This window comes from Falco peregrinus, chromosome 2 (assembly GCF_023634155.1).
Source record: "Falco peregrinus isolate bFalPer1 chromosome 2, bFalPer1.pri, whole genome shotgun sequence".
Taxonomy (NCBI): domain Eukaryota; kingdom Metazoa; phylum Chordata; class Aves; order Falconiformes; family Falconidae; genus Falco; species Falco peregrinus.
In genome coordinates this window covers 84204487-84492844 of record NC_073722.1, presented here as the reverse complement: position 1 = coordinate 84492844, position 288358 = coordinate 84204487, and the positions used below count along the sequence as shown (strand labels likewise).

Sequence of the window (288358 nt, the reverse complement as noted above, 5' to 3'; positions counted from 1 at the left end):
AATGTGGGTACTTCTTTTTCACTGGGTGAGAAAGATTTTGAAGATATTCTTAGAGCTGATGGCCCTCTGTCCTCTGAAAGAGACTTTCCTGCTCTGCATAATTTTTACCCAAAGGCCAAGTTTTAATTTAATTTCTCTGTCAGAGACTTAGTGCAGTCATTTTGTGATTTTCTAGTTAGATAAAGCAAAAATTCTATTACAATTTGGATAAAATTTCCACTGAGTTTTCACCATGCTGACTCGACACCATTTTCCATATAAATACTGGTCAGAACCTGATATAGAATAAGATATCTGGTCATTTCTGAAACTTCAGTTTATGGAACTCATTTTCTAATAGAAATAAAAAAGTTTGTTTTGCTCTTCAGATTGATTACTTTTTTGGTAATTAGCATAGTGGATATGTGGATGCTATTAGAGGGGCAGTGGAATGACAGATGTTCATGGCTACAAAGTTAATGCCTTGACTGATCAAACATCGAAGTGCAGAAGCCATTATTTAAAGCAACGGATATGGAGTCAATACTGCTGGCTATCTGAAAATTGCTCTTGCAAAATTAAAGTGATTCATTGCTAGTTAATATGTGCTAGCGCTTGGCATAGTAACATCAGGTATGCACCTAGGAGTTTGTTCCATGTCCGTCATTGGTGTAAGAGTGAAGAATATTTTCCCTACATGACTGTAAATAAGTGTCTTTCTGTTTTTTCTTTCATTTGTAAAAATTTCTAATTTATTTGATTTAAGCTATGGGGAAGTAACTTTTGACGCTTCCCCCCCCCCCCCCCCCCCCCATGTATATTGGAATAATTTTTTTTCCAGGTAAACTCTGATAATAATCCAGTCAATTTAAGACAGTAGTTGTTGAGCACAAGGTTACATAGACAAGATGTTGCATATCATATTTTATTCAGTTCAGTATTGATATTTAGGAAGTACAAAAATACAACCCACATGCTAGTGTAATATTAATACATACAATTCTATTTTGGTGTTGCAAAACATTAAAAAAAAACCCCTTTTTTTGTCTAATGATACTCTGTCTTCACCAGGAACTTATGTCTGACTTGCAGGAATAGTTTCTTTACATGAATTACCAGTATGTTTATAGCTAATAGTGATTAGAGTATGTTCAGAAAAAACAATGATCAAAACATTTTCAGACCATTAGGCATTAATTCATTCTTACCTATACGTTTAGGAAAAGACAGATCACATATAACTTTTCACAGAGAAATTAAAAATCATACATAATATAAGCCATTTGCCCTTGGCAAGCATTTGGCAGAAGCAACACATCACCTGAAAAGGAAGCTTCTTAACAGCAGTTCCTTCAGTTCATTTCCAAAAACAGTATGTTTTTAATGTTTGATGGAAGATAATTTACTTATTGCTGTGATTATTTATTTGCCTTTGGTTATGTATGCAATTATTTATTTGAATGCAGACTTGAGAATTCAAACAAGTGCTCACTATCCATCACAGAGCCATTTTAGAGGGATTTATCAGTATCACAAGTAATTTTGCATTTTATTTTTTTTTTCAAAGTTGTGCTTTTGAATGAATCACATTCAACACATTCAGCTTGATACCTAATAGAAGTGAGCTGTCAGAGAGTAATTGCCAAGAGCTTTCTGAAAATCAGGCCTTTTAAAATTGAGTGTTAAGATCATTAGAAGCTTTTTTCTTTTTCCTTCAGAGCTTTAGGTGAAGTTAAATACAGGACAGTCATTATGTTAGCTCAGGTAAGCAGTGATGATTTGTGAGGAAATTAGTACAACCAAGTTAGGTAAATAGGGATTTGAAGGAGAAGGGACATTCTTGATATATGGAAAGTGATAAGCCACAGCAGGAGTAAAGGATGGCAATAAATTCCAACAGGGAAGTAAAGGACTTCCTGATTAGGATGCAGATAAGTGAAAAGGAACATCTTAAATCTGATTTAAATGACAAGAACAGTTTCCAGGAGAGAGTCAGGTATTGCAAGGAGGCCATATAAATGAGATGACAATCCAGAAAAAAAAGGTAAATGGATCTGTCAGAAGTACCAGCATGTTAAGGTCTTTTATATACAACACAAAATGATATACCAGAACAGAATCAATATAAAAAAAAAAAAAAATCATACAGGCTTCACCATGGCATCAGTGATATGGCAGGTACTAAATGTGGAGTATTTAGCGGCATGTCGGGTGCTGAGATGAAGGACTTGAGTTTCTCATAATTTCCTCTTTTTCAGATACTGTTTCTGTATTCTTTGTTATGTCTCCTTCCTTTCCTATTACATGTGCCTGAGAAGAGTAGAAGCAGCAGCTTTGTAAATTGTTGCGTAGAGCTAAAATGGATATCTATAAAAATTGTGTAAATACGTATCTATAAAATTAAAATTCTCTAAATTGCTATGAAAAGCAGGTTATTTAGATAGTTTGTAGAAATTATTAAATGACAAATAAGGAAAACTGGTTGTGTGAGGTGACTAATGTAATTATTGTATGCTTGTATTCTTACTGCATTAATATGACATTGCATAAAAGAACTATAATTTGGAAGATGCATCTTAGTGCTTTAATTTTACTGCAGATGAGCACATTTGTACTTCTGTGTGTAAAATAATACAATGTGAAGTACCAAAATACTCTGTTACTCTTTCTATATTTTTGTTTATTAGATATATTAGGAGATGCTTTTTTTCAGAAAAGCATTCCCATCCTTCTGTGCAACTTCTAGAAAACATGCTGTTCTCCTCATATGGAGTCTAAAGGAAAGGTCACTCCTTGTATTTTAAAGGATTGTGTGTTTGAATTATGTTTTGCTTCAAGTGTGTTCATTTAATTAAACACCAAGGCAATAAAGACACTTCGGCACTTAGCTATTAGTCATCTCACTAGGGAGTTGGTACCCAAATGCCTCTGTGGATTAGCCTTAAGTCTTGTTTAAAGCTCTTGGAATCAGTAATTGATTGCTATAGACTGCCATGGAAAAATAAGTCAGGTTACGTCTTGGGCTGTAGATGAAGAGCTAGTCTTGTTCAAACTGTGACTGCAGGCTGCACCGGCCCCCTCAAATCATTGCTGGAAGAGTGTCTGCAGCCTTAAGAAAACAGTGAATACACTAACCATATCCATGGCATTGGAGTCCAGGCACAATCTTTGCACCTGGTGTCTCTGCTCAGGGACTCAAAACTGGCAGATAGAAGATCTATGTAACAGTAAGGAAAAACTCAGACTCAAAAAACAACTCTTGTCCCTGTAAAGGTACCAGTGAAACTACATTAATACTGGAAGATTCTTTGCCTTTAGAAGTAGACTTAAAGCAACCACCCTACTATGTATAGGTGTCAAGCTACACATACGCATTTGCTCGGTTTGGAAGATGAAATTGAAGCAGTGGAATAATCTAATGCATCTTGTTTATTTAGATTACTAATACATTAGGTTGTAAGAAGTTAATTAGGTGTCATCCTTTGGAAGCTAGGTATTAATTAAATACTCGCTAAGTAGAAGAAGGAACCAGGGTTAAATTCAAAATCACGATGTTCAGTGAATGCTTATTGCTGCTACAAGGTGACCAAAAAACTATAATCCATCTATTATTCTATTTGGTTGAACTGTTGATTAGTGAAACTGTTGATGAAGCAGAAAGGAAGATTGCACCATAGAGCAGGATCAGTAGATGAGACTGAAAACATGGTTCAGGTGTCTTAACATCTGTATTATGACTCCTGACAAGAGAACAGAACAGCCTGGCTCCAGAGACCTCAGCAGAGCCTGACACAGGTATTATTTCACTAACTGTTACCATTGAATTCAAAGCAGAGGAGTTGAGCTCTGTAGCTGCATGAGTTGTTTTAATTGCTTGTTGATGGAGGAGTCTATTTCTGGAGACAGGAAAATTCTGACTGAGTGGATTTGCTTCTGTTCTGGGACTTACGCTGTCAGAGAAGGCTAATCTTTCATCTTTGTTACATGTTTTTTTTTACCAAACATCTGTTTTTCTTTGGCCAAGTATAAGATAGACCTAATATTAAGGACTTCCATGCCACTTTGACATCTTCTGGAGGAATGACTGCACATTGTTCAGGAGGAGGAAGAGTCTCCAAAGATCAGGGATAGCACTAAGGCAATCCAATTCAGATGTGCCTGTTGGAAGCAGGAAGGGGCAATGTCCAAGACAGACTGGGATTCTTTTTGTGGAAATATGAAGCTATATTTGATTACAGTGCATGTTTTATCTCTTTCTGTTTTCTAAATAAGCACATTTTTTTAATGTATGAGCTTGAATAGTGAGAATGCTGAAGCATATTTAAATCACTCCTGTGCTTTTCCAGTCAGACGAAATGTTAAGCCCCCAGTGTCTGCTTTTGTTTTCAAATTGCGCCTAAGAGTAAATGCTACCTTTTCCTTAAGGAGCTAAAACATTGCTGGGCTTTGTTTAACCTATTATCCTTCTGAACTACGAGGACATTTTGAGAAAGTTTATACTCAACTGGCTGCAAGAGTTGTAAAACAAGCATGAAAGAATATTTTAGTTTTAATGAATATGTAGTTCTTGTATCATTTCTGTGTGGGGAAAAAAACCCACTTTGCACTTCTGAAATGTATTTTTGCACCAGTTTCTAATAACCCTGTTTGATTTTTAAGGCTAGCAAAGATAACAGCATGAACTGGTCTTGAAGATAACATGTATGAGGAGACATCTGTAGCCTATTTCGGTCTCTCTGTCCTTCTTCCTTCTCACCAGTATCACTTTTTTGTAATTGTTTCTCTCTATGCTTTTACCTTAAGTACTACCAATAACAATCTATCTGCTGTTCCTTTCATCAGTAATGCTTGACATCAAAAGATACTATTTTCCTTTTTTTATTTCTTGTCTTAATCAGGCGAGAGTAGTGGTGTCCAGTGGTGTTGCCATGGCTTACTCTCACCCTTAGGCAGCGTCACCAAGCTTTGATTTCATGCTGCCTCGGACAAGGTTTTTGTGGACGTGAAAGTTCAACGCCTGACCTTATTATCATATTTACTGCTCCCACTGGATGTGTTCGTGTTATCTACTTGTTTTGAAGTTCCAGAGGGGAAATAACTTTCTAGTGCTTTCTAGTTTCCTTCAGAGGATGGTAAATCCAAGAAAGCTAGTCTGAAAACAGACTTTCAGAAAAGATGTACAATTCTCTGTCAGTACATTTAGGATGCTTGAAGAGAAAAACTTTTTCCGATGTCTCATATCTAAAAGCTAGTGATGTTATTGATCTTGAAAGCAAAAGCTGTTTATGTTTGTCCTGAAGCAGTAATTTTTCCATAACTGATCTGTTCCAAAGATCTGAGCAAAACTGCAGATTTTGAGGTAGGCCTCTCCAAGTCTTACCTGCTGATTTGCATACACCCTTGTCTATGTGGACAGTTCTCTGAGAACTGTTTTGTAGTGGATTAAGTGATCACAGGAGCTGCCATGCTGTGAGATCCAGCCCTAAATAGAGTCAAAAGAAACAGAAGTATAGACAAAAAAAACCACACTAGAACATTTCTGCATTGGAAGACAGATGGAATTTCTTTACTTTGCAGTTTTCATATTAATGGGAATCTTGTTATATATAATCTACAAGAGACAGGTTTGTTCAGATCTTAAGTAGTCATTAATTGCCTGCTTTTGCCTCAATCCATTTTGAGTTTCCAGCAAGTAAGTTCATATTTTTCTTACTCTGAAAATGACCAGTTGTATAAAAAAAGTTGTAATGATAAAGTGAAATGTGGAAAACAGAGTGGCTCAATTCCAGCAAGAGGTTTAATAATTTCATGTATTAACTTCATTAACGCGGATTGGGTAAAAGCTGTTTTCTCTTCAACAAGGATCAAAGAGGCCTGGTAATGCTATTGAGAAAAAGTAACAGCTTCTTCCATGGGTCATGAGAAACCAAACAACCAAAAGCTGCCTCTGAACCAAAAAGTTAATTTTATGTGTAACTGGAAAAACAGTGAATTATTTTTCACCAGATACTGATTTTCACCAGGATATTTTTATTGCAGATGGCGTTATCACAGCAGCCTTTGCTCATTTCCACTGCCTGCCAAATGCTTCACTGAGGTATTGTGTCCTTTGGAGTGACAACAGAACAACCCTATTAGACACTGAAGGTGATGTAAGCGTTCTCAGAATGCTTATGAAGGAATTTTCTTGTTTCTGCAGACTTTTAACACTGTTTAGTACAAAAGGTTAATTGTGAGATAAGCTCCTGTCTTCCTGTTTTGACTTTGCAGCTCTTGTAAAAATAGATGATGGGAAATAATTGTGATGGTCTTTAGACCTCAATTTTAAAGAATTCATTAAACTTTAGACAATGTAATTTCTTCTAAGCTTAACATGCATTTATCAAACAGGTATTTATCTGCTTGTAGAGCAGTGTATCTGATAGAAAGTAACTAGTACCAATTGTTACTTTTCTGACACTTTAAAGGCATAATTTGTCCAATTAATAGCTTTTTTGAAAACTGGGTGGGTAAAATAACATACTGAATAATTAATATGCAGATATAAATTATTGAATAAAGGTTAAACAGAGTGTGTCATAAAAGGCTATCTTCTAGTGAGTTAAAATGTTCTTGCAGAATAATCTTTCTAAAATATGACACACAAATAGCAGTAATCCAAAATAGAAATAATTTACAGAAAAAAAGGTTTATAACAGTATTTCCTTTGTTTCACTGGAATCTCATTGGTTGAATTTGATTGATCACTTAGTTGTTCATTTTGGATACATACTTTTAATAAAATGTCAAGGAAAACAAGAGAAATGGTTTTAAAGAAAACAACAAAAACATCAATTATGAGGACTAAAACAGTTGAATAAAAATAAGGTTGAGAGCAGATCTCACAGCCATTGCAGATTAGAATGCTGTGAAAAGGAATGGTGATTCTTCCTTCTCTGTTTTGTAAGCATAGAAGAGGATGAAATTGGTCTAATTTATACTGAGAGTGATGCAGTTTTGGAAAACTTTCCAAAATATAAGAGATGTTGAAAGAAGATGGCTAGTCAGTTTGTGGAATGCCGAATGCTGGCTAATCCCATTGCTGAATGTTTGTTGGGGGTGCTAAAGATGACCAGACGAACCCTGGTTAGGAGGAAAAAAAGATAGACTGCATGTCATTTTTAGACTCCCTTTAAGCTCATATTTTAATGATGCTGTACCCTCTACATCCTGATTTTCTAACTGAACACAATTTATAGAATTTTCTTCCTCTTCTGTACTCTTTGAAAGAGGCCTGTTTTTTTAGTAATCTATATATTTCCTTTCCAGTGCAGACATGTCTTCCCTTTCTTATAGCTTATTTTTTCTCATGGAACAACTACTTCTCCAGTCTCTGAATTCATTAAATTATTTATTTATATATATATATACATACATACACAAGAAAATATATATAAATAATACAAATCATATATATGTGTATATATAAAAATAAGTAACTTGCACGATTACTTCTGAAAATTCAAGATGCAAAAATTAATAGAATTGGGGCTGTACCCTTTCATAAATATATTTCTTCACAAAAAGATAAATTAATTGTCAATTGTAACAGAAATTGATTGATTCTATTGCTGTTAAGCAAAACCAAACATTTTTTAATAAAATGTCTGATCTCAGTACAGAAGGAAGAGCAAGATGTAATAAATATGTTTGCTGCTTTATTTATTTGCTGTTACAAAGAAAATTCAATGTCCTTGAAACTGATGTATTTTCTTTCTGGTATAAGTTTACATTAAAATTAGATATCCTAAGAAAAATACATTTAGTACATCAGTTTAATAATTGTACTGATCAGACTGTCCTGCTAGACGATAGATTTGTCTTATACTGTTGTTGGCTCTTAGTACTTTTAGAATTTTCTACCCTTCCTATTAGCAACCAGTGTTAACTTAAAGTTTAAAATATATTTTAAAAACTCAACTGTTAAGGCATTTGAAACACCAGTAATCATCAATAGCCTCTGCAACAGCTGGATCTCCAGTGGCGTAAGAAAGCCTAAACATAGAGGGTCAGTTTTGGAGGACAGAAGCAGACTCAATACTGGTTTGCTGCAGTGTCTCTAAACGTAATACCTAGTTTGGTGCTGCTGATCATCACTGGTTTTGAATAAGGACTGACCAGGAGAAAAGTACAAGAACACAACTTAGATTATCAGTGGAAAAAAGCCATTGTACACATGCTTCACCTGTATATTCAGATCAACATTGTTTGGTAGAGCATTTCTTCATGCTCACACAATATTTCAGTCAAAAAGCACTCAGGTTCTACCTGGCAATAAACAGAAGTACAGTTAGCACTGTAACTGTGGCAAAAAGCTCTCAATGTGGTTATAATATATGCACGGTCTGATTTTCAGCACATAAAACATTACAACTTCTTCAGGTAAAAAGACTGTCACATGTGGCATTCTCTGAAGCTCATCTGTCACTACATTTAAAATAATACACGTGGAGCATAATGTTTTTAGCTTTATCTTTTTTCTGCATGTGGCCTTCATTCCTCAGAATATTTGTATTAAATCTGTTTTTCCTTTCTGTTTATATGTGATACTCCACTATTCAGTTTTTCTGAAGTGCTTGTTTCCAAAGCCAAAAAATAACTGATATAGAAAGGCAAATGCAATATAAGCAACCTGCCTCCCTTGCATTAAGATGCATAGAAAATAACCATAATATACCATTCTGAGCTCTGAATGTGCACCCAAAGTAAATACAAATCCATCACTAGATACTTTTTTCATCTCATAATGGACCATTAGTGTGTTGTCTTCTTATGCCAAGTAACAGCTGAAAACAAACAGCAACAACAGGCAAAGAGTAAACACGCCACACTTGGAATTAGACAAGAGTCAGAGTTTTGGCTGTCTTCACACTTATTCTGTATTCACTGGCTTCTAGAGAGCAATTCTGTAATTCTTACCAACCTAGGGGAGAAGAAAATCAGACTAAAATATAGTTTCAGACAGCATTATAGTGGAATATACAACGTAAATAGAACATGACATGCTACCAAAGCTGGTATATGAAACTCATAACAGCAAAGCAGATACGTGATTCCTAAGTGTTTTTGAGCCAGTTGAAGTTTTTTAAAGAGGTCAGTTTTTCATTAAAAATGCTTATTCCATGGAATCAAAGCTCTGTTAGCTCTGACAGGTCAAGTCTGCTGGAAGAAATCCTTCCAGCCAGCCATTTCTGGGCCACTTGTTCCCTTGGACCCCACACGTGACTGTTGTTCCAGACTGCTTGGCTAACAAGCATCGCTGCCAGCCCCCTCAGGCTGACTGCAGACTCTGCCATGCCAGAAATATGAATAAATGACTGTTTATGTTGTTTCAACTTTTTTTAATTCCCATCTCGGGAAAATTTCTCGCTACTGAAATTTTGTTCTCATACTCAACAAAAAGCACCTTCATTCCTTCTCCCTCCTCTTCTCGCTACAGTTTTGAAAATGAGACATTTCTGCAGGGTGGGAATTTTGGCTTAGTGTCTGTCCTTTTACAAAATTACCATGAATTTTGACAGAGCAGAGCAATCAGCAGGCTGCCACTGGAGCTGTAGATTGAACATGAGATTTGCAGAGTAATTTCTGAGCGGGAGAGGTGCATTGAGGTCTAGCTTGAACTGGGAATTGGCATTACAAATCAGAGTGATGGTGCATTGGCAGAGTGGTGTACTGGGAGCATGATCTGGCTGCTTATCCTTCTAAACAAGTGAAAACTCAGTAAGCTTTCCTTGAGTGACTCAATCTAGTAGATATAGTGTACTCAGATCCTAAGGTAGAAATTATTGACTGTATTTTCTGTCTAATTTGTGAAGCTTGATGGTGATTTGTATCTTAACATTGGAATCTGTATGGATTGCAATAGGGAATTGAATTCCTATTTGCAACAAAAAAGACCACAATACAGTTATACAGAATACATTGGGTTTTGATCAAGTGATTTAAGCTATTAACACTTTGCTTTAAATCACTAGAACTGGACTATTTATTCTTTTTGTGTTTTAAGAAGTAATGCAATATTTGGACTTTAAACTTCTTTGGTAGTCACTAAGCGTTGTTGTAACAGACTGTTCCCTGTCTGAGCTAGTATAGAACTTGCCAAAAATACTTTCTCAGCTAAACACAGTCTTTCTTTCTGTCATTCACTTACTGGTATAATTTCTTATCTTTAGCCTTTTCTTGCTACATTTGCTACAGGTTGGGGATCAATTAAACCTTGAATTGCTTGGATGTTTATTTGGAAGAAAGAAACACTTGTATTTATATAAATCAAACTATAAAAAGATCAAGAAACCCAACAACTATGAAATGTTGAGATGATTTCAATATAACAAGTAAGCAGTGTGTTAGAATGTAGTTTTGCAGATGCTCAACCTTTTCTTTTCAGGCTATCAGACAACCCAACTCAGCATCCAGGGAGTTGATGATAAATGAAACTGGCTTTCTGGAGAAGCAGAATAAATGCTAACATAGCATGTGCTTTAGTTCAGATCCTGGTAAATCCTGACTGCCTGCCTTCCTGTGTGGAAGGGGGATTGTACTGACACTTTCCAATTATCTTTTTTCTTTTCTGAAGTTTTATCTGTATAAAAAGCAAAAGAATTGTCAGGGATTTCTGGAGTTCTGAAGACCCAATGAATACTGGGTTGTGGACATCTGGGCTGCACCAGACTACAGTAATCTCTACACACTCAGAATACTTTTAACATACCACACATGCTCTGGCACGTTTGCCATTACCACATGAAAAATCTCCTGCATTAAAAATTCTATGTGCTACATTGAATGAGGTCTTTTTTGGGAGACTTCTAGGATCCAGGATTGGATTTCTGGTCAAAATTGAAGGATTTTTCTTAATTGCATGCCAGAATGGTGAAAGCATGAGGGATGAGATCCCTCAAATCCCACTGCTGAGAGATTCGGACAGTCAGTCTCTTTTAATTTGCTCCTTTTGAGGCTAATATATTCTGTGCATTGCTCTTGACCAGATTTTCCATTGACCTAAAGAAATACAATTACGCCAAATCAGAGTATGGACTTTCAGTGAAAACCTTCTGAAGACAGGTTAAAGGAATTTTCAAGAATTTGAATAATTTTTGGAAAAAAGAAAGAAATAGGAAACATTTTGCAAACACATTGGAGTTTGTTGAGCTTGTATTATCAAATATGGACATGCCCTTGCATTGTTAAAAGCTCACTTGAAGGAAAGCTGGATTTTCACTTACGAAATCTGAAGTATGTAAAACTTTATATTTACACAATTCGGAAAATGAAGTGAAACACTTTCTAGAAATTTTGAGTTTAGAAAAGCTTCAAACCCTGATGATAACAGTGCATAAATGTGTGCTTAAACTAGATAATAAGCACTGACCACTCATAGAAACTTAAGTAGTGATCAACACAATTAATCGTGCAAGTATTCACTTGTAATTCTGCAGCTGATTTAGAATATGGCAAATCTATTAAGAGTCCTGTGATTTCAGAAGCAGACTCTGGTGTTTAATTGTATGGAGTCCTGAGCTGACTGTTCTTAATCTAATAAATGTTTTTATTGATCTCGTAGGCTGATGATGTGCTTAACTTCATGGACAGTAGTGGGAAGAAAGAGGGATATTTTGAAAATTCTCATCTGCTAGCAACCCCTGTTGCAAGAGTTGGACTTGCCCTCTGTTTGCCAGCATGGCTGTTGTTGCTGCACGTGCCATTGTGTGCTGCAGTAGGAAGGATGGTATGGCAGATATAGGAGATCATGCTTCAGACTGTAGTTCAGTCATTTTTAGGCATCAGGTGGAAGTTACAGGCACATCATCTTAGTTCAGAGAGTGACACAGGAGCAATATTGTTAACTGCAAAAAAAATATGGTTTTCTGGTCAACAAAACCCACACCTAACAACAGAAATTCCCAGTTCTATATTTGCATCTTGCACTGGCCATTTGGATGTCAGCAAAAGAGGAAATTAAATTATTTTTACATCAGTGATTTCTGTGATCTGCTTCTAATGAGCCACTAGCCGATTAATTTTCCTTTCTAAAATGGCAGTGTTTCTCAGATGGATTATTACCATTCCAGTCTTTATCTTTCCCACAAGTCACACGAAGCAAAGGATGCTAAAAGATATTTTTGCTATAACTGGGACAGAATATGCTTGTAGAGGACCAGACAATACTGTATTAAAGAACACCCTACAATAATTTGTTCTAAAAGAATTTGTTAACTTCTAAAGTGCAAGAAGGAGAAACATGGTCCATTGGTATGAATACAGGAGTTGGGAAATCTGGGTTCATCTTTTTGCTCTGCTGTTCTCTTCTTCCTTGACTTTCCATATGGCAACGGATTCTGCTGAACCTCTGCTCCTCCCCTGCAAATCAATGACAGCAGTATCATCGTATTTTGAAGTGTTGTGCTGAAGTTCTGGAGTGCTCCTTGTAATAGCATAAAAGGTAATTAACATGTTAGATACAGGTTTTGCTTAAATTTTAAATAGTATCACCTCCTGTATATATACAAACATTTATCATTAATCCGCTATATTGGCATTCAATAGGCAAACGCCCACATTGGCAGACCATAAAATTTGATTTCCATTGATACAACACTCTGATTTGAAATACTTGCTGTTATGTGGATATTCATACATTACTGTTAGTCTCCAGACATTTTGTTAAATTCTGATACTGCTGAAAAGTCTGAAACAGTTTGTATTGCAGAGGTCTTGCATTCATTGCCTACTGTATTATCAACGCAGTGAGGGAGTGAAATAAGCATATATTTGGTTTTCCAAGGAAAAAGTAGGAGCCAGTTCCTTGCTTATTGAAAACAAAGGATCTAGCATGGAGAGCAGGGAGGGACACTCTCTCCCCGCTCACACTTCTGGAGTTACTTGTGCATGAGTTATCTGGGCTAGGAGCTACAGGTAGCTTCAGTTCATGGTAGTATTTATGTGTTTTTCTGTAAAAGGTCATAGTAACAGTGAAAATATTGAGAAAAGTTGAAATCTGAATTAATTAAGTCTTGAAAATGTTTTAAAATTCATGTTAGATTTAATTAGTTATTAATTTTATAACCTATAACCACAAGATAAAAATTCTGAAGTATTTCAGATTTCCTTAGGTGGTAGTGTATATTTATATGAACAGAGAATATCAGATTTTCAGTCTGTGTCATAGCCTCACGGACATTCCTGGAGACATACTTACTTAGGCCAGCTGAAGGCTTGGGACCAATTTAATAGATTTCAGGTAACCTAACAGAGGTTTGTTTAATTATCTCCTGTAATTATTGACTAAACGTTTAATGAAAGTTGCATCTACCTCAAAAATACCATGTTTCGCTATGGATAATTTTATCTAAAATGAAAATGTTGTAATTGTGTCTTTAAAGAGTGTCGTCAGAGTAGTTTGAACCCCAATAGAAATCTTAAAAATTGTTTCCACTTTTCTGTTTCATAAGATCAGAATTTTAAGAATTCTTTTCATTCCCTAATCTCTTAAAATAGTCATAAAGTCTTAGACCTTAAAACACTGATAAAACCAAGTTCTGATGAATCACTACAAAAATGTTATCCTTGAGAGTCTGATGCTGGTGGCAATACCTGCCGTTTTCTCACCATTCACCATGTACTCATCCGTGCTGTGCCAGCTCTGCCTTCAGCACCACCCCCCGCCCCCAAAGGCACCTGGGAATAGCAAGGATTTGGCAGCCTAATGGGCTAGTGGGCACTTTGAAATCCTTCTGTTATCATCTGATTGCTGCATGGATAACTTGGGGAAAAAATTGCTGCTGCTCAGAAAGGGGAGAGGCAGAAAGACGTTGCATATTAGGGTAGTGCCTCCATGTCTCAGCAGCTCCCATGACTCCCAGGCATGCACACCTGCACTGTCCTTGGGGGCTCAGTGTTCCTCTAAACATGAACTGATGTCTCTGCTGAAACTTGGGTTTGGTATGGGGAGAAGAGTGACCTCTGCAGTGCTGACAGTCACTTTAAAGCTTAAGGGAAAGAACTTTAACAGCAAATATTTTACCTTCTTGACAAGTCAACACTTCGGAGTTCCTTTCAAAGGGTAGTAAAAATGGTGTGGCTTAAAGAAAAAAGGAAAAGAAGAAAAAGACGTATTTTGTATTTCACATGCTTGCTGGTGGGTCCTGAGCTGGTGTAAATGAGCTCTTCTCTATTCAAATGACCAGACTTCTGGTGATTTATGCCAGGAACGAACTTTAGTCCACCCATGGAAGGAATACTTTATATAGAAGCATTCGATTTCTAAAAATGTAGAGATAGGTTTAACCAAAATGTGTCTTATTGAAACAAAACCAGAAATTAAAAAAAGATTAAAATGCACATGTACATGTGTACCCATTAGGGGCGAAAGATAATACTGTGCGAAGAGGCTTTGCTGGTGAGAGTGTGCCTACAATGCTTTCTAGTCAGCTGTTGCAGAGGGAACCCAGGTTAATTAAAAAACTTTCTTCCTTTGTAAAGAAAAATCATGTTAATTTCAAGTTTCATTAGAATCTGATGACAAAAATCAATGGCTATGTAATGGAAAAAAGACTATCTGAGATCAGCGGAATATTTAGCTCTACCAGAGGCTAAATACTCTTATAATGGCGGGAGTGAATTTACATGCTTGAAAGTGTGCTGTCATGGAATTAGTTGGCAGATTTAAGTAATGTAATAAAAGGTAATTGTGTTGGAAACAATGGTTACTGCTTGAATGCCATTTTGCATGGACTGACCTGATGTAAGATAGTTCTAGTGGAATGTACAAACCTTGAGGCACTCTAAATAAGGAACTGAATTTCCCTTGATAATTCAAGCTTGTGCATCAGATTTGGAGTAGGGTGGCAGATTGTATCTAGGAAGACACAGGCAATGACCATATGATTGCAAGTGTCCTCCTAAGGCTTAAGCTATCACTTATATTCTGCTTTGATGTAAGTGGAAGGGTGGACAAGGTTGATCTATTTATTTCATTTCAGGAATGATAACAAGTTGTCTGTAATTTATCATTTGACCCTCTAGGACTAGAACATTTTATATTATTTTTAGGGGTAAATCATCAGCAGAACAGACATAATATTAACACAGTTATTAACACAAGGATGTGGATATCAGGTTTGAAAGATCTGGATATGCAAGGCTGCTGTGCTCTCAGTGTGGTCTTGAACATCTTTATGCATGATACCTGGGTCCTCAAACACCCTTGACAGATCTCAGACTTTTATTAGGCTTTGATCTTTTCTTTATTGTCACCACTGAGCAAAAAAAAAAACACAGAAGAAAAAAAATCAAATTATTGTTTCTCATGAATTAGTAGGAGGAATTAAATGTAACTGTAACAGCAGCTTCTTCATAGTGAAACAATATGAAATTTGGAATGACAGTGTGAGAGATGACAATTTCTCTCACATCAAAAGGCGGAAATACTGAATTAATTTTGACTCCAGACTACTTGAAGAAGTTAATGAAGGGGGAAGGAAGCCAAATTATTCGTATTTACAAATGTGCATAGACTTGCCCAAGATCAGTGTTTGGCATATGTGCCAGTGTCCTCTTTTTGTTCCAGGTTTCCTCTGTTGTAGCTCATTGCTTGTCTAGAAGACCACCCTTCTTTCTTGTAGACCAATCTTTCTCATTTTAATCTCTCACAATGCAGTCTCCCAAGGTAATTGGGAAGTATCCTAATTAAGTTTTCATAATTTGAAGAGAAAGGGCCATTATACCTTGGATGGGAAATGCTATACAAGGGTCGGTTATTACAGAGATGGTTATTATTAAGCATTTCAGACTCTCTGTCTGCTCTATTGACAACCTATTTGCAATCATTATTTTATATGAATATTCATAAGGACTGTAGAGATATAAAGTACGATACTTGGCAACATTTATGCAATTAAATACACATTTAAATTCTGCTGGTAGTAGTGGAAATTAAAATCTTCAGGCTGATTAGAAGAAGGTTAGGCTCTATTAATCTCCACCATCTATACATGTATCCCTGTAGCTATCTGTCCTTTTTAGATGTTTCAAAGGTGTTCATCTGTGCCCTTTAATAAACAGAATAGTTTAAACTTTTATAATAGTGTAAAATGGCACAACTTCTTTTAAAATAAATATGTATTTATAAATATTATTTATATAAATATCCACACTGATGTCTTCATCTCTTGAAGTGTAGAAGTACCATTTTTTGTGCAATCACAAAATTTAATAGCTTTTCAGTGTGAAGTACCCCATTTGAATAAAGAAGAGTAAGGAGAGATTAGGCCTATGCTTGTTTGACGGATAGAAATTTCATTTGAATAAGATAAATCAGTTATTCCTCAGTTTCTGAAAGTGCTAAAAGTTAGGTTTCTCTAGAGTTACCTTGTAGCGAATTGGAGCACTCCTCTTTTTCAGCCTTTGCTCAGGGCTTCAATGAGTGGTGGTTGTTCCTGGTCCTTTATTATACCACGAAAAAAATAATTAGAAACTAACTTCAGTTTCACGATTGTCTGCAGTTATTCGGGGGGTGGGGGAGGGGGAATAGGCTGCTTGCTCTGTTTCTGAATCTTTCTCACTTTGTGTCTATTTCAGAGAAATGGGAGATTTGCAGTAGAATTTTTGCCCAAATTGTTGAATTTTTGTTTGTGTTTTACAGCCATTGTCAGGAAAGAGAAAAGAAGGGCAGTGGTAAAAGCTGGCTTAAAATGTTCCTTTCTATTGTATTTGAACAGAGAATACTACTGCATTCATTCGAAATATCCTTCAGAGCGCCAGTTCACCCTTTGCATAGCCCTGAGAGTCCATTTATTTTGCACATCAATTACACACTTGACATTTTAACACTGTGTCTCTGATTTTAATGGGTTTTAGGAACTGCATTACGATTAGACAGAAATGTTTCATTCAGGAAAGAAGACACCGATCACTTACATTAAGAACAGAAATGTAAATTGCAAAATGTGAAAATTAATGTGACTGGAACTCAAGAAAAGAAAAATTCCTGTAAAATTTCCATCTCTTAAGCTGTTTCTCCTGTGTAAGTCCAGAAAGTACACTGCTGCTGTGACACTGAAATCTTTTTTTGGATCTGCAACATTGAGAATAGGATTTCCCTCATGGTTATTACATGCCACAGCCTTTAGCATTTTTTCAAGGACAATTCAGTGGTATTAGAATGGGTCTGAAACTACAAACGTTGTTCTGAGTCAAAGAAATTCCCAAGTGGTAAATTGATGTTTTCAGCTTTCCTCTTTGTAAGATCCATCATTTAGTGTGAATGTCAACTACATGTGGCTCATGTTTGAAATCATCTTTTTAGGTCTTGCCTCTAAGGGAGTTGTAGTGTTTGTTTATTTCTTTTAATAAAATATTTCCCACTAATGGCAGTTAGTCCGAAGCAAAGATACTTTTTTTGTATAACAAGAAAATTTTGAGTGCTGTTTAAATTACCTCAGTCACAAATGACCTACAAGTCATTTTACAACAAATTGTCTGGTATTTTATTAGCAGCTGCATTTCAAAAACTTTTGTAGTAATGGAACTTGATGACTGGACTTTCACCCTCTGCTGAATTTCTTAATTTAGTGTTTAAACTTCGTTCAGGGTTCCTAACTTCGCAGAAACTGGAGAAGAGAATGCTTGTCAAAAGTAAACTATTTTAGTTGGTTGCTATCTGGGAATAAGAAAGAGACAAATGTATGCAAAAAACCTTCAGAGAAAGAGGAGAAATCAGATTTTATCCTATTTATTCTTACTCCAGGTGATGCTTTAGCTACTTTGGGAAGCTCTTGAGCTGAGTGATTTTTCAGCCCATAGGAGCATCAGTACCAGGAATACTTAATTCTTGTTAAACAGAGTTTTCCCAGAAAAATGAGAGATGAAGAGCAATCTGTCCAGTTTGCAGGCCAAGTCTAGCCAAGTATTTTCTCTTTGTCATTAGTAATAAAACCAGAGTATATGCAAATTTAAATGAATCCAGTTTACACATGAAAGTGACCAAAATTCATTCCTTTGTGAAGTCTATCTCTAAACTATGGATGAGCTTCTAAGTCTGATATATATGTGTCAGTCTCAGTTACTCTGGGCAGAAGGAAATGAGTTTACATAGAATAATTCCATTTAACCTATGTGCATGTGTCATCTCTTATTTAAGATACTTTACATACTCCTCTCCAAGTGTCCATGGAAGAGGAGAACCCATTACCATTTCAATCCAGGAAAATTATGACTAGATTTTTAAGAGTGTCTTATGCTAGACTGGAATTCATAATGTAGAGCCTCTGGGCTAAGCTGTGTAGAACATAGTTGCATAAATTGTACCACTTGGCCCAAGGCACTATAAATCATATACACTTCTAGGTACAACTTCCCCTGTATTTTCGCTAGCTCCAGTGTGCAAATATGGGATGAGCAGATGAGCAGGAAGTTACTGGTTTATGCAGTGTTGGCCTCAAGTCCCAAATCAGCATGTGATCCACTTAGGAGTCACAAGGAATTTTACAAATACATTTTTAGTTCATTCTGAAGGCTGTTTGATTTCTGAGTACTTAAGGTATATTCGAATCAGATTTTCAATGCTTAGAAATGTATTGAAAATGAAGGTTGCAGTTCTCTAAAATTCATTTGCAGGAATGGGATCATCAAGGAACGTACTATACTAGATCTCATAGTCTTAAGAGCAACTGTTGGCTATGGGGGCCATATTAGAGGTAAACTACTCATCTCCTCCCATACCCCACCCACGTGGCTTAAAAACAGTAGATGGTGATAAGTACACAGCAGACGCTATTTGTTGTATATCTGTAATGTGCTATTTGCACAGACTTCTAAATGATGTTTATATTCTCTTCCAAGTTGCAGTATAAGCATATAGATTAAACCATATCTAGGACCATATACACAAATACTTGGGAAGTCTCGGTGGCTATGAATTCATAGGATCATATATTGATCTTTTGACTTAGTTATATAGAGTCTTATGAGTAAATGCTGCAGTGGGAACTTAAGGGAGTAAACTACTGTCTATTAGTGAGGATGTCTGGTGTCAACTGGCAGTTGGAACTGTGTTGTTAAACCTTTTTTCCTTTCCCCCCCCCCCCCCCTTCCAGAGAAAGAGTAATAAAATACTGTTTCTTTAGGAAAAAAAAACCACCCAAAAACTAAACCAAAACAAAAACCAAACCAAACCAAAACAAAAAAAAGGGGCCCCACACTTCCTGCAAAATGAACACTACTTATAAGAAAGGAACACCTTTTAATGGACAACTTCTTTCTTTAATAAAAAATAAAGTAAGTTATATTTGAAGGAGAACAATGGGGCCATTAATATGTTCAGGTATTCATACAGAGCAGATTTTTTCTGCTATGTCTAAATATTATCCCCTGTGATACATCTAATTGATATTACATTTACAATAAAACACCAAGTACACATTTGACTTACATTGCACTGATGTTTAGAAACTGTACCGAGATGCTGTGCCTGGAGTTTTACAGACAGAGGTAAAAATCAAGCACACAAACAGGGGAAAGAAATGAATAAAATAGTCTTTGTGAAATTTACTTTCTTACAGTTTTCAGTTCAAAGACCTGTTGTACAGTACTCCCTGTGCTGCTTCATCTGTGATGAGTTAAGCTGTTGTGTCCATAGCTGAGGAATTAAGACACAGACACTGTCCAGACTACTATTCTTTCTGGAACTGCTAAATCATAATACTTGAGGGTCAGTTGTTTCAGGGGCCACAGGTTATGCCCTCAGAGATGTGTGTACAGCCTAAATCAGAATTAAGAGAAAGAATTTGATAGCAGGTGCACAAATATTTATGCATTTAAAATGCAAGATGTGATGCTACCTTTCTATACTGATAGGGTGTTTTTTAATTGTTTAAGAAGTGCTTGGGGGTTTGTTCAGTAGACTGCAGCATTGCCAGATTCTATCTCCAGTAATGAGTGCAAACATCTTATTAATTATGACATTTTTCTCTGATGGAAGAATTAGAAGTCAATGGGAAAGATGTGTTTTGAAGACAGAAATGTGTCTATAGTTTATTAACTGATAACCATCCAATTATTAGAACATAGATAATGAAGGAGAGAAATGGCTCTATGTTTTTATCGGTTCATGTAATTACTCAATTTCCTGGTGCATGTTTCTTTTCCTAAATGGCTGTAAAGCTGAAAAAGACATGCTTTGTTACTGTCTTGTAGCAGGAATAATGTTTTGAAGGAACCAATGTAGCACAGAATTACTGAGTTTTCAGCGTATTCAGATTGGTCAGTAGCAGTTGCCAAGCGCTCTCCTGAGTGGTTCCAAAGGATAATCTAAGAAGAGAACAACAATCTAATTGTAGTAAATATGAACAAAGAGTTTAATTTAGTGAGCACTTGGCACTTTTAAGCTTGTATGTTGTCCTGCTGTCTTAGAAGGAATATTCTGCAGTTAAAGGTGTATATTCTTGTTCCATTATAGCCTTAAGGAGAAATGGATAAAAGCTGTTATCCCTTGATGCTACAGCTAACTAAAAATTTGAAAAAGCCTGACTTTTCAAAAACCTGAGCCCTAAAAAAAAATACTAAAAAAACCCCAAACATCTCTGGTCAAAATCAACCCACCAAGATTCCAAGATTAAAACATAAGTAAAACAATGAATATGAAAAGGAGCAATAAATAGCCCAAACCTAAGACTGTTGTTAATTGTCTTTCACTTACAACTTCTGATGTATCTGCTCTGATGGTCAGTTATTTCTGTTGCTTGATAAAATTCAGGGCATTTTGAAAAGCATCTTTCATTTGTCAGGGTGATTTAAAGTGACTCAACCACATCAGAATGATCAGAGTATCTGATATTCAAGGCTGTTTCAAGAGAGGTTGTAGTTTCCATCTGCAAGCAGTTGCACACAATCAAGCTTGTGTGAGGTTTTGAAGAAAATCTCTTTTTAGCCAGTCATACTTCAAAGACTGGTTTTTACTTGGTCCTTACACAAGGACAGGCTCCTGCTGAATTAAGGTCTTGCTTTGACTCATTGTCTATAGACAAAAGCAGGAGTCCAGGGAGTTAAGCCTTCTAAAATTCAGTTTGTGCTTAAAAACCGATGGTAGAAACATTTCCGAGTCCTACATAACAGCAAGCAGGCCAGGCTTGCTAAATAATAATTCACCTAAACACTGAAGTGACTCAAAACTTAACTTACTTTTCAAAGCTTGGTTCTTCAATGAACTGTACTCATTACAGGATCATTATAGGGAAAAGAAATGTGTATTATTTCCAGTATATTAAATTTATGCTTGGATCCATGCAAAAGGCTTAGTGTCACCTTCTTCATAGGTAGAAGATCAGATGTGGTTGGGCCTTTGAAGGCAATTTTTAATCTAAACGTAAAATATTGATTGCTTTCTATAACTTTGGATTTATGACGGAGTGTTAGGTTGGTGTGCTTGTCCGCAGGTGGTATGAATTGATTTTTAAGGCTTTTTTCTTAGATGAAAATTTGAAAACATAGATTGCCTAACTGCTTTGCTACTGCTATCCCCCTGCCTTACTTCAGAAGTATTATCAAATGGGATGTTTGTTTTGAGGTGTAGAGAAAGCTGAGCTTTTATGTCTTGTAGTGCTGGTTTTTTGAGTCAGGTTTTGATGCTCTTGATTAGAGCTGTTGAAATCAGCACATAAAATACCTGGGTCTTTGGGGGAAGTCTTGAGACAGTAGATACCTTGAATCCCTCTGCCTTCTCTGTTGTGTCATATTTGCTCTCTTTTCCTATTAAGTAATCTCTACCTTTGCCACCTTCGCACAGTGAAAGAACCTTTTTCCTGTTATCTCTGATATTCCTTGCTAGTAATAACTCCCTTTTAATCTTTGTTTTTCTGATTGTATATCTGTCTAGTTACATAATACAATTCCATTCCTCCTTTACAATGTGTTACTTTTTAGATTAAATTTTTTAAAGAGTCATGCTAAGTCTTTTTCCTCTATGGTATACTCTTTTTGCCTTTGTGTTTTTAATATAGTCTGTTAAAATAGCTGCCAATACTCCTGCACTTCTTTTTCCCTCAGAATTTCTTCCAACTACCAGCTCCCTGAATCTGTTGCATATCAGTGTTATTATTGCACTGTTCTTTGCAATCAAGAACTCAGAAAATTTCTTAATATATCCCCCCCCCCTTTCTTTTTCTTTCTACTCTCAAATTCTTACTTGGCTATCCCTTATAAGTTAGAATCAAATTCCTGGCACCAGTAACTTCCTCTGCCATCTGGACAAATGAAACTGTCCCTGAAACATAGCAAATGCCTTTTGGGCTGCCTTCATTTTCCAGATATAGTTTAGTAATAAATTCTGCCTTTACAATTTTATTCTTTGGCTTCGTTTGATAACTATAATTGAGCTTGATTTTCCTCTTTCTGTACTTAATGTTGACTTGCTTTATACAAGACCCTTTCAATGATACTGTTCTTTAACTTTTTGGAGAAAAAGGAAGATGCTTATGGCTAGATTTACAAATAAGGAGTCATCTTACTCTCAGTGTTCTTACAATTAAGTCAGCCTTGAAGCAAAAGAGAGTCAATATTATTGCCATCTCTTATCTCATAAAGCGGAACTGAAACACAGTGATTTTCCAAAGGTTATTTTTGATGTCTGTGGAGGATTTGAGAACTGCTTTAAATCTCCTTAATTCCAATCGAGTATCTTAAGCGACAGGTATTTTTTTCTCATATACATCTAGCACTAGTTCACTTTTTAAGTTACTCAGGGTCTTTGTCATCCAATTTTGATATAATTTAATTGATTCAAATTTAGGGTTTTTTAATCCTTGCTGAAGAATAAATTGCCTTTTTTAGGGTTTCTTTGGAAAGACAAATTATGGATAGAACAGTAAAAATGTGGGGGTGAAGTTTAAGTGAATCAGAAATGGTATTTCTGCTTCAAATCTTTGTATAGTTGATTTTCCTGTCCAGAGATATTTTACAGATAGATAGATAGATAGATGTATGTATTTAATTTTATATAACTGACTGTTAGGTTTCTATCCATCAGTTTAGATAATGCTGATATATGTTGTTTATCCAGTTACTGAGTAGTCTTAAATGTGAATAATGTATTCTAAGCCTTGCTTCTCACAATTACCAAGTGGAAAGAGAGAGAACAAACTGCAGGGCCACAGCTTTCAGGGTCAGGGTTTGATCCCTGTAGGAAGGATGGAAGGAGAGAAATATTCACAGATCTCTGTTACTCATACTGTTAAATCCTACACAGCCCTTGGTTGGCTGCATCCTTTGCTCCTACACATCCCTAGAAGGACTACCTTGCATTCATATGCAATCAACTTGGTTTTCTTTTCTTTTCTTGATAATAATTCTATCCTGCCTCTTTCAAACGCAGAGCCTCTGGTTCCCCTCCCAAGCTTCTTAAGCCCAGAAAGGCCACACAGCAAAAGGAGCCCTGCTGACTCCCATGCTCTGAGTACCTTGTGCAGAGGGGAGCCTGATTTATTTTGAGTGTTGGTGGATGTGATAAAAACTATTGAACCTGTTTTCAAAATCCCTTGAAATTGGTCCCTGTAATGACTCAGCTGGTCTTTATCTTCACAAGTAATAACATCTATAATAAACACATGAAGAACTGATCAGAAGGGCAAACCCAGTATTTTATTCCCAAGCAGCACTGAATTTTGTTCATCCAACCACCAAAACATAAATAATTTTAGAATTAATTTCCCTTAGCATTATTCAGAACTAAACAGCAGCAGAGATGGGAAAGAAGACGTCCGGAACAGAAAGGAGAAAGAGGTGTTCATAAAAGTTGGAGACTGATAGCAGTGACCAAAGCAAACCAATCAGAGAGATCTGTCGATGTTCCTGGTGCTTAAAATGCACCGGTTTTGTTTTTCCATGGTAGAATTTCTGCCGAGTATTGGCTGAAAAATATGCCATTGGCTTGTGTAACTGCTGTTTATTATTTGTCATGTAGTTTAGAAAGAAATCACAGCTATAGGCTAAGACCTTTATCGCCTGGCAACATACCAACTCAAAGCAGAAGGATATTTGCTTCTACAAAGATGTTAAATTAACACAAAGATAAGATGAATAACATAGATGCAGACAGCTATGCATCCATAAACTGTTACCCAACTCTGGATAGCAAGGTGTCTACTGGTAAGCTAGCCGTTTAGCTGAAGCCAGCTGCATAGACAATACACTGTATTTAAGAAGTTAAACATGATATCCTAAATTTGGAACTGTTCATAGCTGTGCTGGAACAGATCAAGGACCAGGTAACAAGAGTAAGAAATTATTCTCTCCCTTTTTTTTAGGAATAATCATTTGCCTGCCCATAATAAGGTTTCCTCCACACTGGTTCAGCTGTATCTGGTGAGTACGAGAATTCTTACTCAAGCCTTTTTTATCATTCTTCTCTCTTATAGGGCTATGAAGTTCAGGGGAAGTCTTAGAAGGAGAAAAAGATCTGTAGTTTTGTGTCAGTTTCATGCTGTGGTAGTTTGTATCAGGAAAACTGGAACTTTGCAGGCATGGTATTTATTCCATTCTTTTTATATAATTCCCAGGGTTGACTACAGTAAAACATATAAGTTGAGCAGTTAAATTAATGAATAGTGTCACTGTTGTTTTAGGAACTTAATATAAGATGAAGAGGGGACAATGATTGTGGAATGATTAATTTCTGATGCATGCCCACAAATTAGCATTCCTTGTGCTTGCTTTCATGGTGTAATTTTGCACTTCAGTGCAGAATTATAAAGAGTAATTGGTTCACAACTGAAAATACAAAGGTTCGATGCCCTCCTCGCTGCATGGAAGAACATTCCAAGAAATTCCCTTCCACTTCTTTTCATCCATTAAAAGATAGATGATCAAGGGCTTAAAGTTCTCAATGACAATTAAATGATGGATATAGCAACAGTGCACTAAGGTCCAGAAAGCTTGCTTAGGCTTCCTCAACTGGGAGTTGCAGTACTTAAAAAAATGAGGCTTTGACTGAAATTGGGTGGTTGAAGGTCAGGAAATTTTCCAATATGGTAAAGGAAGATACCTGAATTCAGCACAGAATGCAGGCTTTAACTAGAGCTTGCTAAATAATAGGAACCACCAGCTATAGGGTTTGCCTCAGTCCCAGCCCCACAGGGCTGCGTGCAGAGTGCTTCTCTATTCTACAGATTCATAGTCTGGACTCCTTTCTAGCAAATAACAGACCACCTTTTGTGAAATTATTTCAGTTAAACCCCTCACTCAGTATGTGGGAGGGCAGGATGCCAACTGCCACTGCTTTGACTGTTCACTGTACAGAAGTGGACCAAAAGCCAGAACTAGTCATACAAGTCTTCTTGGTCTCCCTCTGTGTCTCAGCTGTAGGGCCACATTCTTGTTGGCTCTCCCCTGTCTCCCCTGTCCTCCTAATCCTTGTACCCTTGGCTGCAGAGTGAGGTAGCCATGACAGGTGTGGAGGGCATCTTGGGTTTTTGTAGCGTGGTGGCTGAGTGAATGAGTCTAGTGAAGCTGGATGGATGCCCTTCTGCTGATGAGGGCGATGAATCTCCAACCCTGCTCTTGCAGAGGAAGTGCTTTTCCTACTAAGCTGCTGTGGAGTCTGGGCACCAGCACCAGTCTCAGCAGTCACCTGTGAGTAGTGTTGCAATGCTTATTTTTGTCTTGAAATGTGAAATGCTGGAAGTGTATCTCAGGTCTTGTCTAAGCACTCCCATGGGATTTTTTACATGTTTCCTACCTTGTCCCTGAATCCCAGGCCTGGGACAGGGGTAGGAACCATCTTCCTAATCTTTGGTGCTTCTGTGCAAGCACTAGTTTAAAATTTACAGAACTTTTCAGTGCACCGTAATGTAACTGAATTAGTTTTGGGGGACCAGATTGATCTGGTAAGCACTTGCACATTTACTGTGTGCTTTTCGCATCCTGCTGCAGATTAACTGCCACCAGATCAGCTCAGAGATATGTTCAACAGCCTTTGCTGTGATTGGAGCATAGATATCCTGCACATTCCAACAGAAAAGAATAGTGCTTCCCTCCTAAGTAGGGTTGCGGTGAGGTAAGAAACTTTGTTAGGTATGTTGGTATGCTAGCAAAGAGTAGCTGGATGGATGCTAGCGTAATATTGTATATCTAGGAATCTCAGTTCCTAGTAATCTTACCTTGCTTCAAATTCTGACACCAAAGTCTGTCCCAAGGTCAGGTCATATGTTGGTAAGTGGGAGACAGTGGAACAAAGTCTATACAGCTGCATTCCAGACCTGTTGGCTTTGGGACTTAAAACTTGGACACATTTTGCCACATATTGTATGTCTGTTATCAGATCAGAAGTTAAAAAAGATTAAAATGGCATGCAGCAATATTTTTACAAATATATGTATATGTAAATATGTAAAGATGTTCTGAACATATGAGGCTCCCTTGTCTTTGGCTTTTTTAATTTTGGTTTTGTTCTCTGATTGCCTTTGGAGTATCTGCAGGGGTTTTTCACATTTGCATGGAATTTGCATGTGGTGTGCTCTCTTTCCACTACTCTGATTTCTGAATGTCATTTTTATTATTAACATTTTCTTGACACAAGTCAAGGTACCTTGCTCTTTTCTAGCCACATAGCTTCTGGTTTACCCCAAAATCTATTTACTTTCCAACATGCTTTAGTATCCCTTTCTATGGTCAGATATTGACTTTTCAGTTTTTCACTTGCAGATTAGCTTATTTTGGCTAATTATTTCTCCTTTTTAATTTTATACTTCAAGGGAAATGGGAAAACGTGCTATCTGAATTTTTCACATTCTGAAGTTTATTTTAATTGACATGGCTCTTCACTGAAAAACAGCTGATTCTTTTCCAGCTCTTGCTCTTCTCCAAGGTGAGCTGGAGGGATGGAGACCATTCCCTGTCACCAATGGAAGCTAGGGGCTGTTGCAGCCTGGCTTTCCTACAGGGAGCTTGATGCAGCACCAGCCTCCAGCCCAACCCTTTCATCTTCTTCGACTTCTCTAATTCAAGTTTCTGTGTAATGTTTATTCCTGGCCACCATTGCTCACAGGCACTTTGATTGTTGCAAAATCTCCCGAGAAAAAACAATACATAGAACACCATCACAGTCACTTTCTCTGTTTCTTAATGACATTGAACAGCTTTTCTAAAATTAAACTAGTGTCTTGCACAATTTAGTTGCTTCTAGGCAAGGCTTCAAAAGATAAAGCTCATGTCAGATGCTGTTGGCTTGTAGCCACCTACCTTGTTGATTTTGCCTTCTTGCCATTCTTTGTCTACCTGCTTAGAATTTCATTTACATAAAACATACATCATGACACGAATTTTTATGACAAATAGTTTTTGGAAGAATTTGAGTGTTTTCTCCCTTTACCCAAGTGAGTACTAATACAAATACACAGGTGTAGGCATTATTGAGGTTGGTATCTACTCTGTTGTGAGTCTTTGTGAGTGCTAATTGTATCCTGATGAAATACTTGTGATTGTGCCTTTGGGAATAATTCCTGTTTTGAGAACTTGAAAGCATAGATGTAATCAAAAGGCATTTTTGTTTATTGTTTCAAAATGGTACTGCTCATGATGGTATGGAAACATTTTTTACACACAGTGAATTGCAGAAGTGTACAGAAGAAAATGCTTTCTGTTGGAGACGCAGACAAAGAAGACATAAAGACACATCAAGTCTTTATCCTGAAAAAATCAGACTTATGCCATTTATGAACATAGCTGTTACAGTAATTATTTCTCTTCTACTGGATTTAATTACTCTCTCCAGTGTTGTTAAAAGAGCCCCCAGTATATTATAGCCATGAGCAGCAGCTAATTCTATGCACAGGTTTGTATTTGTGGTTGGGCCACCTTTAATATTTATCTGCTATGTCTTTGTTGGGCTGCAGCAAAAATCAGTTCATAGGAATGACTTTTATTATTCTTATCTGTTTACAGCTCCATAATATTTGCTTATATGCTCATTCAATTAAGACAGTACCTGTTTCCATTACAAATAAGGGGGAGAGAAGTGGCTTATATAAGGGTTCTCTTGTCCTAGATTTCATTTTAAGTGAGTCCTAGAGCCGTAAAGATTATTAGATAAACTATTTAGATTTATGTCTATTTATTTAGCTTTTGACTCTTATAAATGGCTATTGAATTTCTTCATGTCTTCTCAAATAAGGCAGTGTTCAGTGGGAGAGTGATTTTCAGTGTCTGTTTATTGAAGTCAAAAGAAATATATTTGAGTTGTGTGGGTAAGGAAAAAGAAAGCTGTGAACTCTTGCTAATAAAATGAGGTTAAGGACTAGCAGTTGTTTACACAGTGTACAACTGTACAGTATGTCAGTAAACATTGCAGTTGTTTGATTAACAGTCCCTTCTTAATTTGGCACTGCCTTTGGGGATACCTGTGTTATATCTATTATCACTACTCATTGCCAAATGAGAAAAGCAGAGTATGCAAAATGGGATCCAGGTCCATTCAGCAGAGTTGAATTGGCAGCGCTGCAAGCTAACTTCAGGCTGCCTGCCAGGACACAGAGCAGGAGCAGACGTACAGCTCACCTGAGCAGGCAAATAGTAGACTGTGGTGCAGCAACATGCTGGTAACACAGCACCTGATATTTCTTTCCCAGGACCAATGACTTCATGCATTTTCAGTCATTAGAGATAGAGAGACCGTTTCGTGCTTTACGTGACCGTCAAGTATCCAGTACAGTTAATATCTTATATATATATATATGTGTGTGTGTATATATGCCTATAAGTGTCTAGGACACACGGGTATCCTAAAGTTCGGTTTTGTTTCTTTTATGAGGTTTCTACCTTCCTAATTTGAACTTCTAACTAGAATCCCAGATGATACTGAAGTATGATTTCCTCTGTTAAAAACCCAAAACCTGCTAATCTTATTAATACTGCTGATGTTTTCCTTCCTTGGAGTGGCTGTTTGGCACTGCTGGTAGTGCTGTCCCAGATGCAGCTGCCTATCAACCTCTCTTGTAAAGTTTTAGACTGGAGCTCTTGGCTAGAACCTCTTCTCATCTGGGTTTTCTTCATTCTAACACCAGACCACGCATTAGAATCTCATCCCTTTTGACTCCAGGAATACTGGCAAGGGTGGGTGTCACCTGTCAGGTCCGACTTTCATTATTAGTTTATCTTAATGTGTATTTCTGCCCTCTTCCCACCCCTTCTTGTTGTTGTAGAGGAGACAATAGGGGCTATAGTGATCATGAATAAGTTACTGCAGCAGTGCCAGTTACATGGTCTCTCTGGACTATGGAGAGAGTCTCACAGGACAAGCGTACATGGTCAATTTGTACAAACAGGCGTTGCAGAGATTTCACTAGGAAAAACACAGACAAAAAAGATAATAAACACAAAGGAGTTCTCTTACTCTATTAATATGCGTAACAGGAACTACTTCCTGAGGCATGTGTTTATTTTAATAGAGGAATTTGGAGTATTTTTGCAAACATACACAATTAACATTGATTTTTCTTTCACCATGACGCTACTCTAAGGTACCTAAATGAGAGCTCGGAATGTACTTTTCTGGTATTCCCTGAAAGAGTACTCCAAATATGCACTTCACTTTTTCTCAGGTGTAAAATACTTAGACATCTCTTTGCAAGTTCACATGAATGTTTCCTTTCTCTCAATTTACCATGGCGGTGATTAATGTACTTTTTGAACTAGTGAGATGCATTCCTTTTTTTTCTCCACTACAAATCCTTTTTATTACTGCTACTTTTATTAGGTATCCGTGCCCCATTGTGCTATGCATTACATATATGCAAATTTTTAAATTGCTCGGGATTGGCCTTTGTATGTATAATTAGGTTTGAGTGTCCACAAATTCTCAGAGGTTAGCAATCAATTGTGCCTGGAGTTTGGATCTCAGAAAACTTGTTTTTCTCTGGCTACTTTCCACACAGTAGCAGATCACCGCAGCACATACCCTGGTTACTGATACTGTGCCTATCTAATTTGTGTCCCTGTGTTCAAGCCACTGATGTTCCCCCCCCAGAGCTGATCTCTGGGGTTTCTCCCCAGCAAAGAGTGCTGGGTCGTGCCTCCTTCCCCCTGTAAGACTGGAAAACAGTAGGGACATGCATCCACACCAAGGACCTGGAAGGACCTACAGTCCCTATTTCAGATGTAATGCAAGCATCTCTACTTGCAAAATGGGCCTCCAGAGGTGACCCCAAATGAGAAACAGCTCACAATCTGAACAGTTTAGGTCTCATGCTGGCCAGATATGCAGGAAACATCCGTACTGGTGTGCCTTTCCTATTTACCAGAAACTGAGGCACAGAGAGCTTATGTGCCTTCTTCAAGGCCAAAGTAGGTTTATTGCAAAACAGCAACACTAGGACTTTTGTCCAGTTTTTCTCAGTTTCTGTGGTTAATGTAATTCCTAATAATTTTCTTTTTTTTTTATTCACAAATTGCTATGAATAAATCATACGCTGGATTTATATTTCATGTATGTATTTACTTTTGGGCACATGTTGTGGCATTAACAGTAGACAGCACTGCAGACTCTTAATTGCCCTAGCAGGTGAGCTAATGGTAATTGCAGGAGTTTCCAGGACTGACTTTTGTATTAAGATCTCTTCCCTGTTGCTTCCCTCTCCAGTTGCAGAATACTGATTTTTTCCATTTTTCATTACTGTGACATCTCACTGAAGGCAGGGAGGTGCCATTGCAACTAATGCTGCAGTGAGGACTATCTGGCAGCTGAGAGACTGATGAGCCCATCACTCTCTTCCTAAGTGGAACAAGCTTCCAGCACTGCAGGAGAAAATCTGTCGTGCATATCTAAGAGGAGGTGTGAGGTCTGCCCTCCTGTTTGTACCCAGAAATGGCTACACCAGCTTCTGGAGGGAGGGGCAGAAGAGAGTGCACCTTTGAAATTTACCGCTCAAGTGCAAAATGAATGAAAGAAACTTGAACGCAAAATTAATTTTCTCCTAACAGCAATAGGAAAAGAATACAGCTGCTGATAAATGCTCCTGTTTTGTAAGTGCAGCATTCTTTGTCAGCTCCATGTTTTCAGCGATCAAAAGCTCAGGAGAATTGCTGTGAATGATGTGCTCAGGATTTTTAGGAGCTATGCTTTTCCTTAAACTTGCTTCTTTCCCTTATGTTATTTATGTGAGGTTAGACACACACATTATTTCAGCCCCAAGAGAAATAGTCCAGTTCATTTCAGCATTTCAAACTAGATGAGAAGGAGACTAGGTAGTTCGGATACTATTTTAAGGCACGCACATTAAAGATTCTCCTGAGATAATGAATCTGTCACTGTTTTCAGAGGGGGGATACAGAACATTATTTTTGTATCAGAAACTTTCAATAGAAAATCAGAACTGTCTTCTTAAAATTAAAACAAAATTGTTGTGTACTAGAATCTGTACAGTAGAGACCAGCTTATTTGCTCCAAATGCAGTACAGGGTTATCCTAACTACCACCTTTCCCAGGGTCCTGGCATACAGCCTTTGAGACCTTCATCTGAGGCAGTACAGTCAACTGCAGGGGCATCACCCGTCACTGCTGGCTTGGGTGGAGTGAAGCCTGGAAGGTGTGGGCAGCTCCTCAGTCCCATCACTCAGCGAGTAAGAAAAAGAAAAGCCCAGACGCCCAAAGAGAATGGAAAGTGCTGCCTCAATTAAGCTGATTTTACATGTGCTTTTCCTGTTCTCTGAAGATATTTCAGTTTAAAAAAGCAGATCAAAATGAATGAAGCAAAGTTCAATATTTTAGTTAGGATCAATCTATCAAAAAGTGAACAAAATGTTCATGTTCTCTTAAATACAGACACTTTTGGTGAGGAGTCACTCCGACCTCACTCTGCAGCCTGCACTTGTGGGATAAAGAAGCTTGAGGCAAAGAGTTTGCATTTTATTTCTTTTTGAAATGAAGCAGAAAGTCTCACTTTTATGGATATGAGTTCTTGAGACACCTGGGCTCCTGAGCCCTTTCTCAAGCACTTGAGCTCTCTATGTAGAAGTAGACCTGAAGTTTTGGCAGCAACCCATAGCTTAGAAAGTATGATTAGTGAGATAAATTGTTTAAAAATATTAAAATCAGTATTTTTTTTAATTTGCAAGATGTTAGAACTTAATCCATTAAGAAAATCTCTGGAAAATGGAAGAGTGAATTTACAGTAAAGGTACAAAATCTTGGCCACAATGTTAGCAGGGAAAACGTCAAGTCCATATTTTCTAAGCACAGTTGAGAAATCCTGTTGCTTGTGTAATTTTGAGGATTACAGAATAAGGTATAATCTTGCACTGGAAAGCTTGTGGGCTTGTTAACTAAGTCATTTCTGTCTTACTAGATTTGCAAAACTAAGAAACTGTGCAGTACCAACTTGCCTAACTCCTGATTAAAGTCACTTGATTGGCAGCATGCATTGTTTTGTTTAATTTATTAAGATTATTAATGACCAGTATGCAGGCATACTAGACTGCATGCTTGTTCTACACTTGAGCCTATATCAAACACATTTTCCATGTGCTGAAATGCTGTCGCTGAAAGAGTGGGACCCGTGTGCTGCTGCCATTTAATTTATTCCCTGAATTGGTATGAGTCACCTAGCAAAGCAATGGGAACATTCTCAGGAACATCTCTATTTTTAGAAGATAACAATATACTAAGAGTAGCTAAAGAGATGTACTTCTGTTTAATCAATAAACTGGTAACGTGGAAAGTTTTACCCAGCTGGCTGTATGTATGAAGAGTTGAGAGAATATGTATCACAGCTCTGTGTGCAGTGCTGCACAGGCAGAGAATTGTAAGCATCACAACTCTGAAATCAGGGCCCTTTCTTAATTAAACACTATGTTTTCTTTCATTGATGTTGATTTTTACAGTGTTTTGTGGACCATGAGAATTGTGACATTCGGGTTCAAGTGAAAGTATAAATCCATGATGTTCAGTCCTATGGGAGCTGCCTATCCTAATGCACTGCTCATGCCACACTGTTCTGCCAACAGACAGGCATGGGAACTGCTGGGAACAGGCATGACAGTTACGCAGGAAGCACCTCTAAAGATGCAAACATCTTGAGAAAGGAATTTGGACACCCAATGCCCATTTATTTTTAATGGGATGTAAATCCGTGAATTTGTACATGTCTCTGATAATCTCATACTTGTTCATTTAGGAACTCTACCGAAAAGTACGGCCAATTCCTTGCACTGGAATTACTGTCATTGGTTTTATTTGAGGGGAGAAGGAAGGGGTTGGATTTTTTTCAAACATCTGCGGAACTGGACTGACCTGGAGCAGACACCTCCTGAGAAGAGTTTTGAAAGAATTAGGCTGTAGAACATGGAACTCTTCTGAAGACTGAACTTGCAAATCATACGGTGTCACCTTGGAGTGACTTTTTATACCATGACATTCATTGCTACTCTGGCTTCCTAGTGACTGTATAAATTGCTTTTGCAAGCAGAAATTTATTGCATATATGTGATGTAGCTCTCTTGATTTTGCCCCTCCATCACTCCTCCAAGTCCTCCCCAAACCAGATGTTGCTATAAAGTGATATGTCGTTTGTTCCTGAATTTTTCTTAATAATTGTGGTGGCATTTCTAATATTTCTTAGAGGCAAGTGCAGCAGCTGCCACCATAATTGTTTCACCAAGTCAATAAAATTTATTTTACACACAAAAAAAAAAATCCAGCTATGATTTCCTAATTATTGCTTCCCTTGTTCAGCTCCAGGGCTGGACATTCATTCTGGTCAGCCTGGATATTCTCCATTCTTAAATCCCCAGACTAGCCCTTATGCAGACGCATCATACTGAAGCCAGGTAGATGTTCTATGAGGCATATTTGGGCTTCTTTTCAGCTGTAGCTTACTTAAGGTGAGATTTGTCATTCAGATTTATTTGTTGGGTTTTTTTCTCTTTTTCTTTCTTTTCTTTTTTTTTCTTTCTTTTATCTGATCCTTCTTCAATGGATTCCTAGAAATGGATTCAAGTGTATTTTGCAGCTACCCTGTAGTGTCTCTGGGTCTTATTTTCTTTTGATTTCTACTGAAGTAGTGAAACAAAATTAAATTGTCTTATACCTGCTTTCTACTATAGACAAAGATCAAGTAAGATGTAAGACAGCTTATACTTTCTATGACCTTGGTTCTACCCTTCCTTCATTCCTCACATCTTATGCATATGCTATACTCCAAGCCAGTACTGAATTTCTTTCATTAATCACAACACTAATATTTATAAAGTTTATTTTTAATATCACAGTGTAGATTCTCAGTAATTTTCCTTAAACTTTTGAAAAATTGAAGTTGTTCATATCAATTACTGTACTTTTATGCAATTAGCTGCTGTGAAAATAGTTTTAGTCATCTGTTTTAAAGAACAAAATAACAACTCTTATCTCTGCAGAGCAGTCATAGATACTCAGAGCCTGTGATTCTACCATGACCTGCTGAATTGGTCATGGTTCATTAGGTCATGGTTTGAGGAGCTGCAGATGTTTGGATATGGAGTTTTAATTTCATAGTATCGTAGAATCATAGAATCATAGAATGGTTTGGGTTGGAAGGGACCTTAAAGATCATCTAGTTCCAATCCTACTGCTGTGGGCAGGGACACCTTCCACTAGATCAGGTTGCTCAGAGCCCTGACCAGCCTGGCCTTGAACACTTCCAGAGATGGGGCATCCAGAACTTCTCTGGGCAACCTGTTCTAGTGCCTCACTACTCTCACAGTAAAGAGTTTCTTCCTTATATCTAATCTAAACCTGCACCCTTTTAGGTTAAAGCTATTACCCCTTTGTGGTGGTGCACTTCTCTCCCTTCTCCGGGCTGTTCTGTGGCCCCAGGAGCTGCGGACTAGGCCTCGGCACCTCAAGTAATGAGTTGAGCAGTTAAGCATCCCTTAACCATACCAGTAGCTCTTACTTGGCTAAGGCAGAGAATGGCACTGTCCATACTGGAACTCCCATTGACTGGTCAAAGCAGGGGAGAAGAATGGAAACAGTTATCCATTAACAACCCCAGAATGCTCCTACTGGACATAGCCCAAGTGGTAACCCAAGTGGAACAATACATGGTTCCTGGAATTCTTGAGAAAATTACTAATTAAGATTGCAGTTGGGATGGAAATTTGCTGATGACTAAAGCCAATCATCTCACAGCCTTATAAACAGCAGTTCTAAAGTGAGACCTTTCTGACCTCTCCTGGACCACAGCAGGCTGCGACCAGCATCTCCCTCTGAGTGGGACGCTGCTCAGAGCTTGCAAACCAGTGAGTTTGCAATACTAGGAGGACCATCATGGAAAGTCAGTGACGGGGCCCGGACTGGCACCCCTGCTCCTTGAGGCTCAACCCTTTGCCTGTTAAGGAATGCGAAGGCAATTACTCGTATTTCAATGAATTTGAGCGCAACCTTTTAGTAGGTATAACTTTGCTGTAATATATATCATGAAAGCTTGAAGTAGTTAGGTTAATAAGTAATTTTTGTGATTTAAAACAAATTTCATTGATTTGCTGCTAATACCTTGTGAATACTCTTGAACTGTGAACTCTCTCTCTCCCCTGTCTCTCTCCCACCCCCCGATCCAATCTGTTGTCCAAGTCTGAAACTAGGAATAGTTCCAGCCACACATAAACTCTGTGAGAGTTTGGAAAACAAAGGGGTCTGTTCTGAACCTTGTGGCTCAGCAGAAGGGTCTCCCTTATTCTTTACCCCACTTTCTATATCTTTCCCTTTAGACATAAACCATTGACTAAGTCTGAGACTAAGACTGGATCCAGCTGCACCTGAAATCTGTGAGAGTTCAGAAAGCAAGGGGGTCTACGCTAAACCTCTTGACTCAAAGGGAGGATCTCCTTTACCCCTTTATGCCTTTGATATTTATAAACTGTTTCCAACTCTATTCTGACTTGATTTCAACTTGATTTATCTCTGTGCATTTGCTCCTGTAATATGTGATAGAGTGAACGTTGCCATTGAATCTTGTGTAGTTGCATTTCCACAAATTCATATTAAACCTATTTAGCTTAAACTCTTCAGTGGTAACTTATGAAGTGACCTGACCTAACCACTCCTTTCGTGACATACTTGTCCTGTCGCTTCAGGCCCTTGTAAATACTCCTCTCCAGCTTTCTTGTAGGCTCCCTTTTGGTACTGGGAGGCCACTATAAGGTCTCCCTGCAGCCTTCTCTAGAGTAAATGACCCCAACTCTCTCCGCCTGTCTTCACAGGAGAGGTGCTTCAGCCCTCTGATCATCTTTGTGGCCCTTCTTTGAATTTCCTGCAACAGGTCTTTTTTATGTTGGGGGCCCCAGAGCTGAAGGCTGTACTCCAGGGTGGGGTCATATGAGAGTAGAGTAGAGGGGGAGGATGACCTCCCTCGACCAGCTGGTCATGCTTCTTTGGATGCAGCCCAGGATTTGGCTGGCTTTCTGGGCTCCAAGTCCATGTTGTTGGGCCATGTTGAGCTTCTTGTCCACCAGCACCCTGAAGTCCTTCTCCTCAGGGCTGCTCTCAATCCATTCCTCAGCCTGTACTGATACTGGGAGTTGCCCTGATGCATGTGCAGGACCTTGCACTTGGCCTTGTTGAACTTCAGGAGGTTTGCTCAGGCCCACCTCAGCAGCCTGTCAAGGTCCCTCTGGGTGGCATCCCTTCTCTCCAGCTCATCTACTGCACCACACAGCTTCCTATCACTGGCAGACCTGCTGAGGGTGCACTCAATCCCACTGCCCATGTTGCCAACAAAGATGTTGAACAGCAGTTCAACTGTCCCAGTACCAACCCCTGAGGAATGCCACTCGTCACTGGTCTCCGTTTGGACATCGAGCCATTGACCACAACTCCTTGAGTGCAACCACCCTGCCAATTCCTTATTCATTGAGTGGTCCACCCATCAAATCCATGTCTCCAGTTCAGAGATAAGGATGTTACGTGGGAGTGTCAGAAGCTTTGCATAAGTCTAGGTAGATAATGTCAGTTGCTCTTCCCTGATCTGTCAACTGTAAACCCATCATAAATGGCCACAAAATTTGTCAGACACGACTTGCCCTTACTGAAGCCACGTTGGCTGTCACCAGTCACCTCCTTGTTTTCTATGTACCTTGGCACAGTTTCCAGGAGGATCTGCTCCATGATCTCGCCTGGCACTAAGGTAAGACTGACTGGCCCATAGTTTCCCAGGTCTTCCTTATTTCTGTTTTTAAAAATGGGGGTTACATTTCCTATTTTCCAATCAATCAGAACTTCAGACTGCCACGGTTTCTCAAATATGATGGGCAGTGGCTTAGCCACTTCATTCACCAGTTCCCTCAGGACCCGCAAATGCATCTCACCAGATCCTGTGGACCTGTGCACCTTCAGGTTCCTTAGATGTTCTCAAATCTGATCTTCTACAGTGGGCAGTTCTTCAGTTCTCCCAGTCCCTGCCTCCACCTTCTGCAACATGGGCAATGTGGCCAGAGCACTTGCTGGTGAAGACTGAGGCAAAGAAGTCATTGAGTTCATCAGCCATTTTCATATCCTGGGTAACCAGGTCTCCTGTTTCCTTCCAGAGAGGGCCCACGTTTTCCCTAGTCTTCTTTTTATCACTGATGTAACTATAGAAGCTTTTTTTGTTGCCCTTGGTGTCCCTGGGCAGATGTAATTCTGTGGAGGCTTTGGTTTTCCTAACCTGATCCCTGACTGCTCAGACAGTTTCTCTGTATTCTTCCCAGGCTATCTGTCCTTGCTTCCACCCGCTGTAAGCTTCCTTTTTGTGTTTTGTCCAGGGGCTCCTCCATGAAGGCCTCCTGGCTTTTTTTCCCCAACTTCATCTTTCTTGGGCTTTCTTGGGCACCTCTTCCCTCCAGGGCTCTATCCCGTTTGATCCTTTATAATAATTTAGGCCAGCTATGAAACTATGTTCTGGATCCATATCTAGATTCTGAAAAAGTCACAGTCCCATCAGTGCTACAATTATTAGAGGATACATATTTTGGACATTGGGGATTGGTGCCTTCTACGCTGAAAGTTGCAACTGCCACTACAGAGGATTAATATCATGGTATCTTTTCTGTTAGCCGTTTATAAAACATCCACAGCCATAAGCCGCATTCTCAGGGACAACCAGAAAACCAATCATAGTGCAGTATTTAATTGCAATATGTTTAATTTTAAATGCTAATTAACACAAAAATGTTGCTGAAATTAATGTCTGTTGCTAAGCCAAACCCCAGAAGTTGTGCAGTTTAAACTCTGGTTTCAGTAAGCTTAACAGTAGCCTGTGGGAAATGCAGCAGCTGTAACAAATTGTTTCAATTTTTAGAAGGGGCCTTTGAAGACTTAGAGATATGACTTTGATATGTTTGAGAAAAAATAATTACAATGAGAAATGATTTCCAGTTTTATTTTAGCATGCTTGTGAAGCATTCAATCTGTACAATCATCTAGATTTTTCCAAATTCAATCAGGTAATAAAATGTCTGGAGTCAGAAGAGACCATTGGTTCTTACTTTGTCTCTGGGGGAAGGAGTGTCTGGTAGAAGATTTTTACTTCATTTGGCTGCTGTAGACTCATCCAGGTGATGTTATTTGAATTTACGCTAGAATTGAACCTGATACTGAAACAATAAGATGTTTGTTCAAAGAAAAAAGAGATAGAGTATCTGGAAAAATTAATTTTATTACAATAAGACGAATACCTGTAAAGCGAAATTGTTACAAGAAATGCAGACTTTTCAGAAAAGAAAAAAAAAAAAGATACTGAATTTTATCTTGAATCTTCTAGGCTTAAAATTCTAAACAATAACCCTGAGAATTTATGACTACAACATCTTGCATATCTCAAACCAGCATTTCCTTGTCCCACAAATAGGGACTTTTTTGTGGAATTGATTTGTCTTTTCTGTTTCTCAGTGACTCATATTCCTTGTTTATATCTACATCTATCTAGCTGGCTCAGGACATGAAGTTTCATTCTGGAAAGTGCGGATATGTTCTCTTGCAAATATCACAGTGGAATTTAGAAAGCGATGTTTACCCATGTCAGCTAAACAAAAGCACTCTGAACTCTCTATGTTCAATGGACTCGGTGGTAAAAAAACCCAACCCAAAATACATTCTGTAAGATCTCAATGTGCTTACAGTATATGTCCATATGTAATTTGTTTTAGTGATGAATTTATGCATGTCAGAAAATTTGGATAAATTCAGACATGCAATTTATCCAATGGCTAGCTAATCCAGGGTAAGTGCAAGAGGCCTCCAGGAAAGGAAACTGCAAAGTATTGCCCGTGTTAACAAATTAGTAATGTTATCTTGCCTTCTCAATTTCTTCAATTATCCTGATTTAGTTTTGACAATTCAGTTAATCAAAGAAAATTGCCCCCTTTTAAATTTGCTGTTTAGCCTGTTATTCACTGATGATAGTAAAAAGAACTAGGTATATTAACTGCAGCGTTCCATTTTCTGCATAAGAAGTTGTAATGTGTTTCTTTGGTTTTGATCAAAGTTGTGACGCAGTGAATGCTGGGCTACTATTGGACATGTATTCCTTGTACTCTGAGGAATGGAAGTGCTATGGCAACTTTATATCAAAAAAGACTTTAGAGTTGTTGCCTACATCTTCACATAGTAGAATGTATAAAGTTGTTCTTTTATGTCACCTTTTCTGTGTTGAGCCTGGACAGAACTGTAGAATGCTGACTACCCCTATCCCAGCTACACATCCTTTGAACTTACCCTGAAAGTCAAGCTTTGCCTGTCTTTTTCTGTGGGCTTTCATACTGTGAGACTTGATCAGTCACTCCTGATTGTTCAGATAACTGTTCAGATTATTCACATAACCTAGGGGAAAAAGGGGAGAAAAAAGGCAATTTGGACTGCTTTCATCCCTTTTTTGAGAGGTCTTAAAGGAATACTCAGAGATAAATGGACCAAATCTCAGAAGACACTTAATGAGGCAGATATTGACCCAGTTCAGTGGGAAAGAAACAAACAAACAAAAAAAATGGAACCCAGAGCAACCATCCAAAAGAGAACATTCTCCAATACATCATTCAGGTCAGTATTAGAGACAAAACTTTCTTATCCTTGTACCAACTATTAAATAATCCTTCACACAGGTTAAATATTAAGTTCGCTTCTAGCAGTGCCATCAGTAATGTACAGCAGCATCTCTGTTTCAGTTATAAGCAAGTCTATATATCCAAAGTGTTTTGGTGGATTGGAAGTTTAAAAAATCAAACAGTAAACAAATTAATACCTAAAAAATAGTTTCTACATTATATTAAAGAAAAACTTCATTGATGTTGTATGTCTCAAATCTTTAATTGGTCAGAAAGCAATACTGATTAATTGGGGTGTGTGAGGTCTGTGTGGGGGGTTATCAATGTGGGCGTGCAGAGGAGGAGAGGGGTTTCTGCAGTAATAGCTGGTGGAAATGAAAAATAAACCTTTTAAAAGCCACACAGTGCATAATTTTGCATTTAAATAATTAGTTCTGAGACTGGCACTCTGGAGAAGCAACTGTTTCATCCAGCCCTCCCATAATCTGATTGTGTGTGATCATAAATCAGCCTTCCTGTCATCACCTTTTCCCAGGTAACAACTGGTTACAAAAAGATCAGTCTTTTGCTGGAAATACTTTCATTTAAGTGATTCATAGGATCATGAATATTATGGGGAAAAGTTTACATTAATTTGTACAAGTAATTTCGATTCATTGACTCTCATTGGGATTCAGAATGAAAATAAATGTTGGAGTGAGTTGTGGAGAAGTTCCATTTCCTGGCCAGTCCTAGGATTGCCATCAGTTATTCACAATAACACTTTATAGCTTCTGGTAAATTTTTCTTACAACACTGGAAGTTTGGTGGAGCAAAAGCTCCAAAAACTGGAGTTTGGGGAAAGCAGACATGTTACGTGATTTGATCAGGAATGACACAAGAACAAGCTGCAAAACAGCCGACATGGACGACTCAGTTGACACATGACCTCAGCTGAGAGATGAGAGTTAACAAGAAATGTCTTATTAAAAGCTTAAATTTCGATCACCCCAAGTAGGTAACTGGGTGGTTCTGTTAAAAATTATAATGGGTTTATAGTTGTCAGTTGGCTGGGAGGAGAAGTGATGCAGTATGTGCTGGCATATACGTAACACACATATATTAGAACCAAGTGCCTGTAGTACAGGACAGTTAGGAATGGTTTCCCAGAGCATGTAACACGGGACCAGCATAAAACTGTAGGCCAAGTCCTTCAACTGGTTTGCTGCTAAGTATTTATGAAGCAAGCAGGCTCATCAGGTCAGATAACATGGACTTTTTAGGGAAGAGGTAGTTTTCCTTATGCAAAATTCTGTGGTAGTGATGGTATTTGTAAAGGATGAACATTTTCTTAGCTTGGATATTGCTGTGGTATTTTAAGGTATTACAGATGTTTCAGGCAGCTCTTATCCATGATGTAGCTGCAGCCCCCAAAGGAATTTCTAAAAGATTTTGTTCAGCAGTTTCCTGTGCTTATACAGCAAACTCTCTCCTTGCTTATTTACATGGATCCTTGGACTGTGCCTTTTCAAAATGGGGTCAAATATACAGAAAGACATACAGCAATTAGAGAAAAATAAACATTAAAGTTTTATCATAGTCTAAATATGAATTGTTTTATTGTTCTGATAACATCACAGTTCCTGAAATGAAATTGTCAGAATGAGGATCATAAGGGAGATTTAAAGGCATTCAGGCACTCTATGCCTCTTGAGTTAGCCACCTGAATATCCTAAAAAGCTGACCTTCTCTTCAAAAAAGAGCTTCATTAAGCTCTAAATGCAATATGCAAATTGCCTCTATAACCTCTTCCTTTTTACTGTCTGATTTTGCATAATGTAACGACAGGACTTTGAGATTCATGCTGTCCTCTGTTTCTACTGGGCAATCCATATATATGCTCATGTTGCAAAACAGAGAGAAAGCTTTTTATTTCTTTGTGTAAGACCAGATCATTTAAACAGCAGTTGTCTGTATTTTGAGAGGAAAAGGCAGAGTAGTTGTAATTTTGAATAAAAACCTACTCAGTTTCTTTCCTTCCATCCACCACATGCAACTAGAATGTATCAAGTAAGAGATTCTCTTGAGAGAAAGAGTTAATAGCTATTTTGTCACAAAATCAAGTTTAACATTTAATGATGTTTACAAAAAGTTTATTTTAACATAAACATTTTGAAATAAACTATGCAAATAAAAGATCATTTGGCTGAGATTCATTTTAAGGAGCTTTTCTAGTCTTTCAAAAGTAATGAATTGCTACCAATAAAGGCTAACACACAGAAATAAAAAAGTATTACAGATTCCCTATCAGGCTTTCCAAAGTCCACTGAAGTCAGTGAGGAGCTGCAGCTCTACTTCAGTGAGCAGTATGTCAGTCTGAAGGGAGAGCAATTTGAGAAAAAGGGTTACCTGCTCCTTTAAATGGGACCAATTTAAACCCTTCCTTGCCCTTCCTTTCTTTCTTTATAGAGGCCAGTTGAGCTAAAGCCCAAGCAGTTTTGTCTCCACTGAAGTAGGCTGTAGAGCGATGCATGAATTTCTCCTGAGAAGTAATCAGTCTGTTTTTAAGATATGTTCACTACCTGTTTGCCATTGTCCTTTTGGTGCATCCTGACTCCCCGTTTCTGCACCTAGTTCATGCTCAGTTGACAGCTGTTATCTCCAAGCACTGTTTTGAAACAGTTGTACTAAGGTGAAATAACATATTCCCTAACGGCGGTGATTTCTGCTCAACTGACTGCATAGGCTGGTATAAAAAAGGTAATTGCTTCCTTTAGTGTTATTTATATCAGCTATCCCATATTTTAGACAAATGGGATATAAACATTCAAGGTTAGCGTCTTGTGGTTCCCACTGTATATTCTTATAGTACAACCAAGTGAACAGCAGGTGTATTATGCAGAACAGCCTCTACGAGAATAAAGCCATAATTGAAATGGACATGGATGTCACTGAACAATTTATCTTCCTTAAAAGCATTTTGCTTTACAAAAGAAGCTAATTTAGTCTGGGAAATTAAATTGATAGCCATGTGGGAACATTTGTCTCATTCACTTACGGAGCTGTAACATTAACCATGATTGTTTGATCAATATTTACAAAACAGTAGAATTTACTCAGTTGACAGATGTCAGAGTTCTGATCCTCATTACTGAAAGTAACTGGGTTACTGGGTAACCTGCAATAATATCTACCTCCTTAGAGACTCAGAATGCTAATACGGTGTTATTAATGGATTTTTAAATACATGATATGGTCTTCTACAATCTTTTAGTAGGCATATAAAACCAGGAAAAACTTCCTAAATCCATAATACTAACATGTACCAGATACAGATGTCTTGTATTGGCCTTACAGCACTGGATAAAACCTGGAGGATGCCAGACCTACTACATTTAACAGCTAAACCTGTATTCTCAGGTTATATATTATATGTGAATCTTAGCACAGAGTGTGCTTCGGAGAAGGATACTTGGGCAGTTACGTGTGTACTGCGAGGTTTGTCTGTGCTCCCTCCTTAATTGTGCCATATTACTAGTCTTGTATCAGTTTTACTCTACTTCTTTCATGTCCATTTTGCTTTTTATTCTGTAGAAACCGATGTGAAAGACCTGTAGAAGCCAAACTCATGACAAATGTATTTTAGACCAGTACAAGAAATCATTCAGGTCAAAAAAACTTCCTGTATGTTCATACTTAAATAATACAGTATTTTTCTCTGAATATTCAGAGCTTCCATTCATTTCATTAAAGCTTTCCTTCCTTCCTACAATCTATGTTGTCATGTATTCAGCTGTACATTCTGTGAATCATGACTGTAAACCACTTCAAATGACTTAACTGATCTCAGTTCAGCATTACCCTATTTTAGGCAGAGTCTTTCTTTATCAAGTGGCTAATATAGAGAGAAATTTTGTCTTCCTCCCTTCTCAAACAGAATTAATTTAATAAGGACCTTTCCTTTTATCACGGTTTTAGAAAGTTCTTTGTAAGATTTATCACTATCAACACTCTGGAGTCTGGGTGCTGCTAAGAGGTGTGGTATACTGTACATTCACAATAAATCATAATAGTATATTTTGTCAAATAACTTTATATAAAGGAATTTGGAATACTCGCTACTAAAAATGCCTGTATTTATGGTTGAATCTGAGCTGCAAAAATTGGTACTGTATTGGATCTGGATGTGGGAATTCAGAGGAAGGAGCTTTGTTCACTTCCATTACAGACAGAAAGGCTGGCTGTCTCACTTGGTAAAAATCAGTGTTGTATCACTGAAGACATTAGAACAGTGGTGATTTTGGGGCAGTATACTTCTATTTATCAAACATTTTAACAGAAGTGAGCACCCTGTTTAAACAACATGGTTTGGTGTTCTTTTTTTCTATGAATCCTGATCATTTTCATTACTTTCATATTTTTTAACTGTCATATGTGCAGCTTACATTTGCACTGAATTAGAATGGGTGTGAAACTCAACTTTCTTTTGACATAAATGGAAATTATTCCTGATTTTCTCTGGCTACGCTGACATCAAATTTTCATTCTTTATTGATTCTTACAAATTTTGGTGCCTCCTTGCTCTCTCTCTATGCCCCAGCCGCTCCCACCCCACCCCATTAATTGTGGATTTTTTTCTTGTAAGCTTTTCTGCATCTTGGTCTGATTTAAAAGAAGGTGCAGTTACTTCTGAGTGACGAGCAACACAGGAGTAGTTTCCTCGATTTTCTTTTTTCCTCACTTGACTTGCCTTCTGCAGTTAAAAAAATATCTTTTCCACTTACATAATTTTATGTTTTTCTTAAACCAACATGCACAAACACATTAAAAAGAGGTAACTTGGCTAGTTGTCATTGAGATTTAAAATCAGAAGTGTGACTGCATTAGGTAAAATATGTCTTTCTTTTCACTGCATTTTTCATTTTACTGCCTTTCTCATACTGTAAATACTTTTTTAAAAGTATACACTAATCTATTAAACAAATATTGTGATGCTCTGAGATGGCCAGCCATCAGAGTAGGTATAATACATCCATGTCTCCTGTAAGGAGTCATACCAATTTATGTGAGCTGCAGGTCTGGTTTTGGAGGAGGATAGATCATGCCTTTCAGCAGTATATAGTGATTATACTGACACCTGATTCTTGTGTCAGCATTTACTGAGTGTTTATCGTGCAAATGTCAAATGTCAGGTCTATAGAAGTATTCCACTGTGCGCAGGGTATGGGAGCAAGGCACCTGGCCTCTTATCCAACTCCCTCTCTCTAATTAGTAAATGAGAAGGTGAAAGCATAACTCCTCTCTGTAATCTGTTTGAATCTAAGGCCAGGATATCAAGCCTAGCACGAAGATGATTCTTAATTCTCTTGAATAAGTAGTCAGCCCCAGCTGAAATCTAGCCTTTCGTATCTTTTGGGTTAAATCATTCAGATTCCTTGAGGTGGTAGTTACGTAAGAATACAAGTGCTTTATGCTGTCTTATACTCGAATTCAGTCTCTTTAGGTCAGTGTGCTGTGAAAAATCAACTCTAGGATTTATAGGTAATGGATTGCCATATGCTTGAACTTGTGACTTTAATTAAAGTGTCAAATTGGTGCTTCTGAGAAGTGTATTTCTTTGATTTCATTCTATTCTGCTTGGTCTTGGCTTGAAAGTAGGAAAATAGAGACAGACATGGTGATAGATTTGACAGCTGACCTATTACTCTCCAAGAAAATGATACCATGATGGACCTTCTCTAATAAGAATTCAGAAGGTATTAATGTCACTTTCAATCTAACAAATGTTTGACCTTTATTATGGTCTTACAGAAATGATAGCTGCTCATATTCACTCTTCAGTTTTAAATGCACACTGAAAAATGTTTAAATGTGAAAAGCCCAGAGATTCACGGCAAATTCAAAAAATTGTTTCTGACTTCAGGCATTTTAATTAATTTATGAATGACAGACTAAGCTGGCTCATGTTGATGGTGGCAATCTAAGGAACTAAAAAATCTGTTTCATAAAGCTACAGAGAAGGTTTTCCCTTCTTTGGAAAGCTATGTTCTATGACTGTGCAGATTTTCATGGGTGTACTTTCATTCCAGGTTCTGGGAAGAAAGCCAGAAATGTAATCCCATTTTGTAAGTGATTGTGGCCAAATTCTAGTCCCAGAAAATTAAATGAGAGTTCTGTGATGGAGTTCAAAAGAATTGGGAATTGACCTCTATCTAATACCTTTCAGAATAATTTATTAAAACTGTTTCACTTTTTCTGCTATTGCATTGCCAATACAAATTTGTGCATTGGGTTTCAGACTCTGGGGCAGAGGGGGAAAGCAGCTAAATAATGACTGAAATTCCAGTTATGTTTGCTTTATGCTTATTTGATATTGCTCCTAAAACCACTTCAATGCCCAAGTTCATGACATTATAGAAAAATGTTGTAGAAAGGACTGTATCTGCAAAGATGTGCTAAATAAAGAGCCTGAAAAACATAACGCCCTGGTCTCAGCAAGTCAATGTGTAAGCCTAGATCCAAACAAACCCTGCAGCACCAGAGCTATAGAGGGAGTTTAAACTCACCTTGAAGTAGAACACGTTGTACAAGGAATGCTTAAAGGATAGAGTGAGTTTAATATTAAATAGCCATTTTTATAATACATTGCATTGCCTGTTACTAATCCTCAGCTGTATAATTCCACCTTGCTCTCCTGTTTGAAGTCTCCTTGAGCAATTTCTTAAGCTTATTAGAACTCATTGCTTTATTGAACTTCTGTGATTAAGTATTCCATGTGATTAGCCTTTTGTCTTGAATGCTTTCCATTGTTGTTCTACCCATGCAGCTTTTGCCTGTGACACCTGCGTGAAAATCTCATTGATGCTTATGGAGTCACTCATACTTAGCAGGTAGCTAGGTATATAACAGATTCCTTAATACACAGTCAATAGTGTTACAAGGAATGGTTCCTTTAATGAACAGGCAACTCTCATTCTTTTAGATGAGGTTTTTCAAAGTAGTTTTGAGAGATTAACTAAATTTCAACAGTGCTTTTAAGATAATGAGGCACCTAACTTCCTTGTGTACACATAACAAATCCTTGCTAAGTTTTGTCTCTTAGATTTAGGTGCAGAGAGGGAAGAGGATAAGAGGGTTGGGTTTTCCCAACTTTTTCATTGTTTTGGAGAATTGCTAACCTTGCGTCAATTGAATGGTATTAGCTGCTTTAGCTGTTTCTCTTGGCTTGTCAGTTAAAGAGAAGTATGAGTATGGTTTAGGAAGAAAGTAGAATTTCAGTCAAGCTAGTTTTGTGGTTGGCCTTGATGATCTTAAAGGTCTTTTTCAACCTAAACTATTATGATCTTCTAAAAGTGTTCTTTGGAAAACCTGTGTCAAGGAGTAGTTCAAGCTTCTTTGCGAAAAGGGATAGACTGTGTGACTTGATGGCATTTCTAGTTTTATGTTCTAACATATATTTTATAATATTTTATTATATTTCAATATCTAAATATGCATTAATGTAAATGCATTAATCTCTACAGTAGAAATCTGGGAAGAAAGCTGACAGCAGTGAACTGATTCCTGAGCTAGCTGTCTAATGTCATAGGCAGGCAACCTCTACCTCTGTTCTTTGACTACAGAGGGGCATTTGTTAGATGAAACAAACCCATTCTTAACGGCCCTGCATCGTTCAGGTACACCAGTAACCTTCCTCAGTTTTGATGGTAATACTTACGATGGAAATGTGCCCAGTTGCGGGGCTTATGGAAGAAGTTCTGTTACCTAATTCAATTATTTATTGAAGTTTTTATGGAACGAGTTATGATTTTTCTTAACATCCACAGAAAAACTAAACAATATAGGTTAGCAGTTTGGGGTTTTTTGAATTGCAAATGACAGGGAAGCCTAGGAGAAAAACTTCCATTTTTGAAAACTGATGCTTTTCTTCACAATTTTTTTCCTAGACTTGTCAATATTAGCATATTAATACTGGGTTTCGATTTTGTATTTATTTATTTTTACATAAACAAGTGCCATTTCATTGTTATATTTAATTAAAAACACTCAATGGTCTGGACAAAGTCTCTGAGTTTATGAGAATTGTGCTGTTCAGCAAGTGCCACATACTATTTATGTGAGTTCATTATTTATCAGCCTGTATTAATTTACAGATTAGCTGTCCATTTCTCCAGTGTTTCTTGCAGCCTTCACTGCAAAAGGTTGATTATGAAGTTTTTAGTTTCTCAGCCGTGGGAAAGAGACATCTCTCTTCAAGGATAGGATTTCTGGTGAAAACCAAAGAGATCTGTACCAAATTGATAGATAAATGGAGGCTGATATGGAGAGCCTGTATTTGAGGAAACCAGTCTCAGTCAGAGTCAACATAACCTTGAATCTTGAGCACTCATTTATTAGATTGGCTTTTCTTTCTGTCTATCCTTTCATCTGCGCATCCACAAAACCCTTTGAAAGACCTTGGCTTTGCTGTAATGTGCAAAAGAAAGCTTTTTAAATCTTCATTTTGTGAGAGTGGAAACATCTGCCAATTAACATTGCTCATGCTAACTAATGAGGGTCTTAATAAAGGCTGAGGTAAAGTCCTGCTTGGTAATGAGAAGGCATTATAATAAGGCCCATGGTAAGAAATGGAGCACATATGTGATGCTCAACTTCAAGCATTTGCTGACATCCTCACTGAAGTTAGTAATACTAATAGGACTTTATTTAATCACACTTCATTGCATTGCTGAATCATGATTTTTAGGTTCGTAGAATAATTGAAGATAATCACTTTGACCTATTCCTACCTTAGGAAAAAGTTTTTGGAACTAGGCTGGAAAATACATTGAAAAGGAGGGGAAATGAATTTTGAAAAAGTTTTTTTGTCTATTTTGACTCGTTTGCCTGTAACCATGAAAAGCATCTATTTACACTCTTGGGTAGTTTTATGTGAGTTATAACTGCCTCAAAGTGGGATATGTTTCATTTTTGTCACCATTCTGAGTGAGTGTATGAAATCTAAGCTAAACAACTATATCCTGATGGAGCTGGTTTTTGTGAGGCAAACTCATTTATCAAGTTGAAATAAGTAGTAAAATAGCAGAGACTAGTTTTTTTCAAAACCAAGTTTCAACAATATCTTATTTTCTTAGTTCAGAATGAAATATTTAGATTGTTGCAATATAAAAGTGTATTTCAACTTGAATATACATTTTAATTTTTTCAAAAGAAAATGCCAGTAACTTGATAACAGTATTGAGAGGGATTTTATTTACATTGAGTTAAACGTTTTTGTAATCTCCATGTTCTCCACAAAAAGAACTTATCTTAGCTCTCCCCTTTTTTTGGAGGAGAGGGCAGTTTCTGATCTTACTATGATTCATCAATCTTCAGTAGCTTTTTTCAGTCAGGTTTCCATACAATTAAAAAAATGTCAGCATAACACATCATTTAGTGGTGTGACTGAACGCGGTAGTGGCAACTCTAGCATAGCTCTGCAAGTTGATGTTACTTTCAGAAAAGAGTGAGCACATCTTTTAGGAATATTGCTTAAAGACTAAAGTTATTTCAGGACTCTTTCATTGCATTAGGTGAAATCAAAATCAGTTCTGAACAAAAATTAATGTATGCAAAGTTCTGTTTCATTTTCATCTGTTTGGTGGAGGCTGTGTTTGGACTGCCAACAGACTTATATAAATAAAAGTGACTCATAGTTACATTTTGGGCTCAGGCAATATGTACCTGCAAATACTAACAGGATGCTACTCGAATCCTTGGTGTATCACTGTGTCTACGCGGCTGTTGGTGACCATGTATGCACTGATTCTTAATATACTCTGTTTATAAATTCCAATTTCTAAATATACTGTGCTGTAGTGGAAAGCTCAAACAAAGCTTCTCATTACAGCTCGATATAATTAGGTCGCCATATAGTCTTCAAAATTATACCAGAAGGGAGAAATGATTTGTCCTTCATTCTTTAAATTAGCCTACTTAGACTACTGAATGTCCTCTGCCTTGACAAAGTTTTCTTAGATGAAAAAACTTTGTACTTCCTTAGGGACATTTGGAATGAAGCAGTTAATGCTGTCCACTTAGCAACATAGTGTCATTGATTACATATTGTGGGTGACACTTTAAAAAGGAATTGATTTGTGCTTCCATTTTCAAGAGCAGGAATGTATGTGTTCATCTGTTTGTCTATATATAGATAGACACACCTTTTTTTAAAAGGTACTTAACAATAGTAAAAGCAAGTCACTTAGAACTGAATTTTGATGTGATACCAAGCATAATGTGTGAAAACCAGATAGTGTAAAGTCTTTGGAGTAAAGCATGAATACATGCTAAGATTTTCTGTCTTCATTGCAAACCTGAAATGGTTCCGATGTTTTGTCAGTTTTGCATGTTTTTTCTGAGTAAAGCAGAACCTGAGCTTAATTGCTGTTGATTATTTCAATGTTAGAAATCACATGCCCAGCATGTTGCTGGTCTAATTTGAAAGCACTCCATAAAGAAGCAACCTTTATGTACTATCACTTCTGCATAAAGATTTGAATAAAATATGACTTGAAAACAGGAGCAGAAGAAGAGTTGCTGCTTCTAAAACAGTAAGGACTTTAAAGATTGTGAGTCTCTTTCATATTAAAAGTCCATAATATAATTTATCAAAATTTATGTCTTTCTTGAAAGTAGGGAAGGAGAGTTTGAACAGGGAGATATTGCTTCAGTTTGCTCAAAGGAAACTTCATTTTAATTAAAAGTCAAGTTACTTTCTATTTGATTAATATAAATATTGGAGGGGGAAGATCATCAGAAGGAGAAACCAAAAATTACCACCTCTGTTTTCTTCAGAATGTACAAATAATATTGATTCGTACACCTTTTATCTTGCCCCAAACCAAGTATTCAGTAAAAGATCAAAGAGATAGGAGAAACAGTGGACTTCTTGTTTTTCATGCTCAAAGTAAACTTTTGATCTTCAATGTCTGCTTCAGTTAAAGCTGGAAGAGCTAAGAGAGAAAGAGTAAGTGAAAGGCTTGCATGTTAGGGCAGTTCCAAAGCAGCCAAATTTAACCTAAAATGTCCTAAGTTCTGCTTTCTTTTGAATTTCAGCACTGAAATACTTATTCAATGGGACAGAGGCTGTCTACAGATGACATCTCTCCAGAACAGGTGAGCTATTTGCCAAGCACTCTGCCCCTGTCTCTGAGGTGCTGAGCTTCCTGACTCCCACTCCCTCACAAGTGAGTGGAGTTCTTTCAGCATTGCTTGAAATGGGAGCACTAAACTGCGGCGAAGAGTCACGCTGTCGGTGGAATTTACAGCTTCAAAGTCTCTAAAGTTTCTTGGCTGCTCACCTGTCTCGATGCAGGTTGTCCGCCTGGTGCAGCCAGCCAGACGATCGTTCAGCCAAGCCGTCTCCTCCGGAACGCAGCCCTCTTCCACGAGCTGTCTTTTTTCCATCCTTATTCCTCCAAGGCTTTGGAACACCACCATAGGGGTCACCATTTGAGAAGATTGAGGCACGGACTCCCGGATCTGACTAGAAGACCCTTCATGAGTCCATATACGTCTCTTTCTGGGGACGAAGCCTGATTCCCCGTTAGGAATTTCCCACAGCTCACCTCTCAACTCCGGAGGGATTTCAGGCCGGCCCCTGCTTCCTTTCAGCAGATCATTCAAAGTTCTGTGGGATTCGCTGCATGTTGCTCAGATAGGCGATTCGAGAGCCCTTCACGTCAGATCCTTAAACGCATCACGTCGGGGTCACCAATTTGCGGTGAATGAAGAGACGGGATGCAGCTTGATGCAAGCAAATGTCAATTTATTGTACAGAAGCAAGAATTTTTATACACTTTCAGAAGCTGCGCGTTTTAAACAGATTGGTTCTTGAAGCTAAGCATTGCATACTAGGCAATCCCTGATTGGTGGTTAAATACCAGCAATTAACAGCAAGGTGTTACCTCTCCTTGGTGCCATCCTTGGCACCATCCGTCTCCCACTCCCCTGTGCTCTGTAAACATGCCCCATCATGTTAATTGTTGTCTAGACAAGCTCAAGCACATTCCCCTCAGCTAACTGATTGCCATGCATGGTCCTAGTTTCCAGCCCGCTCCCCGCTCCTGCACTAAACAGAGAAGGTAGGCAACAGCAAGGTTACATCTTGCTCTCTATTTCAGGTTTCTCAGAAGGAAACAAATATGACTAATGGAAATATCTGTAGATTCTTAAGAAGAAAAAAAAAAAAAAAAAGAGACGGGGCTACCCCTAGGATTAAGCTCAAGACTGAGGAGAGGAAACTATCCTGTGATTCTTGTGAGTACCTTCTTGATAGCTATGCTCAGCTGGAGCCAGAACTCTTAGTCTGCTAACTTGCTGTGGGGACTTGGGCAAACAACTGCACTTCCTTGTTCTGCTTTTCTGTGAAATTAAGGTGGCTTTCCCTAGTGCTTTAGATTGGTAGCCCGAAACATCTATGCAAGAAAACTGGGTATATTAAAATATGCCAGAGTAGGGTACAGTTGGGTAAATGATATATCTGAACCGTAGTAAGCTCTGAGTGCTTGTTCATTTAACCAGTAAAATTGCATCCACACTAGAAAGATTTCACAGCTTTGGTTATGTTTTTGGATTAATTAAAGCAGTAAAACTTTCTAATGTAGATGAGCCCTTGTTCATCTCATTTCTTTCCTTCCAGCATGCAGTCTATCAGATTTGCAATGTAATTCAGATGCCCTTATTTTCTAATTTTTGCATACAGCTTAGTAGGGCTCCTAATGACTTCACCCAGTCTTGTGTTAACTTTTGCTTTGCCATTTTTACTTCATGACTGCACACCCATTATAAAGCAGCTCACACTACAGCTCTTCTTGGAAGCACATTTATTTAGGCTCTGTGGCTTTCAGGCATGGAGGGGTTTTATTAGCAGATTTGGTACAGTACAATCAGCATTACCTTTGAAATGGTTTTATTTATGCTCTGATTGTGTCCCCAGGTGTCTGGTACGCAAACAGGTGCTCAGATACCTCTTCTGCTGTAACAGAATTTGTGTTCTGTCCACACAAGCACTTCTACTGAGGCAATGAATATGATAGATGATCCTGACGTGTAGGGCCAGTAGTGTCAGTGTATTTATAATGGCTTCTTCTTTCCAGTCTTCCCCCTGCCACTCTTTTGGCCAAAATATGGAGGCTTTGAAAAGGATAACAAGGATCATACTTTTTATGTATGGGTACATAAAAGATGAGAGTGCAAGACAGAAAGGGACAGTAATGCATACTATACACATGAGGAGGTGCTGGAAGAGGTATATGAAGTGGTAATGTATCATGTATTTGCTCATCTTCAGTGGTCTGCTGTTTTCCATGCTCGCCATTAAAGTCCCTGTCAAGTTAGAAGCATGCAAAATAACATTTTCGCTGCACCCTGTTGTATCAGTTGCGTAGCATAAAATCATTTTTCAGGACATGGCTTGGTATTGAAGCAGTCTCTGTGCCTCTCTGGACAGGCTTCCAATTTCCATAAAAGATAGACATTGGAGTAGACATGGCAACCCTAATAATTCTAAGTTTATGATTAAGGTCTACAAATCATAAAACTGGATTAAAATCAGAAAAAAATAAAATTAATAATTCTCTTTTACTTGGACCTTTGGGGCACACGTTTTGATAATTTTAAGTATTTTCTCTACCATCATGAAAACTTTAATCTTTCCTTTCACTTCTTTAAAAAGAAAAGTCGATATTTTCATAAAATGGTCTGTTTGGAGACCTAATAAATTACAACAGGCTTCCTCTTAAATCACAAAACTGCAAGAGTAGTGAAGCATTAAAACAGTAGTTAAAAATTTTAACAGTAGAACTTGTACTATAAGTAATACCAATCAAAGTAACTATTTCTACAATTTAATGATACAAAATGAGCTAGGTTGAAACCTGAAGTTATTGACCTAACTATACTCTGGCTTTTGCGCTATGTGACAATGGAAGAGTCAAACAGAACTTCACCCTCTGGTATTGTGCTACTGCTGAAAACCTGTGGACGTCTTTGTAATGACTTGTGAAGCTTATGCATATGCTAGTTTATGGTATAATTCCTAAGGCTATATTGGGTCAATGAAGTGTTTAATGTATGCGTATGTTTGTCTGATTTAATAACAATCTGCTGAGAAATAAATGAGAAGGTGAGACCCTGGATGTTTATAGACCTTCACGGGGAAGTACTGTTGGATTAACAATTCACTGTTCTTAGTTTAGTCACAGTTACTGATTGTGTGATTGTCACTCAATGAAATTGCAAGGGAAAATATCATCTAAATCATATATAGATTAGCCAAAAAAACCCCCAACCAACACCACCAACAAAAAACTCCACTCCCTCATAAATATATTTGGATTTAAAAGACAGTGCATTAATTATTCATCCGTCTACGCCTCACCAGACCCAGGAGAATCATAACTGATGTGCAGGATACAGCAGCTCAGGCCTTTTGCCTCCTTGGAGAGCACCACAGAACTCCCTGGGAAAGATGCAATCACAGAAAGCACTCGGAGGCAAGGTTAATCCTGTGAGCAGGCAAGTGAACCTATACTATAATCAGGTTTTCTTTACAGATGGTTTCTCTCAGTTAGAAACATATGTGGCTAGTGTGGCTGGCCGGAGTTAAAGGTACTACAGTATTGCAAATTCAGCCGGCAAAAATGAGGAGTGGCTCCAGCCAAGTCACTTCCACAAGATCTGCAAAAATGTGCAATGGCTAGTTTTTACTTTTTAATAGCAGAGTCCCCAATATTGACGATACACAGAATTAAAATAAGGGAAATCTTTCTGATTACAAGAAGGTGGACAGTCTTTTATCAGCATAAAATTGATTTTAGAGGCAACGAGTACTATTTCTAAGCTTGAGCTCATAAATAGAATGGGACAAAAGGTCAGTCTGGCACGTACGGCTCATTTACTGTTAAGCCGTACAAAGAACCTTGTAATAGCTGGGTTTTATAATAACTGAAAAACCAATGGATGAGTGGGTACAGAGAATTAACTTCATAATCCGAATGTTGCATTTGAATGTTATTGAAAACAAGTACAATTATTTGAATCACTAAACTATATTTACATTATATGAGTTTTCCCTTTGGGATAGTTCCCTGGTTTTCTATCACACATCACTGGCTGGTAGATACTAGGCTGCAGTTAACAGCATTGCATTACATGGCAATATTATTTCAAGTATCTGAATGTAGCAGCAGCAAAACAAATCATGGGTTGTAGCTGTGGTCAAATCAATACGTTCATACAAAATGAGGAGAAAAATTAATGTTTTGCTGTGAATAGCTCTAGTTAGAAAAATGTCTCTTGTAAGAAGGAGCAGACTTAATAGTCTGCAGCAAAAACACGGAAGACCATCGTGATACCATAAGGACCGTAAGGCAGCTTTGATATGCTATCAAAATGCCCTGTATCCCTCTAAGGAGAAACAGGATTTACTCCATGATATCCTTTTCTTAAGGAAATAGAGTAACACCTTTAGACAGATAAACATTTAGGGGAGAACTAGCCAAGCCATACAAATCTGAGTCAGAGTCAGCCTTTTTGTAATCATCTCTCTGCCTCCTGGATGGGAACTAAGCCTGATGAGGAAAAGCAAGAAGGCATGCAAGCTGCCTGCAGTTGAAGACACTGATGTCTGACTGCAGAGAGCTTGCCAGAGGCTGGCAAAGCTCTGAGTTTCTGTGGAAAGGACTACTTTTGGCCAATTCCTTTAAACAGAAGTGATACTTGTGATTTAAGGGCTCATTTCTGCAGGTGGAGGGGCTATAGCAAACTACGAGACAGGCAGAGGGACCAGTGAGGAGAGGAGAGGCTATTGGTGCTGCAGACTGAGAGGTGACCTGGGTGAAAAGCATGGGAAGTGGCTGCTGACAGAGGGGAGATCCTTCAGCTCTTGTGCAAAGGTGGAGACTTGGAGACTCTGGGAATGTGAAAAAAACAGAATCACTGTCTGAAATACTTGGGGCTAACAGTAACACTTAAATATCAAAACCAGCATGAACTGAAAAATGAAATGCTGTGCAGCAGTGTTCGCTGTGAGAGCACAAACTGCTACAAGTATCTTCATTTGTGCCTTGCATTTCTTTTGCTGACGTGTGTCTATAATGTCTTTTGGCATATACTTTTTTATTTGATGTCTTTATTTTAGGTTTCATACTGTTGTTTTTTTATCACTGGGAACAGAATTCTCTCACTGCAAAAAGAAAGAAGGCTGTGTTGAGTGCAGGTGTGATAACAGGCTGCTGTTTCTGACAGGGCAGAATCTTGAGCATATTTTTGTAACCACCTTAGCAAGGACTTGGCAGATCAGACCTTGCAGCTCTAGTAGGAAACATCGTTTCCTCAGTACTGTGATGGAAGTTTGTTAGCAGTGGACCCCTGTAAACTAAGAAAACAGTCTTCCTCATACTGCAGTCATCAGAGCTCTCCAAGGTAGGTCTCTACTGCCTTAATTTAGACATCTGCAGTACAGACATCTCTAGCTGAGTTGGGCATACAGAGTACTTTTATAGTCCATGGAGGGAAATAGGGAATGATTAGTCTTATTCTACAGTAAATGTATAAAGTGCCATGTAAATCATGCTTTAGAAATGCCTATGTCTCTCCAAGGACTATTAAGATGTTGTAGATAACTCGTTGAAGACTTCTGGATTTACCCATCAATAGGCAGGTGAGGTGAGACCCTTTCCCTGGCCCTCATGCAAAACAGTGAGATGACTGCTGACGGGCACTGGAGCTGCAGACAGCTTCTAAGCCATGTGTGCCCGGCTGCTGCCATCTCAACACTGCTCCTTCCTGCAAGGTAATTTCCTGCATTTTCTGTTTCAGCTTCCCTGCAGGTCACTGCCTGTGGGCCTACTGCCCCTCACATAGCATGTGGCACAGCTTTTGGTCTCCCTGAGAGAGCCGGTATGTAGGAAAATGGCTTACTGTCCCCTCAGGGCCCTGTTTACCTGCAGTAATCCCATGATTTATACCCCATACCCACAGACCATGCATAAGGAGGCATCCATAGGATGTGATCCAACTTTCAGGATTTGATTGTGCCCAGATACTTTCACCTACCCTGCTTTTAATAAATTCAGATGACTGCACAGTATTTAGCTGAAATCCAAACCCGGCAGAAAAGGACATCTTCCTTCTCATGGCCTAGCCTTAGGCTACTCCATTTCAGTCCAAAGGTGTTTCTCTTAAGCTTATTTATAGGGGAGACAACTGCTGAGCTTGGTTTTCCCTTGCACCACACTGTCATTTACACTAATGAGAACAGGATTCCAACTGCTCCACAGTCAAAATAACGACTCCAGACAGAAATTATGGGCCAGATTAAGTTCTAATTTGCATTCAGTGCTGGATGAAGAGCCCCTCCTTCTCTTTTCACTCATACTAGCTCTGCTTCAGTGTTGCTTTAGGGTTTCCTCCGTCCTGCTTTTTGGTTTCTGTGTATTTGTTCCTTGATTGCAATGTGATTTCAATATATCTATAACTGCTCAAGTTTCAGTAGCTAACTATGTTAATTGAGGAGCTGGACAGATGGCTCAAGCATCTGATATTAAGTTTACTGTGCTGAAACGATGTAGCCATCAGGGTTTGAAGTGTTACCATGGGAATGCACTTTGAAAGGCTATTGTGTGTGAGAAGCATTACACAGTGACCCTCTTGCCAACATTGGTTGACACTGGCTTTTAAGAGATCAAAAGAGGCAAGAAAGAATCAGCTTGAAAAATCCATGGAGAAATACTGTGATATGTTGGTATTCTCCAATTAGCTGCTGTGTAGTCAACCAAAGGTTCTTTGCACAGGCACTCCACTAAGAGCATCAAATCTGTGATGAGCCTTTGTTTCTGGAATAAAGTAAAACTATTGTTTTATAACTTGCATTGTAGACTTCAAAACAAAATTAAATCTTTCTGGTCTTCTGAATCCTCTCTGCATCTCTCTGGAAAGACTTTTTAGTGGCCTTCAGAAAAGGAGGATGGTTTGATAGCTAAGGATTGAAATAGCACTTCAGTAAGATCCACAATGGTTCAGTTTTCTGTAGGTAACTGGGAACTGAGAAATTGGACAGATAGCTCAAGTATCTTACATGAAGTTTACAGTGTTGAAATGATGTAGGCATTGGCCTCAGAGCAGCATATAGCTCTTCCTACTTTGCATGATTTTGGGCAAGCCTTTTTATTTCTTCATAGCAGAATAATTGAAATTTAAGTCAGTATATTTTACCTTATGGTTTGAGTAGGCTGACATGCTGGCTAACGTTCTGACAGAAGGAATTTCCTACGTGATTACATTCGACAGCATATCCAGACATGGGAGCAGAGAGTAAATGCGGGCCCCAGGCTCCTTCTGCCCCCATAACCCATGCAGCCCTGGCCTGTTATGCTGTACTGCCATAGCATCTTCTGCAGAGAAAAGAAAGGATTTATCCATATTGGTAAGCGGCATGTTTCAGAAGAGGAGATCACTGAAATTTGTTCCCTGCATGCTCTGCCAGCCTTTTCTTTCTGATTCTTGTTTGAAGGACAGTTTCTGGTCAGGATATGCTGAGCTGGGTCCCCCTTAATTCTATACTGTATAGACATAGTGAAGGTGGCAGCTACTTCTTTAGGCAAGGCACTTCAAGATGCTGGGGATGTCCATTAAACAAGATCTGCAATTATCTAGTCATACTGATATATCAAAGGAGTTTGATCTACTCTCTTAATTCTCTGCCTTTGTTGGTTCCCCCCCCCCCCCTTATAGGTTTTCTGTGTTTTCATGTGGCTCTGTTGAAAGTTATCCAAGATTAATAGGTGTTTTTCTTTTGGTTACAATGAGCATTTGAGCCAGTGTGTAACTAATGTCTAAACCCCACCTTGTCTTTCCCTTAGATAATGTTTTTGTGTGCACATGTTGCCATTTAATCTTTCATACAATCTGTTCTGCAGAGGTAAAAATAATAAACATGGACCTAACACTGCAGATCAACTGGAAAACCTGCCAATGGCTTTAGTAGAAGGTTTTCTTGAGCAGAGAAATTATCTAATCTGATTCATGCTGATCACCATGGTAACTGAGCACTGTGTAGAAAATTACCTGTATCTGTAAAAGTGTTTGCACATACACTGGATTCTTTTCTCCTTTCCCCCCCCCCCCCCCTTCTATTTATATGGTCTAAGAAATTCAGTGGTTTTTTCTCTATCTTTGTGAGAGCTATGTGAAATGGAGACTAGGTCCTGTGTTTGCTTTGTTATGTATAGTAATTCCCTAGGGTAAATATATTTACCATTTATCATCCATTCATATACATAATGCATATGTGTGGCTGAGTTGACTAGGAGATAAGAAGGTTTTTTCTTTTTTACCTTTCAGCTGAAAAGGTGCATATATATAAATCCCATCTGCAGATATAACATCCTGAGCGCTGTGTATTTCCAAATGCCTCCAGCAGCTGGGCTTTATATTCCAGGTCATATTAAATTATTTTCTTTTACTGAATTACTGCAATGTATCACAAAAGTTGCTGGGTGTGATGCCCCATATGAAATAGGCTTGGCTGGAAATTCCAGCTAACTCGTGAGAAGTGGACTTGACATGTCATGTTTTCCAAATATTGGTGGGTTTTTTTAACCAAAAAATTTGTAGTTGCTATTTTTCTGAAACCAAATATATTCCGTTGAAAGGCTAGATTGCATGGTATAAGGGTACTTGATCCCTCCGTTTCTGACAGTGTTTTTCAGCAACAAAAGAAGGGCTGTCCATGAAGGTCAGTCACAAATAGACCTGTGCCTGTTTGACTGCCACACTTTATCAATGAAAACACAAGTAACAGGAAAGGGAAAAGAGAAAAAAAAAATAGTTTGATAATTCCATTTTCTCCTAAAATGTGTTTTTATTGTAATACTTTATCCTGCATTTGGTATTTTTCTATCACTGGGCACTTTTTTAGAATCCTCACATTTATTTTGGAATTTAGAGGAGAGCTGAGATCTTTAGAAAATCTCTTTCTAGAGTATAAGCTTCTCAATAATTGTCTGGTCATAGGAAAAGCCATGGAGAGGAATAGGTCTGTCTGCCTGCCTGGGGCCTTGCCACAGCTCTCACTTAGCCAATGCAATCTGTGTTGCTGTGATTTTAAAGAGATGTTTTGACTGAGTGGCTTTAGGCAAAGTGGCCAGCTGTGCTTGCCATTTTTTATTCTTTCTAAGTAGCAGTTCCTTTGCAGGACTTGTAGCTGGAAGGAAACTTTAAAATTGTAAAATGAATCATACTTGAGTAGAAAAGGAATATACGCTGGCACTGCTTGAGACAGGGGCCGGAACATATGAGCTTCATTTTCACAGTGAAAAAAGTCCTTTGATGGCTAAATGCATTTGTGAATCAGGATTGTAGACAAATCCTAGCCCTGCATAAATAAGATGGTAGTGATTTCTGACTTGTGAAATACGAACCAATGGCACAATACTGTATTGTTTTCATTGCAGTTTTGTACTACTTAAGAAGTACTGCTCCTCATTCTGAACCGTGAAGATTAGCAACAGAAATATTCCTGGTGAAATGAACCAAAAGTTCATCACTGGCTGTTCTGTTCTTTAGGCCATTTAGAGCACATATTCTTTTATTCATTTTCTTTGAGAGCGTCGTGTGTCGCTGATGCAAATTTTTGAATTTTCTAAAGCCTCTTTCATTTGCCACGCATACATGCAAAAGGTCTAGAAGTGCCTGTGCTTCAGATCTTATGCCTTGTCTGAAGAGCAGTTTAAGTCAAGAAATAATTTTATATAAATGACAAGCATTTATTCAACAGAACAACTCCTTGGTAAACTTGAAGCAACACATCTGTTTATTTTGCCTAACAAGTAAAATGTGTGCTTTTTTTCCTCTGCTGTTATTGAAAAAGAACCAATATAGGACATGTGCGTTCCCCTCTACCCTATGCATCATCATCTAACTATCAGTGATGTTTTTACTGTAGCCTATTCTTAGGCAAAAAGTAGATTGCTTGGTTTTGCATGTGCCAGATCACCCTTGCAAAAGAGGTGTCTTTCTTCATATTGTGCATTTAATACTTGTTTCAATCTGTATCTCTTCCAGCCTCCCAAATGTATTAGGTTTTATGCTCGATTTGCCCAGACTTCTGGCACTACTGATCTTTTTTCATTTTTATCTTAAAGCATAATTATAAAAAAAAAAAAAGGCTACAGGTGGTAATGTTAAAGTAGCAACATGGGTTTTTTTTCACAAGAAGTCTTTTGGTAAAGATTTTTGCCTTACTATCCACAGAACAAGAGGGCATTGGTGAGGGAATTCTGGCAATAACCTAAAGAGAACAAGGACAAAAACAAGGACAAACCTTTCAAAAGGATCTATGGGCAGCTTGTGTTGTGCAGGAGCAGGAGAGGGCAGAGATGCTAAAGGTGACATCTTCTCATGCTGTTGTGCCCTCATGGTACATACAGTGCCTGTTTGAGATACTGGCCGTCCCAAATTATTACTGGAAGTCAATGTGGTGCTGTGCCCAAACATAATAATTGTTTCTTCTCAATTTATCGGTTTAGGTACAGCACTGTGCAAGGGCAGCTTATCTGCTGTGTCACTACCAGAGCTGGCAGCTTGTCTAGTGACTTGGTGTCTCTTTGCTGCATTTCATTGCTCTGAAGGCTTTTTCAGTGTCAGGGTCCTTTTTTGAAAGAAGTTTGCGCTTCTGACCCAAATTTACTTGAGAGTCAAAGGACATAGGTTGTTTATTGGGTAGTTACCAAAGATCTTTAGGAGTTTAGACTCCAAATGTCAAGTTTCTCTTAGGCTTTACAAATTTTTACATGTTGACTTCCTATTGATTTCAGTGCCTACATTTGAAAGTTCCGTCAGAGGCCATCAGCATCTCATAGTTTCAAGTGAAGATGCCTAGATGCTTTTGAAGGTTAGGTGTTTATATCGAGAAACATCTGCCATATACTGCCATCTTCACCCCTGTAAGTAAACAACACTCCATGGAAATTACCAGACTTGAACATGGTTAAAATGCAGTCTGAATTTAGCTCCTTAATAAAGTAGGCTGGTTTTGTCATATGACTTGTATTTAAAATATTTGTGCAGCCATACCGGGTTTATTTGCCACAATAGGATGAAATAACAAGAGGTGGTAGTTTTGTACTATATGATAGTGTAAGTTCCATCTAGACCTTGACGAGCTTTGGTTAAAGCTCTGCATTTCTTAAAATGTCTTTCCTAGCAAATAGCTATTGCATACATGACGGGATGAGGCATGGAAATGGGCCCAGGGCTGGCCTCACCATCTCAGTGAGGCAGCTGCTATCCCTGACTCATCAGAGAGGATGTTAAAATCTACTAGACCCAGCAGCGCATGTCAGCCATGCCACCAAAAAAATAAGTGAGCAATAGGAAAACTGGGACTCTGGGAACTGAGTCATTGAATCACAGGGCTTTGGAAACTACTTGTGGCATAACACAACCTTTGTGTCACATTTTGCTCAAGGCTGTAGGTAAAGCTAAACTGTTGTCCCGAATTCCATGATAAAATCACACAGTGTTCTTTAGTAAAGTATAGAAAAACTGTTAATTGTCTGTGCAAGATGCCTAGTGAAAACACTGTTCCAGGATGCAGAAAGCCGAATTCTTTGCTTTTCTCGATATGATGGTGATGGAAGTGATAATGCAGCTGGATCGTTAACTTCAATAATGTCAGCATGTTCTCAACATCGCATTTACATTAATTAGTCTACATATTATTTAACAGCACACTTCTCTTAGATGAATTCACTAATGTACTTTTTGGCTCCCACTATGTAAAGTACCTCTGCTTCAAATGTAAGCTATTAGCTACTAGAAAAGGTAGGGAGATTTGTGGAAAGACACACCAATGCATTCACATTTGAATAGGAGCACATAAAGACATTGAATTATAACATTCCTGCAGAAATTTCTTGCTGCTTACTTTGCAAAAGTCTTTGTTTCTACCTCATGTGCAGGCAGGAAAGAAAACAAAAAGCAGAATATCAAATCCAGAGGAGGAGTGGATGTTTATGGACCTGGGAAGTGAGATGAATGAATGGTTCCAGCCAGATTGTTTTAGCATAAATTAAGACACTGTTCACAGTCCAGAAAAAGAACAGGAAAATATGCTGAGTACAGATCCTTGCAGCTGCTCCCTGTGTACTAAGCACTCAGGTTATGAACAGCAGTCTTCATTGCTTTCTTCTACTGCATCTCTTCACAGCCAAACTTAGCCATTGAACTTGAGCTACATCATGTTTGGATTAAAATGTAACATCTGCAGGAGTTTTATTTTGTATCTGTTTTCATAACCATCAAAGTTCAGAAAGGCCTCTCGAGTTCAAACACAGAATACGATACTTTCATTTTTGCCTTATCTCTATGCTGTCTTTAGCTGCAGAACTCAACCTGGTGCTGTGGGCTGGAATAGGGACATCTGAGCTCCATCTTGCTGTCAGTGGCTGTGAACTTGGTGTTGCAATTAATTTATAAAGCAAATAGAATGGAAAAACTGAAACATGTAATCAATCAGATAACTGAAGAATTTGGAGGCTTTCCAAGAAGTATATTGGCTTTGAGTTGTGGTGTTCCCTTTTCTTCCCTCCTTCCAATTTTCTTTTGAAAAGGAACAAAGAACTCCTATACTGTACATCATGTGATATAAATCTAGCTGTAAAAAGGGGGAAATGCTCTATAAATGTAGAAGGAGAAAGAAATTAGAGAGCCTCTGTATCAGAATTACGGGGTAAGAAAAAGACAAACTTCTTGATGAAGTAATTGTTCATATATTAATATTTCTGTTTGTCAAATCTCTTGATAGGTAAGCAGCATTAGCAGGGGGAGAACTAGCTTGTTCTGATGGCTGATGCACAGTTTACTGCACAGAGGATGACATATAAAGGTTACATCTTTGCATCAGCAGGGTTGTCTTTTAAATATGAATCTAAAGCCTTACTCTTTCAATACCCTTTTAAAATAACTTGCAGACGAGGCAACTGCTTATAATGGATGAGGTAGTAAAAGCCAAGCTTAAATACGAGAGCCCAAGTTTAATGTATGTTACTGGCAATGAGATATTAAGCAAATCTGACTAGAATGCCATTTATGGCTGAACATGAGACCACCTGATGTCATTTGCATGATGTCATTCAACAGCTTGGAATCAAACTTTAGTAAAAGAACTGCTAACACCTCTTTTCTGGGTGTATTTAGAAATCAGATTTGCAATTAAATTATGCTTTTGAATACAAGAGGCATGTACAAATTAATCTTGTTCTTTGCCAAAGGGCTAAAATTTCATTCATGAATGAATATTCATTAAATAGGGTGACTCTAGGTAATAAAAGAGTGAATGAAGCAGGAACTTAAAGCTTCCCCTACCCATGAAATTGAATGCTTACTCAATAAGAATCAAATTAAAACCGTTGTATTGATTCCGTTAGTCCTGTAGAATATAATCTTTTGATATTGATATTTTTAAGCTGTAGTTACATTAGCAAGTGCAGGCTGAGGACTGGGTGAATTGCATGCATGCCAATACAATTAAAATATTCATTGCACACCTGTGGTGCCAGCCATGAACAGTTCATGAACATGACTTCATCAATTCAGTAAGTACTGCAGATATTACATACAGGCCATAAGTCTTGATGATGCTTTGGGGAAAAAAAATTCTATGTTGTAAAACTGGTGAGAAAACCAACTGTGTGAATATTTCAATTGTCTTTGATTTCATTCAAGTCTTGAGAGATGTAGGGATGACGATATCTTTTTCTAACCCAAATATCCTTATTTTTGGTCTTAGGTTGGTATATACTCTCCTAGGACAAAAAGTGCAAAACGTTACCCACTAGTCATGGTACCAGGTGCAAAATTAATTGACTTATTAACCTTAATCAGCTTTTTTTAACCATGAAGGTCTCATGGTCTGAAGATGATAGTACCTTTACCTTACAGTCATAAATAAGCATTTACCACCCACTGCTGCGGGGCAAACTTCCCTTCAGTAACACTGAAATTGTATTTAGGGGAAGCTTTTGTGGCTTATTTGAAGAGCATAATACATGCAAATTTCTAGACACACAAGTGATGTTAAAGAGGTAACTCTCCTGTTCCCCAGTACACACTGTAAACTGGAATTTGCTTTAGTTAACCTGGAGAATACTGGTTTGCCAGTATTGCCCAAGTGGAACACTTACTATTATCTCACTAGGGTATATATGGGGAACTGTTTTTTCTAATTATAAGTAATATTCTGTTATCAACAAATTTGAGAAATACTTCGAATCATCCATGCCAATCTCAGTACTGCAATATTGAGTATTCTTACATTATAAATATTCTTAAAGAGCTCAGCTTTCATTGTTAACATATTCTGTAATATACACCACCTTTTCTGTTGACATGTCTTAATGTTGTTCTCCTTTGCAAAGAAGGAAAACCCAAACACTGACATCAAATATTCTGTAGTATATAAAATGAGAAGAGATGAGCTTTCCATGCAACCTTAGCTTATGGGTTTTTGGGGTTTTTTTGGTAAGTGACAGTAAAAGAGATCATCCAAAAATATATTTGCTCATCATTAAGCTTACGTAGACATATTTTAGCCAGCTTTACCCCACCTAAGCTGGATACTGGTAAAAACTGTGCAAGCTAACCCCTCCAAACTTTCAGACTTTCTCAGAGTCATAGCCTGCGATGAGATCTTGTGCTTGGTGTTGTGTGTGCCTACAGTATTTTGTTTTGTTAGCTCTAGTTCATCTAGGCAAGTGACAATTGCTGTATAACAAGGGGTTATTTATGCGATTGTGCTTGTATGGGGTCTAATAAAAAGTGGCAGTTGGTTACCTGTTTTGTTTTCTGTGTTGTGATGCCCAGAAATGCTGTTGTAAGGATTTGTATGCATTGCTTGATTGCTACCATTTGTGTCAGGCTCTTTATACTCTTCTTAAGCAAAACAAACCGAAACCTGCAGGGATTAACAGGCCCCATAGCAACTCCCACAAAACAGGAATGAGGTAGACCTGGCGTATGCTATCCAGTGCTCCACTGCCTTCACAGTGCTTGGTGGGCATGCACAGAGACAGGAGGGAACTAGGAAAAGGAAAGACTGAGTTGCAGAACATCTCCTAGGTAGCTGGAAGAGGCACATGTAGGACAGAAAGACTCAAACTGAACCAATATTTGGGAGGTATGATAAACACAGAAAGTTGGAGGGGTTTGGGGTTTTGTTTTTTGTTTGTTTTTCCTTCTCTTCCTCAGGCTTTGTCTTTTATTCTTCAGATCTTGAGATGCACAGCACGTAATCTGGTGTGTGGGAGGCAGAAACTCCATGATTGAGCTGCCGATTTAAGTTATTTCTTGCCCATAAATAGTTATTTTCTGGGGCTTATCGTCTTCATTAAAAATCACTTTGAGCTTAACATTTCTATTATTTTATCAGCTCAAAGCTGGCTGTTTACACCTCTAAAAAAAATCCACTTTTACACTTTCTAAGTTTCTAAGCTTCTATTGAATCCTTTCAAAAAGAACCCCCTTTCAAATCACTTAAGAAACCACAAACAACATTTTTGACATAGTTCTTTTTTGAAGTATTCTGGATCAAATCATGAGCATTTTGTGGAAATCAACAAGTCTAAAATTACACAAATCCAAAGTTAGCTGAGATTGCTATAAAACCACTCATTATGTAATGATGACCATAAACCAGCAATTATACTATTTCGTTCTGAGTTTTAATTATGTAATTGCAATGACTGTGTTGATTGAATTCTTAGAATGTTTAATGGTGTTAAAGAAAATATTATGACATTTTAGCCCATGTTCTTCAGAGGTACTTTTAAATGACACCAGAATTCACATGCTTTGCTTCCCCTCCCCTTCCTTTTATGTGTCATTTTTCATTAATGGGGGAGTTTATTTTGAGAGAAGCTGAGTTAAAGTGAAAACACAGTGCAAATTGGATCCAATTTCCACACCTGGATTCTCCTGCAAGTACTTCCTTCCTGCTTTAAAAGAAGCTTGGTTCTTTGCAGTATCATGCAAAATAAGTACATTAAAACTTAATGTGTAACAGAGAAGTTACTGATTAAAAAAAGGTGGCTTTAAGGCACCGAACAAAGCATTGATATGACTTCCTTTGGCATATCTTTGCAATTCCATTTTTTTTTATGTTCAAGAAAGATGAGCTAAAATCAGAGAAGGAGCAAAAGGAGATTGCTAATTGCTTTAATTAAGAGAACAGAAAGTTGGTCATACAGGAGGAAACTAGGAGCTGTCATTCATTCTCATAGAACAAAGTCTGAACAGGAACATCGTTGTATATAAATAAAAACAGAGAGAGAGAGAAAAGGATAATGGTGATATAAGAATAAATGGATATAGGCAAGACATTAATATTTCCAGACTGACTGTTTGGGAACAGATTCCCATCACCCAGAGCACTGAGGTGCAACAGCAGCCCTTCCATGAGAATAAGGGAAAAGAGCCCAAACTTTTCCCAAGATCAACTTCACTACCCTGATAGAGAGGGCTTGTGACCATAGTGCTTGTGACCGAAAATATGACATTTTGATGCAAATTACCACTTCTGCCTTGTGTTCTGCTTTTTCCCCAGGGTAGCAAAGCATTTAAGCAAGTCCTAAAGTCTTGCTAAAGTGAGGACTATTTGTGCTGAACTGAGGTTGCTGCCACGATTTCTTGTCTACTTCAATCTGTTTAACCCCCACACTCTTATAAACCAACTTTGGGAGCCAGTGTTTCCCTGAACTTTCAAAGAGGAAGGTAGATGCTGAGGCTGAAGAGTCTTTGTGTAGATCCCTGAAAAGCTCGAGACCTGAGGCTGGCATCACTGCTCATTCCACAAAGGGGTGAAGTACTTTCCCCATACCCACAGACTTGGAAAGGATACAGTGCATGAATCTTCTGCAAGGGGATTCTACAGGTTTGAGTACTTTTTTTTTACCTTTCTTTTTTTTTTTTTTTTTTTTTTTTAGTGGGATGGGTAGGTTGTGGTGGGGCAAGTGATGGCAAGTGATGATGGTAATGCATGTGACATATCTGTCCCCATTAACGCCCCAGTGGGAACACATCTGTTGACAGTGGTGACACTTCTGTTGGCCCTACTGGAAAAGGAGCCAAACACTAAGCCCTTTTAAAAACCCCACTGATAAGTTTCAACATCATCTGAAGCATTTGCCGCTTAACTATTTTATTTTTTTTCCTTGTGACTCCCAGTGACTAGGTAGTGGGGCATTTCTATCATCACATGCATTGCACAACTACTACCTTTTTTATCCATTTTAATTTTTCTAGTTAAGGTTCTATGTCATCTAATTCAGTCCAGTTGCTTTCATTTAGATTTCAATGAAGCTTGCACTGGACTGTGCAAGACCACTTTAAGGACCCCATGGATACTGTTTTTTTCTGAGTGGTCCTACTAGGAAATAAGGTTTTCAGCCCCAATGCGTTTGTTTAAATAAAAGCTACTCCACGTGCTTTTTGTCTTAAAATAAGATAGGTCATCTGAAATTACTTTTAGTGATGAACTATGAATATCCATAGTTCACAAATGCATTCAGTAGAGAATGTGTAACTGAATACTAGCACAGAATTTCATTCCTTGGAGTTCAATGCCTAGGTCTTGGCTGTATTAAGGGCAAATTTCACTCTTAATGTAATTACTGCTTCTTCTAAATCTGGTGGTATTAATATGCTGATCTCTTTGGGACAGGAGCTGTTGCTTGCTATGGTGTTGGACAATGCCTATCATGCTGGGGTTGTAACTTGATTGAAATTTCTATGAGATCTGAATGTGAAATCATAATCAAAAAAGCTTGGTTGCTTTTTTTCCCTTCATAATTTCTCAAATTGCATGATATGTTTTTCTCTAGCATTTTAGCCTTTTCCATTTGGCAAATACTGATGGTTTTTCCAGAGCTTTAATGGATGTAAAACTGTCACAAAAAAAAAAAAAAAAAATTACATACATTTCTGTAAGTTACAAGCCAGAAAGCTTTTACTTTGTTCCAGATTAAGAACTCAAATTAATATACAGACTAAGCTCCTACTCAGCTTTTTAAAGTTTTCTGAGTCAATCATAGCTTCTCTGAATTGTAGTGACATGCAGTACCTTTATAAAAGTACTTGACTATTGCCTGTCCTAAAAGACTTAACTTGCAACTGTTTGTTACTGTCAGCAAACATTTCACACAGTTATCACTAAGAAAACTGACAGGACCGATGTTAACAGCCTTTAGCTATATTGAAAACTGTAATACCTAACAAACTTCAAAGTAGCCTTGATGCTGTAATTGTTACTTAGGCAAAACTTTAAATAATAAGCAGAAGATTTGTTTTTAATTTTTTGTCCAGATAATCTGTGTCCAAATCTAAAATTCATAATGGTAACATTATACAAGTCCAGTATAAACAATATCAGCATTATATAAAAATGTATCAAACTCATTTTGATACCATTTTTTTCTTTGGAATGAGGAGGCATAGAGTAAACTGGAATGAGGGGAAGAAAAAAAAACCAGAAGCCCAAGGTAGACAACCTCATACTGAGTGCCTAAGCAATATCCCCATCTACCTGTCTCTGAGTTAATTACATATGTATAAAGATATCTGTCAACTGAAGAGTCAGCTAAAGCAATTTTTACAGCAGCAGCTGAAAATGGATAAAGGCAGCAGTTCTTAGTAGTACATCTGGCAGCTTTAAGAGCACTTAACCTTATGTCAAACCAAGCTGGGAGTTCCCAAGCACAAGCTATCAAGTCTCTGCTTCACGTCAGGTGTATGCAGCTTCCCTTAGATTAACAGCTTCTCTAAAGCAAAGCGAGGTGTGAGAGAAGGATGATCACAGAGATCTACTGATAATGCTGTCACATGCCTTGTAACACTGGGGAAAACGCACATGACTTGCTAGTTCATGTAAAGATGCGCTGTTTGTCTCATTGTGCTGGTTATGCTGTCATGCGACAAGATGAATTTCGGAGGCTTTTGTTTCTCTCTTTTGACAGTACATACACATAGATGTTACATTATTCATTCTCTGTGTGCCATCCTCTTGCGGTTTTAAGTGTAAAAATATTTGTAATTAGATAACTCACAGGCATCCTAGGCTGTAAGATGCAGTTTTTACATGGATATTTTCAGCAGTTTATTAGATTGTAGCCACGCGCCATCTTTATGGAAGAACACTTTTATGCATGTGAATGTTCCAGGTCTGTAAGATTTAACTTTATTCTGGAAAGTAATGCTGTTATTAGTCACTAAGGCTGGCCTGAGCAGAACATTAGACAGGGAGTCATGAAGACTGGGATTCAGTCCTGCCTTTGGTCTTCTTGGTCATGGTAGGCAAATCAGTCAGAAGTCTTAATCCCCATTTTTAAATGGATGTTAAATCTTTGACGTTGCTTATGTAAAGGGCTGTATTAGAAGTAGATGGAATATTATTGGACTCAGAATTCCCATTAAAACTTGTCAGCTTTAACGAGGAGTTGCAATAATAACGTAATGAAATTGCTAAAGAAACAGGAAAAGAATTGTTAATTGATGACTCCTCTTGGAAACATGACCACTAGTCTTTCTAATGCTGTATTTTTTCATTCTTCAAAAAAAATTAAAACTCCTTTCCTTCTGCCTTTTGCGTTCACATTCCAAGGTATTCATCAGACTGACTGTCGTTACCCTGTGTTGCTAAAGCACTCAGCATAAGGAGACCCCTTACGTGGAAAAGCAGTTCTGTAGAAGTCATTCTTAGCTCAAATAAAATTAATCACTTAATTTGTGGGGCAGGTGGGAAAGGTTTGAGGTGTGTGCTGCTTTTAAATAACACAAAGGATCATTTCCTTTCCACAAGGAACCAGCTGCCCAAGTAGATATTTTAAAAATCCTCAATGTGAATTTGACCATGTTATCTGGTATAAGAGCAACTACAGATAGATATCCGCTCACCTTTCTAGTCTGCTGATTTCAGTCTAATAGTCCCATTTATACTATGCCCTGTGCCTTTGAAAACATTATATAATGCTTCCCAAAATGGTGCAAAGAATATATATTCTTTTTTCTAAGTGGGCTGCTAGCAGGGCTTCTGCTAATAGCCTGATGTCTTAGCATGCTAAGCTTTTTGGACCTATTAATTTCATAAGAGCTCAAAGATACATTCCTTGGGATGTGATTCTACCAGTAAAACATTCCTCTTGTGGAGGGCAGTAGTGTTTAAAACCCCAGAAAGCTCTGCCCTTGCCAAAACAACCTGTGACATGAACCACAGCTTGCTGCAGGACAAGGTGCTAGTATAGCTATCCCTCCCTATAGCAGCTGGGAGTAAAGCAGTGTGCAAGCTGTAAAGTATTTTTAATGATGATGTGTTATTTGACAAGGAGCTACTGAAATTCCTTCAATATTAGCATCACTCCAGGAGACCTCTAACCCTGATAGACATATTCACAGAACTGGAATTTTCCTAAAAGATGTGCAGTGGAAGAAACTACGCAGAAAGCCAGTTGAACCAGTTACTGTAATCTTGTCCGTAAAGGCCCATCTAGTTTCCTTGGAAGCATGCTCACACCAGTCACTGATCTTTCTAAGTTTCTCAACTGTAAGGTAATTGGTGATATCTACAGTGGGGGGTGGGGAAATCCCCAGGAAATGAATATAACAAATCAGTGATTATAAGAGAGTTGACAAACCTGTTACAAAGTAAACCATGACTCCTTGTTCTTCCAGTTCTGCTAACAAGGAGTCTGTCTCTTCATATTCCAGATTTTCTCTCACCTCTTGTTTGTATGTCTGGTTTTGTTTTCTGCTGATGGATTTATATTTTTTGGCCATGTTAGAACGACGAGACAGTGACATCTGGTGACCAGTTATGTGTATTCGATTTATTTTTTGATACTTCGCTATGAAACAGTTACCACAAATCCTGGTAATTACTGTGGGAAAATCTATTAATAAAAGGATCAATTATTTAAAAAAGAAAGACCTCAGCAGCTCCCATAAAGTTTATATGGATGTTACAATTTTAGCCTAGTCTGCTGGAGAACTAAATATTTAAGTGACTGCTTACCCACGTAGCCATCTGCCCATTGCCACCAAGCTGTTTACCATTGGTAAACTCTACGTTGTCCCCATGGGTAGGGAGCTGTGTCATTTGCATCTGCTGGGTGTTTTGCCTGAGCCGTTGACTGACCACAGACATATAGCATTATGTTATTTTTAGATTTGGAGGAAGCAACCACTGAAATCAGTTGTTGACTTCTTTATATACATCTTTAAAAAAAAATAAATATCCAACTTCTCAACCTAATCTGCTGTCACAGCTTTGTTTTTTTCTCTAAGTGGGCTGCCAGCAGGGCTCCTGCTAATAGCCTGATGTCTCAGCATGCTAAACTTTTTGGACCTACTGATTTCATAAACAGAAATTTCACTGCTTCTCCTCCCTTCAGGCTTTAAAGGGCATGTCTATACTCAGTCTCTATCAGCAAAATGTTGTGGCTGCTAAAGTTGTATCTCTGCTACATCGTGCTACTGCTTTAGCCATCAGATGTACCTGGGGTTGTTCTGATGATATTGGAGAGTACTCTGGATTTATCTAGAGATTCACGAATAAGAAAGAAGTCAAGAGCAATACAGTACAGAGCCACCTCTTTAATCACATGAGTTTCCTGCATTTTCCTGTGAGGAGCTGAGGATAAATGGCACTGTGTTACACCATCCTCCTCCTTGGCGCTGCTGCCGCTGCCTCTCCATTAGGATAAACGAGTGATATAACGCAGTGTTTTATTATCTTCCTGCCCTGTATCCTTGGGTCCTATGCCTGGTTGTAGCCTGCCTGGGGAGGGAGAGGGGAGGCACTAAATGCACCTGCTGTCCCCAAGCAAGGACAGAGCAGGAGGCCCACAGCCACCTCTTCATCAGAGAAACCTTGTGGCTTTCCCTCAGGTCATCATCAGAGCTGCCCCGGGACAGTGCTGCTTCTCAGGGCAAACTTGTGTTTGCTGCAACTGCAACCTGCAAACTGCAGCTTCCCTCCTGATGAAATGAGAATTATCTTTTCACAGGAAAATGTGGGTGGTCTTTTGTATTTTAGTAAAGCTTTCAAAAATGAGACTTTTGAGATCTGATGCTTTCTGATTTGCCATGGATGGGAAATGTGGCCTTGAGAGAGAGAGAGATTTTAATTCAGATGAAAATTTAGGAATACAAGTACAAGAGAAGGGAAATTAATTTCATAATCAGATTATAAACAAAGACTACATGATTCCTCTGTGCTATTGAAGTTTACAGAAATAAGCAGACTACCTGGGTGTGCTCGGGGAAACAGAAAACTGAGTTATCTTTCTCTGTGTTTGAAAAACAAACAAACAAAACAACCCCCCCAATATTGTCATTTAGGTTTGTAAACAAAATCAATTTAAAACAAATGTCTTGCCCTAAAGAAGTTGTGGATACCAGAATCTAGGGATGCCAAAGCACCACTGCACAAATTAGGTAACTCAGATACTTAAGGCCAACAGGCTTTGCATCGTTCTCTCTTAGCTCACTCAGTAATACAGCTATTTTCTTTACTTATTTCATAAAAATAGTTCTTAAAAAAGCTGTTTGAGCAGGGAGGAAAGGGTGGCTAGATATCCCAAGGAGACCTGTGGCATTGTAGTGCCTGGAGAAGCTGTGATGCTCCATCCCCCTCCACTCCTGTTTCAGGCCTTTTCTGTCAGGTGGCAGATGTGGTGCTACAGTCACACTGAGTTTGGGTCAGCGTGTGCACGGCTGGGTTTAAACCGTACAAATCCTGTCCTGGAGAGGACCTCGGTCAGAGTCCTCACGCTGCCGCAGCCCTCAGGCTCCTGCTTGAGCCTCCAGAGGTTTCTGCCTACAGCAGTGCGGTGGCCCTGGAGACCCATTGGGATGCTGGCAGGACAGATCCAGGACTCATCCACTCCAGTTCCACCTGTTCAGCGCACACACAAATACACGACCTGCTGCTTTGTTTACTCTCAGAGCCCAGCCAGGCTGGTAGCGCAGATCACAGCCTTTTCCCTTATGCTGTGCCTACCATCCTCTGCCATTTCATCATATTGTCCAGAAGGAAATTTAAATCATCATAAATTACTGATCTGTGTTATTAGTATCTCCACTGAGGTGAACAAACTGCTACAAACCTTACTAAGTCTAATTTCTTTGGGTATTGATTACTTCTACATTCCCAGATCCTGCAGGGTTTAGTAAATATACAAATTATGTTTGATCCATTTTGGGAAGTAAGTTTTAATTAATACTATTATAATAAAGCAATTATAATATTTTTGTAGTTGTTAAAGATATTATAAGTTGATATAATTTTCCTAACTATACTGCTGGGTATAAATAAAAAGGGTTATTGCAATCTCCTGATCTAATTGGGAGTAACCTGGCAAGTATTATCGTTCCAAAGATTTTTTTTCAGTCTTTCTTTTTTTGTCATCATCTGAGCAAAGATGTATTTTTCCATAATATCATTATAAGACATTCATGAACAATAATGTTTTCCTTATTGTAAGTGGTATGTTTTAAATTACGTTTAAAACATCTAAAGTAATTTATCCCAGAGCTACATGGTGTCACTTGAGAAAAGAAAATCAAAATTGCTTTTGAATTTCCATTGACTTCAGTATGACTTGTAATGGCAGCTGAAGTTGCTGTTCAGAAAAACTGAGTCGTTAAGCATCTTGAAGTACAATGCTTGTGTGTGTGTGTGTGTATGTAATTTCCTCAGCCTCCTGAGTACTTTAAAGCTTCACTTCCACATTCAGGTGTCTCTGATTCTCTTGACCTTCTGAGCTTTTTAATGTTGTACTTTACAAAATCGACTATTGCTGCTGCAATTGAATGTTCTAATTTGTTTTGAGTGCTGTTTTGCAGTGGCAAATGCTATAAAGCCAAATTAGACAAATTATAATGCACGTTCATAGAGATTAATTATTCCTAATTATTTCCTGCCCAAATATATATTCCTTTTTATTAATTAAATAGAAAGCTGGTTCTTTACTCAGGGAAAATGTGCAGATGTTTACACAGATCATAACTTAAAATCTTACTGTAGTTCTGAATTATACAAAAATGTATTTCCATTGCAACTTTTCAGGTTATGCTTTTTTTTTTTTTCTTCTTGACTCTTGTCCTCTCCCTCCAGTGTGTGACTGTGGAAGCACTTGCTGACCACCTAGCCAACAGATCTGACGTGAGCTGTTTGAAATTTCAGCTGTTTTACCATTCTGATCAAGGTTGCTTTGAAACTTTAGGAAATGATCTGGTTTTCCTTATGGCCTTAAGGAATCTGTTGGCCATCTTCAGCATAAATAGTTTCTGTCCTTAAATCTCCACTGTGCATAACATTTGTTTCTGCAAAGGTAGATGTTACATTTCAGCTCTTGAAGTACTGCAACTGCTGAGCAGTTAGGGATCTCAAGTACAAAAGATTTCTTCTACATCAGGAGACTATTATGAGTATGGATCTCTTAAAACAAAGATCCTATCATTTATGTAGTGATGATATTTTAATGGCAATATAAAGCATTCACTCCACATTCTGATAATCACTGAAACCACCATCCTAGCCTGCACCACTTCTTCAGTGTTCATTTGTTTAAAGAAATGGGGGGTTGTGTTTTGTTGTTTTGATGTGGGGTTTTTGTTGGTTTTTTTTTTTTTAATCTAGTGAATATTCTTTGTATTACAGTTACTCTAGCTTTTATTTATTTAAAAGTACAGTTCATTAATTAATGGGCTATTGAGCCAACCTTATCTAAACATCTCTAATGTAATCTCACATCCACGGGACAAGAAACAGCACACCTTAGATCTATGAGGTGCCACGCTGGCGAAGTCACTGCTTCCTCCTAGACTACGTTAGCATTTTAGGCAACACCAGCAGAGAAGCAAAACTTTCAGCTTTGAACTGTCTTTGCCAGTCAGAACCACCTGTTCTCTCATTTCAGCTCTTCTCAAAGTTTCAAAAGGCACAATGGGATGGGTATGTAGCTGAACATGCATTAAAGAAAAGCTGAAGGATGGCTCAGGGTCTTTTTGGTATTATTACACTTCGTCAATTTATTTGCATTTTGTACATACATGAAGAGGACTGGCTTTATTAGACAACTGGTCATTTATTTGCCCAAGTCAGGTTTAAGTGAATTAATACTGTTTCTGTGTCTAATAGAAGATAATGCTGTTGAAAACAAAGTGAGACATTTATCCATGGATCGTGGCCTCCTTAAGTAGCCTTGAAGGAGCTCAGGTTTCACTTATGGTCTTATTTTATCATTACAATATGTATTTTTTTGCAATATTAAGATGAGAAGCCAATCTGGCCTTGATCTTCTGGCATGTCACTTTGTTCCTGTGCACTGTAGGTGCTTCTTTATGAAGAGACACTATTAACATCCTTTCTTAAGTGCTTTGAAATCCCTGGTTGAAAAACATACAACAGCTTGGAGCCCTGTTTTCTTCCATTAAGAGGTCTTGATTTTAGGAATTGTTTCTGATGTGCCACTTGAATTTTTTTCTGTTGATTTTCTTCTCCATTGTAAGTAGTGCTGTAAACTCCACAGATAAATATCTCCTATTTTGCAAATCATAGAACCGTAGAATGGTTTGGATTGGAAGAGACCTTAAAGATGTTCTAACCCCCCAGCCATGGACAGGGACACCTTCCACTAAACCAGGTTGTGGTATTTATTAATCACTGGTTGTCGACGTTATATTATTTGCTGTTATGTTACACTGTCAGAGATAAAGAACTTGATTATGTTTAATAATATATTATTTCTTAATATTGCATTGTAAGAGATATGGATAGAAATTGCAGGTAATTTTTACAGTTGTTTAAGGAGACATAAGTAGTTTTACTGGATGGTTTGGGGTCTACAAAGAATTTCAAATCTCAAAATAATTAGCTGGGTTTTGTGAGTTAAGGTTTGGATAGAGCAGAACTAAAATCTCTCATAGTAGAATTTCATTTAAAAGAACAACAACATTTATATATTGGTGGCTTTGCTGTCAAGTGACAGAAGATCTCACATGAAGAACAGTGAGGGATGGAAGGGGTCATCTAGAGAAAGATACTTGAGAATAGTGAAGGTAAAAAAATGTTTGTACGAAGAAAAAAAATGTTAAAAAACTGTGCAGCATTCAATAACTGAAGGTGTCAGGAAGTTAGGAAGTTGCGTATCTAAGATGTTGTTTAATACCAGTTTGATGAAGTAGGGTTACATAGTGAGAGCACTGCTACCTCCTGTGCGGAGTGTTTCTCTACAAAATGGTAGTTAAAATACCCTCTCTTCTTGGTTGGATAGTCTTTTATTAGATATTGTGTTATATAAATGTGAGACCAAATCACTAAGTATGGAATATCTTAGAAAATAAAGGCTTGAAAAGGCAGAGGAGTAATAGCAATAAACTTTGCGTTTTTCTCCAGTCCCGAGACCTTGACAGCAGGGTGTGTGCTTCCCCACAAAGGGGGAACACAACTCACTTGGATGGCCTTTCCTTGCAGTGCTCAACCTCACATGTAACCCTGGGGCAATGTAAAGAGGGGGACTCAGCAAAGCCAAGGGGTTCATTAATGTGAATTCCCAGCAAAAGGAAATACATGTCCTTGAAAAAAAGGAGGCAGAGGATGTGCTGCGGTTGTAACTGATGCAGAGAAACAACAGGATCAGCTCTGATTTCATTCTGGGAAAGATGCTGATCTCATGCACTTTGAGGAGGGCTGGCAAGTTCTGAAAAATTTGCTGTGATTGCAGAATGAAGCCTTTACAAAGTGTTTGATTGTCACAGACAGTATCATCCCTAATGACAGAGCAATCTTGCTTAACCCAGTTTAATCCTTCCATCATCTGACAACCTTATTGCATTCTTGTTAGCTAACACCGAGAGTTGGTGATGTGTTACTAAGGCGTATGATTTGTTTTTCAGAAATTAGCAGAAATCTGGTGGCATAAAAAATTAAGCATTTAAGTGTTTCCCAGTCTAATGTATTTTTCTTTCCCTCAGTTCTCACTTGTGGCAGGGGATATGATAAGTACTAAAATCAGTAGGCACTATAAAAAAGAAAATGTCTAAGTAAAGATGATAATGAATATTTAAAACAGTTTTGAATAGACAGATGGTAAAATCCAGTAGAAACATCTACATATTTGTAAGCAAAGGCAGTACACTTTATTGATGCTGTGGGAAAGATCAACAGTGCTTTTGAGATTTAAGTACAATTAGCAAGGGAAAACGACAACCTTTTGTTAAGGCTTCAGTTCAGCAGAACTGTTACAGGTTATCTTAACTGCAGTGTTAGTCAAGGTTGATATACAAATCTTAATGCCCAAATCTTTCGCATTTATAAACAAATTCTCACATCTGTCTTGAAGGGTACTTTAAACCTGGACTAATGGGGGTAGAAGCCACCACAGGTCCATTCCATTGGGAATAGCAGCATGCCCAGTCTCTCATGAGGAGGCGAAATTAGTAATTCAGGTCCAGATAGTGAATTGTGTCTTCTTCCTTATGAGGAAATAACGATTTTTCCTGCATCAGACTGGGAAACAAATATTGCCTGAGGCACATTGCTCTTCTCCATGAAACAGCAGTATCTACAAAAATGAATGAAGCAAGCAGAGAGGAAACGTTGACATGTGTCATTGCAATGTAGCTGCTTACCAACACATGGCTGGCCAAGCCAAGACCTTCATGCTCACCATGTTAACACTTCAGTGAACATAATCTTGTGTTTGCATAAGGACTTTGCTGAAAATGAGGTTCTCAAATCCAAATCAGGATTCAGGCAAACTCAGGATGGATTATCTCTATTAGCCCCAAAGTGTGCATACTCTGTCCCTCTAACACATTGTATTGTAGGACTTTGCACTATGAAGATGTGAAAATATTCAAAGACTTCATGTCTTTTCTTCCCGTTCTTGTTGAGTTAGTGAAAAAAGTTACTCAGGTTACTCCCTAAAGTTGGAGGATTTGTCATAAGGTCATTTAGCTGTTAGTAGTACAGTCTCAAACTCCTGTGCAAAGAGGTAGAGACAAAATATTTTATGTTCTTTGAAGTCACCCATCTGACCTCCTGGCTCACAGAAATGGAATGGGTATTTGAGAAAAGAAAATGGTGACGATGTGAGCCCAAGGCAAAAATACCCCCAACTTCTAGCAGAAGGAGACTATCCTGAATCACAAGCACTATCTTTTTTGTAAGCTTATATAATTTCAGAGTGAAATCTTCCTTTTCTTAGTTACATAAGCCAGACTGAACTCTAAACATCTATAATTTCAGCTGTGTCCACCCAGGCTTATTGTTAATCAATTTTGGGCTTTTTTTTCTTTTTCAGAGCAATCAGCATTCACCCCAAAGGGCTGAAAACAAGTATTGCAGTTGGAAAGAGGCTGTTTTCCCTGCTATTGTTTAAAAATGCATACTATCGCTAGCCAAGTGGATGATCTGGAAATGTCAAATAGGAACTAATTTAAAAACAGATGAACAGCAGACTGCAAGAAGTTTTGGGCTAAAAAAAAAAGTAGCATCAGCTAAATTTGGAAGGCAGAGGAAAACCAATTAATAGAAGTGTATTTGAAGGAACATACAAAATGAGGCATAAAAACTTACATAAGAGGTTTTGTTTTGGCAAGAAAAATAGAATAGAATATGGAAAGAATGATGGAAGGGCATAATAAAGGTTTGAATGTTTTAAACAGGTCAGGGTTTGTAATATTTTCCACTTGAAGTAAATAGAGACTTCATGTGTTGGTATTCAAAGGCCTGTAAGTCTTTTTTCTTTAACCAGGAAGGACAGTAATAGGTGTAGGTCAGCCTGCTCGATAGTTGTTTGAATGACAAAGTGGGACAGTAAAGTATCTTTTTACTATTTTTTTTCTCTCTCTCTCTGCAGTGCTACATTGCTGTTTGGAGATGTTGATGGTTAGGGGTTTTCTCTCCCAGTTTTGCTTCCATCCAGAAAACACCATTCCTCTAGTTCCATTAATAGGGATTGCAACCCTTTTCTAGTACAATAAGATACACTGATTAATGGAATTATAACACAGATATTTTTTCATGGTCAAACTAGCAGTTATCAGCAATTTTGATGAGATGTTGAAGTCTATCTAGCTATAAAAGGCTTTTCCCAGTTAAATAAGTGTTGAAGCTAAGTTGAGCCATTTGCTATTGCAAAAATCACTTCATTAGACTTGTTTTGTAGCTTATTCCTGTATAAATCCACTTGACTTTACTAGAGAAATCTTTCATCTTCAACAATTTTAAGTCATTGATGGCATATGTGGCCATAACTTGCCCCCTAATGTCAATCCAAAAAGATAATACTTAGTCATCACACTTAATTATTTTTTTTTAGAGGGATGCTTATGAACATGGGTGTGCCGTGCAGCCTACTAATGTGAGTTGTGTGTCTCCATGTCCTCATTATGTAAAAGCTATCATAATGATGTAAAATGTTGGCCAAGAGAGCTATAATGAGTGCTTATATATTGGCATCCAGGTGCTCTATCCAGCTATCTGTGTGATTCAGAACAGTGCATTGGTTTTACCACTGTTCAGCATGGTTTTAACCTGACATGCTCTTGGTGAAAGGCCAAATCCAGTGCAATCAATCTGGCAATCCTGGGGAAAACTGAAAACTAATAAAAAGCCTAAAATAAGTAAAGAATCCATCTAGAATGAAATAAACTCAGCTTCTTATGTTTTATAAGTTACAAGGAATTAATTCATATTGTCAAAATTAAATGGCCGCCTTCTAAGTTTGGCATGAATCAAAGTATGCACTGTGCAGAGCATGAAACATCTCTGCGTGTATTGCAGTGAGCAGGTCAGCCCCTGGAAGGTAGTATCATGAAAGGGCTCTCCATGGGACAGGTGACATACTGCTTTTTCTGGTGGCTCTAGGAATCTTTTGCTGACAGTCTCCAGCTCTACCACTGCCCTTATTCACAAATGAGCTTTGAAAAGCCATGCACATTATTTTTTTGTCTGTACATGCACCCCCAAAAAAATTACTTGATTGATAATCAATAATATATGGGCTGCCTCCAAGAATATGTTATACTAGTGTCAACATGAGAAAAAAAGCACCCAGTAAAACAGAACAGGTGTTTGTGCCATTACTGTCCTTGCATTTTTGGGCATCGCACTGTAATGTTTATGAGCATAAGCTCTGTTCTGTAGCCTTACAGCAACATGTGCCACCACAATTCATCATTTATTACCCACAGAAATACTCTTGCTAGAAATTAATCTTTTTTTTTTTCATACACAGTTAGAGATGCAAAGCAAGGAAGAGATGGAGAAGTAGTCAAGCAAAATGGAGCTTTTTTTGACTCCTAATTGAAGCTTTTTTTTGGCAACTATTTTTCTTTCCCCTCCTGCCCCCCCCCCCCCCCCCTTTTTTTTTTTCTTTGTGTTTGGGTTTGGGTTTGGGTTTGGTTGGCTTTGGGGTGGGTTTTTTTTGACAGCAGCTCTTGCTGCATAGGTACAGTACCTTTCACTGTATTATTCCTTATCTAAGAAAACATCCCTGCAGAAGATAGTGCAATCCTGACACTGGTTCATGATAACCGGTGATTACTCTTATTTCAGGAGATTTTCCAGATACTGTCATTGTATTGTGAGATCAGGCCCGGGATCTCCTCCTTGTCCTACCTCATTTCTTGCTATGCTTTGCTCCTCTTCATTCTTACCCCAGTGTTTGAAAGACTGTACTGCTGAACTGGGACTATCCACGACAGCCAGCATCGTTACATTGATCATGCTGGATGTGCTATTATCTGTCTTACAGACCATTCTCAAAATTCATTTTATGCATCCACTGAAATCCTGTCTATCCAATCTGCTTAGCTGCCTTTTTCTCTAAGAGATTGTCACAAATCTGTTTTTTGTAGATGTATCCTCACATTGTATCCCCATCGCCACTTAGCTTGAGGCCATCTGGCAGTGTGAACAGAGATTTTTGAGGCTCCTTCCTCATCCCAGTGCTTTGAAAAAGCAACAGAAAAGGAGCAAGTAAAGAAGCTTGAGGATGCTGAAGCAGATGATGTCCAGTGCTGAGTTAAACCATCAGTCAGCTTAGGTATGATCATGTGGTTTGGACAGGTTTACGTGCATATTGGTCTGGATTAGCTCATTCTGCATGGACTGCCAGCAGAACACAGCCTGGGCATATAGCACCCTCCAAACGAACTGCACAGAGAATTCCCTTTGTTGACAAAGGAAGATTTTGAAACCTCTCAGACTAGACAAGAGATGCTGAAAACAAGGCCTATCTGTGAGGCAAACAGTAAGAAAAGTAGCACTGCATGGGTACCACAACCATCTGTGTTCAAGTAGCTGCAGGTGGAAGACGAGTAAGTTCTTTCCTTCCAGGTCCTCTCCCCAGAAGTCCATCACATATGCAGTACAGAGGTTTCCCATCTTTGTTCACTTGTCTCCCATTCTTTCCTCTCATTTGTATATGAAGTTTTCTTTTCCCTTCCCCTCCTTCTTTTATTTTCTGTTGTCCCCTGTGTGATTCAAGAGACTAAGCATTTGATGAATTCTCTCATTAAATTGATAATTGAAAGGAAAGAATCAGATGCTGTGTAATATCTAGAACTAAAGAAAATATGCCATAGGATATGAGAATCCAGGTGAAAATAAGTAATCCCAGGCCCCCAGTTGTCTATGGTATTTCACGTAATTGCTATTCTGCTGTTGCTATGGTAATAACAACATTTCTCTGTCTCTACATTGTCCTCTTTTCTGTCACTTAGATCTGCTTACTACATGAGCCCACTTCTACCTAAGAGATGAATTGCCCATCTAGAGAAGTGGATCTCTTTGCTTCCACCCCCGCCCCCTGCTTTTCCAGCAAGAGACTTAGTTAAATCTATACAGAACTTAAAAATAGATACATGCTTCAAGGCCAGCCTTGTCTCTTGAACTGCTTTAGAAAAATTGGATGAAAAAGGCTGAAATTAAGCCTACACTATTTTAGCAACTATAGACCTTCCTCATTTTGTGTGATCTTACACTTAGAACTTGGCTGAAATTGAAAGGCTGCAAGAGAATGGAGCAGGGCTGGCTGCTGAGTGTAACTTGTCATTTATAGTGCATACCAGGACGTAGTGTATGACCGGGACACAGACGTTTTGCTTGGTTTGGAAGGCTGTTTCTAGAGTCTCACAATCCGGATGAAAGACTTCACTCATAGTGGGCAGCCAGTTACAACATCACATGGTGGAAGCATCATTATTCCTCAGGCATAATGGATACTTCATTTTCATCTTTTAGAAAATCAGGGCTATTGATATTGCTGGAGAAAAAAGGGGATAATGAAGGGCAAATTTTTAAGATGAGCAAGTTTTATGACAAAAAACATTTTGTTACTGATTAGCCAGATTAACCCTACTCTGAATGGGTTTGTCCATAGTGGTGCCATGGAGTAGCATAAGCGTAAACTGGGGGTGTCATTTGTAGCCAAAAAAATGGAGCATATGCTACATTAAGGAGAAAATGAATCCAGCATTTCCTGGACAACAGAACCCATACTGGGTGAGTCTGTCTGAGTTTAAGTTGTGGTATTTGCAGCTAGGTTGGTTTGGCTGCCATCTCAGTACGTGGCAAACGGCATCCTAGTTAAACTATCTTTGTGGCTCCTGCTCTTCTGTCAGGATCCTTCTGTCACTTAGCAAAGCATCTGCTGTTTTTTCCATAAACAAAGGTAACTTCAAATTAGAACTCTGACCCTTTCAGGACCAAAATATCTGTAATCCACAACTGGACTCTGCTTCTGCAGGATATGTAGGAAAAAGCCCACAATGGACATGTGGTTAGATACTCTTCAATATTAATTTTGTCTCAGCCTCTCACTGCCTTAATATCTGCAGCAGACTTTATGTTTTCTTGGAGAAAACAAAATGCATGAAAACATGAGAAAATGCAAATATTGTAATAGGATAGACTGGGCTAACAAACCAAATAATGCTATTTTCTTCCCAATTTTCAGATAAATGTTAATCTTGTCTTATCCCGTATATCTGAAAAATACAGTTATTGCTATTGCCTGGTGTTCACTGACAAGCTCCAACTTGTCTAGAGTCCAGCTTGTGTCAGATCGGCAACTGTAGATAGGGTCTGTAATTTCTCTCCTGCCAGTTTTGGTGCTGGTTTTTTTTTTCAACAGCTTTCCCATGAGAGTCACTCAGTTTTTTAAGCTTGAGCTATACACAGCACCATATCCCTGCAGAAGTCACTAGCCATGGCAATTACACCTGGGACCTCAATATCTAAATATCAATATCACAAGTGCTGGCCAAGTTGATACCGATGGGAGTATCTTGTCTCCAGTGTGTGGCCCAGTCTTCACAAGGAGAGCAAAGCATTGTATGGTTTGAGTTTACACTACATAGAAATTGTCTTTTAAAGGTTGTAAACCATTGTAACTCACCCACAGATTCATGTGGTGTAGAAACAAGGCACACCATATACTTTATAGTTTCAGAAATGCGAAAAGACTCACAGTAGGCTCAGTTAGCTGCTAGAACTAATATAGCTGCATATAAAGCTATAGAGAAATGGTAATGCAATTTTGGTTCTTTTCTACTTTTGTATTATGCATTGTAATGGCATTTATGTGTATACTACCATTTGCATTTTGCTCAGTATGTGAAGGGTTGGACCTCAAATCAAAGCAGATTCAAATTTTACCCTGGCAATGACCAGAAACTGATGGGAAAATCAAGTTTTTAATAAAGTCATTGAGGGGATTCAGGAGTTGAATCTTTGGGAGGATGAAAAGATGAGAGTTTCTAACAGTTTGACTGGGATGTCGCTCTCTGAACTGACTGTATTTTGATCACTGATCTTTATATTCATATTGCAAGGATGATTATTAAGTCATATAGTTCTTAGGAGCTCTGATTCAAATTCCATAGTGTAAATCTGGCTCTTCGTGCATTTACCTTTGTGTCAAACTCATAATGACATTTTAAACATAGATCTCAAACCATACTTCAGAGGTAGCTAGGCTTTTATCCACATTTATAGACCAAAAAATAGCAATGGAAACGAATATGAACAAATTCACGTGGTTCATCCACACACTTGAATAAAAATCCAGCTCTGCAAAGCATAACAGAATTATTTGATTCAGCCTGCTGTGGTCCATAGTACAGCAGCAACAGGCAAACGTTAGTTACCCTAAACAAGTAACAAGCTGTCTTAGTATCCCGATGAGGCCCTCTTTCTCCAAAGTACTCTACAACTGGTTAAACAGAAAAGATACAAATTTCAATAGGTATGAAATGTATTAGGGATATAAAGTGGTTTGTTCTTTTCAAAAATCCATATTTTGAGACATTTTTAAGTTCTGCTGAAGTATCCTAATTTTCCCTAATATTAAGTGCCCAGTATTGTTGGTGTATAGATTTTTACAGCAAAAGATGGGCTAACATGAGTAATCTATTTTCATGTCCCAGATATGAAACTCAATTTATAAAGAGCTTTATGCTTTAGAACCCATAGTCTTATGACTGAGTTAGAGCCACAGGCTCATGTGATGTGTAAGAATTAAATGAAATTATTTGGTAAATCCAGAGAGGACAAGAAATAGAAGTTTCATTTAAAATAAAAACAACACTAAACCCCCCCCCCCTTTACCTGAAAAAGTATGTTTTTGTCAGATGCTATTTTTGTTTTGAGAGTATGTGATTCACTGGAGTACAGTGTAGATCCCAGCTCCACAGAGACTTCTGCATATACTGAATCATTTGGGATTACTAATGTGATTAAATATGGGCCTGTCTGTATGCTTGAAGGGACCAGAGACAGTGTGACTGCAATGAAGCCTCATCCCTTGGGAGACCAACAGAACTATTTGTCTTCTGGTGAAAGAATATGGCAAATTTGCAAAGAAATTTATTTGGAGATTTCACTTGAGATTGTGAGTTACCTGTTGGGAAGACAGCCTAACACATTTTATGCTAGATGATACTTTCAATAACATGATTTTTCTGAATAGGAGGACATGCATTCTGACTCATAGTTATATAAAGTAATGTGCCCAGCTGATAAAAATTCTTCCCCTGGATTTCAAGTAATGTGCATTCATTAAATACTGACTCCAGAAGTTACACATTTCAAAATTACCAATACATTTTTCCTTCAACTCTCATCTCATGCCTTCAGCCTTCACCTCTGAGAGGTATTTTCTTTGCTATGTTTTCAAAGGAGGCTACTACTGATTTATTTTTTTTTAATAAAACTGTATAGAATGTTAATAATACTTTAATGCAAATAAAACTGCGGTTTGCAGTATTGCTAGTAAAATATTTAGAAGTATCCATGTAAGTCAATATTACTACAGCTTCCTATTCCCATCTTCTGATGGCAAAGGAAACCATTTTGTTTGTGGAAGAATCCCCCATTAGTGATCTTCAGGCTTTCAGCAGATCCAAATGAAGTGATGCAAACCAGATAGTTTACTGGAATTCAGCTGCATCGCACACTGATGGAAAGTCAGTCTTTAACAATCACCATTAATACAGCCATAGTGGTTCCATGTGCTGGGGGACAGCTTTTAATATTTTGACTTAATGGCTCAGTGAATGTAATAGAGATTTCTAGGGACTAAGCTCATACATGGTTATATTTGTCGTATAGGAAAAAGTCTTCTCAGCTACAAAAGCTATAATACTATTTTCTCCTCATTGTTTCCAAAGGGAGTTTCATTGTTGAAGAACCTTTATCTAAGCTTATTTCTGGTAAGGTGTTCTTGGTCCCTCCAAGTCTGTCCAGGTTTGTTGCATGATGTTATTACTTATTATATTGTGATTGCAATGATTTTTTTTCAAAGACTGGGGCCAGCTCTGCTAGGAGCAGTATGTGCATATCACCGTCCCAAAGCATTTACAGTTCTTATGTAAGAAGCAAAAAATAGCTAGGAAAAAGAAGGCTTGTTACCCTTCTGTACCACAGCAAAGTAAGATGCAGAACAGTTTAGTTCCTTGCAGAGATCAGTATGTGGGAAAGTGGGGAAGTGATCTCAGATCCCCTGTAGCGCCAAGATATGGGCCTATCCTTCTTGTTCAATTTCATTTAGAATGAGTATTCGTTTTTAAGTGTGCTTCTGTATAAATAATTTAGTAATAGTCCATCCTCTTGAAACCAAAGCTATAACAATCAGCTGGATATGAGTAATTGGTACTAAAAGATAGGTAAAAGTGTCTCTTTCCCTATAAAAATGTCTTCCTTTCTGAATCAGTCCAGCATTTTCTCTCTCCCAGAGAGGGAAGGCTATTCAGGCTGTGAAAGGATAGAAGAGTTTTGTTTTCATGAAAAATTCTTTTTCCAAAGGTCAATAAGAAAAGCCCCATCTCTTCATTACATTGAGCATACGAAGAAATGGGTTCCTCCAGCAACTCACAAAACATCCGTAGCATGTTGTCAAATAGCCTGGGGCATTTACAGTGCCAGATAGATCTGGATTCATTAGTATTACTAGCTTGAATACTTCTAATAATTAGCCAAGTCCCTCTGGTGAAGAGTAGATAGTCTTTATAACTCTAAAGACATGTCTCAATTACATAAAAGAAAACGAGTTGCTGTTCACGTAAGGTGCAATAGATGGTTTTGAAATCTGGTTTCTCTAGATGATTAACAAACCTTCTGTGTCAGAGAACTTTGTACTTTCCTTTTTCTCATCTTTTTACACAAAAGGTTGATTTTAGTTATTACTGCTTTAATTTAGTGACCATTGAATCAAATTCATAACAGGAAGACATGGAAACATTTACTGATTACTTTTTCTATTGGGTGGTGGTGGTTCTTCTTTTTTTTTTTTAATTTAATTCCCACCCCCACCCCACCCCAAGATCTCTTGCCATCCGGCTAGCAATGCATTTATTTCCTCACCTGTGTCATTTTAGGGAAGAACACTTTTGTAAACCATTAAGAACAGTGTGGAGAAGTTAAATTCAATGAGAAGTGGAGATCAGGAGGTCTATTCTCAAATTCTTTGAGCACATTTTAAAACTAATCGCCAGTAAAGCCAAGGATCCTTAGAGGAATGGTCATAGTACTGTATATTGGGAAAACAGGTCTCTGTAGGTGTGTGCTGGAGCTTTCTTTTTTCATCCAGCTTCAAGTCTCACTCCATACAACAAAAAAAAAGTGATATGCCACAAAGGATTTACATTCCTGATGAGTTTAATCCTGTTGAAATCAAGGAGAGTTTTGCTAGGAGCTTCAGTGGGGCTGAGATCTCACCTTTGGTTTTTGGAAGAGACGTTGGCTGCTTCCCAGTTTATTGTGATTTATTCTTCAATTTCTTTAAGTTTATCCTCTGATTAGCTTTAAATTCAGGTTAAAGCTTCTCTCCTTCATCTTACAGAGAGCAGCGGTGACAGCTGTGGGCTATCACTGGGAGAGTGGAAAGTAGGGGCTTTCAAAAAGGAACAAGGGTAAGGTGCTGGTTTCCAGACTAGACACCAGTTTCCGGACTAAACAGCACCATCAACAACATACAATCCTGACATTTCGTTTAAAGTAATTTGAATCAAGGTGCCATTAGGAGAGTGCAGAAACCTTTGAAAACATTTGTAATATAAAGATGGTTTCTAAGATTTTTCTTTCAACTCTAAATGTTTCTTAAGCCACTGAGGCCAGTGAAGCATTTAAGATGTGAGCCTTTCTTTGCTTACTGTGTGGACTAGTGTGTGATTAAAGCTCTGTGTGTTGTGCTCCTGGCACCTCACTGGTGTGGAATCTGGGGTAGCAGAGGGTTAGGAGGTGCCACAAAAGCCCTCTTCTCGGATTCAGCTATTCAGGGAATTCCTAGAAGGAGAAAAAGTAACTTCCACTAAGTTTAGGGAGGCAGAAGCTGAGGAAGGCTTCGACTCTTAAAGGCAATCTATATGATAGTAAGTTGAATGGTTTCTGGTGACTGTCTTGTGTGGTGTATTGCTTAAAAGAGGGAACAAAGTGGATTAGAGAAGCTGAAAAAGCCAGGCATGCAAGCGTGTTTATTAATGTTCTCTATTATTAAGTTTGTTCTTTCATGTGGCACTCCTACAAAAGGTAAAGACATACAAATACCTGACAGGGAGAATAATCAGAAAGATTTATAGGTCTGAGATGGATTATTTTGCTGTTAAAAAATGTGTAAGAGGAATTTAGTACTTCAAAGAAATAATAAAATCATATGTCATGGAAGTAGAGCTGAAAAACCTAGGTACATTAACAATAGCTGTGCTGTTCATTACTCCAGGCATGCAAGCCGATACAGAGTTTGGCAACTAAAGAGCAGGATATTTTTGCTGGAACTGAGTAGTTGGTAGAAAATGCAGACCTAAAGCCCATACATTAATTTTTAAGCAGATGTGTAAGGCCACTGACTTTAAGTATCTTGCACAATTTCCTTCGTTAATGCACTGTGCTCTTAAGGTACAGGATCCTTATTTGCATCCGGTCATTGGCTCTTTACCCTTATGTACATGTTCAGTATCAAAACTTGAAATAAAGAAATGGTGTACTGAAATTAATTTCTACAGGAAAATCATCCATGTGTGTAATAGCGTTGCTAATTGTCTGTCATCTTGACAGATAAAATTTATTGTTGATATATTTGATAGTAAGCAGCCTGAATCCTGGCTTCCCCTTATTAGCTACTGACAGTTAGCTAGTCACAGAAACCTTCACTGTTGTCATTTTTACCTATAGTTATACCACATAAGCAGGAAAAAAGCAGTGGAATTGGTAACAATTTATATGTTTTGTTTTGTATTTATATTTAAATGTGTGATTAACACCTGTCTGCATTGTAAATCTTAGCACTGACTAACTGCTTACAAGATCTATGTATCTACATTTGTCTGCTGCACTAAAAGTAACAAAGGAGCAATCAGTCTTTGGTATCACAGATCCTTCAGGCCTAAAACGAAATCAGAACAACTTGTTTCTTTTTCTCTCTCCATTAAGTACTGGCATTGCCACATCCAGTCATTGACCCCCAGTGAGCTCTCCAGACACTTGCTTCTGGCTGCAGAACAATTATATTACAGTTTTTTTCTCTAATTACAGTAGCTGAGAAAAATGCTTATTAGGGATCGCTGTCAACATAATTGTTTTTTACAAGTATACCCTAAGGTCTTTTGAAAAAAGCTTCACCCAGTTCTTTTCTCAGATGGGCAAGGGATTACCTATAAATACAGGTTGTTTTCCTTCTCCCTTTTGCTTAGCAGCCTTCAGCAGTTGCTTGATACATCAGTTGATAAATCTATACATAGATCATGGTGCAGTCACAAGACTTGGAAGTTCAAATTTCAATCATGTAATTTTTACATATATATTAGCCAAACCTCTAAAGAGCTTCAAATTTGACACATTTGTTCTTATGGAATTTCTCATTCTGCTGTCAACAAGCTGTGTACTATTATTTGGAAACCCACTTCAAATAGCCATTAATTATGCCTAGTTAGTGTCAAAATAGTTAATTTCTTTTCTACATTTTTTTAGACTTAATAGCATGCTATCATCTGGCAGCTTAATTTTTGCTTTAATGAACAGTACAAACACAGTAAAATGATGTGAAAATTACTACATTAACTTTACAGAAAAAATATCATTAGAACAAGAAGCACATTAAATTTCTCAAGGATACCTCAAGTGTGTGGATTCTGAAGCTGATTAAAGAACTTCTGCAGAAATTGTTATTCTAGGGTATTTGTTACCCTTTTTTCCCAATTTTCTAAGTATTACCACTGTATGTCATAGATTTATATATTCCTTACAGGTGTAATGGAATCTTAATGCATTATAAGGATATCCCTGAGGTTATAGTTTATTAGTTAAAATACAAATAATCATAGTTTTTAATTATTTTGGCTGGAGATCTAGACAGGAACTGTCACAGTGTACCTGTATTTAAACAGCTTTATGTGGAGTATTAACAGTATATGGATATATATAAATGGACAGATGCTCTTTTTTGTTGTACCGTTCTTCTACTGAGACTTCAGTCGTCTGTTGCAAAAGCTTATGTGCTTTCTAGATGTTAAATTGCTTTGGTCTATATTACTGAAAACTTTTCAGGGGCATCATACTACTCACTTTACCACTGTGGGTTTTATAAAATGAACCAGATACAGCTGCGTTGCTGGACTATTTCAGGCTACTGCTGCTACTCAGAGTAGTTGTACATCTGGTGCAGCTCAAAATAATGTAGAGCATCCAGATCTGTGGGTGAAATTCAAACTGCAATATAAGGTTGTAGGATATAGTATTTTTGGCTTTCTTCTCCTGGTGGCTCATCACTGGCTTTAGAGGCCATTAGCTGCCAGGGTTCAGATTTGCAGAGTGTTAAGCCCCTAAAGGCTCAGATAGGCACTTCCTGCCATTTGCCAAGTGCCAAAGTGTGCTAACAGGAGTCTAACTCTTGGACGTTCTGTCTACCTGACTTGCTTAGGAGCTTCTGCAAACCCAGCTAGACATGTATGTTCGCCTTTAGGTACCCAGAGGTTTGCAAATTTGGCCCTAATCCCATGAAGTGATCTACTTGATTACAGCAGAATTGTTTGTTCAAAAATTGTCTTGCAAAAATTGAAAACTGATTAAAAAAAATCAGAAAACTCTCCATTCCACTGCTTCTCATTTCTAAATCAGGCATTCTTGATTCTGTCCAAGACAAATGACCTGTCTTTTAGAGACCTTTCTGACCCATGTGATAGAATTACATAAAAAGTCCATGGCACTTTTATCTTTCTGTGTTGTCTCTTCTCATGCTTTCCCACCTCTCTTCCTGTTTTGCTTTTTTCCTGCATAATCTCATTAAGTGGTATGTTCCCAGCTTCAGTTCTTGTGGCTGAAACCACTTCATAGGAGTCTCTCTCTGGCATTACCCCATTTGCGCGGAACTTACTGTTCCCTCATAGATTTTTTAGGCCTGAAGGGAGCCTGACATCACGTGGCCTGAGCTCTGTTAAGTCAGTCTGTAGGATTTTACTCTATTACTCATTTGTTGAGCCCAGTATCTTGAGTTAGATTAAGTCAGCTCTTCCCTAAAGTTAGCACTCTGAATCAGAAGGCGTCAAGACATGGAGGCCCACTGCCTTTCTTGGTCACTTATCCCTCATTTTCTCTTGTCTCTCTCCTAACGTGACGGCTGGATGAAGCCACCATTCCTTCTTGTGGCATCCTGCAAAGGCTTTGTCCAGCGCCCATAGTTGTCTACACTGCAGCACCCTGGCTTGTAGCAAGAAGGACTTTGTTGTCACACGAGTCTGCATTTGGGTGGGTGCTGTCACGTTGCAGCACCACATCAACTAACATATTTAAATGGATCTGTCATAGATAGATGTTAGGAAATCTGTCATATCATGTACTATACTGCTTTCTGTTCTAATTATAATTGTACCTTGAGAAAAGCCGTTGTCTGACACATTATTCATCCTCTTTTTTTCTACAGACGGAGCAGTTTCCCTTGAGATTTCACCATCTGGGAATCCTTCTCTGAATTTAAATGTTCTGCACTCAAAAGGGCAGTTCTGTTCTCTTAGTTATTGGTTATTCTCATTATCTTGATTAATGTTCTTATGATAGGGTATCTTTTCTTATTTCCTTCAATATAAGTGATACTGGAGGTCTAGAACTGGATTTGGTTTTGGAATTTACTGACACCCCCTAACTCCCTGGTGGGGGACCAGGACCTTCTGGTTACAGCATCTGCAATTTGCAGAACTTACTTGTCACACTTGTATCTACCTACAGTTCCAATTAGCCATTAGCATTGCTGTCCCTCCCCTGGCAGTCAAGTAGGCTGTAGTGTGTACACATTAATATTCTCAAATAGTCTCTTCTTTTTACCTATACATTTTTTGCCTAGTTAATGTGATTTTCTTAGCCTGTATTTCTCACATGTCCTTTCTAGTTTTTGAAAATTACTTTCTCTCTTGCCTCTGGAGGAATCTGACCTACAGTGTACTTCAGTATGTTGTTTTGAAGTACCCAGAATGCTATGACCCTGCATCCCACACCTTAATCTTGATTTCTAAAACTGTGTGAAATGAAGCCTGCATATAGATACATATTTCATGGAAACCTGAATTCTTTTATGTGTTTTCACCTTTCTGCCAGTCCACATTATCACACATTGAGTTATTATTGTTCATTTTCAGACCCTCTTTATCTAAGGGTGGGGGGAAGTCTCTTCTGAATCCCTTTCCTGGTTTCGGTGAAACAGTGAGCGGCTGTGTTACTCAGTTACTGCCTGGGGTTAAACCATGACAATCCCCTGTCTGTTACTTAGCATGAATTTTGATACTGATAACACCAGCAGATTTCCGTGTGTACTTTTAATTTCTGTGCTTTGGAGATGAGATTATGTCATGGTTTAAGCCCAGCTGGCAACTAAGCCCCACACAGCTGCTCACTGACTCCCCCCTGGTGGGACTGGGGAGAGAACCAGAAGGGTAAAAGTGACAAAGCTTGTGGGTTGAGGTAAAGACAGTTTAATAAGTAAAGCAAAAGCCATGTGTGCAAGCACAGCGAAATAAATTCACTACTTCCCGTCAGTAGGCAGGTGTTCAGCCATCTCCAGGAAAGCAGGGCTCCATCATGCATAACAGTTACATGGGAAGACCAACACCATCACTCTGAACATCCCCCAGCTTTATATGCCAAGCACAACATCATATGGTGTGGAACATCCCTTGGGTCAGTTGGGGTCAGCTGTCCTGGCTGTGTCCACTCCCAACTTCTTGTGCACCCCCAGCCTGTGTGCTGGTGAGGTGGGGCGAGAACCAGAAAGGCCTTGGCTCTGTGTAAGCGCTGCTGAGCAAGAATGAAAACATACCTGTGTTATCAACGCTGTTTTCAGCATAAATCCAAAACATAGCCCCATATCAGCTACTACAAAGAAAATTAACTCTATCTCAGCCAAAAGCAGCACAGATTGGTAATAATGCCTTTTTTTTTTGGTAAACTACCGAAGTATTTACCTGTTTGGAGTCATCATCTTTCTTCATTTTTGGATTCTAAATTCTAATTTTTTTTTCAATATCCCTTCTGTATGCTTTTCACTTCAGGTTGCTTAGATGACTCATTACTAGTCTCAGGTAGGGAATACATTTTCTGTGCCAGTCACTGAATAACAACTTTTCATAGTTTCTTTTCTGTTGATGATTTTTATGATATTTTTTTTTTTTAATCTTAGCTATGTCTTCTTTCATGATGTGCTGCTGTGTACTAGCAATAGATCTGACTGTACTTTGCACTGAAACTTTTTTCTGGCCATTTAAAGGAGCATTACACTGGGAGTAAATTATTTGTTGCTTTATCCTGACCTTTTTAAATTGCCAGCAAAGGAAGAAAGAGATTTTGTGTAAAAGATGCCTGTATTCTAGATGTCCCTAAAGAAGTAATAAAGAGTTTAGTATCAAATGTATAAAGGTGAGAAATATGCCTGTATTTTAAAAAGAAAATATTGCATGCTAAAAGACCTAATTTAGAAGGGAATTATTTCAGTTATTCTGCCATTCTCCCCAAGATTAATTTAGGAGGGGCCAGTTGTAACCCATTACAGAAAGACGATCTTTGGCCCAGGTATTTTTATCTGTTTTGCAGTCGTGTAAGTCATAGTAGGCGTTACCATTGTCTGTATTTTCATCAGAGGATGGTTCTGTGGTACTGAGAGCAGGTACAAAGAGGTACCTTTCAGAGAGTATCATGAAAGTATAAATATAACCAGTACAAAACTCGGAGCAGATTTGAGAGCAATCCCTTTAATTATTGCCAGATCTCAGGGCCTGTCCGCCTTTAGCATTTTTCATTGAGAGATAACTGTTCCTGAATAATTCTGCCTACAGGCTCCATGGCAGGCCTCATATCACCTAATTATAAATGTGTGACAATGTAGGTATTTGCATCTGAACTAGTCACCTACGTAGTCATGGCAAGAGAGAGGTGTTCCTAGGGTGGCAGTCCTTGTGAGGCTGAGACAACAAACACTGTTTCTTTCCCTTGACTATAAGGGGAATCTCAGCCACAAATTCAGATTCTGATTTCTGCATGGAAGATCTTGAAATTCAGGTATGTGCTTCCATGCTCTTTTTCAAAAGTGGACTCTGCTGAAGCAGAATAAAGTGGTCATTGTCCCATACTGGAGTATTGTCATGGGCTTGTTCAGGGATCTCTTTTGGAGTTTAAATTCCTAGTTCATCATTATTTGAATGTAGTATTAGAGAAATTCTTGAAAAAAGAAAAGATATGAAAATGCAATACTCTGTGGCCAAACACTATGTTTTCTCAGCTCAGTGTACACACTGCTTGCCAGATACTGATCTATAGTAAGAAAGGTGTCTTGAATGTATAGAGACAGAATACATTTATCAATTTATCTTACTTGTGTTTGCAATTACCTTGGCTTTTCCCCTCCTTTTTCCTACACTGAAGATGTTGCATATGATGATGTGCCAGTCATACACCAGTGACTGCAACAACAAACTTTCAACTGTCTTCCCTGTATGAAATTTTTATGATAATGTAGCAAGACGTGTCAACAAGAGCTTAAAGCTTCAAAGTAGTCAGTTCATAATGGATAAAACTGGACATTGGCACTTCAAAAAAGGCTTATGTTATGTTCAAAAGGCTGGAAAGAATAGGAAGTACTAATTAAACTGACTAAACAACAGTCAAAATTAAATGGCTATAAAGCTGAATTGAAACCTGAAAATGAGAGAAATGAAATTTAAGGAAACCCCATCCATTTCTTCCTGCTGGAACATACAAAATGCAGTTTACTGGCTATTTCTTGTGTAACTACCTTTTAGCAATAAAACTGAGACCCCACCAGATTAATGTGGGCTGCAAATAATTTTGAAACTAAAATGAAGCTTTCCTCAAAAGATGGGAAAATTGGATGTAAGTCTTAGAATTTTCTTCCTCCAAGGCAAGAGCTAGAAGATAGTTGAAATTATATTTTAAATGTGGGGGTTTTCTTTATAATGCATACCAATTACTCCTACAGTAAGTACATCTGGTTTCCTCTGCCGATTTTGAGAAGAAATTACTTACATTAAAGATAAGGGCACAATTCTATGTCCATCAGTGCATTAGCGAAGAAACAATTCCTTGCACCTGAGGGCTCTGCCTCTCATCTGTATAGTTCAGTGTGCCAAATTTGGACATCTGTCTTGGACACATCCATCAGCAAAATCTCCTATTCAAAAATGTCTCAGGTTTCCTCAGGGTTTTCTCCTTAGTTTTCATGAGCAGTGCTTCTCACACATGCATTCAAAAATTAGTTACCGCCTGCTATGTTCAGACTGGGACTTCCAAAATTACCATCCTATAGCTTAAAAGTTCATGTTTCTTCTGCTCGTGAAGTCAGGAGCACTGCATTAGATCGGAATGGAAATACATGGGAAAAAGGAGGAAGACTATTTACAGAGGTAGTTCAGAGAATTAACATCCACATCATGCATTAAAAATCAGTAGACAAAACTGTTGTTAAAATGCAAATGACATACAGCCTTTATCACTCAGTCTGAATCTACTCTCAAATCAGCTGCTAGACTTGTTGAAGTGAGTTTGGATTTGTGACTGCTAAAGCATCAACTTCCTTTTGTCTTCAAGTTAGTACATGACAAGAACAAAACCCACTATGAAAATAAGTAACAGTTTGCTTTGTGTTTTTAATTAAGTGAGGCAAAATAATGTCAGGAGTATTTTAAGTTGCCTTGGGGATTTTTCAGGCTTTTTCAGTCAAACTGCTGCAAAAAATATAAAGAAAAAGGTTATACAGTTGGAACATCATTGCCATAATTATAATTGCTTTAGAATCAGCCTGGTGCTCTAAAAGAAATGTGAAGAATTTCTGTTGCTGTGTTCAGAAAATGGATTGACCCAGTGTTTAGCCAGTAAAATAATTTGGTGTAATTGTGATCCACGTCTGGTTTCTAGCATTTGCTGAAGCCAAGAGTTGAAGAGGAAAAAAAAGGCAAGTGAACATTAACTGCTTTTGTCAAAAAATAAGGTTTTTATTTTTCTCTCCAAAGTAGCTTAGACATTGTGTATTGGTTACGTGTTTTACTTGTTCTGCTAAACTGTACAAGTCTAGAAGCTTTCTAAACTGTTTGACACAGGTGTGTTAGAGGCCATGCATTAAGGTATTAATCCTGCTGGGTTCCTGCAAAGAATAGGTTCAGAGAAGTGGGAATTTGTGTAGGAAATTCATAAGGAAAGAGTCCAGTGAAACCTCAGCTGAGAGATACTTGCAGACCATTAGCCAGTTCTGTGCATTCTAGTCTCCATTCTTTTCCCACACCCGCTTTGTTAGGTTCAGCACCTTAGCAGTGGTCAAATGGTCTCAGGCACTGAAGGTTTGCAGTCCAATCCAGCAAGGCATCAGCCTCACTGAAAATTAAACACATCCTAAATGGCTGTGCCCATTTCAGGTGAGCTGAAATGTGCTAAAAGCTAGGCATTAGATTAAATACTTCATAAAATCAGAATCATAATCAGTGGTTATAAAAACTTTGGAGACTGAGAAGATGAAAAGCACTTTTGAAAGGTAAATGAAAATAATTTATGACCATTATATTTGTGTTAAAGCAATGACATAGGCGACTCTTTAGTTTTCAGTCCTTATATATTTCACTAAGATTAATGTTGCCAAGTTTATTTCCAGAAAGACATGACTTTTCCACCCTTAGAAACTTAGTACACATGAGAGGGCTAACAGTTGCATCTTACCTACACCAGGCAGTGAAGATGCAGCACTGAAAGTGATGCACAGAGAATTTAGTCCACTAAACTCAAGACACAGAGCAACTACAGATGGATACACAAAAGAACAAAGGCTTTCTTCCCCACGTACCACCTCTCCCCTTGGAGATGGAAAATGGTTCAAGCAAAGAGTTTGCTTTGAGGTCCACTAAGTCTTGTGACACAGGGTTGCATGACACCATGCTGTTTGCATGTCATTTATGCTGCAGAAGAGCTGTGCTACAGGCATACAGTCCTAATCACTTTGTGCATAACAGGTTATAATATTTTGCCATTTTTAAATTACATTGATCTGATGAACTACATTTTGATAACCCCCTATGTTTCAAAGAAATGCCATTGATACAGACTGGCATTACAGATGGATTAGGTACCACTTGTAGTTAGTCTGGCTTATTGCCAAGCATCATGATAGGAATGAGTTTAAAATCTCTGGTTTTAAGCCTTAGCGAAGAACGCTTTTTCTTCTCTCTTTTAAATCTGTACCATAATTATGAAAAGCAACTCATTTTTACTGTCACCTACGGGCAGAAGCTGTAAGCTGCCATTTCTTTTCCTGTGCAGCTGTCTGGTTCAGTAAGTACATCTTTGGGGACTCATTTGCATTAGTTATCAAGAGGTGGTGTGTAGCAGTGAATGGTGGTTTGTGGTCTGTGATGGGCTTTCTCAACCCTTACTTTCTAACATGATTATGAGCTATTCTCTTGTTAGGGGAGGAGCACAGATTCAACACTCTGCAGGAGACCAGAAGGTTAAGGCTGAGTAGGCAGGAGGGACGTCATCTAACATCCCCCATAGTATCTTGTAGCAGCCCGATGCCAGAATTTCAGTCAAGGTCCAGCAAGGTTTCCCTTTTCAAGGCCTGCCTGACAACTGTTCTTCAGAGTTTCATTAGAGTTTGGTATTATACTCTAGGAGCTTATGGGAGAGTACAGTGTGCCATATTAATATTTGTAATTATCAAAGTAGAACAAGAAAGCCAAAGGGGTCTGCAATTAATTATTTCAAACTATTTAACGTGTGGCTGCATTATTTGAAAAATAAGATCAATAAAAACCCAGGAGATAAGGCATTTTGGTTTGAGTGGAAAAAGAAAGAAGGGATGCTAATCCCTTCGCTGATCAGAGGAGCTTTGTCCCTGAGGTGAATGTGCTGGCAGACACATCTCTGCATGTAGGTGAAAGCAGGGAAGGGGGAGGAGAGGCATGTTGTTTCTCAGCCGGTCTAACCGCTTGTATCGAAACTAAAGAGTTCAGAGGAACATTTTGGAATATACTACAAAATCTGGAGAGATTTTCAAAAACATATTGTGCTCATTTCTTTAGATAATCTGCACAGTTGTTATTTCAGGTTTCTTAGGTTTCCAGTAATAGGGCATTTTATTATAAGCCCAAATCATGAAGTGCTTCCCCTGGCTGGTCTGCAAAAAACCCTGATGGCATGAATTTACAGTAGCAAACTCATTAGCTTCCAGTAGGGGCTCTCTTACTGTGCACTTTGCACAGACAGAAAGGACTGCTTATTGTGTACTGATTTCCCAAGTTTAAAAAAAAAAAATAATTACATTTTCACTGAACAAAAAATTTTTCAGATTTATGTACATTTTATTGTGATGTAGATTATTCAGAGTTTCCTCTGGTGCAAATCAGATGAATGTGAACTAAAGGGCTTTATCTTGCAAATTTTTAACTTAATGGAAATAATATTAGAGTGTGGTAGTATTATATGGAATGTGTCAGTGAATATAAATGATCTATCTCATTGGATAACATTCCAGATATCTTTTATTGTATTTTGTAATGAAGGAAAGGGCAGAAAAAGGAAAATGTGCAGAACTCTAAATACAATTTTAAAACATCATTTGAAGTCTCATTAATAAACACAAATGCCTGTGGTCCAAGTTAAGGGACAGGATTTAAAAAAACACCTGAGGAATATGCATGATTTTATATTTTTTTTTAATCTTCAGTGCTGTTCAAAACCGTACTGATAAAGAAAAGTCACCCAGTCCTCTGCGGTCAGCTGTCTGTATAGCTCATAATTACAGCAGTCTTTCAGCTTTAGCAGTTAGCATTCACTCTATTCTTATAGTTTCTTGTTATACACCTTTGTTTCATAGATAATGATTACATCCATCAAAGCCCATTTTAATTAATAGGTTCAGCACTTTATTCTCAACATGTAAGCTTTTGGTTTTTTCCCCAGGTCATTTATCAGATATATCTGTCAAAATTCCTTCTTGTCTACAACAAAAATTATTTTGAAGTCGTACTCCAAATGTGAAAAGGGCAATCTATTTGCCACCAGCTAGGACTGTTTCGTGGTTTAGCCAAAATGAGGAGGTTGTTGTGAAATAATAGTAGTGGGATAGACAACTGATGTCACTAATTGGAGCCTATGCTTTTAGATTAGCTAGACATACCAAAGACTAAATGGACATGAAAGCTGAATTCACCTCTCACCTTAACATATGAGCTATCTCAGCTGGGCTTAGAGCTTGTTGTTTAATCAGTGAGGAGCAGCCTCTGCTGATACTCCCAGCATTGTTCCTATTTGTCATTAAATGCAGGTCATCAGTCTCTGTGATTCTCTCTTCGACCTTAGTATTAAATTTGCTATAAAGAAAACAAAAGCACTGGTTAGTGAGGCCTGGAGATGTTTGTCAGGGCTGCAGGTGCCATTCTCAACTGCAGACTTGAGTATAAAAATAAATCTTTGTAAAATCAAAAGCTTCCATTTATCTTGAAAGAGGGGGGAATTATGGGTAACTGAAGGTAGGAGAACAAAATTTCCAGATCTGAAACATAAACAAATTTTTTCATCGGCAAATTGGTTTTCGTTGCTTTTTTTCCCCTGGCTGCTTTGTCTTGGACAAAATTAACGTTTTAGAGATAATAAACTTTGTTTTTCCTTGTCAGAAAACTTGTAGAAATAATATTTTGCTTATTAAATTATGATGCAGTGCTGAGTGTTTAGTATCATGCTTTTTCATCACTGTATTAGTTTGCAAAGAAATAGGTTTGCAGCCAAGTATACATCCACAGTTCTAGTAAGCCCCTTCCTTCCTTCAGGTAACTTCCAGCTCTGCATCTTCTGTGTCCTGTGCGTATCTCTATATCCTTTGCCTCTCTCCATCAAAATGTAATTGCTAATATCTGATCAGAAAATGTCATTTAGATGAACCTTTTATCGCTTCTGTTGCTTCTTTATGGGGAAGACTGGTATGAACCAAATGTTCATGTTAGGTATCGTGAGGGGGTTTTGGTGTTTTGTTTGTTTCGTTTGGTTTTGCAGTTGTTTTTCGTTGTTTTTTTTTTCTTTGAGAATCTCTTAGGAAGAAACACTGTTGATTTTTTTTTTTCAAGTGATTGAAACATACCAGAAACAATTCTGCTCTAGATTGATGTATGAAAGTCATAAGCTAAGGTTCAAGAGCTTGTTTGTACATGTCAATATGGTACCATATGCTGGGTGTTCTCCTTGAACAGGTATAGCCAACTGCATCCATCAGGAATGCAGACTGGGGCTCAAATTGGTTTAATTCTCTATACTGTGATTGTATAGGCACTAGGCTTGCAGACACTTCAGAGGTAACCTGCAGTGTTGTTACGTATTGTGCGAGCTTTTTATCCTACTAACTTTTTCAGGGCTCTTGTGAGCAAGTCCTGCTCTTCTCTGTTCACAGACTCTTCCCTGACATGCCTGGAAATACGTTGACTTCCTGATCATTTAGGCTAAAATGTGCATTTTGTTGCATTGGTACCTACAGATGCAAATAAGTTAGTTATGTTCTTAAACTAAGAAATATATAGATTTAGCTTATCATGGAATCAGAGACACAAAATGAATGGGTTTGCTTTGCATTTGGGAATAATACAGCTGGAAATAACATTCCTTCCGGTTTTGCAGCACATAGAGAAGTGTGTTTCTTAACATGGATCAAATAAAATAAAGTTTATTACACTGTAATTGCAGATGGAGATACAGGGGAGGGAACCCTTAGAACTGTGAGAATTAGGTTTGGAAGAAAAAGAGCTTTAGGACCGATAGCTAAAAGAATATGGCTCAGATAACATGACAGTGTTCTTTGTAGGAAGCTATGAACATACCTATGATACTATGAACATATGAACTTGGGGTGTGATTATAGCCCTTGACAAATTGTCTGAAAGTATACTTTGAATTGTGTATAAATTTGTTTGCTAATCATAGCAGTTTAAGTAATTTACATGATCTAGCACATTGCAGGCCTTCATCCTACCATCGGATTTTATTTCTTGCTCAGATAGTTCTGCCTTATGTGACTTGAATAAAAAATTTCATAAAATATCTAGATTTCTCTTAGAGAATGCACGTTCACCTGTGGGCAAGTCGACAAGCAGGAAACACAAGTTTGCTGAAGAATAAGCATGGCTGTAACTTCTGTGTATGTTTGTGACTGTTACTTAAAAGCTGGTGAGAAAGTTGCACTGGGGCAGCATTGGTGTGCATTCAGATGGGCAGAGTTCAGACACTCCAAAGGGCTTGTTAGCCCTCTGGTTCCCTGTGAAGGGACAGTCTCTCGGTTTGCCTACACTGCATAGGAACAGGTTTAATACTCAATATAACTAGCCTGTCCATACAGCTTTTGGCACCACTTTAGATACATCGGTTTGAACTTTACAGATAATACAAAACACTGCTTTCTTTGTGAACAAGATCAGTTTGCTGGCTCACTGGGGTGGGAAGATGCAAAAAATAAAAGCAAGTAATTAAATAAACTACCCTGTAATAAACACATTGGTTTGCAAAGCCAGCTGCTGGGAACAGTCATGACACCAGGAGATCTCTTTTAGGTGAATATACTATAATTCAAGCTGACGAGTGCCAAGGCTACATGAAGGACACAGGGCTTGAAAGATGATGCTAAGGTGCTCCAACCTTCAAGGATCACAACAGTCAAAAAATTAGGCCCTCAGCTTGAATGACTAAAAATCCCCATTAGAAAATCTGTACAAAACCACGACAGGAGCCCACCAATGCCGTTCCATAAAATGGATGCCTTAGCAGCTGATCTGCAGCAGTTCTCACTTTTGATTACATTGCAGGGATTACCAGCTAATAATCAGATCGGTGCCCTGCCAGTTTCCCTGTATCTGCATATCTTCATTATGTATTTATCCTGTGTTGTGTCTGATTACAGCGTAACTGAGCAGCTGGAATTGTTATACTTACTCAAGAACTGACTTTTTTAAAGTTTGTGATGTGAGAGCATATACCTTAGATAGGAAAATTGATCCATTCTATTAAATAGAAAATACTTGGGCTGCAGTGTAGAATCCCATGCAAGGTATGTCAGCTCTGAACAGAAAATGTAGTAAACTGACTGTGCCACAGTTAAATCTAGTTCAAAACTTTACCAAGTGTATGTGGCATTTAACCTGGCCATAAGTTCTCTTCTGGCCTTCTACAAAGATCTGAAATTTTGCCAGAATTTATACCAGGAATGGGCTTGTTATAATAATTAAAATTAAGACAAGATAACATTTTGTACTTGCAGATGGTACAGAGGAACAATTGGGGCTGATCTTGTAGCAAAGAAATGCAAATAAAATGTCAGTTAGTTAACTACATAGCCTGAGCCAATGTGAGCTGCTTCTGTGCGTCTTAAGACCTTGAGTTCTAAGGTAAAGGCAGACCCAGTGATCACAGCAGCCAGTTTGACTGCAGCTCTTTGCTCTCAGCAGCAGGTAGGATATGGCATCATTCTTTGCATTTGATCATTCTGTTTCCTGCTATGCATGTTCGCCAGTATTTATAATTATTTTGATTAGATTTTTACAGCTAGAGGTGCTCATTAATATAACATGTAGTTGTATACATTTTCCTCTTCCCTCTTGCTCTGCTTCTTGAATTTTCCTATCGTTCTGAATTCAGCTACAGTCCTGAGGGTGGGTATGTGTGAAGTATGGACTGGGTGCTATGCATGTCCACAAAGTAATTTCTCTTGCTTCCTGGTAGCTGAAAGGCAAGAGGTTTGTTCAGGGCCAGCTGATGACAGAGAAGCAATATGTCCCTCCTGGCCACATAGCCCTCAGATTATAGCTCCTTCTCAGAGCTGCAGATAGACATTGATGTTACACACTTACTTGGAAAGATCCAATTTTCTTTGAACTAATCAAACCATGAAGTGAATGCGCATGTAAGCATCAAAATAAGAATTGAAGTAGGAAATTTCCAGAAATCCATGGCATTTGTTGATGACCTCATAAGAGTCCGGGAACCACACCAGTAGTTAACAGGTAGCCTATCGTGGAAGCATGGACGTGTTGCTCTTTCTAGCAGGATACAGACAATAGCAGATTAAGGGGTTCAATTCCTGCTTTACTCCCAGTTAGTACCAAATGTATTTCTGTGAGTAGGTTCAATCTTTGGTTGCATTTCCAAACCTTTCTGTGTGACCCTGTACTATTTTTCATGTTATTCTCAGTGTATAACCATTCAGGAGCTTTATTCTATGTGAAAATTGACCTTGTTGCCTTGAACATAAACAAGATTCCACCCCCCACCCCCTCCATTTTTAACCTCTTTTGAGTTTCCAGTTTGTAATGAATCTTAAATTCAGCCTAGTTTTGACTGGGCTGTAGTCTAATTCACAATGCTTGTATGCTGTCTCAAGGACAACGGTTTTACGTGTATCATTTAACTTTTTAATTTTTCTGCTCCGAGCTCTTACCAGTTCCTGGAGGAGTTGGTTTTATCATGTTTCCAACCCTTCACTTTCACAAATCTAAAGCATCATTTTTCTGTTCTGAAGACCCAGCATCTGGTTATGCTCATACTGAGCAAAATGAAATAATAGAGGCAATAGCATACCTATTAGATCACTAAAGAAATCACATTTGGTTGCCATTTCCAGCAACATGTAGTACTTTTGCAAGACAGTACTATTACCTTGCATTTGGAAGTACTGAAAACTCTTTCCACAACTTTCATGGATGTTTGCCTCAGAACTGAATGACTCCAGTTTAATTTAAATGCAAATTAAAAGTACATAGTGTTTAAATGTTTAACAGACACACAGAGGATTTTGCAGAGCAGAATCACTCACTTGCTATGTTCTGTAGTGGTTATTATTCATTTATTGCCACATCTAAATTCCTTAATCAGATCCAGATGATATTCTGCAGATTCCCTCCCTCCTCCTTCCATGTAGATGGCCATTAGGAAAACTTCCCAAGAGCTGTGCCAGCTTGGCTTCTGCAAGATGCTGCTGGTTTCATAAATCCTGCCTGGAAAATAGCTTCCATGATTGCACAGCATAACTAATGCCTTCTAATACTTTCTTCGCAATGAATAGCAAAATTGAAGCGAATGGCAGGCCTTAGTTCCTGCAGCAATTCTGTATTCTGGCAGACTCTCCTCAGGAGTTCCTGGCCTCTTTTTACTGGAACAGACTGCATGTTTGAAAAGAAGGACAACAGGGAGTCTCTAATTTAAAGCCTGCAGAGGTTTTAGAGGGACTGTTCTCAGCTCTTGAACATCGGTGCTATGGTCTTAGTGTTGAGAATAAGGCTTGTCCATATTCCTAAAGCCTCGAGTATGTTATACTTTGTACAGCCATTTATTCATAGGTGTTCACTGTATTTCTAAAGTCTTTATTACTGGTAATTTATGTATTATTCTGGTCATTCTGTTCAGTGTCATTGTGGGTTTTGATGTACTTCATGTCTATATAGTCTCCAGGCTTTTGTAAATAGAAAATGTTATTGTTTTAACACAAGAGCAAGATAGGATCAGGTCAATACTTCTGTTACTCATACATGTACCTGTAGTACCATGGCCTTCTCCCCATGCTGGACCTGGGGACATGCAGGTGCACAAGCAATAACAGTACAGCTATTCTGACCTCCATCAGCAATGACAGTGATTTGCACACATTCAAGTTTCTGATAGAATTTTCTTTTCTGTGAAATAGCTACAGAACTGGGATTGCAAGAAACGCGTTGTCTTGGCTGTCTGAATTGCTGCAGATTCCAGTTACAGTCTCTTTATTTAATTCATCTACCTAAAAAAACGATTCAGTTTTTCATCACCTTCAGCCTTTGCCAGTCTGGAGTTTTCCTTATTTCTTATGTCTGCTCAAATTAATAAGTGGAGAAATTGGGTTTATACCAAAAATATGTGTATTGGATCCTGCTGCATTTCACATATTTTTGATATTCTGACTTGCATGGAGATCCCTAGTCTGAGAACTTTTGAATAGCACAGGCAATTAATTCATACATTCATGTCTTCTTCATACTGTTCAAGAGCTATGAATTTAATCCTGTGTATGGCAAGTTTCTCAGATTAATGTATTCTTCAATTTTGTTCTGGCTGCTGCTGCTGGTAAGTAAATAGATAGAAGATCCACCCTTCTCAGTAGGAACTGCCTCCAACCTTGGACAAAGTGTTGCAGCCACAAAAGTAGGTGATGGTGACCTGATTTTGTTGCATACAAAATTTCTTGGGGCGATACTGCATGGTGCTGGACCTTGGCTCTCCGGCGAATGCAAAGTGAACAGGAGCACTCGGGCTTGGCTGCAACTGATTTTAGCCAATGATGCCGGAGCCAACATGCTAATAGTAATTCAGAAAGTGTGTCAAGATTTTCTGACTGACAAATGAATCCAAGTCAATTTCTGACTTCTCAAATTAAAGCTTAATTTTCTTTCTGATTTACAGTGAAACCTATCCCCACTGCTTTGCAATATACTAAATACCAATAGTGTAACATATGTATCTGTTCTGCCTTGTTCATGCAAAGAGGAGATGAATTCATATTAACAGAGGCTGGTCGGTAACTAATGCCTTCACTCAAAATACTGTGCTGAACGTAGAATGCAATGTATCATAGTGCACTGTATGACAGCAGAAGCTCCCCAAGTAAATGTATCCTCATACACTATATGTTAGCAAAAAATAATTATTGAATTCACTCTGCAGAGCAACTGTGTGATAAATAATTTCAATCCTTTAGTTACTCACTGTAAAGAATCTACTTAAATAATTACTGATTTACTGACAACAATTAAGTTGGCCTTAGAACCCCAGATTAATAATACACTCTGCTCGTTCTCTGGAATAATGACTTAGCTGCCATCTCTAAACATCATATGTCTTTATCTTGGATTCTGGTAACTGTCAACTTGTCCTGACCAAAGGAGTGGAGCTATGAAAATGTAGCTAAAACAGAGATTTCTTACATCTCAGTAAATCTCTTTCCCTTAGTGCCTGTTGTCTGCAATAGTCAGGATTCTAGTGAGGCTCTTAATTTTTTAGTTTAATCTGGGAAAGTAGGTGCTGTAGGTTTTGGTTATACAGATCAATGGACAATAAAAGCCATTTTGACTTGAATGAGATTTTCTTTTTGCAAGAATGCAAAGAGAATACTGAAAACAATTTGACTATTATTGTTTTAGAGACTAAAATTCAGGTGCAAAAGCATATAAAATAAATATTGCCATGAAATCTGTGATGAAGGGAAGTTTGTTGCTACCTAGCTGTAGCTATATGTAGCTGTGTAAAAAGTTTAAATAAGTAACACCTGTTATGTTAGAACACCCCCCCACCCCCAGATAGCATAAATTGCATTTAACAGAAAGGAAAAAGGAAACAGTTTTGAAAGCTTCTAGCTGATTTAGGAATCTAAGTCATATCATGAGGTGATGTGGGCCAAAACCACATAGCTATATCTTCAAAAATATTTTTTGGAAGTAGTTGGACTACAGTGGCATTCTGAACGTTTTTCTAGATATCCATTTGCATTTGAGGAGTTAAGCATATTTTAATGTCTGTGTCTATGTGATTTATACTTTAAGGCCTGCTCAAAGCCTTTTACTGCTTGGGCTTCCAGCTGCCCAGTCACTTACGAAAGCAGGATTTAGCTGTTCAAATCCTTTAGACCTGATGATGCTTAGTGAAATGGTATGAAAAAATTGAACCGGGCTGCCTAAAGATGCAGCTAAGTAATCAGCAGTATATTATGAAATGCCTGCACAGGTTAGGCTTGGATTCAGTTTAAGTAAAAATCACAAGTGCCAGTGCTATTTATTGGTGAGGGTCTGATCAGCGTATGGGGATAGTGATCAAATGCTTTTTATCCGTTCTTAAATGAGGAATGATTTTCTGCTGATGTATTGTTCTGAAATGTGTATATAGTTGCAGGAAAGTACCTGCAGAAAAAGTAATCAGGCCAAAAAGATAATGCTCTGCTTGGTGCTCCTGAGATTGTCCAGTGCCACCACCTGATAACGCCACCTATTCACATCTCTCATAAAAGGCATGAAGACACTAGCTATTAATGCTCTTTTTAAGTACAACTTCGAGCAGCTTGCATGAGAGCAGATCATGCTGTATCCTGCACATTGTGCTCCAACCCTTAGCACTTCAAAGAGTCAAAGCCAGCAACTACTCCAACTTTCTTTGTTGGTAATAGTCTTGATTGCTCATACCTGACTGGGAGAAGGAGCCTCCAGCTGAAATGTCAGCAAGTGTGGGAGCTGCTTGCTCTTTGCTCCAGTAATAAATAGATTTTAGATTGTGCTCTTAACATTTGGCTGGTTGCAGAGTTCTGCTTTTATTCTAAAGGGTTTTGTAGGACTGAGAAGGACCTTCACTTGACTTTCTAACTCTAGGTTTCATCTTAGTATACATGTGTTCTGGAGCGTAACATAACAGTCTTTAGCGCTTTCCCCCCTTTTGTTTGGAGTAAAAATGAAAAATGGGAACTTGTTGAATGAATTGGAGAAACTCTGATATTCTGCTTGCCATGGACTGCTCAGGCCTTTTTCGGGGACTTGGAAGAGAGAATAACCATGATGTATTCCATTTGTGACTGAGCCACCAGGCTAGTTAGAGATGTAGGTCACAGTCACCTATTAAAATTTGAGAATCACACTCTGAATTTGAAGCTGAAGATGTTTTGATCAGTTTTTAATGCTAGAGGATTGATCAATGATCAAGTGTTCAGTGATTGCATTGAATTTATTCTAGTATTTCTCCAAGTTTGGCACTGTTTGGATAAGGGTTAGGTCTCCCTTTCTCTGCTTGAGTCAGACTTTTAGATGTTGACAATAATCCTGATGTTTTATGTAAGCTGAAATCTGTCCTGAGTGGGTAAATAGATGCCTGCCTTTATAGTGTCTGTCAACTAATGCGAGCTGTCAACAATTCCATTTCCTTTTAATAAAATATCTGAAATTTTGCTTCTCCAGCACTATTAAAAATGTAACTGAAACCCATCCATTGCTGGAAGCCTATTAGGAGATTAAGGAACTGAATTAATCTAAATGTGTTAACTCAGCTACTTTATCCTTTCTAGATCTTTGGATAATGTCACACATAGGTGCCATAACCTTCAGAAATGCCGGTGTTGTCAGAGGGAAGATCCTTAAGAGGGGTCGGGAGAGGAAAGGCAAACCATTAGCTGTCATTTGTGACCATAGAGGAATCTTTTGCAAGCAACCTTACCTTTGGTTTGTCCTAAAAAAACCACCAAAGAAAACCAAATGCAAAACAAATGCTACCTGTTGCTTTCAAGATTCTTCCTTATCTAAATTCCCTGTGTTTGGAATGTTCACATCAGCTTCAGTGGCCAAAGCGTTCGTGCATGCCTTGGAAGCATGTTCCTGGCTGTGGCAGGGTTGGCCACGCAGATAAGCAGGCGCCCCGTACTTGCTTAGCTGAACTTGTCACCCAGAACAGGGGTGGTGTGGGGAGAAGGGCTGCTTTGTGGAAAGCAAAAGACCTGCCTTTCTTGAGACCCGGGCTAAAATCCCAGCTTTACTGTTTTAAGTGTGTGACCCTGAATAAGGTGGATTTTCCAAGTTCCTCAGCTGTTAGACAAGACTGCATTTTACCAGACTGTTGTGAGGCTGAAACTCACAAATTTGACTCAAATTTGTAAGCTAGTATAAAGGTAGCTCGCTCTTCTGTTTCCTACCAGACCTGCAGTGGTGATTTTAGGGGAGATTAAGGGATCTGTTAAACTGTGGATGAACTACCAATAATAATGTTGTTTCTAGAGATACATTCTTAATGTCCTTTTGTAATTATTCTGATAGTATTATTACAGTTGTCTTCATTGTGTTACAATAGCACTGCATTGTGTTACAAAAGGCACTAAGCAGAAATCAGGATTTGGAGTACCGTGTGTAGATAGTACATATGTGGAGTAAACATTTGATGCTCTAGCAGAAAATGCACACTTGCATTTTAAAACTAGGTGCTAGAGAGGGATAAAATGAATAAATGTAAGAGTAGGAGACCAATGGTAATGAAAGAATAGCAAGTAGCAGACATCATTAAATGTGGCAGTTTGTTTCAATTCCTACTTTTTTTAAAATTATTTTTGCACACTTGTATTCTGTGAGAGATGGATTGTGATCTGTGGATGAATCATCCTTACTGGGATCACAACAGCTGAAGTTGTGAGAGGGCAGAAAGGAAAATGTTTTCCATGAGGCATTTCAGTTTAGGTTCTGCAACATTAAATACCCACTTTTCCAAAGTTTTTACAGCTCTTGGCTGTAAGGTCGTTGCTTTTTGCTTCAAAATGTCCTGGACTGGGAAAGTCTCCAGTGATTTGTTTCATAACATCTTGCTTGGATAATGTGACCAAGGTGGGGGTTTTCCCAGTTTGCCCTGGAAATAAAAACTACTTACATTGTTTAACGATTTCTGATTGGAGAAGCACTGATACATGAAGGAAATTCTTGTACTATGACAGTATATGTTAGGGAGGACTATATTTCTATGTTATTCACAAAAGACACTGATGTGTGAACACTTCACTACCCTGTTTTGCAAGACAGAAAAGAATCTTTTGAGAATGATCTTCTGGAGATATAAACCAGGGTCAATGGTGTTCCTAGTGTGGACAATAATAAAGTTGTTGGTTTATCATGCTTTGAAATGATCTTGTGAGACACAGAAAAGTGTTACTGTTCTTGCGGAAGTTTCCCTCATTCATAATCCAGGACAGCTCAGAAGCAGAGAAAAATGAAAGGATTGTGCTTTAAAAAATCACAAGGGTAGACAAGTCCTGCCACAAAACGTTTTCTAGATAAATAGGTGTAGCAGAAGATGCTATCAGTAGCATCATCTTTATTTTTCTATTCTATTTTCATCCATTCAGTGTGAAACCACCCCAAATTCTGCTTCTGCTCTCTGAGTGTAACTGCCACTGAGCATTTGGTCACTGTGATGTCTGTGTATGCTTTCTTGGACCATACATGTCTAAGATAAGTCAAGACAATAACTTTGGTAGAAAACGTCTTATGAATTTGAAAAAAAAATAGACAAAAGGAAGAATTTTACATCTGAATTTAAGCAAATATGGAACGGTACAGTTCATTGACAGAAAATCATCTTTATGCAAGACTGATACTACTTGCTTAGTTCACTTTGTTCTGCTCTGAGTCTAGTGAGAACAGAGGGGCAGGAGTGACCTTCTTACCACTGCTTTCAGTCCTGCCTTTAAACCATATCCTTCACATTTCTGTTGGACACATTTCATTTAAGTAGTTCTCAGGACAGATTCATCAGGGCAAGGTAAATGATTTAAGGCTGTGTAACTCATGGTGGGTTTTTTTTTAGAAAAGTTAGGCCTTGTTTCTGAAGCATGATTTTCTTAATGATAAGATGCAATTACACTTCAAAGAATATATATGTTCCTGCAAAACATTAGTTTTTTCACCTTACTCTTTCCAGATTGCCTGGAAATGTCCCCAATTTATTCATTAGAGAGTGAGTGAATCAACATGGCACAGAACCAGAATAAGGTTCACACCAGGAGATGTGAAAACACAATATTGAGATAGAGAAAGGAATTCTTTTCATGTCTGGAATAGAAATACTCTGAAGATACAGTATCTGTGCTTGCTTTACACGAATATTTTTTTCCTCTTCTTACATTTCCATTCAGAAATTGCAATTCTGTATAAAGGCCTTGTATTTTTTTCTCTTTTTTTGAAGGGAAGTGGCATGTATTGTAAACTGTTATCTTAAACAATAATGACTTGTTCTGGACTCCTTGCTGGTGACTAGTGAACCACAAATATATGCTGATGGGAACAAAAGATTATCACATTATTTACTTGAATTCAGCAGAAAACTTTGATTGAAGGGGGTCTGTTTGTACATTTGTTTCCCAAGAACATTTGAGTGTTGGATCTAAACACAAAATGTAGTCATGGAAGCGTGGGGGTGGTTTACTCTAGTGTTGGAATTTTTACCAAAAGCAGTTTGATACACATCTTCCTAGTTCTTTGCATGTTTTACCAAATGAGGAAACAGATCCAACAAGCAGCTGAGTGTTTCCTAGCTGGCACAATGTGTATTCTATTGTAATATTCCATTTTTGTAAGTATTCAGTATTTTTGCAATTAGTCACTTCCACCTGACTCACACAACTAAAAAAGATATGTGAATGGCAAACTGTGAACATTTGTGACAAGATTTTAGCAAACAGCCTGAAGAATGGTAGTTAATAAATGTCAGTATCTCATCCAGTTCCAGGACAAGACATGACGTAAATCCTGCTGAAGTGGTTGGAAGTCTTTCAACCATTTGTCTCCATTAGGCTTCAGATCAGAGGGCTCATCAACTAAAATGGGATGTATTCAGTTATTTATATTATTTGTAGCTTATTGTTAATAATCTGTTAATGACACAGATTATGTTTATTCAAAATGTCTGCAGCTTTTCTATGTGAAAAATCTTTCAATCCCAAGATTTCTTATGATGTAAATTGCCAGTCAAATCATTACAGCCATTTGGCAATCGGTTTTTTACTGCTTCACCTTCCTGTCCTTAATGGAAAGGGAAGAGATACAAGGAAATTAAAAATAATGCAAATGCAAGATAAGAATTCTAGTCAAGTTTTAGGAGGACTTTTTTTGTTCTGTTTTGGGGATTTGGGGCATTCCTCAAATAAGATACAATAACCTCAGCATGCTCATGATAATATTATCATTAGAATTTCCATGCTATAATCCATCCAGAAAGATAAGTACTTCAGAAAAAGAAACCAGTAGATTTCAGGTACCCTAGATGTAGCCATTGCTAACCACTGTCATGCATCCAATTCCAATTTTGTATAAATTCTCATATAAAAATAATTATTTTAAAATCCGTGCTGCTTTAAAAGAGTAGCATTGCTCCCTTCTTGCATTTCTCTGACTATTAGAAGTGACTTATGATGGAACAGCTTCTGTCATTCCATTTTAGCTTTCTAATTGACAACATAATTTTTTAGTATTAACTCTGAAAAGCCTGTCTTGTTTTTTCTTTCTGTTGTTTTTTTTTCCCCACAAAAAATTCTGTTAATTTTCTGTGATCTTAAATGATTACACCAGGTATATGCTGCTAATGCAAAAATGAGATGGAAGCAAACAATGCCTACATCTTTGTACATTCCAGTTCCTGAAAACAGTGGAGTGGGAGGGTATGTTAAATGGCATTTTTCAGCAGCCAAATTATTCCTCACTCACATATCAAATGCTCCTTCCTGAATACATAATTAACCAGTAAACTTCCTAACTAGAACACAAAAGCTACATAGAGTGCTTCTGGCTAAGCAGGGTGGGATGGGTACTTTTAAGAGTACTGGATATGCTTAGGTCCATATAGCATTGAGATACATTAGCACTGTAAGAGTAAACAGAGTAAATGTTTAGATTAAATACTGGCTTTTCATATCTGGGATAAATGCCTACTTTGCATTAATATTCCTACTAAGTGTGAAATCAGCTTTATCATAGCTCTGCCAGGGTCTTCTGAATAGTATTTGGCATCTCAGAAACTTTGTTGTCTCTCAGCACAGTTTGGGCTGCCTGCCCTTTCTACTGAAGGACTGAACTATCTGAAAGGTGTAGTATCAACTATCCACAGGGGGAGGGACCTTCCTAGGAGTGCATTGGCTTGTGTCCCCATCTAAGTCACTTTAGCTGAATCCATGCATTTCCTAAGCAGGGTTCTTTCCACTGCTTCAAAGCAGATAATGTGGGCAGCATCTGTGTCTTCACTGCACCAGGACAACACTTGCACCTCCAGAGGTAAAAAAGCAGCACTGCTGGTATCACACAAGGTTATAATCAGATCTAGCAACGTGAATTATCTCCTTGTAACAGGTATTCCCTCTTAGGTGTTGGGTTAATTCATAAAAAAAGTGTCAATTCTGGCATCTTCCTGAATTGATGCTCATTCTGGTGCAAATACTGCCCAGGCAGCCCTGCTGTGTTGTGCTGGTTGATGTTGTTTCTCTTTGGTTGGTGATCATCCTAAGAGTAATTTCTTTGAAAACATCACAAATGTCTAAGTGTACTGGCAGCTTTCATAGACATCCTGACATTTCAAAGCCAGGACTGAGCTTCCGGATTTGCAGTTTGCAGCAAGGTTGCAGATAAAAAAGTCTGATGTTATGGCCTGAATAGCTCAGATTTTCAAATCTACAAGTTTAACGGTATGTATACATATAGATACATAGTCTTCTGCATACAGAAATCTCTGAAGAACAGCAAACTTGCATCTGACTTACAATTTGACTTACAGCTGGGAAACCGGAGTTCAGCTGAAATAGACAACTGAGGTTATATTAACTCAATAAAAAATGTAGGCTCTAACAAAAATACCAGCATCTTTTAACAGAAGTCAAGTGATTTTCTCATTTGTCAGGCCAGCTTCTCTCAAGTTCATTACTCTTTCTTGATTAAATCTTTTTTAATGATTTCTACCTGAATGAGAAGCAGAGAAAGGGTGGTCACAAATCACTCCTTAGACAGACTCTGACAGCGATGTATATGACTCATTTATGTGCAGCTGGATGTAAGACTTTAATTCTTCTTAACTGTAAGGAAAAAGATAGCATCAGCAACAAATATCCTAAGGGTTTAAACTCTAAGAAGGGAAATTTCTACCATGTCATAGCTGGCAATAATTAGAAAAATGGAAAAAGTACTGCAAGTTTATCAGAAATAGATACAGAAATAGAACAGAATAGATGAATAGTGAAAAAAAGCGAAGTAGTGTAATAATACAACACATTTAAGTTAATTACAGTCCATTTATCTCATAGAATTTATTTATCTGGAGGAGAACAGAAAGGCAACCTTTGCCTCTTTGGTGTATTTCTGTAATTGGAGTCTATAAACAGTTTGGTCTGTGAGCTGGACAACTTGAAAATGAGTAATAGACACCTTTTGGCCTGAGTAAAGGGACTTATATAGAAAGACTCTCCTATTCAAGACCAATAGCTACACAAGGTTTTATATGCAATCAAATCTTTCATTGAAAGATACAGGTATATTTTAATTTTATCCAAGGAGTACTGTTCTTACGGTCTAGCCTCTGTACTGGCATAGTGTTCGTGCGTGTACCTAACATTATGCACTTTGCTTAGTTTTACATGCTCAGGCCCTACTGGGTAGGGGTGTAAGAAACCTCTCACAGTGGAAACGAGAACTGTTTCTTATTCTGGAATAGGCAGGTCTTCATTTTGCATTGTGTTAGCATCTTAACTTCACTAAGATTTAAAGGTGTTGGGAAACAGAAGTGGATGCTGCTCTAGTCTAGATAGTGGAGTTGGGTTGCATGTATCTGTTTCAGCATCACAATATTGGAAGGATGCATGCTTCACCAGGCAGCAGTCATTGGGAGAGAGAGGAGGGTTACAAACCCCTTAGCTCCTCTAGTAAACCTTTGCTTAAATAAAATTAAACACGTCCTAGGTGCAGAACAGCAGATTCCCTCAGTTTGGCCTTTCAGATAGAAGGGAGGAAAAAATACTCCTTTTCTCTTCAACCACCTTCTTCTGTTATTTTTCTCTTTTATCTGCTTCTCCTCATAAGGCTGATTGTAAATGTCACCTATTGTGACAGAGAGCTGGGCTGCTTGGAGCAAGATAACAAACGTGCTTTTTCTCCCACTTTACTTATATAAAAATAACATTTCTTATTGTACTTGCTTTGTTGCCAGCTCTTATCTGTAATTTGGATCATAAACCAGGACTGTCTTTTTCCAGGAACACTGAATAATATAATGGCTGGTAAATTGTGAGGATATTTTTCTTTTTTTCTTCTTCTTTTTCTTTTGTTCTGAAGCTTTTGATGTTTCAAAATAGATTTGGGAACTATTCATACTCTATAGAAGAAGCCGAAACAAAAGCCTTTTATCATCTTCATTTCTGACTGCTATGTCTGGTTGTTTTAACATGTTGTCTTTCCCTTCTTTGCTAAAAATTGGAGAGGGCTTTTTTCATTGATACTAGTGTGAGTCGAGGCCTGATCTAAAGCTTACTGCTGTTGGTACAAAAATTTCTGTCATCTTCTGCTGGTGCTGAATGCAACTGGGAATCTTTGTCTGCAGTGAGGGATTTGGGTCCTTGGATAGGATTCCTGGCTTAAGGCTTTGCTTAAGAATGACTTCCAAAGGAAGATGCTCAAATGTTCCTTTAAGACTGATACTAACAGTTCTGAAACAGATTGCAAAGAGAGCTGCTGTGTGCAAAGTGCTGAGAAAAGGAGCAGAAAAAAAGAAAGCCCCAAATATTTAGCATGAAAACCAGACTTTAAGATGGGTGTCAACATAGTGCATATCTGTCCTCTACTTTTTGGAGAACTGAACCTCCACTTTGCTTTCCAGAGCAACAGTTTCTTCTTTGCTTCCCACTTTCCCTGTTTTCTCTTCCACAACTGTCTACAGAAGTATCTGTTAAGAAACCAGACTCGGGAATAGAACTAAATCCAGGGCCAGGTGATTTTTCATGTCATGGATGTTCACCGGTTAGCAATTCCCTGGTAATTCTTGGATTAAGCAAGTTTAATCGAGATTAAGTAAGCACTGCAAATACTGCCCACAAAACTGCTCAAGAGAATAATTTTCATAGATTAGGGCACGGTTTACCGTTCTTTCATTAAATCTCCTGATATTTGCTTGAGAGCAGTGAATTCATTTTTGACTGAGACGGAATGGGTTTTACTGCATCTATCATCCTGTAGATCCATCGAGGTATTTCTGTCATGCTTGTTCTTATGATACCTCGCTCCCGGAACAGTGACACTTAATTCCTTATTCACTGAGGCCCCCGGGGGCTAACGTGAGATCAGGAAGGTTGGGTCTCTGGTAGCAGTTGGAGGTGATCGAGTCTAACCAGTGGTAGGAGGTGGAGTGTAGCTGGCCTGGGGCAAGTTGCTAATTAAAAGATGCTTTTCTGGTAGTTTATGTCAGAGGAGCCCTAACATAACGTTCGGTAAGGGGCCCCTTTATTTCTTTTGAATGCCAATGAAATTATTAATAAGAAGATGGATTTTAAGTGCTGCTCCCAGTTTGGGTTTCCATGGAGACCACTGACCTGCAGCTACACCAAGGCAGACTTGGGGAGCAGCCCCTGTGTGCTTGCTGCTGTCTGAGCATGTTCTGTGACTTGGATAAAAATGCAGCAAATGGCTGTTTTGCACATCCAAGGCAGGTTAAATGCAGATGCCACAAATCTCAAGATCAATGGTTTTCTGCTTTAGATTTTTTTTTTTTTTTTTTTTTGCTGCACTTGCAGCAAACTATGCTTGCAGACTGGGATGGCAGGGGAAAAATTTAACTTGGAGAGCAGTGGCTAGAAGCATCCAAGCAGAGCCCGCCTTGAGTCAAGAGTGTAAAACAAGGCCTGGAGGAGGCCACATTCCCACAGTACCCTGCTTGGTTTTGAACAGTAAAGGGGGAAATGACCTTCATTGTGGGAGTCTGTTCACCTTCCCTTGCCTGCGCCCGTTGCATGGTGCTGAGGATAGCAGGGAGCTGGCCCCAGTGACTGGACTTTCTGTGCTCCTGCTTACAAGGGGCTTCAGAAAATTCCACAACTAAGCATAATTTTGCAATATTAATTATTGTTAGAGAACCAGTTTTAATAAATTCAAACCAGCTACTTGGAAGTTTGTGCCCTTGATCTATCTGTGTGGGAAAAGCACCTTCCATAAAAATCAGTATCTTAATAGCCCCAACATCTTTCTTATGCCAAATTCAAAACATAAAAGCAAGCAAGGCACAGAGAGGTGGTGTTTAGCCAGCAGCTGCCTTATCAAAACACCAAGCCAGGCCAGAAGGAGGCAGGGGGGCTAGAACCACCCTAAGCCAAAAAGCAGAGAGGGGAGGGAAGGAGCTGAGCCCAGGCCCGGGGCAGGGCTGCAGTCGGTTACAGAAGGCAGCCGGAGGCAGGCGCTCGGGTGGCACCCGTTGCTCTAACTTCACTGACGCCAATTTGCAGCACTCCAGGATGTACTTCGCTGAACTGTCTGGGCTCATGGAGAGGATGTTTTCAGAAAGCTGCAGGCCAAGTATGGATTTCTGTAAATGAGTGTTTACAAATAAGCCACTTACCACCTGGGCTTTACAAATAGCCACAAATATCTCTTTATCATGTAACCTCAGCCTCCCCAGTGAGGCAGAGCAATGACAGATGCAAATGTTAAGGGAAAATGTAAAATGTAGGCTTTGCAGAAATGGATATTTACAGCATCTGATGCAAGTGCTGGCAAGACCAAGTAAGAAATGCTCAAGGACTTAAATAAACTGAAGAGGTGTTTATGGGAAGGGAAATAACCAGCTTGAAAGAATAAAGAAGGGAACAAGACCTGTGAACATATTTGATTACCATAAACAGAGACCAGCTGCCTCGCATTCTAGAGAAATACGGTTTGAATTGTAATTAATTTCATTGTATAAAAACCACCACCTATAGGATGAAAAAGCAGAAGGTCTACCTTCCCTATGCCAGTCCCTGAATTAATGCTGCAAAAGCCACAGTAACCGTAGACCATGCAGGAGATAAATGCCTATAGTTTATGACATCTACTCTGGCTTCACCTGTATAGATAATGCCAGATAAGTGAAACAGAAGAGTTTGGGGAGTGACTACACAAGTGACTAAAAAAACCATATTGTTTTAAAGCATTGTGGGAGGCACCTAGTGGTAGTGATGCACTTTAAAAAGAGTATTAATTGCCAGATAGATAACTGGAATTCAGGAGTTTTAAATATGTTTATTTTAAGATGTCGTAAACTAAAACTACAATTCAAACTGAAAGTGCAATAAGGACTAAAAAATATTTGCAACTAATGGTCAGATTAGAAATCTAGCTTTCAAATTGTTCAAAACCAGGATGCTGTCCGTTTGTACTGTTAAAACAAGGGGCCACAGCTCTGGTTCAGCCCTGGTGGTCTGCAGAGAAATCATACAGACCCAAACACAGTAACTAATGTCGCTACGAGGAACACTAAAGTAACATGAAACACACCAAAGCTTCGGGCTTTTTTTTCTACAAAGTTTTCTAGTTCTCAAGCAACTGTCAAGCTACTAGGTCTTTTAACACCTAATGGTCTTGAAGGCTGCTTGAGCACCGGTGGTTTAGCATGAATTGCAATTTTATTGGCACAAAGAGACACAGTTTACAAATTTTTTATACTTCTCAACTCAGTAAAAGTCAGCAGTGGGCGGGAGCTCTCTATTTGACTGAAACTGTATGAATGGTAGAAACAAAATAGCTTTACAGTTGTAGCACGGATGGTAGATAGAGTGCTTGTGTCTTAGAAGCAGGTCCTGCTTATACAGATGATGTGTGGTTATGCTTTAGTATCACTGTTAACCATGTATGGGGATTTTACGGTGTTCTGGCAGGAATAACTTGAAGAAGCAACAGTGGGTTTGGTCATGACAGTGTGTGACCAAGTCTACTGTGGTTTATGGCAATTTCTTATTTAGCAGAATAGTAAATACTGCTCCTTTTGGTGCCCCCCCCCACCCTTACCCTTGCCCCTCCCAGGCAGGTAGCTCCATTCCTCTAAAAATGGGGCTTAATGTGCACCCTGACTCATCGGCATATCCTGTGTGTCCTGCTGTTGCTGCAGGGATGATTCTTGACTGAAAGCAGGTATCTTTGGCCAGGCTCCTGCCATGCTGGCAACCAGGGAGAGTTTGGAGATGTGCATATGTGGTGTGTAATTCATACATCAATTCCGTAGAGCAAAGTGAATTGCTGTCTGTGGCCCTTGGCCAAATAGAGAATAAGGCTGCAGCCTGCCTTTGTGCATGGCAGTTTTCTGGTTGGCTTTTATTGTTGTCATTTTTTCTCCTAAAACTGCATCTCTAAGTTCTTACTTATCTTGGAAAGTACAATGTTTCACAAATTACAGTACACAGAAGGAAACTGGGGTTTAGCTGTTTTGAGCTTCCCAGTGAGCATTTCTTTTAGTGCCATTACAGAGGCTGTTATCTGAAAAATAGCTCTATTAAATTGAGCTTTGATATTTAGGAAGAAAATTATCTGATATTTCTTTCCATGTTAAATTATTATACTGATGCACAGCCAGGAGGGACTGTATTTTTCTTGCAGAAAGAACAGTTAGGTGTTCATAGGACCAAACATTTTGTTAATGTGAATGGGTTATTAAAAGTTGCTCTGCAAAATGTTTTGCTATTTGTCATTACAGATTTTGGGTAATGTAACAGTTACAGCGGAAAGACAGTTTGCCCTGCACACACGCATGAGCTCTGCAGAAGGGTCTAGGTGGCTGCAGGAAGAGGGCTGCAGAGCAGGATGCAGGGCGCAGGTGAGCAAGTGGTGTACCACCATGGCACCACTGCAGGAGAGCAGGCACCCGGTGCCGTGTCAGGGGTGGGGAGTCTCTGAGGCGGAGAGCCTTGCTTCAGCCTGAACGCAAGACTGCAGTGCTTGCAGGAAACAGCAATAAGGATGATTTCTTCCATTTGCCTTAGGCAGGTCCCTTTGGGTGTGCCAGCTTCTGTGGGGACTCCGGGTAAACACCTGTGTGTTGCTGTCATCCAGGTCTGAGCCCCGGAGCAGAGCTGCTACTGCACAACAGCAAGTGCTGGACTTCAGGCTCTTCAGTGCCTGGGTTTGTAATGCCTGCTCCTTTCATGGATCGAGTCTGTTGATAGACTAGAAAATAAGTTTGATTCCGAAGTTGCTTTGATTTCAACTGCCATGGATTCAAGGAGAAATTACTCATAGAAGTGAATTTTTTGAAGTCGTGGCACAACTATTACCCTTTACTGTCCACTGAAATTCTTCTAAGTGGCAACTCCGATCCAAATAAGCTCTGTTCTTAAGATGGCAGAGCACAGCACGAGTTACTTTATTTTGCAGCACAAATGTATTGAGCTCCTGTATTGAGCGTCTGAGGCAGACAATTCAGTAAGTGTAAATAGTAACTGATTTTGACAGAAATGCGTTGTACACTGGAGACCCTTCAAACAAGCAGAGAACAGCTTTCACACATTTTTTCCAGCTACATTGTAGAACAGGATGTGGGAATCCAGATTTGTGACGCTCTAGGCTGATTCCTGCTCCCCTACTGGAAAAAAACAGCAAAGACCGCACTGCTTCACTCCTGTAGCTTTTTGTCTGTGACAAATGTATTGACATGACTTTTTCTGTGATTATTCATTTTCCTTTACGGGTTTGAGAGAAAGTTCCTTGACAGTATTATGGAAAGAAGCAGCAACTATGCTGTGTCAGGAGAGGAGGTATAAGGTGTGTAATATACCCTGGCTCTGCAGCTGTGCTGTAGAATGAAACACTGAGCTCTCCCCTGCAGAATGTAAGCAATGATGCAAATTCTGCCTGCTGTGGGGCAATCGCTGTTTTTAACTGGGGGAGGATCACTCCTGAAGGTGATATAAGCGGTGAAAGAAAAAAGGACAGTTCAGGAAATGTAATACATACAATGTAATAAAAGCACGTCTTTGCACATGGCGGGCGCGTGTTCAGGGAGGTAATGATGAAGCATTTACTGATACAAATGTGGGGGGTCACCATCTGACCTCGCCTTGCCTGGTGTCCCTGTGTATGCACGCTTGGCAGCGCAGCATGCTGCACAAACCTGCTTCAGGTGCTGCTGCAGCACAGCCGGGAGCGGCAGCAGGGACGTCTGGTGGGGCTTTGTGCTGACCTTGGAACAGCTGTCATGCTCAGGGGCTCTTCGTGACTAATGCCGTGTGGTGCTGCGCTGTGCCACACGCTTGCTGGCTCAGGGCACGTGTGAAATCAGTGGGAACAATCATGCTTATATGGGATCTGCTGCCAGTGCATGGACAGTCGGTTTGTTGGGGGGAGGCTGATGAAGATGGATGTGGGAAGGTGGTGTTGCTGGGAGCTGCATCCAACATCAGAGCCTCCCCAGCTGGTCAGGGCAAGTTAAAGCAGCAAAATGCTTTCTGCAGCAGATTTTGCTGCAAAGACCCACTGAGGCTCATGGGTCTATCTATTCAAAACTTTATTCTGTTCAGTAGAGGTTTGTGTGTGTGTGTATAACCACCATATTCGAAAGATTAATATTCCAAGGAGATTTGGCTGTCAGCATTTCCAGAGGACCGATGAAGTCATTCTGGATGCGAGACCTTCAGATGGGGCTCTTTCACACCAGAATGATTTAGTCAATTGTTAGTTGCTGGTGTTACCAACATTTTACTCAGACTGTTTTCTTCCCCACACAATATACATCTTCTGCATGGCAATACTTCTCTGTGTACCATTTGCCCTACACAGAAGTTTTGAGATCTGTAATTAACTTTCCTTTTTCAGGCTGTGGTTGAACACTGTTCATAACAACTGATGAGCAGTAAAGGCTTAGGCAAGCTGCTTAGAGAGTTCCCAGCGTTAAACTATTTTTTTTCCCAGGTAATAATCAGCCACTAGTTTTGATACCCCTTAGTTTGAAGGTGTGAGAACATCACCAAATAATGGATAGTCTGGCTTGTAAGAAATAATTCTGGGAGACCTTTTGCATGCTCTTTGTTGATTTGCTGTTACTAGCAGGCAGTATTGAGCAGCCTGTTAGGCATATAAAAATACAAGACTGAAAAATATGCCTACATCATGGGGCACTACTACATAAACTTGCAGTGTGATCTATTGACAACACATCTGAGATTTTAATGCATAATATACAATCTAAATACACAATATTCAACCCACAATTTGTGAAACATAGTCCACAGACACTTTTTTTTTTTAATTATGCTCTTTGCTGCTGCAGAAAGCTGTCTGTGCAAACATTCGCAGATGCTAAGCCTCAGATCCTAAAGCCTCCCCCACAGTCATCAGCAGCGAGTATGAAAGACCCATGGGTCAGTATGAGCTCTGAGCTTTGCCCTTTTTCTTCTGTGAACATATGCCCACATATTCCCCCACTCACTTTTTTTTTTTTCTTTTGGAGACTGCAAAATAGGACAGATAAGTGATACATGGCTGGTGAACTGAGAAGACATGCTCACATTTAGTTGAACTGTGCAGAATCTGAAACAAAAATGCCATAAAGAAACATGTTATAGTCAACTTGATACAAATTTTAAATTGTCAAAATTCTACTATATAAGGCCCAGGTTTTCCAGGAGCATTCATCTTTGCTGCTTAACTTGAGAAACTTTTGGAGAGTAGAAATTGGGGTTTGTTTTGTTGTGCATTCTCCTCCCAAGTATTCTGAGCACAAACTAAAATTTAAAGCTTTTGCGGTGACAGAGTTGCTCATTGTGCCTCAGTGTATTTTTTTTGGCTTGAACTGTTTTATGCGTTGTTCCGTGTTTCTAAGTAGCTATAAGCAAATGCTTAGCTTGAAGAATGCTTAAAGGAACACATACAATGCTCATTCAAGCCTGCTTTTGTACAGTAACCACAGAAAATAACAGGGAGAGAAAATTTCTGTTGACTTTGGTAGAGGTCAGCCGGAGACTGCTCTTTTGGGAGTTACACACAGCAAATTAGCAATTGGTCAAGGAAGCTGTTTGGTAAAGGTGCGCCCAACAGTGCTTAGAAAGTGCCTTAAGACTCAGTATTTCTGTCGTGTGTCAGTACCTGGTGAAGACGCTGATGTCAGTGGTACATTTAGTATTGTAATCACCCTTGACAAGATGAAATATGGCCTCCAAATTCCAAAACCATATGGGATTATTGAGAAAGAAAATTGTGTGAACAGGGGCAATTATAGCAATAACTATCCATGACTACTACACTGAGTTATCCAAGCATAACACAGATATAAGGAAAGTATTTTTAAAGGCAAACATGATGCAAACCAGTACCAAAATGATCTAATTTATTATTCTGTCATGAATGATAAATGTTAAGAATACCCTCTACATTTCACAGAATAGCAAGAAAGCGTTCTTTTGTGCATGCCTTGCTACAGGATTTGGAGGGATACAAAGGGAGGAAGGTTTCTTCGTAATAGCTATTGAAAGATGATGAACCACCTTTCTCATCTAAATTCCAATCTTTAATTTTTCAGGATGTAATTGCTCTAGTTATTCTTAATCACATAATTCCCCTGCTATTTAACTTCCCATCATCACCCCACTACATCTACACAGCTATGCAACATCGAGGAGGCAGCTGACAGCCTATTAATCATAACAGAACTAGCTTTAACCTTGAAAACATGTCATCTAGAGGTTTGCACCCCTGTGATGATAAGCTTTTGGCTCTGTTTGTTCTCTGAGATGCAACATGTCTGGATTTACGTTATCATTTTCAGATAAAAGCGTAGTAGTAATAAAGTTATAATGCAGTATGCATTAGTTTAAAACAAAAATCACTATTTTGGTAATGCATTTCATTATGATCCTTTGCTATAGAGTGAAACTAGTCTTAGAACCAAAGCTTCGGTCTCCGAGCCGTTCGGGTGAGGCCTTAACCTTGTGCTGGTTTTCAGCCCTGGCTTTACTAAATCCTAGAATCTCTCTTCCTGCTGGTAAGGCTACAGGTTGGCAGTCCTGAAAGTGCAGAGGAATCCCACCTAGCTGATGCAGCTCTGGGGCACCATCAGAGTCACTCCCTGGTTTTGCTCTGATGCAGCAGGCATGGCTGGTGGACCCACTAGCCCCACTTCAGATGCAAGGATGCACCCATGTGTATGTTACACAATAAGGACACCTTTGCAGCTGTTAGTGAAGCGGAGAAATCTCTGCCCTAATGCTGTAGCAATTAGCAGATGCTTTCCATTGTGACAGGACACAGCAGAGCGTAAATATGTAACACAGTGGTTGAGGGGGCAGGGCAAAGGTTAGGGGCCACACTGCACGATGCTTGTGCCCTCAGCACTGGAGACAGCAATAGGTGAAAGAACAACAATTACTGTGTAGCATTAGTATTCAATAATAAATGCTCCATTTGTCAATTGTGAGTTTCATAGTGCTTAACAGGACAGTATCTTCATTTCACTGATGTGATAAAGAGAGTCAGGAAAAGTTACTTGCTGAAGGTCATGCACGAGGGTTAACGGCAGAACACTGACAAACCCCCTGGCATTTCTGAAACACCATCCTTTCTGACCCTGTGCTCGCAGGCATCCGAAACACGGAGAGTTAGTGGCGGTTGATAGCTGTAGTTACCTGCCTGCAGGAGAGCGCAAGCTGCCACGGAAAGGCAATTGTTGCTAGTGCATCCCCCTTCCGACCAGCAAATTATCTGTCCCCTCCGCACAGAAAACAGAGGTGAAGAAGGTACTGTTGTGGTCATAGGAAGAGACTTCTGAAAGATGTGTGTGTATATATATATATATTTTTAAAATATATATATTTTTATATGTAAAAATATGTGTGTGTTTATCTAGCTGTAAGTGTGTGTGTCTGTATGTATGTATATTCACAGAATCGTAGAGTGGTTTGGGTTGAAAGGGACCTTAAAGCTACTTCCAACCCCACTGAGACAGAATTGTACTGATAAATCCCATTTTTTCACCTAGGAACTGACCTTGACCAGGTTGGGTTAGAAGAAATCATCTGCAGCAGTCATTTCATGAAATAGGCTCCTTTCTTAAAGGGGAGGGAATTACTTTCTTCAGTATATTCTGTGGGTATAAATATTGATACAAAAATACTGTCTGTACATTACCTAGGCACACCTGATGCATATAGTAGGACCCTGCATATGAGTAAAGCTCTCCTTGTTTAATCACAACAATAGTACTTACAGGGAGCCTAAGTGTTATGCTGTTGTTTATAACCCATGTCAAAAGAATAACTGAACAAATACAAAGTTATTTTAGGAAATTAAGAGTTCTTATTTATTTGGGGGGAAAAAACCCAAAACTAAATTATTTCACCACTTACTGGCAAAGTCATTCTTGCTACATTACCTATTTTAAAACTCACATCTCATTCAATTAAGATTTCATACTGTTGACAAAATGAAGCTGTCCTGAAAAAAAGTATTGCAATAGCTGCTATATACAAGCCCATAAATAAACTGCAAGATTTTCAGGCTTCAAAAGACTGAGGACAGGAAGAGATTGTTTAAAGATTCATTTCAGCATTTCTTATTCAATACATTTGCTGCATTCAGCAACAACAAAAATACATTGAATTAAACAAAAAGAATGGATCTAGAAGGCCATGGAATACATTTGATTTTGTGGGGGGTTTTACTAGGATACCAAAACCAGAAGAAACCCCACCACCAACCTAGTACAAATACAGTGTTCTAGCTCCTAACCTCATGTGACATAAACAAGAAGACAAACTGCTTCATCACAAGTAACATTCAAAAGTTACAGCATGGGATACAGATTATCCACAGTGATCTCTGTAGACACAGGATAATAACTGTTCCCTCAGTATATAATACATCTATGTCACATTCTGAAGTATAAAATCAAAAACATTTTCATGCTTTTCTTACTTTTGGTGAATAATTTTAAAATATGTTATACCTGGATGAAAAACAGGTTTAGCCCTTTATACTGTCATTTCATACTGTCATATGTATGTCGCATGATAGGTGGCCAATATACATCAGCACAGGAGGAAGTGCAGGCAATGAAAATTGTGTAGAGGGGAATATTCTTAACAATTAAGATTTAAAGGGGGAGGAAAAAAGCTTTTATATGTCCTCTGGATCATTCCCAGAACTGTTTGTGCTACAATGCTTAGAAGAGAAATGATCAAGGAGGGTTTCAATGGTCAGTGTAGGAAGAAAAAAAAAGTAAACAAAAAAAACACCAAAAAACACAGGCTCCGGTATTAAAAATATGCTTAAATATGTTTTCTGCACACAATACAAACACTGAACTCTGTTATCACAGTACTGTTCTGCTACAATCTCCTCCATACATTCCGAGGACTCCTTTTACTGTGTATTTTGGGAGGGGGGAAAAAACCATTCTCAGGCCAAGAAAAGCTGATATATTTGCACAGCTGTAAGGCAGTCCAATGGAGAAAAGGCTAGGAAAAAGCCATACACAAAAGTCAAAATATAAGACACAGCCATTTAGACATTTAGCTTTTACTGACCTGCCTTTTAGGCAGGCTGGCAACAATTTGACTTATTTAGCAATAGGAAACACAAGATTAGAAGCCTATCTATTTCATCATGTGTATGTGTGATATGCAGTATGTCACATTCTGCTCTGTTCCAGCTACATAAATCCCGCATTTATCTGGTGAAACCAAGATAATTTCTGGAGAATGTTTTAATTTGTAGCCACAGACAAACTTGGTGGATGGTGGGTGTTCAGTTTGGTGACCGCACCAAGTCTTGGCCAGGAAGGGGAGAAGGCGGAAAAGATTGGGCCAAACTGAAACAGCTAATTTTTCCTTAGTGCAGGAAGGAAGCAAGGAGAAAACTTGTTTTGGATAAATCAAAAATGAAATGCATTGATGTTTTATAAACTTTCAAATCCCTGTCCTTTGGATGAAATGCTTCACTAAAATTCAGTCCTAACTGATGATGTTCCCCAAAGATCAATTTCCTTTTTCTTTTTTTTAAATTTACTATCCAATAAAGAATTCCCACCCTACGCATTAGGGTGCAAATACCTTTCTCTTGGAAATCAATAGCAGGTATCTTGCCCGATTCACTGGGACCAGAAATAGTCTGACCTGCTAAAGACACAAACCTTTAATTAAGAAAAAAAAAAAAACAACAAACCAACAGAAAACCTTTTAGCAAAAAATGACGTTGAAGATTTGCATCTTTCCCTCCTTTTGTAGTATCTTGATAGTCCAGTGTATTAGGAAAGCTAATTACCTTGGTGATTCCTGCCAAACAGTATGCTTGGTCTGTTAGGGAGACAGCTACAGCTAACAAGGGCGGGCTGCAAATAAGGAAACATGGCTGCAAAGCCACGCGGCAAAGGGGGCCTCGTTTTTGCAAGTTGCTGTCTGCTGAGTAAATCCTAAAGAAGCATATTTAGGGGCTCTGACCACCTCTGGGGCTTCTACTCTGCTCTACCCCCGGCTGGAAAGGTGCATTGTTGGTGCAACCAAGATTGCGCCCCTTTGTGCTCCAGACATCACTTCTGAGAACCGACAAAACACTGATCAAAAGAAAAATTACAGTGTTTTTTTTCTCCTTAAAGATATTTCATAGCTGCACTAAAGCAGAAGCTATTAAGTGCTGAGCAGAGTTTAAAACCACAAAGGCCTCTGGAGAGACCTATTCGACAGATGGCTGTAGGTAGCAATGCACAGACTTACTTGTAGTCTGGCTGTCTTCACAGCGTATCGTCATTACATTTTTGTGGTTGGACTTCAGTGTCTCGATTTGACCAGTAAAAGGGGAAAGGTAAGTCACAGTGCCAGGTTTTGATTTCCAAAAGCTAGAGTGCGTTTGCAAAATGCACTTGATGGACAGCTGTTGATTGCATCCAAAAGCTTCGGGCTTTATATTGTGATATGTCAGCAGACAAATCGGCAATAGAAATGCTGTGGACTGCTATAGGACAACCTTAACCATTTCTGCCTTTTATAGATACGATGTAAACAGTAATATCTAAGATACTAACAGGCTGCATATAGAAGATTTACATGTTCCATATGCTGTTTATGTGCACAGAGGTGTATGTGTGTATTAGCTTTGCTAATTTTGTGCCCGTACTGGGATCCGAGTAGCTGGAATATGCTTCTCCATCAAGTCCTGCCTTCCTTGTAGCATTTAAATTAATCACCACACTATGTATTTTGAGCAAGCTTCATTTAGATAATTGGCTTCTGTAAGATAATAGATGTAAACAGAGAGTGCACAGCAAGACCAGAATAGCCCCATTACAACTGCACAATGGGAAGCATTTCATTTTAGAGCATAACAGTCCATCTTTCCAGAGGTACGTTGCCTTTCCTCTGTTCTGGGACCTGGAACAATTCGGATAGCAATAAGCCCTTTTCGCACACCTAATGTTTTCATCATTGCTGACAAACCCGTCCCGTGTATACTTGTGCTAGTTATTCTTACAGAGTCTGCTAACAGCCAAGTGGTAGAATGTGTTACAGTTCTGAAGGCAAACAGATGAGGGCTATTTACTCCACAAAACAATATAGCAATTTCCATTTTTTTAGGCCGTGATTAAAAAAGCAGTTTTCTACTGGTATTAACAGTGAAAAGAAACTGGTGGGCATTGTGTCAGAGGTCCTGCATGGATGGCTTGATTTTCGCTGAGAAGCTGGTATTACTGTCAGACTGCTGATAAGTCAATGCGGTTGGCTGAATTGGTGCTCTTATCCCAGGTGTTCAACTTTGTGGGCGTTGTGCCTGGCCTGTTCCCAGTCATCTGGAAGACAAAATAATATTGAAAATAGATTTATTTATTTTGCTAAGCCACTCTTGTCTGGATGAAATAAAAGCTTGAAAGCATCTATTTACATTACAGTGTTGTCACAGAGTCCTGAGAGCATATGCCATAAAGGATTTTTAAACAGTTATTGCCAGGATCTAAGGAGATTGGCAGCAATCACTTAATAATACCTATCACTTCAGAAATCTGGTTCTTTATGAAAACAAGATGCCTTTTGCCTCAAGAACATTTAATGAGAGCTAGAAAAGCATGTTCACATACTGACTTATTTAAAAGTGCCCTATCAAAAAGCCATCATCATCAGACAAATCCATTGCCAAAATACTGCTTGAATGCATAATATGAAGTCCATTACAGCGGGTGGGAATATTGAACCGTACTCCAGAGTTCATAAACATTTGTTTACTTTTATTTGATAGTTTACAGAAAGCAGAATTTTGTCCTTTGCTTTCAAAACATACTGTAGCTTCAGCTACATTATTGAGTTTCAACTCAATACTTGCGATTCCACCTGTCTACACCATGCATTAGGTTAGGTACTAAAAATACCCATGTGCCTTCTTAAGTCCTCTTCTTTCCAACAGAATTTAATGCGGAACGCTTTCAAGTACAATAGGAGGAATAAAAAGGAAAGGAGCAATACTCACAATGTCTGAGCTGAAGGGTTTCACATTGATGTTGCGAGTCGAACTACTGGTAAGGGACCAGACCTTGGTTTTGTGCTTAAAAGCAGCTCTAACCTTTGGGGAAAACAATTGGAACCCAGTAGATTTCTTTTGAAAAAGCTGTGTTTATTTTCACAGGTGCAATCATTTCCCCATTATTCTTCCTCCCCATTAAGGTCACTGTACAAAAAAGCAACAATCCATCCATCCCTACATTTTTCTTTATACTCATTTTCTTATTTTAAAGTTTAACTTTACTTTTCAAGTACCCATACTTTAAATACATACTGTAAAACCTCACTTATTTCTCATTTCATTGGCAACATTTTAAAGTTATCTGGATTATTCCATCCGCCTAGATGTCCAAGGTATAACTGCATTACCATTCATTTTATTAAAAATAATAACAGCAAAAAAACAAAACGGCAGGGCATATAAGCGTACATCCCCAGGATTTGCAGTCCTGGTTTTAAAGATTTCATAAGGTGCCATTGTAGTGATTTTTCAGCAGCTCCCTAGGACACTTTCACATTTTCTAACTAAATATGCAGCCCCGGGCTGGACAAGCTCCCCAATTCGAGCAGGCTCTCCCTGGAGCTCACGTGGCCCTGATGGTATCCAGACGCCATGAGGATGTAAGCCAGCCACCAGCCTTTTGAAAACTGAAATTACTGAAAGATGGTGGATGAAATTCCCTATAGATCTAAGAAGATTCTTCACCAAGGTAAAAATAATCAGCTGCATAAAGAAAAGACAGTGAGACAGTAATTCCTTAGTCAACTAAGTGAGATTTATCAAGGATTACTGGCTGGGAGTGATTAACCAGTGTTACGATGTTGTGTTAAAGAACATCTTGTCAGGAGAAGCATAGTCTGCAAAACACATACAGTAATCTTTCCTCCGTGTTCTACACTGGCACGGCCTCAGCTACAGTACGATGTCCAGCATCCTGGGAAAAACGGGCCTGCTGGAGACAGCCCTGAAGAGAGCTGTAAGGATGGTAACAGGTCATGCATGAACACATTGCAAGAAGCTGAGGTTGTTTAAGCAAGAGCAAGACTGGGGGAAGACAGCGTAAGTCTTGCAGTCTTTCCTTTCCTGTGGAGAGGAAGGGAATTGCCTAGTCTTTATACACGTAGTAGCTAACACAGGAAATAAGAAGCTCAGACTACAGCAAGAAAGATAAAAACTACAATTTAGGAGTGGCAGTAAGTGAGGCACAGAGCCAAGTTGCCGAGGGAGGTCAAGGGGCTCCAAAGACTGAGCTGCCATGGGTGCCGCTGGCACGCTGGGTGCGCTGCAGGAGAGGCTGCTCAGGTCCCCGTCAGACCCATTCTCCTGTGCTTCTTTATAGTGTGTGTGCATTCCTTGCCCAGGCACACTAGGAATAAAGCTCTCTTCGTTACCCAACCACTTGGAAATATCTGCAGATTTCGCTGCTTTACAGTATCTTGAGTTTCACTATTATGGTAAGAATGAAATTCTCAAGAATTCTCATGGTTCAGCTGAAGAAGTATTTTAGATAATCACAGCATACAGTGGACCCAATAAGACCTGCTCTCCAAAAATGACAGTTCACGTTAGCTCTATATAAACTGTTTGTTTGAGGATACAAATTCTGAGAAGTTTCTGAATTTAATTTCTCATGAGGTTCCTGTAAAACTAGAAGCAATTCAAATATTTGTATTTAATGTAAGATACCTGAAGCTTGACAGCTGGAAGAAAGCATTCTGAGCCTGGGGGAGAACAGAATAAAGAAATACTTTTCCTCCTTACCTTTAACCTGCCTGCTTAACTTTAGTTGATTTCAGTAAAGATCAAGAATTTCAGACAGTCCTGCCTCCCCAGACTGACTGTAGCAAAGGTTCACATCAATGCTCTAAGGCGGACCTGGCTGGCAAATAATAAATGATGTCTCCACAGAAGAGCTGGAGTGCTACTGCTGAACAGAGAGGAGCAGCCAGCGATGGGGCAGAGCTACTTCATAGCGCCCAGAAGAGCCAGCTGTGGGAGAATCAAAGCTGGGAGCTGGGGGTTCGCTAGGCAGTACTCCTCATCAGCATGCTGCAAATGGTTTTCGTAAGAAATTGTTGTTATCAGCAGTATTTTCTGCTATCTGCCATGGGAGGAGAGGATGTTGCAAGTTCCAGGCCCAGCAGAGATGGTCTCCACAAGCCCCATTTACATCAGCCTTGCCTTGGCTTTACCCCAGTTGCTCTGAGACAGCCCTAATGCAAAAAGATGCCTCGATCCACTATGGAAACCTGAATTTCCTGCCAAGAAAAATACCTGGAATATGTTCTACTCTGTTTGTCTTCCCATTAAGGATTGAATGAGCAATGTCCAAAAGTATGTTTTCCTGAGAATATTTATTTTCCTCTCTGGAACTGCAGATGTAACAAAGCCAGAGGCCCCCCAACAGGGACCGCCAGAGTGAGTCCTGCTCCCACTGCTGAAGCATCCTCCCTTTGCAGCACAGCCCATGCCCTGCTCAGCCCCTCCCGCCCTCGGGAGAGCTTCTTTTCTTAGTCTTAAGCTGCTGTCTCTTACGATGTTTCTCTTTTTAAACCTTTCCTGCGTCAAGTGAAATAAATGTCAGTTCAGGGTCAAAATGCCACAAGTCAAAGTCACTAACGGTCTTACATTAATTGAAAGAAAAAAGAAACTGGTGGCTTAGCAGACATAGTGGCATAGGAGGAAGTCTTTTCTTGTTTTACACTCATGTTACTTGAATTTGGTAACACCAGATTTGTTAACACCATTTGGTTACATACCTCTGAATTCAGAAGACAGTGAAACAGGAACATGAAAAATCCCTGTAAAAAAAAAAAGGGGGAGAAGGGTGAAGACTGACTGTGAAGGATGAAATACAGTAAAGTGTCTCTCACAGTATTGTATAAAGCAAGTATTGATAGCTGGAGCCCTATAAATATCAAAGAGCAGGCCAAACTGTGCCCATGTCAAACTGCAGAAACCTGCAGCATTAGGATACCACGAGGCTTGTCTGGACCTTTTCCTGTAAAAAACCATCTCCTAAACCTCGGGGTGCTAAAGGAGACATCTGGCTGCAACGGAGCTGGACTCCTGTTTTCATGACAAGAGAACGTTTTGCCTGTACTTGCAAAGATAAAGGCAGAGGGAAATGCTCTTTGGGAAGTACAAGGTCAATATTTTTCACATTAGAAAAGCAAGGTATTAGCATTAGGAAAATTTTCAGAACAGAATTTTGCTATCTTCGGGCTTTTTGTCAAATGGAAAGTGAAAAGGTCCCATCCCCTTTCCCTCCCAAAATGATTTTATTTTCTTTCGGGAATTATTAACCCAAACTATTGGTTTTTTATTCTGGATGAAAATTGGAACTTTTCTTATCAGCTTATAGGGAGAACTTTGTTGCACTCTTTTTGTGACCATAGTACTACTTCTTCTTGAGACAAAAAAAGGATTTACAGGAATTCATTTTTTCTTCCCTTTTGTAACCATTATTCAGGAAAGAATTATAATACACCTATAGATTTAGGCCTCTACTGAAATGTCTGCTTAAAGCTAAGCAAGATGCTTACATTCCTTCTTGGACAGAGCTTTTTTCCTGGATTGGTGTGCTCAGAAGATGAGGGTCTAGCTGCCTGCATGGAAGAGTCATGTGCAGCAGGCAGAGTATCTCCACTTTTCTCCTTATGCCGCACCTTTCCCACAAACTTCTGTTTGCTTTCATTTAGTTTCAGTAATGAAGCCACAAACCAACACTGAAAAATTTTCTGTTATCTCTGCTGCAGAATCTTGCCTGTGGTACATGGTGCTGGAAAAATGAATTTCATTTCTCAAGCTCACTGTCTCATTTATTTAACTATGGCTACTGGAAACACTGAGTGGGATAAAAGTTCTGTTCATACAGAGACTAAACAATTTCCAGCACTGTATGGTCAGCACGGACTTGAAAGACAGAGGAAGGAACATAGAAAAAATCCAATAAACACAAGCATGTGAAAACATTACTAATGATCCATTTATTGGATCTCAGCAGCGGTTTGGTAGCCATAAACTTTCCCACCAGGTACTTACTTGTAGTGAATTGAAAACAGCAAATATATACTGAAATACTAATGTGTGGGCATTGACAGCCAAAACCCCAAAGATCCACGAGCTTCCCAAGATTGGTAAGAGAACAGCAACAGCTTTAGCTGTTAGTCTGAAAGAGAAAACAAAAATAGGAAATGTGATGAGACAATTAAACAAATTTCAGCCCACACACCAGGGAGTCTGTCAAATTATGCCTTGGCAGCAAGGCAGCGTGTGTGTGACTGTCTTTGCCATAAAATTGTTTTCATGGGCAAGTCTCTTTACTTACTCATTCCTCATCTATGAAAATGGGGATAACAGAACTTCGGTATCACATGCGATAAATACAGATCAAGAGTCAGTAACTGAGGGTGCAGTGGAAGAGATGGAGAGATGATCATGTAACTACTGCAGTCGTATTTTCCATTTACAGTGAAATATCATTTTGTCAGTGAGGAGTCAAGTGTAAGAGTCAAAAACAGAGGGCTGAAACTGAGAACAAAGGCAGCATCACACAGAAAAACAACCCACTGTGCAGTACATCGAGGACACATTTGTTCAGCACTGCAGCTGAGTCAAGACAACATGCTATTTCTCTTAAAGAAAGTGACTTGGGATTTTTATTCACCACAACTGGGAAGAAACATGATGTAACTCTGCCAAATGCAAAACACTCCAGTATTATTCTGCTACCCCCCTGCTTTGTTCAGAGTTGATTCACAGAAACTTACGCCAAACATTGAAATAGCCTGTGTTTCTTGGAGGTCCCTACTGATGTATGTTCGCTCTGCCTAGCTTGGAGGACTTGGCAGAATTTCAGTAAAAGGTGGTATGACAGCTGAAAAGCTAATAGCACTGAGAAAATGAGCGATTTGGGGATTTGCCCTAATGACTTATGTACAGCATATTTGTTATAGGGAAAATTGAAAAGAAATTGTAGTATACCACAGAATTAAATGATCACGGAAAGTTTTCTGCAGCAGCTGAATTCTGTGGACCAAATCTATATAGAGTAAACAAAGGGAGCCACAGAGAAAACAAAGACACCATGTTTTGAACTGTAAGAGCACAGCTAGGTCTCTTCATATTCAGATGAATGTGGTGTGCATATGATGTATTCATAGCCACCTACATTAAACACCGAAGAACTATGCACTTTATACAAGGAGTTTGTTTCCTTCATCTCCAACAGGAGTTAAGGGCAGCCGAGCCTCACTGAGCGTTCAGGACCCTGCTTCTTCTGAGGTACAGGCAATACTTGCACTGGTTTTCTGCTTTCTTCTGCTGCAACATTGCTAATACCTCTCTGCGCCTGAATACCATGCAGTCACTTCCAAGAAAGACAGGCACAACTGATGAAATTTAACTCACAAAGATTATTGCTTATCCCACACAACTGTCTTCTTATGAAGCCCTCAAAGCATCATCTCTGATTCATGCTAAAGAATTGCTCAAAAGACTTGTGCTTTTGTGTCTGTGTATACCCTGTAATAGTGACTTCAAGAGTGTAGTAATAGCCCAACAGAGTGTTTCTAGCGTTAGGAAGACAACAGGATTACTCTATGGAAGTCCTTGCCACAGGATGCTATGGACATCTAAATAGGATCCTATAAATTCACGGAAGATAGTTCTGTTGTGGATTGCTAAACGTGACAGTAAGATGCAACCACTTGTGCAGGAAGTCCCTCATCTTTTCGTGTGGTGAAAGGTGGCAGCATGTATTCAGATAAGAGTCACTCTGACCTTTGTAGTGGGCATGCAGGGTTTGATGGACCCCCCAGCCCATCTGGTTTAATCCGAGGTGGCAGTCCTTCTGTTCTTAGCCTAATCCATCTGGCTTTTTGATTAAAACAACAAACACCTCCACAGCTCATTTTCACATCAATTTGACCCAGTAAAGGCAAATGTAAAATAGAACAGGGCCAGGTGACCAATAACAGATTCAAGTCATCACTCACTTTTCCCCAGTAACTGCTACACATCTAGCTCACAGCACAGGGCAACCCAGAAGCATTCACATCTGTCCACTTTGTATCGCTCAGAAACACCCGTGAAGCCCACAAGACACTAGACAGCCCAGTGCAATTTTGCCTGTCAAGGATGAATACCCGCCAGGCCTTTGCACACCCAGGCACCACATCTACAGTGACAGCTACCAAAGGACAAACTCTTCCTCCAAGGCAGCTGAGTTCAGTTCTGGTGGTACAAGACAGAAAGAATAAAGACTGGACCTGTCCCCATTTGAAACCCAAATCAACAAGGCAGGTAGATCTAATCTCTACTTACCACAGCACTTACAAACACTGAACTTAATTCTTGTGTAGCCTGCAGGATTTAAGTACATGCTTACCATTACAATTAAATATGTGTTTAAAATATTTCAGTTAAGTTAGTCTACGGTACAATAATGAATGAAGAAGCCAAGAGGGCAGTAAAGGGATCAGGGGTAGTGAGAAACTAAAAGTCAGTCCATGCTCGATAAAGTTACATTTTTCCACAAGTTTGCAGATTTCTATTTAGCTAGAAACCTGTGCAAGAGAGAAGGTTGTTTCAGCAAGATTAATGTTCTGCTTGTGCCTTTCACCCCCGTTGCACAGATTAAAGTACAGGTTTAGGAGACAAGTGCGTAGAGCTGCATGACAAGAGATCACCTGTAATTACAACAAACATAAAACAAATGAGATTTTTTTTGTACAACACAATTCAATGAAGAAATCTTTTAATTAAACTTAGAGACAAGACATCTTGCTCGTTTCAGTGACCTGAGCACACACTTTGTTATATCCCTGATTAAAAGTGTATGATGAAGAACTGCATAGACTTCAGGTTTATAAGGAAATCTGGGACAACAAAGACTCTGGATTTTTTTTATACTTTTTTCTGCATTGATTCACATCTTTATGTCCTTGGTCATGAATTTCTGCATGATACAGTTTAATTGTGCAAAGAGTTTGTTCAGCCAGAAAATGAAGGAATTCCTTAAAGCTTGAGCTCTCTTATTTAACTAAAAAATGCATTTTAAAAGATACAATTTTAAAACAACTGATATGAGTTTATTTTTATGAATCAAAGATGCTTTGGGGTTTTGGTTCTTTTAAGATTAAAGCTCATCACCTCAATCATAATGTAAGATGTGCTCCACTGGGGAGCTCCCAGCAGACCACCTCTTTGCAATCAACTTTGCGCAGAAAGACCTGCATTCTCTTACAGAGCCCTTGTGCCTGCAGGAAAATGCATCTGTGCAGGACTCAGGGCAGGCTGCGAGGGAGAACACACCACCACCTGGAAGATGGATTAGTTACATTCAGGTTCCATGATAGTTTAGATGTCCTCTCTAACCTGATACAGCAGGCAATCAGTATGCCTAACACAGCTACACTTGCAAAACCGTCTTCATTAGAAACCACCCTTTTTTTCTTTTTCTCTTTTGTTCTCACACTCTCAATTTTTATAAGATTTGCAGTTTGGAATATAATTTTCCACAGCTGATTTGTTGCCAGAAATAAGTTGTCATTATTTATTTTTGAGTCAGAGCATAAAAAGCTTCATCTGTAATTTGTGGTTGGCGGCATAATAGTTAGGTACTCAATTTCAATGTTTTCAAAACCATTCTTACAGTTTGAATTTTCAGGAGCCTTTAACATCACAATTGCCTTATTTTTGAAAATTGTGTGTTCGCTATTAAGCACAGGGTTCAGCACATGTGTAGCAGAAATACATAGCTAAAATGAAACCAAAACGCAGACGTGGGATTTTTCATGCAAATGTATTAATGTTTCATGTGCCTCCATTTAGAAAAGCAGCCGTGTGAGGGTGAAATTCATTTAAGACTTAAGGGTCAGCTCTGCATATGTATCACTTAAATCTCAAGTCTTTTTTTTTTTTTTTTGCCTAATTATTGCATAACTTTCTGTGCTTGCATGCTCTGAATTTCATCCTATGTATGAAATTATTAGTTCAAGATGTCTGCGAGCTTTACTGACCAAGCAAAGGACTCAGCTCTATTGTTCCTGATGCTCTTTTATTTTCTTCTACTTACCCTTCCCTTTCCCATCCTTATTTCATTTTATCTTTGAACTTTAAAAAAGAAAAATACTAAATGTAAAATGGTGCATCAGAACACCATTAAGGTGGCAAGGTTAAAAAATCTTGGAAATACAGAAGTTAATGTTCCACTAGGCACATTAATTCCGACACACTGCACATACTTTTTTTTTATTCCCATTTTTCTTTGCTACATGAATGTTTTAGTAGATTAGTTCTAGTACACTAAGATATAGAATGAAATCAAATAAATGTTTTTGGAGAAGGAATGCTGCATGACTTAAACTGTGCAACCTTAAAAAAGAAGTCACTAGGATCGCTTCAGTTTTATATTGTCTATGAAATTCGTGACATGAAGTAGCAATACTTTGGGGCAAGGGCAGGTCTTACTTTGCATATATTGAGGTCCAGCCCCACCAGGACTTCATAAACCTTCCTAAAATCTTTCTTTGTCCTTGTGCCCTAATGTGTCAGAAAACAGAATAGCCAATGCTGTACAAAGGATGCTCTGAATTTCTCCTGTGTCCCCCTTCCCATGCTCTGGCCTTTGAAGTTAGAAGCAACCTAACAGCCTGTTTCTCATATGCATTTTTAAAAGCTCAGATATTATTACTCTTCTGCAGTCTAATAGCATTAATTTTGATGAGCTTTTTGTGTCTCTGAATTTATATACACTGAATAATCAGTCCTAGAATTAATTAGGAACAAAGCAAAACCAGCATGACAGATCTTAATTCTCCTTTCTATTGTTTCCTTTTGTCAATATAAATTTTTAAGGTATGTATCTGTTATTACTTGGGCAACTTCTGGAAAATATAGAAATACCTCGAGTCTGATTAAATTTTTATATCCCGTGTACATGGAATAGCCTTTGGGATAGGACTAGTTGTACATAGCCTATCTATCAATTCAGTGTACAGTTAGGGTTGTTTCTCACCCTGCCCCGACACTAACAACCTCTCCAGCTGGGCTGCAGAACTTCTGAAGCACCGCTCACCAAGAACCACACTGGCATGACTTGATGTCGTTCAGGTTAGCGTGGTGGTTTATTGCAGAAAGCAAGCAGCAGTGAATTAGTACTGTGCTGTGACACACGTGCCGTCAGATCTGCAGAGGCTGCTCTGCAGGCTTCGCTGGCCCCTACAAGTTCATCTGTAGCCCCACTCAGCTGAGCACTCCTGTACGAATCCTGCCGTGGGGGAAGGGTGGAGTTCTTCGAAAATCCTCAGAAAATTTTCTGTTACACTTCTTGCAAGAACAGCGTTAATTTCTTTCATTAACTGTTAATCAAGCTGCCCACTTAACATGCACTCTTTAAATGTCCTGTTGAAAAAAAGGATTTTTCTTCCCGTTTCCTGTTCTGTTTAATTCTGATTCCTGAGAAATAAACCTCGCTTACCAGAGATCTTCCACTCCAAATTCCTTCAGTTGGCTTCGCTTGGTTGCTTTGGGTTTAGCATTCACTTCAGCGCGGGATTTTGGTATTTTCTCTCAATCTCACTCAGTCAAAGACAGACTGTTAGCCAGTGTCTTACACCAGCCGAGATCCCAAAGCGTGTGCTAATCAATCGACCAAGGAAGGGAAATTTTCTGAGTGGGATAATCATCACAGCCATATTGAAGTCCTGGTGTGCAAGAGGTACAGGTTTCAGCACCTCTGAGATGTGTTTTCATTACCAACATCATATAAAATCATTGCACTGTTACCGAAGTTCCTAGGATCTTTTTTCCAAGAGCGGGCTTGGGCCCTATAGTTTTACTGTATTTGCAATTGGTTTGGAACAGCTCTACTCAACTGAGATGGCTCCCTTCCCCTTATTTAATCTCTGCCCAGTTCTGCTGTTGCCCTGAGAACACGGTCGATATCTTACACTGATGCAGAACAACAACACTGACAGCTATAAGAAAGAAATTTCACTGCTTGCAGAAAGAAAACTTCATCACTTCTGTGAAGGGGACCCCTAATCACAAATCAATTTTATTGGTTAAATATGGAACACTAATCCTTTTAAGACTTCTGACATCCACTTTTCAATCACAATACCTGCTGAAGTAAGAACTAAATTCAGACCTATAAACCCAGATTATGTAATAACTGGAGGAAACGCTGTCTAAAAAAAGTATTTCACCGAAATTGTCACCCTGACACACAGGCCTTTTAACTAAAAGTTCTCTCCTGTTTCTTGAACTCTTCACTAGGCATTTCCAGCAATAGCCTTTGTACTTTATATAAAAATCAATAAATTTAAGAAGCTGTAGCTAACATTTCAGACCAATGCTGGGAAAAGTTGAATTTAGCTTCAGCTTCCCATTTGTTACAAGTGGTGTTCACTAACCTCTGGGCTGGAAGCTGGAGAGCTCCTGGGAAATCCATGCAACAGTTCTGACTGCGGCTGAGAATATTTTTCACCGGCGTTCAGCAGTGCTGCAGCACACACCTTGTGCACCCAGGCAGCGCTCGGGCTTGCGGTCCTGCTGGTGGCTGAGCAGTGGCAGCTCTTCCGACCATGGCAGTGTCGCTGCTCGCTTTGTTACCTGATTCTCCAGGGAGCAAACCCCATGCCAAGTGACTTAGGTGCCGAGTTGCCACCAACATCGGACAGACAAATGGAAGAATACTGGTAACAACTCATCTTTTTTGGTGAACTAGGGAATGAGCAGAAATGAAAAGATACACAACAGTCTCCAGGGCTGATCCAAAGCCACTGACGCTATTTGGAGTCTACAGGGTCATGCTCCCTTTCACTCCTCAATAGAAAACAACCAAGTAAAGTTGTTTTCTGGGCAGTATAAGCAGCTTAGCAGAGCAGCCAAAGCACAGGCTTGAGTGAAATCCCTCAGGCCCCCTTCTAACTTAGCAACCAACTTACTCCATACGCTGCATGCAAGTGACATCAAGAGTAGGTGTTTGGGTTTTTCTCAAAGTGAAATTAATCTCTGAATTCTGCTAGACATCTTGATCTTGTCTGGGTAGAGCTCTCATCTCAGAAAGGACAGACGTGGATTTTAGTTCTTCTCCTGCCACTGAGCAGCAGCTCGTGCACTCCTACAAATATACACGCACCTCTTTCTCCTCCTATACCTTGTCTTGGCTGTGTAGACAATAAGGCTGATGCTAAAAGGAATGTTTTTCATTAGCACATACACAGGTCCTAGCCTAATCTCAGGTGATTTCTAGGCACAGCTATAATAAATTTAAAGAAAAAAAGACAAAACCATTGATAACTGTAGATGCCACTTCCAGTTTTCCTAAATGTTATTTGCCCTTTCACAGTGATGTCGTGAAACTGAGTAAGAAATACTTACAGACACTTCAGATCACTGTTTTCTGGTGGGTGCCATTTATAATCCAGGGAAGATGCTGCTAGTCAAAAATATCGCAGGTATAAACCCCCCCCAAAATCTGGGCTGCAACAGCAACTAGATTCAGATTGATGTTTATCACGTGAGTGGGAAAGGGGGGTGACATTATTCCTTTTCTGTTGTGCTCAGTGTACAATACCCAGCCCTCTTACCACAGACCCTCACAAGAAGGCAGATGCTGCTGAAGCAGTGCCGCTTCTCATCAGTCTTCCCAAAAGCTACAGCTGCCTTTAGTAGATACAGCATTTGCCCAGAATGTAGGTCTGGGCTCAAATCCTCTTCTGCCTGAGAGGCTGCAGTTCCCTTTTTTCTAGAAGAGCATTTTGACTCCCTGCTTGATGCTCATTCTTGCCTATTGAACCTGTTCCACTTACATTAAATAATTAAGTATTCACTGGGTCAGAGAGGGAGTGTACTCCACAGATTAGTCATGAGGCACACCCCTAAGAGACAGGAGTACTACCTAATCCTTGCTTTATTAATATTTCTTATTTTGTGTTAAATATTAAGTGAAGCAAGGACTGAAATCCAAGTCTCCCTCTAAACCCCCATCAAGCCTGACAGAATTATGGCCATGACCAGAAATGAAGGTACCTTAAGAATTTTAATGCTAAGAAGGCAATTCCAGGGGCTGACTTCTGACCTCAGCACCTAACCAGGGATGTAGGAATCCATGCCTTGCTAAGGCCTCCCACAGATCAAGTCCCATGGCAACTCCATCACTTCCTGATTCTAAAACTACAAAAAAAACCCCAACCAACACACTTTCCAAAGAAATTATTAAGTACTTAACTAAATTATGTCCTTCTCCTTGTCTTTAATGCAAGGTATTAAAAGAATATAAAGAATATAAAGAATTAAAATGTAACGTCCTGGCACGCTGAATTTTCGGTGGTTAGGACCTTCTCAGGGGAACTGAATTTGCTGTGGGATTTTTCCATTCTCTTTCTAAAATTCCTTTCTCCAACATTTTTGACACTAGTTCTCTCATTGTGTTACTGCTGAGACAGCATTCTCTGCTTCTCAATCCCCAAGCTCAAGGTTAGAACTAATTTTCTACTGAACTTTGTTATTGAGTCATCAAAGAAAATAGTAAGAGCTTATTCTCACCGTAGAAGAACGTTCCACATCCAACCAAGGAATATTAATAATTGCGTTTTGATGAGGAGCTATCGTACCTGCGCTGAGAGGCTTTGTGCCACAGGATACCCAGCCATAGCTGTATTTATTCCCAAGAGACACCCAGAAGCATCGCTTTTAAAAGGTGATTGGGAGCTTTTGCTAGTGAATGGTCTTGTTGCATATTTGCTTTAATCATCAAAACACTGTGTGTCTCTGTGCTCCCTTTCATGCTCTGCTTCTGTTGAAGCATCACTTGAACCTCAGGAACAGCCCCAGTGTAACAGGATATGTTTTCTCTTTTCCCATAGCAACCCTCTGAAAGAACATGCAGCATAACTATTTCCAGTTAGACAATCACTTCAGACCTGCTGAGTACCGTCAAAGGTGAGCAATGACACAGTCCTTCTGCGTACAGTCATTTATAATAAATTCACAATCCTGGTGCACTTCTTTAAAAACCAGGTAGACTGAAGGGTTGCCTGTTTGTTGCGGTCACAATGCATATCTTTTGGAAGTCCAAAAAATGTAGCTGCTGAAAAAGGTTTTCTGGGAGATTCTGGTAATGGGTGACAGAACAAATTTCCTAGCGGTTGGTACCGATGACCATGGCCAGAAGCCAAAACAATCAAATTCTGAGAAAACCATGTGGAAAATGAAAGCAGTTGAAAAGGAAAAGAACAAGCCCTGATCCTTACAATAGTGAGGATTCATGAATTTCTTGAACACAAAGGGTTCACTTCAGTATTTCCTACAGCGTTCGGTTCATCCTTAAAAGCTGATTCTAGAGTTACTTTAAAGGCAGTAAGAGGTGGTGAAAAAGACAAGAAACATTACCCACTTCCACTTCAGAGGTTCTTTAATAGCCTCACAAAAGCAGATTGACCAGTAAGTCTGGAGTGTTTAACTTGTTGTTCTAAAAAGAAAATAAATCACAATGTTCTAATGGGTCAGGTCTTTTTTATGTAGCATGCTATTGTTAAGGGTCTGTGTGTTTCCAGAGGTGGAACAGTCATCTTGTTTTTCAGTTGGGACCTTACAGAGCAAGCACCCCAGAAAAGAGCAGCATTTTTTTCTCACAGACAGACAACAAAAACTAAGCAGGAGGGTTTGGTTTTATCCATATCAGTTAGCCATGAGCTAGTTCTGCCTTGGAAAAGGTTATGGGTTTAGTATTATTTCTATTTCTAGGTCAGACAAAGATATCCAATAATTAATTGCCAAATATGACCATAAATAAAGTTATTTAAAGTCATATATTTATATATAATAAAAAAAGTTATAGGAGCAACATATTAATAGGATACTCTAACCTTGGCTGCTCAGAACACTCTGCATGTGCAAAAACAGATGTTCCTTCAGAGCCACCCACGCCCCTTCTCCTAAGAGGGACCCAGTGCCTAGCTGTGCATTGGACTCAACCCAGGAGAAGGAATTTGTTACGACAGCTTATTCCCAGAAAACTCATTACTTGTCTCTTCCAAGGGCAAGGCAATGGAAATGTCCCAAAGGGCTAGATCCTGCCTGTGGATGGACCAGGCTAGATGTCATCTACTCCTTTTCTCCAACACTTGAACCTAATTATTTCTTCCACTACAGTCTCCATTGTTTTATCCATTTGCAAAGCTCTCAGTGCAGGACTCCTTCCATCTCCTGACAGCTTTCGCTATGGATTGTCCCTAGGTGTACTGTCAGCTTGAGGCATGAATCTGCATTAGCCCAGCACTTACTGCTTTTAATTGGCTAAATCTCTGCAAGTCATCTTGAAACAATATACTGAAAATTAGTCTTATTGCACTATTTACCACCATCTGAATCTTTTTTATAGTTATTATATCATGCAGTGAAAATCTTTGTTTTCCTGGCAGTAAACTAAAGGTGACAGGCACAGTGCTAATAAAGAGGGATTGTCAAATTACAGAAGTTATGAAAAGCACCTCATAGTGTTCGCTTTTCCTTTACAGAACAGGAGATTTGAAGGAAGAATTCACATGACTGGAATACTGATATGAAAGGGCACAGCTTGTTCAGAAAGGACACACAGGGAAACAGAAAAGGTATATCAAAAATGTAGACCTGCTCAGAGAGCAGGAGCTAAAGACAGACAGACCTTCCAAAAATCTCTGTGAAAAGATAAGGGAAACGAGAACAGTAAGGCTGTGCCAGCATACGTCCATTTTGGCTTGGCAAAACAGGAGGATGGGCCCTTTTTTTCCCCCTAAACATCTCAAAGAGTTGTCCAACGCACAGGATTAGGCATTAACATGCACCCAGCTTCACTTAATGATAATGAAATACAGTTTATAAAACTGTTTCTTTAAGACTTATAAAACTGCAGTCAGTGATGTAACCCCACTGCATTTCTCCCCCCACCCCTTAATCTGGAATGTCGGACCGGGAACATCATACCTTAAAAATAGGAAGCAGCCCCTACTTTGTGCTCCGTGCTGGTGATGCCTGAGCTGGAGCATCATGCTGGAGTTCGGGTACCAGATTTCAAGGAAAGTGCGGTCCTCTGGGAAGACTGGAGGCAAGCAACAGAAATGACTGGTAATCTAGCAAAGTGGCCTGTCAAAAGTGGGACAGGTTTTGAATATATAAGTTCGCAAGGGAAGAAAGAAACTGTCAGTGTCCGCTGGAGAAGGACAGGCTCCTATTTGTCCTTTCTTAAACTGCCCTTGTAGAAACATCAAGCTTTCTAAGATAAACCATTAGGAACAAAAATTCTGAGCTAGCTACATCCTGGAGAGACACAAATTTCCATCACCAGAGGCTTTTACAAGTGTGATTGTGTTTTAAACACAATTCAGAATGGTCAGGAGCAATTACATAGCCAGCTGCAACTGTTCAGCTGGGAAGTGGCAATGAACTTCATAGCTTGGTAGTTCTGTATGCCTGGGAACACCCAGAAAAAGCAGCCTCACAGAGACGGGGTTCACTGGAAATCTGTAGGTTTGGCAAGTATTTCTGGCTCTTGGCTTGAAGTTAGTGGGGCTCCTAGTTTTATTTAGGATGACAAAGTAACAATCGCATCAACCCATACAGAAAATTTCTGTGGGTTCACGTTCACCCCCTGAGGAGCTGAACTTTGAAAATGATCTCTTGACCTAAACCGTCTCGGTGACCCTTAATTATGCAATGATACCAACAGAAAGATCATTCTCCTATTTCCATGGCAACAGTACCAGCGAACAGCAAAGCTACCAAGGTCAGGCATATAAACTGAGAAAGAAAAGTAATTTTCTCTGTAATGGTTCATATGAGCTTTAACTGCAGTAGTGGCAAATAAATAGCCGTATACTTGCTTGATTGCCTGTCTCAGATGTACATAAGGGGAAAAAAAGATTTGCTGGAGTACAACTACAGTCATGCTGCCTTGCTGTCTGGTTTCGAAAAACTACTAGTGGCTGCAGCTTCGGAGGATAACACAAACTGCAGAAAAGCATTCAGCTACGCAATGCTGTGATGTGAGGAACTTGGTTTCTTATTAAGCTGGCATTAAAGAAGCCAGGCAACATAAGGTTTTTATTGTGTTTATCAAAGTTAATGTCATAGCTGATGCTGTATGACTTCATAAAAGCCCAGACAAAAAATTTCCAAAGAAATATTTTCTAATTTGTCAAAATCAAAATGTTTTACTAACTGGTTTGATTCCAGCCTTCTCCCAAGGACGTGCTTGTAAATGGAAAATACAGAAAAATCTGTTTACTTCTCTAGCCTCCTTACAGCACCCAGGGGCTCTGTCGTGCCAGGCTCTGGTCCCCTCCTCTTTTCTCCCTCACCCCTCTGCAGTACCTGGGAGGTCTCCAGGGGCAGGAGGTTTGCAGGCTGCAGGCCAGCTGTCTCCTGGGCTGTGGGCTGGCTGCAGAGATCGATGGCTGCTGGGGAGCTGCCCCAGTGCCAGTGCTGGTCTCTGAGGCTCTGCTGCCTTTTTGGAACCATCTCAAGCCCTGTGCTTTTGTAAGATGCTGCAGTCTTGGGTACAGTTGCAGTTCCATATGCGTCATGAAAATGAAAATAGACTCTGTGGTCATTTCTGTTCTTTTTAATTTCTGAGCTGAGGGTTTGCTGATTCTCTTGTTCTGTACAGCGGGCTCAGACAATAGCTCATGACAAGCTCCTTCATGTGGCTCCATCCATATTTATGCCTGCCTTACTGCTGCTTACTTTTTTGGAGAAGTTACCTGAATCATTACTATCTCTACTCACATGAGAACACCCAAGGCTTCTTTGTTCTGTCACTGTATTCAGTTATTCCCTAGTTTTTTAATATCATTATTAAAATAAGGCAACTAACTTGGGAGGGTGGCTGGAGAAGCTACATGAGACTCACTGGGGATAGTAAGCACAGTAGAGTTAAAGAACATGGCACTTCATGGCATGAGTACATCACCGCTCTTCAAAAATCTTACCGTTCCTGACATGCTCATGCTTTCAATTATCATCTGCCTTAACTGCCTTCTTCCTCATTTCCCATATTGTTCCCAAAGAAAAACACTTTTTTTTCCCCATTTTGTTCACTACAGTATATGTTTCTACCTCACATCTTTTTCAATTGAAAAGAATTGGGCATAGTTTCCAATTTCTATTTCCAAAACATCTGTAACATATCTATAGTTAATGGCATTTTATTACTTACCTGAAGATAGTATCTAAAAGCTTAAAAGGACTTTTAATTCTAAAATAGGACCTTTTCATTATTTTAATTACCCATATTTTTCATTTATTTAATTTTATTTTGAGAGAGCATTGTCAGGAAAATATGTAAATCACACTTAGCTAAGAGCTGTGTCAGGGTGAGTAGTGATTTACAAGGTTGCCTAGAGCTGTGCTTAAGGTGCATGTTTAAATAAGCATTTACTTTCTGCAATGCCATAGCTGTAATATTTGTCTTATTATTCTGCATAAAGCTGACACATAGTTCCAGGATTATAAATTGGACCAAGAATGTAAATGCAGCAGTTCAAGCAAACTCTTGAAGTTATTGCTGTTCTCAGTGAGTTGTACCGTTTCATGATGAATGACCAGCATTTAATGGTTACTCTGGTACCAGGCATAAAGCTATGACTCATGGTACTGTACTGGTAATACCAGTATTTTCATGGCTTAAAATCCAATACCAAACAATAGAAACCTAAAATACATTAGGACATTTTTAAAACAAAAGAATGTGAAGTTCAAAGCTCTTTTTTGTGGTAGATTTTCAAAAGCTGAAACTTTCCGTTGCTATCATTCTAAAGTGAGAAGGACATGCTATTCTTTAGAGAACTTTGGAGGGAGGATGCAGGGTGACACCGCACCTGCATTGTGCCCATATGGCACAATATTCTATCGCTAACAATATCTTTGACCCAACTCCTGTGTATGCTGGCACTTTGTATACCACAAAAGACATTGGGGCCAGCAGCGAGTTCTGTTCTCATTAGATGCCCTATAAATCCCGATTTGACTGCAGGAGGCCCCACCTCCATGTAGTGCACCTCCAGCTCCTGCAGAGAACAGCTTTTACCTGCAGTGACTGCTCTCAGGGACTGACAGGGACTGACAGGGACCGACAGGGTGGAATCAAGAAATAGATCAATAAGCACAACATTGGTTTCCAGACACTGAAGACGAGAAACAGCTGCAGGGTGGCTTGGTATGGTCCCTCCTCTCACACCCGTCCCTTCCATTACTGATTCTGCTGTGCTCAGAGCAAGGTTTCATCATAGGGATTTAATAACCAAGTTTTAATAAATCTCATTCTATCCTGACATTCAGATATGAAAACAAACATGCCTAAGCATCTCTAATGAAAAGTATTATATCTTTATACTCAGAAAATTCAGCACCTCTTAAATATCATGTTTTTCTAGTATATTTTGTACCTATATGCTGTGTCTTACTGGCCTTCCTATCACAATACAGAAACAGGCACGTATCAGAGCTGCTCGTTCCTTCAGAGCCCATAATCAACAGGCCCTGATCACCCTGAAGCAGTAAATTGTATTTAAGGAGAAATGACAGGTGGAAAACAATTCCCACAGAGGATGATTTTGGCTCAGGAGGAGACAACCAAGCAAAAAATAAGCTGTGGAAGGCTCACAATGTCATCCTGTCCAGCTCAGTCATGAGACAGGATCAGTTGTCGCTCCTGGCATCAGAATTAGCCTCGACAGACATTTGTGCAACCACTTCTGAAAGCTGTTCAAAGGCAGAAGCTCAGCAGCTCTCAAGGTGATCGGCTCCATCACTTCGCAACTCCCCTCCCACTATTGGCAGCTGAAAGATATTTTTCCATCCGTTTAAGCCTGTTGCCATTTGTCGCTTTTTCTCTGGTTTAGCAGAGAAGCCTCCTCTCTGTAGCTGTGTTTTACGTATTTTTAAGCTTCTATTACTCCTCCCAAAATGGGCCTGAAATGCACCTGAACAACCACAGCATGGCCTGAGCCTTTCTGCAGCGCTGTGACTCTTAGCGTCTGTGGTAAAGAGAGCATACCATTACTGTCATTATGGTTTCTAACAGATTAGCACTTCCTCATTAATACTCTCACTGGCAACATTCAAACCCATGTATTTTTAGTCTGCAACGCTAAGTCTAATAAGGAGATACCCAAACTGCATTTGTATTTGTCATATTCAATGAGCCAAAAATTTAATTAGGCTGAAGACATTATCATTGGCAGTAGCGCTTCAGCTCACTAATTGTCATTGTTTAATACTTTGATTTTAATTATTTCCTTTATTGCCAGTCAAGGCTCCTCCTTCCAAGATTTTCCATGAGGTACATCACTCATGCTGTTTGAAGCCATGTTCAACGAACATGATTCCTTACACGCCATTAGAAATTGTCAGGAAAAGGAATTGCTGAAAGGAGATCTGGCCTGCCTTACTGCTCCTTCTAACCGATGGCTTTCCTTCAGCAAATGGGAAAGGCTTGTTCAACAGAGCACACAAAGCAGGGGCTCCGTTTCTGGGGGGGGTTGCACTGCAGCATCTGCCACCCAAAAGGCACAGAAATGGTTTTCTGGTGCTACAGATTGTGAAGCCCTGTAGAATTTTGGAAAAGTTTGCAGATTGTAACTTGCTCTTCACCCCTCCTGGAGGGGGGAGAAAACAAAATTCCCTAATGGTATGGCAAAAGGGCAGAATTTAGTTGTGGAGGGAGATTATGGCATCTCCTCTGGCAGGAGAGCTCTCACGAGAGCTTCAAGCAAGTGCCGTGATTGACAAGTACATTCTGTGAAAATGAACAGCTGCAAATAATCCTTAGAAAGAGAAGTCTTTGGACACCAGATGAAACGGGACTGGAATCACAAGAGCAAAACGCAATACGCTCTCTTGCAGAATAATGCCTGATGTTAAACGTACCAAAGCTATCAGCACTAACTCATAAGATCAGTACCCGAGACAAAAGATGACTGGGCTGAAAGGCAGGCGGTGTGTTTGTAAACAGTAAAATACTGATGCAGAGTCATGGCATGGAATGGATCATTGATTAAATGGATGAGCAATTTGCCATGGTGCATTCCGTGTGCTGCAGGGCTATAATGGATGGCTTTGCAAAGTGCTTTGGAATGGTCAATTACACGGTTAAACCATACAGATGTCTGCAGCAGCATGAGCTGCTGGAGGACAACCCTCTTGTATTTATATCTGTCAAAGGGAAAATCTTTCTGTACAGCTTGCTTTTTTTTTTTTTTTTAACCACCAAAGGAATGGTTTTGCATTAAACCTACATACTCTGTTTTCAGTTTCATGCAAAGTGGTTTATGCTATATTAGAAAATGTGGAACAGACTAACACAACAGCTTACGTGACTTGCTTGCCCTGCTGAGCTTTCCTTGAAGCCCTGTTTTGCTTTCATGCACTGCCACTACTGCCATTTGTTCCAATTCTGTCACTAATTTAACTAAACAGAAAATATGTTTTCCCTTCACTCAATAGAAAACTAAGAGGCTGTTTTATTATTTTACTGAGTGAAGATCAAGCTTTGAGGGATGAAAGAAATGAGTAAAATGGAAGAAAGAATGGGCTAAAAAGCTAAGAAATATTTCTGATTTTGTTGTAATTGCTTTCTCCGTGGATGATTATGATGGCTGTCATTTCTGGTTCACCAGCTTCTGAAGCGTACAATCTATAAAAATGATAGAGAATTTTCCAACTCATTGGACCATTTCAGAGGAAGCAGTGAGAAAGTATTCAATAAGAGTTGGAATTGGCAATGTATCCAAGAGAAATTAATGTCTCTTCTGGACAATATAATGCAATGCAGTGAACTAGCTGGGAAAGCACTGTGGTATGGCTAAGCATGATATCTTCGTTTCTAGGCTAAAACTACTATTCCTGCAACAGAGACATGCTTTGCATTTCTTCCTGTATTACGATTAATATTAGTCTTTGTGCAAAACTAAGATCTTTGAAAACTGTATTCTACTTTAAACTTTTGTAATCCAAGTGCCAGGTAGCTCATGTCATCAAATGACTACCTGTAACAGGCTTAATCGAGGAAGAGTTCTCCCCATGGGTAATGAAAAGTGCACATTTCTAAAGCACTGTCACATTAGAGATCTTTTCTCACTGTAAACAGAGAACTAACTTCCCAAGTAAACACAGCAGTAAGACTTCGAAGGGGGAGAGCAACAAGAAAAAAACTATTTAGGTTCTAATAAGAGTTAGTGAATGCACCAAGTAGAATGAAAACTTTACATGCAGATGTAAGTTAGAAAAAGAGTTCAAATGGTCCGTAACTTAGAAATTTAATCATGTGCCTTTTCAAGCACGTGAGCAGTTCCATTAAACTGATAGGCTTTAATTGCATTAAGCTTAGAGAGACTACTCATACGCTTAAACTTGAATGTATGTTTAATTATTTCCCCAAAAAAAGAATGGATAATGCAAAAAAATGCTGTATATGTGCATTTAAATGTTATAAGGTATTTGACTCACCATTCTTTATAAACAGAAACATTCAAATTAGTTTTTTGTGGAAAATCTGTTCCCTGGATGCAAAACATTCTCAGAAAGCAGCATCGGAATTATGACACAAAATTAAGCAGCTAACCATCTAATAAAAGGTTCAAATATAATCAGTCACAACTATGTGAAACAGCTCATACTCTGTACCTGTTCAATATGCTTCAAGAAACTATACAAAAAGCATGTTCTTAAGTAAATTCAAGTAATAAATAGAAGCTGGTAACATTTCTTCACTCCTCTTGCACAATTTAAGTTTCAGATGCAAAAAAAGTGACTTCTTTTCACACACATACAAAAATTCCTGCAACCACTTACTGTTCACACTGTCACAGGAGTCTATTATGGATTAATTAAGCATCTCTGATCATATACTGATTATATTAATTTTGCTTTAAATTGCTGGGTATTTTGCATTTTATCATATTAACTTGTTCTTTTATGCTGCTTCTTCAGTTCATCCTATATTTTATTTTGGGGGTGCTACTGTTATTTCATTTTAACAAACAGACAGACATGTCCAGATCAGTGTCTCTGAAACTAGAATAAAATGTTCAGCAAGTGCTGTCTGATATCTCCACTGTGACAAGCAACAACTGAACCTGAAGAGGTCAATCAGCCAATAATGTACTGCACTTTATTCTGGGCAAAATGTGAATGAGGAAGATGAATAATAAATTAATTGTATGATTAAAAAGGGAGGTTTGGTTCACTACTTCCTTTTCTGTTTTGGCTTTTAAACATGAAGTTCGACGGATGCTGCCTTCAGAGTGGAGCACTGGCTCACCCTGATGCATATTCTATAGTCACATTTGAGAGGACCTGTTGCCATATGGAAAATCAGGAAAAATTACTCTAGATAATTACATCAGTTTATTGCTGTCTGTTGCCAAGAGAAACAAGCCTTGTTGGTAATATCCAGTTGTGTTGCCAAGTAACTTAATCTTTAGGGAGTTATGCTCCAGTACCAGCACTTCTCAAACAGTAAATATCCTTTTTAACTGATACCATCATGGCTCATCACTGCATCTTTGTTCGGACAATTTCCTAAGGTAATCTCTGCTCAGTTACGGGTTGATGGCCTCAGAGGTGTGTTGTCACACCTGGCTCAAGATGCGCACAGACAGTATCCGAGTACAAACTGGGCAGTCTAGGCTTCCCTCAGCTCCTGGGGAAAACACAGAACTTCTAAGGCAGGTGAGATGAACACTTTAACAGGCGAGATCAACTGCATGGCAGAAGGAGCTGTTTCTCCGTGGATGGGGAGTCCAGGTGGAGGTGTTTTCAGCTTTACCAAGCTGTAGAGCTAGGGGAGACGAATCCAGGGCAGGTGCCCTCCCCTCCAGGCTCCAGCAGAAATGGAAACCAGTCCCTGCCAGCATGATTAAGCTTTTCTTTTGGCAAGAGGCGAGCCTGCTGACGAGCCTGTTCTGTAGAACCTGTAGGCTGGGATTTTCAGCCTGCAACAGCTGTTCATACTGGAACTCAACAACGTCTGCAAGTGCGAGGCTCTTTGTCAGGTGCTTAAAGGCAGACATAAATACTGGCCTGAGTGACCAAGGGGAGGCAGGCTGGCACTGGCATCTCCCTTGTGCTTCTGCCACAGGCACTTCTGTCATTCTTCAGACAGTTTTGCCATGCCTCTTGGTTCATTATCGCTCATAAACTTCGAAACCCTGCTGCTTAAGTGCTATGATCCAAATTGTTGTAGACAGCAACTTACTGCTTCTCATTGTGCTTTCCACTTAGATTTCATTCCAGCTTGAAAAGACAGCACTGAAATCCCTCTTTTTTCCCTCTCAAGTTTATTGGATTGAGCAGGCTTTCCCTCCACAGCTCCTTGCACAGCACTTCCCATTTTCTATCTTTGGCTTTCTGAAACCATGAACACAGCCCTAAAAAAACTACTTCTGCCTTATGTACCACTTAATGGCAGCAAACAAGTGCAGCATGGTGACAAAGTCCTTTCTTGTCTCACCAAAATCACATTGTGCCATTTTAATTCAGCTGTGTTTCTAAGAAGCGCGTGATAAATTCCTTCTAACATATTACAGCTTCCCCATTGCTAATATCAAATGAACTGCACTATTCAGATGGATGCCCGACAGGCTCTTTATCGACTGCTCGTATTGCACAAAGCATTTTGCAGTCTTCAGTGATTCCTCCCTAAGCCAACTGAACTTGTTGATTAAAAACCTACCTTGTAGTCCTTGCTGACAGTGACTTGACAAACTACAGAGGTTATTGCGTTTTTCTGATTTCTCCGTGCTCTCCGTCACGGATTCCTTTCGCTGTGCGTATCCACTCTTACATGTTAACAACCTCTAATCAACATCTAGGATCCTTCAGCGGTTGGGGGCATGGTTTTTTTCCACTATGAAAAACATTTTCCATGCAGCTGTCAGAACAGAACTCTCTTTTCTTTTGTTTTCTTCTTATTTGGAAAACAGTACCATGGACAGAATGATTTCATACTAGACATAAAACCTTCTCACTTGCATAAGGAATACTGATGACAAGAAAATGAAATCCAGTGGTACAAAGGCCTTATATTTCCTCTTTTTTCCAACAGACCAGTTACTTTCTCCATGACGTCCTCTGTATGTGAAACTCTAATTCATCGTGCTCACTGTTCAACCAGGGCCTAAATACCCTCCCAAGATCTGATTTGGACAGCTAGTTAGGCCCTTCTCATTTCAAGTTTCTTCTGAGGACCCATTTCTGTACTAATATCTACAGAAAAAGAGGTATTCTGTATGTTCTGTTTACCTTCAATTTTATTTTATTGAATTAATTTAGTTCTATGAGGAAAGCTGTTCTATCAGAGCATATTTCTGCATAACCAATAATTTAACAATTGAATGCTTCCAGATATATCTTCCCATTGATTATAATTTTTCTCCAGCACCATCATTTTTATTAGGTCAAATCCTAAAACTTTATTTTTAAAACTACTTGGCACAATGAGCATCTCTTAGCCAGAGTGTCTGGAGAAGTCACATTTTCAGTACAGATCTCCACCATTCCAAATCTACAGCTGATAATATTTGAACTAAGAACATACACTCCTGATTAAATGGATTTCATCTTATTCCTAGACAAACCAGTCATAAACTGTTTTACTTACGCAAACACACATAATTTTCTTTCAAAAAATAAGTGTGCAGGGTGCAGTATGTATTGAATCAATTCTTTATAATGCAAGTAAGGAACTACCTAAGTGCATAGAGCATTCTCTGTGGCTCCTCTTCTACTGATGGAGGTTGTTCCTTTGTCCTCCTAGTTCTGACAGTGTATACAGATTGGCATTGACAATATACAGTTACTTGCTTCCTAAGGTTCTGTATTTCCTTTGTATTTCTGAAGGTTGCAGGGGCTCAGCCAAACCTGAAACAGTCATTTTAATTCCCAGTCTTTTCATTTCACTACAATGTAATTCTTATAGATTTTTGTGTAACCTTATTTACTGTTTTTCTTTTCCTTTTGGGTAAGTATACAATAACTAAACTAACTTCAGTTTTGTGACTGTCACCTGTATTTAAAAATTAATGGCATTTTTAAAATTACATAAGTAAGCCAAGCATAAAAATTATCCTTTATGATACCATTTCAGAGCAGTGGCACCAAATCCTTACCATACGACAGCCTGTGACTCAGAGACATTAAACACAAATCATCAACACATTTTTCTTTGACCTAGGTTGCATATTCCTTGAGTTATATACAGTGTCCTTTTTATACTTGGACTACAGCATCTTTAGGAGATACAAAATGCAAAATGGAATATTCAGCACCTTACTTTAAACTCATTAAATTATCTTCTTAGCTACCCATATGTACTACAGCTTTTAGAAATCAGAATTTGTCCTTGTCTATTCAGATGCAGCAATGTTTCTACCTTACATTTCCCCTCTAGCCATGCTAGCACTACATTTTAAAGATGATACACTCTAAGAAAAGGTCACCATCCCAAGAGGCTCCAGGCACCTTGATATAAAAACCTGCTTGAATTTAAGTACATGTTTAAATCCAGCATAGGTTTGTGTGCTTTGCAGTATCAAGAGAGTCTTAAAGATAAACATATGCCTAAATATATGTGAACTGGAGCTAGAAACAAGGTGTATCCTTTGAAGTTTCAATACCCCAGTACAGATGAATGATGCTCTGTGAGATTTCTCTTCGAATATTGCAGGAAGAGGAAACACACCATTAATAAAAGGGAAAATCATGAATCGGCAAATGCTGGAGACTACAGTAATCCAGAAAACACCTTAGCTCATGCTGAACCATAGGCTTCATCCTGCACATATGGCTTTCATAAAATCCAGGTTACCTGGGTGCATTCAAAAGATTGATACACCACCTTTATTTGCTTTTTACTAAAGAGGAATGATATCAGTGTTCTGGGAGGAGTCCACGATATGCGTCTGCATGATATAACATTGCTAGCATGAGATTATTAACTTGTTATAATGTAATTTGAATGAGAAAAACTTACTTCAAGGCATTGGCATCTCCGTGGACCTTGTAGTTATCTGCACTGATTCTTGAGATAACTCTTGTGACAGCAATGAGAATACCAATATTGACCTGAAGAAAAAGAAGGAACAAGACTTGGTCAGGAAAGTCAAGTGCTGACTGTGTCAGAGGGCCAAACTGCCCTACAAGTGTATTCTACAAAGACAACAGAAAATATGAACATTGCATGTATTTGGCAAAAGAGGTTTCCAGTTTTGGACTGGTATAGTTTGACCTTTGTCAGTGGATGTCTCTCCCACAGTGTGTAGTTCTTGCTTGTGCTTACTTTCCTTCAGGAACAGTCCCTGCCTGTTCAGGATAAGGCTGGACTGATACATTGCTTCACAGCTGAAGAAGCGCTCAGTGTCTCTACTGCACAATAAATACCCTTATAACACACGACCAGCCGACAAATTAGACAAGAGCTTCAGTAAACAGGGGCATGTGTCTGCATGCTCTTTGGTTTTGTGCTTGCATGTGCACAGACTTCAGAAGGCACCTTTCCTGCGTAGACTTCACTATGTAATTCCTGTTTCTTACAAAAGTCAGCTTGAAGTATAAGCACAAGATTATTTTTAAGGATCAATGAAGAAAATACGTTAAGCCTGAACTCTGCTTTTCAGAAGTCCTGCTCTTTTTGATGTCAGCAGAAACATCAATAAAAGGAAAAGAACCCCCACCAGCAAAGTAGGAAATCTTGAAAAGACTAACACTGAAAATGTCTAACAAAGGAGAGTTTGCTCTGGAGTCACAGGTGAAGAATGAAAGGAAATCTTTATCACTTAAAGGAAATGTGGCAAAGACTGTCTTGCTGTGCAAAGATCTTGGGTTTAAGGAAAAAATAAAAACAAAGGAGAGAATGTGAAGGTGAAAGACATATTCCCAGCTTCCTCTCCGAAGTTACACACCAGCTACAAAGCTGATACTTAGCATCAAGGTAGGAGCATGGGTAGAACAAAACTATCCTAAACTACAGAACAAAAAGAAAGACACTTCAAAGTAGTGCTGTTGCTCAGTTAAAACTCAATAATAATAGTCTATTCCGACATATTTTAATTCTGAGAATGAGTCAACTAACAAATGTTTGTGTTTGATGCTCATGATTTCCTTTGGTATTTTTCAAATCTTCTGACCACTCCCTTAATACCAGATTTCTAAGGGCAGATCATCAGCTGGTATAAAGGAGCAGCATAGTTGTGACAGTTGATTTCTGCTGCGGCTTTTTAGCCTGTCCAAAGAATACCCTGTGGAACTGACAGCTTTTCAATTACAAGTGTACTTGTTCAGTCAGCTTTATGGAGATGAACAAGAGGTGAAATTCAGTGGTCTTGGGTTCACTTTCCCTATTCCCAGCAAATCTTATTTTGTAAATTTCTTTTATAAATTCTTTGAGGTGGTAGTGAACATTTTTGAGAAACCCATTTATATGCTAAATATGCACGCTGACTGAAGCACCAGATGATGAACATGAACGTTCCATTTCCTCTTTTTCTCTCTTCTTCTCCTTCAAACTCTCCAGTTTTCTGCTGCATGTCCACCAAATGATCATCATCATTACTCCTGCTTTTCATGGGAATCACAAAGAAAATGCCTTTCTATACCCTTAACTTCTTTCCTGACACATTATCTTTCAGCAGCCTTTTTTAGTTTTTTATCCAAAGTATCAGTCATCCCTTTTGACACTTCCTTGTAGATGTCTCAGTGATGGTTCCAAGTTCATTCTGGCACAGTTGCTCCATGATCCCTTTTCCTGATGCCTGCAGGCAACAGCACGCTCCTGCCAGCCTCGCGAGCCCTTAACTGTAATGCTTTCTTCCATTCCTAATGCTTTTTGGACACTCCTAGATTTTTCTTTCTGCATAGCATTTTTAAAAATACACAGATTGTGCCTAAATAATCTATATTATAACAGTAACCCCCCAAAAATCCAATGAAGTAAAAAAAGGGGAAACCTCCTTCTTCAAATTTTGAATTTCCTACATCTTACAGAAGTCAACAGAAGTTATGAATTATAAGCGCCAACAAAGAATTGCTCAGAATCTTGCTGCCTCTCTTTCAAACTGGACATGAACCCTAAGATCTGGCCATGAAAACAGCACAAGCAAGATATTCTCCAAGGAGACAAATCGGATGGTTTTCCAAAGCACAAACTGTTCTCTGTTTGCAGCTGAATTTTAACTTCTTTATATAAAATAAAATGGAAATTAATTTCCTAGGTATTTTGGATGGTCTAAAGAGGAAATCTAAAAAGGCCTTGAGCTTCTCCTCTTGTGCAGTCAGTGCGACTGTACCCTTTCCAGGGTGCATTATTAGTATGGTTGAAAGATGAGAAGGAAACGTTGTGATCTCACTGCTGATAAAAAACAAGGTACTTGTAAAATTAGCAATGAGTCATCACACTCAAGTCCTGAAGTTCTATATTTAAATTTCCTGAACCACTTGAAAATTTTTGCGTAGTTATTTTGAGAAATTAATCTTATCCAGCCTAAATAAACAGATTAGCTACAAATGTCTTCCTTTGTTAATGTTTCAGTAAGTAAAGCATAGAGGTATTTCCCCTGCCCCTATAATGGGAAACCAAAATACAGCCACTGAATTGTTCCTCCAATGATTTTTTTGGCATCTGATGTAAGTACGTGGCCAGTGATTTCAATAAGGGAATGCTTAGTTGATCAAACACTCATTATGCTTTTACCTATATCAGAATGTTCAAACTAGGAAAATGAACATTTAGATAAGGGCACTCACTGTACATAGTTCCTATTTCTTACTTTTCTGAAAGGCCACATTACCTGACAGTTGCAGTTATTTTGCCTTAAAGTTGCACAGTGACAGAATATTTTTGCTTGCAGGTACTGGCCACAATCTGATTTAAAAAAATAAAATAGCTAATAACATTAGAGCTTGTTTCTTAACTCACAGGACTCCTTTCAAGGCAGCTTGTCCAACCCCAGGCACTTGCAAGTTTCTGTGAAATCAGCAGGACCTGCCAGTTCCCATTACTGTAGGCTTGATCCAAAGCCCACCAGAGCCCCTGGAAAGATCCCAATGATGTCAGGGAGCTCTGGCTCACTCTAGTGACAGCTTCATCTGACTAAAAATTGTCAGATCAGGAAGACAGTTAAACGAGTAAAAAGGACCTCTTTGAAAATCTCATCAAAATTTTCTCAAACCAGCTACAGTGAGACAAATTCTTTCCCTCTTTTTTTTTGTTTTTTTTTGCAGGGATTTCACCTAGATTTCCTCCAAGTCTCATGAGATTTTTTTTCTTCAGTACAGTGGAGGAATCCCATGTTTAAAACCCTCTGATGTGGTGTGTTGCATCCTAGCCAAGAAAAGGCTTGGCAGCACAGAGGAACTTAAAAAAAAAAAAAAAAAAAAAAAAAAAAGGATAAAACATATTGCCTTAATTAAATCCATTGACCAGCTTTCCTCTAAAACCACAAACTATTTTAGGCTCCACTTCAGTTTTGGCCAGTGGTACAGGGAGTTATAACTGTCTGTCTCTTGCAATCTGAGGTTTAATATACTCTCTCATGGTGCCCGTTCGTTTGATCCTTACCACAACGTCACTGGTAGCCCACCAACGCTGCAAGGTGCTGCAGTTGCAGCCCAGTGCAGGGGCACATCAGAAATCATTACTGGGTATTATGCCTTTCAAAACACAGCTAGTTCATTCAATTAGATCAATGTAAAAATTTGGGAGAATGATTTTGGATAGCCTAATTTCACTTGTCGCTATCCCAGAGCAACTACAGATGGAATAGACTAAACTGAGTTATTTTAGACTTCTGAGTCCGTGACTTCATATTAATGCATGTAGTGTCACACCAGTCAGAGCTGAGTATCAGAGCAAAACTTTGAGGTTGGACAAGAAAATAAATACTAAATCTAAGGTATAACAGATCCTTGACTTCTGTTTCCTAATATTAATCATTGATTTTTAAATTTCTTACCATCTGTCCCCTTGTTCAAAAAAATGTTGCATGCTTTCCTATTGGTTAAGTAAGAAGGAATTTAATTTTAAAATAATGAAGGAATTCAATTTCAAAATAGTAAAAGTGCTCTCAACTGAGTGCTAATAAGAAAAAATGAGAAGCTTTAGTAGCTGTGCTCTTTTTTGGACAGTAGCTCTGTCCATTTGTGCTCTAATCCACCACAGCACTTACGGACTTGATTTCAGTGACTCCGAGGAATCCTGCTGTCTCAGGGCCTTTAAACGCTATGGGTCCAATTCTGTCACCTTTTCCCATGATGAATGATGTCTAATAAGGGACACGGACTGTCACTTTTCAATCATTGGGCCTACCTGCCGAGTAATATACTGTTCAACGTACGGAAATTATCCTAATTCTGCACTGTTACACAAAAGTATGAATGAATACCATGAGGCAACAGAATTTACTAAATCATGTTTGAACAGCAGGTATAAAGGAGAGCATTTTTTTGGTATATTGAATATTCATAAGCAAGTACCAACTGAAGATATCTGTGCTTGGGACCCGACTTCCACAGACTCCCATCTGAAGTCACTGGTTACAAAGCTGATGTCCCCACAGCAGAGAACTGTTAGCAGTATGCTAATGAAAATCATTTAGCTCCATAAAAATGCTGTTTATCCAAAAGACTTATAAAGAATCACCAGGAAAACAGCTACTTACAGGGAAAACAATATAGAGGACTTCCCACGACAGCTCGCTATCTCCCCCTGCATTGGATTGTTTGCTGTCTGCAGCACACCCGTGTGTGTACACAGATGCTTTCTGCAGAATTTCCTTAATTCTGCCGTATCTATGAAAACTCACCAAGGCAGCAGATGGTTGATAACAAACAAAGCTTTCTGCCAGAAGTTTTAATGTCTTGTTCCAAAAATTCAGGTGTTTTGTCAAGGTTGGGTTGTTTTTTTTTCCTTTGATGGCATGACCCAGGCCAACTTTGGCTGCACTTAGTTTGGTTTTCAATAATTCAAATTAATTGCAACAATTTTTTGCAAAGGCTCCTTAAGAGGATGCAATAGAGGCTTGGGTGCTGTGGTTTTGGAGGGTGTTGGAGAGCAATCTTTAAACCTTAAGATGCAGGTAGAAGCCAAAAGACCTACACGAAGAAGCATCTATTTGCTTCATCACATCCCTTGACTCAAACCCCAAGGAAAGAGCACTTTGGGTAGAGGAATCCATATAGGACTGGGAGGTGCTGTGAATTACACCTCAGAAAAGTATGCATGAGTACGTCTTTCCCAGTCACACTCCCACCACATCATTCTGTTTTAAGGCTCCATGATGTCTATATTGCCTGTGAGGCTGTGGCAGGACAAAAGACGACTATGTCTGCCTAGTCTCTAGGGAGTGGGAGTTGAAAAGAGCAGTCCCCCTGATTTCTTCACAGCATAATCCTTCTTCTTGGCAGAGAGCAACTGTGCACAGAAGTAGGCAAAAAGTGCTTTTTGAGAAGTCTTTTCAGAGCTAAACACTAATTCATGCAACTAGTGGCTAATTTGTTATTTAAGGAGCACAGGCACACATGCACACACAAAATAGTGTTTAGCCTCATTATTTCCCTATAGGCACCAACACATTTTTCAGCTAGCACATTCAATGCCCAGAGAGAATAATCTGTCAGCTAGCTTGCTGCTGTTTTGCACAGAGCTGGGTTTAGACTATTAACAAATTGCTCTATGTGGATCAACCTTGTGAGCTCACTCCTTTCTCTTTCTCAAAATATTTGTATCCACACAAGAACATAACTTGAGCTGCACAAATACTATATATCATAAGCGAGAGCCAGACAGTTAAACCCTTACTTTCACTGGCGAACAGCTACGCATGCAAATTGTTGAAAGCTGTGCTCACTCAGGTGAGTAAGCGTTTCGCTATCTGCCATGTTTCGATTAATACCATCTTTGGACAGCATCTGGGAAAGATTAGATTTTACTGGTCACATCTCATTTCCACCTTTGCTGCTGAACCATGGCCAGAAAGCAAGTGCTAATGTGAGGAGGAGACATTTGAATATTAGATTGTTTTAATTGTTCTCCAGCCATCAATATTTACGAATCTTTGAATATAAACACACATAGGGAACGTCCAAGGTATTAAGTTTGTTGAAACAAAGTCCGGACCTGTTTAGCCAGCTCTAATCTAGTGATCAGCGTTTCTTATTTATATGTATATGCTTTCACCTAGGTAAAAGAAATTCTGCCCTTACTGCACAGGGACTGCCAAGAGTTGCCATTAATAATTTGATTAAAATGCTAACATGAGACAATTTCTGTCACATCAATACAGCAACTATTTTCACTGGTTTTTTAATGTACGTTTGTATAGCCTGATTTTTCAGAGGCTGTATCTTGAGCAGAAGATGCTGGGCTGGGCTGCTTAAAAGAGGTGCTGATTTCACTGTATCCCAGGCAAATGTTAGGATGTCCACTCAGCTGCAGTGTAAAATTGCCTGTGATGGAAAAGGTCAGCCAAGGAGCCACCTTCTGCTTGCCAAATAGCTGTAGAGATACACAACGGTAAACGCTAGTTCTGTATGAATAGCTCTCCTTCCTTCTTTTGGCTTGTGAGCAGGATCTGGGGGGGTTTCCTGTGTGATGAAATTTGGGGCAGTTTCTTTCTTTGTGCTTTCCACAGAAATCCTAGCTCACTTAGGGAAGTACAAGGTACCATCATTGGCTCCTTTTGATGCTCCTCCATGCAGGTACTGAGGATCTTATTTTACCTGACTCCTTAAACACCACAGCAGGCAGACTGTGGTCTAGATTTGGGCTCATGCCTTTAAAATCTATTTAAAGCTTTAAAGACAACCTGATTTCACTAATGACTGAGTCTATTCCATGTTCATATTGTCACTCTGACATTATAACCTGCAGCAAAAATCGTAGATAACCTGATCAATTAAAGTATTGGAAACAGCGCTGAAGAGGAATAATCTCCCACTTAATCCCTGCAAGCACCCCTGACTCCTTAAGTAATCATAGTGATTAAGCTACAACTCACTGTAATTTAATGCGTGAGCATAATTAAACTGCTAGAGCATCCATGTATCATCATCGGAGCCAGGAATCTGCACCCTCCCCTGGAAAGATGATGTTCATTATAGCTGACAGAGCTGTTTGCAGTAGCCACCTGAACCCTGGCAAATTCACCTTAACAGCCCTGCCTCATCAGCGGGCATGGAATTCAAAGGCAGAGGGATAGCACAAGTTCCTCACCACCATAAGAAGACAAGAAGACAGGCACCTTTCATGAGCTCACCCAAAGGGTGACAGCTCATGCCACTGTTTTAACCCTTTCCTGCTAGCTTGCAAACTCTGCTGCTGATCATCCTCACTGATGGCATTTGCAAAAGCAAAAGCTTCAAACACCAGTGGGGTGGAATCAGCCTTTCAGCATTGACTGGTGTATATGAAACACAAGACACGGAGTTTGTTCTGTTGGAAAATCTTTCTGGGAATTATTAAAACTGCCAAGATTACTTGGTTCCACGTGGTTATTAATGGCCCCAGCAGGGCGGTTTCAGAAGAGGGCTGTCCCCCTGTTTCAGGTTGTATTTTTGCCTTGGAACAGTGAAATGAATAGTGTGAGAATTGATATGCATCAACTAATACGCAACCATGTACCACAAAAAAAAATCGGAGGAGGAACAACGTAATTCTGGACCAGACACCTCTCTTGTTTCACTGGCCTGGCACAAGGACTGACATCAGACCTTCAGCTAGTTCTGCTGTGTGGCTGACACAGACGTGCAACAAGAGAACAGCAACGGCCGTGGTTTTACCTACCAGAATTACAAACAACGCTGGTGCCACAAAAGCCCAGATTGCTCCATTCTCTAGTGAAAGCCAGCAGCTGCAGAGAAAAATCAGAATGATTTTAGATAAAACACATGGTCATTTAATTAGTAATGTTCTTAATTAAAAAGGAGACTAAAAGAGAGTGCAAAAAGACTGATGAATTTTAAAAGCAAGAGACATGATAGAGCATCAATAAGCTCTTTTCCGCTCACCCTCGGGAATCTGAGGCAGGATCTCATTTTGATTTGTGTCTTGTAAAGAGTCAGTGACAGCTATCTGCCCCAGCATGCCTTCAAATAGCATTAGGGGCGGAAAGATGGGAAGAAAGGAAAGGTTTTATTTGCTATTTGTTGTTCTTGTGTCCTGTATCACAGGCAATCATTTAAGTGCTGTGAGCAATGTCATTGTAGCAAAAGACAAATTGAAGCTCTCCCTGCCTTGCCTGGCTGGTGGTGAGGAAGAGGCTGGGAAATGTGCTGTCAGCTTCATGTCTTTCCTACAGCAGTGATGATACAAGCTGTTTTAACACACACACAAGAATAACCCTTGCTCCAGATCTGCTTACATTGTGGTAGGACTGAATCCTATGATGCTGGCAAATTTCAGATAAATTTGCTTTTCTTTTTCCAAATTAGAAAGTAACTTAATTTTCAAAGATTTCAACAATATCCATTCTAGATCTTCAGATGTTTAAGTGCAGTTTTCTTCAAAAGATTAAATATCTTTAATCAAAGCTTATTCTCATCTTGTTCGAAATGTTTCAGCCTGCATTCTACTCTGTGTGGGCTAAGCCGGGAGCTCACTCTAGGAGGCCCTGTGCCTCTGCAGCAAAAGGGAAAAACGGGCAAAATGTGTCAGGAGCTTTTTGTGCATCATCTCAGCAGTACAAAGCAAACCTGAGGCTTCTAGGTCTAAGAATATGCCTATACAACAGCTGGGCTTTTGCAGGCTGTCTCCCTTACTCCTCAGCAGGATCTTGCAGAACTACAGCCCTGTTAACAGATCAGCGAGGTTTTCTCCCCATCATATTTTTCATCCTTATTGCACCTGGAGTGAAGACATTTTCATACTCACTTGCCACTTTCTCCATAGCTGTCTGGGGACGACGTTGTAGAAATCACACAAATGACCAGCGGGCAGCCTGCAAAAAGGCAAAGTCAACGGTGATACTAGTAACAAAAGTAGGTTTGTTTGTTACATCTTCCAGTAAACCCTGCAAGTTCAGCTAGATTTTGTACCGACAACAGAACAGCTCAGAGTAATTTCAGAATTAATTCTAACTTGACATCCTCCTGCAGCTGTGCAATACAACATGTTTTAATCAATTAATGTCAGACAAACAAAATGACTTGTCAATAAAGCACTAGTTCAACAGTTAAACCGACTTTTCATCGTTTTCATCGCTAGTTTCATCGAGAATCATCGTAATTTCATTGAGAATCATCGTCCTTTTTCAGGTTTTTGTTTATGTAATTTCCGTCTCATGCTATTCCAGCAGTGATATCCTGTGGAGCAACATCAGGCTTGTTTTAGCCACTTTCCCCTAGGTGAGCGCACCTTTTCAAGAATTCAAAACCACCTAGAAACTGAAGTCACGTTTCTCACAGGGGTGCATGACCAGCAGGCATGAGGACAGAATCGGCAACATTTCGTTATCTAGAGCATTACAGACAGCAGCAAGAGACAAGTTACAAAGAGAAGCAAATTCAGATCCCGCTCAGATGCCCAACCAAGACTTATTTTAACATAAATACGTAAGAGGTCTACAAGATTTCTGCGTTTAAACTAGACTCTGTTTCCAGAGGGGTTTTGACAGTTCCAGTGTCCTGCACCCCAGGAGGTGGAGTGCTGCTTTATGGGACTACACGGGAATAACACAGCGGCAGGCAGTGATGGTCCTGCTGTCAGGGGAGCTGGTGCCTCCGGCCCCGGCACTGCCATACCCGGCCTGCCAGTTCAGCACAGCTTGGCAGGCCAGGCGCTGGGGAGGAAGGAAGGAAGGAAGGTTTTATCTTGCCAACAGTTCTGAATATAGGAAAATCTCATCCCTTTAAATATTAGATGGCTGTCTGTTAATTCCCTTATGATTTCATAAAATGTGAAGGTTTGGGCCTTTATCATCTTATGGAATTTAATAACCAGGTCCCAGACAGAGTATTAGACATGATAGCTTAAGGTTTTGATTTTCTTTTGAATTCTTCAGGTTTTCTGCATGAGGCTTTTACAAAATTCTCTGTCAAGCAATTTCTGCTTAATCTTACCAATATCATCCTCAGAAAATTCTGTGAAGTTTTCCTGTACTGGAAGAACTATAATTTTTGGATGAAGTATTTTCATTCTTTAATGACTGTGGCTAGAAGCACCTTGCATTTATAAATAAGACACTCAGTACTTAAGAAGCAGCTCCTATAAGCACTGTTTAGGTCTTAAACTTTGAAATCCATTCTGCAGGATGCAGTTTAATATCCTGTGAATTAGATTTTGCTCTCCCATGCTTGTATGAATCAGGAATAACCCCTTAGAAGTAATATTTGTGTAAGACTTAAGGAACGGCAAGATTTTAGTTTATATCATTTGTCTATTTGAGAAAGGAAATTCCTACACACATTTGAAGAAAATCCAGAATAATTACATTCAGCAGAGCAATTAAGCACAGACATAAGCCTGCCTGCTGAAACTCTGTCTGCCATGGGTATGTGAGCTACCTGGACTACAGGTCCCTCGGGTATGCCTACCCACTCCCAGTCACCTCTTCGGCTGCCGAGCAGACATTGTGGGTTGGCACTGTTTGTCTTCTGATGCAGGTTGTCCTCCCACGACAGGGACTTTGTCACAGAAGCAAAAACACCTGTGCCCAGATGCTCTCCTTTATATAGCTAGTCTGCCTTTTTTTCCCCTGCAGTCCAGTGCTGAATATTCGAAGGATTTGGCATGACTCTTTTATCAATTTTAAATGGCATTGAAGAAGAAAATTAAATACAGAGTTCCTTTGGAAGATAATAAAATTTATGCAGATGAAACATAGAGCAGTCATCTGCATAAAATGAGCTAAGTCAGTGAGAATAAAATGGTCTGCGGCCTATAGCACAATGTTTGCCTTTTCTTTGCATTGACAAAATATTAAATGAATAATGGCAACGGGAGCTTGAAGGTTTTGTTACAGTGAAATTGGAGTAGTTTTCCCTTAAGAAACAACCACTCAATAAATTCCATAAAAGTTTTAAAAAATGTATTTAGCCTAAGGGGGTCATAAGATTTGATCTGGGCTGAAGAATTCATATGGATTATATATTATACACAAAGTAAGTGTGTTTGCTTAATCTTTTTGTCAGTAAATTTTAGAAATTACATGAGGTCTGTGCAGGTTAGTCTACACTCATGACAGGTAATGTTAGCGTTGTGCTGGCACTGGTGAGCATCCATGAAAGAATTACGGTTATGGTTTTTTACTTTATCTGAATGTTGTCTCTGTTAGCAGATGCTACAAATACACTCACCAACCCTATTCCAAATGGCCAGATTTATGATGCAACAGACCACGCTTTCCAGAGCACAGTATCAGATGAAAATGTTCTAGCACACCTTGCTGGCAGCTGATCTATGGCACTGGTGTCACCTGTGTCTCTGCTGTCCTAGAGCAATACAGCATCACATTCCAACGGGGTAAATCAGCTCACATGGAGCCAGTGCTGCTGCAGCTCGAGTACTCCAGGTCCCCATACCAGCTAATTTAAAGCTGCCTTCCAAACACAGCATCAAAATACAGCCTGCAGAGCAGGCATAAGCTCTTAATACCTGGCACAGGAAGCCAAATAACACAACTCTTTCTCAGACAAAATTCTCCCTGAATTCAGCCCAAATACAGTCACTAGGGTGAAGCCTGAAATTAATGTCAGCTAGGTCCTCTTCTTCAGCATTAAACTTCACATCTAACTCACTAGCTTCGTGTTTCTTAGGCACTAATGATAAATAAAATGGAAAAAGCCTGTAAATCTGTATACTGTATTTTGAAAGCTTCTGTATCTTCTATACCTAGCAAAAAAACAAAAACCACAGACAGGCTATAGAAACTCTGTGGCAGACAACTCAAAGCATTTTTAAGACATTAATTCTAAAAGGCATAAATAAATACATCACTGATTGAGAAAGATGGAGCATTAGACACGAATGAAAGTATATATTTTTTTCTAATACTGAAAAAATCTACTTTGCTCAATAGGGGAAAGCATATTCTTCCATTTATAAAATAGAAGTTAATTTTCTGGGAGTTTCTTTTTCTTCTGCTGCGTTACATTACATCTGTGCAGAAGTCTGGGACTACAACAGGCAACAGCAAATAAAGAAATTTAGGTCTTTTGACAGCTCAGAACAAAATCTTCATTTTAAGGCAGTCTCTACAGGAAAGGAAATTGTCTGAAACAGAAAAAACATGTTAAGGCCAAAGTGCCACAACAAAATCTTGAGTATCACAAACTCTGTCATCAGTGTCCTACAAATAGGTGGGTGGGAAAAGTTTGCTAGAATAATCTGCGTGTTATGCTGAACCACCAAGGCAACAAAGTATTTTTTTCCCCCCAGTGTCAACGTAGTTTTAAAGGTAGGATATTATCACCTTCCTCAAATTGTTTTCTTTTGAATTCCTGACAACTGCTGTCTCTGAAGTAATTTTAGCACCCTTGGGACTAAAGATAATACACAGAAACTTCAATCAACTCTGCGCCTTTGGTATCCTCTCTCTCTGATTACCACTGAATTCATTTTGCAGGAGTCATACCTCTCAGAAATCTCAACAGACGTTAGGAGATCGATGATACTCAGTGTGGAGTTCTTTGGCCCCATCTCCATTCCCTGCCTCAAGTGTCAACTGGTCATAAATACAGACTTTGCAAACTTTTACACATGCACTTAGTCCAGTGTTCCTGCTTAAATAAGAATGATGGGGCTGAGTTTTTAAATTCAGGACTGGGGTTTGTCATTATTCCAGGAACTATGAGTTTGCAAAAGTCAAATGCATTCACACTTCAATTAAAAGCAAAGAATGGGGAAGCGAACTATCTGATTTGAGTAACATAACATGAAACATCCTTCTTTTCAACTTTTTTTGACCATCTTTGGTCAGTGCCAAAGTATAAAAAAATGGCCATTTTTATTAGATACTGAAACATGTATCTAATATGGTCTCAGGATGGCAGAGGAATGCTCAGCTTCTTTTGACAGTTTGATTCAATGTAAACCTACCCTCATTTTAAGACCCAAACAAAATAATTATAGGACAAAACCTTTTTAGCCCCTTTTCCCAGCCTTGCAAGACTTCTGTTCAGATGTGGGGATTTTATGGAATATATATAATTATTTCTTACTATACTTTCGTCAGGTTCATGAAGGAACAACTCGGACTCTACCCCGTAGAACATAAGCTCACCCTGCTGCTGAAGGCAGTACTGATATTGGTTCTCTAACTAAACATTTCTATTCTTATTCAGTGTCAACATGCTAACAAAAGAGAAAATGGGAACTGACAAACTTAGGCATCCTTTTAAGTGTTTAAGCAGTGAATACTGCAATGTGGATTTTCCCCCGAAAAACACTGTTGTCCAGCAACATTTATTACCAGCTGAATGAGCGTTGGAATTGCATACCAGACAGCGAGCTGTGCTGCTGTTGACTGAATGAAGGTCGCCCTGATACTTATCAAGAGATAAATAATTTGGAATGCCATTGCCTAGCAAAATTACTTCAGCGATGTTCAGACTCACTTGCAGCAATGACATGATGTCAGATATGATTAAGGAAATTCAATGTTTAATTCAAATGCAAATAGTTTGAGATTGAGATCGGAAAAAATAGAACAACACAAATCACTTTCCTAGCAACACGGTAGATTTACTGGATTTCAGAAAACATTTTTTTTTCCAAGTCACTGTAGGAGTAATAATTGGAACGTGCTTTCCAAAATCAAAATATTTGTCAAAAAAGGGCTTTTAAAAGGTTTACACAGAGAAGCGTATTACTGTTGCATGGATGATGTCTTCCACTATTTGTCTCCAACAGGACCTTTGCTACATTTAAACAGCTTGCCACTGGGTTTCTCCCATCCTTGCCAAGAAAGGCATTGCTAGAAGGACTGATATTGAACCTTGTGCTGCTGGTGCCTCCTCTGTTTGCCACATACATCTGTTCTGGTGACAACAACTATTGGGGCTGAGGGATTATGGTCCAAAGCGTTATTCAAAATAAGACTGAAGAGACTTTTTAGTAACCATGTTTAACATCCCATTGGGTTACATACGAATAGGCTATGTACTCATTGTACTAATTACTACTAATTGAGTGGTAGCAATCATATTGCAATAAAATGAGGCAAAATGCAATTTCTAGTACCATTCATATTGCAGTCAGATGCCATGTTTATCCATGTGTCTTCTAAATCACTTTGTTGATCACTGCCATTTTACAATAAATAAACCTTACACAAAATGCCAGAAAAAATAGGTAAAGGCGCATTGCAGCACATATAAGCCATTAATTTATTTCCATAAGTAATTAATGATTGATTGTAAATTGAGTTAATCAAAGCATCTGCTATAAGCAAATACCCTACTGAATTAAATGTCAGTTCTTAATTATTTTATTGACTGTTGAAGCTTTTTACATAGTATTTCTGAAGGAGAAAAGAGTTCTCAGGGGCTTATGAGAACATTTTCTTTGGTTTGATGCACTCATATTTGTATTCCATGAGTAAGCTCTTTATTTTTTCAAGAAATACAGAAGAAACCAGACTAAAATCAGCAGGTTTCTCTACATTTAGCACCGAATCTAGAAGAATCTACAAATCTTCAATGTCTTCAACCCTCAGCCTATCTAGGTTCTCTCACTTTTCAGTCTATGTACCTGAAAAAAAATGGGGGTGGGGGAGGGGGGGGGGGGAATATTTTACACAACTCTACTGAAAACTCAGCAAAAACAGCTTTCAAATGTTTTCAGCAACGAAAGCTTTAAGGTGCATATTGTTGGCACACAAACCAGCCATTCCAGAGAAAAAAACCTAACTTAAGGCAACCAGGATAAGGACATGCGTATGCGATACTCTTGAACCTGTTGCAGAGAAACAATGAAGGTAAAGAAAAAAACTCCTAACTAATGAAACTGCAGTTTGTCCCCTCAATCTAGCACATACCATGTTCACCACAGTACTCTATCAAATGGCCCTTAGACAGAACTGCTGTGAAAGAGATTTTAAAATGAAAGAGGAGTAACATACAGAATAAAAAGTCCGTATTAAAAAAAGGACAAGTAAGCAGCTGTAAGTGAACAGCATTACTATCACCCATGTCTGCATGGTGCCAATGGATATTAAATATTCCAATTCTGATGGCAGTAGGTCTTTATTATTGGTATATCTGGTTTTCATTCAGCTTCCAAATAAATTCGAGGGGAAGACAATGCATGTTTTAACATTATTTTGAAATTATCTGTAATTACATAGATATTCCTTTGCTATCTTTTCACATCTCTCCTTTCAACTCAGTGTATGAGGTTTTCTTCTTCTAAACGTGGAGGTTTGTCAAGCATCATTGCTGCACTTCAAGGACAGTGAAAGCAAGCTAGCTTTCATCTGCTGTGAAAAGTCAAACAAAATACTTGGTTTCGACTCCTCAATATGCGCACTAATTATGCTTTCGTTTACTGCATTTAAAAAGCTGTGAATTGTTATCTGTGAGATCCCTGTGTCGTAGGACGACTTTTTTATTCTTAATAATAATATTGAGGTTCTGTGCAGCCTTTTTCATCTAAGGATTTCAAGGCACGAAGCATCAACTAATGAAGTTTCGTGATACTCCTGTGCTAGTCTGCCAGCTTTTTAGGTATAGTTTGCAGAGTATGGATAGAATAAGCCCGTGTTGTGAATTAGAACCAAAAAGAGAACTCGCCAGTACAGTGAGACCTCCCTCCCACACTCCAGCTACTGATTTGGTAATTAAGGATCTGATCTGGCCTAGTGAGGTCATGGAATTCACTGCAGTGGAATTAAGTTTAGGACTATACATTTTAAAGTCTGATTACAGTCAGAAAATTATCTAACAGACCTACTCTCAGTAAGGCAAACTATGATCACAAGTGGCAATTTTACATATGCTTCTGAATATAATCTTGTGCTACAGTGAGCAGACTTAAAGCAAGAAGCTACTAAATGCTTACCCCATCCGATTCCATAATAATATAAGTGCTTGCTCTCTTCTGATCCAAATACTTTGATGACCATACTGTAAAGATGAAATCCTTCCACCAGCATCCATGCAAAAGCACTCAGGAAGAAAAAATGAAGGAGAATGGCCAAGATCTTGCAAGGCACCTAAATTAAGAACAAAATTAAATACTTTACTTCTTTGTGATGCAGTCACATTTTTTTTCAATTTTAGGGTTTGGTTTTTTGGGGGTTTTTTTGTATACATTTACATACTGAATGCTAAATCACTGGAATAAAAGTTTTAAAAACAGAGCACTAGAGAATTTCATTTTTATGCAATGTTTTCAGATGGCTTCAGAGTAACAAATCGTCTTACCTTTTAACAAAAAACAAAAAAACATTGCCAAATGTGATGTGGAAATCCAAACTGATCACTTATTTATAACAGCAGGAGCAAAACTCCTCCTTAAAGCATACAAAATACTTAAGAATTCAAAAGTGAAGGGTCAACATCCTGCTGCTGAGCCTGTAGCAAGTATAGGAGAGTCAAGGAAGTGGGGGTACAAGCATTGTCTTGTACCCTGCTCCCTGTTCTGTGATGGTAGAAAACCCAGCCATAGTTCATTTTCTACAAAGAAATGGTAGAAAGTCAGTGCATCAGTTAAACTTGAGTGAAACATGGAAATTTTAAAATAAGGTGCCATGTTGAACTTGCTCTTTAGTTACACTTCACCATGTGGCTTTCCTGCTGTGCTGTTCTTCATATCAAAAATAGGGTAACACATAAAATAAATTGCATTGTATTCCAGGTTATGTCCTGGTTAGAAGTCCTGTAAAAGTCTCATGATCCTCCATCAGTGATACTGATATAGCCGTTTCAAAAAATTACAGCAAGCTATCACTGGCTCTCCAGTCCTAACTGCTCTGTGGTGGGCATCTGGTTTGCCTACCTGTTGGAATTCTCAGTTTCCTATAGCTGATGTACCATCTGTATACAAAGTCATGTTTGCCAAGAACACATCTAGTGATTCAGGCCAAGAACTGGAAGTCTTCTCTGTAGGGTGTTTACAGACTATTTGAATTCTCAATAGTCCTTTACTCACTACGTGCTATGAAGATTCTGGAAATAGGAGCCAATATGAAAGTTTAAGCAACAGAAAAATACCACCTAGAAAGTGAGCCCACCTGGTGTAAACTGGACTATCTGTTTCAATTTAAACTATAACATGTTTTGAAGTGAAACAAATGCTGCCCCTAAAAAGAGGAATGTCATGACTAAGGCAGTGCAGCACGAAGTAAAAACATCCTCTCGAGTCCTGTTCACACCTGCCTCGGTGCTTACAGCCCGCTGGGGGCTACAGGAAATGCAGTCTGGGCTTAAGACCTGGCTTTTCCTTAAGTTGCTCCTCAAAGAGTTCCTTACATTTTTCTTTAAGTGTCTTATCAGCCGACCTTACAAAAACAGGAAAACCTAATTCTTTCTTCTTCCCCACTCCTCACAGCACATTCTCCTTTCACCACTAATTGCTTTTTGAGGATGTCTCACCACAGGTGGCTTTGCTCATCATACAGTAATTGAACAGATGTGACTGCCAACGATTTTACCACAAGCTAACCTTGTTTGGTTTGCTTTCAGTTAAGGTACACTTGAAACACACTCTTGGAATGAATCCCAGCTATATCTCAGCTTTGCATCTTGTAGCATACCGATTGTAGTCATTCTGCTCTGTAGTTGTAACACCCCTCCCATGACACCTACAGAATTTCAGTGGGGTTGCCTGCATACAGTCCATGTAAATGGGAAGATTTTTTTTTCTTTTTCTTCACGGTTTCCCTTCCTCACCTGGGCAAGTCACAGCAAGGTATCCAGGCAGGTGGAGTCTGTGTGCTGAGGAAGCATTACCAGTAGGAACCAGCTTGCTGCCACAGTGGTCTTCAGAGGTTAATCATTAGTTCCCTTTGTTGCATTAGCTTAGCTGCCCCGTAGCAGACGGTATGTACATGATTTTTTTCAACTGTAAGACTTTACCGTATTGTGCCCTACAAGTACTGCTGTTAGAGGGGATAGAGCTGAAATATCCATGGATTCTGTGAAGTGTTTCACTTTGGAAAGCCCATGGTATAAAACAGCTCTTGGCTTCTGTGTGCTACTTTCAATTTAACTGAAGTTTTCAATAGGTTTAAAAGGAATGAAAATGGGCACCTATTAAACTGCAACTTAAGCCTATGTGAGCATTTCACAAGCTTAGCGAAACAAGCAAGGCACCCATGTGTAGGCAAGGCACAGTATGCACGTAGGTGGGCACTGCGACAGGTCTCTGGAGAACACGGGCTCTACCTACATCCAGCTAAAACCAGGAAATGCAACTAGTATTTCACAGCATTTTAAAAGGACTGGAGGTGATGCTGGCCTTGATAAGGTGTGAGGAGGCTGTGTTTAGGATTCTTTTAACTCCTTACTTCCATAGTCTTCAGTTTCAGGTTAAATCTTTTGCTGCTTTCCACTGTCTCCATTTCATTTCCTTTCTAAACCATTCCCTACCATTTTCTCCCTTCCACATTATCTTACTCATTCAGGACTTAACCTGAATGTTAAGCAGCAAAAGAGTATGAACTCAGTTTTACAAAGTGCTTTTTAGATCCTCAGGTAATAATAGCCTATGTATAACAGATGTGATTATTATTTATAAACTTAACAGAAGTTCAAGGGATCCCATTTGAGTGGAATACATAAGCTGTTGTATTGGCAAAATGAAGAGTGTGCAAACCTTGTATTTACTTGCACCGAGAAGAAAAAGAATAAAGTATTAATAGAAACTACTCACTGCTTGTGAAAAGTACTGTGGAGCAACAGCTGGTCATCAAAGTAGGCAAGTTCTGACCATTACAAAAACAGAGTACACTGGAAGATTATTTTTAAACCAGGTTTTGTTTCTGCTTCTTGCAGGTGGGACTTCCTATCAACGGACCTTACGTTACTTTAAACAGCATTTTTTAAACACAACAGTGGAAACAAATCTGTTTTACTTGTGTGTAATATTGTTAACTTGGCATATTCGTCTTAATCTAATGCAGCTGGTTTAGATGCCAGTTCTAATGGTGCAGATCCTGGTACTCTGCATAAGGAATTCCCACCTGTAGTAGCAGATCCATAAAATCAATATGTAATTTCAAGATCCAATCTACGTGACCAGGCAGAAAAAACCTGTACATGCAGAGACCTTCAGTACCATTTAAGCAATATGAAGGTGTTTGTCATTTGCTTAAGTGATTGCCTTAGATGCCTAGAGAAGTATATACGTGTTTTACAATACCAAGTATCTCAGACTAAACTGTTACACAGCAATATTTAAAGGTAATGCTCTCTGTCACCTCATGTTTGCTATACCTTTCTCACTGATTATTACTCAGGCAAAATAAACATAAGTGATACTTCAAAATCTTCTAAATCTCCAGAGTTGAGATCATGGTCAATAAATCTGCTGTTCATAAAAACAGCATATTCTACCATACAAATAAAATTTTATGAGCAAAAGCCAAAGACCTTCTGCTTAGCTCTCCAAGAAAGCAGAAGAAATGCCACAGGACCATCAGGAAGCTTATTGGCTTCCACAAGAATAAGATGACTTTTTAATGTGGAAACAAAACCCAGCACACTTCACCACAGCGGAGAACAGACAATTAAAAAAAGCACACACACCCCTCCTCCAAAAAAAGAAACAACTCAAAATCCTAACAGAAATACAAGTACTTTACCTAAATACAAAATTCAAACCTTTTTCTCCAGTCCAGAATTCCTACAGTTTTCAATACAGAGAATGGATAAGAGAAAGCACAAGCCACATCAGGCAGAAGTCAGCCATGCCATCTGAACACACAACCGAAATGTACTCCACTACACAATCTGGTGATTTTTCCATTTGATGGGTGCGTATCTTTCAGTTTTGCAAATATCTCTACATGGCCAGATACTATGATAACACTATGTGGATGCAGAGGCAGCTTTATGCAGTGTTGTAGGATGTCATTTTTGGCTAAGGCATGTTGAAAATAGGAGGTGCCACATGCATGATGCTTTCTTGCTTGTGGCACATGGCATTCATTCCATGGAGGTGCCCTGCAAAAAACACAATCATGCTTTTTAGGACTTACCATCCCAGGGCTGAACTGAAAGCTGATGAGAAGCAGGATCTGAGCCACCAAGACAGCAAAGGACAGATTGGCATGGATATGATAGCGCTGGTTGCGGATGGTGCTGACAGACCTGGGAGAAGGTAGAAAGACACATGAATAAAGCAGTATTCCGAGAAGCATGGGCGTATTTATGATTTATCTGCAAGCATTTTGATTGGCTTTTGGTCATTCATTTTGGTGGGATCATCATGATGTCTTTCGAGCACTCCTTCCACCAGGATGGAGTGGTACCTAGCTGGTTTTTTTGATACTCTGCTGCTGTCCTGAAGGCAGCAGGAAGACTGATTTGCACATTAACTAGCTCTGCTGATGACTTGTGATAGAATGTTAACAAAGGGCTTGATCCTGAATAGTGCTGTGCCCTCAAGGAAGTCAGACCTCCACCTCACAGAAAGCATACTGCGCCTTGCGCCATCTAGCCCACACCGTGCCACCGAGTTTCTGGTTTTATTTTGTTGGTATTTGCCTGTGTTACAAATAAGGGAATGTGAAAAGGCACTGGTTACAATTTTGACTTTACTATTACCAGCTTTTGAGCACATGAACTACAGCTGCTTAGATGGATGGGCAGTGCCTATCTTCACAGAGACCCAGCCTTGATTACAGCATCATTTGAACATTATCTGTGTTGGCTTTGCAAAAACTGGCTGGAAATCTGACCAAGAACTTGCTTTCCTGGGAGTCTTCTGACCTCCATCCAGAAATAGGAAGTAGAAAACAAGCGAAAACATTTATCTGAACATTTCAGGCCTTTAGCATAATTTTATTTTTCTCTTTAAAAGAAGAAGGGTACTGGTGATTAATGGGTTTTCTATTGTAATCCATACTGCCTGCCAGCCCCTACTGTCACTTTTCATCATTTCACGAGCCCTGGGCCATTTGGCTCTGTGAATGGCAATGCTTCCTCCACACAACAGTACACCTTCCCGTCTTTTTGTCATATCACTGTGGCTGGTGATGTCTTTCACAGCCGCTGGTGACACATCGTGCGTGCCCCTGGCAGCAGGGTGACACAGAGTGGACGACACAGATGATGGCTTGCTCTCAGCCCTGCTTTTCCAGCACTGTTGTAGCCAGTGCTCGATTAGAAGGAAGTGAAGAGGGAGGCAACCAGAAGTATTGATGTCCTAAAAGTAACTTGAAGAGACAGGTTCACTGCCTGGTGGCTTTCTAACAAGGAACTTCATGCAGGTGCCGACCGGAACGTCGTTACCCCGCAGGCAATCGGGACTGCCCCCCTGGGAAGTGGCCATTGCTGACAGTACACAGAGTAGCAAAGAACTTGCCAGATTCTTCTCCACTTACCTCATGGTCATCTAACACTACATTGCAAAATTCCACTTCAGCTGCTTAATGAGGCCCTGCTCTCCAGTGAAAACCTAATCAAATTATTTTTAATTGCAGTTTGAATGATCTTGTATGTAGGTGGAGTGCTTAAACCTGTGACAGTCAGCTGGGTCCAAGCTCTCTTTCCACACCTCCTGTTTGCCTCGTTTCTCGAGGAGTTTTCAGCCCTGCTGCAGCAATACCATCTCCTCTTGCTCCTTTTTTCTTTTTGAACACTAGAACACCCAGTTTTGCACTCAGACAACAGTGCAGCAGATCATTTCCCTTAGCCTAAACACTCCAGCAGTGCAAAGCCAGATGATAGGCAGGCGCTGGACTTCTTTAGAGTGATTTTGCCACGCGTTGCACACTTAATCCAAGTATGACCAACACAGATCTTGAGACTTGGAAATAACACAGGGTTTGGAACAAACAAACATTGCAGTCAGTTTACTGGGTTTTCAGCAAGTCCCTTTTCCTAGAAACTGGCCTCTTAACAGGATGTCCAAAAGACATGCTTAGGCACAGAAATCAAAAATTGAACTCTTGAGTAGGAAGAACATGGTTTCGTGTGTGGAGGAGGACAAGAATCCTATTCCTTGCTGTGCTCCCAGTCTACTGCACAACCTCAGACAAGTTACACTTCACCCTCGGTCAGGTTTTCTATTTTTTATTTAGAGAGAAACCTCTATGAAAGCTTTTTCAGAAACGTTTACATCAAGCCCAGATGGGCCTCCAACTCAGTTGTCACTTCCGGAATATAAACAGGCACAAAGACCCTAAGTGCCCCATGGCAGCCCTTGAAGGAGCTGCCGTGTTACTGCAGCAGGCTGCAGAGATCCAGAGCGTTTAAACACCAGCCATGGACTGAATTTCACACTGCCTTATGGCATCCTTCACCCTACTAAAGTAACACATTAGAAAACTAGCCTAACAGAACAGCAGGATACTTGAAAATAAATGTGGGTTATATGATGTAATTGTTTATAAGCTGTATGAAACAAAAGTGAGGCAGTTAATGTTGACCAAGCCTTCCTTTCTGGAGACACCTTTATAAACACACTGCCTTACAGACGAGAGAGCTAAAAAGCAGAAAGTACTGATGGTACACTCCAAGCAATGCAAAGATGTATGTAGTGGGGGAAGAGGGGTTGACCCTGCAGTCTTTGTTCATATTGTACTTGCTTTGAGCTCCAGATCAAGCCCTCCTACAGCCTCCTTGCAAGATTCCTGAACTAGCAAAGCATGGAGAGTTTAAAAAAAATCTGAAAAGCCCTAACAGGATGGAAACAGCTTGGTATATAAAGACCACCCCATTTCAGGAAATGAAAGTAATTCAGAAATAACCAACCAACTGTTACAAATACATGTGCAGAATCTAATTAAGGAAGGTTGTAGAATTAATAGCCTTTGTTTTATCCTGAGAACCTGAAGGGATCCTAACCAGTGGCCTGAAATGCACTGCTTGGCTTTCTGCATCATAGTTGCTCAGCGGGTATTAAGTTAAAATTACTCACGACAATACAGCAAATGTGACCAGTGTGATCGTCAAGCAGAAGATGGACAGAGCACAGCCAATGTAAGTGATGGAGGAGAGGGCCACCTGGTGTCCTCTTGTTAGCTGCACACAAAGAAAAAAACAAGAACTATTAATTGATTGCACTACAGAACCACAGGTCAGCCCCCCTGTACATAGTGTTTCCTGCTCCATCTGACCATATATAAACTGATGTTCACAACCATTCAATGCCATTTCTAACACGTGAAATGAAAAGCTAGCTCAAAACTCAGCCACACAGCCAGGGCATCCACATGCTCATTGCATTTTGAGCAGTGGATATAAAATACACAAAAATAAAAAGGAACCCTCTTTTATTTCCTGAAGCAGTATTTCCTCAGAGTAAGTTAGTTTCTCTGCTGCTGCAATATCGTCAAGCCTGAGATCAGCGCAGTTTACTGGGCTGCACAAACAGTGTCAGCAACAGGATCTTTCACAGCTCGCAGGGCACTTTGCTCATGCCCTCACGCTGCAATAATTTACATCATTGCGTAAATACCTGAAGTGCTTCACAGCACTGAGAACTGACAAACCAAGATAACCCATAAATTACTGGCCATCTATAGCCCACTTGTTCTGTTTAATGTGTCACATTTTTAGTGCCCATTGAAAAAGCTGGACTGACATCTACAGAATGGAAAACCACAGAAAAGACCCAGCATGAGCAGTCAGCCTCAGCCTCTCATCTCAGCCTCTGGTTTTATCTACAGGCACCTTTTGTAGAAGTAATTCCATTTTCATGAACATTTAATCTGTAACTCTATAGTGCCCACCACTAGGATCTATGCTAAAACCAACTCAACAGGCGAGGGACAGTGTGTTTTGACCATTCATCCAAAATTAATCAGAAAGCGTGCTTCAGTTTTCCATGCCAGTTCTCAGAAAGAATGACAAAAAAGCCACACCCGACACAGGCAGCCAGGCAATATTAATATATAATAAGTAGAACACAGCTAGGCAGGAAAAAGTTTTCTCATCTCAGAAGAATTTTCAGACATTTTTCCTGAGTTGAATTTGGATAGAGTTGACATTTTCATAAATGGAACATCTTGGGGGGGGGGGAGGGGGGAATAAATGGTGGTCAATCAAAAAGTTTAATTTTGATGCTTGAAATACTGTGGTTTTATTTTAATGTCTTTTCACTATGAATTAAATCCTTTGGTGGAAACTCATTCAAAATATCTATTTATTCTGAAAAATACTGAAAGGAAAAATATAAAATATATTTTCCAATTTTTTTGGAACAGTAACTCAATCTAATAAAAAATAATCCTTTCTCACAGTTTGGGATTTTCTATTATTTTACACACACACAATAAAAATTCTCCCCCAAAGAATTTCATTAGACGTACTCAAACCCAACCAGTTCTACCAATAAACTTCCCGTTAAAATTCCTTTTAAAGGACAGAAATAATATGCCATGTGGTTATGAGAAAAAGAAATAATTTTAAATACAGACAAAACCGATGTGATGTATATGCACATTTTTCTTGTAATTATCTGCCAACAGTATCAGCTGATGTGCAGCAAGTGTTACAGCAGAATAGATTGTGGCTCGCATAGCAAACTGAGAACTATTAAGCGATGCAGCAGTAGCACTGAAAGACAACTGTTGCTATGGCGTTTCAGTTCCTAGGAAATATGATACAGCCCTTTAGTATATTTTTCTCTTTCAGCCAAAGTCACATTTCTTTTCCCTGACTTGGATAGCATCAATTACAGAACCAAAAGGGTTCTGTGTGGTGGACCAGCTTAAAAGGTCCATATAATTTCTACAAAAGAGCTCCTATTGTACCTCATCCCCCAGAGAAGCCACGTATAGCCATTCTGCACAGATTACTCCTGAAGTAGGAATAACTTGTATGGTAAATTGGGCAGTTCAGAAGTGATTTCCTCATCAGGGATATTCATGTCCAAAATGCATGGATCGTATTTCCTGATTGCTCCAATACACACCGCTTTCTCTAGCTACAGGTGGCTTGCAGTTCTACAGAGGGAGGAGGGGAGCAGAGGAAGCTTTTCTAGCTTCAAGTCACTCTGAAATCAGTATTTCTCAGCGGTTCAAAGCTTTCTTTCACTCCTTTCACTCCCAACACCGGCAGCCAGCAAACGTTCCCTACAGAGGTCAAAGCTGCTCGGTGCTCCTTTAGATTTACAGTGGTCTATCACAGTGTTTGTGCTTGGCAAAGCGGATAAGATCTGCAAAAGAAAGGTAATGTCTTGCTATCACATACAAGTACAGAAGATACAGAGGATCAATCTAGTGGAAATGGGCAAAAATCAAAGCCTTTGTTTTTTCCATAATAATCAGAGAGAAGATAACAATCACACAAACATCTTTTTGTAACTGATTTCAGTCACGCCTAACATGCCTCTAAGAAAGTCTTTCTCTGGGTTTTAGCTCAGTCTTCCTCCAGAAACCCCTGAAGGGCAAGACAAGACATGAATCAAGTTCTCCCAGGTGGAGCCTGTATTATTTAGAAATGAAAAGGGAAAAAAATAATATCTATTATCAACAAAATGTAGAAGATTCATTGAAACCTAAAATAACCTGCACAGATCCCCACATCTAGGAACTGGAAATCGCTCTTGCTCTAGCAATCACAACTGAAATTTGACGATGCTTTTAAGAATGACACTCTTAAATCAACACCCACGTCAGTCTGTTAACAACTATTTCAAAAGCAACATCGCTGCAGTTCACATTCTCATCTTGCCTAGTGTGAGGGACAGAAAGCCTGTAGGTAGTTTTGAACCATTTTTTGTTTATTAAGGAAAAGGTGGAGCCTGTGATAGCTGTTCTCAAAGTTGGAGGGATGCAAGGCAGCACTCCCTGTTCACAGCAGCTCCAGCCGATGAAACGAGGTCCTTTCTGTGCGTGATATGAATTGCAGGGGGAAGAATACAGCATCAAAAGGAGGCCTGGAATGACTTCCAGGGTGTAGAGCCTCATTTCTAAATACAGGTATATGGTGCAGGAGAGAAGAGAACCTGTATTTAAATTACCAGCTCTCTACTAACTTCTCACAACCCAGCTGTTACAGCACAGTTGGATGTTGTGCGTGTCTGTCTTCACACTGTAAGGGATAGCAAACGTGCGGATTTTTAGAAATACTTGGATTGTCAAAGCATTATGCATCATGAATTAAGAAACAATTTCCTATAAATTCCAATGCTCTGATAAAAGCTGATTTCATCTTACCTCAGTTTGCCTTTTTGAAAATTTTCAGCTTTCGTGCATGATGTGAAATACAAGACAGTAATTTGGGATGATCTTGTCTGCACAATGCTAATCAGACTCTACTGCTATTACCAGAGAAAACAGCATTAAAAACTACCAAATAAAACACTGAATAATCTATGAAGTAGTCCCAAGAGCCTGAATCTCATACTTGTCCCATTCTACATTAAATTATTCTTTTCTTCTAAAAGGTTTTGCTTCTTTGAGTTTATACACTCATTCTCTTACTCTGCAGCAAGCTGAAAAGTTAGGAAACGAGCTCATACAGTCATGAGTGTTAGTAATCATGAACAGTAAAAGACAGATGTTTCTTAGTATCAGCTTTGACAGAGTCAAATTAAAAATTCATACTCCATATAAAACTCTCACCCTTTCAGTTTGGGTTGTAACACCCTTTACCTTGCAAGTGTCAGTAATAGCATGGACAGATATCTGATGGTTTAAGTAGTTACACTCATTTGAGTGTTATACATAGTCTATTGTCTTACCCCTGTTCTCTCTCTTATAAGAAGTTAGTACATTGCTCAAGATTTTTATTTTGGAAACTCACAGGCAACCAGATGGACCCAGGAATGATCCTGCAAAGATCCCAGTTCAGACTCCAAATACATATTTTTCCTTTATGATGTTGTTAATAACAAGAAAATGAGTGACATCTAACTCCTCTGGTTAAAAATACTGCATAGGAAGATGCTCATATATTACAGTAATGAATGGGATGGTACTTTTCATCTCTGAAGTATCTGGAAAAGGTCAGTTGATGCTGAAAGACTTGCTCAGCAGGCTATATATGAAAAACTGATCTAGAACAGAAAACCTACTTATTCATGTAACATTAATGAGCAACTGCATATACAACACAGCACAACCACCTGGCAAAAAGCTAGATGGGCTACAGGACCACAAAATAGCAGCTGGTCAGATCAGAGCATCTGTCTGGGTGACACAGGGCTCCCGCTGCTCCATGTCCCCTTCCAGGTGAAATCTGCACTCCTGTCCTTTTTTTCTTATTATTCATCTCTCAGGCAGTTGATTGCTTGTTTTCTGCTTATACATTTCTCCAGAGGAATGGACATTTTGGGGAAGTGCTAAGCTAAAAATTTCTGGTTTACATACTGCAAAATATCCCTCTATGTCTGCCTTTAGAGGCAACACAACAGATGAAGCACTGAGTTCAAATACTTAAAACAAGGTTTTTCATAGCTGATCCTGAAAGGGTTTGTCCATATACCAAATTACATCACAATTTAGCCATCAAAAGCAGTAATTTCCTTGTCTAAACTACTTTTGAAATCTCCTTCCTGAAAAGCAAAGTTCTTGAACCAAAGAATGTTTTACAGTCTTAAAAAATGAGCCCTGCTACCTAAGGGCTATATCCTACCTATCATTTGTATTTCAGTGTTACTTACTGGCAGAACACAGAATATAATTATTTTTGCATGTGCTTATATAGCGTATACATTTTATGAAAGCAAAGTTACTTGATTACTGGTGGAAATATAAGACATGTCAATTGTATTTTGTCCTAAGGCCAACCATAAGAGCAAGCTATATTTTAGTGTCCTTTTTGGTCAGCTTTCCATCTCAAAGAAGCATTCCTACCACGAGTTACTTTACAATGAGGTATGGTTCTTACCCTGTTTATCAAACCAACTGAGATCTGCCATGACGCCATCAGCCGCTGGCCGGGGCTGAAATCCACTTTCAAACCCTTCTGCCAAAGGCTTGGAACAGTATCTTATGAGACATTGCTTGGGGGGAGGGAAGGGAGGAGAGGTAGGGGTGAAAAATTAAGGCTCAGCCAACCCTATTAAAGCTGTACCTTTAAAATGCAATCCGAATCCAATTAAGAAAAGGATGAATAATTAACTTTGGCAGCCTGAATGTTTCAGAGACGTTAAAATGCTGGCCTTGGCTGATGAAGCTAATGGTTTTAATTGCCTCCAGAAAGGCTGCTGAAATTCAATTTTAGTCCAGCGAGACCCTTATTTAGATATTAAATAATAACAATACAAATCTCTGTTTTTCTTCAGCTTGCCAAGCACTTTGTTAGGGACATATCATTATGATAACATTACGTTTTTTTCAAATTAAGATCCGTGTTTACTTCAGGAGGCTCAGTCTACTCGCTGAGACCACAAGAATAATTTTGGTGGGGCCATCCTCAATGGCACTGTGTAATCACCACTCAGGGGAAAAAAAAAAAAAAAAAAAGAGTCTAACTTAATTCAGAGACTTCTTTTCTCAAGCCACAATGTATCAGATACCACATGTTTGGAGAAAAAAAGGCCTCCAAGAGTCACGCTCAGCAGCACAATCGTCTTTTATCAGCCGTTTCCAGCAGAACTGCTTTCGAATTCCCATTCTCTATTAAAGTCCACAGCCCCTAGTGATCAGCAATGAAGTGCGAGGGAGGGGGCTTTCCAGGATTAAAGGCACGTTTTCCTACAGCCAGCCCAGCCTGATGGCTGCTTATTTAAAACTTTTCGCTGTGAGAGGAAAAAAAATCAAGATTTTCCAAATATCTCTGCCAAGGTATTAATTAGTATTTTTAAAAGCCCACGTCGTCTTTTAAAATAGTTCTGGGCAAGATGTCATCAAACAGTAGGTAATCTGCTCATTACAAATCTTGCACAGCAAGTTTTTAGTTCAAATGAAGCCTGAAGGAACCATGGCAGCGAGGAAGGACTCAAATTGTGAAGTGGTACCAGATTATAATGAAGTCTGGGGATCAGAAAAGCAGGTATCTGCAAGTTCTTCCTCACATCACTGTGTAACACAAAGCAGGGTGTGTTTTCTGCCTTTGTTTCAGGCCTAAGACTTGCAGTGTTTCCCAAGAAATGCTAAAAGCTCTATTTACAGCAGATTACCCTCTGTGAAACTGAAGGAGCTACTTTTGCCCATACATCTAGGACTTGCACATCTGTTCCCTACTTTCTGTTCCAGCAAAGGCAGACTCACCCTGTTCTCCAACTAACAGCAAAACTGAAGTCCATCAGAGAGTGCTATGAGGAGAATGAAACCCAGCCTGGGTCCAGCAGGCTCTTGCCGGCAGAGAAATGATGATCTCTTGCCAGGCTTCAAGTCTGAGATTCTGCAGAGCAGCTGAGGATAATTAAATACCCAGCTCCCAGTAAAATTCAATGAAAATCAGTATGTCTGCCTCTCTTATCCCAGGCTTGGGCTTTGACTTGGAAACATCGATTTCGATTCAGGACTGCGGCTAAACTGTGGCCTGCACTGCAGCCAGCAGTCTCCACATACCCAGTCCTGAATATCCCCTACACCATGCTTTGGGAAGAAAGGGCATAAAAAGGCCAATGCAGACACAGACTGAACTCAAGAATACAGAATGACTAAATTTAAGTATCTCCATTGAAGATATTCAACAGAGAACAGGGATGGATAAAGGTGCAGTACCATAACATTTTTATGCAGCATGGGGAAATCCTTTAGTCAGCAAGACGACCTAGCTGCCAAATGGCTCGGTGCTTTCATTTTCACCACAGAAAAGAAGCCTATGTTATTTTGTTAAGTATTCCAATTAAAATAGGGTCCTGTTTCATGCTCCTCAAACAAAAGAGTTCTTTTGACCATTATGGCACTCTTAAATATTTGTCCTTTTCCAAAACGAAAAGTCATTTTTTGTTCTCCTCTGCTGAGTGAAATTCAGTAACTGCCAAACAATTCTCTAAGGAATTTGAGGCATTGTTTAGTATCCGTCAGCATTAGTCCAGTTTTTTCCATGTAATTCTATGGGATTAAGGACAGAACCAGAAAGTCTCCTATTTTCTCCCATCAAAATCAACAGAGCTGTACTGGCACAGGAATGGAATAGCAAAACAATGAACAATGGTTCTGAGTTAAAAATCAAGAGATTAGTGCTCAATTTTCAGGAAAGAAGGGCATGAGCATAGTGAGGACAAAAGAAATATGATGCACAATCATACTGTGAAGAGATCAGCAAGATGTATTCCTCCATGGGGATAACTTTCAGCGCAATAGAATTGGAGGGGGAAGCAGAGAGAGTGAGAAAGAGCAAGGAAAGTTTGCAAAGCGATGCTAAAATAAACACACAGGCTGATTTATCTTTGTTCATCTGATGGGTAAGGGCTGTCTAAACTGTCTGTAGAGATCTCGTCAGTGAAATAAACTGTCGATGGTAATAAACAAGGACCAAAAAAAATGCAATGCCTATCCAATTTTAAAATATGCAACACAAAAGAAAAATTACTGGACTAAGGCATTATTATCTTTATGTTCCCAGCAATGAAAAGCATGCTGAGAAATGTAATTATGTTAAAATTACAAAACAGCAGAAATCAGAGAATGCCACATTATTTCCATTTCATTGTCCTATTAGAGTATATAATCTGAGCCTCAGCTGGCTGAAAAATTTAAGAAAAAAGGTTACCATTTCAGACTGCTATTTTAATGCCCCCTGAGTGCAACGTTTGATTAATAACTGCAATATTAGATTTAGGAGAACAGTGCTTCAAACTTAGAAATTACACACCTATCCCCCATATTTTTAAAGCATTTCACAATAGTAGGACATTCTGGAAACAAACTTTCTAAGAGATGCACTTTGTTTTCAGTCAGCCATACATTGTCAAAACGTGCAGACAAACTCAGCTATAACAGTGAAAAATAAAATAAAAACACACACATTGTCGCAAAGCAGAAATTTAGGATGTCTTTCCTTTTTTAAATAGAACCTCACAGCCAAGTCACCAGGCCTTTTCAAAATTCTGGGCTCTCTAAAGATGCTATGGGTTGTCTCTATACCTCCAGCTGCAAGATCAGATGTTTTTAACTATTTTCCCCTTTATAAATGCTTCTCTGCTTTCAAGCCCATTGGTGAGCAGCTTGAACTATATTGATTGATCCTCCCTTCTGAATTATGGAACAAGAGCTACAAACGGGATGAAAATCAAAGCCATTTCTAGCTTTATAAATGCAAAAAATGTGTTTAAAAACCTGAACAATTTCTACCACAGATTGTATGACGCTATTACTTCGCTGGAAATGTCCATCCACATGTGAACTTTATAGTAGTCATTTTTATACCCTCGCAGCTGGAAAAGACAGAAAGAGGGAAAATGGAGGAAAAAACCCCAAACAAACACAATTTAAGAGAATGGTCTAGGAGACATAAATATTATAGTTTTGTTCTGCATCGGTTACTTGGGGGAGGGGGACCCAAACCTCAAATTCTATTTTGCTGTGGGAGACAATGATTTCCCCTTTAAAGGGATTTTTGAACTTGGGGTCCCCAGGTGTCCACCATCCTTTTGCTAAAATGACATTTATGTGGCAGATGGTACAAATAGCCTGGCATGCTTTGTAGTTGTTGGATCACTATAAAAATAAAAGCTGCCAGATGGCTGGCATGTTTCCTGGCAGGAGTATAGGGGCCCCACTGACTGATGAGAAGAAGTAAAGCTGCCCAAAATAAAATAATAGCATTTGAATTTTCTTTGGAGTGCTTTTGAAATGCAGCTTGCTCATGTTGGGTTTGATTCCTGCTGTCGAGAAAGCACCTTGTGACATCCCTCCGTCTGTCTACCCCAGAGAAGCATTGCTCATGTCTCCCCTACAGACGTCACCTGTGCCTCCCACCCCAGGAATGGGACCTCTCCACCATTTCCCCTCCAGCCAGAGGTACCACTGGGTGCTGGCTGCAGGAGGCAGCATTGCAGGCAGAGATCTCCCCAGGCTCTGCACCAGCAGAGGACGGCTACTTGAGGGAACACCCCATCTCCCATCCCGTGCTCTTCCTATCCAGGCTCCAGCCTGCGGCACAGCGGAGGACTGTTGTACTATATACTACAAGAGAACCACCACAGGGAGCATATCACCCTGGATACCCTCTACTCAGACTTTCTCCAGAAGCAGCAAACATAAACCAGTGTAAACACATCAAACTAAATGGATTATTTATTTTTCCTAAAACAGCTACATTAATGCACTATTGTCTCCCTAACTGTAACATTGCAGGGCAGCTGGCAGTACGGGTTTGTTCTGACTGCATCAGACTAAGCGAAAGCTGGAAGGAACACTGTTCTGTGCAGCAGGGAAGGACAAGGACAGACATGAACCCCCAAGAGCGCAGCTTTAGCAATGATTTGCTGTAAGGGACTTTTTTACTCTACCTCAGTTTCCCCCATCAGAAAGAGATGCTTGATCAGAGCAATGAGCTTTCCAGAGGAGGAGTACACAAATTAGTTAATATCTGCACGATGCCGAATGTCTGACTGACACATTTTGTTGGGGAGAATGCAATTGCAAAATTTGATCAGAGTTGTGAAAAGACTTCTCAGCTGAGTTCCCAAATTCTGATCATGTGCTGACCGTAATTACATCTGTGCAACTTCACAAAGGCAATCAAGGGTTGAACGTGTCCCTTCAGGAACATTCTGCTCATCTTCAGTCACATTTTACCTTCAATTAACTTATTTAGTCATTTAAACCAGTTGATGGTCACTAATATCCAAAACTCCAAATAAGTGCTACCATTTCTCAAGTTAAAACCAAACTCATAAATGAATCTCAGCAAGCAAGCATGAATTTGGGCCAGCTGTGATACAGACATAACAGCAGAGTGATAAAAACACAAATAATTTTGGCATTCCACGTGGGCCAATTTATCAGCAGGCTAACAGGTCAGTGCCAGGCTGACATCTGAGCACCACATGGTTGTAAGTTTTTCCAAGATGGTTATTTCATTCCTGAAATAAACTTGCTACAACTGCTAATCCCCTGCATCACTGAAAGTAGCTAAACTGCACACGTGTACCTCAAGCTAATCGGCAGTATTGTTCATACCAGCCTTTCACAATCACTGTGACTTTGTGTTCAAGCTCTTGCTGAAACTAGTGTAGAATTCAACTACACTTGTAATCCCAGCTCAGTTTTAGTTAATTCACAGCATTCAAAGTTCCTTTTCTCCACACACCACTGTATAGCTCACAGATATCAAAGAAGAGGTTCATTTTGTCACATTTAAGCTAACATTCCAGAATTTAAGCTTTTTCTTTGTGACTTCTCTCTTTCAATTTCTTTCTCTGAAATACTGGAATAAAATTGCTTTTTCATCTCTGCAGATTTCGGTCTCTGGAGATTACTTCCAGCTGGCATACTGCAGAATAGTGACAGAATTAATCTAACCTGTTTTGAGCAAAGATCAAGAAGAAAAATCAAGAACTCACAGCTTGTTCCTAAGAACTTTCTTGCATTTCTATGCTTCCTGGAAATTAGACCCACCTGACAGTCTGCTCCGTAAACATCTAACCATTTGTCAGCATTCCCCTTCTTACAATACTTTTTGTGTTCAAGAGAAAGCACTGTCAGATGCAAGATATCCTGCAATTTTGTTCTTATGAATGTCTCACAGAAACAAAATTAAATCCATGTGAGACATCGTAATTCTTCCCCAAGCCAGGTGCATAAATCATTAACATAGTTCTGTACCTTATAATAAAATCACAATGATAAGAATATTGAGACTATATAAAGACATTTATGCCCACAAGAAATGCACAAACTGTGTAAATATATCGAGAAGTGCTGGATATTGGTAAAGGTGTGGAAATGACCTGGATCGCTAATAGTAGGGAGGTGCTGGGACAGGTTCAAAGTGCATCAAAGCTGACGAGGTCTGAATCATGCTGCTGTTCTCTAAGTGGAGAAAGCTAGACTTGGCCACATGAAGGAACAAAGAGGAGAAGTTAAGCAAGGAGATTCTTGCTTGAGTTTAGCATAACTTAGAAGAAAAAGTCACCATCCTTGGTAAATAGTTATCATACAAGCTCAGCGCTCTAGCCAGTAGAAATGCTCACCACAAGTATTTATGTGGCAGGTTACTTCTGAGGAAGGTCACTTATTTTCAGTATTCGTTGCTTAGAGACACCTTGGCTTTCTCTGAAATCAGACAGTATGCCATACTCTCCAGTTGTGAACAGCACTCTAAAAAATTGCGGTGTCTCATGAATGGAAAACGTATACTTTTTCCTTTTTTTTTTTTTCCTTTTTTTCTTTTTTAGTGAAAAGGAAATCAATCTCATGAAAAGGAGCTGTGAGAATCAGAACACTTATCACATTGAACCGGTGTCAAGAGTTCATGGATTTCCACATCAACAATGTTCTCCCCTAGGGATGTTCTCCCAGGTCCGATGCTGCTGCATACGTACTGGTCTGTATTACTTCTCTTTAGAATTGTCAATATCCCCTTCTTTTTTTTTTCTTTTTTTTTTTAATTGTTTTCTGTGCCTCTGCCTGTCTTTCTGCAAGGGGTGGCAGAACTATTCATGCCTGGTTTTGCTGTTGTGCTGACTGGTGCGTTAGGTTAAAGGCTGTTACAGTGCCCTTGGAGAGGATGTCTGCCTGCTCGGGCTACCCTCAGAGCCGCATTCATCAGTACCATGCAGAGAAAGGGAAATGATACTTTGCACAGCAGAATGGAAGTATAAAGCACCCAAAGCAGAATCCCCATGAAGAATGAAGTCATGATTTTGTACCAAAATACAGCTTCTGATGAAAAGCTCTCCAATTTTCAGGCAATCCATTTCCAATAATTTATTTACATTTTCATGAAAAGCAGATCCCTTTTTGTAAGAAACAGGCTCTAGACAAAAAATAAACGATCTGTCAAAAATAGTGTTCATGTCAAAAAATTTCATCCAGTTCTACTTACAAGACCACAGATATATAATTGCTATATAAACAGAACTATTCAAATGTGGGCAATTGCATACTCCCACCCTCTCTTTTTCTTGTCTCATATTATCTGTGGACTTCATTTATGAAAAGAAAAATAAAATATACAGAAGTTCAAGACTGAGTACAACATCACTGCAACAATTCCTTAGAGCACTGACAATCTAGTATTTCAATGGGTGGTTTATATGGGCCCTTTGAACCTTGGCTCATGAATTTCAGCACGTGGTGAATAAACATGTAAGTGTGTTTAAATCCACAGCATTTTAACATTTACTGAACAGGGTTCCAAGGACGCCTGGGTGAAGTTTCCAATTGTCTAGTTGATTCAGTAGGCTCTATTGCTTAGACACGTGCAGCAAATACTTAGCAAATGTGTTAGGAATTTGCAACTAAGCATAGTGTGCTTGTATAGCTCAAAAGCCAGGAAGATTGTCTTTGCCCAAATCTTAACTTCATGCCAATTGCACAATGAAGATAGCATTTGTTTTCACTGGTTAAAGGATCATAAGATAATCCTGAACAGTCCATTTAAAGGGTGTGTCTTTGACAAAGATTTTGGGATGAGATTTTCTGATGAACTCTGAGAGAGGGACTACTTAATAGCCAAACCAGAGGAACTGGAGTCAAAGCACACTGACGGGATGACATCTTTTATTGGCTTCTAAGCAGCATCATCACTTGAGACTCCCCATGGGTCCATGCTCATTGCCACCTTGCTGTAACATTAAGCTAGTGCAGGTGATGGAGGGCAGGGCAAAGCAGGCATGTCAAGGCGTAGTTCAGGGTCATTACTCTGCAGACCTGTGAAGCCAAATTTCTCCACGCTACAATGCACTTATAAATTCTGCCAGTTGAGGTGCATTCAAAATTTGGTTTTAAGTGAACTTTAAGAGGTTAGAAATGAATGTATCTTTTCTACCTAGCCTGCACACTCCTCCATTGAAATCTGCAGCAAGCATTTCAGATTCTCATGGATTTGCACTAGGAACATACAGACTCTGTACTGGAAATACTTGTCTCTCACCTGTAAGCATTTCACTTTTCTTGCCAAAAATTTATAAATTCCCTTCTTTTTCTGTTCAGAAATGGGATTTTAGGTGGGAGGGGTCAAAATACAACAGAAAATGATGGGAATTAAGTTTCATTAAAAAAAAACCTAAACTATTTTATCCAGACTTTTACAATACTATGTCACATAAGGAAGGCTTTTATGCATCAAAGTGACTATCTGTGTATCTCACACATCCATGTAACACCTCAGCAGCACTTTCGTTTTGTTTTCTAAATTATAAAGGAAAAAAATAAAAAAGCAATGCAAAAACATTCTGCACAAACTTTGGCAGATGCAAATGCATTAGACCAAAAAGTTAAGTAGGGAGAAAATATTTAAAACAGAACCGTTAAATGACTTTGAGGAACTGGACAGTCCGTTCACATCCAGCCTTTCCTAGTTATGCATTTCAGATCTCTTTAGGAAAGCTTAATTCCAAAAACTTTCATATGAAGTATCTTTGATCTCCGATTACTAATACTGCGTAATACTAAAACTTATTGCAGCGTCCCACTAATCGTGACAATCTCAAACCTATTTGTTTGAAAGTCAGACCTTTCAGAATTATTCCCCAGTGGATAGTCCACTAATCTTTCAATGACATTTAATTGGTGGATGCCTTGTTTAATCCTGGCTAAATCTCTGTACACTGCTCTTTAAACCAAGGTTAATAATTGCCGTTTCTCCCATGCTACTTTTGTCTCACAAGATGAGAAGCTCTTCAGGCAAAGCTGCATTTTATTATCAGTACAAAGAGTACCTAGAAAAATGATACTTGGAAACCAGCTGGGGTCATGAGGGCCATTACAAGTAATTAAGGTAATAATGGTTAGATAAAAACTGGGTGACCCGAACAAGCTACCCCAAATCTTCAAACCGTTTGACTAATACAAAGGGCTGTGGGTATTAATCAAGCTCTTTGGATAGCTCTTTGTTCCAGACTGTGACCCTGACTTCAATGGCATTACACTATGTAACCAGGATTACCAGGTGAGTAGTTGTGCTAACATTGTTACTGAATCAGTAACTCCTAATAGCAGTCTGGAATGATTTATTCCTCAAAGAGACTGCGGTGCTGCTCAGTGATATAACCCTAACTAGAGCTCCCTTACACTGTAAGCTAATTTTTTCTATCTATCTGCAGGAACCTCTGTGCCGCCCTCACGAGCACATGCAGCCTATCCTGCAGCAGTAGCTGTCTCGGCAAAGCTGCTGCCTAAAAAAGGACCAAACCCATCATTCAAACCAATTAACAGGAGCCTGAGACATGGCCAATATAGTTGGTGCATCCGTGCCAACAGCGTTGACAAAAACCCTCTAGCTGTACCACAGAGGACACCACGCTTGTTAGCAGCACACAGTGATAAATGTGACAGCAGGACTCCTACTGTCCTACTGCAGCTCTTCTTCAGTCTATTAATTCACGTTATTAGGATGGTGTCTGTAGAAAGCTGAGAATGTGCCAGACAGTATAAATTTGACAGACAGTTAATACACTTTTCTTTAAATGTACAGTTTGTAAATTATTTATATTATACATTCAAAATTTATTAACCAAGGGCTGTCTGGAGCAAGGCTTCATCAACATCTCCATTGGATCCTCCCTGACAGTAGCACACCCAAATAAAACAGTAAAAAAATATATTTCCCATGCTTATGGAAGTGCTGTTTGTCTGCTAAGATCCAGGACGGGATTGACCTTGCTTAGTGCTGAGTTTTGGAGAGGGAGTCCTCCAGCGGAAACAAAACAGCACTTCACCAGCAAGGAGCTGACACTCTGCTCCATCTCTGAGGAAATCTGAAGGCATAGCAAGGTATCATGAAGAGAAGAACATGTCTAGTGAGGAGAGCAATGTGTTTGCCATCCAAGCTTCATCTGAAACCAGTGATGAGTATAAATAGCAAGCATAAGGTCCTGGGTAAACAGGGAAAGTGTCATATTCCAACTGCAAAGAGGCTTGATAACTCCTTGGACAAAGGAACCGAGCATAGTGAAAACTATATCTAAGGGGTTCAACTCCCAGCTCTAAAGCATCATTTTCTTTCACATGCTCCTTTTCTACACAAGCCCCTGCTCGGCAACAAGGTGAAGAAAGGGCAGCAGGGAGGCACTTGGAAAGCTGGCAGAGACAATGGCAGGGGCCAGCTGGCAGCAGAGTTTATTTCACATGGACTTCAAGCTCAGCTATTCATATTCCACCAATCTAGTTACCAAAACCCTTAAACAGCCACATCTTGGCTGTCTGTCTTGAAAACGAATTATAAAAGCCAGGATCATCTCTGTACAACGTCCTCTAATACGCTGTATGCTTTTCCTGCGTAGTACTTTTAAGGAATCATGTCAAAAGGGTGAGAATAAAGTAAAGAGAATTCCCACCCACCTCAGACGTGTTTCACTTCTTGCTCCATTTCAGTAACCAAAAGTTGCAGAAAATACCAAGAAGTATTGTAATATCATCGCAGAAAGCAAGATGTGGAGTAAACCTGAGTTGGGCAAAAAGTTAGTCCGATTCCAATCACTTACTGATGTGGTGTGAGGATGCAACTGATGTATTTATGCTTTCATTTTTAACAGATTTACCCCTTTGCTTAATCTCACCTTCAGAGGCACCACTTGCATCAGAATGGCAAAGTTAGTGAGGTGGTTACAATGACACACTGAGTAGTTGAGGTCCCCGCTCCGGCGCACACAACCTTCATTAGACCAAACACCAGTTCCATTGCTGCAAAGCACACAAAAATGGAACATAATCTTTATCAAAATGCATCTTACACAGGCTAATTTGATGTGCATTTTAGTATACAGAAGATAAAAAGGTTTGAAAGCCATCTTGGGCTGGATCATCCAAAATACTGCTATGTCTTCTCAATTTCATCATGAAAATAGTCATGAAAAACACTGGAACAGGACCCAGGTCAGACCCCTACATGAGTGTCTCTAGAGCTTCCTTCCCAGTTTTATAACCAATGAATGACAGCTACATTTTTTTGCTTTACATTGTGTAGCGCATTTATGGTATTTCACCTAGATCCAAATTTCTGTACTCTGAGAACTGTAATATCAGACAGGTCAGTAATCTCACACAAGTCGAAAAGGTCAACGTTTCATATCTGCTGCCTCTCCCTTATCCGCTGGCACACTCGTCCCGTCAAAGCAATTCAGACTGATTGAATGTGATTTCTAGTGACCCATCCATGCCAATTCTTTTTTGTCACTTCATCCTCAGGGGCAGCAAAAGCAGCTCCTGCTCCAAGGGGAATATGGCTAGGCTGGCTGCATGGCCTGGGCCCAGGGCTGCGCACAAAGTGGTCCTCATGAGCCTGCCTTTTCATGGGGCCAGGGAAACCCAGAACCCCCTGTGCCATGGCAGCCCTGCGGTGGAGTGGGGACACAGAAGCCACAGGCATGCATCTAGGGGGGCTCCATGGGCTCAGGCACCGTAGGTCACCCTCCCAAAATGCCTGCTTCTTAGCCATTTATTACGTTTGATATTATTCTGGGTTCTGAAGCTGGACTGAGTGATCTGTATTTTTCTTGGTGCTTATTATAAAGATAGGTATTACTCAACTCTTCTTCTGTCCTTTGGGACCTCCTTAAGTTCTCAAAGGGAGTCTCTTGTAGGTCAAAAACCAACTGCTTATTCTTTAACTACCATGCGCTAGGGAATAAGACCATCTTGACACAAAACTCATTTGGAAGCACAGATTTCATATTTCAGTTTCTATCCTCAGGCAAAGCCTCAAGGGCCCGAGCCCCAACGGAAAACAGAACGGGAACAATGCCCTAACCGTATTAATTCACTTCAGTAAAATCTGTTTCTAATCTGTCGTAATTTGTGAGTAACCATAACAACAAGTAACTGCCAACAGCTGGGACAGTTCAACATACTTGAAACAAAACTTCAATAAAACAATTACAGTGACCTTCCCATGTGCATGCCGGATAGCAGGGAACACAGCATTGCGGGCCACTGCTACATCAATTAGCTTATACCATTATGGCTCAAAAACTGTTAATCCCCATTAAACTCAAAATTCACAGTTTCTATTCTTTCTCAATTAATTCAGTAAGAGCAGCGTGATTGGAAATAAAACACAGATGAAATATATTCAGAGCTAAAAAACAAAGAGCTACTGCTTTTCCATAGTGCCTATTTTCTGAGTGAAATTTAGGGTGGTATTTATTTCCTTTATTTTCTGATTTGCATTCAGGGGCATAGTATTTCTCCATTCTATGCACTGGCCAAAATTTACAGCTCTGAAATACTGATCTCACATGATGCTGTGACACAGGCACAGATCCAGTGAAAGCAATAGCTCTGCTGGAGGTTTGCCATCTTAAAACATCCAAGCATCTGCCCAAGTGGACATACTCATAAACCAAGATAAGCACAGTTTGTATCAGTCCGCAGGTGTGATTCCAAAATTTTTCAGTCTCTCAGTTACCTACCTAACAAGGGTTTGTGAATAACAAGTCTCCTGTTTATGGTAAGAAGCCACTATCAGACTGTGTTTTTTGTAAACCAGTGGCTTCATTTCTTTCACTATTTCCATGAATGAAAGAGAACAAGAAGAATATAGGTAACAAATATCACCACAGACTAAATGTAATTTAATTAAACCAAGTTAAATAATTTGAAATTACATAACATACCTGTAGTCCAGAAACGCACAGTAAAGATGAACTCTGTTACTCTTATTTAGTGCTTGGCTGTACTGTCTGGGAGTCTGCAAGAAAGAAAATACAAACCCTGAAGGAATGCTTAAAAAGAACTAAATTCCACCATTCAACGACTTTAAATTCTCATTGCTATAATAACTTCAATAGACTTATTCTGGATTAACACACCATAACTGAAAGCAAATTTTGTCAGTCTTCATAGATTTACAACGAACTCCACACATGCAAAGGCTGATATTCAGTCTGGGATTAAACTCATGTCACTTTAAATCTGTGTCTCATTTAAGTAAATAGCAAACCTGGATTATTTATTGTATATAAGCACAAATATATGCACTAATTTTTACAGGACTGGGGTGTTATTCTTCAGCATATATTTGGCTTTGTTGGGTTTTGTTCTCATTGGGTAATAAAAATCTCACATTTTAGGATTAATAATACTGAAATATGTGTATTACAATGACCAACTCACAGACATTTTCTTCCCACAACAGTGATTATTTCAAAACAAACTGAAAGAACAATGCCATAATTCAGGATTTTAACACACCTTAGCATTATAATCACATCATTTCTATCTTACATGAACAGATCTAGCCGCTAACTCAATCTCTTCCATTCAGGAAGCTTTGAGACTCCATTCTCCACTCCCGTTACACCAGCTTTGTGACAAAATAATCCAGATTATATTGGAATGAAATAACAGATAAAATATGCAAAATAAGAGGATTTCCAGGATCTGTTCAATCCTTTCTAATACATAAATCCCCAAAGTCCACATTGTGTTAGACCCTACCTTAAGGCACTTTTTTAATTACAAGAGTCTTCAACATAAACAAATCACTGGTGAATTAACAGCCCTTGGATTATTGCAACACAATTCTGCTGTCAAGCCAAAAGATAACCAAGTATTTATTTCCTTGTTTTAGAGAAAGAAGGAAAAAAAACCCCACTGCCTGATCATGCTGAAAAAACTCAACCAAGTACAATAAGTCCCTGATGCAATTTTCCTTCTCCTCTCCCACGAGTCCAACAACGAGTGTCAGGCACAAGGTAGCACAGCTCCCTTCTCACCAGTGATAATAAACCGTTTCTGCCTAAGCCAGGACATTCGCACATTCATACTGGATTTCCACACACTTCAAGTATCTATACTGTAGATAAGGCCATTTACTTCTTCTTAACTCACATCTCTGGGTAACGTAAGTGGAATTTCCTTATCTGCCTGAACAACATCCCCACACAATTTCTAGATCCTTGACCCACCCTGTTTTCCCTAAGCCTTCATTGTAGAAACAGCTGAGACTGCAGGTCAGGCACTCACAGAAGTGGAGCTTCATGAAGAGGAAAGACTGCCACTTATCTGCCAGGGGCCTCCATTGTCCTCTTTGGCTCTGGTGACATCCTGTAGCCTTTTTCCACAAGGGGAGCAAAGGAAACAGTGAAGCCTCACAGCCTTGCAAGCGTGCCACAGTGGGAAGTGATAATGGGACAAGATTCACAACCTGCATCACCAAGAAATATCTTACTCATCTAACCCCCAATCTGCTCATGCCACTTACTTTCCTGCTGTGCTGAAAGATGCAGTAAAACCAAGTATATGATATTGATTTATTGATTAATACAGAGGAGTGTATTAATCTCACCTGTGAAAGCCCTTCCTCATCGCTGTCTGCCCTGTGAAGGCCCCATGCAAGGCTTCAGCATCAAACTGGTACGGTCCCTGCTAGATCCATCAGTTCTGAACTTCCCATTCCTTTCAGGAAGTGCCCCCCCACAAACCTCACCTTTAACAATGGCAGGGGTCCTGTACACCTGCCAAACCACCTACGAAATACAGGGTGTCTTTAAGAAACTGCTTCCTTCACTTAATCCCACCTCTCGCTGCTCAAGAGCGTTCCTGAAGAACACTAGTTCAGAAACTACAGAAAACTAATGATCCATAACCCACAGCTGGAAAACCGCCTGCTGCAACTGCAGTTACTTTGGAGTTTTGCTGGCAGAGTTCATTCTGTTTTACCAGCAGCAAGGGCAGGCAGCATAATGCTTGCCCATTATGCTGTATAATGTTATGTCCATCATGTCTATAGCTTTCCTGAAGTACGCAACTGAAAGAATCCACAGTCAGTTTGTATTTCAAATTACTTCACTTACATGGCAGACAAACACTGGTGGAAAGGGGCGGGGGGGAAAGAGATCTGCTGTAATAACAGCTAAGATTGTACAATATCTGTCATTTCTGATTTGTAAGATATCTCTAAATAAATCTTGATTCTTAATACACCAAATGGAAAGGGCACCGCAGGGTCAGGTTGGAAGAAGATGCAGTACTTCAGTTGTGAATCTTATTACACAAATAAAACCCAGATGTATGTTTTACCCTCAGTTATCTCTGACAAGGGAAAAAATATTGGGTTTCTCCATCTTTAACTCTTAAACACAGATGTCACTCATTAGACAAAGAACTACACCAACAGAGGCTACACAGTCTGAGCTGTCCAGAACTGTGTGTGTACCCACATGGAAAAAGAACAGATAAAGAACGCATATACAAGAAGGGTCCATAGCAATCTGCCTGTTTACTTCTCTTATGCGTCCCATGTTTTGACACACATGACATAGGCCTCACAAGGATCTTCCGTGCCATTTATGACAACTGCATCAAATATTCGCCTTCTCAGACTTCACTGAAAGTTCTGCAACAAAACCGTCACCAGAACAGAGAGCCCCCCAATATATAGCAAACTGGATACAATAAGGAATAAACCCTCTTGTGATCTTCAACGGTTCTACTTCAAAGCACTCCCTAACCTATGAAAAATGAACTGACTGTACCTCAATACCGCATTTCTTAAGCTAAACTGTGTGACAGCTTATATGGGACTTGGACAGTGTAGCACTGAGGATATCGATTTCATGACATCGATAACAGAAAGTTTAATATACAAGTAGGCTTTTACACTAAAAGATTAAGTCACTTAAGTATTTTTATAAAAGCCTGTGAAAGGACAGTTTATGCTTCTTTCAGTAGTGTGGAGAGGGAAAGTACCAGCACGCTAAGTAATCCAGGATCTGTGCATCAGTTCTCCCTAATCTGGGTTCTTTACATCAGTCCTTCTGCGTGGAGAGGGGTACAAGCAGTTTCTTCAAAGAAAAAGAAATTAAGAAATGTTTTCCTCATTAAAAGGGGAAATCAACCTCTTGTCACTGAGAAAGAATGGAAACTCTATGTCTGCCTGATGGCGCAGGTATCTGGAGGAAGGACTGTCTCTGTTTACATCAAGGCTGTTCAGCATCCCTTACACTAACCACTGACCCTCAGTAAATTAGTCAGACTTACAAGCAAACCACAGAAACTCATTGTATGATTTGAGAGCATATGGAGGATATGCATGGATGTGTGATGGGGCTACGGTACTTACACTGCTGGGAACTAGGCACAGGGCCATGGCTTGTGGGTGAAGAGGCCAAAAAAGCAGGGGGGGTGGGGGGGGGTGGGGGAGGGGGTGGGGCACAGCGGGGCCGCTCAAAGGACTGCTGGAAACCTTCAGGAAAAGCTAGTTGCAGGAAATGTCATGAACACAAGAGCAGAAGAAAAACAGTCAGCCAGCTGCTGCTGGGAAGGCTAGCCAAGGAAGAGGAGCCAAGAAGAGGGTGGGGTGAACCTTTATGAGATTAGCTTGTTTGTCCTCTCCTCCCCTGAATTTAAAAAGCAAATATTTAGCTGCATAGTGGTGGCCACCAAGGGAGGAGGGTGTGCACCTTCTAATTCAATATGTATTTTTCTCCAATGTGAAGGACAACTCTGTGGGCCAGACCTGCCATTGATCTAAACTCAGCAGCTCCAAGCCCAAAACATTGGGTGTTGGACTTCTTGTCCAAAGCAGTTGATAATCTACTCTATTAAGTTAAATTTGGAGTTCACTTGCCTGTTTCAAATATACAGTGTTTTGCCTAATTCAGAGATTTTGAAGCCTTGTCTTCTCAATCTCCAAGAATACCATGGATTATTTTGAAGGTGGCAAGAAAAGGCACCAAGACAAACAAGCCTCTTGTCAGTATGCCTGTGTTTGTTGTGCAAGTCCACAGCCCCGCTGAAATATTCTTACAGGTGTATGAACCAAAAGCACTTTTAATTCTGGTTTATGGATCAAACTGGAGACAAAATGATGCTTCTAATTTAAGGATATCCTGTCCTGACTGTGACATCCTGTTAGCATGACCTGTGTAGGGCCACACGGTTTACTGACTTTCCTTTCCACCTTATACGATCTACTTCTAATTCCCTAGAAAATTAAAACTTTAAGGTACATTCATCTGCTCAGTTCCCTGGAAAAAGACAGACAGAAAGAAAGAATAATCACCTGTTTCTATAGTGGCTTCTATGTTTTCTTCCAAGCTGTGAGAAAACTGCATTGCAACAGGCCTTGGGCTTAGACCACTCAACTGTTTCAATTTAGAGTCTGTTTGACTGATTCACCCCAAGATGTAACTAGCATATGTAATGAAAACAATGTTACAAATTGTACAAAAAATAATTTAGCTGATGAATAAGGAGTTTCAGTGTGTTATGCGTAAAAGCCAGACCTTTAGCTGCCCCACTGTTGTCAGAGCTATGCCAACACACACTGAAGCAAGAGCAAAACACTGTAGGCTCCCAGGGTCAACACAACAGCTCACTGAATGTATTTCTTAATCATACAATCATACAGTTAAAAAAAAAAATCCATGCTATCACAAAGGGTGCAAGAGTGAGACATACAACAATATAAAGGAAAAAACAGTGAAATATCAGAGGCTATAAAGACATCTGAAATTAGAAAATGTTGCCATATGTAACCAAACATGGATCAGGTTTGATCCTTCGTCTAAGATTCAGAACAGTTGATGCATCAATTTCCTGTAAAAACACTGTTAATCAAATACTGCACCAATAGCCTTCCTTAGTTCTCAAGAGTTCTCCATTTAACAGCTGCTGTATTGGGCAAGCAGTGTGAGAACAAAAAAAGTAATGAAAAAACCCAGGAGCAACAGACTGAAAAATATCTTGGCTACTCTACTAGACTGGGACTTTATAAAGAGAGAAAAGAAAGGAGGGGAGTGGATGAGGAAATTGTCCTGGTACTTTTCTTTTTATTATTTATTATTGTGCATAGAAAAAAAAGAATTGTTACTTCTGAACATCTACAGCATCAGAGGATTTTGCTATTTTTCTTAGACTAGAAAGTCCACGTCCCTTTAGAATAAAAACACCGTCCTCTTAACAGGATCCCATCTTTCTTATGGCAGCAAACAAGGGGTTTCATCCAACAGCTGCCAAGACAACATTCAACCACTTACAGATCTCAGTGTGGGCTGTCAGGCACTGTGCATCTGTAGGACAGTTCCTTATAAGCGACAGGAACTGAAACTATTACTTGGTGCTCACCTTTCTTCAGCTTCTCTCTTTGACCCACTTCAAGTTACCTGCTTATAGCACAGATAGGCTTCATGGCACCTAGAAAAGCTGAGGCAGTGATTGCTGAATGTATTCTAGGTGCAATGTCATGACAGCATTAAAAGAGCAGTAGCTGTTCCCTCTGTTTGGGTGCTAAATAGTATAAAAGTTATTCCCAAACTACTCAAGGAAAGCTACCATTTTGGCAAAATTGAGTTAAAATTATAATCTCCCTAGACACACATGCATAGCTCCCAAATGGCTTTAATTTTACAGCTAAAAAATCCCCATCCTAACATAGAAGTTATATTCACATAGATCCCTCAGACAGCTAGCACGGCATCAGTGGGTCAGCACTGAGGCCTGGACTCAGGAATTTCTGAGCACAAAGTACCTTGCTCAGCCTCATTAAGCCGCGTATCCTCTATAGACTATGCTTCCATACATTCCTCAATTTCAAAGATCTCAAATATATAACAATATATTTCTTCCCTTTTTTCTTTCTCTTTGGCCTGATGCATATGGGCATGATGAGCATTTTGTATGTATTTGTAAACACGAGGCAGTGACAAGCAGTTGCATGCCAAATTCTTTCAGCTTGGAAGCCAAAACTATTGAAGATGCAGTACCACAGTGTAAAACCACGCCAAACTCCCATTGACTGCAATCTGGATTAATAATATTTACCATATTGTTGTAAATCATGATAATAAATGGAAAGCACAGAAAGGTTGAAAAATAGCCACAGAAAGAAGAAGGTTCATTTATATTAGAGATGCATGGAACTGACTTCAATGGAAAGCATGCACAAATAGAAACTGCAGGATAAGGACCTTTGAAATTCAATTTGGGCAGCAACCTACTTACATGAGTAAATATTTGATGTTTAAAAATTTTAAATGCCAGTCAGTGAGAAATGGGGCTCAGCATGGCAGCCTTTCCATAAGCTCCAATAAACACAGGACTGAACTGATGACCTGTAGGAAAAGCTGCCTTAAAGCTTAATTGAAGAAATTATTTCTCATGTCCCTTAAAACACAGCTCTGTTCCAAAGAAAGACAAAGTGCAAATATTAATATTCTCTCTCTAGAAATAGTCTCATTTAGGTAAATAGCAATACAGCAGTCAGACAGTTTTGATATGCCTTTACAGTTAAAACAGTACATCCATATGTAAGAAAAAAATTTACAAATACATAGCCCTCTAAACCTGCACATGATTTAGACATCTAAGGATGGACTAAGGAGTGCAAAGTTAAGTCACCGATACTGAAACACCTGGGACACGTCTTTGCACCACTTCAAGTTTTAGCAAGTCAATTCACATGAGAGAGCAAGAGCCAGTTTCCTTCCTGCGTGTTATTGATAGAACTGTTTACACAAAGCCAGGGTCATCAAACTTGTTGGGACACTCTGCATTGCCTCCAGATGACTCAGGGTGTAACCTCCAACCAGATATTACCTCTCCAAAATTAATGAATGCAGTCTGGCTCCAACGAGATCTAATTTAAATCAAGTAATTTAAATGCATCTCAGGGAGCCCATGTTGAAGCCGTTACTCATTGCTTAAAAGACCTTATTTTGTTCTTAATGTAATGCAAAGCCCAGCAGAGCAGCTTTTCTGCTTTTGTCATCTCCCCTCCCATCCGGCACACACTCAGAGCTACCAGGACTTCAAAACAGACAGAAGAAGAACCCAGCTTGATTGTCAGGGCTCAGGAAGCGTTTGTTTGACTGGCAAATAAATAAATCAAAGGAAATATATAATTGTTTTCATTGGTAGACCTACCCGAAGTGGAGACTGCTGAGAGGCCATAAACACCAAATCCTACGGGGTCGTTCTCACCTAACCAAGATCTCATGTATGTCTTTTTATGTTCTGATCTGTTTTACCGAATCTGAAGTTAGATGGGCCAGGCTGAAAGTAATCTTTGAGCATGGATGAAGCAAAGCTAACAATACAAAACTACCTCAAACCCAGGCATTTGGCCTGGTTCTTCCAGGAGAAAATTTTGTGAGGTACTACTTGCCAAAGCTGACTATTAATGCAACTGGTTGTCATATTCATTCCTCTGGTCCAAGACTATGTTGCTTTATACTACTTCTGCACTCCTAGGCCCCGTGAAAACACCATTTTTAACGCAAATAAAGCCAAATACTTACAAAGTTGTCTGTGCAAACATCCACCAGCCTTGCAGTATTCCAGTCATGAACACTGCTAGAAGCTTACCAGCCTTTTTGGATGGGGGAACGAGATATTGTTTCAGGTTTTCCCCACCCTTCTTACAATCAGCATATTAAAGTAGATTTTGTAGTCACGCTGATACAAGTCCATGATACATTTCCAAAACTGCTTAGTAAAAGAGATGACAAAGTCTTTTGTTAATTTTTTTGTTTCCTTTTGCTCTGCTTTTTTCTGCTACTCTGCATTATTATATTAAAAATGTATTGCTTTTCTAAAACGAGAAGCAGATGTTCCTTCTATACACCCTTCCTTAAACACCTCTATTTTTCTTAACTTGTGTGAAAGTACTACTAAAGGAAAAGAACTGGTCTGATTGATATTGAAAAGCCTATTTAAAAATGGACATGTTTTCTGATCCAACAGAACCATAATGAAAGAGGAAAACAAAGCTACCCCTGGCCCCGTTCACCTGTAGTATTCTGACACAAGCTGAGATATTTCCCTTTGCCATACAACTGTCCAGGCTCAGCGCAGAGCTGCATAACAGGAAACAGCGCCTAGGCAATGACAAGAGCTGTGACAGGGACCAGAAGGCAGGCATAAAGCATTATTATGCATCCTTAAAGGGATGCACGGACTAGAAGCATCTTTAAGAATACTTCTCCCATTATGCAATATTTCCACAATCCTTAGTTTCCAAAACAGTGCTTGGACTTTTCTTCCTGATGGCTTTTCTTTTTTTTTTTAAGAAAGGAAACATTTGCATCAGATGAGAACCATTCAAGACACTCAGATTTAGCACTGAAACTGCAGTTGTGATTCACAATCCCCACGTTACCGGGGTAGAGAGAATTTAAATCAGAAACAAGAAACTGGGACAACTCAGCACTAGCTGGATAGGAGCTGAGCGCTTTGCCTGTTGTGTCGCACAGCCCACGGATGGCAGCGGGACAGACAGGCAGCTAGCACCTAGGAGCATTTGCTCCAATTTGCACAGTATAGTCACCCACACCCCAAACAAGACATGCCTAGATCTTTGATAACTAGATTTCACAAAGCTCAGCTGAGACTGAAACCTCATAAAACAGAGATTCAGTACCTACAAATAACAAGCAACAGCAACAGCAGGAAGCTGCGCCAAATTCAGAAATAACATGAAGCCACAAACCCCAACAGCAATGGCAAGTCTCACTGGCACTTTCTAGTTTCAGTTTTACATGGTACTTTGCCAAAACACAAATTAATTCTGAATTAGCAAACATCTCTGTTTCCTACAAGACTGAAAGTCATAATTATAAGAAGAATCAATCAATATTCACTCATATCTATTATGGAAAAGGCTTTAGAGACTATCTAGGCAATTTTTCACACAAGGAGCACATAGTAGTTAACCCAAGATGGATTTCCAAGTGAAGAATCAATATGTATAACCTTTTCTAAGTAGGTAAAAAGAAAAAGCACAAAGATGCTCTAATTTTCCCACATAAACACCAAACAGCCTGCGTCCTTATTTTTCAAGAGAACAAGGACTTCAACAGCCTGGAGCAGTGAAACATTAAAATTTCGTGTCCTCTGCATGATAACAACAGGAATAATGGACTGTTTATGGAATAATTGGGAATAAAACATTTATCTTCTTTATGAAGAGTTCAGTGTCCTGCACTTCACCTCCAAGAATAAAATTAGCTTCTGGGAATGGGTTACTTTGGGAGTCTGGGAACACAAGAGGTCTGATATGGCCAAGACTCACCCACGAAAGACAGAAGGCACCATGGGAATAGGAATACGGCAAGAGGGCCAGGGCTGCTGGTCCTGGGGAAGGTTCCCTGAGCCTCCTTTGGGAGCCCAGTTAAGCCAGTGAGGCTTGACCCAGGGCTCCAGCTGAAGCACAGTCCTGTCTCCCATATACACACCTGCATAAGCAAGGGCTATAGCAAACCCTGGTAAGGAGGAATAGAGGCGACAGCAAGAGCTAAGTGAGCACCCAAGCAGTAAGGTCTTCAAGGCACAAGCACAAAAATCCTTTTGCTTTCTGTGTGCACAGCAGGTAACGCGACTCCAATTTGTGACACAGATATGCTAATAAGAATAAAATTGTACTCCTGAAGGAAAACGCCAGCCTCTTCAGATGTCAGAAGCCCCTTAGTCAGCTCCAGCAACAGTTTGATCAGGTGTGCATAGCATGCTTTGGGAAAAAACAAGATCTTCTAAGATATTCAGTTGGTTCATCATCATACATTTGTAGAGTCATCTTTGCTAACGTTTCTTTCTAAACAAAGAACCATGTTTTAAACGGTGTTTTGAAGATGTGATTTAATGATAGCTTTAGGAGGAGTTTTAACAGTTCACATCAGAAACAGAGTATCAAGCTTAATGGTAAAAATATTTACCACTCAGTACATTTGTTGCTAATACTTTCTTCTAGGACTGGATTTATATGCTAGTCTTTTCCATTCTCATTAAAATCCCGGCTATGCCAATGTTGCCCCTGAAAAGCAATGCCTCACATTCTTTGGGAATTATATGTGGCAGCCTTTGTTTTATATTGACCCTTTCAGCTCTTGCATTTCTTGACTAGCTGCTAATCGTCATTTATCCTTTCCCTGACTCTGCTAATCTCTGGGCAGTGGGGTGGGACAGGCAGTCAATGGAAGCAACGGAGTATAAATAATGACATAGTACAATAAACATTCCAGTTGCAATGCACATCTCATGACAAAGACTTTCAGAAAGATACAGTGCATGGTACTTCTCCAATAAGACTGTTGTAAGCAGACTGGAAAATATGACAAAAAATTTATTCTTCCTTAAGGCCAAGCTATTCAGGCCCACTAGATGAGATAAGGTAATGTTCATTCTGTGTAGCCACAAAGCCACATGGATTCAGGACACTTGTTCTTATCCCCAAATTCACTTTCCCCATATGACTTTTCACAGGTTCTTTCCTGTCTCTGTGTGTTTCATTTTACATTTGTTATCCTATCTATTTGGTCTGTAATGTCTCAGACTAAAATATGACTCCTATATCTTGTTATGCTTTGCACAGTGGGAATCCAACTAAAGTCTGCAGGGAGCAGTGCAGAAACCTGTTTTCACACACAGCTGAATACTGTGGCATTTTCTGGTAACACCCATGGATCATCTGAATACCTCTTTAAGTACCCAGTGAAACTGGGGGCTTTCTTCCCCTGACCTCTCTCCCCAAACTCCAGGTGGACAGATATAGGTCCATTACTTCACTTGTTCCAGTTTTAGCAAACATACAACCACAGAGTGAAAATTATCTGGGAAAAAAAAAAAAGAAAATTAACCCCAACAAAAATGCAAGTCTTCTATCACATTAATAAGCTACAGCTGCTGTCTTAAGCAGTACAGTCAATAAATGAGACAAGGAACCCATGGCAAGGGAGACGAGGACAGGAGCAGGACTGCTCTGTTCAGATGCAACCCAGATTACACCTCTGATTGGGTCTAAAATTAATCCTCATCCTGAGACAAAAATGCTCTTCTGTAATGCTTCTTAAGCAGCAGAGAGATGTAACACCCCCTCCTGCAAGACTCTCTATTTCCTAGACCTTAACATCCCATTAAGATATTACACTCTCCTAACTAGATCTTTCCAGGATTAAGCTAATGGGTTTCCATTGCTCTTCCCCACCCTCCCCCTCCTTCACCGTGGGAAAAAAAACCTCTGTCAAGAACACATTTTTCTTCTGATTTGAATCTTTTCTCCCATTCATGTACATTTGCCAAATATGAGTTGTCTTTTAGTCTGCTGCCTGAATGGGGATGAAATTCACACAACTGTTTAGTTTAGTGTAATTTTTCATTCACAGGAAGTGTCAGGGTGCCAGAACTATTTGATGTGTGCATCAGCCACGTCCAACAAATTGAGAACCAGTCTGGAATTAGGCCTGGTCCATTAACTCCAGCTACAAAGTTGAGTAATATGAGACTAAACCACTGAGTTCATTTTTCAGATGAGAAAATGGAAGTTATGAAGCTTTGTGTATGTCTCTAGACATAACGCAGATAGAGATATTGTTGCTAATACAGCAGTGACAGAAAAATAGCCAACTCTGAAGGCAGGGCCCCTTGCTCTGCTGTGGCTCTGGCACTGCACAAGGACAGTGGCAGGTGGCCGCAGGGCTGGCACAGCCAGCCGCCCTCCTCCAGCACCTCGCGGAGCCCTGGGCAGCCGGTGCTGGCGAGCCAGGGGGAGCCACTCCACCAGCTGCCCAGGAGCCCTGGCACTGCAGAAACACTACAAAGGCGACTTCAAGACTGTGTTTTCAGAAGCACAATAGATGCAGCACTCCTGAGAAGCTGGAGCTCTGAATTTTCACTGTATGGGGCTTTTTTCAGGATAACCAGGATGAAAGTTTTAAAGCAGGGGTACATTCAACCTTTCAGTCTTTCGACACTTTGCAAGTACTACCAGCTTCTCCTCTTTTTCTTCAGCTAAAAGTCCACACGAACGTTCAATCAAGACAGTTGTGTGCAGCTACGCAAACCCAAAGCGCCCTGCAGCAGGCTCGAAGAGGAACAAGCAGCCTGATAAGGTATTACTGCCTGCCGGCTGATTCATCTGGGCATATCATAAAGCACCACACAAAGGCGTCTTCTGCTATAAATTTGAATACTTCCAAAATTACTCAGCTCCCAGTCTGCACTGTTTGTCTGGAGCTCAGTTTTTCCATGTGATTCCTGAAATCAGCCATGAGTCCCTCTGGAAACTGATCTACTGGTTTGAGGAATGCAGCTATGGTCATTAGAGCTTTGCAAAATCTCCAAACTCGCTTGTCAATTACTTAGTACAACAATTTAAAATGGGCAAAGAATGCGAGACCTTAACGTTCTCCCTTCAATGGAAATGCTGCTACACCCCCTTCCTTTCTTGTACCTCAGTGAAATGTCACTGTGTGGTAACCTGTTTTTTTAAGCATCTTGAGAAGACGCAGTGGCCAGTAATCAAGCAACATACCAGAGGGCCACACTCCAGTAAGCTCCTGTGACCCAGGCACCCTGTAAATCAACTGCCATCTTTTCTTTTCTTGTTTTTTTTGTTTGTTTGTTTGGGTTTTTTTAAGTAAAATATATTACATAAATAGGGGAAATGCTTTCAGGTCTAATAAAACTATAATCATATGCAAACAGAAATGGCTGACTGCACAGTTTAATTTACTAGGATAATTCTACAGAACTTCAGAGAAATTGCAAACCAAAACCCAAAAGCCTTCAGCAAACGGCTGCGTGACAGTAGCTTTATAGGGCTCAGTGGCTCCTGTTCTGTTCCCACTGAACCCAGTAGGGAAACTCCTAGTGACTTCAGCAGCTACAAGGCACAACATTCCTGTTCTGCTGTGATTAAGAGTTATTACAAAGAAAGATGACCCAGTTTTAGGAACACAGTGTCTCAGAACATCACAGCAACTATTCAATGCCATCTGAGTGCTAGTTCGGGATGCTTTATACATGGAGCATGGAGATTTCTTTCTTTTGGTATACATGTTATTTTTGGAAACATAGTTGCTAGTGTTTATGGGAATATTTCCAATGGGGCAACACTTCCAATTAAGAACTCATTTTTGTATTTTATAAGTACTTTAGTAAGCGGCTGTCAGCATTAAAAAAAATGTATTTTTTTAATAAGCAGATGATGGTTAACCTGTCACAGAATGACATGCAGTCCAAGTAAGTCAAGAGATTCCTGCCAACCATTACTTATAATTTAAGAACTTTCAGTATACTGATAACCAAAAATGACACATGCTATGCATATCTATCCCACATCCGTATCATCTACTGCTTATTTAGGAATACTTAAAAAGTGGTTCATTTAAAAAACGCGAAGTCATTTCTTACATAGATGAGAGGCTCTTTCGCAAACCCTTGTGGTACGTAATTCAAAACCAAGTATTTCTAAAAACGGAGAACAGGAGAAAAAGGAAAAACAACCTTCCCTGGAGATGTAATTAGATTCTCTTCAGCACAGTAAGCTATCAGAGGCATCAGTGCTATCACTGGAATTTTTGGACTGCCCTGCACACGCAAGACTTTGCTGCAGTTAAAGGGAGCATCACACAAGCACTCTCATAAAACTGTATCGTAAGGCTAAAATTCACCTAGCAGGGACCATGATCACCATAGGGCATAGCCCAGGTTGTGCCCGCTAATAAATCTGAAGGTTAAAGCATCAGAGTGAGACAGCCTTGAAACTCAATACAAAGAAAAGGAACATAATTTAAACGCAATCTCCTAGTTTATGGCCAGCCTTTCATTATGGTCTCCTTGTGCTACACAGAATCACAAAGCAGAAGAGCCTGGGGAAGGAGACAGGGAGATGGGAAGAGGGAAAGAAAAACACATCCCTTTCTTCCTCTTGGACTCAGCCATGTGTACGATGACTTTGTAATCTAAGAGTACTTCACATTAAAGGACTGCAAGAAAATACAACTCTCAAAAGTAGTAAAACCCCATCTGAAATGTTATGTACCTACAGGATTATCACTAATACCTCTTCAAACTGTGCTGCACAACAGTCAGCTACCTCTGGTGCTGCCCAGTATGTTAGGTACAATTTAAATAAGATGCACCCAGCGAACACAGTGGAGAGCAAAGAGTAGCCCAGGGAATCTTCTAAGCACTTGCAACAGGACTTCAGTAACACAGCCAAATCTCTTATTTCCTTTTTATACAGTAGTGATTCATTTCTACTTATGTCCCACCAGCAAACTACTGACTCAACCAGACTTTCTTCAGAGTTTTGATCTACTTGTCTTCTTCATTTTTTCCTTCAGCAAACTCTCCTAGTTCTTTTGACATTCGATCTCAGCGGAGCACGAAGAGCAACAACATCAAAAGGCCACATCCAATGTCTCAGGTGAGTCAGTATGTTTCAGGAACATCTAACCTTTAATGTCTGCTACCTGTAAAAGCAGCTTTTAAGAATCTGGTCATAAAGGATGTTCAGTATGACTTAATGCAAGGAGTTCTAATGCAATTTTATAAATGGACCTGTCCTCACCACACTTAGTCTCTTTATGTTGCACTGGACCTACAAGGCACTGCAGGGCGAGTGCAACTGTAACCAAGACTGGGCTGGAACATAAATCAGCAAGTGTCTTTGTGTCCAACCCAATCTGCCTACAAAGTCAACATCATTACAGAATTCATGGCTTGATCCCAAACCCATTTAAGTCAGTTGGTCTTTCTTTGGATTTAAAGGAGTTTTGGATCATTGTGTCCATTATAGGGCCAGCAAAATTCCTCATTAACACCCTCAGAGACTTCAGATTCTGCCAGTTTACGTTACTAGAAAGTACTGCCAACCCAACAAGAGCTTTCCAGCACCACAGACTTTTACAATCCAAAGGTGTGGCCCACTTCAAAGGTAATTTTACTTTATTATTGTTTTTCCATGTTGCACTGTTTTCTAGTTTTTTTTCATTTTGATTGACTTAGATACAGATTGCCCTAATGCTTATGAATGTGAGCTGCTGGATTCAAAGGAGCAATCTGTGTAAAGCAATGTTCAGGACAGAAAAGCAAGTGCTGTATGCAACGGCCCTTCCCACTCCTTAATCTCTTCCTTGGGTTCCAGCTGTATCCTCTTCCCAAAAGTACAAGCTACTTTCCTGTGAAGAGGAATTTGCAGTCTTGCTGGAGAATGCTTCAGCCACCTGCACTGAGCTCAGGCACTGTGCATCACAGAAGAGAAACCTAGGGACTGATCCTGCATCACATGAAGACATGAGGCTCAATCCCACTTGAGTCTTCCAAAGAAAGGAAGGGGCTACTCGGGCATCAAAATCGTGCACATCCTTTGGTCTGCACCACTTGTTTGTTAGTAGAGGTATTTTAGAGGATGCAACATAACTATCACAAGAACTTGCATGAGAAGTCAAAAAGATAAAATACAAGTGAAGACATCTGAAGGCAAAATGTAAACATTCAGGTGTACTGAGTAGCTGTTTGATGCACTATTGAGGGCTATTAGATGTAATCTGTATTACAGACAAATGTCTTATGCTTGAATAATCAAGGCTATTAAAATACTGTTTCTCCCTAAATCCACATGTCACTTGTACTGCTTTTAGCTCCTCTTTCTCCCCTGCCCTCAAGAACCGAAATCATAACAATCACATTATCTTTTAATAGAAGGAACAGTAAAACTAATTCCAGCCTTGGGCAGTCCAGACAGCAGTAATCTACTCTCATCCTTGATGTATTGTACATAAATGAAACTGCGATTAGATTGCATCTTTTTATCAACCACATGCTGAAGAACTGGAAGGGGGGGGCTCCTCTCTGTTCTTTTCACTGGGTGCCTAACAATCACTCTGCCTCAGTGGGAACATGGCAAATACTGAAAAATCTAGAGATAAAGCATATGTAGTGACATAGCCCATGCATTAGATTTATTGTAGATGGCTATAGACATTGTGCAAATTGCAGCACATGACTATGTGGCACATGGATATTATAGGTTACAGCACTCGCTAGACTTGGATCCGTCGACTTCAGCTGACAAAAAATGACATCCCAAATACCTACTTTTGCCTACTTCTTCCTACTAATTAATGCAAGCAGCCTTTAATGTATGTTACAGCAGGGGACTGCTATCCAACCGTTAATAATGCACATAGGCCAACAAACGTAGCAATCATGAGACTCTGACATGTCAGTCTCCAGTTCCCCAGCATCAATTACTAACAGAGCTCCTCTGACACACACACTATATAAAGCACTTTGCTGGCATGCTGAGGGCTGAGAGAAGATTTAAAATACCCTCAGAAAACTAACATGTGTCCATTTCTCACAATTAAAATCAATGTTTTTTTCTCTTAATTTTGATTGTAACATTTACAATTTTATTTCCTTTTTAAAAAAACCAAAACTTATTTTATCCTGTTGGTTGGTTATGGCTTTAAACATATTTTTCTTAAAGGGCTCTTCAGTGAAAATAAAACAAAATGATTGTTTCCCCACACTCCCTGAGGTCACACAAATTTCTTTGAGAGAATACTTCCATGTTAGGCTGAAATGGGGTGGATATTCAAACAGAACTAATGGCATTCTAACTTCATATGTCTATACTGTTTCTTTTTACTCCATTCTTAAGCTGAAATACATGTGTTCGGGCACAGCACAAACTCCAAACTAAAATACATTCTCTGGATGATGCCAGCAGTATTTTTACTGTGGCTGGAAAGTACACAAACACGTGGGTGAACACAGAGGGGAGAGAGAGTCTCAGAAAATACATTCTGTTCATGGAACAAACTCTCTCCAATTAAGATTAAATTATACACCAGTTTATCTGATAGTAAAAAGGATCACATCCAAAAAAGAGCTACAGCTATAGATCTTCAGTGCACAAATAGTTGTGCTCAGCCTAGTCAGAAGCCTGATGAAATAGAAAATTACCTGTTGGGGAGATTTGGATAGCTTTCTCATACACATACAGAACCGAAGAAGAAAACCACATGTATGCCTGTCTGTGAAATTGGAAATTACCCATTTCCAAGTTTATGCATTGGACAGAAAACTCATCAAAGATTCATGAAGACTTGTTTCCTGTTTTTCCTGAAATTTTACATGAAACAAACATTCCTCTCTACATTTTGTTTGGATGTGGGGGAAGTTGTTTTGATTTTGTTCAGCTTTTCCATTTTGGTGTAATGTGGGACTGGAAAATAAAAATGTCATGAAATTATAAAAATCAAAACACTGGAAAGTCCTAATTTTCCTTAACATTTCCCCCAAGAAATCACTGAGTGATAAAAATTGCCCCCTAATTTTGAACAAAAATACTGTGACATTTTCAAGACATTTTGATATTTCTCTTCTGGGACACATTCTCTTGTTTCTCAGCCTATATGTAATACAGCAAATTATTAAATTCAATCATACTAAATCATTGCCCAGAACAGGTATCTTGGTATCTCAGAGATATACATTGTCACAGCCCGAAGTCTGACAACATAACTGCCCAACATGTCTCCCCATGGCGTAAGTGAAAAAGCCTGCAGGCATTTTTATCACCTCCATTTCTAAGGACATACATGTCATTTTTATTTTTGCACATTTCTCCTAACAGTTATCCTACTGCTTTACCAAAAGCTTTTTTTCTTTTCCAGCACAGGCAGTTCATTCACTGATTTTGGTGGCAAGAGGAGCAAACCCACCAAATTAATTTAAACTACGAGATCAGACCCATGGGGGGTGATGACTTCCAGAGATTTTCATTAGAATAAAAGAGAAACAGTGCTTTTGGGGCTGGTTTGTTGGTGGGTTGTGGGGTTTTGCTGCTGCTGTTGTTTTTAGTTTTAGAGCAGGACTAAGCCTGAAGCCAACAGTGTAATTTATCAGTCTGAGTCTTTGTGATGTAAAACTTTCTAAAGAGCTTGTTTTCATTTTATGATAAAAAGGGAGAGGAGGGCAACGATTCTGCTTTGAACTTGTTTCTAGTACTTCAATTTTTAACTCTGAGGACAACTACAAGGCCAAACTGTAGACACCTAAAATACAGGGTTTCTAAAGAAAATGCTGACAGACTATGAACTATAAAAGTTGTGGAGAACCCTATAATAGTAATAATAATATCTTTCATTTATATATAGTTATTTTTCTCCCAAAACATCTCTTTAACTATAAGTCAAACCATCTAGTCTGTGGAAATAAAAAGGACTAAAATAACAAGTATTGTAAACTTCCAGATTGGAGAAACCCTGGTTCAGTTGCTGGAAAGGACTTTATTTCCAGTAAAATTGAGTTAAACCAAGTAAATTAATTTGGGCAGCCTCACCTGGTCACTAATGCCTTTCCTATGAACTGTTCTAAGTGTCCAGAATGAGAGCAGGCTTGCAGGAAGATTAGATGCCCAGAGATTCACGTGGTGAAGAAAAAAGATTTCCCATAGGACTTCAGGATCTGAGCGGCCCAGCCACAGTACACAGCTGATAACTCTGAAACTCCAGTGCTTGACATTACCCTCCAGAGAGCTCAGGAAGGAACAAGTCAATGCTATAAAAATATATAGGCTTGTTGTGTGGGCAAATAGTAGTTGGGAAAGGGAAAAGACAATACATTTTTCCAGCAGAAACTAGTAAGAGTGCAATGGCTTTTCCAGTTTCAGTTAAATCTTTCTGTTGAGATGGTGACTTCAACAGAAGAATAAATTTTCTCCTGAAGTTTCTCCAAGAGACCAAAGTTACAATTAAGAATAATAATAAAGTAAAACATATGTGAATCCTATACGAATCACAGAAACTAAGCATATCACCACTTGAGGAAAAATGGAGGCTGCTTCTTTAATGTAAAGTATTTCCGATCACATTACATGTATACTTGTATACCACAAGAAGTCTAGCTAAAAACACGAAATCATTAAGAACACAATTTTAAGACAGAGCTAAGGGATTTATTTTGCATAACAGTTTCTACTCCGAAGATCCTACTAGCAAGCTGAAAAATACATGTCTGATTCAAATTTATGATGAGAAATGGGCACAAACCAAAAAGTAAAATATTTGTGGCATATGGGAACAGCAACTATGTGATCTCCCCAAATTGTTTTCAGTTAGCTTCGCTTGCTTTTCTTGAAAAAATAATCCCTATACATAAACAGCCAGCTCCTGGTCTCTTTGAAATCAGTGGGAATTTGGCCACTGACTTCAGCAGGACCAGAACGTGGCCTCCTTAATTGGAAGGTGGGGGTAGGAAGTTGTTTGGTTTTTGTTAAATTTGTGTGTTGGAACAGGAAGACTCCTCAAAACCAATATCATATATTATTTGCCAATTAATTTCAACCAGTGATGCAGCAGCAATATATCCAAAAAACTCTGTTCCAAGTCTTTGTGTTAAGTGCCAGTATGCCAAGCACTGAGAGCACACATAGTTTCAGCTGTGAAAAGCCAAATATCCAAATAGAAAAGAATGGTTAAGAACAACAAAAAAAAAATGTTGAAAGATCATTGTGTCCATTTCATAAATGTGAAAACTGAATCACTGAATTTATGAAAATTATGGAATATTTCCCTTCTTGAGATAATTCATCATACTACTACTTATTTCAGTGAACACTTAAATAGTTTATTCCACATTACAGAAGCAGATTATGCCAGATACAGAAATTTATTTTTATGTGCTAAATTTTAGATATAAAATGCTTTCACCCTGCTTTTGTAATTAGAATCATTAACTTCATACAACTGCAGTTCACTAGCATAACGATCAAGGGTACCACAACAAGGGTCTTAACTGAGGGACCATACATAAGGATTTTAAAGGCAGCAAAAAGATGGAGTAAATTTATGAACATAAGCTTCTTATCCAAATAATTCATCTTAATATTTATCCTTACAGAAAGCAGATTTACATATTGAGGATTGCAATTATGAACGACAGTAATGTATACATTAATTCAGCAACACTCTAGAAAACTGCAGGTAAGATGAATAAAAACAAGCGAATGCTGAATAAGCTCGACAGAAGATTATCCATGCTTTTCTTTTGGAGAGTTAGAATAAACCAAAAAGACAGTGAGAAGCTATACGCTTAGTTGAAAAGCTTAGTTGGAAAGATACGAAGCATCTCAATTCCCCCTCCCCAGAACCAGGACTTCCAGGTGTGGGGGTTTGTTTCACAGGCAGACCCCTAACAGCTGCTTAGGATGAAGACAGATTTTCTGAGGGCTCAGTTTGACACAACAATGTCACAAGGCCTATCTAAAACTGGAGCGGGCATCTCACAGGAAAGGGAAAATAACGAACAGCAGTGTATTGGCAGAAAGAAGAACTCTACCAAAACCAGATTATTTCCATTCTTTTTTTCTTATTTTAACTTTTGAAGGCTCAGAAATTTGGGACACTGTTCCAAAACTGCATGGTTTACTTATAGCATATCTGAAACTTGGCCTATAAGCTGCATCTTTTTCAACTTCACGGGAATGACAGTTGCATGAGAGTCACCATAGTGCCTGGTTAGCCACAAACCAGAAGCGCCACATGAAAAGCTATTTTCATAGCATTTACGTCCAGTTCAAACACAAATCAAGAAGTGCAGAGCCTTACACTGTAGCTTTAAGTTAACAACGTCTTTTTGAACATCATTACAACTTAGGTGCTGTTTGGCTCAGAGTTTGAGTTAAGGTTTACATAGTTTTCATTTTGATTAATTTTATTCAAATTTCTTATGTTCTTATAGTCAGTCCTTCAGGACTGAAGAAGTTGCTTTATTCCTCAAAGCCTTCAAGATTTTCTGGAACAGCTGGGTTTAAACTTCACCCTTATAATTTAACTTGCTGGCCAAGTCTTTTGTTTGCTTTAGGTTTTTCTCTGCATATCTTTATTTTGTACTTTTCCTAGCTTTTTATAATACAGCCATTTATATGTTGGCTTTTTCCCAGCTCTCAGTGTTCTGGATCACAACAAAATTTTTTTTTTTCTCAAATGAAATATTTTGATTTAAACAAGTATCTACTCAAGAGAGGTCTTGTATAGCATTAAGATTTAATAAAAATCAGAGTTAAACAGAAATTTAAAGGGCAGATTAAAAAAAAAGTTAGTTTTTTTACAGGACTAAATGTGAACCACATCCTGCAAAGGCACAAATACCGAGAGCCTTGTCTGTAGTCATTTTTGTATGTGCATGGTCAGCCTCAAATGTTACCAAGCAGAAACAGAGTTGCATCAGTGCTCACTGTACATAGCTACACAAAGTGCAAGGCAATGGAAAATAAGGTCCATGTTCTCAATGCAGTTTAAGAAAGCCAAGTTCTTCTGAATTCAGCATATTTTATAGCAGTTCACACTCACTGAGAAGCTTGACCCTAGGCAATTCATCTTGTAAAATACTGCAGACCCTTCTTGCTTGGGCATTTTCCTGAGATGCTTCTATCAATTACTAGTCATCAGAGTAGGAATAAGGGGATTTGGATAAGGAAATTTATCACTACTACTGGAAAATGAAGAAGGCAGCCTGATGTCGACACTTCGAGCAATTTACCTTGTGGTTAGGTTTTGAGATACAATAATTCAATATAACTTGAAATAGCCAAAGATGAGACAAATCTCATTGGAAATAAGCCACAGAGACTATAATTAGCTTACACACATGCACTTCTAACACCCACAAGTATAAGCTTAAAGCTATGTGCTGAATCCTTCTATTTTTGTCAGAAGCTCTTTCAAATAAGCTGAATGATATTTCATGATTAATTATATTTTTAAATGTTGGATATGAAATGTTTTATTTTATTTTCTAAAATAAAAGGAGCTCCATTTTTTAAATCAATCTAGACCATTCAATCTACTTGAAAGCACAAATTACGGCTTGATTGGTGGCCGATTATTCTGGTGGAGATCACCTGAATGACTACAAATGTATTCTTTCACAGACAATATTTGTTATTTGAACATAGATGTTATTTAATTAAAGCATGAAAAATATCTCTGCCACTTCAGATCAAAAACCTACTGAAATTAGTGTTGTTCAACATATACGCTGTTTTGTTTTCTGGAATGGGTCTTTCAGCCTTTGAGGTCTGAGTCCCAGGTCTCAAAAGTAGTTTTGTTAATGTTCATGGAGCTACACACAAGGAAAAGCGCAGAGCCAAGGCCATGGCTGATTTTCTTTCACTAATGTCAGGATGGCAGTGCAGCAGCTTGTAACAGCAAGCCCAAAGCCACACAGAAAGGTGATATCCTTTGGAAAGAGCAGCCATAGGGTCTGCAGTTTGAAGTAAATCAGTAGAGCACAAGTAATTCCTCAATGCACTTATCTGCATGGGTTGCATTTCACTCATACTAAATGGCTCCCAGGAAAAGCCTAGTCACTTTTTTTTTGAGTTGGCCCCCACCAACGGTCCATCAACCACTCAGTTATTATAGCCTAGGCTGCAATAAAAAAAAAATAATACGAGTGTAGAGTTCATATTCTGAACGATAAATTCTCTCTCTCCAGAAATGTTATATCTAAGGGACAGTAATGCAGAACTCATTACCAGGAGCTGATTATGAAGACTGTGAACCATGCTGTGGATTATTACAACCTGATTAGTAGAATGATCTATTTTAACCAGCTCCATGACAGTTCAGGACAGATTATCTTGAATACTTCAGCTGGTTGTGCTAACCCACTGAAAAGTTCCTCAAACTGCACTGGCTAGCATTAACTTAAAATGAAAATGTTTACTGTGTTAAAAATAACCCTTTCAGATTTAGGGAGAAAAAATTCCCTTTATTTGTATTTATCTTCTCATTCTTCACATTTTGAGTCATGTCTCAAGATCAACTAAAGAAGGCCTTATTGTGGTTCCAATGATATAAATCCTTGGTGTTTATGCCAATGCTTTTATTTGTCATTTTTATTCGAACTGACATTTTTCTGGACTCTATTCACACTATGACTTATGAGCTTAATTGGGTTTCATTTGTTTTGCTGTTTAAAATAAATTAAGACCAGGGTGTGGGGGATTTATTCTCCCTCATGATCTATATTTTCTAATATTGTGCAATGTGAATTCAACATTGCTGTTGAATTATGCCATGTTACTAGGAAAGACCTTATCTAGCATCCTGGTTTGAGTTGGGATAGAGTTAATGTGTTAATGTTCTTCCTAGTAGCTGGTACAGTGCTGTGTTTTAGATTTAGGATGAGAATAACGTTGATAACATATTGATGTTTAAGTTGTTGTTAAGCAGTATTTACGCTAAGTCAAGGACTTCTTAGCTTTTCGCCACTCCACCAGCGAGCAGGCTCGGGGGCACAAGAAGCTAGGAGGAGACACAGCCAGGACAGCTGACCCAAACTGGCCGAAGGGATATTCCATACCATATGATGTCATGCTCAGTACATAAACTAGGGGGAAAGCTGGTAACTGGCTGGGCATCGTTTGGTGGGTGGTGAGCAATTCTGTTGTGCATCACTTGTTTTGTATACTCTGACTCTTTCATCATCATTATTGTTTTCTCTTCCTTTTTTGTCCTATTAAACTGCCTTTATCTCAATCTACTAATTTTACTTTTTTTCCCCCAATTCTCTCCCCCACTCCACCGAGGGGGGGTGGGGGGTGGGAAGGCTGTGCAGTGTTTAGATGCCTGCCAGATTAAACCATGACACCTAGCTATTTATAAGATCCTCTTCCTTTCAGAACTACTGTTTCATTTAGTCTCTGTAACATAAACCAGGGATCTCATCTAGTTATACTCATGCTAGGGATGAGGAGCTGAAGCTGGCAAACTAAGACTCAATTAGCAGCTGTGCCTGAGATGGTTGTGAAAGAGACATAAATTCAGTCTCCTAAATGCAGTCTGAGGATGGGTCATATGTGTTCTTACAACAAGCAGCAATACGGGAACAACGGGACAAGCTAAGGCTTAGAGGATCTCAGAAGGTCTTAAAGAAAAGAGAACACACCGTAACGATATATGATAAATTATGCACTCAAACAGATTTAAGTCACAATTCAGGGAAGAAGTTATTTTCCTTTGATACTGCTGGTGCTGGAAATACCTGCCACATGTCTTGACAGCAGAATTCCTGCCACTTCCTGATGGCCCTCTGCAGGCACGAGCTGCCCAACAGAGGCAAAGGCAGGAAGAAGGCTATCTATGTGGATACTGCATCTGCCTTCCAAAGAGCTGGTACTGAGAAGCTGCACACTACTCAGGATGCCTCTACCTGAGTATAATCTATGACATTTCTTCTTTGGAACCAAGATTCACCTGTCTGCTGCACTCCAAACACCTCTGAAGCCAAATCCAGTCTACATCATAAGGTATTATATTCAAAAAAAGAGAATAAGGTGATAGAAAATCCTTACGCTGTTACAGTTAATTTCTGCTCTACTTCCTCATATTAATAAATTCATACTTTTTGCCCAACTGAAGCCCAGAAGACTTGTCCTACATAAGGCTTTATGCAAAACTCACTGACGTCCAATTGAGTTCTCACATCAGGGAGACCAGTCTCCAAGGAGTGAGCCACTGCACCAGAAATGAAGGCACAATTAAAACATGTGTATTTGAGATAGAGAGAGAAGAAAGACGACTAATCTGAAATGCTGAGAGCAGAAAAGCCTTTTATTCTTGATTCCCTGATTCTTGGAGCACTGTTTAGACTCTTCTTTGAAGCCAGAACCTTTCAGAATCACATTGTATAGGGTTTTCAAAACACCCTAACAATGGCCACTGCCTAGTTCTCATCAAACTTGCTCAGTGGAGTCAGGAGTCAGCGTAACAGCAAAGCACAACACTGAAGCCTCTTGCAGTGAAGTACAGATCCAAGAATCTCTTGCTTTCCCCCAAGAAAACCCCAGCCTAACAACAAACAACTGCAAAAGGCCCTCAAAACCAGAATACTTCAAGCATAGGTCAAATGCTTGTGTTGTGTTTAGGTTTGAAAATCGTTGACCAATAAACCAGATGTCTGGGATTTTAGGAGGTGGGGGTCTCTGATGACCCTTGGGGAACTCAGGCATTATAAAGCAGAAAGGCAGAAAACTGCTTGACAGCCACAGGTACATTATAATTCTACAACTGCCCATGCACACTTTGTACTAAAGCCTTGGACAAAGTGGAAAGGACAGAAAGAAAATTATAATTGAAAAGCTTAGTTCTGTTATCTTCTTTATGTGTATAAATAAGGTTGGTGACCATTCAGACAGAGAGACCACCACCTCAATTAAATTAACAACTATTAACAACAAGAATTGTTATGGGATAAGTAGTGATAGCTGGTGCTCTGTTAACATCCTCCAGGTTAACCCCCAGACACTTACTCCTCCCCTAGGTAAGAATTAAAGTTTCAAAGAGGGAACTGAATCAAAATTAAAAACTCCTGATGATTGCCTGCAAAGTAACAATTAACATGACTAATTTCTGATGAAACAAGCATTGATGGCACTGAGGAAATGCTGTTTAAAAATAATACTGTGTGTGCCATTGAAGCAAAGTTGGCTACTAATTGAGGCACTTGTAAGAGACACAAAGCAATTCTGTCAGAGGAATAGCAGGGCACCTCAAAGAGAAATGATGCAGACAGAAAAGGAAAAGGTTGATGGGCCCCAGAATATTCTCAGCAGCTATTCTTTGCTCTTCTTTTAAACCACGTTTCAAAGCCATTTATGAATCCATCTCCAATAAGCTACAGAGGATCAGACAAAACCAACCTCAGGATAATACTGTAAAAGAAACTGGATTTATCCCTAGGAAGAAAAGGCCCACTATATCCTTCACACGAGATTACTCACCAGCTCTTAATTTCTAAAATAGCCTTCTAAGGGTATACTCCACACACCTTTACCTGATGTGGTGGGTCACCTTCTACAATAGCCTGCTGTTCTCTACACCTTATATAGTGACTAGTTTATTCCCCACTTTCAACCGTCCTGGTTTATCTCATCTGTCAGCTCTGACAGCCAATTCCTTTCATATTGTCCTAAATTATTTTACTCTTCAAATAACCACTTAATCTTTACCCTTTTCATTATGCATTTGGTAAACCGCAAATTTTCAAGCTTTCATTTTGGTGCCTTAAAACAACGTGGACCTATTTGTCAGTTCTGGGATGACAGATTAAATATCCTATTCACCCCTAAAGGAAGGCACACATACAGGTTTTGGCCTGTTTAAGTGGGAATGGAAAGGTGAATACATTTGAAGTTGCTGTCACCTGCAAACTCCAGACAGAAATATGAGAACTGATCAGTGGAAATATATTCAACTGCTGGCCTCCAGATACATTTCTTTTTATTATGTATCTTTTCACAAAGTTCTGGCCTTGTACAGTTGCTACACCTTACTGGGTTTTATTTGCCATTCTACTATTTCCTTAGTCCTATCCATGTTGTAACTTTATACAGATGGCACCGAATAGGTTGATCCATCTCGTAGTTAATCAGCCTAGACCTTTCTTGACAGCCGGGACTGATTACAGTACCTCCCTGTTTCTCCTGAATTATCTTGCTTACGTAAATATTCCCGAAGAATTCTCCTACAATGGAACTGCCCCTTTACCCCTCTAACAGTCTGCTGTGTCCAACAAGGACTGTAAGACAATAACTGCTCACTTCACTCAGTTTGCATGCCAAGTGTGGAACCTCTTCTTGTTAGTATGAAATCAAGTGTCAAATGTACATGTCAGAAAAAAAAGGATTAGTATTGCTCTGAGCAAACATCCTAGTATAACTGGATAAACTCAAACTGTAGATTTGGTGTGTATCATACACAGTTATGAACAGACTTTCAGTATTTATCTTCTCACAACTCATCTATATAGACACCGTTCCTATGTTCAGCCTTATAATTCAAGAATCAAGTTGTTATACATGTGCATTGTTCATACAGACTAGATCCTGATATGCAGTACAGAAACTGAAGTTTGATTTTCAGAGACCTATTAAGAAAATCAGAAATCACTGATTTTATAAATGAAGCAGCAAGAAAGAGAATACAAATAAACTGATTCTTATCTTTTCAAACATATATACAAAACTTCACGAATATGCTGTCTCAGCGCTGACAAGAATTGCAGATGAATAAAAATGCTATGGAAGCACTTTACTGAACTGTTTGTTTCACTAAAGTTTCCAGTTAAATCCACTGCAACTCCCAGAAAATGAAAGAAAAAAAACAGATCCAAGTGTCAGAGACCCACAAAGAATACTCAAAGATAATCTAAAAAGAGGCCTACTAAATTTAATCTTTATCAAGTGGGATATCACAATACAAAACACACTCTGAAAACTTGGCCCTTCAGGGAGGTTTGTCTGCATTTGGTTTCTAAAGGCAGCAAGCACTACCTGGGTGCTGCTCACAGAAAAAGAAACAGGAGAGTAGCAGAAGCTCCTGAAGACCAGTAGAAGGTAGCTCAGGCAACAAGCAGAGTGCAGGGATGAGCTGAGGATTCAAAGCAGCAAAGAGGGTGGGGAGTTGTAGTGAGGTATTCTAGATTGTCAAAAAAACCCCATTTTCTTCTTTGATACAATAACCCTCTACATGCATATAACAAAACACTGCATACTGTTTCATTTTTGAAACAGAAAACACTCTGAAAACGTTCAGACTCAATGTCATGTTAAAACAAAAATATACGTTACATGTTCAAATACTGAAATGTTTCAATTTTAAATATACTACACACCTTTATAAATACTCAGCCAGAGCTATTCACTACTTTCAGCCCAAATGACACTTAATTCAGCCCATCCAAATTTATGGGGTTTAGCAAATAGAAAAATAGTTGATGAAAACGTTTCCTTAGTATATAGCACAGTTAATTTTGCATCACCCTCTGACTGCCTCAGGAGCCCTGGGCATTTTGCCCTATGCACAGACACCAACGAGCCCTGTGCTGCTCCACCAGCCCTGGTCCTGCTGCTCTGACTTGGGCAGAGCGTGCTCCCCTCCCCTCCCATGCAAGGTAGCGCAGCACCTCCCGGCTCCAGCACTCACTCTCTCAGCTCATCAGTAGCACTAGTGTTCTTAAAGAGAGGGTACAGTAACAAAGATCTTTGGAGCCTGTTAAAACAGCACAGCTGCAAGTCCACTGCTCCTCTTTTCAAAGGGGGGATAACAAATTAAAAAGAAAAAAAAAAAAAAAAAAAGGCAGCTTCTTTCAGTATAATCTTTCTTTCAAGCTGAGCAACTTAAGTAAGGGATCTTAGTTCAATCTCAACAGAAACAGACAAACATAATTCTGGGAGATTTCTTAAATTGTTTTGTGAAATACTTCAACCACTGGGCTTCAGGGCATGGAGAGCAGCACTGTAAACACACATTTTGGGATGACAACTTCAATTACACTGAAAAGGTTTTGCCAATGCACTGACACCAGAAGAACTTCCTAGTAGACATGTCATTTATACCAGCAAAACATATGCATCAGCCAAGTAAACCCCCGTCCCTGAATGACACAGGCTGTTTTTGCATTGACGCAGGCAGGCTGGCCTGCACGAGCGTTATTGTCTGGGGTAAAGAGAAAATGATGGTAGCACGGTGATGGCCCAAACATTTCTGAGAACCAAGCACATCTTTTCATATGCTCTTACAATTTAATGGAAATGGGCTGTTATTCAGCTAATTTCACACTTCACTCAAAGCTGGACTTGACCAGGATCACTAACATTTTTACATAATCATTAAGGAAGCATTAAAATGCAATCCAATTTCTTAGAAAAGAATCACATAAATTAATGCCACATATGCCTTTTGCTGACTTGCTATACAGTTTGTGCTACAAACTGTGAACTTGTATGCAAGCAAGCATAAAGGCAATGAACCTCTCTCCCCTAAAATACTACTGCATGCTAACTCTACGTTAAGTTTTCTGCAGGTAAGGCAGCACACAGACAGAAGAACTGGTTATCTCCTCTACGCCATTCCCCAGTGACAACTCTCAGATATTTTTCCAGCTTACTTTTTCCAAAGGGAGGAACAGAAGAAGAAACTTCACGTTGTCTGGGGCAGAAGCATGGTCTGAATTTTCTACCTTGCACCAAAAGAGAGATTTCCTATAAAAATCAGTGCACAAATCAGGTACTATGTTTTACATCCCTTCTTTGCAAATATAAATGACTCCTGCAGGTAGCAGTGAGTTGGGTATTGCGGATATTTTTGTCCCTGTTTATCACTATGTGCACATATGGCAATATGGAAAACAGAAGTAACAAATAGCTAAGTTGTCAGTACACTGAAGTACGACTCACAAAATACAAAATATATCATCAATCTCCTTCAAAACAGCGATGCAATGTTTTTTATGGAAACACACTCAGTATATACATATGCACATATATGCATTCAGGACACAGCAAGTTACTTTAGCATGAGCAAACAATCCATTTGTCTAAAGAAGCATTCCTAAGAAATACCTTGAAATTATTTATAATTTGTGATGACAGAAACCATCCCCAAAAAAATGCTTCAGTGCATGGAGAGATGTAAAGAAGCAAATGTACTTTGTACGTGACAGACTGTTGCTCTTCTGAGTAATTTCTTGGGGTTTTTTGTTTGAAGTGTATTTGCTGCTGTGCTCTAAAAAGCAGGTGCAGATGTAATTGAAAGTGGCTGGTTGTGTCAAATGAGAAAGATTTCATGAGAAGCCTTAAAGAGCTAACCTATACGCTACTTGGGAGAGCTGAATTCACTGATCTGCCAGAGGAAAGTTGCAGGCTGACTGCAAAACAAGAGCACCCATTTGGCTATCCTCCACCACTCCTGATGAAATCATGCTATCCAGGGGCCAGTACAGCTCCGCAGATGTGCGCTGCCTTATAAACAGATGAGTGAGGTGCCTTGGGAACAGGCACTTTAATGTACAAAACAGATTGCATTCTGTTCTGCCACAATCAAATAGATGACTGAGCGAACAACTGACATCTTTATTTGCAAATATTTCCAATTCTTTCCTTACACTGGGCCCCTACCACCTTCATCACAAAACTGGTTTCTCCAGTTCCTGGAGCTTGGTCCCACAGCCTCCATGACAGCACATTTCAGGAGATGCAGGCAGGCACTCCTCATCTAAAGTACCTCTTCTTAGCTAAGCAGAAAGAGGGATCGGTATTTTGTGAATTTCTGCCACAACTAGTTAGATTTAAGAGTTCTGGCCTGAAGTAAGAGGAAAGATGATGGATGTCCCCCCATCTGCAGGTGAACCAGAGTGATGTGGATATATCCATGTGTTAAACAAAACCAAGCAACAAAAGAAGAGCTTGGAGCAGGGCCATTGCCAATTTTACAAAAAGGCGAAGTGAGTGCCTGAATGTTAGACAGTACAATTACTGACGGTCAGGGTGCCTTTTTGTGACATGCTAGAGTCATGCTTCTTACAGTTTCCTTCTCAAGGGAAGCTGAGAAGTCTCTCATTGCTGGAAAGGCTGGACAAGGCAGAACTTGGCCAGACTGAGAACAGGCTGAGAAAAGTTGCCTTCATTCTTTTTCTTTCCAACCTGAAAGATGAACAATGCAGATGATAAAGAAGCAACAGATGTTTTAGTACCCATTTAGAAAGTAAAGAGATTCATATACCCTAGGAGACTAAATACGCACTGCAGTGCTTATGACTAATGCTGCCACACCATAATTCAGGCTGCATGCTCCCTCTTATTTTTCCAGCATTTTATTTAAGTCCTCGCCTTGCCTGTCCTTCTTAAACAATAAAATAAAATTTAAAAAAGCCTTGCAATTTTTGTTGCCATCCCATATTCAGCCAAAAGCCTCCTGAGACAAAGCATCCTGGAAACATCCTGCAATGTCTGAACCACTGGAAATCTTACAATCCTTTGTACCTTTGAGATGATCTCTTGTTACAGTTCAAGCGGGTGGAAAAACAAAGAACAATACGGAATAGGTAATTATTTAAAATTCAGTAATTACCCAGGGGCCTTTTTCCAGATGTTATAGCCCAATCTGACTGCAGTTCCAATACACCATCTAAGAATCTAACTCTCTAGCCACAGCGGGTGGTCCAAGGAACCTGTAATAAAGGCAGGATTATATCACAGTGAAGAGTGCTTTGTTTTACAGATTCATCCCAAGCAACCTAGGTCTCTTTGCAGAACTAACTGGAAAGATCTAACTCTCATGCAACTCGAAGTCCACATATAGTCATGCTAACAGAAGAAAAAAATAAAAAAGCTTTCACCAACCTGCTTCAGGTTACAATAAATTTGGGGATATACATATTCACATGAGAACTGTAGTATGTTCATGTAATGTGAAGCACAATCATGAATGGGTATCCCTTCAGAAAACAAAGTCTGAACTGATCTTTTCTCTAAACTAGATAAATACTCCTATTTTTAGAGCAGCTAAAAGAAGAAAAGATTTGGAGTTGACCTCGGTCTCCTACTGTACCATAGCAAAAGTGGCAAATGCCAAATAATAGCTGAGGTATTTCCTAAGTGGCACCAGAGCATGGCTGCCTGCCTCAGCCTCTAGTTGGATGGAGCACAGATTCAGGGCTGACTCACCAGCCCATGTTTATACCTCCTGCTCCAAGAATGTAATTTGACAGCATGCAGTGTATGCTACCACCCGCCACTAAAGACAGAACATTCCTGAAAGGGAGTTTCTCTCTTTCTTTTGCAGCTGATATAACTTTAAAGGTATTTTTCTTTTTTTTCTTTTTTTTTTTTTCCTAAGACAGATTAACAGATTTTACAAGGCTCTTGTTTCTTCACAAGCAACAGCTGTCAGGTTTGATGAGAAGAGGGCTCCACATTTTATAGAACATGGCTACAGAACAAAGACCTTAGGCCAATGTTTTGGCCACACACAACCAGAGAAAATCTTCCTCGACTTTACATAAGCATTTATAACATTAATATCCATTGGGTCTCATACGTAGCTCTACTGTGAACATGTTAACATGTTAACATGGTTCACAGTGAAATGGTCTCTTTACATGTTTGTTCTAAAGCTGAGCTGAAGATCCCCCCATCCAAATTTTCAGCCCAATTTCCACCTCTACTGTATTTTCCACCCACGAATGTTAAATACAGTACTCCCAACTTCAAGAAATTATTTACATGTTTAAGTATATTCCTATGTTACTCCTTTTGGGACATTCATTGCTTTCAAAAAAATCATCTTGATTCTGTTCATGCTGTATTTTAGGCAAGGCACTTCTTTCAGAAGACATGGTTTTAATTTACATCTGAGTGACTGCCACTACACAATGGCCATTCATGATGAACTCGTTCAATAAACTCAGCCTTGTGATGTGCTGTTCCCTGAGATTAGTTCCAGTCTATAGCATCTGTAGAAAAAAAATATTATTTTTTTCAGTTTGTCTTTGTTTTCTAGAAGAAATTTAATGCCAGTAGCACCAGAGTATGAAGACTTATTAATAAATCAAGTTTTTGTCTGCTTTGTCAGGTTTTACATTAGAGCTTAGAGATTCCGACATAATGGCTTGCCAGGAATATTGTATCTAGGAATGAAAATAAAGTAAGACCACAGCTGTACTCCTCAATATATTTCTGCCTTTCATTGAATTAAGTAAGCATGCTAACTGGTGTCTGAGAGTAGTTATGTTATGCGTATACTTTGAAGACAACACAAAACCCAACAAAAACCCAAACAACAAACTACCAACTTAGATCTCAGCCCCATAAAGAATTATGTACACATATCTTTAAAGAGATGGTGCTAAAATGATGCTACTTCTATCTCAGATTAAAGATCACAGGTATCTTTCTTACTCATGATTTTTAGAAGATAAAGGTTAGTCAAAGTTTAATTAAAACAAAAGCACAGTATATTACAAGATTTTTCACAAGGACACTGCTGTTTCAAATGCCACTAACAGAAAGTAGCCATTATACTACTAAGGAGATCTGTATAATCTGTAATTAACTGTCAGGAATGGATATGTATAGTAACAAAACAGGAACACTAGCTGCATTATTTGAGTATTGGTCTACTCAAACGACACTGCAAAATCCTTTCTTAATTCCATAATCTTTAATGTATTTTATATATATATATATTATTTTTATATATATAGATAGATAGATATATAGATTTTATATATAGATGACAATTCTCTTCCATGGATCATATTTTCATTAGTTTCAAAAACTGTGTATCCATAACAGCTTAAACCAAATTCTCTGAAGTCAGTCAGTCTACCCACCACCTTTGATCAAATGCAGAAGAAGGAATGGAATTATTGTTTGGATCTTGTAATCAAGACCCTAACTTTTCAAGGTACTAGTTAAATAGGAGAAATTAAATACAGGTAGTTGTAGGCTTTCAGTCTGAAATTGCTTCTTATTTTGCCATTTTTAATTGTAGGAATAAGCACATCTGCTATTGCAGTAATATTATAATTGTTTCTTTTTAAGTTGGAGCAGACAGGAAATCACTTAAAAGAATTTTAGAAGAAAGCTTACAAACACATTAGAAATATCATGAAAATGAGAGCATAAGAGCAAATTTCAAAGGAGTGACCGACTGTGGAATCTTAAGAGTGGGCAGACTCCTGTGCCTCTATAAACTCCCTGCAAGAAACTTGAAGCTTTCACAAACAGCTTTTACTCTGTTACACTGGGGGGCAGAAGGGATTTCGAAAGAGACTTTCTAAAGACAACAGAAAACAAACAGGGTACTAAAGGGTTAGCTGTGCTGGTATCTCTTCCTGAAGGCAATCATTACAAGCTGACCCACCCAGAACTGGAACAGTTAAGCAGATGTGATATTTGAGCTGTGTTTGGTTTATTCAACACACATCTCCAGTGATAACATTTTCAGGAGAAAAATCATCTCTGTTGCCCGGTGCTCTCCATCAAGTGCATTCCTTCCCCAGCCTGGCCTGGCACCACCAGGCACAGCCATGCTGTAAGGCACTGCCTCATTGCTAACATTTTCTTAGTCTGGAGGTTTTGTAGTTGGCATGAGCAGGACAGAATGAACCCTGGAAAATACTTATACAGATTATACCAAAGGAATGTAGGGCAAGGATTAAATTATAAACTAAACTGACTTTAAATGAAATAACACAGCAGGTTGTGACAGCCATTTGATATGGTTATTTAGTATCTGACTTACGAAATACAACAGGAGTAGGTGGTAGATGTGAGAAAGAGGAGGGTACTCTTGGCTTGCCTGAAGGCTTGCATGATATCCCAGGTGGGGTCTACATTCCTCCTCCTTCCACCTCTCCAACCTACTTCTCCTTGACTTGGTGCCTAGAAAAACTGGTCACATTAATACATACAATTGAAAACATATCAATGTAGAAATCCACACTGACATCTGAAAGTGATCATTTTACTGCCCACGCTGGAGGAATGTTTCCCCACAGGAATAAGGAATTTTGTGTGTGTTATAAAAAGTTGCTGGCATTACAACATATTATCACTGTGGTATAAATTACTGATCTGCATGTCAGCTACCGGCCAGCTAGGGTGGCAGCCAGAACCACCCCTCTGCTCTGAAAGAGCCGCATGGGCAACTGCCTTCCTTTGAAGCCTTCAACCTTAGCATGACCTGACGTATTCCTCTGTAAGAGGGATGGATCCAAACCAGAAGACCGAGAAGGGCAGAACAGAAAGCTCTTGGATCACATACTGATCATAATACAACTGCAGCAGCAGATGATGTTTCAATAGCATCAGTCTTGCTGCCAATAACAGTAACAACGTAACACTATTTTTCACCAATAGATACCAAAGCTGCAGCTAGTTCCACCATACTCTCAAGTTTGGAGTAAATTAAAGAGTGTACTTGAATATACTTAAGTATACTTTCTTCTTAAAATGTAAAATACTCAGATTCTCAACAGGCTGTGTTTTAGCTGCACAATTTTATTTTCTTTCCAAGCGCTCTGAAGTTTACCCTTATTTTTAGCCTGTTTTCCTGAAGTTGTCACAGGTTCTGTGACAGATGGAGATATTGTGTACAAAATTCAAAATATTGATATCTACACTGTCCCTCATATTCCTAAACCGTAAGTGCTTGAGCCATCTCCCAAGCAAGTTGTTACACACCAGCAGCAGCGGCGTGGAAGGCGGCACTTTGTACTGGGCAGTTTTTCCCCCTCTGCAGGGAGCAGAGAGGTGCCGGCAGGCACATGCCACGCACGGTTAAGCCAAGACAAATTCAACACGCACAAACCCAAGCTCACCCAGCGCACAGGGAGAATCCAGCTGAGGGTGTAGGCTCAGTCTGGTTCCTACCTGGTCCTTTACTTCAGGGAAAAAAAGCAGCATCCAATCCCTGATCCATTCATCAGGAGTTGTGTAACTGAAGTCATAACGAATTTTGGATCCCCTAACTTAGCACAAAGTACAACTAGATGATACGTCTTCATCTCCTGTTCAGAAACCCAGTGCTACGAGGCAATGTCATACAAAGAATGCTGTCAAGACAAATGAGAGAGACTGCAGCTCAGACTGCAACAATTAATCTGTATGCAGGGGTTGTCATCGTTTCCCATTAGTTTGGAAGCTCCAGCCTCGTCAGTGATCCATCAGTGGTTCCAAGACACATTTTTATTTTCAGGGCTCTATAGCTCTCAGCTGAAATGTCACATTGGTGGTGTCATCAAAACATACAAAATCTGGTTCAGTCACGCAAGAAAGAATATGAGGAAAAACAAAGGACTTCCATAGTCTCAGTACCTGTCCCTTAATTTTTTTTCTCTATCTTTCCAAATGCATTCATTAGGCTTAAATATTGCACACTAGAAAAAAAACCAAAATGGGGCAAGTTTTCCTCAGCAAGCAATCCAAACTGCAACTTTTACAAATATAAATCTTGATATCTCATCTGTACAGTTTTACACTAAGCACGAATACTATCTCTAATGCATTGATGTATCTCTGCTGCTCCCCTCACCATATCGCCCACAGCAAAGAACTTCCCTGTAAGTTCTGCATAACTCTGCAGTGAAGGAAGACAGACAGGGTGGGTTCTAGCTGAGCAAATCTAGGTGTTCATCACTCCAGGTTCCCTTCATATCAGTGGAGACAACAGAAGTAATTCAGCCACTACTTTTTAAACAAATACTCTGGCATGAGACTGATCATGTTCTAGAAGAACTAACATCTCTTCTTGATTGCACAGGTAGTCTGGGCTGTGGCGCAAAGATGGAGATGTCAGTTGTAGAGGATGTTAAAATACAAAAGTGTTACTCAAACATACCCCAGCGCAGGTCTTCAAATGCAAACAGGGTGCAAGCTTCGTTCAGATAGAGGGTATCCGGATATCCAAATACTTTTACAGATCTGGCCCTACGCATTTTCTGAATTGCTATAGGGACCTACTGGAACAGCAGTCAATGAAACTCCATGCCCCAGTCACTGGACTGTTCTTTTTATCTCTTGATCCTTAGAAGGCCAAATAAGAGTTTTCTCTGCTCTTCTTCCAGCATGACGGGCATCAAACACACCTCTAACATTCTGGCTTAATATTCTACAATTCAGAAGCAAACTAACCCTTTGCTATCATTAAAACACACACTTGAAAAGTCAACACAAAAAGCTGTGACATGGTAGTATAATTCTCTGATGATGTGAAAGAAAATATGATGAGAAAGACATAGAAGCTTAGATATCAAGCAATAAAATGATGTTCCACAAGACTTGCACAGCAGCAAAGACAAGGATGAAATGTGTGCATCAAGAAAGCATAAATGAAAAGCAGCTCTTCTTAAAGGTAGCACTGGTACAGTCACTGTATTGATTAAGTGCCTTTATACAACTGATCACTATATTTAATCCAGTAAATCTTTGGGGGTTTTGACATGCCATTAGTGAAGACAGAGCCAGACAAATACATATGAAGCATCAAGAAAGAGTAGATACCCAGGAAAAAACATCACAGCTTGCAAGAAATGCAAAAATTCAGCCCCTCTGCTTACTCTGTAACTTGAAGATGTTACATCTAGTTGAGATAGATGCAGCTACCAGAAAAGTTGCCTTTCTGTAATACATTGTACCTTGGCTTTAAAAAATACTTATGCATTAGTTAAGATCATTATTGTAAAAATGTCTTTCTAACACCAAAAGGTGAAAATCTTGTTAGGTTTCCTCAGACAGCATAAGGAGCCTCCATGGACTGTTCCCACTAAACTAGGAGATGGCAGGCTGGCAGTGTAAAGTCCAAAGAGCATAAGAGAAACATGGCTTGGTCAGCCACCACTTTTGATCTTGAGGCATAATAACAGGACCAATTTGGGACGTTTCATAGGCTTTCAAAGAAGCAATGAGAAAGTTACCCAGTAACTCTTTCTTTTTATATTCAGAATTTGGCTGAGTTTTCTGAGGTTTTTAACTGTTTGGGTTTTCAGAATATACATCTGTCCTGAGCATTTCAACAACATGTAAAATTTAAGAGACCAGTGCCTTTGATGATCCCCAAAGTCATGGATTATTCTTCCTTTCTTCAGTGAAAGCAGCCTAATTTTAAGTCAAGAGTCACAGTTAAGAAATCAGCTTTTCAGAGTCTGCCTTCCAGGAACAGTCTTCAGTAACCACTCAAAACTTGCTGCTCTGCTAAATATTGTTGCCAGTACACTTACTTTCTGCTGCCTAGTTGATAGTTGCAGGAAGCAAACTTTAATTTTATTTTTTTCCTTAAGTGGCAGGATATTTATGGCTTTTTTAAAAAATAGCATTTATGAGTTCTAACTTCCCTCATGAGAAAGCCAAAGAATGAGTTAAAATATGTTAATCTAGTCCTGGGATATACAAAATACTCAAACTGAGGGAAGTAAAAAGCTAATCAACAGTCTCAGACAACACCAGAAGAAAGGAAATAGACAATAAAGGAATATACTACATACTGAAGCTGTGCTTTTGTTGCCTTTGGTACAGGCTTTACCACAATAAAGCACTAAGGGTCTGCAACTTTTTATAAATTTTACTGGAAATATTTCTATCATTCCATCAGGTTTGATGTTCACAGGATAAACTTAGGTTTGATGTTTGTGTGGTTAGCTGAGAAACACATCATTTAAAGTGACATCACATGCTCCAAGGTGGTTAGATAAGTGTGAGGTTACACATTGCTTAAAATAAATCAGGCTTAATTACACATTTATAACAAGCTTGTTCTCTCCATGCTGCCTTCAAGGGATTGTGTGGGACTTTTATACTGAATAATTTCACCCCTCCCAACTATTCATTCCCATGCTGCTTTTTCACTCCTGTACATTTAAATGCTAAAGAGAAATCTACAAAAGAAAATAAAGCAAAAATTCCCTGTTAGACAACTTACATGCCTCTAGTTAGGATTTAAGGGCAGGAAGTTCATTGTCAGACACAGACCTGTGCTTGGTGCTGCAGCTGTGCAAGCTTGCTTTGAGGATTCCAAGCAGAAACATGTACATGCCGAGGTGATGGCCATATTGAGAATTATCCTCTCCCAGCTGCGTTGCTCCTGCCAGTTCGGCTATGAATTCAGTGATAAGCACGCCTTGAGCATCTAACTGAACCTCACTTAGTAAAAGCTTTGACCTGAAAGATTAAAAGTTAACCTAACCTTATCACATGCCTGAAGTAAATGAGTTGACAGCACTCAGCCATTCTGCAAGAGAACTCAGTCCCACAGAGGATGCTGAATTTATGCCTATTTGCCTCACACTGGCAACTGTTCCCAAGAGTAAAGTAATGCTTCTCTGAAAAAGAAATGGTGTTTATGCTGTATTTTCTTTTGCTATATTAAATTATTCCCTGGATGATTTTCTTCCTTCACCCACACCTCTTTTAACCAACTAACACTTTGTCTAACTCTTGGCAGATTTTCAATGTAAATATTTCTGCTCCTTGAAGGAATTTACATAAAGCCTGACTGCTTTGCAAAGGAGAAATGCGTGAAGGTGTCACAGCTCCTTGGTGACAGTTTAGGAGGACTCAACACTGCATTCACAGGACCAAGAAAGGGAACATTTTGACCCCCTCTAACTGTGCTCTGTCATTCAAACAACTTCACTTAAGACTTAGTTTTAAGTTTCAAAGCTTTTATATGCCAGTCGGAAATAACGGTCTGAAACACATTTTTACTAGTGGTGTTCAACAGGTTCACAGCAGTCACACTTTTGCAAATTTTAGCAGGTTTTGTGGTACAATGACCATACAGTAACACTCTGGGTGCCACTGTGGCTGAGTCTGAGAATGTCTTTCTTGGAGAAGATGCCCTCAGTTAGTACAATCTGGCATCATTTTATTAACTTACGTGAATTCCTGCTGCTTGACTCCATATGAGAACCTGGTCCCACTAAATGTTTAGCCAGTTTATACAGCCATGTTCTCTCCCCAGTTGGAGCAAGAACAAATAAGACCATTGGAGTAGAAAATAGATCACGATTTCATGTATTGAAATCAAGGGAAGTCAGGACTTTTAACACTGACATAAATCTAGGGGGAAAGTTTTATGAATCACAACACAACCATTACATAGAAAGTGAAATTGAGAAATCAAAGATCAAAACAAAAATTCAATACTGTTCTAGTTTTTTAATTAGTTGGAGTGCATCATTAGTAGCATTACACTGCCAGGCTAACTGTCTTAAAGAAAAATTGATCCAGTTCTGAGGATCTGTAAGTAATACTCCTAGAAGAAGAACTATCATGTGTCTGCCATATGCAAAAATTAAGAAAATTTATTTTCAGGTTGAGGGAGAGAAAACACACATGCCAAAAAAAAAAAAAAACAAAACCAAAAAACAAACCTTTCTTCCAAATCTGAAATTCCACAACTTGTTGAGGGTAGAATTGTCATCCCTAATAACAAGTGGGAACCAGGAAGACTTCATCAGTGTAGCTGAATAATTACAAACATCACTCAGGAAAACCTAATTCCCTGGTGTGTTTGGTGCTTTCTCCAAATTTTTTTCTTTTGCTGACTATTTAAGCTGTATTTGGTATCAACTATCACAGCAGATAGAGACAAGGAATGAAAAATACAGACAGCAGTTCTCCTGAAATTATCACAATTGAAATTATGTAAAACATCTTTAGGCTAATACAAAGTCTATTGCAAAAGTTTTTACCGAAGAGCAGCATAATTCACACACAGTCTAACATGGATCAATCCACTGCTTAGGTGCCACAGGGTATTTTTTTCCCTTGTAACTTTATTAAAAATCTCTCTGAGCATTCAGTTCATACATTCTCTACCTTATAGCCACAGACAGAGTACAAATGGGAAGTGTCTGCTGTGCATGGGTACATTGCAAAAGTGTTCAATCTTACAGAGGCTTTCTGTACCCACTTATAACGTGTGTCACAACAACCTCTCCAAAGCATGGAGAAAAGGCACTCCGATGCTTTACACAACCTCTCCCCTTCCTCCTATTTACAGAGTGGGAGTCCTGAGGTAGCCTACAGTAGGATCTCCAAACCTTTGGTAATATCACCAGTTATTACATCATTACACTGAACAATGAGATTTAGCCATAGTATAGAGGATTCATTTATTTCACAGTTCTTTGGTTAGCATGAATGCAAAATAAGGAAGTTAATGACTTACATTGGACTAAAAGCTATTGACTACACATTTTTTACTAGATGAAAAACTGTGCATCTAGGGATTAATTCCACCTAAACCCTAACATCATCTGACAAAGTACATTTCATCAGCCTAACCCTGTAAGTTCTTCCCACAGTGCACCAGATATAATATAAATACAAGGAGTGGTATAATTCTAGGATGGGAGCATTATATCTTCCTTCTATCAGAGTACTCAAGCTTAGTTAAAGCCCCACATTATCTGGCACAGCTCTCCAGCTCTTGCCTTTTATTCAGCAATATGGAGTTTAATATTAACATCAAGCATACATATAAATACATAAAAAGCAGGCAACAGGATGACTAGATTAGGACAGACATATAGATACAGATACAGAAAGCCAAAAAAAAAAAAAAATACTGGTTGACCAGACCTGCTCTAACTAAACCTGAGAATTTATTTTAACCAATATTGGAAATACTTATCTATTTCTTTCTGCAAAATCAACCAACAGGTTTTTTACTTAAAATATCTGTGCCTTCAAGACATTCCTTTCTACACTTATCTTCATGAGGATTTCCAAACTGATTGTTATATCAAGCATATTTTATAGACCCCCTGCATTAGTTACATGCATGACATCTCCAGACTCAACCCTAGAAGAATAAATAAAATCAAAACATCGAAATCCAACAATCTGAGAAAAGGAACTCTCAAAGAAAAAAGCACTTAGAAAATAAAAAACCCAGGAAAAAGAAAGTAAGAAGGAGAATGTAAGGATTTTTTTTAAAAAAATAACAGGTTAATATTCTGAATTAGAACTTTAAATTTACTCAACTTTCATTCACTGCAAATTATTTAAATTTCTTTCTGCTTCATTTTATTTGTTCATGGGATTTGTCTTGTGATTTTCATGTGTTCTACCTCTCCTTGTTTAGCACCATCTAATACCCAACTTCAGCAAAGCACTTAGCAATGTGCTTGATTCAAATCACATGAGTAACCCCTACAAAACGTGCTGCTACATTCTTTGCTCTCCTAAACTGTGATGCTCTGGTTATCATACTGAAAGTGTTATCATAAGCCCTGCCTTCATCTACAGTACGCTCCCCTTCAAAGCATACGTTATTCATTAAATCATAGCTTGAACAGATGAGGATTACTGAAATTTATTATGAGAGGAGGAAGGTATGCAGCGCTAGCTTCAGGGTGAGTCATTGAAAAGCAGTTCCTCTTGGCTGGCCCTGTCCTGATAGGAATCTTGTTGCTGACCCAGCTTGTGTTAAGCCTCTTAAAATGGGAAGGACTCTACCCCTTTTTTCTAAAAGAAAAAAAAAAGAGGGAAAATACCTCCTTAGCAGGTGCTTATTTCCTGCTAGAAAAACAACTCCGAGCTTCTATTACCAGCTGTTAATACCATTATCTACAAGCTCTGTTGCAAAGCAGAGGGAGGTGAGTTAAAATGCTTTCTGTAACAAGCGGTGGGGAGGGAAACAAGCAAAACCAGAAATTTACCATCCACAGATTTCCCTGAAGTATGACTTCTCTGACATTACTGAGCTAAAATTAACGTTATTTTCTAAGCCAAAGTTTTTATTTATGTTGTGAACTACGTATGTGCATTGTTTTAAATTGGTGATGTTACTGTAACACAGCCTGTACTTAGCCATAATGCTGCCTTGTAATAAGTACCGTCACAGCCACAATGCAGTATCAGGTGACTTTGCTTTTGCTTTAGAAGAAATGCCACTGTGGAAAGGCAAAGGCAGATCACACTCATCACTACTGAGCAGGTGCCTTGTTTTTCCTTTGCTGATTAAATGGAACAGCTCAGGACCATAATAAAAAGAGGAGAAATCATTCCAAAATCTGTACAATTATTTCTGTATTAATGCCACTCATCACCAGCAGCAGAGCAATAATCTTTGCCTCTATTAGGCTGTATAACTGGTATCGCTCTTTCAACCCTTCCCATTTCACCATTATGGTCGTGAGGACTCCACTCTGAATGTGTGTCATATTCTAGATTTCCCATTTAGTGGCCCAAGGCAATATTCACAGCATTTTCCTACAGAAACTGTGACTATTTAAAAAGAAGAAAAAAATTTAAAAAAATCAATTTGTAATTAAGTGGACTTGCAGGAGTTTTCCAAACCTCCTCTTCCTAACCATAAATTCATCCTATTTAACTACTATTTGGATATCCACTACTATTTTATCACCAGATAAAAGTTGAAGACAATTTGGCAACCCTCACTACCACAAACAAAGCTTTTTCAGTTCCACAAAACTATACCAAACTCCCTTGCATTCATTGTTAATGTCTAATGTGTGTAACATGTCAACATGCAACTTAAAAAAAGAAAAATCCTGGTCAAATCCATCTTAATTGCAAGACCACACAGAGGAGCTTCATGTTCAGAAACCTCAAATATTCCATGATTTATAATCACCTTCTAGACCTTGTACTCCTTTGGACACTCCACACCTACAAAAAAAGTGATTAAAAACAGCCTATGGCCTTTTCCACAAGTGTGTTCTAAACCAGAGTACATGCAGAAGACCCGATTCTTTTCAAAACATATTCCATCTTCACAACAGTTAGCCTTTCATTACCTTACCCTTATAAGTAATTTTTACGTATGTTTCCAAGGCAACTAAACATAAATCAGAAAGACAAAAGCAGATTTTGTATGTTTACTATTTTCTGCATGAAGCATCATTTGTTTATATTCATTTAAGTATTGGTCACTCATGCCATATAAATCATTCCCGCAAGCTTAAAAGGTTTCACAGAGACATGGGCAGACAGGCCAGAAGACTAGAAACTTGAATAGAACCATATGATAATGTCTTGGATTGGCAAGCGAGAAATGTAAATGCACAATCTAAAAGGCAAAACAGCATGAGCAAAGAGTTCAAACTATGCACAATTAATAAAAGCAGCCTAGTTTCCTCGACATTCAGTGCTGATGTTTTGAAGTCACCACCAGTACAAAAAAACCAGCAACTGTTACACCAAACTATCTCAAGGAGACTATACAACAGGTTGTTCAAACCCCAGACTACTGAAAGCAGTAAAATATAAATTAGATTGAACAAATACAGTCACAGATGGCTCTTCCGCTGAAACAACTAGTGAAAAATTTTGTAGTGCACTTTCCACTCGTTGTTCATTTACTTAATATGCATGCTGACAGACCTTTCCATTTTCAGAAATTATTAGTCCAGATTTCCTTTACTGTACTCCTCATAAATACAGGTCCATTTAACCGCTAGGACTCATCCTGTGCAACAAGTGGTATCATGGCAATTCTGCCTATGAGATACACATAAGGTGTTAGAGACAGAAAACTGGCTTAAGAGCAATTCTCATCAATTAGGTACATGGTCTTCTCTGTGGTTCTCATATGTGAGAACACAGTAAAAAATAATAAGATAAACAGCTCAGGAAAATCTAGATCTTAAAAGCTTGGCAGTGTGTGTAAGAGTTCCAGTACGAAGCCAGATATCACATAATGTGACGCTGCTGAAATGTGAAGGATCAAGGTAACAAATCAAGGAAAACAGAAAAGAACATCTTTCTTTAAACATCCCTCCACCACAGTGCCTTATCTGGAATTCAGTCACATTGATCTGGAAGACAAACTGAGTTGAACCTGCCTAGAGTTGAGTTAATAGGTCCAGAGGATCCAGAAAGTCGTTTCTCTTCTTCCTTTTACATGGATTATTCAAGACGTAACTAAAGGAGAGGTAGCAATGCACTAGCATTAGATTTCTACTTATTGAAAAACACTGGCAGTAAAATCAACAGACATATTACCTGAAACAAGTATTTATTTTTAGTGTTTGGACTTGATTCTTTTTTCTCTTCAAATTGTTATGAATAATGGAGAATGGAGTTGTACCAGTCTGAAAGCAACATAAGATCACCATAGAGTGAGGAGTGAAAGCTCAGCTTCATGGGAGTCAGCAGTTCTACCACGGATTGTGATTAAATCAGAGTTTTACCCTTTATATTTAATAGATCTCTCTACAAAACAGTTTTAGAAAGATACTCTCTCCAAGTGCCATACTCTAGTGAATTTGAAATTCTCAATCAGCAAACCTATTTCTGAGCTTACAGAGAAAAACAAAATAGAATTTGGGCATTTTGAGTCTAAATCCAGCTTTTTCTGTTTAAAATCCTACAGTTTACTTCTGCAACTTCAAAACAGCTTGACCTCATCCAGAGATGTTTTACAGGATCTGTGCTCACACTGGGGATTAGGGACTGGTGGTATGTTATTTTTACTTTTCTGTTTATAATTTTAAACAAACTTACCAACTGAATGTTGGCTACTTCACCACCGCAGTAACTTTTTTTCATAACATCTAAATATATATCTGTATTAACATTGTGCAAAGAAACGCAATGTTTTATAGCAGAAACACTGACAGTTCGTTAAGTGTAGCACAACTAGCTGGAACTCCTGCAATAAGCCATCACCACACACAAGGATGCTTTGAGGATGTAGTCACTGATGAGGAACTTAAATAGAAGGAACTAAACTGGATTTTAAAATGTTGTTCACAGCTGCGACAGAACTCTACACCACTGGACCAGACTTGATCATGTCAAATATAAACCCCATAATTTTCTCTTCTCCTCCTGTGACAAATATTCAATCAGAGGCACAAGATGCCACAGCTCTGTAAAAGAGGATAACTGTGGAATTATGTTCTGGGCTTATTTTATAAGTCAGCAAGATTTTTCAACGTTTATTGCTTGGTATTGACTGACCTCCAGCTCCTGATGCACTGTCACTTGGAAGCAGCAATTTGAAAGAAAAAGCAAATGCTTTTTGCTGTAGATTGATAACACTTGGTTCCAGTCACCAGTAGTTATTTTCTTTAGGCAAGAGGTAATTTTATAGGTACTAAGTGGAACCTAGCATGCCCAAAGAATAAAAGTCAGCAACTAAACTTAAAACCGAAAGCAAACTTTACTTGAATACTTCCAAAAACATTAAATCACTTCATGATGTCCCCGCTCCTGTTGCAATATCCACCTCAAAGGCAAAGGGCTCATTTACAAAGACATATAGAGGACTTGTTTCATGACAAATGAGTGGTAACACAGGGAAAGTACTGCACTTCCAAAGGCTTAAGTCTGTTCTGACATGAAAATGAAACCTTCTATGAATTACAGCTTATTACAATGCAATCCCGATTCTTTCAACGGGCAATCTTCAATGTGCTTAATGAAAATCTATAATTTTTTTGTTACTGCATATTTCCAGGCTTTTAGAATGGATTCCTATGAGAAAATAAGTCTTGGGATGTTTCTGTTAATAACATTAACGATACAGAACCATTGCTGTATTGTTAAGAGATGCCATATATCATCATAATGACTACTGGTATTTTAAGGTTGCCCAGGAGCAAGAAAATTAGCTGCAACTATGTCCATTTCTCATTTGAACTCAATGGATTTTCTGTATTCTTTATAGCGAGAATTTAACTTTTGCAACAAAGTGCTAAACTTTGTATTGATTTTTAAATTACGAGCTTTTTTTTTTCCTTAATTACAGTACAATCTGTAAGAGTCATAGTTTTAATTGTATTTTATTCAAGTTTTTTCTGGCAAAGTCCACCCAGTGAAAAATGATACCCCTGATCTGCAGATGTGGGCAAAAGTCATTGTTTTTCCTTGATCCATATATAAATTAGTCAACACTTAACTCGCCATAAAAATAAATTGGCTCCATATGGATTTGTCTCTCTCATGGTAGCACTAATATTTGTTTACAAATGGGAATTGGTTATTCTCTCATTTTATTTTCCTATCAGTAATGATGTTAAACAAACCTTGGGATATAGCATGCTCCTGGCCGGGCAAAAGGCAACAGATAGAAGGATGAGATTCAGGTACCTTTTAGAGGAAAAAGCCCCACTGCCTCATTAAAACCTCAGTGAAGTTCCTTAACCTTGTTCTCTATCCCCTTGAACTGCAAGAGGACTACCACCAGTTTTTTATAATGGGAGCACAGTTAAGAGGAGAGGAGGTCTATCTTCTCCCTGTACTTTACCATCTCCAAAGGAGGACTCCAAGAGAGCACTTCCCAGATATGCAGGCTGCACTTAACAATGAATGCTGATGCTTTCATATGATTCCTGGTTCTTGAGGTTTAAGGAAGTCAGAATATGAGATGGGATTAACAGGAAAAGCTGGTAAAGCTGCATTGATGAAGCACTCTAGAGAGCAGCAGAGGAAGCAGCTCACTGTGGGGTTCTGATGGGAAACATTCATTGCAGAAAGTAAAACAGCAGAAGCAAGAGAAATGACTGAGAGAGGAGATGGTCAAAAAAATGAGGAGAGAAGCAGCTTGTTTGAATGATTCAGTGTAATAATATGGTAAGAAAGACTAATGCTTCATGGTCATGCAGACAACTCCCCAAGCACTACATTTGTGAAAATGAACCACGTAGAGCAAAGGAATAAGATGGAACAACGTTAGTTAGTTCTAACGTGGTAGTATCTTAGTAAAACACATTTTTTCCTCCAGAATCAAACAAATCTCTAATGTGGCATTTGCATTAACTGTATTAGAGACATATTTATACAAATACATACATACACACACACACACACACACACATATATATATATATATAATCTAAAAACTATGATTCTATGATTTGGAGGAAAAAACAGCTACATTAAGATTTCCCAGTTTGTATCTAATCTTCAAGTGAGGCCCTCTAACAGCCAAGACTTTATAATTCTCCAAAACTGCAGCTGCACACATGGCACTTCTGCAAAAAAGAAAGGGAAAATAAAGCCCTGGAAAAAACTACAGAAGCCTCAATGTGGTTGAATCGAGTACAAAAATTTTGCTTCCAGCATAAGGCAATTTTCTCTATGGTATCAGTCAAGGGATCAACAAGGCAGTGAGAAGCACAGTGTGCTCTGGTGCATTACCCAGGGTAGGAATATTCCCCCTTTTGTCTCATGACCTCAGTCTGTCCTTTACCCTCTCTGCACCAAACATGCCTGGATTTATACCAAGCTGGTATTTCTAAGGTGCTGAAAGATGGTCAGCTTCCTTGTCAGGAAAGACAAGAATTTATAGCTACTTACTTTGTCCCCAAGACAGTGTCAAAAAGTGACTTCAGTGTTGACAAAGATCAAGGTCTACGGTACATAGCCCTATGGATTCCCCAAAATGTTGGTGCAATTTTGCACCATTTCTGCCTCTGTTACCCCTTCTGACACTTGCCAGAGCATGTTGTGTATGCATTTCAGCCTTGACATTCATCTAGTCTAAATTTCTACCCTGTGCTGTAATTTCTTGGATCACATAAATGAAATGTTAGTTCTTCTCTAGTTGCTCCTGCTGGGAAAAACATCTTGCTAGAAACAGATTTTTTTGTAGGATAATCATTTTACAAAAAGTACTGTTGCTCCACTGCAAAACATCTGGACAGCTCAAGATTAAGTCTTCTCCAGCTGCAAACTACTATCAGTCTTCACACCATCCCATACACACCAAAGGTGTTAGTTGATTCCTGTTATCTTTTTTGCTGGAGACAGTAAGTTGCTGAAGAGCAGAGCATCATCATTTTTAAAATCAGGCAAAAAAAGTCTGCCTTTCACTGAAATGTTCCTGACTAACAACTGACTATGGTAACATATCAAGTTTTGTCCCTTAGAGGGCTTAGGCAAAATTTTGCTGATAAATGTAATATTTATATTAGAACAAATACTGCAACCTATGTAAAAGAAATAATTAAAAAAATGCATCTTTAATTTAACTTGTCATCTTTACAGTTATGAAGAATGATGTCTTTCTGAAGACACTGTATGTCCATCATCTGAAGTTTTGTCGATCATCTTTGACCAGGATGTTAGGAATATAATCTAAAGCTTTTCCGAAGAAATCCTGGACAATTTGCAAAGTTTAACACTTAATACAAGCCCACATTCAAATTCTTTATGTCCATTCAATACTAAAGCCAAAATTATATGCCTCAGGGTGGCTCCACTAAGGAGCATGGATCTAGCTTAACTGTATCTTTACTGTTTTGGTCTTTGGACTTGCTGTTAAAATCACCAATGCATGTGCCACGCTGTAACAGTGAGTTTGATGTGAGTAGCTACCCAGTAGGAACATAGCTATTTCTTTCAGTTTAAGTTCACCAAGGGCTCCCTTAAGTACCATGCAGCCACATTTTCCACCATAACACACATTTGCTAGACATGACCAATGCTTACCACTGTTGATCCTCTCACTATTTACCTTATTATTACTCCAATTTTTCTTGATGGGCCAGAAGTGTTCCAGTTTCTAGAACTACAGAGACTACCACATACTACGGTCAGCAGGTACATCAAGGAGCTGGTAAGTTTAGAGGAAAACACATGTTCACACTGAATATACTGCAATTACAGGCAATACTAGCTGTCAAAGAACATAATCATCTTGCGTTTCAACCTTTGCCTCGCTGTATTCCAGGTCAGCTATAGAAAGAAAACAATATGTACATACTAAGCAAGCTCTTCCCATTATTTGCATGGGTGTATGTTGACTGGCATGACTATTGTGACAAACACTGAATCAACAGAATCAAATATTTAATGATATTGAAAATTTGACTATTAATAAAACAGCTTAGCAGAATTACAACGATAGAGCTGAGTCTAGAGTGTCACAAAGTACTACTTGGTTCTCTCTCATCTTCATCTTGTACCATAAGCAGTGGGAAGGAAGGGACGGTCATTGAAAAGATCCATGAATGTAATTCAATATGTAAGAAGTCTCAAGCAAAAAGGCCCTCAATGATCCCCAGTTATCACAGGAAAAGCTATCTTGTATCTACAGAGAATGGAAACAGGAACTGCTTTTCAGCCCTAGCTATGTCATTGTGTATTGTATTGTATTGACATGGTGGACAGGAAGAGTGGACAGAGCATTATTCAGAATGGTAGAAAGAATAAAACACTTATTCACTTTATATTCTGATCCAAATAAATTAATTTTAAATCCCTGATGAAGTCTTCTTGCAAAACAGTCTTTCTAAAGCTATTAATATTTTCATAAGACAAAAGAAAAGGGAAGAATAACAGAATAATTGGTTTGGAGGACTGTGCAACAAAACAAACTTGTTAGAATAGTGACAATTAAAGCAAAAATAACACTACAAGTAGTAAAATGTACATATCTATCTTATCTGTAGGGAGTCTTTACTTCATAAGAAGAATTAAATAAGTAATATTTTTATCCTGTGAAAAAAATGGGATGACATTCATCCTGATCCATGAGAACTTCTATTTTAAGTCAGAAAACCATTTTCCACTAATGGAAGCTTGACCAGAAAATTTTCTGCCTGCTCTGTTGATAGAAAGCATGTCAAGCAGCAATACTGGTTCCATGAGAATCCAGCTGTTAGCCTGAACATCATGGGCTAACTGCTGTAATTACTGATGTCCTCTTTTAAATGTCCTCTCTGATGGAGGTGAGTCTGTGGTCTAGCCTCCCTAGTCCTCATATCCCTGAAGTGAACAGCCTATGTATTAACTTCTCAGCTCCTGTGACCCACAGCACCAGTTTAGCCTCCCCCTCAGGCTGTGCACCCTGCCCACTGCCCTATGGTGCTCTCTAGAAAAGGAAGCATTAACGTGTCATTTACAAATATGCCCTGCATCCTTACCTAATTGAGTAGATATTAGCATCAGTTTGTATTGCCTCATGTTTCAATGAGAAACAGAAATTTGATCATCTGACGAGGTCCTAAAAGCTGATAAGAAACACAGACAGTTTCATACAAACCCAGAGAATCATTGCTCGAGAGGAGATTTAACAGTGCGATAGGCTGTAGAATGATAAATGCTCTGTGAAGTTTTGATTCAAGAGGTGATATTCAGTTCACAGACATTTTCTTTGTACCTATTTCCTAAACAAGACGTTTTATTTTCTTCCTTTTGTTTTCTGTTGCTCAATGATTGACACTTTTCCTACTAGACACAGTAGAAGAAAAAGATATAAAATTTAATTGAGCTGGGCCAAGCACCACTACAATCAGTACAAGAAACAATATTCTTTCAATCCTCTTATTTTTATACTTGTAAAATCCAGTAGACTCCACAGATCAGCCGAAAAAAAGTCAGACTCAAACTTAAATTTTAATAGAGAAAAACTATTTGTTTGGACTTATTTTTTACTTTTTCTTATTACAATTCCCTCTTAAACTGAGAACATTACGTGGAACAAACTGGCAACTATGGGACTGGTATCCACTTCAAATGCTTCTTCCATTATTACAAGCAAGTAAGCAAGCAGTATTTTAATGGATGAAACAGGTTTCTAAGCCAGATTTTATGCTCTTGGTTTAATTATTATATTCAGTCATAAACTTACATAAATAGCTTGACTGTTACACTTTAAAGTACGTACTTGAACATAGTGATCTTGCAGCCAGAATTTCTTTTACATATTAAATTCTACTTCTATTTCATAAGTAATCATACTCAACTGAATGAAACCGCTTCAGACAGTAAAATAATATGCAGTATGATAGAAAGGACCCGTGCTGCTATCATATGAAAGCTTTCAGAGACATGTAGTCATTTCCTGAGCTGCTTGAACTAACTTCTGTAAATTTGTTTAAGTAATTTACTTAAGTAGATTTACAATTGTCTAAATCTACATATTTTTAAACTATTCCATGGAATTCACTGGAGACACAGCAAAGTTAAAGAGAACACATTTGGCCCACCGTTGACATACTTATGTATAACAACTGGAAGGTATAATCTATTCATCCATTCCCTGATATTAAACATACCTACTAATTAAAAGCCAGAAGAGAAATTATATTCCCAAAGCAATAGGTGTCAGAGACAAGCAGTCTTCCTATCAAGTTCAATGCATTTACCACTTCAGCAGAGCTGCACACATTCTACTCACAACTCCTCACTGCACATCTTCCTCACAGACAAAAATTCAGTTTATTTCTACCTACACTATATCTTTGTTTCTAAAGAATACTCACAGAATTTGGAATCCATATACAAGATAGCCAGAGGCATTTGGGTTGGTTCTGTTGCTCACTAATAGGTTTTTTTTTTAGCAAAGTCACACCATCAGCAAAAAAAAAAAAAACACAAGAAAGGCAGAGCAGATAACTAGATGTATTCCCATTGCCCAGATCTCATACTATAGCTTTATTAATTCTCTTTACAAACTTTTTTGCCAAGTTCTCCTTTTAAACACCTATTCTGACACTAGATTATACTCTTCCACTGGGAAAACAATATAAATGAAATATGGCAAATAAATTAAATAAAATATTTTATGAGGTCAAAGCAGATTTTCTGTTTCACACATCTGATGATTTCAGAATGTTTTGGTATTTGAAAGTGTTTTAGCATTTGGATTTTTTTACATCTAATTTGAAATTTTAAAAGGAATTTTAGAAACCAAGCTAGGAGATACACAAAGTGTTTCACCATCAGATAACACTGAAATCAGGTTCTGGAACAGGCATAGAAAATATCCCACACAGTTGCATTTAATTTTGATTTGAAAAACACTGGAGAAATGGATGTTTAGTCCACCACTGGAGCTGTTTCTAATTCAAGTCCACAAACTGTTCAGGGGTAAAAAACACAATGAGATTATGAATTTTCTAACAGTACTTGTGAAGCAAAAATGTCACTGCACCTCTTAAACTTCTTGTCAAAGTAACAGAATGGTACCAGTTAATAAAATGTAAAAGCCAGCAGCAGATTATTACTTGAGGGAATAGGTAAGCAGATGAAGGGTTCCCTGCCTTTCAGAGGGATGCACCTTTTGTGCTTTATCCATCTCCTTTCAGGGTTGTATGCCTAAGAGCAAAATCTAGCACAATTATCCCAACATAGTTTATTGAACAGAGTTTAAGATCATGCTCACTACACATTTAGAAATACTTCACCCCTTCCATTATAAATTAGGAGAACTTTAAACGCAAATGCACTGACATGTATTTACGGACTGATTTCAGACAGCACTGAGCTACTTTTTCAGTGCTGTTAACACAATGGGGTAAGTTTCCCCATTTCCCGCAATGCTTTTAAAAAATAAAATAAAACTCAGAAAACAAACAAAAAAAACCCCAAACACAGACACACAAAAAAACCCCACCACAAACCAAAATCAAGTCACACCTGAAGAGGTGTTCTTATGATCAGACCTGAACATTCCCCAGAATGGAAGTAGCTGTATAAATACTGTGGTAGATAATAGATGGCTGCCTGTGAATGCATTGCCAATCAGCAGTAATAGGTCTGTAAGAGACAACAGCCACTCCTCTGATGCACAATACAAAGCACATACTGCTCTAGGCGGAGTATGAAACTCCCAATCAACCTGTATCCATTACACACAGGATACATTAGACAGACATGTTCATACCACATTCTCATGGATTCTGCTGACTAAACCAGAGAAAGCGATGATAAATGCAAAATTTTTAACTGTATACCAAGATCCTAGTGATCTTCACAGTGAAAGTCAACAGGCATAAAGATAAAAACCAACTGGTTTAACAGCCTGCTAGTAAATTATCACAGTAAATCATGAGAAGGTACCTGCATAAATAAAGCAAAGTACATTTTATAAATGACCTACACAAAATACAGTCTTCACTTTGCAAGTGCCCGCCTCCAAAAGGCCCCTAGGGACACTGAAGAGAGTCCTTAGTTTGAAAAGCTGTCAGCAACACACTATTCATCTCTATGCCTTAGGGTCATATATCTGTTTTCTGCAGCCTACTCCATCTTTATCCGTAGCCCAACAGGAAGAAGATAAATTGGCTTGAAAACAGCCATTGAAAAAAACGTGATAAAATATTCAGAAGAACATAAAAGAGATGTTTTCTAGTAACTGAGATCTTTCTTTTCCATTCAACACTAAGTAGGTTATAGATGCTACACGTCTCATGCCAGCACCTCATAGTTTTAACTCAACTATTCTACATTTCACTGACAAGAAAAAGAGGTAACTTATTCTCCAAGGGCAAACAAAACCAGCTCTTTTTCCAGTTTCTGGCTGGAATATGCTAATTAGTGAAACTGAAATGTCTTACCAAAAATGATCAGTTTGAATATAACTTGTCTCCGAGTTTTCTCAGATCCTCACATTTCTTGTCTCTTGTTTCTCAGATTCAGAATGCTCTGCTCTCTAGAAAGGGCAGTTCACACCTGAACAGGGATTTAAACCTGCCTCTCTCCTATTCCACGAGATACCATGCTCATCATACCTGTCTCTGCCCTTGAAGGAGTTCCTTCTGTAGGTTTATTCATGAGAACATTCAGAACACCTCAGTTGTCTCAGTGTGGATTAAGACCAAAAGCAAAAACCATAAGTGCATTCTTGGTTTTAACAGCTCTAACGAGAAAGCGGTAATTCATACCATCCTGTTGTAGATTGGACAAACACATCCACAGAGCAATGCATACAGAAAGGCCTAAAGCTCTACTTGTCACATCATCTTTTTTTTCAACATGTACACTAATCAGCCTTTTGCACTGATGGAAACAGAAGTCATTGAAATGTAATGGCTGGAAAAACATAATATTGTAGTCACAAATGCCATCTGAATTGCTACTAAAAACGCCCATAAAAATTACAAGAGAAATACAAAAAAGTCATGACAGATACTGAAGTTTTGAACAGCTTTGACAATAACCTAAACAGGTAGTTTCCATTTCACTTACCAATTTGTGGGTCAGATGGATGGTAATAAGAGGAGATCCTGACAGATTGTGGGACAACTTGGGTGGAGGTTCCACTCTGATAGAGATGAGATAACTGGTTGCTGAGATCATACAACCTTTGTAGGCGGCAGCTTCAGCAATCCTTGGAAAGAAACAAACATATTAAGGAAGCAGAACAATAAATTTTTTTTAGTTCATCCACAACACCCACAACAGGAGCACAGAACCTCCTTTTTCCATTCAAGACAATGAATTTCTATAGGGTTGCAAGATCTGGTGCTCAGGATCCTACAGGACTAGAAACAACAGCTAAAAAGTACAGAGAACAGCTTTAGGCATTAGGAGACTTGGTATCATAAGTACTACTTCATTATGCTCCTCTTCTGTAAAGGTTGCTGAAAGTGCTTTAGATAATTAGAATCCTACAAGTATCTAAAAATAACCTAAGCAAAGCAATCTAAGTGAGGAGAAAACTTCTGGGGGTTTCAGGCTAATTACACATACATGTGAGTGTGTAAAACACATTATATATAATGCAAATAAATGTACACAGATTAATATATTTAAAAGTAATTTATAGCTTTACTTTGAAAAATTGATTATGTCCAGTTAGGTTTGTTAGTAAGTCAGGTCACAATAAAAACAGCCGAATCTGACTAATCATCTAATTAGTCCAGGTAAGTTTTTTTTCTAGGCTGAAGTAATTTTGCAGTACGTAAGAACCCTTTCATTTCTGCTTTCAGACAGAAGTTATGACTTTGGCATTTTCACACATTTAGAAGTAACTAAGATCCATCTGGTTGTAGGGCAAAATTTTTTAGGCTGTCAGTAACAAATTGTGCAGGAGTAAAATGGCCTCTGTCATCTAACTCTTCAGTATGAATGGTGAATGGTATTTACTATGAGAAATATGAGCCACAGCAAATTAACCATCACCGTGGGTTTCCAAACAGCACACCACTGGAAAGAGCCAGTTTGCAAAGCACATTTAAAAATACCTTATTTATATCTGCCACTTGTTTGCAATGGTTTCTTTTCTTTTTTCCCCAGAAAAAAAAAATATCATGTCAGATATTAAAATAAATTCATTCAGTTCATCAGCAAGGTCAAATGAAACAGAACTAATTTAGCACAACCCCAAGCACCAGTCCTTAGTTCTGACCACAGAAAAACATCAGTATCAGAGATTACTTCTGCTCCCAGTAACCAGCATGTTCATCTGAAGGCAGAATTTGCTACACTGATATGAAAAGTCTAAGTTTAGAGAAGGACTAGTAATGTTAAGACCACTATGCAACATTGTGAGATTTCCCCTACACAGATTAACAGGGTGGGCATTTCTTCTACACCCATTATCTGCCGTTTTAACTTTAGAGAGCTAGATGAATTTTGAAGTGTGAAAAAACTTCAACACAAGCAAGAAAAAATGTTTGTGTTTCGTGCTTGTATATGCAGGTCTTTCTTCACCGTGGCCCTGGAATTTAGATGATAGTGAGTCCATCATCTGAATACCTTCATTGGGATTCCGACAGAGCTACACAAACTGTATATGACTGGAAACAGAACAGGGCTCAAAGCCTTTTTTTGTTTTGATTCTTTTTTGGTAAAGAATCAAAACCGACTCCTCTTAGAAACTGCTATTTATGTAGTCTGAAAATAGAAGTCATCTGCCTGAACAGCACAAATGCTCCGAGTTCTGGTTTTAGCTTTCCACCACAAAAGAAAAAAAAAATTGCCCTTAAGAAGAAAGTAGACAGGCTTCAAATTACAGGTGTTCAAGTAGCCCAGTGCTAGAAGAAACATAAAGTCTTTAAAACAAACTACTCTGGAAAAACGTTACTCTACTGAAATGTAAGACAAAAAGTTATAATAGTACAGCACAAAAAAGAAAACCATCCAGAAGAGAAGTGCAGACTCACTTTTAAAACTTTAATACCTGGGGTTTGATTCTACAGAGGGAAATCGCTAAGCTAGCATTCCCCGTATTACTAGTGGTTTAGATGTTGTTTTGGACAGATCCACGTGTAAAATTTTATAGACATGATTCTGTAGTGCATTACCTACTGCAAACAGTTTAAGTAGTTTGGATTAATTATCAAAACCTAGAAGATGTTTCTTCTCCAGTGTCTTTGCGTTTCTCTTTAACATTGCAGCAGGGCCAGATCCTTCCTTCTCAAAAATGAGTGTTAAAAAATACATACAACTCAGTGGAACGGGAATAGGTCTCCAGGCTGTTCTATACCACAAAATTCAGAGAATATACTCAAAGATGATGTAACTGTTATGTTTTGCTATATCAGAGCCCCAGGAGATTTAGACTCTGACAATGCACTAGAATACAGCGGTTTGACATGCAGCATCTTTAATCATACTATGTTTGCTAAACTTAGACCTAACTCAAGACCATATCATTTCTTTTTCTCTGAGAAGCTGAGATTATAGCTTATTATCTTCATAAATTACACGAATCCTCCTGCCTGAAAAACTTAAGCCACCATAAATTATTGCCTCCATTTCTTCATGTCAGTAAGAAATATTGCACACTAACGTAAAGGTTCCTTTACATCCACCTGCTAGGAGCTTATTTTTGAGAGACCAGGGTAAACAACCAAACAGCTGCCTACTTGATTTAAAAAATGCCATTCAGTAATAGCTGTGTGATTACCTCATGTGATCAATCTGGTCATAAACCAGGATTCTTTACCTTACCCTAAAGTTCACAAGTGAGTTCCTGCGGTCATGACCTTCCATGTAACTGTACATAAACAAAGGAGGGCAATCCCTGACGTTAATGACAGCTGAGATGCTGCATCTTTCCTTCCTCTGACACAAACACAGCAAAAAGTCACAGACTGGAAAAGACCTGAGAGGAAGTGTAAACTAATCTGTGTACCCCAGTGAAGATCAAATAAAACCATAAAGTCATACTAGCTTAAAAGGAAAGTATATAATAATTTACATGAATGGTCTCCAAAATTCCCTGCGGAACTGTATTGCTGAGAGGTATACAGGTCTGCATGCACTTTGTCTCATCTGCTAGTGATTTCATTGACACAGCTTATAAAACAAAAGGTCTTTAAAACACTGCCTGGTCTCCTGTTATAAAATTACCTTGTGGGTTTCTAGGATTAGGATTCAGATTTTATCTAAAGAGCTACATGATGTTTTCTTACTCATTTCCTTTAAGTGCAAGATCTATCTTTATGTGTGTCAGGAGAAAAGATGTAATTTCCTTTTATGAGACAGATTAAAATTATGAAATTCTAATACCAGATGTGATGAATGGAAGGAAAAGACAAAGAAAGACAAATGTGTCACTACAGGGATCTATTTTACTACAACATAAAATAAAATATCTAAAGTAAGCTTCAATCTCTCTCTCTACATGTCCTCAATATTGCAGAATCATGATTATGGCTAGTAATTTATTTACAGTTGATAATGCCATTTGGTAATGACTGTTTGAAGGTGTATCACTAAGGTAACAAACAAGCTGTTACAGCATGAGAAGTCTGAGATACTTACTTGGTATCCATAGGGTTAATATTATGAAAGAAATAATGCACTTCATGGTAAAGCAGGCCAACAATGGTAATCCAAGCTGTGAAAAGGAAACAGGAGTTATTCCTCAGAGCAACAGTTCTACGCAAGGAACCTTTCTCTCCTAGACCTGAAACTCTGTGTTAATTAAGAGCCTTGATTTCTGTAGACTTTCATATCTTTGCATATTATTCCTTTAAGTAAGTGAAAAAGTACGAACATTTGCAGTGCAGCACAGGGGACAGATATCAAAAGCAAAACAGAAGGATGCCTGCCCTGCACAACTGTACCTCTAAAATGAGTTGTTAAAATAATCTGTTTGCAATTGCAAATCCCCCACATAGCACTAGAAAGTATCACATGACATACCAGTCAATGTCTCAATAGTAGCTACACTAATCTCAAGGTTACTACACGACCACCTACTTTAACTGGCAGTTTATGAAACCCAGACATGGGCAACCCCTTTCCGCTTTGGCTGTCCGTTTACTGCCTGCATTCCAAGTATTTATGGGTACACCAGCATCTCAGTGAAGAGATACGAGTATTTTCTAAGTGTTAGTGATGCAGATGTCTTTTACTATCTCTTTTGCCAGGTTCCAAACATTTATAGTGTCAACTGTTTAAGGTTCACATTCGCTCATTTGGACAGCGTAGAAGTGTGGCCTGAAAGCTGAAACTACTCAGAAGTGAGCTTTAGCTGGGGGGGGGGGGGGGGGGTGGGAAAAAGTGTTAAACATTTAATGGGCTGCATTACTTCAAAATATCAAGCATGATAATATTCTGAAGAGAAAAAAAATGCATAGTGAGGGACTTAAAGTGGGAAAGGAAAAAAGTCCCCTCACATGCTATTTTTAGCGTTACAAGCTGGTTAACAATTATAGTTATTCAAGCCTCAGAGCATTTGCAAAGAAGTCTCCAGCCAGCGTCCCCTGCCAGTGCAAAGAAACAAAGCTATCATCCCAAATCAGGTAGTCTGTTCAGTAATTATTAAGAGTCTTTCTCACTGCATAGGTTATCTGCAGCTAACTTTGCTCTTCGCGAATTGGGACCAACCATCCTTTAACAGAGGTGACTGAGTAAAGTCAGATTTTCAAAGATCTGAGGATGTAGGTAGATATTTTTGTAAATAGGTTCCTTCAATCCCTGATTAAAAGATAGGTAATTAACTTCAAACACTGTTATTTTAGAGTCATGACTAAAGCTTCAGATTTTTGCTATACCTTGCTTTTGAGACTTAAAATTTTAGCCTAGGTATGGATTTGTGACTTCTGCCTTTTTGCCTTGACTGTAGTCTACACCTTTGTTCTGTTTCTGTAGCTGCTGTTGCTTCAACCTGTCATTTTATAGTTCGATTTCATAAAAAATTTTAAGAGCGATTTTGCATGAAGAAGTAAGTAATACCTGATCTGACATCCTGGAATTTCTTAAATATCACCAGTTCACGTGATTACAATTTATGAAATTATGACTCCTCTGATGTAAAAAGATGCCAAAATTAAATGGCTCCAGTCTCCGTGGCCCAGCTGTATTATTCAAGATTAGTTTAAGTAATACGAAAATTCTACCGCATTAATCATTCATTAGTATGACAAGACAACTGCTGCTTCTTTAGAGCTAGTACAATCAACAGTGATCAAATTGGTTACTTGGAAAAATAAAGCAAACCAAATCCTGTTTTCAAGCAATTTCAAAAATTGCATTTTTGGATATCCTGTTTACATCATTCCACTCCTCCCTTTAAATTTTTCCTTACCTTTTTCATTAAAAGCTTCACTGGGAATGAAAATATAACTCTGTCCTCGAGATGGAAATCGATAGTGGGACAAATTCAGAGTCTGAGGATGCATTTTGACCAAGGCATAATCTGTGTGATAACCCAAACAAAAATATGATAAAATCAATAGTCTCTACCACCTACTTGATTATTTAACCAGACTTTCCTAATAGCCATTGGAAGACATGAATTTAAAACCCCAGATGTTTGCAGAAAGTACTGCAAATTCCCTGAGTATAAAAAAATGTCCTTTATATTTGACTCATTTATGACAGAGAAGGTGGTACATGCACTGTTAATATACCATGGATCATTTCACCCATGCTCAAATACTGAGCCTGCAAAGGCAAGCAAAACACATTGATAACATACTTTTCCACTGACATTTGAAGGCATTTCAGACCTGCACTGCTCCATTTGAGAATGCCAGTGTCCAAGTGAGTATGTGCAGTGATTAACGGTACCATTGACTGCTCAGGTTATTTGCCCCCTCACAGGGGTCTCACCAAGGCAGAGCAGAATGCCAGAACAGATAAGCTATCTTTGTTACCTGTAACATCCAAAGACGCAGACGCAATTTGGGTGCTAGGATGCTAAACAGCAGTAAAATAAAATTCTCCTAAAAGGTCAAAACTATTCCTATTATTTTGCAGTTTCTTGCAAAAACCTTGCAAAATTAAGGTTTTGTAGCATCCAGACATCTGCAGCTTCAAAGGGCTGCATAAGAGCTCTAGGTTCCTCAACTACCTACTAGCGTAGTATTACTAGATTAATTTAATGGAATTCATATTCTAAACTCCCTCCCCAAATAATCTCAAGTACTGTCAGAGCTGATTACCTCTGGAATGACTGCACAGCCAGCTTTCTACAACTGAAATACTGTTATGCATTTAAAAGAGAAAAGTATCTGTTTTGATTTCCTCCTTCATGTTGGCAAAGGAGAAGTTGCAAGCACAGAAGCATTTAGGACATCCAGACAGTCCAGAGAGAAGATTTCTACTAAATCCTACCTGCAACAGATGATGTGCCTTCAACAGTTAAAGGTAATAAGTTTTCATCCAGATTGTGTGTCATATGAGCCATCACACTGTCAATAATTTGAATTAAACTTCCAAATATGTGAGCAGTCTGGGGGAAGAAGACAGACAAGGCTCTACAACAAAAGAAACTGCACTTTACAGCACAAACTGCCAAGGTGCCATGTTATATTCCCATGTGGCTGACCATTCAACTGTCCAAAGACAAACACGACTTTCTCCACAACCTCTTCCACATATAGTGGATAAAACATAACGCAAACTGATGCCACCCTGAGCCTGACCTTATAAAATACTATGTTTTATAGAATGCCTCCAAACTACTCTCTTCTCCCACCAGCATTTGACAGTCAGTTACACTCAGGATTCAGCAGAATGAGGCCAAGAACTGAGCAGATTTTTCTGACAATATATAGAGACTGGTATCAAATCCTTATTGGAATGTAAGCTGAGACACTGCACTTTGGCCTTTCTTTCATCTTTATCAAAATGGTCCCCAGTATAAAACTACTTCTGAAGAGTTTGTATGTCCCCTGGAAAACAAACCTCCAGGCTGAAACCTGATCCATAAAATCTCAGAGTGAATTTATGTGTCAATGAAAAGGAAATCTATTTTATCTGAAATCTATTTACATCAGACATGCTCAAGGATTTTTAGGCTGAGAACTTAAATCAATTAGACAACTTTCCATCTTAAAATCATTTTAGGCTTCAGTAAGATCTTAATTTACTTTAACCCCTCCTTCTCTCAGTTTAAAAAGCTCTCTGTTTTGAAATACATGCTCCCTTATGATTCAAACAAAAATCTCAGGAAATTCCTGGGTTCCTCCTGCAATTATTTCTCTGCACTCTAAAAGGCCGTCCAGAAGCGAAAGAACATAGATAAAAGTTACTTTTCCCTACATTAGGGAAAATCTCTCTCAAAGCTTCGGTTCATAAACAGCTATTATCATGTTTCACATGCATTGAAAAACATAAATCTACAAGATAAATACAAAGTTTTAAGTATCAAAGTTCAGTGCTAAAAAAGGAGTGATTAAACACTTACTTTAGTGACAGCATCTGTTATTTTATAAATACAATTTTGTTTAATTCATCCTGAAATACGTGAAAACAGCAACAGATAGAATTTCCTTATTTTAACCCTTAAAAAAGCATTATAAAAGAAAATTACATAATTGTCTTGTCTGGGGACCTTTACTGTAAATATGAAAGTGACATATCAGAAAATACTAAGTCATACTGCCAAAAAGTCCTAACAAGAATAATAATGGAGGTAACCAGTTTCACCACTATCCACGTGAGATTATGCAACCAAAGTAACTGACAAATCTAATCCCATTTGTCTTACCTCTGGTACATCAGTCCAGTTGGGCAATGACAGAAAATCTTCAATAGCTTTTAAAAAAGCCTAAAAGATAAATAAAACTATATTATTTGATTACATCTCCTGGCAATGATCCAAGGCAGATCTCTGCTAGGGTTTTCTTAGGTTTATTTTAAGATGACAGTCCCATTTTCATTCAAGTCACAGATTCATCACTGCCTGCCAGCACTCTCATCATGTTCTGCATGGTGACATTTTCAAGTAATACTTTATTTATTAAAACTAACAACACTGTGAAACTCCTAAATTGCAATCATTACACTACAGCTGAGGTGACAACACTGGAACTAAGACTAAAGTGAACTTACGCTCTTGTTCTATCTAAACTCATATGACATTAATACTTCTTTTGATCTTAAGATGACTAGCTATTGCAACAGCAGTAGATAAATATCTCTGTTGCATCACCTGTACAATTTATTATCTGCTTAACTTCTGTACTTAAAGGGTGGTTTTGAGTCATGGTGGGCACTCAACTGCTCAGCACAATACAGTCCCTGTCCTAAGGAGTCTTACTGATGAAGACAAAGAGAAGGAGAAGAAAAGGGAGCACAGAAAATTACACAAGAAAAGCCCTACATCTCTCGCTTAAACTTCCCTGTTAAAATGTTTTTAAAGCATCAACTGAATATAGAAAAGTTCTACTGAGAAACATGGAAGAAAGCTGCAAGACTTCTGAGCATAATTTTACAAGTCATAATACACAAGGCAGTACCAGAGCTTTGCTGTATGAGCTTGCTTTTGGGCAGCATAAACCTCGCAGCCCCTCTCAAACATTCAGTGTGGAATTCTACCTGGCATGCACAGAAGTCATCCTAAACCCAGGACCCAGCCCAAACTGCCCACAGCACTTGGTGAGTATCTCTTTTCAGGACACAGCACCACTCCAGAACTACTCCAAGAAGGATGTGTTAGACCACTGGAAAGGGAGGGAAAGCAGGAGTGCTGGAGCTCCTGAGTAGAGCAGCATTATAACAGAAAACACAAGCCCAATCTGTAAGAAGCAATGCATTATATATGTGTGTCAATAATCAGAAAGTTTATTGCGTATCACTTAAATCAAATTTTCTTGTGCTGTGAGGCATATGACAACCAGGACAGAGATAATTTTACAGTTATGCTCAGTGCCCATCTTACAGGGAATTAGCTGCAGACAATACAAAGCCTAACCCTCAATCAGACAAATGACAGAGTCTGCATGTCTGATCAGGACTGTTGTGTTTACTTCACAAAACAGCTTTGCTAAAGATAATCACGTCCCACATTTCTGTCTGCAAATCACTTTCATGGCACACAAAGCCACATCAGATAGCATGAATGAGCATCCAAATGGCAACTGAAATGATGTGGGAAACAGGTATGATATCTGACAGGATGATGTCCCATTTTCAATTTAAAGCCCACACAAAATTTTCAGCAAAACAAAGGAAATAACGTATTAGAGCTTTTTAGAAGGGCTTTTGCTACATATTAAATGTGATCCACGAAATCCAAGCTTTACAGTTTGCAACTGCTAAGCTTTTTACACAAACTATCAATTGCTGTCCATGTAGTTTTCAGAAGCATTTATTTATATTGTCTGAGTAAATAATCCTTGTCACTCTGGTATTACCCACAGGCTTAAAGGAACAATCACTACTGAGTCCAGAGCGGAGTACTGTAATAATAGCTTTCTAGCCTGCTGAAATCGGGGAATTAGATGTCCATCGTTTTACAGAAAGCAAACTTTGTTAACAGAACATGACCACTTGTCCTCATCCTCAGCTTAGACTGCAAAAAACTGCTTCCCCCCAGCCCCCACCCCTTGTGGATTAGCTTAAACAAAAATAAATTACTTAGTTAAGCTTTGGACCTGATCTTTCCATGAACCAGTTTCAGTGCAGATTTGTGATATGTCTGCACAGGAGTGCTGGCTATGATTGGAACCCAGCACAAGATAAAGCTACTAACTCACACGAACTAAGGACACCGCCACCACAAACAGGCCCGCTCCCGCAGTGTTCCACCTCCCACGCAGAGCTGGCAGAGCAGCGTGTGTGCCTGCCATTGCACAAGAATAATGCATAACTTTGCAAAACAGAAGCCATAGGAAAGGCAAAACTTTCCTTCTGCTTACTACAGGAGCAATCAATGCCAAGAAAAGGTCAGGCAGACAGCAGTAATTGAGAGCTTTTTAGCCCTCTAGTGCAGGTGCGAAACTCGAAGATACTAAGTTACAAGTTTACACCTGGGCAGTTACTCCTTGCCAGACTGATAGAGTTCCCTGCATCCAAGCTGGTGATTACTAGGTCCTTGATAGTGATCACTAGGCTACTTCCATGCCTCCACTTCGCTGCTGTCACTACTCTGATTACAGTGTCTATGTCCTACACCTGACAGACAACTGTCAAACTGCTGCTGGGCTATGCAGAAAAATGGTGATTTTTTTCCACAATTATATAATCGTCATTAGATATACTTAAAAAATTGACCAGTTATTTTTTCTTCCATTTCTGGCTTAACTAAGTAACTGTTTTTGATGTGTGGTCATGGTGCTAGGTATTTATAATTTATAGAATCATACAATCATTAAGGTTTGAAGACACTTTTAAGATCAAGTCCAATTAACCCAGCACTGCCAAGCCCACCACTAAACCATGTCCCTAAGTGCCACACCTACACATCTTTTAAACACCTCCAGGGATGGTGACTCCACCACCTCCGCAGGCAGCCTCTTCCAATGCCTGACAACCCCTTCTGTGAAGAAATTCTTCCTAATATCCAGTTTAAGCCTCCCCTGGTGTAACCTGAGGATGTTTCCTCTTGCCCTGTCGCTTGTTACCTGGGAGAAGAAACAGACACCCCTCCCTGCCTACCACCTCCTGTCAGGCAGCTGAAGACAGCTATCGGGTCCCTGCTGAGCCACCTGCTCTCCAGACTGAACACCCCTGGATCCCCCAGCTGCTCCCCATCAGACTTGTGCTCTAGCCCCTTCCCCAGCTCTGCTGCCCTTCTCTGGACACGCTCCAGCAGCACCTCAATGGATTTCTTGATGTGAGGGGCCCAAATGCATTAGATATCATCCCCAAGAACTAACGAGAACGTTTAGCTATTTTCTCTGGTTGAGATTCACCTTCTGCTACTTCCTAAAATAGCTACCTACTTTTTTCACATGTATTTTCTGCAATCAGCAAAAACCTTTCAAAGCTGCATTCAATATTCCAGCTTCTGCAAAAATTTCAGGGTCACCTGGCTCCACACACAGATGTGAAAGATACTTACCTCTGCCAGGCTTAGAGCAGTATTTTCTGACAAGGATTTGTTGGGCAAGCTGAAGGACACGTTCTCCAGGTAGCCCAGCATGCTGTCGGGGGAGCGGAAGTTCCCTCTCTCCTCAGTCAGGTTAGTTATGATGGGACAATAGGCATTTGTGGAGAGCTACAAGAGAGAACACAGAAATTGTTCCATATGGCAGTCATTATTTATTGTTTAAAATATCTGGGGGAGCAGGGAGTATAAAAGGGAGTCTGGGGTATAGCAGACTGCTGCGATTACACACAGGAGGCTACGTAAGCAAAGGGAAACGGAAAGCACACAGACAGACAGAGAGGATAAACAGAACGTACAGGCACAGCTTCATTTTTTCATTAGCAATTCAGGTCCTATCTGCCATGGTTTCCTGAAAGCCTCTGTGAACAAGAAGAAAACTAATACAACTTTGAAAATACACTGCAATAGCTAATTGCACATAGTCTAATTACAGCTAATTGTATGTATTCTGCATATGAAAAGTTCATTTTAATATTTTTCATTACACATTTACTAAACAGATGAAAACTAATATTATTATTGTGGTGAGAATTTTTTTTCTAATTTTAAAGGAAACAAGAGGAAAAATTGGCAAAATGTTTTTGAATGTCCTATAGATTCAAAGTTCATCAAAATATTACAGAAGTTTCTAATTTTTTTCCCTTTTTTAATATAGAAAACAATTTTATTTAACAATGAATTCCCATTATCTGTCCTACATTAAGACTTCTCTAGTATTCCCATCTTCCAATAGTGGCTAAAAATTATCCCTATGCATCTCTGAAAGTGTTTATAATTGGGATACTAAAATAAGTGTCATTAATGAAAACTGTAAAGTAAGAAGGGTTTGTAACTCCGCTATATATACACATTCTGACATTATAGAAAACAGTTATGAGGGCTGTCCTACCACAGGTTTTGTAGTGGTTGTCATCACAGACCATGGAAGCGTTGAAGACAGCAAAACTTGCATACCTGGGGAAGATACATACACAAACGAGAGTGTTAACAAATCTGATATTCCCATTGCAGGTTGAATCAGTTCTAACTGAAGGTAACATACTTGCTGTTCTGAGCATATTGCTTATCCACAGTACTGTAGCTATACAGGCTTGTTTAAAGCATTTTATTTATTGATTCTCTCATCAATTTTACTTCATTATCTTTAAAGAGATGAGAATTGCAACTTGGTTTGAGTCTTAAACACTTAGATCTTTGTAAACAGGAAATTTCAGATGTTATAACTCAAAAAAAGGACAACTGTACAATTAAAACATTGGCAACCCTCTTCCTTGTCTAACATTTATGCAAAGTATTTAGGGAAAATTTAGGAAAAAAAAATCCTATGTCTTATCAGAAATAGGTAATAATCTGTAGGCATTTTAGACAATTTCATATACAACCTTGCTCTGTTACTGTATATGTGATAAACTGGGACTGGGAAGACACAGACACTAGGGAAAAAAATGAGACGCAGGTCTCAGCTAATTCCAAATGCTAATGTTTACTTATATCTTGAGTCTAAACTGCTTGAGTGCCAAATAAAATCACACCCATGAAGGCAAGTTCAGAAAGACTTCTCCACATTAAAAAAAAACTGTAAGAATTATTCAAAGCCAATGGGAATACTTTCATTGCTTGCAATAAATTAAGGCGCCTTCAAATAAAAGAAAATTGGCAGAAATGGTGGTATACTAAAGCTTTTGGGGCACACCAGTTTTGCATAAAACAAACAACAGGGGTCAAGGAGTCAAAACAAAACCTTCATTAGTAGTTTAAGCATATTATAGGTAATGCCTGTATTAGGTGTTTTTCAAACTAATTTCAAGCAACAGTGAGGTTGCTATTAATCAGGGAGGCTTTACTAATAAATGTCACCCACTAGCACTATATGCATTGAAAATTACCAGATGAACATGTCATAAATGATTTCTCAAGACAGAAAGAATAAAGTAGATTTTGAATGGCTTCCAGTTGCTCCATTTTAAAAATATTGATTCCTTTCTGTGCAAAGGGATTTATTGGTCATTTATGATAGATTAGAAGAAAATTTTATTTCTCTATGTCTCACCAAGACTTTATATTTGCCAGGAGTGTGGTATTTCAGCACAGTCAAACAGTAGTTGCATATATAGGACACATTTTTTTCACAGTTCCAAAAGGAATGTAATTATTCATTTGATTAAATACCAGTCTGTCCTATTAAGTTTCTTACGTTAAACCACGTTAGCCCAGCTTCAACCCTGCTTTAAGTCCTCCAAAGTCAATACATAGATAACAAGAATAATTCTTGTTTACTATTTTGATTAGTATTGTGCTATACATAGCTTCCTCTGAGAATGTTCTAACTTCATCCATCAAATTGGAAATTTTATATAATCTGATCTGTCCATTACTTTGAAGGAAAAAGCAAAAAATTCAATACTCCACATTTCTCAAGTGCTCCAAATCACCTGAGCACTTTATAAGAACACTGGCTTGAAATTCTTCACTTACAAAAAATATATATACCTGGCATCCCTTTACATTTTAATTCCTAAGGCCCTAGAAAATACATGAAGCTTCACTTTCAATTAAGAGTCTAGAAATTCATTTTTCCACAGAAAACTGATAGTTTCAGATGACCTTGAAAACCTGTGAACTATGGGTTTTAGAAAAAAAAACCACCACCTAACATCATGCAAATTGCAGTAAACTCACAAAAGCTCACATCTTAATGTATACATCATGGAATTTGCTATACAGCCTTCTGAAAATCTGCCAGGATTGAAAGGTAGGATACAGGCAAAATTCTTTACAACTCTTTAAAAATTTAGACTTTGGCAGAACCCAAGGGCTCAACTCCTTCTGCACTGTTTCAAAAGCTAGCTACAAACGTTCATGTCCAGTGACCAGATATTTTGAGCACCAGTAACAGTCTTTCCAAACAGAAGCAAAGAGGAAAGAAGTATAAATCTAAGACCTGAATAGGATTTGCCTTCGTGGAAAAAGCTTTTCCTGATGCCTTGATTATTTGTTAGAGTGAAGATGAGAGGGTGGAGGGCTTCAGACAACTGTTGCTGTGAGTTAACAAGAATTCAAGGAATTTAAAAAAAAAAAAAAGGTTGTTTGTCTTTCTATAACATTTTTCTGACAATGAAACACAGCACACTGTTGATGGATCAGGTCAATCTGAAAATCTACTGCTGTTGAGTTTAGCAACATAACATTCTTGAGTTACACTAAATCAAACAATGTGATTTATGGTAGCTTTTAGTTGGACAGTGTTACAGTAATCCTAGATTGTTGTGAGAGATACAACAGCCAAATACAAAAGCATTTTTTCCAACATTACTAGATTATAATAAACTTTTTTTATTTTGAAACTATTGCCTGTATGAAATGAATACCCTCCCAATCAGAATTGTTGAAGACTTTCATAGGAATCACTTTTTTAAATAAAAATATTTTTTTAAAAAAATTGTATGAAATTGCTATTATTTGTGTGGCAAAGCAAATAGATTGCTTCATTACATACCAGATGGAAGGTTTTCTTTTTCAGTGACTTTAGTTCTACATAAACTAGTTGATATTTTCTTTTCAGTAAAATATATTTTGTATATATTTGATTGCTATAATCAAACCTGGAAGTCAAACACATATATTCTCATTTCCAGGCAGGCATCAAAGTTCTGTGTTATCCAAAGAGTTTCCATGGTGAAAATGGTTCCCATGGGTTTAAAAGCACAAGAGTTATGAGTGTAACTTCTTTAGCTCTCAGTAACCTAGTAAGAATAAATGAAAGCAGGGGAACGGCCAGCAAACCCAAATGTTCCAGATGCCTCATAGCTGTATCCCCAAGATGGATGTTTTCTAATTGCTATTCACACACAAGCACTTAATAGCAACAGCATTTCTTGTAAAGTTAATAATAAAGATCCACAGAATGTCAGACAGGGTTTACGGGCCAGTCTTGTAAGTCTTTGTTCTAATCCTGATTCTTTGCCTTTTATATTATATTTCAGCTGAGAACTTTCTTTTCGTTCATAAGCATATATGAGTTAGTAAGTCTTTATCATTCCAGGAACTAGAGAGATAACCTTTATTATCCACATCTGCTTAAATACAGAGTGACTTGGCTCTAAGTTACACAATAACCAGAACGCAAGTTAGAAATCTGGAGTCAGTCTTTCCTAATACTGTTCTGCCTCAAGTCTAATTATTGCTCCTCTTCTCTTTATACCAGGGCATGTAACAACGGCCAAATACTTCAGGTCCTGGTAAATTTTTGTTGCATTTTTAAGGAGCTAAATCGCAGGATGAAAAGACTGCACACCCAAAGACAGCGAAGCATTTCAGTGACTTTCATACCTGACTTCTTCTGCCTCTAAAAATTACATTCAGTAGCTGAAAGATGCAAAATGAACACAAATTCTACACACTAAACATCAAATCAGCATCTTTACAGAAGATGAATTATGACAACAGTGCATACACTCACCAATGGCAGCTGTAAAGTACTGCTCAATTTCACTGGGGGTGAGTGCCCTTTCCCATATAATGAATTCATCAAATGCCCCATTCACATAGCGCTTGGTTTGATCCCCCTCTGTCCCAGTAAGTAGATTTGCACTGGGGCCTCCATAATCATAGAAAACTTTCCCATCTGGATCAGTTGTGTTTAGAGTTCCATTGACATAGACTTTCAGTCCTTCTCTTGATTTCCAAGTAAAGAGAATATGAGTCCAATAAGGACCTGCAAAACATTAAAAGTCACAGCAAAATCCATGAATCAATTCCATTTAGAGTTTTTCCTGTTAAGTATGTTTTTGCTGACTTGCACAACGCTATAGAGCTGTATAGGAATTGCTAAGAGTGAATTATGGGATGCTGATGTCATGTATATTAATCTTTATACCCATGGGGAAGCTCACACTTTGGCAGAATGCCTGTTAGCTTTTGTCTGAACTCTTACTTTGGCTTACTGCAGTTTCATAAATTATGCTTGCTAAGTATTATTGTCCAAGATTTGAAGTCTCTTCAATACTGTCTCAAAACTCAGTTCAGCAAGAACTGCATAAAGACTGCAAGAACTGGAGAACAAGAAAATAGACTAAAAGTTGGCACAGTTTCTTTGGTACACTTGAGATGCTGAAAACATAGTATTGATTTTCACTTGGATTGGATAATCCATAAATGCGTGAATTATTCTTACCATTTAGCTGCTTTTCTCTTAAAATAAGATTTCTGAAAACTCTGCTACTATGAGGTGAGAGAGTCCTATTTTACCAATGTACAGGTAGTCAAAATAAGGCAAGAAAAGATTAAGTGATTGTCACTGGCATTACCAGAAGACCTAAATTTGTCCCAGTTGCCAGGTATTACTGCTCCCCAACAATACACAGTTTAGATAGAAGCAGTAAGATATGTGATATACCAATGTGTTTATTAATACTATGCCATGGCATACAAAACTTGACTCTCAATAGATAACAAAATGACCAAAGCACTAAACATCCAGTTAGATAGCTACCAAACAAAGTCTTAATTTAGGAGGCAGTAGGGGACAGCATACATATCTAGTTTTAGAATATACTGAGAACTGTCAGGGATTAACCTTAATTCTTCACTCATGTTTCCATCTAAGCAATCTATCTATTCACGTCAATAAGAATTCCACTTTGGAAAAAAAATGAGACTTGGGTCCATGGACTGCTACAAATGGAAAACGTTCTATAATACTATATAACTTTTTTCTCAGTTTGTACTTTGTCTCTCTCCACATCAAGAGAGTTCTTAAGCACAGAGCTCTGTAGCTATTTTTATATATCCACTACTTTCTTGAAGCTGTGCTCTTACCACTACATCTCTCCCGCAAGAACAAATATAACAAAGAAATCAAGAAAAAATAAAAAATCAAACCAAAAAAAACCAACCAACCAACCAACCAAAAACTAACAGAAAAAAACCAAAACAAAAACACTTTACCTGGCGGACTAAAGCTTGCTTTCCACTTCATCATTGCATTCCCACGGGTATAAAATTCCACTGAACCTTCACCTTCATTTGAACAGATTTTGAAACCACTGGAAATAACTTGTCCACCATAGGCAGGGAGAGACTTAGCATGCTGGTCTTGAGTCTTCCAGAAAAATGAAAATGTTACTCCTGATGAAAGCAAGTAAGAGGATTTTAATGAAAAAAACCAAGTGGAATTAAAAATTTCCAATACTGTAGAATACAGAGAGTGGGAATACTTTTGAGGACAGATCATCCACTAGCATAAACAAGGACAGCATTTTTGAAATCAACAATGCTCTGAGAGTTTAAACCCAATAAACATCTTTTCCTTGGTTTCACATCACACACACAGGACAGAGTAGTAATCATTGCTTCCTGAGTAGCTTCTCACAAACTAAAGCACCGAAAGTAATGAAATTCTTACAGATTTATGATTCCATTCCCTTTGCCTTATACCTCCAGTCTCCTGACCCTTCTCACTCTCCTGTCATGATCCCCTTTTCCTCCCATTATTTTATTTCAAAAGACAAGTTGCTTTCATACCTCATATCCTCCACTTGCATCTACTTTTTTTTTTTTTTTGATGTACACCAAATGCCGGCACAGCCAGAAGCAGTACATTGGCTGCTTCCAAACTACTGATGTGCTAACTGGCTGCCAGTATGCCCATGCTTATTGAGTAGCATCCATTGCTAATTACACTTTAATTCTTCTAAGCATGTTATTACCTGTGTTTTCACACTTCAGTGCTCCAATAATCACTGAAACCAAAGAATCAATGTAAAAGAAAGGGACAGCAACATATGCAGAGCCACAGTCAAAATTCTGAGGTTCCCACCTACACAAAAATCAAAGAATTCTTCACAAAACGCAAGTGCAATCCTGCAAGTGCACGTGATTCACTTTGTCCACAAATAATCCTGATCAAGTCACAGTAAATTTTACCATTACACTGTAAAATTGAAGACCTCTTCAGATTGCACATTAGTACAGAAATATGATTTCTTTAAAATGGCTTGTTTCTTTAATAAAAGTTACCTCAAAAGGCTTGACTGAAAAAAGCAGCAAATCAAACCTCCCTTGCACAATGGAAATTCATAGTGGCTCTGCTGTAGAGGTTCTGCAGTCAGAATTACAAAGAAAATGGCTTGACTGAACAGCTCCTAAAAATGTTCATCTCAGAATTTATGATACAAAGTGCTAACAATAAAAATCTGAGTTCAGAGCATGTTGAGAAAAACTTTATGATGTATAGAAGTGGAAAAGGTTTTGCCACAAAAAAATCATAGAGAATTAATTTGGCAATGAGCCTGAAGATTACCTAGTCTAAACTGCCTGTTCAAAGTAGGGCCAATATCAGAACTAGATCCGGTTGCTCAGAGCTCAGCTGAGATTTTAGTGTCACCACAGATGCAGATCGCACAGCCTCTCTGTGCAAACCATCCCAATATTTGACCACCCATCCTGCAAAGAAACTTTTTTCCTTAGATTTAGTCAGAATCTACTGTGCTACAATGTGCCTGCGTTGCCTGTCACATTTTCATTGTACATCTCCAAGATTGTTTAGCTCCATCTGCTTCTATAACCACCCATCAGGTAGCTGAAGACAGTCCTTCGCATTCTCTTTTCTTTATGGTAGAAGGAAAAGCCTCAGCCTGCCCTCCCCTATCATATTTTTCAGCCCCCTAAATCATCTGCTGGTCTCACTCTGGCTTCTCAGTTTCTCTTGTATCAGGGGACAAAAATGGGACATCGCACTTCAGATATGCTGTCATGAGAGCTGAACAGAGGGGAATAATCACTTCCCTTAACCTGCTGACCATGCTCTTTTCACATGTAGTCAAAATACATGTCTAGGTGATTTTATAGTTAGCAGTTCTTCAGGCCCACCAGGCAGTATGAACTTTGCCAATTTGCTACCAGATAGCCCAGCACTAGTTAATGAAGCACTCAAACTATTACGTACAATTCTTGCTGAAACCATAGGGTTTTCTGTGTTTCATAATTTTATGATTAAAGATGGAAAAGCCTCAGAGAGCTCACGACAGTCATCAGAAATATTCCCCCACTACTAATCTGGAACATATTTTTTTTACTATTTCACATATTAATTTTATCACGTTAACTTAACAGAGAAATTAAAATTACATTATTGCAGTATAAATAATTTAACTATATAGTATCTTCCTGTCTAACTGCTCTTTCTGTTTATCCTGATGACAACACCCATCAATTTATGTGATCTACATACAATTCCTTAACACTTTATACATGATAAAATAACTACCATGGAAACGCTAATCAATTATCATTGGCCCCCTAGAAATCAATCAGTATATAAACATCATCAATCTCAGTCTGCTTGATCTTGGTAGATATGGGTTTAAAGCTACAAATCCTGTGAACTCCCAACTGAAGGATTTGAGGTCTGTTGTAAGCAAGTTACAATACCTTCAGCAGCAAGTTAGTCTGAGTTCAGCTTCTTTACCACACCACTAACAGGCTGAAACACTGATCCAACCCTCCTTCCAGAAAGCCACGTTTCCCTTGTATCTGCACACCATCCTTCACCACCCCAATGAAAGGGCCACCAAGGCCCTTGTTAATGTTAAGCTATTACCACTACTAATGCAATTCCTCTGTCAGTGTCTCAAAACCTTTTCCAGTGCTTCACCACACTTCTGAAAGGCATGGAAGTGTTGCTTTTCCTTCTTTACGGGCTGAGAGATGAAGTTTAAGTGATGTAGACGGAGAGACTAAGTTATACAGCATGTCTGCAGTGGAGATGTTTTCCCCTATCTTCTGACTGTCTATCCTCTAGATACTGATCATCCTGTAGCCACAAGAGACCTGTGGATCAAAATCCTCCTTATGTGCACTCTGGTTCATGAAATGCCGAAACTAAAATTAAAAATTCAAGTAAGGCACACAACACACAGCTTTAGGGAATGCTATGTTGTGCACAGAGCTGCTTTTTTTTCCTTTTTTTTTTAATTCCAATTTCGCATGTGTTGACGAAATCCAACTTCTCCTACTGTGTTCAAACTACTGATTAAGAGAACATTCTCTTGCATCTTTCATAAAGATTTCTTTTGACTGAAAATGCCACTTTAATATGCCCAAAACTGCTTACAGAAAACCATTGTTTAAAAATTACTTAAGAAAGAAGGAAGGCAGGGAAGAAGGTTTCAACATCTAGAAGCCACGAATTTGTTTTCTCAAGTCAAAATAACAGTTCTGAAATGTTATTAAATTTATCTTAGGAAAAAATAATGGCATTTTTGTTTCATAGATTGTAATACTTCATCTGAAAAGTATCCCAAGATTGTTTCAGAAAGCATTCCCTGCCTAAATGTACTTAATATGTTTCGCACAAATGCAACAAACAAACATCAAGGGATGTTTAAGCAATAGCACACTTGAATAAAATCACATCTTATCAATGCTACAGGTTGTATTTGATTCAGAAACAAAGACACTCTTTAGATAAAGGGGTGTTGGCTTTTTTCCCTTTTTTTTTTTCCCCCTGCTACAGTGACTTAGTCTTTATTGTTATATGAATTTTTCTCTTCACATTTTATCTGCTGAACATTTCAGTGTTTTATGATTTTAATGTTCTTGTTTGAGAGATACTGGGAGTACTATAATTTATTCTGATTATTATATTATACTATAGATGTAGAAATAATATGACTTACGATTTTTATTTCCCAGTGGTAGAAAAAAAAGTATGAAAAGATACAGCATGTATCAGAAAATATACCAACAATAGGATACTGAATCAGTTTTTCTAATACTCTCAGTTAACAGCCACGTAATGTCTGCTCTCTTGAGTTTCTCCTACTTTCTTAAAAAGTTTGTACACAGCTCTTGCTTTAGCAGTTAAAAAAATAAATAAATCCTATTTCAAGTAATGTTACCCACTTGAAGAATAGCCTAAATCAATGAAAGCCAGAAAATTCAATGGTAACAATACTGTTTAAGTTTAGGGACTACTGGAGTTCAACTAAAGAAAGCCACCATTCTCCATTGATCCTTCCATTTCCATGAAATTGTAAATCTCTAGTGAATGTTTTATGCTATTGAGTAGTTGTATGTCTGGTTTGACAGCTGTATAGAGTTTTAATTATCTTCTGTAATTGGTATATTGTCAAATCTGTAACCCCTACTACACAGGCCGTTTTGTGCCCATAGCCCAAGAAGAACTGAAGAGAAATAAAATGAAGAGATTTAACGCACCTGCAAGGACCAACAGGATTCCAAGACACCAGAGACTTAAAGATTTTGTTATCTCCAACGATAAATTAAAAAAAAAAATCACCAAAAAACCCCATTAATGCTAAGAGGCCACATTGAGAAAACTGTCTCCTAAATTTGAAACCTGTTAGGACAACTTCATTGTCTGTCAAACTGCAATTCCTGTAGGAATTAATCTTCATGCCAGAAGCAAGATTTTGGGCACTGTAAGCTTATTTCTGGTTTTATTTGTATTAATTATACTGTAGATCATTGATCTGAGTAGTTGGTGATTAGTTCTAATTTGAATTGCAGTTAGAAAAGACTAAATTTTCAGCAATCAACACTCAATTGTTTTAAAAGTTAATAAAGAGGTCAAGCTTTCCTTATTATGGAAAAAATGAAAAAAAGAGTTTGTTTCAATGAAGAAAGAAACTATTATTGAATTACATAATTCGGCAGCAAAGGAAAAGTAAATAGTAATTCATAAATTTACTAACCTTCAGGTCCACAGACTTCTGGATTACTAATGCAAGAATTTTGATAGCTTCCAAAGAAGAGAAAGGTAACTCCCTTCTTTTCAGTGACGTAAATTCCTTTGTTCACCATTCCTTCTACAATATCTAAAGGAAAAGCAAGACATAGTTTAACATTAATATAAATCAAAACATCCTGGAAAAATTATTTTAATAGATTCATACACCTCATATGTTTATCTTGTCCCAACTATAGGTTTGCTATTTTTGGTTTGTTTTGTTGTTTTTCTTTTTGGGTTTTGTGGGAGTTTTGTTGGTGGTTTGTCTTGGTTTTTTTTTTAAGAATCATACCCATAACTCTTTCATTTCAAGACTGCAAAAATTACACTCATATCCATCAGATTCTTGATTAACTAAGACTGCTTGACAGAATCCATACATCCAAAACCCATTATTTCAAAGTAATCTGAATAAACCTTATGCTTTCCAGAGCCCTGAATACCAGACACATCATAGAGGTATTTCTGTCATACGGTTAGGTTGCTAATGAAGAAATTCTTAAATGAAAAATGTCACAGAATAAAGGGGTTTTTTTTCATTTTTTGAAAGGGCAATTTTGTGATCAAAAACCACTTTTCTTTAAAAATACAATGCAATGAAATATACTTGACAAGCTATAGTCAAAAGGCAGAAATATATATCCTTTCCAGACATCCTTAGGTATGGCACCACTGTCATTTGGAAAGGCTATTTCTTTGTCTAACATGGATAAAGACTAATTGTCTTGTGATTTGAGTGTGATATTATTGTGTTCTCTCCTAAAGAAAAGGACTGTTGATTTATCTCCCACTAGCTAAAGCACATGAGCCTTCTTAATACTAAAAAAACATGACCTTGTTTACTAAAGGAAACCTCACTAAGGTCTAAGAGTCTAGCCGACAGATGATGACAGGAAGTTGATCTCATTTGTCCCAAGATAAAAAGAGGGATTAATTTTAGCAATGAAAACAATAGGAAATCACAATCAAAAAAATCCACTGTCTTAAAAAGCCTGCATTCCACAAAACAAAGAATATTCTATCATCTATTTCTGAGCAGACAAAATTTAATTGTTCAGTTTGGAATTTCACATTAATACCATTGTTTGTGATGGCATTTCTTAGGACTGTGAAGGTTCAGGATCTTGGGTTTAAGACCCTTCTCTATAATTTCTTCTGAAAGTGTTAGTAGTTGCTCCAAGGGAAACACCAACAATGGGAATACAGTCTTTTCCTGCTCTGAGGTGAAGAAATTGCCAGCTAGATGCTGCTTGATATTTTTAAAAATGTAATGAGAACATAAGAGGAAATAAGGAAGGCACACAAACGGTCTAAAACACATAAAAGGTGGGCCATAAGGTACTTCCCTCTGTATTTATCACTGTATATCTACCTGACTTAACAGAAGCCTTTTGCACAGCAGGGCACAGTGTAAATCACGCCAAAGATGCAGATTCAGCGCTAGGGACAGACCATCTATTTGCAGTGATAATCACAAATACCTGTCACTGCTTCAAGACGGTGCACCCCTTTATGCAATGGGGACATGGGCAAAAGGGCGTCTCATTTTCAAACTGTAGACAACCATCAGGCATGAGGACAGCAGTCATAGTGCTGACCCATCTGTAGGGTAACACCACTCAATGTAACAGCAACAGCATGGCATAGCCCTCAGTGAATGTATGTCCAAGTATTTTCTTAGTCCATTCCAAATCTCAAGACGAATAACACAGGTTTCGGGTATCTTCCTTTCCCTTTGAGCATGAAGTCATCAAGTTCTATCTCTAATTGACAGATAAAATATAGTTTATTTCAAAAATTTGAGTGTGTGTTATGGAGTGAAGCAAAGATTTCTATGTTCTTCTGGAGTCACTTGAATTCTAAATTAATCTAGCCAGAATAAATCCCATAAAGTAACGCCTTCCTGTTTCCATAGAATTTCTTTTGCCACTGATGTCACTCTTTTTAATGTTGATATTGAATATATCTTATTATGTGAGAACTATGCAAATGCTCTATAAAGCAGATAAGAAAGGATTGTAAGGAATTAGGGTCATTTGAAGTTCATTATTAATAGAGTTCCCATTTGTCAGCAAACTTTTACTGTTAAGAGTAGAAAAATAGTGGGTTTACTACTCTAATAGAAACCTCATAGTCTCTGAGCAGCCCATATGACAGTTTGACCGTTTCCATCCTTCTTCTTAGGTCAGGTTTTCAAACTAGATGTGAGTTAATACCTAACTGTAAAGTGGATAAGAGGTCATATTTCAATTGTACGTACACAAATGTAAATGCTAGTGACTTAAATGACTTTAAACTTATGCTGGTGTAGATGTAAATAGTTTCCAATCTGTCAGGTTTCTGCCTGGAGAGTTGTCATTTTCTGTTCTTCCTTTTATAACCTGGTGTGTTGACGTGAAAAAAAAATACCATTAAAAGGACATCTATGTGCAGATTTTTGCTTGTTAATCAAAATATGTCATGATTGACAAGTTCTTACTTCCGGGCTTTGCAAATTTGCTTGCACGTGTCCTTCTTAATATGTCCTTTAAAAACTACTATGAAATGGTGAAAAACAGATGGCTTCTTTTTCCTTTTATAACCTTGAAAGACAAGAAAAAAAATCAACCTATTTGTTCTTACATGTTCCTCTTACGTGTCATCTCTGTGTCTTTTAAGCTTAATACAAATATTTCAAATATTTTACGTTTTGGAGAACCACTGAGGCTCATCTTCCCATGGTATACTTAGCATGGGGATGCCTCTCCCAGTAGTTCAGAGTAATTCAGATAACATTGCAGGAGTGCTTTTTCAATAACATATGCCAATGTAAGTATAAACAGATCTTTACCTAATGATCTGAACTTAAACTCAATGTTAAGTTTTAATCCAATGTTACAAGAACCATCCAAGCTTGACAAATGCAGAACAAAAAACATGTAAATCCTCACCTACAGTTGCAGAGAAGTTAGAGTAGGCAGAGTCATTGGTATATACAAAGGTAGAGTTATGGGAAGTAAGCACAGTGAAGTTGTGGATTCTTAGAGCTGGGTGGAACAACAAAAGAAAATAAGCAAATAAGAAAAACAATGAATAAACACAATCAGTAATGAATTGGCCAGTTCATATCTCTCAACATAGCACAAATCACAGATGTTGGTCAGCAGCCTTTAAAATTATCATACAACCCCTTCTCCCAAGGACTTGTATGCATGTGAGTGTTACATTCTTTGATTACACAAGTAAATACTGTATCACTAAAACATTTTTTCCTTACAGTAACTGAGAAAAAAATATAAAAAAAAATACAACGGCAGGTGAAGGGCTCTGAAATACAGCCATGCTGGTAAGCAACTCTGCAATTATAACAAAATTCATTATACTGATGCAAAATCTATGGGCAATTGAAATCCCTTGTCCAGTTCTGGGCTCCCCAGTACAAGAGAGACATGGACATACTGGAGGAAGTCCAGTGAAAGGCTAAGAATGCTGGGACTGCTCAGTCTGGAGAAGGGAGGGCTGAGGGATCTTATCAGTGTCTATACACCAGATGGGAGGTGTAAAGATAGCACCAGACTCTTCTTAGTTGTATCCAGTGAACAGAAAAGAGGCAATGGGCACAAATTAAATACAAGAAATTCCATTTAAAAATAATAAAAAATGCAACTTTTTATATCTGAAAATAAATTTTTATTCTCTAATATTTTGTTATTTTGATAAATTAACAGTATCTTACGCACTGTAATTATTTACCCTGGGCAGGCAAATAGAGCTTGATGGAAAGCTCATGAAAGTAAATAGACACACATCGATTTGGGTTTTAGACCAACTGAGCTCACAGAAGGGAAAGGCAAATGTTCTTTAAAAAAAACCAAAACCAAACAAAAACCTCAAGAGAAAAATGCATGGAAAACAAGGGGTCAAATAAAAAACCTGAACACGGCCACATCTTTTTCTGTTTGCTACATTTTAAGTTAATTGTTTCCCTTCAATTGCTTCTACTGCTGAGATAACAAAAGAAAATTAATTTGCTGACACTCTCACAACACAAATGCATTGAGAGATATAAATCTGGCTTCACACACAATGACTTCAACAAATAACATGGATTAACATGATGGACAGAGTATGATGCCTCAAGAATTTAAGAGGAGAAACATGGAATGAAAATAATCGCATGATACGACGAATGGAAAAATAAGAAAGACTAGCAATAAACAGAAGAGTTGTGTAATCAGAATGGTATCAAAAACAAGCAAATTGTCACCTGCATTACATTACACCCATATAGAAAACTTCTTGTATATCAAAGTCAAATATCAGACAGATACATAAAACCTCTGCTGGAGGCAGCTGAAATAAGATCTGTGTGCTATAAGACACAATATGAGCAACTGAGAAGAGCATGAACTACCCGCTCCAACACTGGGGGAAGAATTCATCATTATCATAACTGCACTGCAGAGAAAAAGACTTTTTGCTACTGGCATCCCCTGCAAATAATAGTAAGACAATGTCCAGCAAACTTCTTCAGCAAAGTCATGCAGCTGGCTCATTTATAAAGTTATTTAACTCAACATCACAGTACAAGTCAAAGAAGATTGCTCATGTGAGCCAGTCCCATTCCTTTAAGTGAAGGTTTGTAGGACTAGGAACTGTATGTGTTCTGCTTTCTACCTCTGCCAAGATACTACTGAAAAGATTTCTGAATTTTGCTGAAATAATGTCATTTAGCACAGTCTGAAAAACAATCTAACATCAATTGTCATTCATGTCATTTAACACAGTCTGAAAAACAATCTAACATCAATTGTCATTCTTCTGAGAGCTGCATTTTATGTATCACTTTCAAGCACTTTCAAAACAACTTTGTTGTAACATGAGTGCCAAAACAGTGCTAGATATGGAGTACTTCACTCTTCCTGATACAAAGTGAAGTCCAGAGTCAGAAAATTACTTTAACACACCGTTAGAGAACTCACATGGTAACTTTGTAAGCCAAATTATGATTCTATTGAACTCAATAGGAACGCTGTCATCAGCCTCTAACAGGACCAGAATATTGCCCAGATTTATTTCTGTTCAGGCAATTTCATTCCTTTAAGAGACTTTGTGGAAAGATGTGTCAAAGTTTAAGCTTAAAATACTTGAACACCTCTGGAATAAAAGGCTTTAGATATTTATGGATCTTTTTCCCCACTTCAGAACATTTTTGTGTAATAAACAGCAATAACTTTGCACTTTTGTAACATTTTTCATGTAAGGCTGTAAAGGTCTCTAACATCTGATTTAATCTTCTGCAGTGATATTTCTAGGTGAAGCTATTACAGTCACCAGTAGTGACACAGCAGCTACCCCTTGCACTAGTACAAAACAGTTTAGCTCAACTGCCAAGTTGCTCAGCCATACCGTGAGAAATACTAGGGTAGGGAATATACATCAGCCCAATTTGGAATTGGCTAAAGTGTCAGAAGAGAAAAAACAGTTCATGTGAAAATTACCAAGGGACCTTTGAGTCTCAGAAGGAGGCAGGGCATAGCTAAAAATTTCTTCTGAAAGGAATGGCCTTATGCTGTTCATAATGCTGCAAATGGGATACAGTGATTTGGTCAAAGCTTCATTAATTACATCACCACACATGTCCGGGAAGCCCCACCTCCCTTTTTGATCCTGATATGAAACATCAGAACCAGAAAGCTGCCAAATCCAACCAGACTACCTTTTAATATCATTCCCTCTGGGATCCTGCAATCCTGACAACTGAGTGTTTCAAATTAGTGAGAGTTTTGCCTTACCAAACCTCTCTCTGTTTTGCCCAATCAGAAAAGAATTTGAACTAATGCTGCAATGCTGCTCTTAAGGAAATACCCAAAAGCACATAAAAATGAATAAAAAGCATTCAGATAAGGGTTTACACTTCTCTTTCTACAGATACTAATACAATTTTCAAAAGTGCATGAAGAATGTGGGCATTTAACTCCTTCCAAAAAGCAAAAAGAAACAGGCGTCTTCACTGCTGGCATAGCCAAGGATCTCAGTCACTGAGTGCATTAGTGCATTTTATGCATGTATCAAACCAACTAATAACAATGTGATTTCAATGACTTTTTGGATCATAAACCTTTTCTCTTTATAACCTTTACAATGTGTAGACAGCCCATAAAATATCTTAAAATACTCTGTAAAAATCAGTTCACAAATACAGTATCATTTGGACATTGAAGCACTGCAAAAACATTAACTGGAAAAAAAATCTCTCAGCTGCTGTGGTACAAAAACTAACCCTTTTCATTTCTCCTGCTCCCTTTCTACTTACAGACTGCCACGAATATTTATATCAAATACTTATGTTATTGCCACTGTCAATGAATCCTTTGTCTACCTCCATTCGTATCCCGAAACTCATGAATTCCATCCACATCTTCCAATGGCCAGTAATGGGAAGCTGATGCAAGAACTTTGAACCCTTTCAAGAAACACACATGAAAAAGTTATTAAAGTAAGGACCAACAAGGAGTGGAACAAGGCTCCACAGAAAACAATAATGGAGGTCACTAGGTTAAGTAAAACAAGATATTCTATGTAAATCAAGTACAGCACATAAGCAAGATCATAAATCAAAATAGCAGAGTAGATTAAAGCCACACATCTGACTGACCATTGCAGAAAACAGCTGTTTTTAAAACTCAACTGATTTTTATTTTAATTGCACTTAAAATGCATAATAATCTGATTAAATCTCTGCTAGCGTATCAGGCAGCATTTGTTGAAGTAACAGTCAAGGAGTCATTGAAGAGTAATTTCAAGATTTTACTGAGATTTTAAACACATGGTAGATAACACAAAGCACCAAGAAGGAAATGCACAGGGTATGTTTATCCTCTACAGCATACTACTACTGCTTCTGACTCCTCCATAAGTAACTCAGATCTCTTCAGTTCAAGGGAGTAGGGGAAGATGCTAGAGAGTTACCAGGAATCTTATCCTTTCTGCAAAATCCACTGAAAAACCAGTCCAACACCTTCAGGTTATATTAACCCAAGCATTTTTTCACTTTTGGTCTTCCATGGAGAGACACTTGTCAGCCATAGAAGACCAAAGGTGAAAAAAAGCTCAGTGGTGGAAGACCTGCCATGTGGATGAGAGCATAGATGCCTGCAGAGTCTAGTCTTCCTGACATCTCCAGATAACTCTCACCTTAACAAAGTCATCAGAACTTCCTTTAACAGAAGAGATTTGACATTCCTCAAGAGAAGGGGTTCCATCCAGACTATTAAGCAACACATGGATAAAGAGTTCACTCCTCCCCATACAACATTAACTGTTCCTTCATAACCTTCTCCACTACACCAAAACCAGAACAACTCCTTGTGGCTGATGAGAACACTTTGTTTTCCTAGATGTCCTCCTTAGCAACAGGTGGACAAGCTGACAAAAACAAAACATCTGCTGGTTTCCACTGACAGATTATCTGCACAGTCTGACCAACAACTTTGAAGTTTTAGATGTGAACACTCAAACCTGACCAGAAGCAGGCTGCCCAAAACTATCAAATTTTGTGTTAAGATAATAATTCTGGTTTAATGGTATAGCATTAATAATGTTGGAAAACATGAACAGTAATTTTTATTATCTTATTAGCTGCAAGAAATCCTTTATTCTCAAAAGAATTTATTTAACCAGCTGTGATGAAATAAATTTATAATCTCCTATTAAGAAAGTTTTAGAAGGCCGATACAGAATTTTTACTGTGAATGCCAATGAGAACATGTTTTGTTCACCATCATGGTATTTCATCCTATTAGAATTATATTTTTTTTGAGGGGGGTAAATGACAGAACAGACAACAGGGACAGATAGCACAAATATTTATATTACACCATGTCTGTAGTTCTTTACCCTACAATCATTTTTCATTCCCAAGAAATCTTTCAAGAACATGGAGGTGCAAAGCTGATAGATGTAAGTTTGTTAAAAACCATTTCAGCTGTTACGCACCATACAAAAGCTTCCTACACCTAGTGTGCAAATTAAAACACATCACAAGCAGTGTCCTATGACATTTACACTCTATCCTACACCTGTCTTCACTCCCGAGATCAAAACAGCTTGCCTATTTGATAATTACTCCATCATTTTAACATCCTGATACAAACAGGATTTCTTTATCATAGATATGAAGACGCAGCAATTTTACTTGCATCCTTCAATTGCCTAGCCCACACAGTGGAGATCAGCTTGATGTTCTGCATCCTCATGGTGTAGTTTTAGAGCTGTGACAGACAGGATCCCCCCAAAAAACATTTTTTTTTAGTAACAGTGCAGAGTTAATAAAATTGCTGAACATCAAAACAAGCAATTCTAGAGCTCAGAGCACGGAACTAAAAGAAAGTCTGCATCTTGTGAGGATACAAACTATTCAAACTTGCTTCCAAACTCTACTACACCAAAGATTACACTAAACAAATGATTCATAATTGTCCAGGATCTTGGTCAGAGCAGAATTGGGCTACCGAACTAGAAATGTTTGCAGTTGAATATTTGAAAGATAGAGAGAAATGCACAACTGCTAACAAAAAGAGAAAGCTACTGTCAACATAAGAGAATAATGACACAGAATATGCTTATACAAAACCCAATCTGAAAATTCCAAGCAACCCAAACTCAATGAAGCTGAGCATGGCAAAGTACACTGACGAAAAGGCATATGAGAACAAGGGTTTTTGCATGTACATAAAGTATATCTGAGTATATGCTTAGTTCTGCCTTCAAAGAACATATTCTGGCTGCTGCAGAAGAAATGAAGTTACAAATTTCTGTGGTATTAAGAGCATCCATATAGGCTAAATATGCTAATGTACCTCCACACAACTTCCTTCAGTCTACCAGTTCGATCTTGCAGAGCACAGAACATGCCTGCTGTTTCACAGTGTGCTTAAATGCAAATATCTCTTGCTCCGACTAACATCTGCCTTTTGCAGAAGGTCAAAAAAAGGATTAAAGTTAAGAGAGGTGGTAGAAAAGAAATTTCAGAAAAATAGAAAAGAAAAAGCTCAGGAGAAAATTATATGACACCAAACAATTGTGTCACAACATGGCACAATTATTTTGGTAGTAGTAGTAGCAGCAGCAGCATGACAAAGGCATTGCCATGGTTGGTATCAAACTCATAAGGAGAAGCTGTATTTTAACAAGCTTACATTTAAAAGTTGGCAAAAAAAAAAAAAAGGGGGAAGGGAAACAGATACACAGCAAAACAAATTGCCTAGAGCCACAATGCATGTCAGTGGCTTTCCCAGCTCCCAGTTCTGAACTACATAAAGCCATGCTGTTACTCTGCTACCAGCCCATCAGCCCTGAAAAGACCTCTGAAAACCAATACCTGCTACCCTGAATTCAACTTACACTTGCAATATCCTTTCAACAGGCAACACCATTCTGTGTTTAGAACAAAATCACAGGACTTGTTTACAGCCTAGTTCAAATCCAGAAATCACCACTCACAGTTATGCTTCTGCATACACACACAAAATGTATGTTGTGTAATTTGCCCCCTTATTGTGGGAGGGCTTTTTTCCCCCTATTGTTCCATCCACTAGAAGCCAGTGAACCTCATCTACAGGAAATGAGACTGTATTTCTTTGGTTTTGAGTGAAGGTAGAACGAAAGAAACTAATGGGGCTGAAGCTACTGCAATAGCAGACAACATGGCTTTTTCACATCGCTCTGGATTTTATTTGAAAATAACTACTTATGGTTAAAACTTAAAAGCACAAACCAATAAATGAATTGGTAAAGCAGTAAAATTGTACTTGTACACCACCATGAGGCTTGAAATTAAACTATTTATATAAACACAAGAATTCTGCAGTGACACACACAGACCCCAAGTAAGCTTTGAGTTTTTTCTACGTTGAAAACAGATGAGCATCCGTTAATATGTTCTATAATTGATTTAAACTTCAGCACAAAGGCTGAAAGGAGGCTAGATGACTTGAAGCCATGCCAAAGTACTGCAAAGTATACAAGTTGGCATATCTAACTGTAAATGATTGAACTGAAAATGCTGAACACTAAGGCATTGGGGGGGGGGGTAAGAAAATAGTCTATGTCGAGACGTGATTCAGAAACTCATGCTCAGAGAAAAAAAAACAACAGTGTAAACAGGATTTTTCTACATATCAAATACAAGCCATTTTTCTCCAAATATATTTCTATGCAGAATATTTAGTAAGTAGGTTACTGAATTTAAAATGACTGGGACAGTCTGATACTTTAGACTTCATTACATTTTTAATACAGAGCTGACATTAAAATGTAGGACCACAGTTTCTTTGGAGCTATTATGAAAAATGCAAACCAAAAAGCAAACAAATATTTAAGCACAATGTCATAAAAAGTAAACAGAACATTCCTTACCTGGGTGTTTGGGCAGCTGGGAATAATTTCCATACACCTGCACATAAAACATTACATAATGAGACATACTGAGGTAAAACTTCCTAAGGAATCCAAATATACCTCAGTATTGACCATATTCAGAACATTACCTGATATTTGTACTGAAATAAAACCAGCAAAGAATAATGACAACACAGCAGAGATAGTAAATTCTCCATGGTCTATATAAGGTTAAAAGTACAACTGGAATCAAATTCCTGTAAGATTTCAATCATAAGTTTTCCTTTGCTACTTTTTGTGTTAAAAGGGACATTTTCCATGCAGGTTCAAAAAGTCCACTCCTTCAGTGATGGCAAAATATCCTCCCAGACCCTTTAAGTAGGATTTGCTTGCTTCACACTTTGATTTCTTCATTTAACTCTAAATAAATTTCCATGATTGGAAGAAAATTAAAAGAAACATGCATCAGATCCGAAAGCTGTACTGTTCCATGGAAAGAAGTCAAATATTTGTTACAATCTGTGCCAAAAAGAAAAGATCTTGTTTTCAACTTTCTTCCTATGGTTGTCTTTTCTTTTCAATCACTTTCACGTTGTCAGAGATCTGAAGCCAGTTTTAGTTTTGCTAGTACGAAAATGTACTTCCTCATAGCATAAGGCATATAACTCTCACTATTTCCTCAGAAACTGAGCTGAGAAGAGTTCCTAACTCCTTGCTTGCCCAGCTCATGTTTGCACCTCCATCCCAGATCTTTTTGGGTGGAGAGCAAGTCTGAGTGATGTCATGCTTTCTTCTCAAACTTTGTCCCATTCTGGTACTCTATTTATATCACATTGCTGCTGTCTCTTTTCTGGGTCCTAACACCAGCCAGCTAGGAACAAGTGGAAACAAGTCAATGTGCTTCAGCAAACGATAATAGAGATTACTGCTCTTAGCAATCTGCACACTTAAAGAAGAATGAAAGCCAGAACAAGTGCTCATAATTTGAATGCTTAAGAAAAAGAAAACAGGTTTTGGACAGGAATTTTGGTAGGAAAGCTAAGATCTATTTATTAAAATAACAGATTGTATTTCTGTTTTTAAAATTGTGACCTTTAAATAAAAAATACTGATTTAAAACACATGGCACTCTGAGGGATTAATTTTACTATGTCTGTATCAAGGAGAAACTGAGGCATTACCCATTTCACTGGATTGCTCAGTTGCACAACAAAACTAGTAAAAGCACCAGCAAAATATCTTTATAGTTGCCACTTTCTTAAAAATAAAAATTGCATTTAAGTATTTATAAAAGCCTCCCAACTACACTCTGAACTACATCATAAATAATAGCTATCATTTTATATGTAAAACAAAAATAGCAGCTAGAATTAGTTGATATTCTTCATTTAATCTGCTCCTTTACAGTAAAATCTTGTTTTCAGTTCCCTCCAAGTTCTTTTTTGTTTGCAGTGAAATAAATGGAAAGAACAGTATTTTAAACAAAATTTGATAAGCTTTCCATCCCTGTTCATCTCTCCCCCGCATTTCTATATCAACCCCTTCTTTATCCTCACACAAGCCATTTAAAGCTGATGTAGGCAAGATCAGAAACTAAAAATCAGAATCAAACCATGTTACTGTCTCAGCAAAATTCAAATTATTTTATTTACCTTTTCATTTGCCAAAAGTTGTATCAACAGATTAGATCTTACTTTCAGCCCCAGATGCTTACTGGTGCAGCAGAACATTCTCTGCCTAAAATCACTGGACACACAAGATAGTGATCTACAGAAAAATGATCATGCATTTGTTTCCATGCATGCCACTGCCCCTCTGCAACTCAGCTTATGACCTTTAGCTATTCTCCCCACCCATCCATTCCGTGATTCTTAGCCCCATTTCTTCATGTACCTATATCAGTCTGTATTTGGCCGGTTCATTTTCCTAGCTCTGTCCTTCCAGTATATTAGCCCTCTTACTTGTCTACTACTTAATTGCAGCTTCTGCACCAAACTCTTAGCTAGGGTTGCTCATAACTTTCAGGATGAAAGTTTTCCACTGACACTTTACATAGAGGTTATATAGCTGAAAGCCCAGCAAGCTTGGTAGTGGCTGTGGCCCTCATTTTACCCAGCTGGCTCCCCAGATGCCCACCGAACTTCTGAAGCTTCTGGTGGTAACTAGCTCCTTGAGATGACTGGCAAATAGATGGGATTTCAGGGTCCGAGAACTGAAAAGATCAAAATTAATTTTGGAAACCTTAAGATATTCATGCTGCATGAACACTTCAATGTTACCAAAGTTTACTATTACAAAATTTCAGTACTGAAATAAAGCGTGTCTTGTGTTTCTAACGCTGATTTAGGGTCTGCAACAAAATAAATCTGAAAAATTTGGATTTCAGTTCCTACAAAAATTTAGCTTCCCATTTAGTTATAACCAGTCTGACTTTCACTTTTTTCCCTCTAGGTTTTTTTAGACTCCTTCCCTCATTACCGTTAGCCACAAACTCCTCCATATCCTGAAGGAAGAAGAGGAATTCTGTATAAACCCTACGAATTCTGCATCACTTACTGAAAAGTAGAGCCACCCTTAGAAATAATAGAGAGCTGCAGCTAAAAATCTTGAGAACAGCCAAAACTTAAAAAGAGAAAGACAGGAATCTGAAATATTTGCCAAGAGGGGCCTGTCAAGGGAAAGAATATGCTTACCAAAACAGTTGTGAGAATCCAAGCAAACATGTTCACTGCCAAAACTTTCTGTGGAAACAGCAAATTGCAAGCAGACATTGGAGATTATTTGCAGAAACAAATTCTGAATTTATTCCTGTGATCCTCTGGAAACCTGGTCTGAGAAGCCACACTGCTTCCACCACAAACCAAAGGCAGCACTTGGCACCTTACATGCAAACCAGAGTAACTGATCCAACACTCAGAAGACAAGTAATCACAGTGGATTGCTCTTGAAGGACCTGCAGATGAAATAGTGTTCATTAAAAGTACTTGCATGTCAACAAAATCACAAAGTCTGCACACGTGGGGGCACTGGGCAGCCCACGCTGAGACCACTGGAGAGGTTTCTTCGCAGTGCAGCTCTCCTACGCTGCTGCCCTGGGGCCCTGCTAAGGTAGGAAGGAAGGAAAAAGCTGTGAGCCACGTGTTACAGTACCTGGGGGTAGGAGGGTTGTCCATGAAAGGCCTCTAGTTTTTTCAGTCCCACTTAAGTAGGGCAGCGAAAAGGCCAGGGAGGAGCTGCTCTGCAGCTCAGACATTTACTGACAGGTAGAATGAGTTCCGTGAACAGAACAGAAAGCCTGAAGACCTGCAGCAACCATCAGAGGCTTGCAAACAGCACTGGGAAATGACACAGCCAGGCTTCTCTCTCTTTTCTCCCCTCGCCACTTTTTTTTTTTTTTTTTTGGGGGGGCGGGGTGGCGGGTGGGGAGGGAAAGGTAGAAAGGGCTTTCAAAGAGAACAGCTTAACAAAAAAGAAAGATCAACTGTTACATCTTGGTGGTATCAGTTGCAACACCACTTTCACAGCAACATGAGTATGCCCTATCATGCAATAATTAAATTTCAGCTTTCCTTGTTCACCAAGGATGATTATATTATTGAAACAGAAAAATAGCAAATGCTATAACCAACACTTACCAGGAAATGAAAAAAAACCTCAAGGTAAAAATCTTTATTGCTAAGTATGTAAATACAAACAGAGAGAATAATCCTTTAAAGAATGTTTTTACACTGTAGAACACAAGTTTTCTTCCTGTTTTCATTGGAATTATTAACTTCCCACAAGAGAGCTGGTGCATAATTGGGATCAAAATGTTACAACAAACATCTTACAAAGGAGTATTTTAAGAATAAATCTAACAGCTAGATTTCCTAAACCTTCTCTAGTATCACAGTCTCTGTTAATACACCTATAAATATTCTGGATTAAAATTAATTCCTGGTCAAGTATTTCTCCATCAGTAATAGAAATTATTAACAAGGTGGTTATAGCTGATGTATCAATACCTATTCACTCAAATTTGAAATTTTAGTGCTAACTTTTCAGCCTTTTTATGGGCATCCAAGGTAAGTAGTTGTAGAACTGATTGTATTTATTTTACATTCATTAATTATTTAAATACTTCTTAATATTAAATAATTTAAATTAAATAAATATTAATTAATTAAATTATTTAATTAAATACAGTTTAGTAAATTAATTCAGCTGTCCTTTGCTAAACGGAACATCTAGGGCAGCTCTACCAGCTCTCTTGGAACTACTCAGATGTACCTAGGTGCAGTTTGATTAGATTGGCACATATGAAAGAAACCAGAACAAGATCCTGTATTAAACTTGCCGTCTTCTCAATACACACCTTTATACTAGCACAATTTATTTTTGTAGCAAATATAAATTCTTTACTCACAGAACTCTAAAGCAGAAGCAGTTTCACAGGTAAAGGGGTCACCTCTAACACAGTTTATTACCTTTTCTTTATATAACCTTATTCCAAAGTAGAATTGTGAGCCCATACCAAAGAGGAATTTTGGGGTATTTTACATTCACTTTGATGACAAAGAAGTCATTCCTAAACAAATTAAGTTGGTCTTGGACATGACTGTAACAACAAGAAGGTATTGCACTAACTCTAAGACCAAGTTCAATATATTTACTAGCAAAGCAGCATGTTGGCAGTGTATTTAGAAACTCCTGCAGCGCTCACACTCAACAGAAAGATGAAGGACTTGGTGAACAGTCCTCTCCCTCTAGTTACTGTACAAGCACAAAATACAAGGTGAAGAAGCTCTATCTGCTGATAACTGCATTACCAACATTTGATGGAAAAGCAATCTGTGTCATTCATTGGGTTCTTCTTTTACTTATGCATCCCTGTCCCACCACCTCTGTCTGGATTCTGCAGTCACCTTCCCAAA

At 38.8% G+C, this 288358-nt stretch overlaps 1 protein-coding gene across 3 annotated transcripts; it reads right to left on the bottom strand.

The window, feature by feature from the left end:
• Positions 1-125584: 125584 nt before the first annotated feature.
• ADGRD1 (adhesion G protein-coupled receptor D1) lies at positions 125585-286547 on the bottom strand. Of its 3 annotated transcripts, none has more exons than XM_027780871.2 (26): positions 286139-286547; positions 283464-283500; positions 279427-279510; positions 275996-276091; positions 273031-273153; positions 268262-268441; positions 266775-267029; positions 263205-263269; positions 262268-262423; positions 258971-259030; positions 257593-257710; positions 256562-256672; positions 254791-254866; positions 251266-251407; positions 196910-196983; positions 194855-194978; positions 179201-179304; positions 176316-176427; positions 172175-172328; positions 165050-165116; positions 163964-164030; positions 156161-156252; positions 134185-134311; positions 132900-132941; positions 130108-130200; positions 125585-129436 (listed from the first exon to the last, which is right to left on the bottom strand). In XM_027780871.2, the coding sequence occupies exons 1-26, from the start codon at positions 286214-286216 to the stop codon at positions 129341-129343; spliced, it is 2733 nt and encodes a 910-aa protein (XP_027636672.1). In that variant the 5' UTR covers positions 286217-286547; the 3' UTR covers positions 125585-129340. The 3 variants fall into 3 exon arrangements, with proteins under 3 accessions (XP_027636672.1, XP_027636671.1, XP_005233359.1); XM_027780870.2 differs by lacking the exon at positions 286139-286547 and adding an exon at positions 283595-284196; XM_005233302.4 differs by lacking the exons at positions 275996-276091; positions 286139-286547 and adding an exon at positions 283595-284196.
• Between the last annotated feature and the right edge of the window lie 1811 nt (positions 286548-288358).

Coding starts and splice junctions, on each gene's coding strand:
- ADGRD1 (XM_027780871.2), bottom strand. CDS start 286,216: ATGTCTGCTTGCAATTTGCTGTTTCCACAGAAAGTTTTGGCAGTGAAC. Junction 263,270..266,774: donor GTACTTTACAGCTGCCATTG/GTGAGTGTATGC, acceptor TATCTTCCCCAG/GTATGCAAGTTTTGCTGTCT. Junction 165,117..172,174: donor TTATTATGGAATCGGATGGG/GTAAGCATTTAG, acceptor GCCTTTTTGCAG/GCTGCCCGCTGGTCATTTGT.